The 285565-nt window shown below is 47.5% G+C and overlaps 5 protein-coding genes, 2 non-coding genes and 1 pseudogene across 21 annotated transcripts; 4 read left to right on the top strand and 4 right to left on the bottom strand.

Annotated features, from left to right (window-relative positions):
* Positions 1–1146: 1146 nt before the first annotated feature.
* On the top strand, positions 1147–30940 carry HNF4A (hepatocyte nuclear factor 4 alpha). 4 transcript variants are annotated; one of them, XM_069546989.1, is made up of 10 exons: positions 1147–1421; positions 5621–5795; positions 6873–6967; positions 13214–13320; positions 14200–14355; positions 18235–18322; positions 19203–19358; positions 22174–22410; positions 26557–26679; positions 27753–30940. In XM_069546989.1, the coding sequence occupies exons 1-10, from the start codon at positions 1307–1309 to the stop codon at positions 27893–27895; spliced, it is 1395 nt and encodes a 464-aa protein (XP_069403090.1). In that variant the 5' UTR covers positions 1147–1306; the 3' UTR covers positions 27896–30940. The 4 variants fall into 4 exon arrangements, with proteins under 4 accessions (XP_069403090.1, XP_069403093.1, XP_069403091.1 ...); XM_069546992.1 differs by having other exon boundaries at positions 1167–1421; positions 26557–26709; XM_069546990.1 differs by lacking the exon at positions 1147–1421 and adding an exon at positions 2607–2816 and having other exon boundaries at positions 26557–26709.
* An 18020-nt stretch (positions 30941–48960) lies between these two features.
* LOC138417972 (U6 spliceosomal RNA) lies at positions 48961–49066 on the top strand. The gene has a single exon (XR_011248383.1). It is a non-coding gene; the product is annotated as a U6 spliceosomal RNA (small nuclear RNA).
* Positions 49067–72838: 23772 nt separating this feature from the next.
* TTPAL (alpha tocopherol transfer protein like) lies at positions 72839–93684 on the top strand. 2 transcript variants are annotated; one of them, XM_069548613.1, is made up of 5 exons: positions 72839–72968; positions 77330–77789; positions 80901–81094; positions 82855–82965; positions 87530–93684. In XM_069548613.1, exons 2-5 carry the CDS (start codon positions 77345–77347, stop codon positions 87806–87808), a joined length of 1029 nt encoding a protein of 342 aa, XP_069404714.1. In that variant the 5' UTR covers positions 72839–72968; positions 77330–77344; the 3' UTR covers positions 87809–93684. The 2 variants fall into 2 exon arrangements, with proteins under 2 accessions (XP_069404714.1, XP_069404715.1); XM_069548614.1 differs by having other exon boundaries at positions 72864–72968; positions 76649–77789.
* Positions 93685–95185: 1501 nt separating this feature from the next.
* Positions 95186–95258, bottom strand: TRNAM-CAU (transfer RNA methionine (anticodon CAU)). The gene has a single exon. It is a non-coding gene; the product is annotated as a tRNA-Met (tRNA).
* Positions 95259–97320: 2062 nt separating this feature from the next.
* Positions 97321–115990, bottom strand: SERINC3 (serine incorporator 3). Its single transcript, XM_069548609.1, has 10 exons — positions 115806–115990; positions 109176–109337; positions 108422–108612; positions 106773–106852; positions 105982–106119; positions 105686–105855; positions 104807–104897; positions 102699–102879; positions 100847–101074; positions 97321–99985 (listed from the first exon to the last, which is right to left on the bottom strand). The coding sequence occupies exons 1-10, from the start codon at positions 115842–115844 to the stop codon at positions 99847–99849; spliced, it is 1419 nt and encodes a 472-aa protein (XP_069404710.1). The 5' UTR covers positions 115845–115990; the 3' UTR covers positions 97321–99846.
* On the top strand, positions 114116–212245 carry PKIG (cAMP-dependent protein kinase inhibitor gamma). 10 transcript variants are annotated; one of them, XM_069548622.1, is made up of 5 exons: positions 115508–115648; positions 126940–127006; positions 188200–188269; positions 207872–208045; positions 211504–212245. In XM_069548622.1, exons 4-5 carry the CDS (start codon positions 207895–207897, stop codon positions 211581–211583), a joined length of 231 nt encoding a protein of 76 aa, XP_069404723.1. In that variant the 5' UTR covers positions 115508–115648; positions 126940–127006; positions 188200–188269; positions 207872–207894; the 3' UTR covers positions 211584–212245. The 10 variants fall into 10 exon arrangements, 9 of the variants coding, with proteins under 9 accessions (XP_069404723.1, XP_069404716.1, XP_069404718.1 ...); XM_069548615.1 differs by having other exon boundaries at positions 115521–115950; XM_069548618.1 differs by lacking the exons at positions 115508–115648; positions 126940–127006 and adding exons at positions 178024–178525; positions 183425–183620.
* A 488-nt stretch (positions 212246–212733) lies between these two features.
* ADA (adenosine deaminase) lies at positions 212734–238667 on the bottom strand. 2 transcript variants are annotated; one of them, XM_069548611.1, is made up of 12 exons: positions 238461–238667; positions 227714–227775; positions 222020–222142; positions 219489–219632; positions 218640–218755; positions 217301–217428; positions 216298–216369; positions 216100–216201; positions 215707–215771; positions 214232–214361; positions 213515–213617; positions 212734–213054 (listed from the first exon to the last, which is right to left on the bottom strand). In XM_069548611.1, the coding sequence occupies exons 1-12, from the start codon at positions 238491–238493 to the stop codon at positions 213050–213052; spliced, it is 1083 nt and encodes a 360-aa protein (XP_069404712.1). In that variant the 5' UTR covers positions 238494–238667; the 3' UTR covers positions 212734–213049. The 2 variants fall into 2 exon arrangements, with proteins under 2 accessions (XP_069404712.1, XP_069404713.1); XM_069548612.1 differs by having other exon boundaries at positions 212734–213057; positions 238461–238627.
* Positions 238668–258590: 19923 nt separating this feature from the next.
* Positions 258591–258708, bottom strand: LOC138417950 (U2 spliceosomal RNA; annotated as a pseudogene).
* Positions 258709–285565: the final 26857 nt, after the last annotated feature.

The following is a 285565-nucleotide window of genomic DNA, read 5'->3' on the forward strand; positions in this document are numbered from 1 at the left end:
GGCTGGAGGGGATGAGAAGAAAAACGTTAGGCGTGAATTGAAGGCCACAAGATTAGCAGGGCCCAGTCCCAAACAAAAATGCAGGCCCCTTGCTCAGAATAGCCGAGCATGAAAGCAAACACAGGAGCGTGAGAGGGGAGCTCCTTTGCCCCAGAGTGCACTGCTCGGGTGGCTTGCCCGCGAACCCCGCTCTGGAGGGAGGAGAGAAACAAGGGAGATTTGAAAGGGAGGCCAAGAGGGTGGGGGTGGAGGGAAATGGATACCTGCTTGGTGTTTTCCTAACGCCAACTCATTTAATACTCAGACCACCCTTTGAAGTTGATTGTGCATTTTTCTAGAAGAGGAAACTGAGGCTCAGAGAGGAGAATCATTTACCCAGAGTCATGATTAGTAGGTGGTAGGCGCCTGAATGTTAATCCGGGTCTAAGGGACTATAAGCCTCCCTTCTTCCCTGGGGGGTGGGGGAGGCACGGGGTGGAGGGGGGGGAGCTGGAGGAGGTGACAAGGAAAGGGGTGATAGAATCTGTCTGGGCCTGAGCACCTGGGCACTGTGGGGGCTGGTGGTTGCCAGAGTGTGGTCCTGGGGAGCAGGGGAGGGGACCTAGACAGGAGTCTGGGCCTCTCAGTCCTTCCTGCCCCTAGGGAAGGCAAGAAACTGGAAGGGGCCTCCTAGAACGAGGATCTAGAAACCTGGTATGTGGGGCCTGGGACCGACGCTTCTGATTCATGAGCCATGAGACGGCGTTATCTCTATAAGAGGGTTGAAGTCAATGATTTGGGAAGTTCCTGAGTTAGGGCGTCTTGGAGGTGGGCTGTCAGTGTCTGGGGGCGCGTGTGAGCATGTCAGTATCAGCATGACTTGGGGTGACAGTGACTCAGAGGGTGGCTGAGTCAGGGTCCAGTGAGTGCTGGAGAAACAGCATGCGTCCGTCGTCTCACAGGACTGGTAACACGTTATTGGGGTGTTAGGGCCCCCCATCTGTTGTAAGAGCACCCTGGTGTCAGCCAGAAACCAACAGACAGCCAAATCCCCGGGGCCCCGCCCAGCCAGTCCACCGGGGTGGGGGGGGGGGAGCCGATTAACCATTAACCCCCACCCCTCCCCAGCAGAGCCTCCACCCCTGCGCAGAGGCTAGGCCCAGACTCCCGGCAGACCCTCCCAGAGGACGGTTTGAAACGCAGGAAGGCAGAGAGGGCAGCTGGGAGGAGGCGGTGGGAGGGCGGAGCGCAGAGGCCGGGGCTCAGCCCAGAGCCTTCGGGGTGGGCATCCTGGGCAGGGCAGGCGGCCGAGGCGGGGAGAGGGAGGATGCGCCTCTCCAAAACCCTTGTCGACATGGACATGGCCGACTACAGTGCCGCGCTGGACCCAGCCTACACCACCCTGGAGTTTGAGAATGTGCAGGTGTTGACGATGGGCAATGGTAGGTGGGGGCAGGTGTGCCCAGGTGTGCCAGGTGGGGGCAGGTGTACCCAGGTACCGGAGCGAGTCTGACGCACTGGGTTTGGGGCTGGGGGGACAGCGGTAGCTGAGCTCGGTGGTCCTGTCAGTGAGGGCACAGGTGTTGCCAGGTGAAGTCAATGTTCCCAGGTACAGTGACCAGAAGCCTTCAGGGTGGTGGCGGGGGGGTGGTCTGCCAGGGCCATCTGCAGCAAGAGTAGGCCCTGGGTGTTCCTGCCAGGCCTTCGTGGTCCCTGTGACCAAAGCTGTCGCTGTGCAGCATGTCACTGGGAGCGGGGACTTCATGGTGAGCGTCCTCTCGGCATCCAGCCCCAGCCATTGGGCCCAGCATGACCTCTGCTTGAACCCCTTGGGCCGAGGTCCAGAGAGATGGAAAGGTTATGTCCTGTCCCCAGAGACGGTGGATGGAGACATGACTGTGTTTCAGGGTGTCTTTGGGACTTTCCTGGGGTGAACGCCCCACTTAGAGAAAATGGAGTTCTCAGGGAGGTTTTGCTAAATGAGATGGGGATCAACAGTGCGCATGGGCACGCGCATTGTGTGTGTGTGTGTGTATGTGCACACACACACAAGCTCACTGGTGTGCGATTGTAACCTCCCGTTGGCATGGGTGCTTGAATTTCCATGTACGCGTGTGGGCAAGCGGTGGACTTTGTTGCAAATGTATGTCTGCAGGAACCCATTTGCATGTTTGTGTTCACTGGTCTGTGTGTGCACGTGTTCTGCATCTGTTTCTAGTTGCATTTCTTCTTTGAGTGGGTCCGTGTTTGTTGTTATCTCTAGGGATATCTGTGTTTATCTTGCTTATGTCCATAAGTGGCAATGAGTGTGTGTACAGTAAGCGGCCATGTGTGTATACGGTAAGCAGTGATGAGTGTGTGTATGTGTGTCCATGATGTTTGCACGTATGAGCTCTGGACGTGGATTGGTTTGTGTGTCCTGGGTTTCCTGGACATATATCCAGTTTGGGCATCCTGTCTCGTGCCCCTATTTGTACCTGCTTGTGTACGTGTGCACATCCCCGTCCTGGGGGGTCAGCTCTCTTCAGCGCTCATGTGATATGCCGTTGCCATTCACACACGCGAGTCACATCAGCAACACGTCCATTTGTCTCAGACCAGATTGCGTTGCCTGTGTGTCTCCCCAGGTTTGTACATCCGCTCCCGTTATCACTGAGAGCACATCTCCTCCACAAGGAGGTGGGGGAAGGGAGGAGGCTTGGAAGCCAGGACGCGGGGACCTGACCAGTCACAAGCCAGCCTGAGGAAGAGGGCAGCCCACCTGCCTTCCTTCCATGGTTCTGCAGCTTTAGCCAAGCTCTGTAGCACTTGAGTCAGCTCAGCTCAGCCAGAGGGAGGTATTTGCCTTGCCTGTGGTCAGTGGGCGTGATGCGTGGTCGCTCTCACCATTTGCTCGCCTCCCCCTGCCATTCACTCACTGTGTGACCTTGGGCATGTCACCTCCCCTCTCCTGGCTCCTTCTGCAGAATGGGCTTAGTCACTCCAGGCCTGCTGGCTTTCAGGAGTGTCCAGGGATCACGTGAGGGAGCTGAGGGGAAAACATGTAGGACACAGTAAACAGGAAGCTGCTGCACTCGGTGGGGTGTGTGTGACCCCAGAGACAGCGTGCGAGACACCGACCACCGTCAAGCCCTGGACTGCCCCATCACCCCTTCAGAGTGGGTGCCTCCAGCTCCCAGGAAGTGTGTGTCCCCGAGGCAGGGGCTAAGGTCCTTACGGGATGTCCTAAAGACAGGACAGCTCTAGCTCTGGAGCCAGAAAGATCAGGGCTCCAATTCTGGCATCCATCCTTCCTACCAGTGTAAACTTATGAAGCCATTTTCCTCTCTGAGCCTCAATTTTCTCATCTGTAAAATGAGAATAAATCATAGTGCCTGCCTCCCAGGGCTAACCAGAGGATCCCATGTGATAAGGCACCTGAGGGCTTAGCACTGGTAACTGGTCCTGCGCCCTCCATGAGTCAGGTCAGGAACTCTGAGCATCTTTAAGAAGGGTCTACATTCCCCATTGGAGTTTGAAGTGGGCCAGAAAGTTGGGGCGATGTTTTGCATATGTGCTGGGTTGGTAGCTCAAAGGTTCTAAGCTCCCTACCCACCTCCCATCCCTGATTCAGAAGGACCAGGGGGTCCTTTATCAGAGGCTCCAGCAGACACGCCAACAGGATAGCACTGGCCAGATCAGCACCAGCCTGCATGCCTGGACCATAAATCTGACTCCTTTACTTAGCAGCAGTGTGATCTCTGGGAAGGTCCTGTCCTTTCTGAGCCTTGATGTTCTCACCTGGAGAATGGGCACCATCCCCTGACCCTGGGGAGTAGGATGAGCTACTTGGCAGCACCCAGCCTATCCTGCCCAGGATGTGTGAGCCCTTCCCCCAGTCTCCGCCTGAGTTGTAGGGTCAGCTCTCCCAGTGGTTGGAGGAGGCAAGGCTGGAGGAGAAAGGGCACCAATGCAGCTTAACAATTATCCTCATCTCCAGGAATAATTCACCAAGTGGAGGGGGCCCTGCTCCTGGGCACCCTCGGAGGCGATGAGATGTTCAGCCAGGACATGACAGAAATGAGATGTGGCAGTGTGTCCGCTTGTGCCTGGAGGCTGGAAATCATCTGCTCCCAGAGTCGTCTTTTGCAGAAAAGTTTTTATTTTACAAACACTGATATAGTGCTTCTTACCTGCCAAGCACTTCACACATATTGATTCACTGAACATTCATAACAGCCCTAGAGATTATTATGTGCCCCATTTCACAAGCAGAGAAGGCAATGGCAACCCACTCCCTGGAGAATCCCAGGGACGGGGGAGCCTTGTGGGCTGCCGTCTATGGGGGTCACACAGAGTCGGACACGACTGAAGCGACTTAGCAGCAACAGCATTTCACAAGTGAGGAAATGAAGGCACTGAGAAATACATTAATGTGGCCAAGGTCCCATGGCTAAGAAGTGAGCAGGCTCGGATTTAAACTGGGCAGAAGGGCTAGAGAGATTATGCTCTTAACCACAGCACTATATCCCTGTCCAGTGCTTAGCTAGATGTTCCCTAGGAGCCCAAGATCAGATTCAGGGTGAAAACACGTGTGTGTGTGTGTGTGTGTGTGTGTGTGTGACTTTGTGTGTTGTGTGTCTGCAAGCATTTTCCTGGGGAGATGGTTCACAGTGTCATCTTCTCCAAGAGGTCTATCCTTGGTGGAAGAGTTGCTTCTAAAAATCAGGGTTCAGTTGCGGAAATATAAGATAAAATTGAAAACGACTGAACCAGTCAATCTGCCCTCTTTTGCAATTAGGGAAACTGAGGCCCAGGGGAAACTGAAGCAAGGAAAAGGAACTTGCCCAAGGTCACAGACGACTTAAGAGGCAGCACTAGTCACCAAGACCACAGCCATCTACCTCTTATCCCCCTCCTCACATAGATTCAGCAGGTGTTTTTTTGTTTGTTTTTTTTTTAACCCCACGGTGTGTGGGAATCTTACTTCCCTGACCAGGACTCAGACCCACTCACCTTGCACTGGACGTGCAGTCTTAACCACTGGACCACCAGGGAAGTCCCAGTGCAGTAGCTTTTGCTGTGGGGTGCCCAGATCCTTGCTATGATCCTCCCAGGAGGGCAAACAAGCCACTGTCCTTGATGTATGTCTTCCTGTTTCCTGGCAGAATTTGCAAGGCCCCTGAGTACCAAGTTGAGACTCACCCAGCCTTGGTCACTCAGTAAGAAATAGGACTTGGTTCTGGAGATGATGGGGGAATATTTACCCCTCTCATAGCCCCCTCTGCCCAGCCAATCAGGGTCCATAACTGTTGGACGCATCCTAGGAGACAGCCAGTTTCTTCATTCCTTCCCAGAGAAAGCTGAGGCTAGCGATTGCCACCATGGGGAGGAGCAGACCCTCGTTAAACAACTCTGCGAAGTCAGTGTCACAACCATCTCTAAGTTATGGATGCAAAATGGGAGTTCCAAAACAGCAAGGAACTTGCCCAAGTTCTTTGAGGGGGGTCAGTAGCACCTGGATCTAGCTGAGGCTGAAGCTCTGGAAAGATCCCTACAAGGCTCACTTCCTTTTCTGAATATAAACCACCAGGACAGCAGGGCCTCTGAGAGGTGACTTCCTGCCCCTCCTGCGTCCTCACTCTTTGCTTTTCCGGTGCAGACACATCCCCATCAGAGGGTGCCAACCTCAATGCACCCAACAGCCTGGGTGTCAGTGCCCTGTGCGCCATCTGCGGGGACCGGGCCACGGGCAAGCACTACGGTGCCTCGAGCTGTGACGGCTGCAAGGGCTTCTTCCGGAGAAGTGTGAGGAAGAACCACATGTACTCCTGCAGGTGAGGAGCCTCGATTTCTCCGTCTGGGAAACGGGTGCACTTGGGCTGATGTTCCCCTGGGGTCTGTCTTCTCCCTGGGTAGGTCTTGGAGCCATCTGCCCTTCAAGGCCTTCAAGCCCCTGATTTCTTCACCCTTGCAGATCAGATGGGAGTGTCTATTCTAGTCATCCCTTTATTGAACACTTACTATGTTCTGGGCACCATACTAAGTTTTTGCCTGTATTAACTGCTCCCGGAAGCTCATCGTGATTTTTCCCATTTAGCAAATCGGGACCTCTGAGGCTTAAGATCAAGTCTCCTCTGAAACCACAGAGGATGAGGTCCATCCTCCAACCTGGCACTTTTTCTGTGGTGAATAGGGGGTTGGCCTCAGGCCTTTCCACCTCTCTCAAGGCCTTGGAGAGTCGTCCTTCAGAAGCATCTCCCCTGCTGGGTAACAACAATAATAAAATAATAGCAGCTGTAGTTACAAGCTCTTACTATGAACAGACACTGCACTGAGCCCTATTTGGGTAATTATCTCATTTTCACCTGTCAACACCCCTCTGCAGAGGTTACTATTATTATCTCATTTTATAGATGAGGAAGCTGTGGCTTGGAGAGGACTGGGAATTTGCCCAAGGTCACCCAGCTTGAATCAACGGCAGAGCCTGGGGTTGACAGGGCACCACCCAGAACCACGGTGGCGCCTGCCTGCCTCTACTCCATATGCCCTTCCAGAAAGTGGCTTTATGTGGACCAAGTACTGAAACTGATTCACAGCCAGTAGCCTGCTCTGGGCTCTGGGCTTTTAATAAGATACGTGGGAAATAGCAGTGCCTTCTACTCATAGCTGAGTGATCTGAGGCCACGTGTCCACTCTCTGAGCCTCAGTTCCCTCATGTTTAGGGGGACAGGGTTGGGCTCTCAGAGAGTCCACAGGGCCTTTCCAGCTCCTGGTTGGTTAGCTGGAGGACTCCTGGGATGGAAGGTTTGAGCAAGGAGCCTGGAGGTCAACCAGATGGCCAGGATCCTAGTTGAGCCCTGGGGGGAGGAGGGCTGTCCTTTCTTCCTCCAACCACACCAAGCCCTCCCCAGGTTTAGCCGGCAGTGCGTGGTGGACAAAGACAAGAGGAACCAGTGCCGTTATTGCAGGCTCAAGAAGTGCTTCCGGGCTGGCATGAAGAAGGAAGGTGAGCCTCGGTCCCCGCCTGCCACCTCCCTGCCCCACCCATGCCCACAAGCTCCTGATGGCCATTTACAACTGTGGCCACAACTTTATGACTCGGTGACAGGCCCCAGGGTGACTGGCTAATGGCTGAGAGGAGGGAGGGCCTGAAGATCTGACCATAGGGAGGGGCTGGGCTTGGTCTTGAGAAAGATTCCGAGAGATAAGCTCCTACTTTCAGCTACTCGGGTTCCCAGCGCCACCACCCCTGCCTGCCTTCGCCACCGCAAGGCAGCCAGGTTGGGTGTTTTTTCTTTTTTTTTTTTAACGTGATTTTATTTTCTCATTGTTTGGCCGCACTCCTTGGCATGTGGAATCTCAGTTCCTTGACCAGGGATTGAACCCACATCCCTTGCAGTGGAGATACAAAGTCTCAACCACTGGACCACCTCAGAAGTCCCTGGGTGTTTTTGCTTCAGATACTATTTCAAGCATCAGGAAAAACGTAGAGAATGGCATGACGAACCTCCATGGCCCCACGACTAGACTCAGCATATGTGAACAGGAATGGGGCGGGGCTCTATCTCCCATCTTCCTGTTCCGGGGTCAGGTGCCCCAGTTCCTTAGTCTTCGTTCTTGGGGATCAGATGGTGCAGCGTCCTCAGGCTCCAGAGAAAGGGAACAAGGCGTCAGACTCGTCCTGGGTGGAGGAGGCTGGGAGTGCTGGGGCACAGCATTTATTAAGGTATCTCCTGCCAACAGAAGCTGGGCTTTTCTACCTGCCTGGGCTTTCCCACAATTCATAGTTCTTTTCATTATCATGACAGCCCTGCGGGGCACTGTTATCACCCCTGCTTTTCATAGATGAGGGAACTGAGGCCCAGAATGGGTCAACAACTTGCCCAAGGCCCCTCCAAGTTGGTCGAAGCAAACTCTGAGGTTTGAACCCCAAGCTTTGGTCTTGAGCTCAATGCAGTTTGGATGATACCTCGATGCTGCCTGCTATGCCCTCCAGACTCTAGGAACGTTTGGAAGTTTTCTAGCCCAAGCTCAGGAAACAAATATCTTTTAACTGCTTCTCTAAGTAACTTGAGTCCATTTTCAAATCTCTCTGTCTCCTTCTCTGCTCAACGCACCTTTCCCAGCCCTAAGACTGGCTCCCAGACCTTCACTTCCAGCCCGCAGCTGCGGCACACTAACCAAAACCCTTGGTCTAGTTCTGCACAAACACACACCTGCTCCACCCCACCCCCAGCAGGATCCTGGGACGCAGCCTTCTCCTGGCCAGCTGGGAAGGGGGGGAGCTTGGCTTTGGCAGTCTCCCTTCCGTGACTCTGCCTCTGAGCCCCTGTTTCTCTGCCCGCCTCCTGGGAAATATTCTCTGGGCCTCATCCCCATAGGACCCTGAGAGTTTATGACTCCTGCTGTGAAACCTGGGCTATGACCCTCAGGAACACACCGTGATGCTCGCAACACCACGATTCTCTCATCTGGACCTCAGTGGTTCTCAAGAGCAAGGAGAATCTTTTTCAAAGGGCAGGTACCCCCCGCTCTCCCCCACCCAGTTTTCAGTGGGATCGCACTGCTCTCGCCTTGAACTTAAGCACAACTTTGTCAAATGAGAAATGTTATGAATGAGGGACTTTCATGGCTGTCTAGTGGTTAAGACTCTGCTTCCACTGCAGGAAGCGAGGGTTCAATCCCTCGTCAGGCAACTACTATCCCACATTTGACAGGCCATGGCCACCAAACAAAGAAAACAAATAAGTAAAAGAAATGCCCTGAATGGGAATATGAGGCATGTGTGAACAGCGAGGGGCTTTCCTGGTGCCTCAGTGGTAAAGTGTCTGCCTGTAATGCAGAAGATGCAGGAGACCCGGGTTCGATCCCTGGGTTGGGAAGATCCCTTGGAGGAGGGCGTTGCGACCTATTCCAGTATTCTTGCTTGGAGAATCCCATGGACAGAGGCGCCTGGCGAGCTTATAGCCCATGGGGTCACAAAGTCGGACACGACTGAAGCAACTGATCACGCACACCTGAATAGCTAGAGTCAAGGAAAAGACTGAGAGCTACAGTCTAAGAGCCAAACAGTTTAGGGTTCTAAGAGCCAGTGTTTCTATCAGCTCGACAGCCTAAGATTTTATGTTTGAGAGAGTAAATCTCTTGTGTTAAAATTCCAAGCCTTGTGACAGGCGGGAGGGAGAAAGGCTGGCTGCTCACCTGAGCGGACGGCTACCTTCCTAGGTTGTAGGTAGCCTGTTCCTGCATCTCACTGGTCTTTATAGGTGTCTCTTATTAAACATTCAGAGTCACTTCCATGTGTGTTACTTCAGTGAAGTTTCTGCCCCATCTGGGCTTCGGTGTTCACATCTGTAAAATCACAGGGGTGGATAATGAACGCTTCCAGCTCTGTGAGTCTTGCTATATGCCCACTGATCTACCTGTGGAAGCACACACGGCCCACCAGGACTTGTGTGTTTGTTCCCTGGTCCTCCCACTGGACTGCCACAGAGACGGCAGGCCCCGGGGAGGGAGAGTCCCCAGCCGTTCTACCTTGGCTGAGCCTTGAAAACAGCCAGTTGCTTCTTATCTTGGAGAAGGTGGCATTATGCCAGGAGGAGAGGAGGATCGGCTAATGGCAGGTGCGTGTGGGCTATAGTAAAGGCTGGTGGTTGTTTGCATGCTTGGGTTAGCCAGAAGATCCTGACACATGCGGTGGGCTCAGCTGCTTTGAGAACACGGCCAGGGTAGCAAAGTCTTCCACTTGCCACTGTGGTCAAGTTCTGGGAAGTAAGGGCATGACTAGCTCTTGTCGTTATTGTTCATTTGTTAAGTCATGTCCAACTCTTTGTGGCCCCATGGATTGCAACACGCTAGGCTTCCCTGTCCTTCACTGTCTCCTGAAGTTTGCTCAAACTCATGTCCATTGAGTTGGTGATGCCGTCCAACCATCTCATCCTCTGTAATCCCCTTCTCCTTCTGCCCTCAGTCTTTCCCAGCATCAGGGTCTCTTCCAATGAGTCAGCTCTTCACATCAGGTGGCCAAAGTATTGGAACTTCAGTATCAGTCCTGCCAAAGAATATTCAGAGTTGATTTCCTTTAGGATTGACTGATTTGACTAGCTCTACCTAAGTCTTATAGTCCCAATACCCCTCCTTGGCTTGGTGGGAGGTTCTCAGAGCCAAGAGAAATTCTCAAGGGAAGCCCCAGGGACTGGGAGAGTTGGGACCAGTTTTTATTTCCCTTCCTCGATGGCCTTAGGAGAATCTAGAAATGAGAACTCCAAAGTTGTCCATGAGGACAGCAAAGCATGGATTGTGAATGTAGCATTCACAGACCACTTGGGTGTATAGGAGGTCATCAAATCTTTCCACTTTACAGATAGGGAAGTTGAGACCAGAGAGGTGATATGATTGGGTCAAGGGCAGAGGAAGTCAGGACTAGACCTCGGGCTCCCCAGAGCTGAGCAGACACCAAATTCCCTGGATGAGAACTAGGACTGATGGCCTTGGGAGGCACCTGGATTTGGTCAAGTCTTCTGAAACTTCCTCTCAACCATAGAGAAGGGCTCTGAATCTCAAAGTCTTGTAAGTTTGGCCAGAGGATATTCCATGGTGATCAAGTGGGTTAAAGAACGGAGACGCTGGGAAGAAATGTGGGGGCCAGTGGGCCCAATGGCGGGTCCCAAATTCTTTCCTATAAACCTACACCTCCCTGAGCCTAAGCTGTCAGACCCGGGACAAATGTCTGATGCCCGGCTTCAGAAATTCAGCCCAGGAAGCAGGGCCAGGGATGCAGGAGGTACAAGCTGGCGGTAGGCCAGGGGCCCACGGATGGGCCCTACCTGGGGTCCCCGGCCCAGCCCCCCTTCCCACACCCCCACTCAGGGGTTCTCTCGGAAGACAGGCTCATCCTCTCCGCCTCTGCCTGGGCCGGTTAATATTCAATAGAAGTTACATTAGGTCCCCGACCCTGCTAATACTGAGCAAACATTTGGAAAACATCATTCCGTGACTGAGCTCGCGCCGAGCACTGATAACGCCAGCCTAACCTTGAGGAGCCCAATCCCCAGCTGCTGACAGCAGCCCTTTTCTTAGGCCTGCCGCCACTTGGCGCCCTGGTGGGTGCGGGCTGGCAGCCGTGGGAGGGGTGTCGCAGGCGGGGTGGGACCTGAGTAGGGGAGCACTGCTGGAAGCTGGCCCCCCGTCCAGGGTGGTGGGTCTGAGAAGAGGAGTTTTCTTACCTTGGGACCTCTGTTACATCTCACTAACTCTGGGTTCCCTTTACACAATCTGGTTGTGGTTGTTTTTTGTTTTTGTTTTTTTTTTTTGTGGCCATACCACGTGGCTTGTGGGATCTTTAGTTCCCTGACCAGGGATCGAACTGACGCCCCCTGCATTGGAACTGCAGTCTTAGCCACTGGAATTCCAGGAAAGTCCTACACTAGCTGGCTTCCCTTCTCTGATTTCAACAATGTTTGAAATCAAGAGAGAGCTGAAGAGAGGAATGTCAATGTTCCATTGAGAAATGGGGTGTAGATTGCACCCAAGAATCAAAGCTGGTCTCCCCTGCACCTTCTTTCGGCCACTCAGTGGATATTTATTGAGCACCCACTGCGTGCCAGGCTCTGTTCCAGTTGCTGGGGCTACAGCAGTGGATGAAAGGGAAGATGCTCTGGCTTTCTGGAGCTTTCTTTCTCTTAGACAGAGAGTGAAGAAAGGACACAGACAAGTACCAAGAAGAAAAATAAAACAGGAGAAAGTGGCAGAACCTGCAGGAGGGATATCCCCACTAGACAGGGTGGTCAGAGAGGGTGTTTCTGAGAGGTGTTACGTGCAAGGAGACATGAGCAAACGGAGAGGGAGAAGCTGAGTTGTGGGGGATGGGGTGTGAGTAGGAGGAGAATTCCAGGCAGTGGGAACAGCAGTGGGGAAGACTTTGATGGAGAGTGGCTGAGTGAGTCCCAGGAACGGCTGGGAGGCAGGTTTGATACAGTAAAAAGTGAGATGGGGAAGATAGGACCACTGTGAGGAAGGGTGACCTGACTCCAGGTATGATGGGGAGGTCCTGGGTTTCCGCAGTGGAGGGAAGTGACCCGAGTCGGGTTTCAGGGGTGCACAGACTGCAGGGGTAAGGCTGGAAACAAAGCGGCCAGAGAGGAGGGTCTGGACTCCCCCAGGACCCAGCCCAGAGTGGAAGCTGCAGGTGGGTTTGCACAGATTACTGACAGCATTTGGAGTATGTGTGTGGTGGTGGGGTGGTGGTGGGCAGGTGAGAGAAAGGGACATATAGCGAGGCCCCCAGGCTCGGAGGAAGAATAAAACTGCCTGTTCCTGAGATGGGAAAGACCGAGAGGAGCGGGTCTGGGAAAGAAAAGCCTGTAGATGGGGAAACTGAGGCCCAGAGAGAGGGTGTGGCCCCCACCAGCGCACGGAGACTGAGCGGCAAATCCCACCAGGAACCCTGGTCTCCTGCAGCCTTGTCCTCCCTTCTTACAGCTTCAACAAAGGCCTCCCAGGTTCCGAGGGCCTGTCAGGGTGGCAGAAGGACCAGCCCACATCTTAGGCCAAGACTGACCCGAGTGGAGAAGCAAGGGGGTGTGGGGCACAGGTGGACAGAGGCCCCGGATCTCTGAGTTCCTGGGACGGGAGCCCCGTGGTGGGGCAGGAGGAAGCGAGAGCTTTCGCGAGCTGTCTCTGAGAAGGTTAGCCTAGAGCACATGTGCTTCCTACTGGTACAGACCCCAGGGCAGGTGGGGCCTCCAGACCCCCTTGTCCAGGCTTCTGCCTCTGGGCCATCTCCATCACCCAGAGCAATTCATTTTGCTTGTCTTATCCACTTGCACCTGGAAAGGAAGGGACCCTTTTCTAAACACAGCTTGACAGCCTGTCATTGAGACAGATCTCCTGCTCAAAATTCAAGACCCGCCTGAAGCCCTCTGCCAAGTCATCACAGCCTTGTATGCCTCCCATGATGGGCAGATCACTCCTCAAGCCACCCTGTTTTGTGAGGCGCAGTAGTGGCGCCGGGAAAGTTCTCCCACAAGCTGGGTGAGAAGCCATTGGCCCCCGTCCCCACACACTGACCTGGGCTCTGTGGCCTGGACACTCTCCCTCCCGCCCCCCAACTCCCACCTCCAAGTGTTCCCTTTGTTCCTGGACAGCCCTGCAGGACAGCCCTCCAGGTTCACCTCTCTCCCCTTGTCCTTCAGCCACCCCTCCTGCCATGGGACCCCTCTCCTCCCTCTCACCTCCTTCTGCCTCCTCACAGCTGTACAGAATGAACGGGACCGGATCAGCACTCGCCGGTCCAGCTACGAGGACAGCAGCCTGCCCTCCATCAATGCGCTCCTGCAGGCTGAGGTCCTGTCCCAGCAGGTACCAGGGGAGCCTCCCCCACCCACCTGGGCCCCCCTCATCCTAAAGAGGAATCTCAACTCCACCCCTTTCCTTCCCACCCGGGCCTTAAAGCAGCAGACAGGAGTGCCCTCGGACATCACGAAGGGAAACTGAGTCCAGGGTCACACAGCCCATTTAGTAGCAAAGACTCAAACCCTGTTGTCTCAGACGGTAAAGAATCCGCCTACAGTTGCCTGGGTTCAATCCCTGGGTTGGATCCCCTGGAGGATCGGATGGCAACCCACTCCAGTATTCTTGCCTGGAGAATTCCCATGGAGAGAGGAGCCTGGTGGGCTACAGTCCAGGGGGTTGCAGACAGCCGAGCGCAACTGAGTGACTAAGCACAGCATAAACCACTGCTGGCACCTAGAGGCCCTGTGGGGCCTGCACAAGGAGTCTCTGTGCTCACCGAGGGTCTGAGATTGGCTTAGCCCCGAGAGAAAAGAGGAGCGGACACTGTAGCGCACTGGGGCTCAGCCAGCCCCCCTTGCTGTGTGACCTTAGGCGAGTTCCAGTACCTCTCTGCCAGTGGTATCTGCACCTTCCGATGAGGATGGGGACTTTTGCCCTGCTTCTCGGGTTTTTTAGGCTTCAAAGGAGCTGGTGGAAGAGGAGGCAGGGGGAAAGCGGCAGATGAAGGCCCAGAGAGAGCCGTCTTCCCCCATAACTGCCTCCTTGGCGTCCTCCCTTTCCAGTTTCCCCACAGCTTCCTTCAGAGCTGAGAAGGCACCCACAGTCCAGCTCCTCTTTCCCAGGCAGGGAAGCTCTCTGTGGGGGGTGGGGGGGGCCTCTGTGCAGGGGACAGAGTGTATGGAGGGGGGCCCCTGCCACCCCAGCATTTTCCTTCGCCTCCCCTAGATCACCTCCCCTGTCTCCGGAATCAATGGCGACATTCGGGCGAAGAAGATCGCCAGCATCGCAGATGTGTGTGAGTCCATGAAAGAGCAGCTGCTGGTGCTCGTCGAGTGGGCCAAGTACATCCCAGCCTTCTGTGAGCTCCCTCTGGATGACCAGGTGAGGGTGGACACGGTCTGCGGGCGGTCCGGGCCCTGGGTAGGTGGGTCCTGCTGCCCTCCCCCCTCCCCCTGGATATGGCCTTGGACTGATTCGATTTATTTCACAAACACATAGTGCTCATGTGTGCATGGAGCTGTTTAAATCACTTTACAAATATTAGCTCATTTAATCCTTCTGACAACCCTAGGTAAGGTAAGTGCTATTATGACCATCCTATAGGAGAGGAAACTGGGGGCACAGAGAGGTTAAATAATTTGCTCAAGGTCGCACAGCTAGTATCCAACACAGGCGGTGCTAGAACAAGCAGGCAGGCTTCAAAGTCCAGGCCCACAGCCACTGACTGCCCTGCTGTATCCGACAGCTCTCCCAGGTAGGATGTGGGTAGGGGCTCAGGGGCAGGGCCTAAGCCTTGGCTCTAAGAAAGCTTCTCTCTGTGATCTTGGACAAATTACTTCCTCTCCCTGAGCCTCCGTTTTCTCATCTGTAAAGTATGAATCGTAATGTCCCCTTCAGAAAGCTGTTGGGAGGATGGAGAACATTACCCTTTGAAAAGCGTCAGTGGTGTAACGGGACGCCTACACAGTCCTGGCCTCCCTAAATGTCAGTTTCTTCCTTGTATCCCACCAAGATGGATTTTCATTCAGCAATTTTATTTCCCAAACTACCTTCTTTGGAATACCAAAAATGTCTTAGGGGGAGAAGGTGGGGCTGAGGGATGGGGCCCTGAGGACAGTCGAGTTCCTGAGCACCTGCTCAGGGTGCCCCCGAGGCCACTGCAGACATTTTCTTTGTTTGGAGAAGAGGGGCTGAACTGGGTCATCGACTCAGCTCCGATGGAAGCGGGGCGGCACCCGTGGACAGTGTTCCAGATACCGGCTCCTGGTACATTTGCTTCTCTGTTTTGCAATTCTGCACAGAAAATTGGCAACGTGTCTCGGTCTCTTGAAGTTTCTCAGAAGTCCTCAGGCAAGGCAGCTGTTGAACCTTAGGAAGCCCAGGGCTTCTCAAAGTCCTCTGGTGCCCAGGCGCTCCTGGAATGCATTTGCATCACGTGGTGAAACAGGCTGTGAAAACCCTGGCTTTGCTGGTCCTCACACGGGGGCCAGATTGGATGCCCTCTCACACGGATTCCTCGCTGCTTCGGGAGGGATGACAAGGCAGGGATCTTGGCCAGGCTGCCCTGGCCTTCTTCCCTGCTCCTCGTGTTCTGGCCCCGGTCCCCTCTGCTGGAGAGGCTCCATTAATGTTTAATCCCTCCTGTTCCTTCCCAGGGGCTCAGCAGGACAACAAGATTCCCCCACAAGCTGAGCAATTGTTAACCTCCATTTCCCACCCAAACCTCCCTGGCTGGGGCTCAGAGCATTCTCAGAGAGCAGTGATGGGTGGCCAGTAACACAGAATAATCATTAACATCACCACCCACCACCTGCCCACCCCCAGAACAGCCATGTTAGGGGGCTGGACCCAGGGCCAGGAGGGTTCCCACCTCCCCATTCATAGTGTATAAGGAGCTTATCTTGTCCGTGATGGTTGGGGCACAGCTGGGAGAACTGGGGGATGTTGTCTGTCAACATTGCCCCAGGAACCAAGCGTGCTTGCTTCTTGGTTTGTTTTGGGCATCGACCCATTGAAACCTAGCAGGCTGGGTAGCATTGGATAAGGGGATGGAGGCTTGGAGAGAAAGAGTGATTTGCCCAAGGTCACAGAGCAAGACAGCCACAGGGTTCGACTCTAGGTCTTCTGTCTCTCGATCGCAAAGACACTGGAGTAAGTGACGAAAGTCCTGCTTGGTGCCTGGCGTGTAGGAAGTGCTTGATAATCAGCAGGCTTTGGTCTCCTTTCGTCCTGGTCATGGAAAGGGCGTTCTCGCCCTCCTCCAAGGCTGTTTGCCATTCCCCCTCTTTTCCTGTCATCCTCACCAGGCTTCACCTTGGGGGTTCACAGACGTGGTAAGGACATGGCTGCAACAGGGGCTCAGTCCGGGAGGATGTTAAGTAGAGTGGCTCATCCTTTCACCTGTCCCTTCCTCTTTCATCCAAACAAATATTTATCGAATGCCTACTCTGTGCCAGGTGACCTCCATACCTTAGAACTACCTCACATCCTCAGCAGGGCCTTTCATGATTTGCCCCATTGCTCTTCATCACATGAGCCTCATCTTCCTTTCTTCTTCCCTCCTTCCGTCCATCCATCTATCTCTTCTTTCTTTCTCCCTCCCTTCCTCTCTCCTTCCTTCTCCTCCTCCCTCCCTCCCTTCTTTTCACTATTATGTCCCCAAACAAGCGTCTGGCACTTGTGGTTGTCATTCAGTCTCTCAGTCGTGTCCCAGTCTGGTGTGAGACCCCGTGGACTACAGCACACAAGGCTTCCCTGTCCTTTGCTAACTCCTGGAGTTTGCTCAAACTCATGTCCATTGAGTCAGTGATGCCATCCAACCGTCTGATCCTCTGTCACCCCCTTCTTGTCCTGCCCTCAATCTTTCCCAGCATCAGGGTCTTTTCCAATTAGTCAGTTCTTTTCATCAGGTGGCCAAAGTATTGAAGCTGAAGCTTTAGCGTTAGTCCTTCCAATGAATATTCAGGACTGATCTCCTTTAGGATGGACTGGTTTGATTTCCTTGCTATCCAAGGTACTCTTAAGAGTCTTTTCCAACACCACAGTGCAAAAGCATCAGTTCTTCAGTGCTCAGCCTTCTTTATGGTTCAACTTTCATGTCTGTACATGACTACTGGAAAAACCATAGCTTTGACCGTACAGATTTTTATTGGCAAAGTGATGTCTGGCACTTAGTAGGCACTAACATCTGATGACTTCAAGAATGAGCAATCCATTGCATTAATGAATAAACGCATTTTTTTGCTTCCTAGTTTAGTCTGCTAAAGAATTTCCAAACTCCCTACCCTACCTTGCAGATAAGATCCTGGAGGCCACCAGCCTGCTACCATTTGACCAGCCCCATCCTTGGTCCACATGCAAGCACTGAAGCAGGTGGTTCTGAAAAGGCGGGCAATGCCCTCCTGTAGGCTGGCAGGGCTCCCACCTGCCAGACTTCAGACTTAGACTTCCAAGGCCTCTCTGTCCTCTCTGCAGGGAAGGGGTCGGTCAAGCGGATCTCTGGCCAAGGACCGTTGCTCACACCCTTTGCCTCAGAAACCAGCATCCATATCCAGATTCTTACAACAGAATCTAGAATCTTCCAGCTTCAAGTGGGTGGATGCTCTAGAGATCTCTTGGAGCAGTGATTTCCCAAACACAACCATGCATCAGAATCAACTGAGGAGTTTGTTAATTTCAGATCCCTTGGGCCCACCCCAGATAAAGAGAATCAGTGCCTTGGGTAGCAAGGCCTAAGAATCTGTGTCTTACAAAACACCCTTCATCGTGTTACATAGCTGATCCATGAGTAGGAATTCAGAACCCCCAAAAAAGCTCTAAAAGTTTTAGAACTTTTTGGGTTTGTGGACCCTCTTGAGAGTCTGATGAAAGCCTTTAAGTCTCTGCTAACACACACACACAGAGTGGTGTTACAATTTTACCAGGCACACAGACAGACAGACGAGGCCCAGAGGGGAGCAGCAGCTTACCCCAAACGCAGCAGTTCAAGGGCAGAGTTGGCATTTGGTGTCCCAGCTCTAGCACAGGTTGTTTCCCCTTTCAGCGGTCAGCTGAAGCTTTTCCTGGTTTCTAGTTTTGTCAGTTATGAGAGGAAGGAAGCAGCTTTCTGATGCCCATCTTATCATTCAGGCAGGTAAAGGCAAGCAGAACGCTAATGCTGACTTGCTCTGGGTCATTGAGTTGGTGGGGAACAGCTTCCCCAGGGGTATAGATGCCTTCCCAGGCGTGCGGACACCGGACGCCATCCCCTCTCTCTTCCAGGTGGCCCTGCTCAGAGCCCACGCCGGCGAGCACCTGCTTCTCGGAGCCACCAAGCGCTCCATGGTGTTCAAGGATGTTCTGCTTCTAGGTGAGGATGCTTTCTGCCCAGTCAGGGCTCTTCAGGAGGCATGCCCAGCGTGGAGTGCACCTGGGCATGGGAGATTTCCCTGGTGGTATGCAGAGTGAGGGAGGCAGATCAGAACGGTCCTGTCCTCAGTATTCTCAACTGGATACCAGATTCAGATGCAAGGAAATGTGGACTCGAGGAATTAAATTCCCCAGCATTCACGTTACAGCGGTCAGGCTTAGCCCTGGGATAACCTGTGCATTCAGATGTACTTTCTGAAGAGGGAGCAAAAGACAGCCAGGAACGGCACAAACCCCCAGTCTGTGTCACCGATGCCTTCATAACGTGTTTGTTTATTACTCTAACTTCTTACATAGGGCACACCGTGGGCCCTAGTCTGAGTACTTTACAAATACTAACTCCTCGAGTATGATAACCCAATGAGATAAGCACCATAATTGATTCCCATTTTACAGATGGAAAAACCGAGGCACAGAAAGTAATTTATCCAGATAGATCTGGCTAGTCAGTGGAAAAAGCAAGATTCAGCCCAGGTGGTCTAATTCCAGAACCTGAGCCCTTATGCGAGGTGCTTTTATGCCTCCCAAACAGCCCTTGATTGTCATCAGTCTTGTAGTCTGTTGTTGCCATTGAAGAATGGAGCTTGGGTGATATGAAAGGGGTCCTAAGAAGTCAGGCTCTGGGCCCACTCCAATGCCTGCAAGTCACTCATTCCTTTAATCTGGGCCTTGGCTTCCTCATCTGTAAGATGGGTGTGACAGTCCCCACCAGCCCCTCCTTCCGTGAGCAGCTGCTGCATTATAACTGCAAACAGCAAAAGCTAGAGGACAGAGGTACACCCCGGTGGCTTCCCATCCCCTCTCCTTCCTAACCCATCCAGGCAATGACTACATCGTCCCTCGGCACTGCCCAGAGCTGGCAGAGATGAGTCGAGTGTCCGTGCGCATCCTTGATGAGTTGGTGCTGCCCTTTCAAGAGCTGCAGATTGATGACAATGAGTACGCCTGCCTCAAAGCCATCATCTTCTTTGACCCAGGTACAGCCCACACCTCCCGCCCTCCCCTGATGTTCCAGACCCTCTGTCAAACTGCTCCCACTGAGCTGCGAACCCCGAGTTTACCACTCCATCTCTCTAGTACAACAATCAGAAGACATCTTTATCAGCTCCATTTAACAGATGAGGAAAATCAAGGCTCAAATGACTGATGTGACGACGGGGCACACTGACTCCAGAGGCTTGGTTTTTTTCTTTCCCATCTTACCTTTCTTGGGCTTCCCTGGTGGCTCAGAGGTTAAAGCGTCTGCCCGCAATGTGGGAGACTCGGGTTCGGTCCCTGGGTCGGGAAGTTCCCCTGGAGAAGGAAATGGCAACCCACTCCAGTATACTTGCCTGGAGAATCCCATGGATGGAGGAGCCTGGTGGCCTACAGTCCACGGGGTGGCAAAGAGTCGGACACGACTGAGCAGCTTCACTTTTATCTTTCTCTCCCTTCCTGTCTGCTTCTGTTCCTTACCTCCTCCCATCCTCCTTTTCTTTCCCTCAGAATTGTTTTTTTTTATCAAAATAATATCTGCACATACTTAAAATGGAAATAGTCCTCCCCACTCTGCTTTTCCTGTCCAAAGCCCACTCCCCAGGAGGAACCATTTCTGATTCTTTGTACTGTTTCTTTTTATTGCCATCTCTCCAGCTCTAAATAAAATGCTAACCCTTCTACTTCTTGATTTATCCATTTTAGAACATATTTTTTCCTCCTGTGATAGTTGAGAAATGTATTTTTCCCCATCACCACTCCATCTTTTCTCTCTCATCGTCCTAATACATTTTTCTTACTATTTCAGTGTCTCTACTGATTGCCTCTATAATGTTCTGCGCTTATGCTTTTATTTTTTGTTCCATCAACTGTTGGCAGTATCTCCTAACCCTTCATTAGCAGGATAAAGAGAATGTATTTGCATTCTCCCTCTTCCATCTACCAACCCTCCACTTCAATTTTCACACAACGTCTTTTTTTTTTTTTTTCGTTTTTTTTTCCATGTGGACCATTTATAAAGTCTTTATTGAATTCGTTACACTATTGCTTCTGTTCTCTGTTTTGGTATTTTGACTGTGAGGCACGTGGGATCTTACTCCCAGAACAGAGATCAAACCCACACCCCCTGCCTTGAAGGAGGAAGTCCCCACCACTGGGCCACCAAGGAAGTCCCTGTACCACATTTCCGTAGTAGTGATTTTGTGCAAAACCTGTTTTCATCTCATAATGTCAAGATGGATGCCTGGGCTCCAAAGCTTCCTTCTGTCCTTCCATGTTGGAGAGGTCCTGCCTCGTGCCAGGCACTGTCCTTAGTGCCAAGCCCTTTCTGGGTGAAGATTGAGTCTAGTAAGCATAGCAAGGAAGCAGAAATGAACACTGTGTATGGAGCACTCACTAAGGCTCTTGTTGATCTCACCTGTTACTTGCAACATGGTATCTGTGAGATAGGAACTGCTATTATCTCCATTTTACAGATAAGAAAATTGAGTCACAGGGAGATTGATAGGCTTGCCCAGGTCACATAACTAGGAAATGGCAGAGCTTGGATTTGAACTTCAGACTCTTCAGCTCTCAAGCCCATGTTCCTACCTATCACACACTATTCCTGGATTCTTGAGGGGATAAGATTTCTAGTTCCAGTTTCCTCCAGAGCCTAGCCCAAGCTGTGCACCCTGTGGTGCTTGGCATGGGCCTGGATGATAGTAACTGCTCAGCAAAATGTGCAGGATTACTGATGCTGAGTCAGGGTCAGCAGGCTGGCCTGGAGGGGCTGGTGACCTAGGTCAGGGCCGGGCATGTGGGTGGTGCTCAATAAATGTTTATTGAATGAATGATAGAATGCACAAATGTGGCCCAGGAGAGAGAAAACCCTGCACTGGAAATGTGGGTGAAATTCTCTTTCTGCTGCTTACTTTATCCATAAGAGACAATAGATGTCTTCCATGAAGGTTGAGATTAACTATTGAATAACCACTTCAATCACTTTCCTGGTTAAGACTATAAAATGTATCCATTGCTTTTTTTTTTTTTCATTCATTCACCCTTCCGTCCATGTACCCATCCTTTCATCTAGTTATCTGTTCAACACATGTTGACAATACATGGTACAAGGTGGTGGGTTTAAAAGATGTATGTATGCCTGTATAGAGGTCACAGTCTAGTGGAAGAGACATTCCACCCTGTGTGCTCAGTAGTGACAAAAGAGCCACAGAGGTTTGGGGACATCGTGAACACTCAGAGTGCAGACCTGGTAGGATGGAATGGAGAAGGCTTCCCGGAGGAAGTGTGATCTAAGCTGAGACCCCAAGACCACACAGGCAAGGGAGCAGGCAAGTGGGGAGACTAATGAGGCAGGAGAAGAAGCAAGTGCTGAGGCCTGGAGGGTGGGGCTTTTTTTTTCTTTTTGGCTGAATTGTGAGACATGTGGAATCTTAACTCCCCGACCAGGGATTGAACCAGCATCCCCTGCACTGAAAGATGGAGTCTTGACCACTGGACTGCCAGTGGGGCCTTACCTCGGAGTCAGGAGCCCTAATTCCACATCATGGATCTGCCAACAAGTGGTTCTGTGGTCTGGGCCAAGTCCTCTCCTTTTTGTGTGCCTTGGTTTCCCCATCTGTACGATGAGAAGGTTACAAGGTGCCCTCTTGGGAGTGTTCCTGAAGTCTTGCCCCAGCACTGCTAGGATTCTCTAGGTGCCCTCAGGCCACTAGGCCTCCCAGCAAGAGCCCCCGGAGTAACGGGACATTGGGCCCCATCTCCCCAGGCGCTCCAGGTTGGCCCTCTGCCTTCCTGGCATGACCCCTCCCATTGCAGATGCCAAGGGGCTGAGTGACCCAGGCAAGATCAAGAGGCTGCGTTCCCAGGTGCAGGTGAGCCTGGAAGACTACATCAACGACCGCCAGTACGACTCACGTGGCCGCTTCGGCGAGCTGCTGCTGCTGCTGCCCACCCTGCAGAGCATCACCTGGCAGATGATTGAGCAGATCCAGTTTATCAAGCTCTTCGGCATGGCCAAGATCGACAACCTGCTGCAGGAGATGCTCCTGGGAGGTTGGTGTCCAGCCCGGGAGGGCCGGGAGGTGGGCGGGGCTGGAGGCCGCTTCTCCGAGACCAGCCTCACTCATGCAGAGCTGCGTTCACCTCTCAGCTCCATCACTTCCTCACTCTGTGAAAAAGTGAAAGTGTTCGTTGCTCTATCATGTCTGACTCTTTGCAACCCCACGTACTGTCGCCCACTAGGCTCCTCTGTCCATGGGAGTCTCTAGGCAAGAATACTGGAGTGGGTTGCCATGCCCTTCTCCAGGTGATCTTCCCAACCCAAGGATCGAACCCAGGCCTCCTGTACTGCAGGAGGATTCTTTACCATCTGAGCCAGTGGGCCGGGCTGGGAGAGGTAGCCTCTCTAAGAGACCAGCCTCATGCAGACCTGAGCTCTCTGCTCAGCTCCATGACTTCTTTGTTCTGTAGCTTTGGCCAAATCCTTTTATCTACCAGAGTCTCAGTTTACTCATCAGGAGAATGGGGACAATGGCCTGTTAATTCAGGTGCTGAGAAGTTACCATGTTCCAGTCGCTGTTCTAAGTGCTGGAGGTTCAGCAGAGAACAAGAGTCAGTTTTCCTGGAGGTTGTGTATGAGTGTATATATGAGTGTGTGTGCGTGCGTGTGCGTGTGTGTGCGTGTGTGTGCATGCGTGTGCGTGTGTGTGCATGCATGCCAGTGTATATTAACACTTGGGGGAACAGATGATAATTGAGTATATAATAAAGAGGGCAACTACAAATTTTGAAATAACCAAGTAATACAATAGAATATAACTGAAAGGGGGCCTCTTTAGATAGGTTGGTCAAGGAAGACCTCTCGAAAGTGGTGGCTTTTATGCCACAGATCTGATGGAAGGAAAGAGAACATTTAAAAGCCAAACAAGAAACACTCCTAGCACAAGTAACTAGTGCAAAAGGCCCCAAAGCAGCAGAGGTTTGTGTGTTGGAGAAAGATAAGTTTGTGAGGCAAGAGGAACTGTATGAAATGAAGACAGAGATTAGGAAGAAACCAAATCATAAATATAGTCTTAGAGGCTATGGTTAGAGATTTGCATTGTATTCTCATTGCAACTCTTAAAAGAAAAGTGGAAAATCAGACTAATGTTTTCAACAAACTATCCCAATGGTGGGTAGAAACTGAACATCAGAGGGAAAATGGAGACCGGAAACCCCTGAGAAATGTCACTGCCTTCAATGAGGGGAAGGACAGGGAGGCTTGGACCAAGGCATGACTGGAAATTGATCAACACAGATGCACTTGAACATCTATTTGGAGGAAGAACTCACAGAAGTTGCTGATTGATCAGACAGGGGCAATAAGGGGAAGGGTAAGAGTCAAGGATGAAACCTACATGTTTGCTTTGAGGAACAGGAATGGTGGTGGAGTAATTTATTGAGATGGGGAGGACTGGGGGGAAAAAAACTAATTTGAGACTGAGGGTGGGGGTAGGGGGTAAAGATCCATTGTAGAATTTAGTGAAGTGTGAAATGATTGTTGAATAGTCACGTTGAGTTATCCAGGAGGCAGATGGATAGTTGTTGCTCAAACAAGCCCAAAGTTGGGGATAAGAGTCAGCTTAGTGGTGTCCCAGAAACCAGGTGCCAGAGAAGGAAATGGAGGAAATCCTAGCCAGGAGGATAAGAGAAAAGCCAAGGGAAGTCCCAGAAGCCAAGAGCAGAGTGTGTTTTAGTGGGGACAGAGCATTTAACGGTGTTAAACTCCACAGGAGAGGGAAGGGGGCTCTCGGCGATTGTGTTGAGAGCAGCGTCAGTGGGAAAGGAAAGCAGGGGAGGCGTTGCAGACGGAGTGAGCTGGAGAGTGGAGAAGTGGAGACAGCAAGGGTCGACTGCCTTTGGAAAACGTTTTGCTCAGAAGGGAGCTGGGAGGGAGCCAAGGCTGGTCGCAGGGGAGTGATTGTGATGATGTGCCGTGGAATCTCGGCTGGACTAAGAGGGATGAAGACAGGTGGCAGTCAGTGAAGAGTGGGGGCCAGTGAAATGACAGCCTCAACGGGGCTGAAGAATGTTTGCAGAGATGGTGCTAGAGGAAGCCAGCCGGAAGGATAGGAGGCAGGGTCTACATAAAGATGCTTGAACATGAGACTTTGGAGGTGACGTGATCACTGGTGATGGCAAGGGCAAGGTCTCTCAACCTCAGTGGATTCTTGGGTCTGAGTCGTTCTTTGCTGAGGGGGCTCTTCTGTGTCTCCTTTGGGCACATGACTGGCCTCTACCCGTGATACGCCAGTAACACTCCTTCAGTGGTGACAGATACTCAGATATTGTCAAAGGTCCCCCGAGGGGCCCAAATCACCCCTAGCTGAGAACCACTGTCACATGGTAACTCACTTCTTTCTCACTTTGACCCTGTGAATGCAGGGTCACCGTGAGTCAGATGTCCTGAGGCTAGGATCAGCAAGGAGCCTGTGTCCTATTGCCAGATAAACTTTGGGTAAAATAATTCATCTCTTTGGGCCTTGTCATCTCATCTGTAGAATGAGGTTAATAATAATACCTGGCCTTTAGGGCTGTTGTGAAGGTTAAATTATGTCAAACCTGGAAAACGTGGGAACACAGTACCTGGCACATAGTATGTTGATAGCTATCATTGAAACAGGTGTACTTTTAAATCTTTTTCTCTATTTATCTGTTTGGCTGCATCGGGTCTTAGTTGCAGTATGCAGGACTTCCGTTGCATCTTGTGGGATCTTTTGTTCTGGCATTTAGGCTTTCTAGTTGTGGTGTATGGACTTATTTGCACTTCCCAGGTGGCTCAGTGGTAAAGAATCCACCTGCCAGTGCAGGAGCCTCAGGAGATGCAGGTTTGATCCCTGAGTCAGGAAGAACCCCAGAGAAGGAAATAGCAACCCACTCAAATATTCTTGCCTGGAGAATCCCATGGCCAGAGGAGCCTGGCAGGCTACAGTCCTGGCATGGCAAAGAGTTGGACGTGAATGAGCGTAACAGCAACACAAAGTGGGATCTTAGTTCCCTGACCAGGGATTGAACCCAAGTCCCCTGCATTGCGAGGCAGATTCTTAACCACTAGACCACCAGGGAAGTCCCTGAAACAGTGTATTTTAAAGACCCCTTTCAAGCCCTAAAATTCCACCGTTGTTGTATTAGTGCCATAGCCTATTACTAGACCATATGCTATACATATGGTACCGTCATTCTCTTGACACATTTTCTTGAGGCAGTTGCTGTGTTCCAAACACTCTGCTAGGATCTCAAAGAGAGAAGAAAGATACACCTGTAATTGTAACGTTCATAGACAGAAGCGATTGTTCCCCAAAGATGGGTTACAAATCAGTGACTATGTGAATTCCAAAAAAGGAGAGGTTACTTTCTACTGAAGCTGGGAGAATCAGGAGAGGTCCAAAGGAGGGAACGTATGAGTTGGAATTTGGACTTGGGGATATTGGTGGGGGTTGGAGGAAGTGGGGTAGAAGGCATCTTTAGCGACACAGGAGAAAAATAGAGAGCTAGGTCAGTCCAGAGGATGCGGAGATGCCATAAATAGGCTAGTTGGGCTTCAGATGTGGGGGATGAGGCTGAAAGGTGAGTTGGGACCAAAAGGTTAAGGGCTCGCATACCATGGAGCTTTGAGAGACATTGATCGAATCCATTATATTAACATGCAATCAATACACTGCTCGTTGCAATATCTAAATGATCGCGGCTTCCTTGTATACCCCTTGTTCCTTTCAAATCACTTTTGTCCTCTTGGATTGTGAGTCCTCTCAATACCTTCATGAAGCCTGTGAATAGGAAGGGAAACCTGAGTTTGTGTGTGGGCATGTTCCGTCATGTCCGACTCTTTGCGACCCCATAGACTGTAGCCCACCAGGCTCCTCTGTCCATGGGATTTCCCAGGCAAGAATACTGGAGTGGGTTGCCATGTCCTACTCCAGGGGATCTTCCCAACCTAGGGATCAAACCTGCATCTCTTGTGTCTCTTGCATTGACAGGCAGATTCTTTACCACTTCACCACCTGGGAAAGCCCCAGTTTACTAACTCACAAATAGGAGCCCAATAGGCCCCGTGAAGACTGGATGAGCAGGTTGATGGCCACCCTTGAGGACGATGGTGCCTCAAGACCCATGGTCTTTATCCTGGACTCTCCATCCTCACTGAGTACCTTCTACCTGCAGGGTCCTCCAGTGAAGCACCTCATGCCCACCACCCCCTGCACCCTCACCTGATGCAGGAACACATGGGCACCAACGTCATTGTTGCCAACACGATGCCTGCTCACCTCAGCAACGGACAGATGTGTGAGTGGCCCCGGCCCAGGGGGCAGGCAGGTGGGCAACTGGGGCTCTCCCCTGGAAGGGGTGAGGTTGGGGCCTGAGAGGGAATCTGGAGAAGGTTGGGTCTAGAAGATGGGAAATAGGGTAAAACAGTTCTCTGTGCTCCAGGGTAGGGAACGAGGGGCAAGACTGTCCATTTGTTAAGGCTGCTTATTCAGTGAGGTGATTGACAGCTTCCACTGAACGAAGCCGTCCTTAGATGAGGCAATCCTCATCTGGGTAGATCGGTTGAGGATGTCCACTCCGGTGAGGATTTCATTAGGTGATGTTGTCCACTAGGTAAAATTGTTCACTGAAGTTAGACTTCCCACTCTGTTAGACAACTAGGTGAGACTCTTCACTGGGTGAAGGCTTCCACTGGGCTAGACTGTCCTCAGGTGAAATCTCAAAAGAGTCAGTTTGTCATCGGGCAGGGTCCTTCAAAGAGGAAGATTATCTTTGGGATGAGAGGGTCCGCTAAAATGAGATCGCATTTCATTGAGATTGTTCTTTGGGAAAGTTGGCCTTTGAATAAAGTTGGCCAAGAGGGTCATAGTCAAAATTACATTCTGAACTTGTTATGGGGGTGGGGCCATCAGTTTCTGCTACTCATCTACCTAACTATCAAAGGGAGAGTATTTTTTGAGCCAGTTAGCTTGGGTCTCATCTACTGCTCCTCCTTTTCTCCAAGAAAGCTTGATCCTGTCACATGTCCCACGGTCCTTAGGGAGACCTAGACCCCAGTTTGGGAGAAGCATCCAACTCTGTATCAAAGGGTGGAGGAGACGGGGGTTGTAGGGACGTGGGCGAAAGGTCCTAACTGCAGGACCTCACCCAGCTATAGCCTTCCAGACCTGATGGAACTTAGACTTGGTGATCTGGAAGTCAGAATGTTTGGGCTGTAGCAGTAGAGATAATCTAGTCTAATTCTCTCATTTTGTAGAAGAGGAAATTAAGTGTCAGAGAGTGGGGAGGACTTCTCTAGTGCTCTTCATTGACCCCCACCCACCAAGGGCTGGAATTCTGAGCAGCCCCTGTCTGTCTCTTTGCCCCTCCAGCCACCCCTGAGACTCCACAGCCTTCACCGCCCGGTGGTTCAGGGTCCGAGCCCTACAAGCTTCTGCCCGGAGCTATTGCTACCATCGTCAAGCCCCCCTCCGCCATCCCGCAGCCGACCATCACCAAGCAGGAAGTCATCTAGCAAGTCACTGGGGGCCGGGGGCTCTGCTGATCCCCTCGCCCCCTCCGAGAGCCCCTGATGGTCACTTGGTCACAGTGAAGCTGTGACCACGGGCCAGTCCCAGAGCAGTGATGGGAAAGGCGAGGGCCCTTGAACTCGGGCTGTGGGTTGCATCCCACTGCCCCTCTTCACCACTTGCTCTGGATATCGGGGCTGTGACTTGGGGAGACCCCAGCTGGAAAATCCTCTGCTGCTTGGACAGCTTTTCTCCTGCTGAAACCACTGCCTTCCCCTCGTCCTTTGCCTCACTTCTTCACCCCTAAAGGGCTGCCGCCTGGAGACGACACGTGACCTTGCTGAAGCACGGCTCCCTCCCCGCTTAGACTGGTGTAATGTTGGACATAGAGCCCTTCTGGGCTGGGCCACATGGCGGCTCCTCCCACATCCCTGTTCTGCTGCCGCAGCCACCACTGTCCCCCTTCCTTAGTCATCCTCGTTTCTCCAAAGCCACCTCTCCAGAGGCTGAGGAAGACGTGCAAACAACACCCCCAGTCATCCCAGGAGCGTTTGAAAAGCACTGACGAGCTCGCTGCAGTGTGGGATGCTCTCGAGCAGGTGGACGCCGTTTCTCCTCTAACCCCTGTCTCTTCCCTTCTTCTGGGACTTAGGAGGGTCCTTCGGGTCAGAGTGATGGTACCTATAGGCTGCTGAACATGAAAGAACAATCCAGGGTGGACACTGCAGCCAGGACCTATGGGGAGGCTGGGAGGGGTCAGAGAAGGCAGGAAGGGGCAGACCATCCATTAGGCCTTTAAGGAAGGGCTGGATTCTGGCTGGTGGAACAAGTGAGCCAGAACATTCTAAGGAAGAGCAGATAGCCTAGACCAGGCGGGGAGGTCAGAAGGAGGCCATGGAAGGAGGTGATGAAAGACGGGGCTCTCTAGAGGAGAGGGGGTGCACTGGACAGCCTGGGGATCTTGAACGCCAGACGGAGGCATGGCGACTTGGGTCCCCAGGCTGTGAGTAGCTGGAGAGAGATGTGCAGGAGCCGAGCTTTCAGAAACTGGAAGATCACAGTCCTCCAGAGGTCAGAAGTTTGGGAGAGAGCAGGAAGGTCAGATGGGGTCTGATGGTGTCATCCAGGTGAGGGAGATGAAGCTGGGGATGGAGAAGACAGATGGGTGAACCTCAGGTGAGAGCAGCAATGAGGAGGAATTATCCCACCAGGCCTGTCTCGAGCGCTTCCTCCTGGTACTGTCTTAAGGCACTTGACCTGCCCCATCTCCTTTCATCCTCCTTATTACCCAGAAATCATTACTGAAGAAGGAATTGAGATCTCAGTGGTTAAATCATTTTTCTGGAACTCACACAGCTAGTAAGTGACCCAGATTTGATCCCAGATCTGTCAGGCTCAGGCACTCTTAGCCTCAGGTTGAACATCTCTTAAAAGGCCCCCTCTGTCCTTACTGGGATTGAGTTAAGAACCTTCCTGCCTGCTTCAGCAGCCTTGGAAGCCTCATTCTCCCCAGAAGCCCTGCCCACTCCCAGGCCTAAGATTGGCCTGAGGCTGCACTAAAGTCCAGTTTGGGTCCAGAATCCTGTTTGCTGATAAACATCGAGAAGTTGTGGTTCCTAGACCCCTTTTGTTTTCAGTCCCCAAGTGTGGGGAAGGGGCATTCAGCAGTTCATTGTGAGAGGGACCAATGTGACCTGGCATTCCGGACGTGGGATGGTGTGAGTAGGGGCGGGGGAGAGGTAAGGAGAACTGGGTTTGAGACCCGCTCTGTGGAGCATCACTCAGGGTACCTTCTGAAACCATTAAACCCCAGAATCGAGCAGCCAGTACTCATCCATGCAGAATTTTAGAGGCTTTGTGAAAATTCTGGAAAGTGCCACTGGCTAGTGGGAATTAAAGGGATGTGTCCTGGAACTGGAGCTTAGGGAGGAGAGTGAGCAGTCAGACTGACTACCTACCCCCCACGCAGGCTTCTGAGTGGATGCAGGCAGCACCCCAGTGCCCCCCAAATTCTACCATTAGGGACTGCCTTTTGTGAGAGAGGCAGGAAGGGTATTGGGACGGGATGTCCAAGAACAATCACCACATCTGCAGTCCTGTCAGAGCTGGGGTTTCCGCTTCCACCAAGCCAAGTCCTCAGTCCCAGGAAAGGTTGTTCCCTGCTCAGGGCAGCCCAGCCTCCCTCAGCCGCCCCTCATTCCGGGGGCGTTCCCCCAGAAACCCCATCCAGGGTGCTCAGATGGGTCTGGGGCAAGGTGGGGAAGCTGGGATCATTTCTGGTCATTGTCATGCCCCTCTTTGCCACCCCGACCCCCTCACCCTGCCTCACTGTTGCCCAGACTTCTGCCATGGGAACAAAGCTGAGATAAGAAGTTCCTGTGGGGTGGGGTGGGGTAGCTGTGATTTTTAACGGTAGCCAATCTTCTGGGCCAGGGGCCAATTGTCGGCCCCAAATCAACCTCCCTGGAGGAGAAATCCATGCCACTTTAATAATTTTATTGCCACGCAGGAAACACAAAGAGAATTTACTTTTCTGACTTTAAACTGAGGCCACCACGTTGGAAAAATCTTTATTTTCACTACCTGAGTTGTGATCCTAAAACGTAAGATCTCATGGACTCAAAGAGGGTTGGAGGGCAAGCATGGACCCTGTAATTCCTCCACTGAGACAACCTCTTCTCTGGGTGTCTCTCAGTAGCTTCTGGAACCCACACAGCTCTCCTGAGGGTGGACAAATGGGAGCAGAGCCTTGGAAGTGGACGCTCCTCGATTTCTTGTGATGACCAAGCCAATTACTTTTGCCAAATTGCTCTGTGATTTGCCTTGATTGTGATGAAGTTAGAAATTCACATTGAGCAGTTCTGAGAGTGGGCTGGCATCCCGCCAGACTGATCAACATCTTCCCATGGCGGATGTCATCGGGTCCTGTGCTGTCCCCGGAGCCCCTGTCACTGCCATCCAACGGGGCAAAGAAGCAAAAAAGATTTCTTACTCTTGTGCATTTTAACAAAAGTTTATAAAAAGAAATAAATGGCACCTATGTTTTCTAAGTCCTTGGGTGAGTGTCTTCCTTTCAGGTGTTAGAAATAAGAATGAGAATATTCAGATAGTTCTTTTCTATATGCAGAAAGCTTTCATATCTGTTATGGTTTTTTCATCTTCTCAAGGTAAGCAGGGTAGACATGATTACCTCTTGCTTTATCAATGAGGTAAATGAGGCTCAGGGGAAGCAATTTTCCTTGAGAGGTGGGAGCTGGAATCCAGTGTCTTGATTCCGACGGCTCAGTATGTAGAGAGAGTAGGGGAGGGGTAAGAGAGGAGGTGATGGCAAGAAGTTTCCAGGGTCTGTCACTGACCATCAGTTTCCAGGGTCTGTCACTGACCATCAGGCTCTAAGATGGAGCCCTGTTCTGGGTCACTTCCAGGGACCTGGGTCAACCTGCCAGCAATGAGGAACAAGCAGGCATAGGAAATCTCATAAAAGTAAGCATTGTTATCAAAAAAGAATCAAAGTATGTAAAATAGATAAGAAGGCCCTACCATATAGCACAGGAAACGCAACTCGATATTCTGTAATAGCCTAAATGGGAAATTCAGTTCAGTTCAGTTGCCCAGTTGTGTCCAACTCTTTGTGACCCCATGGACTGCAGCACACCAGGCCTCCCTGTCCAACTCCCAGAGTTCACTCAAACTCACTTCTATTGACTTGGTGATGCCATCCAATCATCTCATCCTCTGTTGTCCCCTTCTCCTTCTGCCTTCAATCTTTCCCAGCATCAGGGTCTTTTCAAATGAGTCAGTTCTTCACATCAGGTGGCCAAAGTATTGGAGTTTCAGCTTCAACATCAGTTCTTCCAATGAATATTCAGAACTGATCTCCTTTAGGATGGACTGGTTGGATCTCCTTGCGGTCCAAGGGACTTGCAAGAGTCTTCTCCAACACCACAGCTCAAAAGCATCAATTATTCAGTGCTCAGTTTTCTTCATAGTCCAACTCTCACATCCATATATGACTACTGGAAAAACCATAGCCTTGACTAGATGGACCTAGAGCAAAGTAATGTCTCTGCTTTTTAATACGCTGTCTAGGTTGCTCATAACTTTCCTTCCAAGGAGTAAGCGTCTTTTAATTTCATGGCTGCAATCACCATCTGCACTGATTTTGGAGCCCAAAAAAATAAAGTCTGACACTGTTTCCACTGTTTCCCTATTTATTTGCCATGAGGTGATGGGACTGGGTGCCATGATCTTATGTTTCTGAATATTGAGCTTTAAGCCAACTTTTTCACTCTCCTCTTTCACTTTCATCAAGAGGCTCTTCAGTTCTTCTTCCCTTTCTGCCATAGGGTGGTGTGATCTGCATACCTGAGGTTATTGGTATTTCTCCCGGCAATCTTGATTCCAGCTTATACTTCTTCAGCCCAGGGTTTCTCGTGATGTACTCTGCATATAAGTTAAATAAGCAGGGTGACAATACACAGCCTTGACGTACTCCTTTTCCTATTTGGAACCAGTCTGTTGTTCCATGTCCAGTTCTAACTGTTGCTTCCTGACCTGCATATAGGTTTCTCAAGAGACAGGTCAGGTGGTCTGGTATTCCCATCTCTTTCAGAATTTTCCACAGTTTATTGTGATCCACACAGTCAAAGGCTTTGGCATAGTCAATAAAGCAGAAATAGATGTTCTTCTGGAACTCTCTTGCTTTTTCCATGATCCAGCAGATGTCGGCAATTTGATCTCTGGTTCCTCTGCCTTTTCTAAACCCAGCTTGAACATCTGGAAGTTCACAGTATGGAACATGTGGTATTCACGTACTGTTGAAGCCTGGCTTGGAGAATGTTGAGCATTACTTCACTAGCATGTGAGATGAGTGCAATTGTGCGGTAGTTTGAGCATTCTTTGGCATTGCCTTTCTTTGGGACCTAAGTGGGAAAAGAACTTCAAAAAGAATAGGTATATGTTAAGCTCAATCACTTTGCTGTACACCTGAGGCTAAGGCAACATTGTCAATCAACTGCACTCCAATATAAAACTTGGAATTCCCAGCCAGCTCTGAACCCACTTTGTCCCCGGATAACCCAGGAGGCTGGGCTTGCACCTTGGCCACCACAGCCTTGCTTTGCTCAGCGGTGCGCTGGAGCTGGCCTGGGAGATTTGATTTTTTAGCTGCTCTTTCCAACTCTGTGTTGGGCAATGCCACACGGATAGCAATGGTGGAAGCATTTACACCACAAAAAATGGCAAACATTGCAATTCAGGGCGTTTCCTGGCCGGCCAATTGTCCACCATTCACCAGCACAACACAGCATTCAGTGATGGTGGGATGGAGACTTGCTGATAGCTGGGCAGTGGATGCCTAGGTGTGGTCAAGGGTGACGGTAGAGCAGGGTGACGGTAGAGCAGGGTGACCCTTTCTGTTTCACAAAGGGAGGGGACCAAAGCTCTGACCTGGAAGTCACATATCTCAGTGATTGACTTTCAGGTCACTCCTCTCTGAGCCTCATCTGTAAAAAGGAAATGATCCCTCCCTCCAGGGGTGTTATCAGGATTGAACTGAATGAGATCACAGCAGCTATGACAGCTGTCGTGTATATAAGGTGTACAGAGTGCCCGCTCAGGGGGGGCGTTGTGAATGTAGACTCTTCACTTAGCTCCTGTCTAGTGAGAAGCTAACCACTGAGTTCTCCAGCTTCAAAAGCACCCTTTCGCTGCAGCCTGAGCAGAGCCACTCCTACTGTCCCCTGGGCCTTTCCTCCACTCATGAGCACCAGGAAGTAATCTCTCGAATGTTGCATCAGAAACCTCATCCATGCTGCTGCCAGCATGGATGCGGGGGTGGGGGACAGAGCAGGCTATTGCAGTCCTAGAGCGTGCTTAATAAATCCATATCAAAACCATAAACCCTGGGCTGCCATAAATTCCTCTGGCCTTGGCTCCTCCAACCTCATCAGCCCTTTGCCCCCGTTAATCTCAAATCTCAGCCTGGTCAGCCGGAGCTGCAAGCTTGGTTTCCATTTTCGTTGCAAAACATCAGCTTAGGTGGCAAACACCCCATCCCATGATTACCATTTTAGACGTGATGAAACTGAGGTTCAGAGAGGTGAAGGAACTTGTCCCAGGCACAAAGCCAGGGAGCAGTGGAGCCAGGACTCAAACCCAGCCTTCTTCAACCAACCCACGTGACCCCCCAAGAATTGGGAATTCACCTACCCACAGCAGAGGCTCCTTCCCCAGCCATGGCACTGGGTGCTTTGATCTCTTTATCCCAAATGGAATCCCTCAATAAATGGGAAGAAGTGGGGAGGGGGACTCTGGGTGATGGGTTGTGTGACCATCCAAAGAAATGTCCATGCAATCACCCCAAACTGGCGGGACCACCCTACTTCCTCTTCTGTGGAACCCAGACCACCTTTGTCCTACCCTTCTTGGATTAGCGTGTCATCTGTAAATTCCAAGGCAAGACCCAAGAGACCTGTCTTACAGGATTCTCCACCACTATCTAATGATGGAGAAGCTACAACCGTATCCTCTTTCAAGACCCACATTTACTGACCACTTTCTCTCTGCCAAACATTGTTGGGCATACATTCATCCCCATGACAACACTCTGAGTCAGATGTTCCTATTGTTCTATTTTACAAATGAGGATGGCATATGTCCATGGTTCAGAGCTGGCCCAATGCCGAGATTCAAACGTCCATTGTCTGACCCCAGGGACCACCATGATGGGACCTGGGAGGAAGCCGATGAGTCAGTCACTGTATGCTGAGCACAGAAGCAGTGTGAACGGATAAAAGTTCATTATTTGACAAATACTGAGGGGCAGAGACTTGTGCCAATGAATCCTGGGATTTACGGAGGGGTAGAACCATGAGGTGCCTCCCTCTTAGTTTACAATTTTCTCTTATAGAAGGGAAAATTACAAGCAGGGACTTCTCGGGTGGTCCGGTGGTTAAGAATCCACCTGCCAACACAGGGACACGGGCTCCATCCCTGGTGTGGGAAGATCCGGCATGAACAGAGCATGCTTGCCATACACCACAACTGCCAAGCCCATGCGCCCAAAGCCTGAGCAGCGCAACGAAGAGTAGCGCCCTCTCGTGGCAGCTAGAGAAAGCGCGAGCACAGCAAAGAAGACCCCGTGCAGCAAAAACCAGTCAACAATTTTTTTTAAAAAATTACAAGCAGTTGAATATTAAGAGCCAAAAGACAGTGACAGCAGGCGAGATGGTCCTTTGAATGGGGGGAGGACGGCAGTCTGGGAAAGTCTCATTTGCTGGAAGATTTAGAGGCAGGGGTGAGACAGAGAAAAGATGGGTGTGTGTTCACAGAGAAGGAGAGAGACGGGGCAGCGAGTTTTGGCAGGCAGCCCGTGGATGGGAGGAAGGATGGAGACCAGTGTTTCCCAGCCTGCAGTCACTGTACTCGTCACATCCCCTCCACACCTGAGTACCACTGCACCTTGCTTACTTACCATTTTTCTTTATTTTTTTTTTAAATAAGGTAGTCTGATTTTATTTAATTAGTGATTTTTTGGCCACACCGCGAAGCCGAGAGGATCCTACTTCCCGACTAGGGATTGAACCCCAGCCCTCGGCAGTGAAAGCTCAGAGTCCTAACCCCTGGAGTGTCAGGGAATTCCGCCTGTTTTTTCTTTCAGTCAACTCACAAGCATTGTCTTTACGTTGATCACTGATGTAAATGGAAAGCCAGTATCACTTTGCTGTGTAGATAGACGATGATTGCAAAATTAGGGCAAAAAGAAAGTGATTTATTTTCAAGGTGGAGCCAGAGAGGATCACCCAGGGAAAGTTCTGCACTTTCCTCTTCAAATGGGGAATTGACAAATATCTAGAGAGATGTGCTACCAAACTTTCTCTGTAAAGTTTTTGAAAGGAAGGAAGACTTGTAAAGAGACAGGCTTTGGTGGCAATGGGATTGAATGCCATCTCTGTGTAACCCTGAAGTCATTCAGCATGCCCACTGAAGTCTTCAGTCCACACCTGGAAGCAAGCCACGTTGGATGGTCTGGGCCAGGGGGTGGGGCCCTCAAACACTGGAAAACTGGAATTTCTTTGGGAGAAATAGAAAAATCACTGGAGATAGGAGACTGGGGGAAGGTTGCGGCCAGATCTGTGTTTTTTAAGGGATCACTCTGGCAGCTTTGTCAAGGATGGATTTGATGGGGTGCAGCTGTAAGCAAGAAGACTAGTGAAGATGCTCGGGTGCTGGACCAGGTGAGAGATGGTGAAGCTGGTACCATATGGAGGCAAGAGATGTAGAGGAAGGGACCAATCCAAAAGAAATGTTCATTCATTCATTCACTCAACAAATATGTAGTGAGTGCCCATTATGTGCTGGGTCACTGTCTAGGCACCAGGTACACAGGTGGGCAAGACAGATAAAGTCCCTGACTTCATGAGATTTACCTCCTAGAGGGAACAGACAGACAGTACTTGAGTGAATACATTTAAAAAGGTAATTTGAGGGACTTCCCTCGTGGTCCTGTGGCTAAGACTCTGTGCTTCCAATGCAGGGGGCCCAGGTTCAATCCCTGATCAGGGAACTAGATCCCACATACTACAACTTAGAGTTCATATGCTGCAACCAAGACCCAGAACAGCCAAATACATAAATAATTTTTTAAATAGAAAAATGCAATTACTCTTTTAAAAAGATAATTTGAAATAGTCGAGAGCTGTCAGACAGTCCAACAGTCAAGTTCTTTGAAAGTAAAACAAGGTATTGTGAATGAGTGAACAGGAAATAAAAAGGGTTCAATTGAAAGTACTGAGGATGCGATGACATCATGTTAGGGGTCAGGGAGAGCCTCCCCAAAGAGGCGAATCTGGGCTGAGATCTGGAGGCTGAGGAGGGGCTGGGGGAAAGGAATGCCATGTAGCCGCAAGTGTAAAAGCTCGGCAGCAGGAGCCAGCTGAGCATCTTAGAGGCTGAGCACCGCGGTCCATGTGTCTGGAGCAGCTGCTGCTGCTGCTGCTAAGTCGCTTCAGTCGTGTCTGACTCTGTGTGACCCATAGACGGCAGCCCACCAGGCTCCCCCGTCCCTGGGATTCTCCAGGCAAGAACACTGGAGTGAGTTGCCATTTCCTTCTCCAATGCATGAAAGTGAAAAGAGAAAGTGAAGTCGCTCAGTCGTGTCCGACTCTTAGAGACCCCATGGACTGCATCCTACCAGGCTCCTCCGTCCATGGGATTTTCCAGGTAAGAGCACTGGAGTGGGGTGCCATTGCCTTCTCCGGTCTGGAGCAGAGTGGGAGGCAATGGAGTCTGAGAGGTGGGCAGGACCAGGTGCGGCCATGAGAATGAAAACTCTCAGACGTTTTCCAATAGGGAAGTGATGTGATCTGATGCTTCCCTGGTGGCTCAGAAGTTAAAGCGTCCGCCTCTGATGCGGGAGACCCGGGTTCGATCCACTGGGTTGGGAAGATCCCCTGGAGAAGGAAATGGTAACCCACTCCAGTATTCTTGCCTAGAGAATCCCATGGACAGAGAAGCCTGGTAGGCTACACAGGTCCACGGGGTCGCAAAGAGTCGGACACGACTGAGCGACTTCACTTTCACTTTCACGTTCTTAAAAGATCACTCTCTGCTGTGTAGCGCGCAGACTCCAAGGAACAAGAATGGAAGCCGAAAAGCCCAGCGGTGGTCTGTGTGGTGGTTCAGGGGAGAGACAATGACAGCTTGGATAGGCTGGTGGGGTAGGCGAAATTCTAAGGTGATTCCCGCCCCCTGGTCTCTGCGCACTTTCTCTATACTTCTCAATCAGACACAAATCTAGGAGCTGCCGTGAAGGGATTCTGCAGACATAATGAAGGTCCCAAGCCAGTGACTTTATGATGTATAGATTATCCTTGTTGGGCCTTCCCTAATCAGGCAAACACTTGGGGTTAGGAGGTCCTGGGGAGCTCTTTCTGGCAAATAAAATTAGAAGCAGGAGAGGGATTTGATGTGAGGGCAAAGGCTCTTGGGGCAGACACTGTGGTTGCCAGGGGCTAGGGCTGGCTTGGGGGTTTAAATACAAAGGAGTATAGGGGCGGGGTCTTGGGATGATGGAAATGTCCTGTATCTTGACTGTGGTGGGGGTAACATCACTATATACAGTCGCCAAACCTTGCAGAGCCATGCATGAAAAGAAGTCAGATTTAGAATATGGAAATTAATACCTTAGTTTTTTTAAGATGAAAGAAAAAAAGCCAGAGTTGCTTGAACTCATTTAAAAGAGGATGTATAGGTGGCAGAGCGCTGTAGGGGTGACTGTAGTCTGGGTCCCTCCACCATCCTGGTCAGAAAGAGGAAAAGGAGGACTTCCCCAGTGGTCCAGTGGGTAAGATTTAGCCTTCCAATGCAGAGAATATGGGTTCGATCCCTAGTCAGGGAGCTAAGATTCTAACCTGTCTTGCAGCCCCAAACCAAAACATAAAGCAAAAGTAGTATTGTAACAAATTCAATACTTTAAAAAAAAGAAAAAAAGAAAGAGGAAAAGGGACCAAGGACAGGTGAGACAGATGTCGATGGAGAGGGAAAGCAATTCAGGCAATGTTGGTTGCGGGCCTCCTGTATGCTGAGGGTGCTGCCTTACTCCCTGTCTCACGTGGCTGGCTCAATGGGCTGGGAGGCAGGTTCAGTGAACTGAACTTGATTTACAGATGAGAGTAAGTGACTTGCCCTGGGTCCACACAGACCGTCACAGCGGTACGCCTTGCACTCTCTTTTCTGTTTGTCAAATGAATGAATGAATGAATGTCACTGTGCTCCAGGTGCTGAGGTGTCACCAGCAAGTTCAAACGGAGGATATGAGAACACAGTGTTTTTAGAGAAGTCGGGGCCATAAAACCTGTTCCGTTTCCCCGACTTGTGCAACCCTGGCCCCTCCCCCTGTGGCTCTGAAATTGCTCCCCGGCCTTGAGAAGGGCTCCCTGAGCTTATCTCAGAGGAGAATGAAACTGTTAAAGGCCTTTATGGCTTTGAGATCACGTCTGGCAGCAGCAGCGATTGTCGCCATAAACCTGAGCAACCGTGCTAGGGCGATGGCCCGGGCAGGAGAGTCAGGGAACAGTTGAGAGCTGCCCAGGGATGGCTTCTGCAGAGCTGGTCCCATGCTTTCCACCCTTCATCCTTGCAGAAACCCAACAGGCAGCAGTGGCTGTGATTTTTTTTTTTAATTCTTCAATGCACCTTTTTTTTCACATGACATCTCTGAGGTTAGGATATGTCTTTAAATCAGTCATATCTGACAATCACACTGGTCAAATCAGGTGGCAGTCATACCTGGTTGGTTCTGGTCGTCATTTCCGGTGGCCTGACTGGTCCACTGCCCTCTCTGTGTATTCCTCACAAACTACTGATTTAAGGACCATTTGAGTCCTGGTTGCTTCCTGAAAACCTTCCACTGACATCTTCTAATAAGAGCAAGAAAGCCCCAGGGTCAAACCTGCAGAATTGGACTAAACAGGTTGGAAGAAAGTCCTGAAGACCATAGTGGAGCATTCTTTCAAGGAGTGATGGGTGATCAAATCTTTCAACAGTGATAGAGGACAAAACTGCATGAAAAAATATGGACAAAAAAGATGTGCAGAAAAGCTATCTAGATGAGCTAGATGCTGACTGGGAAGAAGTTTTAGGAGTTCTTAACTAATTTATTTCACTTAGATTCTCCTTTATATCTATGTGCGAGGGTGTTGTATGCTTTTAAAGATAACATCTAAATAAGTCTCAGAGCTCTTTAATAAAAATAAAATAAAAATTCTAAGTGATGAGAAAGCATTATGTCATAACTTACTCGTCAGTGTGTTTTCTTTTATAATAGTACACAAAATGCTAGGGTCCCTTACAACCTTAAAACATCTTAGGTTGGACTCTACCCATTTCACAGGTGAGAAAACTAGGGATAAAAGAGGTTATGGTTTAAATAAGGGAGGCGGGGCGGGGTTCTCTCTGATAGACAGATCCTGTGTTCTGTCTAATATCCAAAGCTGACTTGTACATGGACACTGATTTCCCATCTCCCTATACAGTCTCACCCCCAGGCAAAGTCTGCCATCCCTAAGGAGATCTGGGAGGCAGCAAGCTTCCCTGTTGTTCAAAATTTAATCAGGAGAGGGCTTGCCAGAAGCCTTTTGCCCAATGGACCAATAGCCTTTTTTACCCATCACCCAAGTCAGCAACCTCAGCCTGGCCAAGCCCACCCCAGTCTGGGCCAATACGCGTCCTTTGGGCTCAGGCGAGAACTATGGCACATGTGCCCAGCACAACCCCATCCTTAATCGCCTGTCTTGCCCCAAGCAGACCGGACTCTCACTTATTTTACCGATGAGGAAACTGAGGTCCAGAGGGTTTGCCTGATTCTCTCATGGTCACAGGTAAGTCCGTGTCAGGAAAAGTCTGGAATCCAGGACTCAAAACTGAACGGCCTTTCCAACTTCACCGATGTCCTAGATCCAGAAGAAGCAAGCTGGGATAGAGATCAGAGACCCCAAGCAGGTCGATGGAGAGGACTTTCTGGCCAGAATGATGCCAAGCCCTGAGCACGTAGTTGGTAAAATACACTGAAGGTCTTTACTTGGATCTTCTAAGACCCACAAGTTCTGGGACTGCTGTGCTTACAGGGGCAGTAGAGGCGCTGTCTTTTTCAGAGGATGGGGCCAAATTATACTTGTCATCTTCCCATTCACATCAGATCCAACCTCTCCCTCTTAAAACCCTCCAATGGCTTCCCATTATTCCTAGAACCAAATCCAACTTCCTCACTCGGGCCCCAACATCCTACATAAAGTGGCTCCTGACTCTTTATCTGAGATCCTCTCCTATCACCCTGCCCCTTGTTCACTCTGTTTCAACCCCTTGGCCTCCCCTTTGTTCCTCAAAACACCAAAACTGTTCTCATCTCACAGCTTCACAGCCTTTACCCTGATGTTCCATTTTTCTGGAACATTCTCTCAACTCTCCTCCTGGCCAGTTCCTTTTAACCATTCAGGTCTCTGCTCAAATGTTGCCTTTTGGAGTGGCCTTCTCTGACCAAGTTAGCTAAATAGATGAACATTACAGACTAGATGGTCTCTGTTGCAACTACTTAAGTCTGCTGTTACAGAATGAAGGCAGCCATAAACAGTATGAAGGTGAATGGGCATGGCTGAGTTCCAATAAAACTTTATTGACAAAAGTCGGCAGCAGGTCAGATTGGGCCAGTGACCATAGTTTGCTGACCCTTGCTCTAACTTATCATCTTGTTTGATTTTTGTCATTGTGCTTACCACGATCTGAAATTATTCCTTTGTATAACGATTTGTCTTCCTCTATTCTTTCCGCCCAAACTGTCAACTCTAGTCAGCTGTCAGTTTTGTTCAACACTGCTGTGGAAGCCCGTCTCCAAAATGGCCCCCAACGAGCCCCACTTCCTGGTATGCACACCGTTGTGTTGTTCTCTCCCAGACTGAATAGGACTGTCCTGTGTAAGGATATTGCGAAAATTAAAAGTGTGACTTTGAAGGCGAGGTTATAAGAGACGTGGTGGTCTTCATTTTGCCATCTTGGATGACAGGCTCTGAGGAAGCCAGCAGCCATGTTGTAAGGAAGCTCAAGCAGCCTTGTGGTGGGGTCCACATGGAGAGGAGCTGAGGCCTCCTGTCAGCTGCCAGCCATGTGAGTGCACCATCTCAGAAGTGGATCTTCCAGCCACGGTCAAGCCCTGGCTGCCAATTTGATTGCAACCTCATGAAAGACTCAGACCATCGAGGTAAGCCACTCCTGAAGCCCTATCATGCAAAAATTTTGATGTCAAAAATGTTTGCTGTTTCAAACTAGGATAATTTATTATACAGCCATAGATTAAAACAAAAAAAACAAAAAAACAAAAAAACAGTTGCCCAGCACAACGATTGGCTTAGTAAGCACTGATTAATTAAAAAAGTGAAAGTGAAAGTGAAGTTGCTCAGTCATGTCCAACTCTTAGCAACCCCATGAACTGCAGCTTACCAGGCTCCTCCGTCCATGGGATTTTCCAGGCAAGAGTACTGGAGTGGAATGCCATTGCCTTCTCTGTTACAGCCATAGCTCTAGGCTATTTTCAGAAGATATCCCCAGAACCAAAGAAATTCAGATATTTCATATGATAATGTAATGCTTATTTCTTTTCAGATTACTGTTTACCCCCAAATTGTGAAATGTGTATTTTTAAAAACAATAATCTTCCTCTATAATCACAATGTAAAACAAGCAGAATACCCATTGTCATTACAGAAACTATGATTGTGTACTTTAAATATTTGGATACCTTTTTAATGACTATCTTAAACCAACTTTTAATTTATATATACCAAGAGTATACACTTATTAGTTGAAAAATACATTGGTTCTACCTACCTACTACTTTTAAAACACAGCATGATAATTTGTGTCTTTTTCTGCCATATTCCAAGTCACATTATTTTACCGATGGAGTTACAGAATTAACAGTATTTTAAATTACGTTTATAACTGCAGAGACCTTAAGTGCTAAACCTAGTGGAGTTTGTCACCAGAGAATTGGCATTTTCTACAAATGTTAACAAACAATTACCAATGGCCTTTTTACATATTTTTTTCTTTAATAAGAAATAATATGCATGTAGAAAAGACCTACTTAAAGGCTTCATTTATATTCTTTTAAATCAAATTTTTATTTAATAACTTATATATGTTGTTGGAATGGTATACATTTTTGCAGTCCTTTATATTTTGTGGTAGTTTGAATTGAATCCCTTCTAAATAGCAAACTGTCTTTTGTTTTCTTCCTTTTTTTTAATTAGCAGATACCTGAAATACTATTTTTGCAGGGTTTGCACAGGCCCTTAACTGTCTACTACACTTTGATGAATAAAACACTAGGTGCTTAAGAAATATTGTAGAAGAATACATTTAAATAATTATGTAAAAGGTATAAATGTAATATTATATAAACATGTAAGAATATAAACTCAATAATATAGAAGGGCACAATTAAGACTTTCCAAATTCCACTAATAGAAGGCAATGGCAGCCCATTTCCGTACTCTTGCCTGGAAAACCTCATTTGCGGAGGAGCCTGGTAGGCTGCAGTCCGTGGGGTCGCTAATAGTCGGACAGGACTGAGCGACTTCACTTTCATGCATTGGAGAAGGAAATGGCAACCCACTCCAGTGTTCTTGCCTGTAGAGTCCCAGGGATGGGGAAGCCTGTTGGGCTGCCGTCTATGGGGTCACACAGAGTCAGACGCGACTGAAGTGACTTAGCAGTTAGCAAATTCACTAGCAGTCCTTGGACAAGGTGCCTATGCAAGAATTCTTCCAATATTGAGATGCTAAGCTTCTTGAATTCTGTTTGTGTGTTGCTAATATTCTGTGATTATATGACTTTAGGTTTATGTCTCACCAAGTCCACGATTCTAAGACTTTGTGATTCTCTGATTCTGACATAGTATGAATCATCTATCAATACATCTCATCCTCTCATCCTCAGTCACCTCCTGAGATGGTTAGGTGGCATTCCTGACTCAGTGAACATGAGTTTGAGAAGGCTCCAGAAGATAGTGAAGGACAGGGAAGCCTGGCATGCTTCAGTCCCTGGGGTCACAAAGAGCTGGATATGACTAAGAACAGAACAACATCAACACGTATTTTTGTTCAGAGGCTCTTCTTTTCCAGGCACAATGTCAGGAGCTAGGGGCATGGCAGAGAAAAGATGATCCCTGTTCCTGCCCTCCCTCTTGAGCTCATGGGGACACAGGCAAGCACATAGGCATATATGACCCACAGTGAATTGTCACACAGGTAGGCGAGAACTGTGGGTGGGGGTGGACGTTCCAACTGTGGGTTGGAAGGAGGCACCAACCCAGCCTCCTTGGGAGGGCTGTGAGCAGAAATAGCTTCTCAGAGGAGCTAGGAAAGGAGAGAGAGTATTCAACCAGAAAAAGGGAGTGCTAGAGCACACTGTGTTCCAAGTGAGTGGAAGAGCAAGTGCAAAGGTCCAGGGGTTAGGGAGAGAGACAGTATGTGGCATATCTGGTAAATTAAACCGAGGTTTGTCCGAGTTGGTGCAGAGCTGGGGGTGGGGGTGTTGGAGAGAGGCAGAGTGGCAAGAGACTTATGGCCAGATGACAGACGATTTAGTAAACCATGTCAAGGAATTTGAACTTTATCCTGAGGGCAAAAGGGAGCCAATGAAGGGTTTTAAGAGAAAGAGTGACACAGTCTGCTTAGAGTTTAGAAAAATGCCTCTGGCTGCTGCTTGTAGTTTTGAAAAGAAGAGAGACCAGGGAGGAGGCTGGAACAAGATGCCAGGTGAGAGAAGAAGAGGCCTGAATGCATGGGAAATGGGCCCTAGAGAGAAGCTTAATCTGTGGTGTGGTGATCAGATGCGGGTATGGACTGTACTGGTAACCTATGAACCCAGCCCTCCTGGACTTCTAAGGTTCTCTGACTCTGTGCTCAAAACTCCATACCTCTCCAATACAAAATGCCTGTTGGTATCACTATATATATTTACAATCCCTGATCTCACAGTGCCCTGCATCTCTTCTTTCCGAGCCTCAGTTTTCCTTGTTTGCAAAGTGGGGGGTCATCAAGACCTTCCTTGCAAAGTGGCCAGGAACTGAGGGCTGGTGTGTGGTCAGCATCTAAAACAAGGCAGGTGGTCCATCTGTGGCAGGCAACTTTGCCCCATGTGCTGCAAATACAGGTATTGTCAAAAAAGAACTGAGTTTTATGGTGACAAGACAGATCAGAAAGAAAAAACACAAGTAGGGAATAGCCCTATTCTCGTCTGCTCCTGGTGACCTGGATTGCTCTGGTTTCTGGGCTTCTGGCTGGGCAAATGGTGCCCAGACTTGTTTTCTTGCTTCCAGGTACCATCAGGTATACCAGTTGGCCATCAGGTTCCCTATAACTGTAGCCTGATGGCCTTCCCAGTTCCTCCTTTTGATCTTAAACTCCCCTGAGAGCTTCACACACCAGCTAGGGGTAGCCCAGCAGGGTCTAGTCTTTCCTGAGCAGCTCAGAGCCAGGCTAAGTGCCACCCAGATGGTTGGAGCCAACCAGCTTCCAAGTCAGCCCATGCTCAAGGCTATAGTACTGTAGGCACTCTCTTCTTAGACAAAGATTCTGTTGGCTCATTCAGGAACATGTCTTTGGAGACAGAAACCTCATTCATCTCCCCAAAATGACAGTACGTGGGCCTGAGAGAGACCCAAGGCTCTTTCGTTACAATTTGCTTCTTGCCAGTGGTTCAGCTTTGAAAAAGTGAAAGTGTTAGTTGCTCAGTCTTGTCCGACTGTTTGCGATCCCATGGACCCATGGATCCCAGGCTCCTCTGTCCATGGGATTCTCCAGGCAAGAACACTGAACACGCTTGCCATTCCCTTCTCCAGGGGGGATCTTCCCAACCTAGGGATTGAACCTGGATCTCCTCCATTGCAGGCAGATTCTTTACTGCCTGAGCTACCAGGTTCAGCTGTAATTCCATTTAATTCACAAACCATCAGTTGAACTACACAACTGTGGGCAAACCCCACAGAGCTGACAGGACCCTTGGAGACCCTCCTTTCCTGGAAGAGGATATTAGAAGCTGAGAGTGAGGTGCCTAAAACTACATGGTGTTTTGTGAAGAGTTGGGCTTGGAGTTCAAGGCCAGAGCTCTCTACCTGCTGTTTCTCTGCACACAGCAGGGGCTCCACAAACATCAGTGAAATTAAGTCAAATTAGGAGTTTGTGACACACATCATATACATTACTAACTGGTATTTGCACTGACTATTTCTAGAAGTGAGAGGAGCCTGGAGAGAAAGGTGGCCTCTGGGAGGTGAGTTGGGCAGCTGGGGTCAAGGGTGGGAGGAAGCTCTCCTTTTAATTTTGTGCCTTTGTACCTTTCAAGTGTTTTAGAACAGAGTCAATCAATCAAACAAACAATCATGATTAAATAAACAATGAAGTGGGAGCCAGGCTCTTTTGTAACTCCGTGCCTTTGTACATGCTGTTCCCTCTGGGTGAAATACCCTTTCCTGGTTTGCTCTACCTGGAAAACTCCTACGCAATTTACAAGACTGGACTCAAATGTCCAGTGTCTGAGGCCTGGTGCTGCTCCCTGAGATGGTTCCTGTCTGTCCGTCCAGCACCTCCACACACCCTCATCAGCTGTTTTGTGTACCAGGAGGCACCCATGCCTCCTGACTTCTCACTGGATTCTGCCAAAGAGAGCCATCAAGGGGAGATTAACAGGCAGGATGAGCAAGAACCATGGATCTCTATGCCATGTAGCCCCTCATTTGACAGGGCCTGCATTTCTCCACGGCTTCACTTCCACAGTTCCAGCTACTTCCAGGAGCAGCAACACTGTTCCCTCTCTCATTCCTGTAGGTCTGGGGGTGAGATCAGTTCCCCACATTCTAGACCTTGGGTGCCTTACTGCTCCTTGAGGTTTCCCTTAGCCTGCCACACCTCTGTAAACACGCCATTCATTAAATTTGCCTCAGTTGAGCCAGTGGTTCTCGACCTGGAGATCTTGCTTCTCAGGAGACATCTGGCAACATCTGAAGACATTTTCAGTTGCCATGCCTGGTTTTGAGGGTGCTGCTGGCATCAAGTGGGTGAAGGCCAGGGATGCTGCTAAACATCCCACGATGAACAAGGCAGCTCCTCTCCCCAACAGAGAATTATTCAGCCCCAAATGCTAATGGTGGGACTTCCCTGGTGGTTCAGTGGTGAAGAGTCCGCCTGCCAACGGGTTCCGTCACTGGTCTGGGAAGATGGGTTCCGTCACTGGTCTGGGAAGACTTCACATGCTATGCAGCAATTAAGCACGTGTGCCATAACTGCTGAAGCCCATGTGCTCTAGAGAACACGTGCTCCATAACAAGAGAAGCCACCACGAGAGGCCTGAGCACTGCAAAGAAGAGCAGCCCCCGCTCGCCCCTAGAGAAAGCTCACGCACAGCAGTGAAGACCCAGTGCAGTCGCAAATAGATAAGTATAAATAAATAAAATGGCTATGTTAATGGTTTTTTTTTTTAAGTAAGAGCCCCAGTCTGTTATGTTACAGTGAGGGGGCATTGTCAGGCAGACCAAGGGTGACCAGTTGATCCTTTTTAGCCCAGGACTTTTCCACTTTTGAATTCCATGGACTATATAGTCCATGGGGTCACAAAGAGTCAGACATGACTGAGCGACTTTCACCTTTCAGTTTTAGCAGTGCAAGTCCTGATTGCTGAAAGCCCTTTCAGGTCTTGGGCAAACTAAGATGATTTGTCACTTTAGCAGGCCAGATGATTGGTTGGCCCACAGAATTTAAAAATAATAAAAGGCTAAGATATGTTGAATATTTATTATGCGTCAGATGCTTGTCTAACATTGTTATAAGTATTAGTTCATTTAATCTTCATAAGAACCCAGTGAGGTAAATATTAGTATCCCCCTTTGTACTGTGGCACAGAGAGGTACCACAATTACTGAGGTCACACAGCTCCTGAGTAATAGAGCCAGGATTTGATTCCAAATCATCAGAATCATATTTATGATTATGGCCTTTGCTATACATTTGAATACAGTTGATCCTGAACAAAGTCAGGGTTACAGGCACCCATCCTTGGTGCAGTCAAAAATCTGTGTATAACTTAGATCAGCCCACCTTCCAAGTGGTTCCTTCATAGCAGTGGTTTCTCCAGTATCCACAGTTCTGCACCCATGGATTCAACCAACCATGGATTGTGGTTGGTTGAATCCATGGGTTGAATACAATAATAGTATTGTAATATTTACTATTGAAAAATATCTGCATAAAGGTGGATCCACGCAGTTCAAATCCGTGTTGCTCAAGGGTCAGCTGTATATTTTAAAAGATCTTTTGAGTAATAATAATAATGATAATGAGTGTACCAGGTGGCACTCGTGGTAAAGAATCTGCCTGCCCATGCAGGAGACGTTAGAGATGCGGAGTCAATCCCTGGGTCAGGAAGATCCCCTGGAGGAGGGCCTGGCAACCCACTCCAATATCCTTGGCTGGATAATCCCAGCGACAGAGGCAGCCTGGCCGGCTAATGGTCCATAGGGTCTCAAAGAGTCAGACACGACTGAAGAAACAGCACGCACGCACGAAATAATGATAATAGCAATAATCATGAAATATATTTTAAAACTTTTAAAAATAGTAATAATTATAATATATGTGTGTGTGTGTGTGTGTGTGTGTGTGTATGTGTATATATATATATACACATACACATATTTGGCTGCACCACCAAGAGACCTATGGGATCTTAGTTCCCTGACCAGGGATTGAACCTGTGCCCCCCTACAGCAGAAGCATAGTCTTAGCAGCTGAGTGCCAGGGAAATCCTAAATTTTTTAAGCATTCAAGTATACCTCCAAATTCTAACCCAGTAGAGACAATTTATATTCTAACTTAAATGATCAGATTTGCCTGTTGTGTAGACCACAGAATAAAGCATGCTGGGGGCCACTTCTGCTAAATTAAAGCTGGAGTGGAAGACTCAGATGTTTACAGGACCAAACAACGAGGTCCTACTGAATAGCACAGGGAACTATATTCAATATCCTGTGGTAAACCATGGTGGAAAAGAATATGAAAAAGAATGCATATACATATGTGTATAACTGAATCACTTTGCTGTATAGTAGAAATCAGCATAACATTGTAAGTCAACTATACTTTAATAAAATAATTTTTTAAAAATAGAGGTCCTATGTAACTAACAATAAATAAAATGCTTACAGAGCCAGGTGGGCAATATTGGTGGGTAAGGTGGGCCTGTGCAATAGGGGGTGGTGGGGACTGTGGCAAAATGGGAACGGAAAGCATTGTTGAGAAGGTGCAGCCGGGATTCAGCTCCAGGCACTTGAGATCGGGGGCCCAGCAACTGCAGATGTTCTACGAGAGGCCAGACATTGATTTTTAACAGCAACCAAGACAGTGAAAACAAAACAGAAACACTAGATGCATAAGCCAAAACTTATCTGTGGGTCAGACCCAGTCCCTGCCCACTACCCCTAGTGACCTGTTTTCTTTTGTTTTGTTTTAATCACTATTTGGTGCTTGCTTCAGCAGCACATACACCAAACTGGAAAAAGGCAGAGAAGATTAGCACGACCCCTGTGCAAGGATGACTTGCAAATTCATGAAACTTTCATATTTTGGGAAGGGGATATATGTAACATATAGCTGACTCACTTTGTTGTACAGAAGAAACAAACACAACATTGTAAAGCAATTAAACGCCAGTAAAAAAAAAGAAAAATAATAATACAGCAAAAACATTTAAACATTTTAAAAATCGCTTTTTAAAATTGTGGTATATTCGCACAATGGAGCACTATACAGCAATGAGAATGAACAGATACACTCCAGCTGTAAAAAATGCAGATGACTCTCTCAAACACAAGCCAGATACAAACGAATACGCCCCATTTTATTCCACGTCTATGAAAGTTTAACAGACCAAAATAACCTAGGGTATTAAGAGTCAAGATCATGGTACTCTGTAGAGAGGTGAGCTGTGAATGACTGGAAGAGACACAAGGAGGGCTTGAGGGGCTGGCCAAGGTCCCTGTCTTCATCTGGGTGCCAGGGACATGGTGGTGTTCTCTTCATGAGGATTACTGAGCTGTACGCTTAGGCTTGGTGCTTTTTTTTTTTTTTTAATGTATGCTGTATACTTTAATTATATAAAAATTTTGAAACATACATGTACACAAACTTTTGCCATTTGAAAATATTTCTATGGATGAAGTAGGATTGTGCTTGAACACAAAGGAAACCAAATGCTGGAATAATTGACTTCAGAGGCTGGGTTTCCCTGCAGAAAGCCTCTGAGAGCTCTTTGTTGGGTATATAAAAAGAACACATTGTCAGGAATGCACTGATTTGAAATTATGGCATTCAATAAAACAGCTCCATTTTTCTCAAGGATCATTTGTATATCAATAACTGCTGAGAATCCTGTTGGTTTCCTTCATTTCTTTTACTCAGATTCTTGGATGTTTGAAATTATAAAATAACTTTCTATCTCATTTATATATCAGGCTTCCATGGGAAAGGGGTTTCGTGGCTAAGAAAATACGAGAACCTGAAGGTTGAGCTTCTAAAATCCTGCCTATCAGAAGCAGGATGTGTGTCTGGAGGTGATTCAAGGACAAGGATGATGGGAGGGGAGTGTCCATGTAAGAAGGGAGGCAGTGGGGAGGGGCGGCTGCAGCCATTTCTCAGAGGGCGTGTCTCCATTTACAAAGGGCCTTTCTTTCCGTTAATCATCTCTTCAGCAAACACGTCCCAAGTGCCCACTCCGTGCCAGGTTACAAGTGTGCAAGTTAATCTTAGAATCACAAAGACGGGACTCCTAACACTGCCAAGACACCGTCAGAGCCTATGACTGGGACCCTTGCTGGGTTCCACCGACCTCCCAAACAACCCAGATGGACCCCTCCTCACTGCCTCCACCCTCCAAACTGGCCCTGACCTTTACCATCCCCAACTCCATGGGCGCCACCTCACTCATCTCCCTGCCCCTCTCAGGCCCCTAAATCAGCTCTTCTCAGAGTGTTTCTACGAAACACAAATCAGAAGATGCTCACTCCTGGAGTTCCCTGGTGGTCTAGCCGTTAAGGAATCACCTGCCAATCCAGGGACATGGGTTCAATCCTTGGTGTGGGAAGATTCCACCTGTCGTGGGGTACCTAAACCTGTGTGCCACAACTACTCCAGCTCTTGCACCCTAGAGCCCACACTCTGCCACAAGAGAAGTGAAGTGAAGTGAAGTCACTCAGTCATGTCCGACTCTTTGCCACCCCATGGACTGTAGCCCACCAGGCTCCTCTGTCCATGGGATTCTCCAGGCAAGAATACTGGAGTGGGTTGCCATTTCCTTCTCCAGGGGAATCTTCCCAACCCAGGGATCGAACCCAGGTCTCCCGCATTGCAGGCAGACACTTTAACCTCTGAGCTACCAGGGAAGCCACAAGAGAAGCCGCTGCAATGAGAAGCCTGCAAACTGCAACTAGAGGGTAGCCCCCACTTGTTGCAACTAAAAGCCCACATGCAGCAGTGAAGACCCAAGAAAGATCCGGCACAGCCATAGATAAATAAGCAAATAAAATTTAAAAAGAAATTTATTTAAGATATTTATTTAAATAAATTAAATAAATTTATTTATTTAAAATTAATAAAAAAGACGATGATGCTCACTTCTATCTTAGCCACCTCGAAAGTTATACCCAGGCCACAGAGAGTGACATCCGAATTCCTTCTGCGGCTCGCAGGCCCCGCATCGATCTGCTCCCCTCTCTCCAGTAACGCAGGTCCAGTTTGGGGCCATTGCTCTCACTGTTCTCTCGGCTTGGACATCTCTTCTCCTACCTCTTCAAATGTCTGCTGATTCTTTATTCTTTTTTTGAGACTTTTAGATGTGGACCGTTTTCTCAGGTTTTACTGAATTTGTTAACAACATCGCTTCTCCTCTATGTTTTGCATTTTTGGCTGCAAAGCCTGTGGGGTCTTAGTTCCCTGACTAGGGATAGAACCTGTGTCCCCTGCATTGCAAGGTGGATTCTTAACCACGGGGCCACCAGGGAAGTCCCTATCTGCTGGTTCTTGCGATTCAGATATCACCACAAATCAGCCACCCCCAAGCAATGGACAACACAGGGGACTCTCCGGGGAGGACTGCAAAGCTGGGGACAGGAAGATGGCAGGAAGAACCATCCTGGGTGATGTTGTGTACTCTTTGAATTTTATACCATGTGCATATTCAAGGATTATTAATTTTAAGCAGAAGTGTCTCCTTCGGGAGGCCTCTCTGGAAAGTGACCTTTCCCATTTACTTCCTCTTACGGTGCGCTGATTCTCCTTTATGAAGTGTTTAAATACCATTTGTAACTGCCTTGGGTTTTGTTTTGTTTTACTTTGACTCTTTTAAAATTTTTTTATTTTTGGCTGCACAAGGAGGGGTTCTCTAGTTGTGGCGATTGGGGGAGACTCTCTAGTTGCAATCTGCCAGCTTCTCATTGCAGTGGCCTCTCTTTGTTGCGGAGCCCGGGCTCTGGGGCACACAGGCTTTAGCAGTTGCAGCTTGCAGGCATTAGCACTCAGGCTCAGCAGTTGTGGTGCTCGGGCTTAGTCGCCCTTACTGCACATGGGATCCTCCTGGACCAGGGATGAAACCCGTGTCTCCTGCATTGGCAGGTGGATTCTTAACCACTGGACCATCAGGGAGGTCCTTGACTCTCTTTTTAGTTTATTTCTATCTCCCTGTCATGAGTACAGGGACTTTGCCTGCCTTCTCTACCACTTAGCACAGTCTGCGCAGACAGTAGGTCTTCAAAAAATATATATTGAATAAGTAAAGAAGAGAAGGGAGGGGGAGAAGGAAGGATGCCTGGGATGATAATAGAGTTACCCAGGCAAAGCTGGGGCTGGGAGCGTTGGGGCTTGAGGACCTGAAGAAGGTCAGGCCAATAGATGGAGATGTGAGAGCAGAGAGTGAGGCAGGCAAGATAATGTCCATTTTACACATGAGGAGTCTAAGACTCAGAGAGGGCAAGGGACTTGCCTAAGTCATCCAGGAGGCCAGGGTCTCAATTTGGAATCTAGGTCCCAACTCAAGATTAAATTGAATCTCATAGTGTTTGAGCACTTATGTGTACTGACTTATGAGTTGGGTATTATTATCACTTCCTCATTTAACCGATGAAGAAACTGGGGCACAGGGTGGTTGAGTGACTTGCTTTGGTCACACAGGAAGTAGCTGAGCCTAAAGCCTTTCTCTGGCTCTCAAGGGCTCCCAGTTTCCACCTCCCAGCCTTCCCAAGCCTCTGGCCTCACAAAAGCCCCCACTTAGCTCCCATAGGAGCTGTGAGTTCAAACCCTGACCTGTGCTAGAGCTTTGGACAAAGCCAGGAAACGCTGTGAAATGCTCTGGGAGCCGGGTTCCCCCCAACTCCAAACTGAAAGAAGGCAAAAGTAGCCCTGCTGTGAGAAAAAAGTGATAAAAATAATTATACGACTTGTTAAGTGATAAAAAATAATTGTAGGGCTCCTGGCAAACAGCCCGAGCTGGAGAGATACGGTCTAATGATAGCAGGAATTTATGACTCTGTGGGCCCAGCCTTTCTGAGGCGGGGGTGATAGGAGTTGGGGTCACGAGTGGGGTCATGGGCAGAAAACTCCCAGCAGCCCCTTCTTGGGGTGAGGCCTGAGCCCCTCCCCTGCCATCCTGGGCAGTGATTTCTGGGGCTCTCTGACAGCTGCATCCCCCAGCCCATGGGCCCCATTAGTCATCCATCTGGTTGTGGCTTGGGTCTCTTGCCACTTGCCTCTTTAAAAACCTATAAACTAGAGGACTTCCCTGGTGGTCCAGTGGCTAAGATCCTCACTTCCAACGCAGGGAGCCCGGGTTCAATTCCTGGTCCAGGAACTAGACCTCACATGGTGCAACTAAGATCCGTGTGAAAAAACCCTATAAACTATCAGCACTTTATAGTGACTTGGTTCAGTCACTAATTCTTGGGGTCCTGGGAGAAGGTAGGGAACAGCTTTTGGAGGTGGAGTGAGATCCTGAGGGCACAGTGACCTGCTCCTCCTGCATCAGAGGACGTTTACTGCGGTCCCCATCTGTGCCTACTCTAATGCGGCCAGGGGGAAGGTGATGACTAAACACTGATTTTCCCAGGGTCAGAGTGCCCTGCAGGGGGACATCAGGACTGGGCAGAGGGTTCCAGGTCTAAGGACTGCAGTCTCTCCACCACAAAAAAGACTGGGAGTGGCTTATCCCTAGAAGCATCCACAGCTCTTAAAGACACCAAATTAGAAATCTAGTTTTTACGAAAAACAAAATCTACATATCATAAAAGCTCAGATAATGCAGAGAAGCATAAAGAAGAAAATTCAAAACACTGACGTTTTACCACCCAGAGGGGAAAAAAAGTGGCAAGAGTGGCAGAGCTACGGGGTCAAGAGCACACAGCCTCTGAGGCCAAAGTGCCCTGATCCAGGTGGCAGCTCTGTGCTGCCTGGGCAGCCTAGAGAGTGTTAACTGTCCGCCTGCACGGTTGTCTAAGGCAGCACCTGCCACACAAGGCTGTTAGGAGCACTACTTCCAGAAGACCTAGCATAGCACCCACACAGAATGAGTGCTCCTACCTAAGTGACTGTTCACTGAATCCTTCTGACACATGCTCCATACATACAGCTACACCCATGAAGTGGATTTTTAAATATACTGAACAGATAGTCTAGGCATCTTTCTACGTCTTTAAGTTCATTTATGTAAGAAAGGCTTTCCATTTTTTTACAACAATCAGAATTTTTAAATTAATAGATTGACTTACTAATTAATTTATTGGCCACACCATGCAGCATGTGGGATCTTGGTTTTCCGACCAGGGATCAAATCCATCCCCCCTGCAGTGGAACCACTGGACCGCTAGGGAATTCCCTGGAAGGAAGGTTTTGATTTAAGCACTGAACAGCTTACACATTCAAAAGCCCCTTTCTGACTGCAGATCCCCACCAACATCCCTTCAGAGGTGTTTGTATCTGCAGAGAGCTTTCTGCAGACACCCAAGGCAATTCTGTGTAGTTGTATGGGAACTAGCAAATAACATGCCCAGGGTCACAAAGCTGGGACTTGAATCTCTCACATCTGGACTCCAGAAGCAGAACCCAAGACAGAAAAATTCTCCAGGAGGGTTTTAGAGTCAAATGGATATGACGCTGAATTCCTGTTCTGCCAGTACCAGCTGCGTCACCTCGCGCCAGTCTCTTAATCTCCCTGAGCATCAGTTTTCTCATCTGTAAAATGGGGCTGCTGAGCCACTGTTGCCATAGAGATTGCTGTGCTCAGTCGCGTCTGATTCTTTGCAACCCCATGGACTGTAGCCCTTGAGGAGCCCGCAGGCTCCTCTGTCCATGGAATTTTCCAGGCAAGAATACTGTTGTGGATTGCCATTTCCTACTCCTGGGGATCTTCCGGACCCAAGGATCAAACCTACGTCTCTTGCATCTCCTGTATTGGCAGGCGGATTCTTTACCACTGCACCACCTGGGAAGGCTCATAGAGATTGCTACTACCCGGATAATAGCTGTTGTTTCTGGAACAGTAATGCCTGTGGGGCTCCATGCTAAGTGCCTTTCACACTATATAGTTATAGTTCAGTCACTCAGTCGTGTCCGACTCTTTGCAACCCCATGAATCGCAGCATGCCAGGCCTCCCTGTCCATCACCAACTCCCGGAGTTCACTCAAACTCATGTCCATCGAGTTGGTGATGCCATCCAGCCATCCCATCCTCTGTCGTCCCCTTCTCCTTCTGCCCCCAATCCCTCCCAGCATCAGAGACTTTTCCAATGAGTCAGCTCTTCGCATCAGGTGGCCAAAGTTTGGAGTTGCAGCTTTTGCATCAGTCCTTGGAATGAACACCCATGACTGATCTCCTCTAGGATGGATTGGTTGGATCTCCTTGCAGTCCAAGGGACTCTCAAGAGTCTTCTCCAACACCACAGTTCAAAAGCATCAATACCACATAACTAATGAGAGGCCCATGTAAAGCAGGCAGACAGCACAGGGAGAGCCCTGAGGATGTATATTTCATCCTCAGGGGCTTTGGCTCTTTTGCTCATTGTGTTACTTCAAGGCCTGATGCATAACAGGTGATCAAAAGAAGTTGTTGATAAATAAATAATTTTGCCGGGAGCCAGCGTGAGGAATCCCACCCGTGACAAGGTCATGCGGCAGAGATCTGATGGGCAAGGTTAAGTCAGATCTCAGGTTTTCCCCCTGGTATTTCCTGAGTGTGTACCCCCCAAAATAAGAATATGCTTGCCTGGAAAAAGTCATCGCAAGGCTTTAGTCTTCTGCATTTGAAAGAGTGTTTCAATCCAAAAACCCCTCTGATGGCTTTCTAGCTTGCCTGCGCATGTGATTGTTTGAGGCCTTCTGACCGCAGGAGGCACAGGAAGCTTAAAACATCCTAGGAATGTAGGGGCTTCCGAGGAGTCAAAATTATTAGAATAGGACTGATTAAAGATTTCATTTGTTGAGCCAATACTTGCTGCCAAATTTTCATATCTTTTACTTGTTGATATAGTTGGTATATAGAAAAACAAGTAGCAACATTAGATCTTTGAGTTAAGTACCTTCTTTGTTATAACCCACTGCGCCTTTGTTCTATAGAGATGTAACTTTAGAGCTTTAAGGAGATGCAGATTAAAGAAAAACACTTCAGGGGAAACGAAATTAACATTCATTAAGGAAGAGAACCAAAAAGTGTTAGCAAGCCTCTTGGCCAGAAGATAATGTAAATCACTTGAGACCTTTTGTATACAAAAAGATATACAAAAAGAGTCTGGGCTGCTAAGGCTACATAATTTTGTATTACCCATTGATCTCTATGTATAATCAAAAGTATAAAAGGCCTTGAAGGACAATAGAGGGGGGGCCAGTCATTGGAAGGACTGGTTTCCCCCGTGTCTCCTCTTTACTCTAATTTCAGGCTGAATTCCCATCTGGGGCGTGGAGGCTCACCATGTATACTTACTCGTCCTGGCTTCTAAGATCCGTAAGAGAGGGAGCCCAAGGCGGGGCACTCTCCGATATTCAAACGGGCACCGGCGGCCTAACGTAGATGGTGCAAGCTCCTTGTCTGGAACTTTATTGGCTTTCCACGTATACCAAGTTATTCAGCCTCTTTTTCTCCACTTAATTTTCCTACTACACTATTTCTTCCTAATCTAATCTTATATTAATAAATAAATAAGTCTTTCCTCGCCAACGCCGTCCCCACTTCGAATCTCCCTGGATCCACAGGGGCTGGACCCCGGCATAATTTAGCCAGTATTGATGACAAAAGGGCCCCGTGACTTACCAGGTATATGACATTCAGCAAATCTCTTAACACCTCTGAACTTCAATTTTCTCCTAGATCTAATGGGAACCATGACACAGGCACCATTCATCAGGTGCTAACTCTGTACTGGGTCCTATTCTAAGAGATTTATATGTAATATTTCCTTTAAACCTTACAGCACCCTTTGAGGTACCATTGCTGCTAAGTCGCTTCAGTCCTGTCCGACTCTGTGCGACCCCAGGGACGGCAGCCCACCAGGCTCCCCCGTCCCTGGGATTCTCCAGGCAAGAACACTGGAGTGGGTTGCCATTTCCTTCTCCAATGCATGAAAGTGAAAAGTGAAAGTGAAGTCACTCAGTTGTGTCCAACTCACAGCAACCCCATGGACTGCAGCCTACCAGGCTCCTCCGTTCATGGGATTTTCCAGGCAAGAGTACTGGAGTGGGGTGCCATTCTAACCCATATTAAAGTCAAACCAGCTGAGATTAAGTCACTTGGTTACTGTCTTACAAGTAGTAAGAGGTGGAGCTAGGATTCAAATCCCTCAAGACTCTGATGCCAGAGTACACTGTTTAACACTTTCTAGGCTGCATTTCTGAAAGTAACCCTTCCTTCTCCTCAACCATACAAAGAATAAATGTATCAGGATACATTCATGGAGTGGAATACTACACAGCAATGGAAAAGAGTAAGTTATAAATAACCAAAACAATGGAGGTGAATCTCACAATTATGTTAAAGGGAACCAGGCACAGAAGAGTACTAGAGTCATCAGAAAAAAAATAGGATATTTGGTTAAATTTGAATTTCAGATAAACAATGAATTTTTTTAGTATAAAAATTTCCAGCTGAGCTATTTAAAATCCTAAGAGATGCTGCTACTAAAGTGCTATACTCTATGTTCCAGCAAATTGGGAAAACTCAGCAGTGGCCACAAGACTGGAAAAGGTCAATTTTCATTCCAATCCCAAGAAAAGCAATGCCAAAGGATGTTCAAACTACTGTACAACTGCGCTTATTTCACATGTGAGCAACATAATGCTCAAAATCCTTCAGCCTAGACTTCAACAGTATATGAACCGAGAACTTCCAGATGTACAAGCTGGATTTAGAAAAGAGGAGCCAGAGATCGAGTTGCCAACATTTGCTGGATCATAGAGAAAGCAAGGGAATTAGAGAAAGGCATCTACTTCTGCTTCATTGACTATGCTAAAACCTTTGACTGCGGATGACAACAAACTGTGGGAAATTCTGAAAGAGATGGGGATACCAGACCACCTGACCTGTCTCCTGAGAAACCTGCATGCAGGTCAAGAAGCAACAGTTAAAACTGGACATGGAACAATAGACTGGTTCAAAATTGAGAAAGGAGTACATCAAGGTTGTATATTGTCACCTTTCTTATTTAACTTACATGCAGAGTGTATTAAGCAAAATGCTGGCCTGGATGAATTACAAGCTGGAATCAAGATCTCCAGGATAAATATCAACAACCTCAGATATGCAGATGATATCACTCTAATGGCAGAAAGTGAAGAGGAACTAAAGAGCATCTTGGTGAGGTTCATGAAAGAGGAGAGTGAAAAGTTGGCTTGGAAATCAACATTCAAAAAACTAAGATCATGGCATCTGGTCCCATCACTTCATGGAAAATAGATGGGGAAAAAGTGGAAACAGTGGCAGATTTTATTTTCTTGGGCACCAAAATCACTTTGTATGGTGACTGCAGCCATGAAATTAAAAGAGGCTGTTCCTTGGAAGAAAAGCTATGACAAACTTAGACAGCATATTAAAAAGCAGAGACATCACTTTGCCAACAAGGTCGGTATAATCAAAGCTATGGTTTTTCCAGTAGTCATGTATGGATGTGAGAGTTGGACCATAAAGAAGATTGAGTCCCAAAGAACTGAGTCTTTCACATTATGTTGCTGGAGAGGACTCTTAAGAGTCCCTTGGACAACAAGGAGATTAAATCAGTCGATCCTAAAGGAGATCAATCCAGAATATTCACTGAAAGGACTGATGCTGAAGTTGAAGCTCTAATATTTGGCCACCTGATGCAAAGAGCCGACTCATTGGAAAAGACCCTGATGCTGAGAAAAATTCAGGGCAGGAGGAGAAGGGGCGACAGAGTATGGAATGGCTGGATGGCATCACTGCCTCAATAGACATGAGTGTGAGCAAACTCTGGGAGACAGTGAAGGACAGGGAAGCCTGGTGTGCTGCAGTCTATGGGATCGCAAAGAACCAGATACGGCTTAGCAAATGAACAACAGTGTCCCATAGGAAGTTCAAATTTAATTGGCATCCTGGTTTTTTATGTGATAGACCTGGCAACTCTAAACATGATATATGTATAATTTGATTTATATGAAGTTCAAAAATGCGCAAAATGAATAAATGGTGATAGAAGTCAGGATAGTGGTTGCCTTGGGTAGGGGGTGGTGAGTGGAAAGGTTGTTATAGCAGTTTCAGACCCTGATCTGGGTGCAGGTATCTGTGTATGTACACTTAGAACAATTCACCAGGCTGTACACTCAGGGCTTGTGCATTTTACAAGGTATGTGAATTGTGACTCCATTAAAACATGTTTTAAATTCTAAAGAGCAATACACCCTGTCTTTAAAATCTTTGGTAATAGCATCAAACTAATGAGGTGCTGGGAAGGACAAAATGAGATCAAGTTTGTGAGTCTGTTAGCGCATTCTAGGAGCTCCTAGCAAGAACTCAGTAAATAGAAGCCACTGTTAATTTGAAGCCTGGCATTATCATCCTCTTCTGTCATTTTCTCTAATGCAGATTGTCTGGAGCGCCCCCAAGTGTCTACCTTTTGTCATAGCACCTCAGTTACTGCAAAGAACATCCTTTATCTAAGCTTGGAGTCTTAATTCCAAAGGGCAATGCTTTGCTTTTCTTTTGCTCCAGGATCACAGAAGAAAGTACCAGAATCCACATGAGACTAATGGGTCCCAAGTCCAACTCCAGTCCTGTACCAAGACAGCCCCCGGCAGTGCATCAGAAGGGAGGCAGAAGAGGATGCACCGGTTTGCCTCTCTGACTCACTGTCCAAGGGCAATGACAAACAGCATCCTGTTTTACAGAAACTCGCATTGTAAACCAGTCCGTCCTAAAGGAAATCAACCCTGAATATTCGTTGGGAGGACTGATGCTGAAGCTGAAGCTCCAATAATACTTTGGCCACCTGATGCCAAGAGCCGACTCATTGGAAAAGACTCTGATGCTGGGAAAGACTGAAGGCAGGAGAAGGGCGTAACAGAAGATGAGATGGTTGGATGACATCACTGACTCGATGGACATGAATTTGAGCAAGCTCTGAGAGATGGTGAAGGACAGGGAAGCCTGGTGTGCTGCAGTCCCTGGGGTCGCAAAGAGTCAGAAATGACTGAGTGACTGAACAACAAAAACAAGAACACATGGTAATATTTGAAAGCATTGGAAGGGCTTTCACATTAATAATAATCACAACCTTCAGTGAGCTCATCACCTGTGCAGGCACCATGCTAAGAGATATATATCCATTTTCCCCTTTAATCTTAAAATGACCTGTGCGGCATATATTGTTTTGTAGCCTGCTTTTTTCCTCTCAAGAGTACACTTTGGGCATCTTTCCATGTCAATAAATATAGCTGGGGCGGTAAGTGCTTGATTCAAAGGCTGAAGCTGAAATAGTCAGCAGCCACTGCCCAGGTGAAGATCAATAATAGTTAACATTTATTGAGTGCTTTATTACACACCGGGCCCTATACTAATTGTTTAACATGAACTATCTCTCATTTGATCCTTGAGGCAATCTCGAGGTTGTTGTTCAGTCGCTCAGTTGTGTCTGACTCCTTGCGACCCCATGGACTGCAGGCACCAGGCTCGAGGTAGCTTCTACTGTTATTCAGATGAGGAAGCTGAAGGTCAAAGAGGGAAACAGACTCTCCACGGTCAGACAGCTGGTGTAAATGGCCAAGCTGCGGTTCAAACCCGGGTCCGTCGGATTCTGGCACCGGGCTCTCAACCAGGAGGACAATAGTGGGGAGGACCATGTAGAGAAAAGGAGCCACTGACAAATCCTGAAGCCAGGGAGGAGGGACGAATGGGTCAAGTCCACAGGGGATACAGTTTCCAAAAGCCACAGTTCTTGGAGGGAATAAGAAGGCTTCCTGGAGGTGGTACCATTTGGGCTGATTCTATGAATCCAGCCCAGAAAGGAGGCCTTTTAATAACTTACCAGCTCCTGAGTGATTTCACCCCAGACATGCTGCTGCTGCTGCTGCTAGGTCACTTCAGTCATGTCCGACCCTGTGCGACCCCATAGATGGCACCCCACCAGGCTCCCCCATCCCTGGGATTCTCAAGGCAAGAACACTGGAGTGGGTTGCCATTTCCTTCTTCAATGCATGAAAGTGAAAAGTGAAAGTGAAGTCGCTCAGTCATGTCTGACTCTTAGCGACCCGGTGGACTGCAGCCTACCAGGCTCCTTCATCCACAGGATTTTCCAGGCAAGAGTACTGGAGTGGGGTGCCATTGCCTTCTCCATCACCCCAGACATACAGGGATTCAAATCCTAACCGTGCCACTCTCAGTTTAAAAAAAAAAAAACAGCATTAGTGAAGTATGACTGATAGACGATAAATGATACCTGTTCAAATCATATAATTTGATGAGTACTGATATATGTATGTACCCACGAACTCATCACCACAATCAAGATGATGGACATTTCCATCCCACCAGAAGTTTCCTCAGTCCTCTTTATAAGCTGGCTTCTCATCACATCCCCGTTCTCAGGCAACTACGGTCACCATAGATGACTTTCCTTCACTGCAGATTGCTTTAAATTCTCTGGAATTTTACAGAAATGATATCATACAACTTGTACTTTTCTGTCTGACTTCTTTCATTCTATTTTGAGATTCATCCATATTGCTTACATATCAATAGCTTCTTTTTATTGCTAATATAAGTAATAAATATATATTATATATAATAATAAAATATAAAATAATGCTATACTATATGATGATATATAACTGTATTAATATAATATATAAATATAATAATATAAAATGAATATATATTAGCAATAAAAAGAAGCCATTGATATGTATGGGCTTCACAGGTGCCTCAGAGGGTAAATAATCTACCTGCAGTATAGGAGATGCATAGGTTTGTTCCTTGGGTCGGGAAGATTCCCTGGAGGAGGGCATGGCAACCCATGCCAGTATTCTTGCCTAGAGAATTCCAAGGACAGACGAACCTGGCGGGCTACTGTCCATCAAGTCACAAAGAGTCAGACATGACTGAAGTGACATAGCATACAGGCACTCACACATATCTACTCTGTGATATGTATATACATACATATACATATATAGTAATATATATATATCAGTTTTTTAATCCCATCCTCCTGTGGATGAACATTTTTTCCCCCAGTTTTTTTGGCTATTACAAATAAAGCTGCTAAGAACATTCATGTACACACTTTTTAGTACCCAAATGCTTTCATTAATCTTGGGTAAATAAACCTAGGAGTATGTTTGCTGTGCATGCTAAGTCGCTTCAGTCATGTCCGATTCTTTGTGACCCCATGGACTGTAGCCCGCCAGGCTCCTCTGTCCATGGGATTCTCCAGGTAGGAACACTGGAGTGGGTTGCCATTTCCTTCTTCCAGTGATCTTCCTGACCCAGGGATTGAACCCACGTCTCCTGTGTCTCCTGCATTGCAAGTTGGATTCTTTACCCACCGAGCCATCAATTGCTAGTTCATATTTTGATAAGTGTATGTTTAACTTTTAAAAAAATGTATTTATTTGACTGTTTCAGGTCTTACTTGTGGCACACAGGATCTTTTCTAGTTGTGGATGCAAACTCAGTAGCAGCATGTGAACTTCTTGGTTACGGCATGAGGAACCCAGTTCCCTGACCGGGAATTGAATCTGGGCCCCCTGCATTGGGAGCGTGGAGTCCGAGCCACTGGACCACCAGGTGCTCTGGTGGAGCGTGGAGTCCGAGCCACTGGACCACCAGGGAAGTCCCATATTTAACTTTTCAAGAAACTTCTGCAAACTAGTTTCCAAAGTAATTGTACCATCTTGCATTTCCACCTGCAGTGTACAAAAGTTCCAAGTGCCATAGTCAGTCTTTTCAATTTTAACCATTCTAGATGTACTAGTTTTTTCTTTTTTAACCTATGGATCCCATAGACAGTTTCTCAGATTTTCTGAGCCTCTGTTTTCCCATGTATAAAATGGAGATAATCATGTCAGCTTTGAAAGGTGGCTCAGCAGTAAAGAATCTGCTTGCAATGCAAGGGACGGGGGAGACGAGGGTTTGATCCCTTGGTTGGGAAGATCTCCTAGAGGAGGAAATGGCAACCCACTCCACTATTCTTGCCTGAAAACCCCCATGGGCAGAAGGAGCCTGGGGAACTACAGTTCATAGGGTCACAAAAGAATCAGATGTGACTGAGCACAGCAGATCAGCAAGTTGGAAAGGTAGTGAAGACGTAGTTAAATGGCGCATACATAGATGAGGGCGCAGTAAACGCTTCATAAAAGGTGGCTATTTTATTACAAGTGAACCCCAGCCACTCTATGGACTGGTGACGTATCCCAGGACACAGCAACCTCAACTAGATGTAATGACTGCCTCCTTTGCGCTGAGTCAGTGCTGTTAGCCTGGAAGAATAATGATAGTGGCATTGACGGTGCCAGGCACTATTCTTGGTGCCTGTGTGTGTTTGATCCTTATAAAGCCCTGTGAGGGGGGTGATTGTTTTCTTCCACTTTACAGATGAGAAAACTAAGTTGTAGGAGCCAGGTACTGGTCAAGGTCGCACAGCAGTTCATATGATGGTGCCGGGTTTTGAACCTAGGTCAGTCTGATTAGGGGTCCTCAGGTCTTGTAACGAAGGACCTGGCTCAGGACTAGCAAGATGGCCCCATCGTAAAAGTGTGTCTCAGACTTCCCTCGTGGTCTAGCAGTTAAGACTCTGTGCTTCCACTGCAGGGGACAAGGGTTCCATCCCTGGTTAGGGAACTAAGATCCCACATGCCGTGTGGCACGGCCAAAAAATGGAAAAAAAAAGGTTTTTAAAAGAAGGAATAATAAAAGTAATAACTGATAATAATACACACATGCATGCTAAGTCACTTCAGTCACGTCCGACTCTTTGTGACCCTATGGACTGTAGCCCCACCAGGCTCATCTGTCCATAGGATTCTCCAGGCAATCCTGCAGTGGGTTGCCATGCCCTCTTCCAGGGAATCTTCCTGACCCAGGGATCAAAACTGAGTCTCTTGCATTGCAGGCAGATTCTTTACCGCTGAGCCACCAGGTAAGCCCAATTGGTAATGAAAGGTATCTTAAAAAATAATACAGTGAGACTGAGCTAGGCAGGCTCTTCAACTGGTCCTGGTAGAGAGGGGGTGAGATGTCTCACGCCCCTCTGGTCTCCTCACCGTTCCAGGCCCTGTCTGGGAAATGCTTCAGTCTGCCTGCCCGCACCTCCATCAGTCATCCTGACTCAGGTTAGAAAATCAGTGTGTGAACAGAAAAGTACAGCTGGGCCCTCACCATTTCTGAGAAATCCATACAACCGGCCCACACCACGTCTTCATCTCAAGTCAGAGAGCTGACCAGCTGTATCCTGGGTCCTGATTCTAAGGCTCTCAGGAGCAAAAAAGTTTGGCACGCAGAGAAACAAATCTCTGGCTCACTGCGGCTATGGATCACAAGCTCTGTTACGACCCCCTCATGGGGTCAGGCGTGCCTGGCACTTGCCAAGCCCCTGGCTTCTCCAGCCTTGGTCTGGACACTTGTCTGGACACTTGTCAAGCCAAGTCAGGCTCTGGATGGCTGATTGAGCAACCCGTGACCTCACACTGGGTCAGATCCATCAGGTGAGCATCTGGTTAAGAGCAGGGAACATTTTGTTCTTCAGAATCACAGGGCCAAAGAGTATGAACCTGCCCATCCACAATTCAAACCCCTGACACAGCCATTTCCTTCAGGTAAGTTCCTTCACCGCCCTGAGTTCCCCTCTGCTAAATGCAGGTTAACAAGCTTCTCCACCTTCCAGGACTGTTGTGAGATTCAGGTAATGAGTGTCAAGGGATGGCACAGACATTGGCAGACACTCAATAAGGGGGAGTTATTATCACAAATGGGGGCACTGAACACCAAATAGAAAACAGTAAGTTATACATACAGTGGATGAGACCCACTGGGGAGCCAGGCTGCCCAGGTTCAAAATCAGGCTGCCCCATCACGTTCTGTGTGGCCATGAAAACCTTTCTGAGTCTCAGTTTTCTTCTCTGTAAAATGGGAATAATAATAATAGGGTTATGAGGATTTAGTTAGATTTAATATGCTGGGAGCAGTGCCTGGCACATAATAATCACTTGATAAGCATTAACTATTTTTGATTAATCACACAAGTTAGTCATGGCACTGAAATCACACCAGTAAGGGTGTTTGACAGGATTAACAGGGATGGGAACTCATATTTAGTGACCACCTTCTATGCACTTGGTGCTCCCAGAAGCCATATATTCAGAGATGTGTATTTGTACACACATCATTAACACGCAGTGAGGTGGGTGCTTCTACTTTCATTTCTTCAAAACTTTCTATTGTAAAAACAAACCACAGATGCAGAAAATCATGCAAATTAATTTTGTATCTTAGTGAATTATCACGAGGAAAATGCCCTTATAAGCACCACCCAGGTCACAAAACAGAACTCTGTAGTCGCCCCAGAGGCCCCTCTGTGTACCCCATCCTAATCACAGCCACTCTCCACACAAATAGCCGCTTACCTGACTTTTATAGTAATTATATCCTTGCATTTCTTAATGGTTTAAGCATCCAAGTGTGCATCCCTAGACAGTATCAGTTCACTTCAGTTCAGTTCAGTTCATTTCAGTCGCTCAGTCGTGTCCGACTCTTTGCGACCCCATGAATTGCAGAACGCCAGGTCTCCCTGCCCATCACCAATTTCCAGAGTTCACTCAAACTTGCGTCCATCAAGTCAGTGATGCCATCCAGCCATCTCATCCTCTGTTGTCCCCTTCTTCTCCTGCCCCCAGTCCCTCCCAGCATCAAAGTCTTTTCCAATGAGTCAACTCTTCGCATGAGGCGGCCAAAGTACTGGAGTTTCAGCTTTAGCATCATTCCTTCCAAAGAAATCCCAGGGCTGATCTCCTTCAGAATGGACTGGTTAGATCTCCTTGCAGTCCAAGGGACTCTCAAGTGTCTTCTCCAACACCACAGTTCAAAAGCATCAATTCTTCGGTGCTCAGCCTTCTTCACAGTCCAACTCTCACATCCACACATGACCACTGGAAAAACCATAGCCTTGACTAGATGGACCTTTGTTGGCAAAGTAATGTCTCTGCTTTTGAATATGCTGTCTAGGTTGGTGATAACTTTCCTTCCAAGGAGTAAGCGTCTTTTAATTTCATGGCTGCAATCACCATCTGCAGTGATTTTGGAGCCCCAAAAAATAAAGTTTGACTCTGTTTCCACTGTTTCCCCATCTATTTCCCATGAAGTGATGGGACCGGATGCCATGATCTTTGTTTTCTGAATGTTGAGCTTTAAGCCAGCTTTTTCACTCTCCTCTTTCACTTTCATCAAGAGGCTTTTTAGTTCCTCTTCACTTTCTGCCATAAGGGTGGTGTCATCTGCATATCTGAGGTTATTGATATTTCTCCCAGCAATCTTGATTCCAGCTTGTGCTTCTTCCAGTCCAGCGTTTCTCATGATGTACTCTGCATATAAGTTAAATAAGCAGGGTGACAATATACAGCCTTGACATACTCCTTTTCTTATTTGGAACCAGTCTATTGTTCCATGTCCAGTTCTAACTGTTGCTTCCTGACCTGAGTATAGGTTTCTCAAGAGGCAGGTTAGGTGGTCTGGTATTCCCATCTCTTTCAGAATTTTCCACAGTTTATTGTGATCCACACAGTCAAAGGCTTTGGTATAGTCAATAAAGCAGAAATAGATGATTTTCTGGAACTCTCTTGCTTTTTCGATCATCCAGCAGATGTTGGCAATTTGATCTCTGGTTCCTCTGCCTTTTCTAAAACCAGCTTGAACATCTGGGAGTTCACAGTTCACGTATTGCTGAAGCCTGGCTTAGAGAATTTTGAGCATTACTTTACTAGCATGTGAGATGAATGCAATTGTGCAGTAGTTTGAGCATTCTTTGGCATTGCCTTTCTTTGGGATTGGAATGAAAACTGACATTTTCCAGTCCTGTGGCCACTGCTGAGTTTTCCAAATTTGCTGGCATATTGAGTGCAATACTTTCATAGCATCATCTTTGACAATTTGAAATAGCTCAACTGGAATTCCATCACCTCCACTAGCTTTGTTCATAGTGATGCTTCCTAAGGCCCACTTGACTTCACATTCCAGGATGTCTGGCTTTAGGCTAGTGATCACACCATCGTGATTATCTGGGTCATGAAGATCTTTTTTGTACAGTTCTTCTGTGTATTTTTGCCACCTCTTCTTAATATCTTCTGCTTCTGTTAGGTCCATACTATTTCTGTCCCTTATAGAGCTCATCTTTGCATGAAATGTTCCCTTGGTATCTCTAATTTTCTTGAAGAGATCTCTAGTCTTTCCCATTCTGTTGTTTTCCTCTATTTCTTTGCATTGATCACTGAGGAAGGCTTTCTTGTCTCTCCTTGCTATTCTTTGGAACTCTGCATTCAAATGGGTATATCCGTCCTTTTCTCCTTTGCTTTTCGCTTCCCTTATTTCCACAGCTATTTGTAAGGCCTCCTCAGACAGCCATTTTGCTTTTTTGCATTTCTTTTCCATGGGGATGGTCTTGATCCCTGTCTCTTGTACAATGTGATGGACCTCTATCCATAGTTCATCAGGCACTCTGTCCATCAGATCTAGTCCCTTAAATCTATTTCTCATTTCCACTGTATAATCATAAGGGATTTGATTTAGGTCATACCTGAATGGTCTAGCGGTTTTCCCTACTTTCTTCAATTTAAGTCTGAATTTGGCAATAAGGAGTTCATGATCTGAGCCACAGTCAGCTCCCGGTCTTGTTTAATTTCACAAAAAGATGCTTTTCTTAATCTATTATTAGGTTACTTGGTGGTAGAATTCATATTGGAAAGGCATTATACTTTTTCAATTCCATCTTCAGAAGATAAGCAATTCGTGTTTTTGCCAAATATTATGAACTCAGGTACTGAAGCATATTTGATGTTTCAGTTAACGGCAAGTATTGTCTTTGTTGCAGCTGAAATTGTCCCATCTTCAGGTTGATTTCCAAGTCCTTTGGATGTGACCCTAGGGCCTTTGATAGCTTCCTTATTATCTGATATGACAAGACATTCCAGGCTTATCTTGCATATTTCCTACTGCTGATCTGGAATCAGCAGTTTCTCTAGGAGGTCCTTATATTTTTTTAAAGAGAAAATAGGCTTTCAAGACTAGAATCTGAGTGGTAGGTACCGCTAGATTAGTCATTGTTTCTGTGCTATTTTAGTGGCTAGAACTAAATATTTTTATATATACAAATATTTATAAACATATAGGTACATGTACACACATATGTATAGTTTATGTATGTATATTGTTGTTGTTTGTTTAGTCACTAAGTCGTGTCCAGCTCTTTTTGAAACCCCATGGCTACAGCCCACCAGGGTCCTCTGTCCATGGGATTTTCCAGGCAAGAATACTGGAGTGGGTTGTCATTCTTTCTCCAGGGGATCTTCCTGACCCAGGGATCAAACCCATGTCTCCTACATTGGCAAACAGATTCTTTACCAGCCACCTGGGAGGCCCATGTATGTATATACACATACATATAAATATGCTTTCTGCATATTGTTAAGAAAAACTATGGCCTGTTCTCTGAGGTTTTCTGGCTCCGTTTCCCATCCCTATCTTCATCTAGTCCTTCTGCTCTTTTTTGATTCCCTTCCCAATAGTTTCTCTCCAACACAGGGCCTGCCCTGGAAGAACTGGTGGCTATTTCAAGAATTCAGAGAAGGGTCTTTCCTGGTGGTCCAGGGCCTAAGACTCCACACTCCCAGTGCAGGGGGCCTGGGTTGGCTCCCTGGTTCAGGGAACTAGATTCTACAAGCTGTAACTAAGTGTTCGCATGCCACAACTAAAGATCCCATGTGATGCAGCAAAGATCGAAGATCTCGTGTGCTGCAACTGAGATCCAGAGCCACCAAATTAATAAACATTAAAAAGTCAGAATTTAGGTTGAGGGTTTCCCTGGTGGCTCAATGGTAAAGAATCCACCAGCCAATGCAGAAGATATGAGTTTGAAGATCCCAAAGGAAGATGTGGGTTGGGAAGATCCCCTGGAGAAGGAAATGGCAACATACTCCAGTATTCTGACCTGGGAAATCCCATGGACAGAGAGTCCCTGGCAGGCTATAGTCCATGGGGTCGCAGGCGTCTCGAAGATTAGGACACGACTTAGTGACTAAACAACAACAACAACAGAATTTAGGTTATTACAAAAAAATACTGAGGCTGGTTCTAGATCGTCTGAGTTTATTTTAGAATCACGTGCCTTGAAAACAAACAGGCTCCTCCAGCACACATTCGACGTCCGGCTTTTTTCTTCAGAGACTGGAGAAGGTTTAGAGGGCAGGATATTTAGAGTCCTTCAAACCAAGATGCAGGGCAAGCTGTCCCCCCTCCAGTGATCTTTCTGTTCTCGAGTGGGGTGGTCATTATCAATCAACAGATATTTCATGACACAATGTATCAGAATTCGGCATATGCCATCCCACTGAAGTCTCCCAAGAACCCCTTACACAAGGAACACCACCTATCATTTCACACATGAAGAAATGGACCTTCTCAAGGAGTAGTTCAAAGTCCATTACGTCTGAGGATCCAAGGCAGAAACTCAGAAGACAGAAGCTCAGTTCCCAACTCAATCACAAACTCATGCGTGGCCACAGGCAATTCCTTCTCCTTCTCTAAGCCTGTTTCCCATCTTGTAAAAATAAAGAGGCAAGAGAAGGAGGAGGCACAAGAGGCAAGAGTGGGACAAGACTGAGCGACGAGGTACCCACACCTCTCCTCCTGCTGGCAGTATCTGGGATGGCAACCTGGACTCGCCACCACCATGGTCTGGGCCGAGGAGAGGGGTTTATCCCAAATGCCTAGTACAACATGGTTTGGACAGGGTCATCCCTTGCACTTTGTCACAAGAGCTGCTATTTGTAAAAAAAACACTTACTATTTGCCCAGCCTGGGCCAAGGTGTTTCCTCTCACGAACTTATTTAATCAGCATTTTGCCTTTGGAAATTTGATCGACTTGGCCAAAGTCACACAGCTGGGAATAGAGATGCCAGACCGTGATAGGCTTAATATTGGCCCCCCTAAAGACACGCTTGTGCTAGTCTCTGGAACTTGTGAATATCTTACCTGGTATGGTAAAAGGAACTTTGCAGATGTGATTAAGGATCTTGAGATGGGAGACATCTCATCAGTTCAGTCGCTCAGTTGTGTCCGACTCTTTGCGACCCCATGGACTGCAGCACATAAGGCTTCCCTGTCCATCACCAACTCCCCAGAACTTGCTCAAACTCATGTCCATCGAGTCGGTGATGCCATCCAACCATCTCATCCTCTGTCGTCCCCTTCTCCTCCTGCCTTCGATCTTGCCCAGATGTAGCGTATGGGGCTTTCCAGGTGGCACAGAGGTAAAGAATCCACCTGCCAATGCAGGAGATGCAAGAGATGCAGGTTCAGTCCCTGGGTTGGGAAGATTTTCTGAAGTAGGAAAAGGCAACCCACTCTAGTATTCTTGCCTGGGAAATTCCATGGGCAGAGGAGCCTGGTGGGCTATAGTCCATGGGGTCACAAACTGTCAGACACGACTCAGCTTGCACATGTGCGTGCACACACACACACACACACACACACTTAAAAATTAGTCAAGAGGGTAGGTCATCCCTGGTAGCTCAGACAGTAAAGCGTCTGCCTACAATGCGGGAGACCCGGGTTCGATCCCTGGGTCAGGAAGATTCCCTGGAGAAGGCAATGGCAACCCCCACTCCAGTATTCATACCTGGAAAGTCCCATGGACCGAGGAGCCTGGTAGGCTACAGTCCATGGGGTCACAAAGAGTCGGACACGACTGAGCGACTTCACTTTCACTTTTCATATGTTAAATATTGTTACCAGAAGAAAAATTTTTTAAAAATATTTTTAAAGAGGCAGGCAGGAAGATCAGAGTCAGCAATAGATGTGACACCAGAAGTAAAGGTTGAAGTGATTCAAGAAGAGCTATGGAATGCTAGCAGCCTCTGGGAGCTAAAGAGGCAAGAAGATGCATTACCACCCCCCAACCCAATCCCTTCAGCCCACGCCAGGCAAAGTCACCAGAGAGAATACAACCCTGACAATACCTTGACTTTAGACTTTCTGACCTGCAGAACTATAAGGGAATACATTTGTGTCATTTCAAGCCAGTAAGTTTGTAATAATTTTTGATAGCAGCAATAGTAAACTAAAACATAGATTAAGGGAAACAAACAAACAAACAAAAAACATAGGACACCCAGGAATTCCCTGGCAGTCCAGTGGCTGGGACTTCATGCTCTTATTACTGAGTGGCAGGGGAACTAACAGAACTAAAGGGGCTTCCCCTGTGGCTCAGCGGTGAAGAATCCACCTGGAATGCAGGAGACTCAGGTAGACGCGGATTCGATCTCTGGATGGAGAAGTGTATGGCAACCCACTCTAGTATTTTCGCCTGGAGAATCCCATGGACAGAGGTTTGTGATGGGCTGAAGTCCATAGAGTCGCATAGAGATGGACATAACTGAAGCAACTGAACATAAACGCGCAGGGAACTAAAAACCCACATGCTGTGTGGCATGGCCCCCAAAATAATTTTTTAATTAAAAAAAAACGCAGGATGCCCAGTGATATTTGAATTTCTGATAGACAACAATTTTTAGTATAAGTACACCCCCAAAATTGCATACTTAAAAAGAAATTCTTGTTTGTATGAAGATATTCAACTTTAATTGAGCCTTCTGTACTTTATCCCAGAAGTGGTAGTCAGAGCAGGAACGAAAACGCTGAACTCCCAAGATCCTTGCGCCCTGCTCCCAGCCCATTTAACATCTAGCAGAAACTTCTGTGTTCTTCTGGGCCACCTATGTCAGTTCCCATCTCCCTGGGATTCCTCTTGCTCCAGGGGTAAGAAAGGGGCTAGATTGTTTAAAGCCATCTCCTAGATACTGCTTTGGGCTCTTGAGTCCTCCTGGACCACACAATTTCTCCCCCCAAAGCGTTTCACTGTCTTTACCAGGACATCAGTATTATTCTGCTTGAAAGAGGGACCTAGGATATTGTCTCAAAAACTGTACAAAATATATGGGCGGGGAGGTGGAGGGCGCTGAGGATTTTAATGGACTGCAGTCAGAAGGCTAGTAAAGCCTTTTTGAGGTTACCATTTTCTGAAACGGACTTCATGAACACCAAAGCAGGAAGCAAAGAACTACTGAATCAAGATTCCAGAGCAAGAATCATGTTACAAATGAGGGAAAGGAGGCCTAAGGAGGAAGACTCCTTAGGAGGAAGACTTGAGGAGACAAGTTCAAAGTCACTTGGCTAAAGACAGACAGATGTCGGTCCCTGTATTGTAGTTTTAACTTTTGGAGTAGCCAGTCCTGGCGGCAGCTCTGGAATTCTGAAATGCTAACCCTGAGGTCTAGGTTTGAAGCCCTATACTTCATTGGTTGACTCCGTTTCCCTTTCATAAAATAGCAGGATTCCGTTTCAGAATCTAATGAGGTGACGAATGTAATACACCAGATAACATAGTTAATATATTCTTGGCAAACGGCAGCTCCTTTCCTTCCTTCTCGAGTCCTCAGCTTTCCCAGCTATGCCACCGAAACCTGTGCCTCGAAGCCACCCTCTCCCCAGGTTCAGGAACCCACGGCACGGTTTCGGCCACCGGGTGGGGACTCAATGCTTGCCTGTCAAGGAAAGGTCGCACATGCGCACTCACGGGGGCGGGGCCCCGCCTTCCCACGCTCTGTGTACGTCACTTCCGGCGCGAGCGGCCGGGCCGGCTGGGCAGGGAGTGCGGGTCGGTTCTGTGCGCGCTGCCGGACGAGGCTCCCGCCGCCGATTGACCCGCGCTCCGCCCCGTAGCCGGGCCGGTGAGTGCCCACGAGCCCGTGTGCCCGAGGGACCGGGGAGAGGGATCCCCGAGAGGGAGGGATGACCGGAAGTGGGGTACCCGCGTAGGGAGAGACCCCAGGAAACGGGGACCCCTGGGGAAGGGGTGACAACCGGAAGTGGGGGGCCTTGGAGGGTTGTCGACGGGGCGTGGGGGCTCTTGGGGCTCCAGGAACGGTGGATTCCTGACCTCTCCTTGGGGGAGGGTGGGGAGGAAGGTGATGCTCGAAAAATGTTAGGCTCCAAGTGAGGAAGGTTCTCGGCTTCCTCCTAACAAATGGTGTTTGCACCCATCTATATGCCCACCCATCGATTCCTTCACCAGACTAACCGAGTCGTGCTCTGTATTCGATACCGCCAGGGCCCTGGAGATTAAACTGGAAGCTCTAGGTGCAGCGTGGAGCCCAGTGTGGGGCTGGACACGTCTTTGCTCTGCCTCACTCGATGGGTACCCTTGGGCCCTTAACCTCTCTCATCCACTGTTATTTACAGAGCACCGTCATGGTCCAAGCACTGGGGAGAGCAATGAATGTGAGAGGCAATTTGTCTGCTCCCATGAAATTCACATTCTAGTGTGCAGATTCCCCCTTGGTGAAATAGTAACAGTATTAGTGTTCTCACCAAAATATTATGAAGATTAAACGAGAGATGGATGTAAAGTGCTTATCAGAGTGCTCCATACATGATAAAGCATGCATGAACATGTTATCTCTTGTCATCATTCCACTGAGTTAAATTTCATAAAGCAAGCAATTATTGAACATTGCTGTGTGCCCAGCACTTCTAAGCATAGTGCCTGCCACAGGTGATCAGTAGTTATTTGATAAATGAATAGATGGGTAAAACTGACTCCAGAAGAGTTTCGGATAAACACACATGACACTGGACTGCAGTTTCTAAAAGAGAACCGAGTGCTGTGGGACACTGGAGTTACCCTGGAGAAGTGAAGGAAGGCTTCATAGAGGAGGTGACTTTGAAGCTAGGCCTGTTTGGAAACAAATGAAGAAACTCCCAGAGGTATCAGAAATGCATGAGGTGTTCATTAGTTTGATCATTTGTTTTGACTGACATTTAATGTGCGTTGAGAGGAGGAAAGGTGGGAGTGGGACTTGGAGTCTAGGTCTGTAGTGCATGGACATTACAGTCGGTTTTCTGGCTAAGTAATGGATCGGAATTACGGGCATCTGTTGGCGACTCCCAAGAAAACAGAGCCCAGGGTGGGGCCTATGAACCATGATTGTTGATCTCTTCCTCACCCAGCATACCTCTGCCAAGCAGATTAAACTCACTCAAAAAATATTTATGCAGCGCAGGCTATGTGTCTGACACCCTGTTAAGTGCTGTGTTTATGGTGATAAACAAGACAGTTGTGGATATTGCACACAAATTGCCTAAGATTGCCACAGCGAGTGAAGTGCTATGCCATAGAGTTCCTGCAGGGGGCGCCGGGTGCTCCTAAACTGACCGGAGTCCGAGAGAGACGTCTTCCCTGCTTCAAAGCCGGTCATCCCTGACCTGGCTTTCAGTGGCCTCTAAATGGTCTCTTTGCTGCTGTCCTCATCGTCTTACAGCCATCCTCTTACATTCTCGAGACAACCCAGTGATCCTTTTAAAATCTAAATCCGATCATGTCACTCTACTCAAAACCCTCCAAAGTCAGAGTAACTAAGCTCTTACTGGCCTACAAAGCCCAGTACCAGTTGGGACCCCAGTTCCTCTCTAAATCCATCTGCTAATACTCTCCGCCTTGTGCTTTTGGCTCTTGCCATACTTGTCTCCTCCCTATTCCTTGATAAAGCCAGGCATGGTCCTGCCTCAGGCTTTGCACTTTCCTCCCCCGACAGACCTACATGGCTTGCTCCCTGATCTCCTTCATCTTTGCACACATGTCACTTGATCAGGGTGCAGACTTCCCTGATCACATTACTTAAAACTGCACCTCCTATCTCCAGGTATATCCAGCCCCCTTACCAGCAACCCCCTTGCCTGCAAGTCCCTTGCCTGCTTTATTTCTCTCCATAGCCCTTATCATCTTCTAGTAGACTATACAATTTATCTTGCTTATATTCTGTCTCCCTAATGAAAATGTAAGCTCAGTGAAGGCAGGATTTTTTCTTTGCTCACTGCTGTATCCCCCAGTGCCTAGTCAAGAGCCTGGTACCTATTAAGTGCTTGGTATCTGTTGAATGCATGAAGTGACATCTAATGGGGTGAATTGGTATTGGCTAGAGGCACTGAAGGAAGAGCCTGCTAGTCAGAGAAAACAGGATGTGCAAAGACAAGAAAACCACCTTTGGGAGAAAGTGAAAGAAGCTGGGTAGGGCTGGAGGTTAGCACACAAGTGACAGTGTGGCCAGACCTAAGATTTGGAGGAGGTGGCCTGGTCACTGTGGCTGCTGTGGCCTGTGGGGAAGACTGGCTACGCACAGAGGCCCCGAAATGACCCCTGCCTGCCTTGTTGAGCTCAGAATGGGGGAAGAATGACAGCCCCTGGACAGACGAGCTTGGGCTTCAGAACTGGGCATCCTTGCTGGGACCTTATTCCTGGAACATCTAAGGCAGCTATGTTGGTTTCTTTGGTTTTGGTTTTCATTTAATAAGTGTGTTAGTTCAGCTCTTCTAAGAAACAGACACTAGGGTGAGATTACAGATGGAAGACATTTAATGGTGGCAGCACATAAAAGGGAGGGGAAACTGGAGAAATCAGGGAGAGCTTCAGACAGCTATGTGAGCCTGGTCCCTGTGCAGGAGGTTTGGGCAAGAAGTCTTGGACTGCAGTAAAGACTCGGCCAGGCTGATAGGGGATCCTCAAGGTTAAAGTTGCCTGTTTGAGGAGTCCTACGTTTCACTGATTAATTGGCTGGAGACAGTCGGGCAAGTGTACATCCACTGGGTGGTGGATCCAGAGGGACAGAGCTGGGAACACCCATCAGTTAGGTTCCACCCCCGCAGGAGATCTGATCAGTTTTACAGCCTCCATGCCAAGTCATGTGTGGGTATGGTAAAAAAAATTTTAAAGGACAGTGAAGAGTCTCCTTTTCTCTTAAATGTTCAGTGTCTGGTTCTGTTGCTTAAAGGGAACCATGGTTAACAGTTTTCTTGTACTTTTCTTCCAGAAATTTTAGGTGCATTCACAAGTATATATTTTTAAAATATAAATACAAGTCTTTCTTTTCATACTTTCCTGCAACCTGCTTTCTTTTTCCTTAACATGTCCGGGCATGTGGTAATATTATTTAACTAGTCTCCAACAAGGAGATGGAGGTAAAGTATTTTCAGTCTTTTGCCATTACAGTTAATACTTGCAATGATCATCCATATTTAACAAACACATATAAATACATAGAAATGGATGGTTGGGCCAAAGCATATTTCTTTATTTGAAATATAGCCAGTTTATAATGTTTCAGGTATATAGCAGAGTGATACAGTTATACATATGTATTCCGATTCTTTTCCAGTACAGGGTATTATAGGATACTGAATATAGTCCTTGTAGACCTTATTGATTATCTGTCTTACATATAGCAGTGTGTATCTCTTAATCACAAATTCCTAATTTATCCCTCCTATCTTTCCCCCTTTGGTAACCATAAGTTGGTTTTCTATGTCTGTGAGTCTGTTTTGTAAATAAGTTCATTTGTGTCCCTTTTTTTTTCAGATTCCACATGTAAATGATACCATATGACATCCATCCATACCATGGAATCTTGATAACTATTGACACACTGCCCTAAAGAGGCTATGTCAATTCATTTTCCCAACAACAACAAGCCCATCAGAATCCCTGTTTTGTATTTTTGCTAATCTGAGATTCAAAGGTGTTTTAGTTTCCATTTCTTTAATTACCAGTAAGGTCAAGCACCTGTTCATACCTCTGTGAGCATGGGTGTGTGTGTGTGTGTGTGTGTGTGATGATCATACCTCTGTGAGCAAGGGATGTATATCCTGCTGGAGCAAGGTGTGTGTGTGTGTGCTGAGGGGTGCTGGAGCAAGGGGTGTGTGTGTGTGTGTGTGTGTGTGTGTGTGTGTGTGGATGAGGGGTGCTGGAGCAAGGGTGTGTGTGTGTGTGTGTGTGCTGAGGGGTGCTGGAGCAAGGGTGTGTGTGTGTGTGTGTGTGTGTGTGTGTGTGTGTGTGACTAGGGATGTGTGTATCCTGCTGGAGCTGCCCCGGGGCTGGGCTGGACTGGACCAGACTGTGGTTCAGATACTCCTCCAGGAGAGAACCACTGTTCTGAGGACTTCGGCTTGACGACAGCATCTCTCACGCTGCTCAGGGGTTTGGAGTGACCGATGCCAGTGCCGGGCTTTCTCAGCATCAGGCAGGGCTTCTGATTCGCAGGGATCCTGGGAGCTAATGTCAGAAGAAAGTGACTCGCTGAGAACCAGCCCTTCCGCGGCCTCGCTTTCGGAAAATGAGCTGCCGCCGCCTTCCGCCCCCGCCGGCTACGTGTGCTCGCTGACCGAGGACCTGGTGGCCAAAGCCAGGGAGGAGCTGCAGGAGAAGCCGGAATGGAGGCTCCGCGACGTGCAGGCTCTGCGGGACATGGTGCGCAAGGAGTGCCCCAACCTGAGCACCTCGCTGGAGGACGCCTTCCTGCTGCGCTTCCTCCGCGCCCGCAAGTTTGACTATGACCGGGCCCTGCAGCTGCTCGTCAACTACCACAGCTGCCGGAGAAGCTGGCCCGAAGTCTTCAACAACCTGCGGCCTTCCGCCTTGAAGGAAGTCCTGGCCTCCGGCTTCCTCACGGTGCTGCCGCACACCGACCCCAGGGGCTGCCACGTCCTCTGCCTCCGCCCAGGTACGGTGCTCGCTGGGGGCGCGGGGGAGGGATGGGCGTGGGTACAGTTTGGGATGTGTCTGCCCAGGGCGCTCTGTGTGCGCGTGTGTGTGCGTCTTATTCCCTTTAGTCCCCTCCTGGCCTTAGTCAAGGCTCTTGTATGTGTGTGTGTGTGTCTGTCTATATGTCTGCCTTATTCCCTTTTGTCCCCTCATGGCCTTAGTCAAGGCTCTTTTGACCACAGGAGAACAGAACCCTGCTCTACTGACTTAAGACAAAGGGAGGATGTAGTCTAAGCAGCCGGGAGCACAGCACCAGAGAGCTGAGGGAGCACAGTGCTTGCCAGTCGGGAGCTAGACCCAGAATCCTTCCTCAGAGGACAGGAGCCGAGACCACCGTTCTCCTGTCTCTGCTTCTGATGGTCTGTCAGCCTGTGTGTCCCCCTGGGCCACGTTTTCTGCTGCCCTTTGCATGTCTCCTACGCACGTCTGTCCGAGTGCTGGCTTTTGATCCCTCTGTACACCCCTCAGCTCCCAGGTTTACCTGGCCACCCAACTAAGTTCCTTCAGTGCAGATTCCAGATTTCTAGGGTCGGGAATCTGGTGAGCTTAGAAAGCAACCCTGGTCATCAGGTCTGAGCAGGGCTGCCAGGACACCCCCACGCCCACCCTGTCACTCCTTAGTGAGCAGGTGAGGTACAGGTATCAGTGTCTGCCTGCCTCCTCTGGCTTCTCCCCCCGCCCCTCTGCTTTGTGAAGTCACTGAAAAGCTTCACTTCAGATGCACTTCTCCATCTCAGCAGTGCATGATGGTAACTGAAACGCCTGACATTTCCTTGGTGCAGTAGTTTGCAGTGGGGGTAGTTTTCTCCCTGTTCCCTCCCCCACCAAAGTATCAGAAGCGCCAGAGAAGACTTTTTGGTTAACAGAGAGACCAAGGGGTCCTGGAACTCAAACATTCTGATTCTCTGTCTTCTCCTTCTTCCCTGACCCTGAATACATAGTACACTCAGGAGAGTTCTCTGCTCTTCCCCTGCCTCAATATTTTCCATCAGAGCCGAGCTGAGAGCAAATGCGAAAGTAAGATGGCTGTGTTCTTCTTCCCAAACATGCCAGGAACATGAGAACCTGCTGGCCACCCTTTCTGCTCCTGTGCAAATACTTCTTGAAGGGACAGCTGATGGGGAGTGGAACCCTCCCTCTGCCTTGAGACCCCGCGTTACCATTTCCTTTAGTCATTTACCAAAGCTTGCTGGGAGACCAGCCTTTTCTATGTACCAGGCACAGTGTTAACTGCTTTACCTGCTGCTTTAGGTGTTTTCCAAAATTAGGGGGTGTTCATATTAAAACAGGGCTTCCCAGGTGACTCAGTGGTAAAGAGTCTGCCTGCCAATGCAGGAGACACGGGTTCCACCCCTGGGTTGGGAAGATCCCCTGGAGGAGGAAACAGCAATCCAATCCAGTAGTCTCTTCTGGAAAATTCCATGAACAGAGAAGCCTGGCAAGCTGCTGTCCATGGGTTGCAAAGAACTGGACACGGCTGAGCAACAGAGCATGCATGCACGCATTTTACAATAAACAAGCTGGTCGAGCAGTCAGGGCACCAGGAAACCTAGAAACCAGTCGACGGGAGTTTCTGCTGCTCCTCTGTACTCAACTCATATGAATATTAGAAAACAATCAGATGTTACCACACTGGTTTTGCCTCTTTGCTTGCGTGGTTTCAACTCTTAGCTCCTGAGATGGATTTTTTCCCCCCCACATGTCTGGAGCAGGTTTGAACACCTCCTCACCAACTCATCATTTTAGCAGGAGGCAGACAGACTTTTGTTCTCAACTAGCTCCCCTGGTGGCTCAGCTGGTAAAGAATCTGCCTGCAATGTGGGGGACCTGTGTTTGATCCCTAGGTTGGGAAGATCCCCTGGAGAAGGGAACCGCTATCCACTCTGGTATTCTGGCCTGGAGAATTTCATGGATTGTATAGTTCATGGGGTTGCAAAGAGTCGGACACGACTGAACAACTTTACCTTCACTTCAGTGTGAAAGCTGGAAGGTGTTGGGTTTGCCTTTTTGTAAGCTCTTTTGAGACATACGTGATTGAAAAGGATGACAGCCAGTCTGTAGAAGCAGGTTTAATTGGCAGCACTACAAACAGCAAGCTGGCACAATTTTTGGACAAAGGTTTTTTTGTATAGAAATTTTGCACATGTCACAAATCGCACTGGGGACAATCCAGTGGAGTTTTATCTTTCTGAGATAAAAGAGACACACATATCTTGGTGGGATTTTCTTGAGAATAGTAGTTAACACTCAAAAGTTGTCATTCTCATCTTTTCCCCAAAGAGAGAAAGATGGGGAGCATCAAGGGAGCAACCAGCCTGGAAAGGGGAGTTTGTTCAAGCTACACCATTGGGAACCCATCTGCATCTCTGCTGTCCTTGGTCTGGGCTTCATCCTCGGACCAGCTCTTGGCTGATGGGTCCCTGGGTCTCAGGCTCCCAGCCTCACCACTACAAGAGAGAAGAGAGATCTTCTCTTTCTGAAGGGCCCAGGTCCTTTGGGGCCAAGAATTGAGTCCCTGTGCTTCTGCTTGACCTCACTTGGATTACTTGCTGTGGCCAGGAGGATACTGTGCCCACACTGGCCAAGCTCACCTCTGGACCCAGGAGTGAAGTCACTTTACACACTCAGTATGGCTAGCATGGGAAGGAGTAGTTCCCCCAAGGAAGATGAGGGTGGTCTTACAAAGATAAGGGCATTTATGATGGCAGAAGGCGTGCATGTCCATTAAGGCAAGCATTATCATCCCATTCTACTTAGGAGGAGACGTAGGCCCAGAATGAGGAGAAAACTTGCCCAAGGTCACACAGCTAGGAAGATTCAAACCCCCAGGTGCGTCTGACTTCAGAGCTCACGATTTCATCTTCAACACTCAATTGCTTTTCCATTTCAGAATGTGCTGCTATGTTTGGAGTCAAGAAGCATCAGCTCCCACTTAAAGATCTAAATAGTCATGCCAGTAGAATTCTTTTCCATTTTTAAGCAGCGGTTTAGGAAGGAGATAAATCCTGGCCTATCTGATTACGTGTGTGTATTCATTTCTGTAACATACTGTCCATCTTTACGAACTTAGACAGGTGGATCCCGAGCAACTACCCAATTACGGAAAACATCCGAGCCATATACCTGACATTAGAGAAACTCATTCAGTCTGAAGAAACCCAGGTGAATGGAATTGTAATTCTTGCAGACTACAAAGGAGTGAGCTTATCAAAGGCATCTCATTTTGGCCCTTTTATAGCCAAAAAGGTGATTGGCATCCTTCAGGTATGGCTCCTATCTGTCATGTACCTGTCCTGTGGCTGTTTGTCTTTCCCAGGGCCCTGTCTACCTCCAATTCCACTTAATACACAAACCCCATCTCCCACGCCTCCCCAGTCAGGACAATACAAAAGCATTATGGGAAGAAATGTTAAAGTCCGTTCACCACTCATTCTCATTAAGGTCTCCAGTAGTTACTGGGCAAAATCAATTTTAGGACAAGAGCCCAAAAACCAGAGAAATGCTTTATGCTTTTTTTGTTTGTTTGTTTGGGGGGTTTTTTTAGCCCCGAAGACAGAGAAATTCTCGACAAATGGAACTGAGACATTTCTGCTGAGGTGATGGAGTTTCTCCTTCTTTCTGTAGTATCTGGGCACAGGGAACCCTGCTGGGCTGTTTGGGTCAGATGCTTTTCACACCTCATGTTGTGCATTTCAGAACAAGCCTCTGGCAACCATAAAGTTCCTCATGCGTCTGCAGTGTGTGAGATGGTTTGCACATGCCAAGTGCTTATTTTTTTAATTGAAGTATATAGTTGATTTACAGTATGATGTTAGTTTAAGGTGTACAGCAGAATGATTCAGTATTTTTCTAGATTATACTCCATTAAAAGTTATTACAAAATAATGACTATAATTCCCTGTGCTGTCCAATATATCGTTGTTGCTGCAAAGCACACTTACAGTCATGGTAAGCCATTCAATCCTTCAGGGAATCCTCTGAGACAGACAAGGTAAGATTTATCTTTCCTTGTTGATAGAAGAGGAAACCTTCAGGATGTAGTCTGGCAGCCTGGACCCGTGTTCATCAGACCCAGTCGATGGGGTACTGTCTCCTGTGAGCTGTGGGGCACCAGTGATCCCACGATTCTCCCCCATCAAATTCCACGGTGTTTGAGCCTGTCTTGCGCACCAGGCTGATTATTTAAACATTTAAATGTCACTTCCAGTCATTATCAGAAATGTGAGTTCTGGCGTGGAGGTAATACTCGGGCTTCCCTTAGCTTCCACTCTTCTTTGCTTTTGCCAAATATTGTGCAGATTCAAATGTCAGGATAATGCATCAATCAGTGGTTTTCTAGTCCTGTAAGATGGTCTGGGGGACAAAAAATGTTCCAGGGTTAAATGTGTTTGGGAAATACAGCATAGCATGCCTCTTTCTTGTGAATTTCAACATAAACATTTGCATACTGAAAGCCTGAGGTTTCTAGTCCTGTAAGATGGTCTGGGGGACAAAAAAATGTTCCAGGGTTAAGAGTGTTTGGGAAATACAGCATAGCATGCCCCTTTCTTGTGAATTTCAACATAAACATTTGCATACTGAAAGCCTGACCGGTCCCGCAGTTAAGGAAACCTGTTTGACTGTATTTAGTCTACTATTTCTCAAACTCAGTTGTTTACCAGAGAACCCTTTTTGCATCACACGCTAGTAACATTCTGAGAAATACACTTTGGGCAACACTGATCTAGAAGGCCTGATATTTGTTAGATCCATCCACACAGGCTCAGACTGCTTTTTTGCCCTAAGAAGGGCAGCTATGCACCTGCTTGCCTAACCCTTTCCTAAGCCAGCTCTGGGTCCTTAGATAGACTCTTTGCCTGAGACCCATCTTCCTGTCTAGCCCTGACTTGGGCTGTCTTTGAAGAGACTGGGAGAATCAGACCAGACTGATGTTGGGGCTAAAAATGGGGAAGGCAGGCTGTGGTAACTGACAGTTTTCAGATTCTAACATCGGGATTCTAACATTCCCTTCCCTTCCCCGACAGGACGGTTTCCCCATTCGGATCAAAGCAGTCCATGTAGTGAATGAACCTCGAATATTTAAAGGTATTTTTGCCATCATAAAACCATTTCTGAAGGAGAAGATAGCAAACAGAGTAAGTGATGATCCTGTCAACGATACTTTTTTTTATGCTTCCTTTTCTGTGACATCTCTAAATTTATTGCAACAACTATAAACGTAGCTTATTCTTTTTTTTTTAAGATTTACGTATTTATTATGTTTTGTTTCACTGGGTCTTCATTGCTGTGCGTGGTCTTCTCATTGCAGTGGCTTCTCTCGTTGCAGAGCACAGGCTCCACGCACATGGGCTCAGCAGCTGTGGCTCCCGTGGGCTCTAGAGTGCTGGTTCCGTAGCTGGGCCACACTTAGTTGCTCCACAGCACATGGGATCTTCCCGGATCAGGAATCGAACCCATGGCCTCTTCATTAGCAGACAGATTCTTAACCACTAGGCCACCGGAGAAGCCCAGTTTATTTTTCTTGCCTGGGACTACTAAGTTGGGAAGTACAGGGTTTCAGATAAAATAAGTGAACAGTCTTTTCTCTGAGGGGAAGATGAAATTAATGGGAAAATAATACTTGACTGTAGAGAGAGCAGACCCAGGGATGTTTTTGTAGGAGCATCTCTGCTCCATGATCATTTAGGCTTTTTAATATCCTGGCCTGGGCGTTGTGAACCAACATCATATTTTATGTATGAGGACATGGCAAAGGGTGGGCATTGGGCAGGCTATTAAAAAGAGTCCTGGAAATTTCTGACTGTAGCTCCTTGTGCTTTAAAATTGTTGTTTGTGTGTTTGTTGCTCAGTCATATCCAACTTTTTGAGATCCCATGGACTGTAGGGCTCCTACAGTGGGAGCTGCCAGGCTCTTCTGTGCATGGGATTCTCCAGGCAAGAATACTGGAGTGGGCAGCCATTGCCTTCTCCAGGGGGTCTTCCTCACCCAGGGATCGAACCCAGGTCTCCTGCATTGCAGGCAGATTCTTTACCATCCAAGCTATAGGAATGTCCCTATAGCTTAAATTGTTGTTTAAGCCTTTCCATTTACTTTGTCTTACTGCGTGAAGTTTATAGAGTAAATCAAGGTTTATGAGATCTGTGAGTTTATAGTTTAATTTTTATGTTAGAGAGGATAGGTGACACTTTATTTATTTATTTATTTTTTTAATTTTAAAATCTTTAATTCTTACATGCATTCCCAAACATGAACCCCCCTCCCACCTCCCTCCCCAGAACATCTTTCTGGGTCATCCCCATGCACCAGCCCCAAGCATGCTGCATCCTGCGTCAGACATAGACTGGCGATTCAATTCACATGATAGTATACATGTTAGAATGTCATTCTCCCAAATCATCCCACCCTCTCCCTCTCCCTCTGAGTCCAAAAGTCCGTTATACACATCTGTGTCTCTTTCCCTGTCTTGCATACAGGGTCGTCATTGCCATCTTCCTAAATTCCATATATATGTGTTAGTATACTGTATTGGTGTTTTTCTTTCTGGCTTACTTCACTCTGTATAATCGGCTCCAGTTTCATCCATCTCATCAGAACTGATTCAAATGAATTCTTTTTAACGGCTGAGTAATACTCCATTGTGTATATGTACCACAGCTTTCTTATCCATTCATCTGCTGATGGACATCTAGGTTGTTTCCATGTCCTGGCTATTATAAACAGTGCTGCGATGAACATTGGGGTACATGTGTCTCTTTCAATTCTGGTTTCCTCGGTGTGTATGCCCAGAAGTGGGATTGCTGGGTCATAAGGTAGTTCTATTTGCAATTTTTTAAGGAATCTCCACACTGTTCTCCATAGTGGCTGTACTAGTTTGCATTCCCACCAACAGTGTAGGAGGGTTCCCTTTTCTCCACACCCTCTCCAGCATTTATTGCTTGCAGATTTTTGGATCGCAGCCATTCTGACTGGTGTGAAGTGGTACCTCATTGTGGTTTTGATTTGCATTTCTCTAATAATGAGTGATGTTGAGCATCTTTTCATGTGTTTGTTAGCCATCCGTATGTCTTCTTTGGAGAAATGTCTATTTAGTTCTTTGGCCCATTTTTTGATTGGGTCGTTTATTTTTCTGGAGTTGAGCTGCAGAAGTTGCTTGTATATTTTTGAGATTAGTTGTTTGTCAGTTGCTTCATTTGCTATTATTTTCTCCCATTCAGATGGCTGTCTTTTCACCTTGCTTATATTTTCCTTTGTTGTGCAGAAGCTTTTAATTTTAATTAGATCCCATTTGTTTATTTTTGCTTTTATTTCCAGCATTCTGGGAGGTGGATCATAGAGGATCCTGCTGTGATTTATGTCTGAGAGTGTTTTGCCTATGTTCTCCTCTAGGAGTTTTATAGTTTCTGATCTTACATTTAGCTCTTTAATCCATTTTGAGTTTATTTTTGTGTGCGGTGTTAGAAAGTGATCTAGTTTCATTCTTTTACAAGTGGTTGACCAGTTTTCCCAGCACCACTTGTTAAAGAGATTGTCTTTACTCCATTGTATATTCTTGCCTCCTTTGTCAAAGATAAGGTGTCCATATGTGTGTGGATTTATCTCTGGGCTTTCTATTTTGTTCCACTGATCTATATGTCTGTCTTTGTGCCAGTACCATACTGTCTTGATGACTGTGGCTTTGTAGTAGAGCCTGAAGTCAGGCAAGTTGATTCCTCCAGTTCCATTCTTCTTTCTCAAGATTGCTTTGGCTATTCGAGGTTTTTTGTATTTCCATACAAATCTTGAAATTATTTGTTCTAGTTCTGTGAAAAATGTGGCTGGTAGCTTGATAGGGATTGCATTGAATTTGTAAATTGCTTTGGGTAGTATACTCATTTTCACTATATTGATTCTTCCAATCCATGAACATGGTATATTTCTCCATCTATTAGTGTCCTCTTTGATTTCTTTCATCAGTGTTTTATAGTTTTCTATATATAGGTCTTTAGTTTCTTTAGGTAGATATATTCCTAAGTATTTTATTCTTTTCGTTGCAATGGTGAATGGAATTGTTTCCTTAATTTCTTTTTCTACTTTCTCATTATTCGTGTATAGGAATGCAAGGGATTTCTGTGTGTTGATTTTATATCCTGCAACTTTACTATATTCATTGATGAGCTCTAGTAATTTTCTGGTGGAGTCTTTAGGGTTTTCCATGTAGAGGATCATGTCATCTGCAAACAGTGAGAGTTTTGATAGGTGACACTTTAAAAAGACAGTCTGGGGACTTCTCTGGTGGTCCAGGAATTAGGACTCTGAACTTTCACTCCAGGGGACCTGGGTTCGATCCCTGGTTGGGGAGCTAAGATTCTGCAAACCTCAAGGTGCAGCCAAATAAAAAAAAAAAGATAGTCCTTCTCTGACCCTGAAGAGCCAGTGATCTTTTAAACTTTCCGAGGACCATGACTGAAATGTGATGGGTGGTATTTTTCTCCTTCTTTCTTAGGCCTAGGAAAATGGTTATGGTCACTCACATACTCTTCAATTTTGTTCTCACTTTCAAAGAGGAAATGTACCGTGTCATTTGTGAGGGAGGGAACTTGAAATCCAGATTCCCAGGCCCTTTCCCCAAAGATTTCTACTCATCGGTTCAGGGGTAGAGCCCAGGAACCTGTGCTTTTAAGACTTCCTTAGGTGATTCTGATGCACAGTTAGGATTGAGGACCTCTCGGTGTGGCCTCCCACCCTGGGTTTGAACCCATGTTGCTTCCTGGAGCTTCTGTTTGGAACCTGCTTTTACCAAAGCAGTCTTTGGATGAGGTCTTTTACATCTATGAAATGACCTTACTGGTGTCCAATAATCTGTTCAATTGGTCCATTGTATGTTAATCCATCCGCTCAAAAATATTTTTTGATCAGCTTTGTGCAGGTATGGTCTCAATGAACAAGACAGACCAAAATCTCCACCCCCAAGAAGCTTACATTCTAGAGAGACAGACAGTGAGTTATGTCTGTTATCTAGGATGAGAATGTGCTAATGCTATGGAGAAAATAAAGCAGAGAAAGGAGACAGCAGGTTCTGGAAGGAGAGGAGTGGTAGTATTCCATGGGATAGTCAGAGGTGGTGTCATTGAGAAGTTGGTGTTTGAGCAAAGACGTGAATGCAATGAGGGAGTGAGCCTTGCAGGGATCTGGGGGACTCTGAGCGGGGTGGGGGGGGGGGCGGGAAGCAGGCCTCGAGGAGCAGCAGTGGGGCGTGGGAGGAATGGGAGGCAGAGGTGTAACGGGCCAGACCGTGTGGGCCATCATGTGGACTCTGGCGTTTAGTCTGCGTCAGATGGGTGCACTGAAGTCCGCACGTTTTAGAGGAGTGACTTGATCTGACTTACGTTGAAGAGCACTTAGGTTGTGGTGGGACAAGGGTGTAAACACAGAACGGAGGAAGATGTTCTGAGAATCCAGGTAAGAAGGGATGGTGAACCGGTCCCCCTAGGGTAGCAGGGAAGTGCCAGAATGCTGGAGGTATTTTGAAGGACCAGCTAACAGGATACAGGGTGTGAGGAAAAGAGGATGAAGGGTCCTCAAGCTTTTCATAGCACTGGAAGAGTGGAGATGCCATCAACTGTTCCTTTATTCATTCAACAGACGTGTGTTTGAGCACCTTCCAGTAAAGGTTACTGAGTAACCCAAGGACTTGTGTGCTTTCCTTTCATTTTCTGTAGTTTTTCCTTCACGGGTCTGACCTGAACTCTCTCCATACAAACCTTCCAAGAAACATCCTCCCCAGGGAATACGGGGGCACGGCTGGAGAGCTGGACATCACCGCCTGGAATGCGGTGCTGCTGGCCTCAGAGGAGGACTTCGTGAGGGAGTTCTGCCAGCCGGGCCCTCCCTGTGACAGCATCCTGGGCCAGGCCCTGCCACCCGAGGGGCTGAGCTCAGAGGCGCCCTGTGATGACTCCATGCGGGCCGTGAAATCGCAGCTGTACTCCTGCTACTAGCCAGTCTCCCGCGAACGTCACCATCTTTACAACCTTTCCTTCTTTCTTCGGAGAGGCCCAAGGAGGATTCGAGGTGCCAGGGATTGTCTTGCTCCTTGGAACGGAACTGCAGCATGGGGGAAAAGCCTGGAGAGCTCTGAGCCACAGGGTGAGGTTTGGGTAGCTTGAATGACTCTGGAAGACATGGAGAAAGTCCCCCAGCAATTCCAAAATATTTGGAATCCCAGTGTGCAGCCATGAACGTGGAAGCCGTGTCTGGTAATTACAGAGCTCAAAGCAAGAAAAATCAGGATCAACGTCACTTTGATCCCACATTCCAGGAGAAAACCCCGACTGGCCAGGCAGAGCATTCCTGTGAGACGATTTGACCACGCCTGCCAGGGGGCCACATGTAAGATGGTGAGATGATCTTGAAAGAGACTACAGACCTCTCTCATCTCGAAAGTCTGAGGGTCTGGAAAGCACCTTCACTGAATCATGCAAGAGGACAGAAGCAGCACCTCCTGATCAAACTCGGGAACCAGGGACCTTATGTACCGTTGGGATTCATGGGTTGAATCTTGCAATAGAACTTTAAAGTTTTCCCGAACCCATTAAGCCTTAGTCCTGGTTCTCAAAAGAATCATACGTGATCCTAGACGCACATGAGTTTACTCAACCAAGAAGCCTGGATGTCAGTCCTGTGTAGCTAAAAGAATTCTGGCCTAAGAATTATGAGACCTGGGCCCCAGCCTTAGATGTGTTTCTCTGGACAGGACACACGAGCCTCTGTGGGCCTCCAGCCTTCTCATCTGTAAAATGAGGCTGAATGAAGTGATGATGAGGGCCCTTTTGTCTACTAACGGGGCTCTGCGATTTGGTTATTTATTGAATGTTAGACATTGGTTTTCTGCCTAGAAAGAGCACTCTCTAGAAACCAGTGGTTGGATTCTGTATTTTTGTGGTTTGCATGGGCCTTCCCAAGAGGGATGCGTCATTGTTTTGGCCCTGTCTTTAACGAAATGAGTGGACTCAGCAATACCCATTTTCCTTTCACAGGGAGGGTTAAACTTGAAAATGATGGCCTTTGTGAAGGCAGATGCGATGCCCATGATCTTGGGTGAATTCCTTCCAACTCGGAGACTCTGGTTTATATTTTAAACTTGGCAATGGTAAAGGGTTAAATTAATTGGCATTCTTAAAATTTGGCCTCTGGAAATAAGGGCAAGTTATTCTGGGACACCTGCACCCCAACCCACCTGAGTTTCTATCTCTCATGTCCTGCATTTTAGCACTTTAGACCCTTCCTGTCAAGAACTTAGCCTTAGCCCAAGCATCAAATTAGGTGGTTCATCTGATGGCTTTTGACCTATTTCCTTTCATTCATTCCAATGCAAACTGTGGTGTTGAAAAGTGACAAGTACCACGCATTGTGTGTGTTACCCTCTCTGTGCACTTGTTAGAGCGCAGCAGGCAAACTGAAAGACTCAGTTAGGACTAGAACAGTCCTCTGACATGTAAAGGCCAATCAGTTGTTCATAAGCTATTTCTCTCTCTCTAGCACTTTTTTAAATGTCTGGAGAAGTTGTTGGTGGAAATGACTTACCTCATTCGTGCCAATTCTAGGAAGAACTGTCTTCACCATAGAAACTAACCTTGGATGCTCTAAGGACCTGGCTGGGTGGGAGGTGTCAAAATACACACCCCGGCTGCCTCTAGTCCCGTCTAGACAGTGCCATGACAATGATGGTGTGACCACCATTGCTGGAAAGGTCTAAATGGGACAAGTGGGATGGCTGTAGTAATGAGTTCAGAACCCAACTGCCTGAGAGAACTGGTCACAGGTTTTCTTAGGTCCCAAAGAGGACAAAGATTAAAAGACAAACAACAAACAAAAAAACAATTAAAAAACAAACAGCCCCACCAAATTTCCAAGGCTTAAACTGTACATTGCATTCCTGGCCAGTTGCCTTTGTCCATGTGTCTTAACGTGGGGACAGCCAAGCTCATCTCCAGAAATTTCTCAAAGACCAGGAAGGGGTGTTACCCATTTCCCAGACCTTCCCGGTTAGATCAAGGAGCTGTTTCGTTCAGCTTCCGAAAGGAGTCAAAGCCAAGGGTTGTCTACCTTCTGGAGGTGCTGGAGCTGCTGTGTTTTATGTTGGCTCCAGGGAGAGCAAGTGGTTTTGGCACTTCAGGAGGTTTGGTCCGAGCTGCGAAAGCAGGACCTCCCTGGGTGAAAAACATGGGGGTCTCTGCCTGACTTCTCTTTACGGCTGCCTCTGCAGGGCAGGGGAATGACCACAGGGGCACCCTGGGAGTTTCACTCAGCACTGGGGGGACAGTGACGGAGCAAGTAACTGAACACCAGGAGAACTGAGTGTTTTACTTAAGGGAAAAGTTCTGACTCATTTCAGACACCTGAAAAGGAACATTTCCTGCAATTCAGGGCTATGTGCTGTACGCAAAGGAAAGAAATAGTAAACCAGGAGACCCAAGTTCCAGCTTTACTTTGCCATGTGGCCTTGGTCAGCTGCTGAACATCTCTACATCATCCTATGATGAAGAGTGTCTACACTTGAGAGCCCTGAACCCTCTGTTCCTGGCATCGGAGGATTTGTTCTCCCCCGCCCACCCCACCCCCGCCATCTGAATGACTCTTTAGGCAGTTTAGGTCTGAATGAACTGACATCTAATGCTTCCAAATGAATCTGTAAGCTTGGGTAATGGGGTGGGGGAGTTCTTCCTTCTCTTTTATACAGAATTCTGGAAAATTGTGCTTCTTCCTGGAATTCTGTTCTTTCATGGCCAGAGGCTGGGAGTAATCTACAGAAATAGCCAAAAGTACAACCCTGGCTTCCCCTCTTGAGTTTCTGATTTTCTGTTGGCAAAGGTGGCCTCAGCTCCCTAGTACTTCATCCTGCTTTCACAAGGAGCAGCCTATCTTTCCTTCAGTCAGTTCAGTCGCTCAGTCGTGTCCAACTCTTTGTTACTCCATGAACCACAGCACGCCAGGCTTCCCTGTCTTTCACCAACTCCAAGAGCTTGCTCAAACTCATGTCCATTGCATCGGTGATGCCATCCAACCATCTCATCCTCTGTCATCCCCTTCTCCTCCCGCCTTCAATCTTTCCCAGCATTGGGGTCTTTTCCAAGGAGTCAGTTCTTCGCATCAGGTGGCCAAAGTATTGGAGTTTGAACTTCAGCATCCGTCCTTCCAATGAATATTCAGGACTGATCTCCTTTATGACTGGCTGGTTTGATCTCCTTGCAGTCCAAGGGACTCTCAAGAATCTTCTCCAACACCACCAAAACAAAAGCATCAATTCTTTGGCGTGCAGCTTTCTTTATAGTCCAACTCTCACATCCATACGTATGGAAAACTACAGCTTTGACTAGACGGACCTTTGTTGGCAGAGTAATGTCTCTGCTTTTTAATATGCTGTCTAGGTTGGTCATAGCTTTTCTTCCAAGGAGCAAGCGTCTTTTAATTTCATGGCTGCAGTCACCATCTGCAGTGATTTTGGAGCCCAGATAAAGTCTCACTGTTTCCATTGTTTCCCCATCTGTTTGCCACGAAGTGATGGGACCAGATGCCATGATCTTAATTTTTTGAATGCTGAGTTTTAAGCCAACTTTTTCACTTTTTTTACTTTCATCAAGAGGCTCTTTAGTTCTTTTTCGCTTTCTGCCATAAGGGTGGTGTCATCTGCATATCTGAGGCTATTGCTATTTCTCCCCGCAGTCTTGATTCCAGCTTCTGTTTCCTCCAGCCCAGCATTTCTCATGATGTACTCTGCATATAAGTTAAATAAGCAGGGTGACAATATACAGCCTTGATGTACTTCTTCCCCGATTTGGAACTAGTCTGTTGTTCCATGTCCAGTTCTAACTGTTGTTTCTTGACCTACATACAGATTTCTCAGGAGGCAGGTAAGGTGGTCTGTTATTCCCATCTCTTCAATTTTCCACAGTTTCTTGTGGGTCACACAGAAAAAGGCTTTGGCGTAGTTCTCTTGCTTTTTCGATGATCCAGCGGATGCTGGCAATTTGATCTCTGGTTCCTCTGCCTTTTCTAAATCCAGCTTGAACATCTGGAAGTTCATGGTTCACATACTTTGAAGCCTGGCTTGGAGAATTTTGAGCATTACTTTGCTAACGTGTGAGACGAGTTCAATTGTGTGGCATTGCCTTTCTCTGGGATTGGAAGGAAAACTGACCTTTTCCAGTCCTGTGGCCACTGCTGGGTTTTCCAAATTTGCTGGCATATTCAATGCAGCACTTTCACAGCATCATCTTTCAGGATTTGAAATAGCTCAACTGGAATTCTATCACCTCTACTAGCTTTGTTCATAGTGATGCTTCCTAAGGCCCATTTGACTTCACATTCCAGGATGTCTGGCTCTAGGTGAGTGATCACACCATCGTGGTTATCTGGCTCATGAAGATCTTTTTTTTGTACAGTTCTGTGTATTCTTGCCACCTCTTCTTAATATCTTCTGCTTCTGTCAGGTCCATACCAATTCTGTCCTTTATTGTGCCCATGTTTGCATGAAGTGTTCCCTTGGTATCTCTAATTTTCTTGAAGAGATCTCTAGTCTTTCCCATTCTATTGTTTTCCCCTATTTCTTTGCCTTGATCACTGAGGAAGGCTTTCTTAGCTCTCCTTGCTGTTGTTTGGAACTCTGCATTCAAATGGGTGTATCTTTCCTTTTCTCCTTTGCCTTTAGCGTCTCTTCTTTTCTCAGCTATGTGTAAGGCCTCCTCAGACAGCCGTTTTGCCTTTTTGCATTTATTTTTCTTGGGGATGGTCTCGATCACTGCCTCCTGTACAATGTCACGAACCTGACACTGCTCAATGTCATGAGCCTGTCCTTAAGAGCTTTACAAACATTTCAGTTCACAAGATACTACATTTTTGCCAGAAAGAGAGTCAGGGTAATAAGAGATATTTTCCCTGAATTCCTGTGAGATGTTGAGCCTTTCAGAAATCTCCCTGGGTAGGCAGTTACTTTAAATGCCGTCTGATTCTCAGATCAGTTATGGGGTCACTTTTTCATTTGGGTAGCCAAAAGCTATGGTACTGTTGTGGTATTATCATAATACCTCATTTTAAGGTTTTCCTTTGAAACCACTTCTTTCATTTAGGAAGTAAAATGTCCGCTAAGCTAATGATGTGTGGCTGTCCTGTGGCATGAGAGGTGTGGAAATCGCAAACAGAAAACATGGCAACTGTTCAGGAAAGATGTCTAGTCCCACTAGACATCTGAAAAGCCACACTTTTCATTGAGGTCTGTGAGTTTTGTAAATCTCGAATAAATTCCCTTCTGCTCTCCTGACACAGAAATGGCTTGAAATACAAGTAATATATAATGTCAGAGTCAGGTATTCTTCCTTCATAGTGCTTGCTCCATGCGAAGGCCCAGGGTGATTTGTGAATAGCCTTGCTAGTGACTGTTCTGCTCTTTGCCAATTAGCCACTTGTCCTTTCATCTCACTGGGCACCATGTTTAGTTGGGCAGTTAAGTAGCTGCCATCCACTGGGATTCCTATGGATATGCCTTGACCTCTTGGCATATCAGGTGGAAACCTGTTACAATACTTGAAAGTTCTCTGGGGCCAAGAGCCTCTGACACTGACTCTGAAGGGGTTGGAGATGGACTAATTGTGACCAGATCGGGGCATCATTTCAGCCACTGGTTGCCTTCCTCGCTTCAAACTGAAATTCAGTTTGGCTTCAAGTATAGGGACACGTGGTGGTGGAGTCATCTACTTCAGTGTTTGTTTTGACCAAAAGTTTATTTTTCTAGTGCATTTTCTAAGTCAAAATGGTGAAAACATGTAATTTTAGTATGCATGACTGGGTCTTAAATAATAAAAAATCTCTGTAAGGCTGAGTGTGTGTGGAGTTCTTTTGTGACTATGGCAGTTTGGGTAAAGATTCTAAGTGTTTTATTTTTCATGGCCAGGGCTTCCAGCTGGTAAAGAATCCACATGCAATGTGGGAGACCTGGGTTCGGTCCCTGGGTCAGGAAGATCCCCTGGAGAAGGGAAAGACTACCCACTCCAGTGTTCTAGCCTGGAGAACTCCATGGGCTGAATAGTCCATGGCGTCACAAAGAGTTGGACACAACTCAGTGCCTTTCACTCCCTCACAGTGACCTGGGGAGAGCCTCTCACCTGCTGAGGCCGGAAGCGGGCGCTGTGGCAGCACGTGCATTTTCAAGGCAGCAGGCCAGCTGCCTCTGAAGATCAGGTGTGGTGAGAGGACACCAGTGTGAAGAAAGAAGTGGAGCGAGATGTCCACAGTGATACAGAGGGCCACTCGCGAGGCCCAGGTATACTTCCCAGACTGGCCTTGAACCCCGATAGCTAACAGTCCCTGAGTGCTCTTGTGGGCTGTGCATCCATCTTGTTGAGCGCTTCATGTACAAAATGTCATTTAATCTTTAAGCACCCTTAATGAAATAGTATTATTGTCCCTGGAGGAGAAGTAAGGTACAGAAAAGCAGCTTGTCCAAGGACACACAGCTCTTAACAGTTAAGCAGCACTGGGATTCAAGGCCAGGCACTCTGACTGGAGCCCACAATCTCCTCCTGATGGCTGGAGTCAGCCCCCAGACAGACCATAGAAAGAAGGGAGGTATTTATAGAGTCAGAAAGCGTCAGTGTAAAAAGTGGCTTGTTTTCTGGCTTCCTGGAGAATAGAAAGAAGTTCCTAGTGTTTTGAGGCCCAGATTGTAATTGAACACTTCATTCTGGAAGCACCTACAAGTAAATGCAAACTCCTTGAGGGTGACTTGGGTGTGGCCTGCTCAGCTCTGGTCGCCTGCTGCTTAGCTGTTTCTCTGACCTCATGGCTGTGTCTCTGCCCTCTGTTCATCTCCCCAGAGGAGACAGGAGCTAGGTCCCTGTCTGTGGCGGGTCTGGTTTGTTGGTGATGGGCCAGTTGAGAAACCCTCGGAATATCCATATGTTATTGCTGGCTTTGATGATGCAACAGTAAGTACTTGACATTGCAACATACCACCTCTTCAGGTCAGCATTCTCAAAGGAACTCTGTTTCTCATGTCTGGAAAGACAGAGTTCATGGATCCAATTCTTTTTACCTCCATAACGTTAAAAGGATCAACTTAGGTACTTTGGGAGTTTTTTCTGTGAGTCAGCTCTTTCTGGTTTCTCTTCTAAAATACCCCTTAGTTTTCTCCAGTGACCACGCCTCACAGTACTTGTTCAGCACTTCTATACAATAAATGGCACCAAATGTTTCATGTTATCACATTTTTTTTAAATATTTATTTATTTATTTGGCTGCACCAGGTCTCAATTGCAGCATGTGGGATCTTCAGTGTTCTTTGCAGCATACAGAATGTTTTAGTTGCAGCATGTGGGATCTATTTCCCTGACCAGGGCTCGAACCAGGGCCTCCTGCATTATGAGTGCAGAGTCTTAGCCACTGGACCACCAGGGAAGTCCCCATGTTGTCACATTTAAAGCTGCTGAGTATGGATGGGGACCTCCCTTGTGGTCCAGTGGCTAAGACTCTGCACTCCCAACGCGGGGGGCCTGAGGTTCAATCCCTGGTCAGGGAACTAGATCCTACATGCTGCAACTAAGAGTTCACATGCTACAACTAAGACCCGGCCCAGCCAAATAAATACAAAAAAAAATTATATATATACTTTTAAAAGCTGGTAATAAATTCCTTTAAGAGCACTACTTTTATGGAAGAAAAGAGAAACTTTAACCAAATGTTTGCTCTCTTATCTGATAAGGTACCAACCCTCTTGGAATACACTGACCCAGTAGGACAGCAGTTACTGCCTTCAAGGAGCTACTGATTTTCCTTCATTAGTAATGGGTAGACAGTCAGCTGGCCTGGCCCCCCTACATGAAGCAGTCTCTATAGTTTATCTCCTACATCCTTACGGGCCAAGGGAGACTGGGATCTAAATCAGCCCTGGATTTGTTTCTCTGCTTTGCTTCTTACTAAAGTGTCTATGGGCAAGACACTAGCCTCTCTACATCTCAGTGTGATCTACAAAAGGGGAGAATCATCAACACTTTACAGAGCTGTGGATAATATCCGTTCCTTCCTTGGGACATGTTGCTATTTGGGGGCAGCTCTCATTTTTCTTCACCTGAGGATGCAGGCACCATGTGACTGAAGTCACCCCACGGTAGTGAGGAGACTACTGAGCAGGTGGCCCGATTTGGGCAGTAACAGGATGGAGAGACCGACATGACGTGTAGAGAGATGAACAGCAGCTCCCATTAATAAGCACGAGCCTGGCATCAGCCATCCATCCACGGAGATCAAATACATGCCTCATAGTACTGAACAGTCACTTTAGCCTCAATATCTAAAAAGAAAAATATCATCAATCGGGGACTGGAATGAACACAAAAGTTGTCGGGTTTAAATTAGGTCTGAGTTATGGTTTGGTCCAGAACATCAAAAGCACGGAAAACCAGGTCCACAGCCATTCTTTGGGAGTATCTTTGATTATCAAGAGTTTTATTTCCCATCCAACAGAATGCCTAGCAAGAGCAACCCAGAAAGGGAAATCCGAGAAGGGCCGACAAGCTTTCTCCCAGCTCTAAGCGTGCAGAAGTGGCAGCCACACTGTTGCCTTTAATGAATTCCTAGGGCACACAGCTGACCTCGGAGCCAGGGCCCCCAATCAGCAACAGTGCAGGACAGACAGGCCTGCTTCATGGCAATGAGACACCAGGGGACTCTTCTAGAATGGGATGACACCATGAGGTCTGAGGATTCAAAATACCCTCTTGCTTTACAGAGGAATCCTAAGCTTACCTAAAATACTGATTTTTTTTAATGCATGTGTATGATTCAGCACTCAACATGTATAATTCACTTGAGTCTTGAGTACACCAGCCTAGACAGCATATTAAAAAGCAGAGACATTACTTTGCCAACAAAGGTCCATCTAGTCAAGGCTATGGTTTTTCCAGTGGTCATGTATGGATGTGAGAGTTGGACTATAAAGAAAGCTGAGTGCTGAAGAATTGGTGCTTTTGAACTGTGGTGTTGGAGAAGACTCTTGAGAGTTCCTTGGACTGCAAGGAGATCCAACCAGTCCATCTTAAAGGAGATCAGTCCTGGGTGTCCATTGGAAGGACTGATGTTGAAGCTGAAACTCCAACACTCTGACCACTTGATATGAAGACCTGACTCACTGGAAAAGACCCGATGCTGGGAGGGATTGTGGGCAGGAGGAGAAGGGGACGACAGAGGATGAGATGGCTGGATGGCATCACTGACTCGATGGACACGGGTCTGGGTGAACTCCAGGAGTTGGTGATGGACAGGGAGGCCTGGCGTGCTGCGGTTCATGGGGTTGCAAAGAGTCGGACACGACTGAACGACTGAACTGGGCTGAACTTGAGTACACTACTGGCTGTCCCAGCAACAGGCCAGTTTTAACTTGCTTTCATAACCAAGCAAAGTAGGGACACTGCCCCTTCGGTTTTAAAAGCGAATTTGTTATTTCAAATTAACGAAGTTATCATCATGAGAAAAAAATAAAAACTTTATTGGACTCTGTTACACTTATTTTACAGTTTAGTATTGCTTTTAAGTGACATAAGGTGGGGGAGGGGTGGTACACGGTGATGTTTTTAAAGTTCAGGACCCTTAAAGGTCTTAATCTGGCTGGCCCTTCTTTAAGGAAAATGGGGTGACTGCTTTACACCGGCAGAGTAAAGGGCTATACCTTCCCTAACTGTCCTCCACATCACTGGCAATTTTCTTTCTGAGCCAAGGCATAAAGTACTGGTTTAAATGGTAGCAGTTCCAACAGTTCCTATCAAGCCCTGCTTCCTGACCCCACACCTACAGCTCAGCTGAGACTGTCCGCTCTAGGCCCTGTCTAATTCTGTAAGAACCCTCAAATCTCACCTCCATTAGATTACGGCTGAATAACTCTGACCTCTGACTATTGACCAGTCTCATTTTAGCCCATGTGGCGATGAGCGGCTACCACCAGCGTGCTTACAATGGTTAAGCACTTTGCAAAGAAATTTTACTCTCTAAATGCTCTTCTGTACCAAGATAAGCTTTCAAACAAAGGGAACACTGAGGCTCAGATGGCTTGTCATTTGCCTAAGGTTGTAAAGCATAGTATGTACTCAGTAAATATTTACTGACCAGCCTGACAGAAAATAACAAAGCATGCTTCCAAACCTAAACAGCCATCTTCAGAGCCCACCTCCATCTTTCTTCTAGCACAGGTTGTTCCTCCGCTTCTGGTTTTTCTCACCATATAAACAGCACCACCAGAGATTTCAGGTGGCTAAACTAGCATCACTCAGGAATCAACCTCTCTCCCACAGCTAATCAACTGCCAAGTTAAAACGTTTAATTACTGAGGAACTCTCAGCTGTCAATTTCTATTCTCACTTGCCTTCTCTGCTTCAGATCTCATAAGGACTGCCCCGGTCTCCTTCTCTAGATCCCATCTCCATACATCAGCTGCAGTGACTGACGAGACCATCTGCCCACGGCACTCTCTGTTCCTCTGTGCTGCCCCTGCACAAGGTCCAAACTCTTCAGTGTGGTTTACAAAGCCCTTCGTGGCCTCCTCCCAGACCACTTCTCCCCATTAAAGCTTCACTGAACACAGTGTATCTATTTTTGAAATCTCCCTACCCTTCACATGCAGTTCAGTCCATCCTTCAGCGGTGCCACTCCACTCCCCTATTCCTCTCATTCGTGAACTCCTAACATTTCTTGGCTTAGATATCACTTTTCTCAGGGAGCCTCCCATGACACTCCCCACCCGGCACCTCTCCTGTGAGTTTTCTGCAATTCCTAAATCACAGCACTAATTGCAACGCCTCTTTGAAACGCTAAGTCCAGGCCGGCAGAGCTGGTGCCTGTCCCGTTTGCGGCTGTACCCCAGGCCTGACGGGGCCGGTACAGAACATGCGGTGCACCGTCGCCGAGCACGCAGGCTGCTCTACCCTACTTCCCTCTGTGCCACCTCTCCCAAAGAAGCTTCCAGAGAACGCAAGCCTTATCTCTCATCTACCCAAGTGTCTTGCCCAGGAAAGACATTTAGTAGAACTTCTGAATGAGTTCAAGACTTTACTCACTGGTCAGACCTTAAATTTTAGAAGGAACAGGAGAGCATTCTGGAAGATGCTTTTTAAGTCTTACTGCCCAAAAAAGTCTAAAACAATGAAAAACCTAAAATGCTGCTAACTCATCAAAGCTGTTAAAGAAAGGACCTTAAAAAGTGTAAGTCTTTCTATTTTAATCAAATACCTTTATAGTGCAAATATATTCACATGCATTTATAGTTTACATACTTGTAACAAGATAATGACATAGACTAAAGCTGCACCAGTTTTTCAAGTGAATCTTCAGCTTAACCAAACATACAAAGCGTTTATTGAAATTAACATTTCTAGCAAAGCCACAGGCTTGAATCAAGCAGCATCAATGCTGTAGTATAAAAAATAAAAAGGAAATAAAAAAACTTCAAGACGTAGCAGCAGCAGCCATACCAACAACCCCTCTTCTGGGGCAAGACCTGCACACAGACTCCTTTCCCCAAGCACTGAGTTTAAGGACTGAACAGAGGGCCTGTATCACACAGTAAAGACTTTCACAGAAGAAAACTGTCATATAAATGCATTATTATAATTACTTTGTTCTTTAAAGATACTGCAATAGAAATATATTAATGACAACCTCAAATATCCAACATTTTTGTCTTACATTTTAAGTCAAAGTTGTAGGAACCTACAAGTCTTAATAAAGAACTCTCTTCACAGCACAGCTGTAGTTCACTTTAAAACACAATCTGTTCCTTTTGCTCTCTATCCTTACAAATAAACATAATAGAGATATAAATGAAAGGTTCTGATCCTGCATCAAGCATTATTCCATCTTGCCCTCCGATATAAACCTGGATATAGTCTTATTTGCAAAGCATTTGCTTAATATATTAGTTGAAGCGAAAGTAAACAGTAAGGGAGCTTTCAGCAAAGGAGACCTTTATGAATTTCAGTGGTGTCCTTGGCACTCAGCTTCAGCTGAAGTCTCGATTGGTGAGGACAAGCGGAGCCACAAGGGTCCAGACGTAGAGGAGGAGGCAGAACCAGCTGGAACTGATCTTGACCCACACAGCTGGCCACTTGCTAGTCATGCTCTGGAAGTTTGCATCAGGGCTGAGAAAACGGCAGAGAGTTAGGTGGTTGCTGTTGTTTAGTCACTAAGTCCAACACTTTTGCAACCCCAGGGACTACAGCCTACCAGGCTCTTCTGTCCATGAGATTTCCCAGGCAAGAATACTCGAGTGGGTTGCCATGCCCTTCTCCAGGGGACCTTCCCAACCCAGGAATCGAACCCACGTCTCCTGCTTGGCTGGCAGATTCTCTGAGCCACCTGGGAAGCCCCTGAGAGTTAAGTAAAGGAGCCTAATTTCAGCATATAGGGGCCCCTCAGCAAAAGCTAAGAAAGTCTCCACTGAAACTCGCCTGACACTCACTACTCTGTAGTCAGTTACCAGAAGGGACTTGAGAAAGTTGCTATTTTTTTGTTTTTATGAGCAGGGGGCTCTGCCGCTCAAACAACTTTTATCTTTTAGCCTGCATGAAGACCTCTGACCATTCCTTGCAAAAAGTTCTTCAAGAACATCTGGCTATTCTACATACTGGTAAAATTCAAGACTGAAATGAATTTACTGAATCTTCCCTGCTTTACCAGATGTTTCCTTTGATCATAATACTCTACATGGCCATCTCTAGACAAAGAAAACTCAGGGAACAAAGACAAGTCAGATCACTTTATGTCATGATTTTCTCTCTCGAGTTACTCAAGTTTGGAAGGGCTTCCCATAATTTTCACTGTAGGCATTCCAACTGGATTTTAAATGCAAGAGGAGAAAAAAAATTCAGAAGTATTTCAGAAAAACGTGAGCACTGAACACACTTTCATTATATGGGTAAAAGAAGAGGATTCTGAGGTCAGGAGCTCTTACAGGCAACCCCAGGGAGCTAAGTGGGCTTCCTCAGTTCTCTGCCTCCTACCTGTACCAGTTGGTCAAGGTCATCATGATGTACAGGGAAGCCGAGCAGAGCATGAGGTGGAACATGGAGTAGTTGTACTGCACCCCCTCTCGCTCGTTGTCCACTGCCCGCCGAGGCCGTCCGTCTTCCTCATCGCTGGCGCCATTGGCAGCCGTATCACGGAGGATCACGCTGTCACTTCCTGACAGTGTCAGCTTACTTACTTGGCTATTGCTGGAATTGCGGATGCTGCAAAGTGATCCCAGGAAGGTAAATCAGAAGGGGGCCATGAAGATGAAGTGCTGTCACGGGCCTGTACACGTGAAGGTTATTTCTAAACTGCTCCTGCTTTGGGGACTGAAGGGCTTCTGAAGGGTTTGCTTAAAGTTCTGATCCTAACAGTTACAATTTGGTGCTTTAACTGCCTGGAGGGGTTTCCCAGAATACACTATGCTTACGGTGTCTTCTCCCAGGATTCCAGAAGTATCTCTCCTTTGCTCAGAATGCAATGCCTGCCTTCGCCCAGCTAACTCACTCACTCTTTAACTCTCTAATCATACCGTGTCCTCTAGGAAGTCTTCTCTGATGTCACCCCATCACTAGGCTGGATTAAACTGCCCTAGTTCCTTATTCTTCCTTCTGCTGTATCACTTAACCACTCCTGTCTTCCTTGCTACTCACAAGGAATGACCTGGCAATGACCTTAGTCATCTATGCATTTCTAATATACAGCAGATGCTCACTAAAAGTTTGTTAAATGACTGAATTTAAAAGTACATACAAATAAAGGACAAATTCCACATGAATATCTCAACAGACATTAAGAAAAAAATTTTTTGGCAAAAATCTGATACTTTTTTATGATAAAAACTCAAACTAGAAATAGAAAACTTCCTCAAATTGATAAAGGGCCTCTATGAAAAAGTTGTATTTAATAGTGAAAGATTAAAAGCTCCCCTCTTAAGATCAAGAATCAAAGGAAATAAACAAAAATAGTCACAGAGAGCATGAAACAAATGAACATAGCTATAAGCCAATAAAACTTTATTTAGAGAAATAGGAAGTCGGCCCAAGCCAAAATATGGCTGCCAACCCATATTTTAAGCAATAATTAAAAAAAAGAAAAAAAGGAAAAAAAAAGGGTAAAACTACACATTATGTGTGCAAAGCTGTCCAAATTATGACAAATTCATATGTATTCCAGAATAGTGTACTATTATACTATTATATAGTATGTTCTCTGTTTTTAAATTATATATCAAGTGATATAAAATTATGTAACTATTTATAAAAATATACATAATAATATAGATACAAATAGATTAATAGATAGTAAGTATAAGCAAAATAAAAAAGTCTGAAATAATATGTGCCAAAATTTAACCACAGAAAAGGTGAATTTAGAGGGAGGACAATTTCATTTCCTACTTTAAACTGCCCTCACTTACACTGTTAGTTTATATAAATATATCCTGGCCTATTTGTATTATTTCACATTTTAAAATTATTAAAGTATCACACAGTATTAGATAGACAATATCAATCAATAAAAATGGGTGAGAGAATGAGTACAAACTGCTAACATAGATTGTATCTGAGGTTTTGGATTAAATACCAACTTGAGCATTTCGTGCATAAGATTCTGCTAGTTCCGTATATTATTTACAATGATCATAAAATAAACATCACCCTAAACAGAGCCACTATTCTAGCTAATCTAGAGTCAGGTCAGGTAAGGGCTTTATCTTCCTATATAAAGGAGAACATATCTCTTAGTAAGGCTGGGGGGAATTATTTCACAAGAGGATTTACTGAACTTATAGAAACATCACTTTAGAGTTAACTGAGGCAAGTCAAGGACTTTTTAACTTACCTAGAATAGGAAAGGGAGAGAACAAAGACTAACAGCCCAGTGAAATTCTCCTTATTCAGAGAAGGCCCGCTCTCTGACGGCACAGCAGGGGTAGGGGCTGGAGCAGTTGTATTCGCAGGGGCCAAGGTGGATGAGGCCATGTGTGTGATGATGCTCAACAGGCCAGGGTTGCAGGAACGATCTGACAATGAGAAACTGCTTTTTGTCTTTAGGGATAACTCATCGGGGTCCAAAAGGATGTGAGGGGTGTGTTTACACATCACTCAGTCATGGTAACAAAACACAATTTCAAACATGAGAATGTTATACTTCAAAGAACCTGCAACTGGGCAGTAAGTAACACCTCTGTATTGCAATCAAAGACTTGGTTTTTTATAAAGAGTAAAGAAAACTACAGCAACAGAGTATTTGTCCAATTTTATAAATGTCAATCTCGATTTAACTGGTTTCGAAGTTTAACTAGCAAGTCTTTGGGGCTCTACAGTTGTGTGCTTAAAGTATAAGGAGTTTACACAGACTTAGAGAAGGAACTTGGAGTTACCAGGGGGAAGGGTGGTGGGGAGGTTGGGATGGACATGTATACACTGCTATGTTTAAAATGGATAACTAACAAGGACCTACTCTGCTCAATATTATGTAACAGCCTAAATGGGAAAACGTACAACTAAATCACTTTGCTGTACACCTGAAACTATCGCAACATTGTTAATCAAATATAATCCAATATAAAACAAAAAGTTTAAAAAAGATAAATTTGTTTGCAAAATAAGGAAGATTCAAAAAATTGGCCTGGTTATTTAAAAAAAAAAAAAAGGGCACAAGGAGTTTATCCCTATTCCTGTCTCTGCACAGTTATATAGGAATATAATAAAGATAAGTTGAGTCATCATTGGATGGTCTGCAGTAATGGTTTTCCTTGAAAACTAGTCCACAGTTCAGTTCAGTTCAGTCGCTCAGTCGTGTCCAACTCTTTGCTACCCCATGAATCGCAGCACGCCAGGCCTCCCTGTCCATCACCATCTCCTGGAGTTCACTCAGATTCACGTTCATCGAGTCCGTGATGCCATCCAGCCATCTCATCCTCTGTCGTCCCCTTCTCCTCCTGCCCCCAATCCTCCCCAGCATCAGAGTCTTTTCCAATGAGTCAACTCTTCGCGTGAGGTGGCCAAAGTACTGGAGTTTCAGCTTTAGCATCATTCCTTCCAAAGAAATCCCAGGGCTGATCTCCTTCAGAACGGACTGGCTGGATCTCCTTGCAGTCCAAGGGACTCTCAAGAGTCTTCTCCAGCACCACAGTTCAAAAGCATCAATTCTTCGGCACTCAGCCTTCTTCACAGTCCAACTCTCACATCCATACATGACCACAGGAAAAACCATAGCCTTGACTAGATGGACCTTAGTCGCCAAAGTAATGTGTCTGCTTTTGAATATACTATCTAGGTTGGTCATAACTTTCCTTCTAAGGAGTAAACGTCTTTTAATTTCATGCCTGCAGTCACCATCTGCAGTGATTTTGGAGCCCCAAAAAATAAAGTCTGACACTGTTTCCACTGCTTCCCCATCTACATACTATATTGAGAAACAATCCCATAAGACCTACAAAAGGAGATTTCCTGCAGCTATTTCTTCTGAAGCCTGTACCACCAACATAAAATTCAATTAACGTAATTCTACAAAGGGCCAAAACAATGTTGCCTTGTTCAGCCCTTAACTGATCTGATTTAGTCCAGGTAAAAGCCTGGACATATAAAGGTCCTTCAGGTGGTCCTTTAGGCTTTCAGCTCTGAACAGCTAGGAGCAGACATGGAGAATAAAATTTGAGAGGTAAATACCAAAGGCATTGTACATTTAAGTGAAGTTTTTGTTTGTTCATTTGTTTGTCTGACATTTGCTCCAGCTCTAGTTCTGGCACCCACCAAAGGAGTTATTTCGTACTTTCTTTTACTCCTGATGTACATGGCACAGCTTGTGGGATCTTAAGTTTCCCAACCAGGGATCAAGCCTACACCCACAGCAGTGAAAGCTGAGTCCTAACCACTGCACTGCCAGAGAACTCCCATTTCTTACTTTCTTTCCATCAAATGCATGTGCTTTTAAAATTTGCTTACCAGGTTCATTGGACATGGCTGACCACGTGAGGTACATGGTGTAGAGGGTGATGAGAGAAGACTGCAGGAGGCCAGAACGAGGCTGGTGTTCCTATGGAATCGAAAAGAAAACAATAGGAACTGCAAGGGCTGGATTTCTAAAAACGTACTTCCTGGGACCCACTGAGCTGCTATTGAGAACCTTTTGATTCTGCTTGACAGATGAAAGATGACAAGTAACCTTTCAGTTTAAGTTAGCTTGAAAAATAACCAAGAAAGAGGAGGCATATACCACCTATTCTCAGGCATTTTATAACCCTGGAAATTCCTGTGTATCATACAAAGGCTTGGATTTACCACTAGTTCCCTGGTATAGTGAAATCAAAGCTAAGCCTTGCCCTTAACTAGCGAGGTAATTCATCAACTCTCTGGACCTTCAGTTTTCTCACTTTTAAAAGGAGAGGTGATGTTCTTTTCATATTTCATATCTGAAGATCCATGAATTTTTAAAATATGGTATTTAAATGAGGAAACTCAGGAGCATGAGTTGTGTTTTAAATATTAAAATCATATTTTTCTAGTTTAATTCCCCTAAAATATCTCTGCTAAAGATTTCTAAGACTCATTCTTGTGATATAAACAATTTTATAAGGATAATAAATTCTCAAGTTACATAGTTTTTTCCCCCTTAAATAATAGGGAAATTATTCATTTAATTATAATACTGACATCCAATGGTACATTTTATGATTAATTATGAAGATTTTATCATGCTACAGTAGAAAAACGTTTAAGTAGATAAACTTGGACATAAATTCATATAAAAGGTTACCTAGGTTTCAAGTTTAGCATTAATTAAAAATCTCTCATAGGAGGAAGAAGCAGAAATCATAACCATACCTGAATTTTTGGATGGATTGACAAAACAGAAATCACCACGCAAAGGATCAGATTAAAACTGATGAAGAACTTGTTTTCTGTGCAGCCATCTGGTTTGGTGTAGTATTTGTACAGCAACCCGGCAAAGATGATTGACAGGATATAAAACAAGCTTGTGATAGACAGTAAAGCTAGAAAATAGAAAATGAACATGAATGCTCACAGTTATAACAAACTTTTAAACTAACGAGGATCAATTTTCACCCAGTTTAACGTAGTATAATGCAGTGTGGCTCTCATAGGGGTTTGACACCTACCGGCATACCAGCATCTTGGATTCCCTTCTTCCATTCGATTTACCCATGATTCATTCCAAGAGTGAGCAAAGTCTACCAACAGCACCAGCTGGATGAGGATGAAGAAGAAAGCCCCTACCATGCCAATAACAAACCAGGCTACAAACCAAAAGCACAAAGTTATTCTTTACCACAGGAGCAACATATCAGAGTGTTACTGTCCAACACACTAAAAAGGTTTCAAGTAAGAAAAGGTAATAATAAGACATATTCTGTCTTGAGCAGTACAGCAAGATTATCGCAATTCCAAACTAAAAGGCATTCTGTGACAGGTGTTCTGTTGGGTTTCAGACCTTTTAAAATCTATTCTAGCTTGTGCTAAGGAGAGCCCATGGTCTAACATTACAAATGGAAAAGATATAAGCCCTTTCCTTTACTCATAGGGATATAAATCACAATGGAAATCCACAGATGCCATATGACGCCACAAAAAGGAAGCGGGTTAAAACGGGGATGGTGGAGCACACGGTTACAAGTCCTTATGCTGACAAGCCCGATTAACTTCATACTGCCAAGTGAGAAGGGAAACCTAAAATACTGGCAAACAATTAACATCTGGTTTCAGAATAGCTGTGAAGTGGGCTGAATGTCTCCTGGCTTTAATCAGTCAATTAATATCTTAATATTAGTATCAAGTCATGATAATTGAACACCATCTCACTTAATTACCAGTTCTGCAAAATCAGTAATGAATGCAGTCATCTATAGAGTTTGTGTACATTATAATTAGCCCCTGTTATAGTGAACCATACCTGTGTTGAAGTGGCCTCCAGGAATATAGAAAGATCCAACCATGATACCAACAATGGCAGCAATTTTGAAGAACCAAAATCTATTAAAATATAAAAGTACACTTATGAAATGCTAATTTTTCCCTTTCATTGAGAAAATAAACTTCTGAAATATAAAAATAAAGCCTTACTAGCCACTTTCAACATGATTGGGCTTGTTTCTTCATCTGACATGAAGCTACTTCACTCAGTATTTCACATGGTTTGAGGACAAATATTAGCAGAGACCCAATCATTCACGTTAATAAGAAAGAAACACATTACCTTAGAGTTTCCCTGCTTTAACAGCTCGTTAAAGAACTCCTCCGTTTGTGGCCTTGCCTTCAAAAGGCTTGTCTAAATTTTTTCAAATTTCATACCTTCCTACCTACAGCCTAGATAATATATCCCAAGACTCTTTAACCACCCCTATAGATACTTGCCTCTGATGTATGGGTTGCTACAGCAACGGGGACTTAAGCTGTTTTTCAGAAACCGGGAGTTAGTTTTTGTCCAGTTCAAGCTGGTTAACACTGGTTGGGACTACTGACCCTACAACAGGGCCTGCACAGGGTGTTCAATGAATTCAGAGTGCCAAAAACTCCACCCCCTGATTATGCTAAGTATCCTGTTAAAGAAAGTGAAAGTGAAGTCGCTCAGTCGCTCTTTGCGACCCCATGGACACCAGGCTCCTCTGTCCATGGGATTTTCTAGCCAAGAATACTGGAGTGGGTTGCCATTTCAAGCTTGTAATTAAGATAAAGACCTGTGCAGAACACCGGTTACAGCACCTGTTCCTTACCTTCCCATTCCCACAAGTAAGACTACCCTGCTTCTTTATCCCGTAAGTATCTACAGCCTCTGGCCTTCAGGGAGGCGGATCCAAGATGTGTCTTCTGGGCTCTGCTGCAAATCTCAGCATCTCAGTTTGGCAAGCTGCACATCAGGCAACTGGACATAAACCCCTTGCCCTCAATCACACAGCTCATCACAAGTCCAAACCTGGCTTTTAGTCAACCTTTAAACACTACTTTGCATGGCAGCGTGGAAAGCAAGCAGCTTTGGAGCTGAACAGATTGGAGTTTCAATCCCAGCGCCAACCCTCTCTAGCTGAGAGATCTTAGGCAATTTCTTTAACCTCTCTGAAATACATGTAAAAGAGGAACTGGGGATCAGGAGTGGGAAGCGACAGAACATGTGAATCAGTGCCCCAAATATATTCACTATTTATCTTTCTGTATCCTGTCTAAACATATCAGGTACATGTTTATCTTTTAACAACAGAAAAAAAAATGTGTGTTTCTGTGTGTGAAGTGCCTAGTACAATGCTTGAACGGTTTCATAGGTGTGCCGAGAAATATAGGAACCTGACGCAAAAATATTTTTAAAAAATACTAAATAAATAAATAATACAAAAAAAAAAAAAGATTCTCGTTGTCCACTCTACCTCCGCTATACTGCAGGGCTCCAACTGAAAATGACCTTGACACAACTTCCCATGTATAATAGATGAGAAGTACATCTGGGCCACTGATTATATACTGCACTGCTTTCATCAAAATGGCAACATTAACCGCTGAAGGCGAAGATACAACACTGTGACAAGTTAACAATAAATAATTCCTACCTACCCATTGTGTATGGCTGCTCTGGGATCTTTACTCGTTTTAACATTTAACATGAGCAGAGAAAAGGCAAAGAAGAAGACGGCCAAGGCAAAGTTGATTCGATACACAGCTTTATAACGAACCAGCACATCACAATCTTTATCCATAATATCAGTAATCCTGGTACTAAGTCCTTCATCACAGAATCCAGGTATCTGGAAAGAAAAAACATTTTAATGCTAAGGGAATATCCACATTTAAAGAGAGATTCGATCCCACCACAGAAAAGCCTGGATTTATAAAACCGGCCACTTCAAAAACTGCAAGACCCTCCTGTGGGACTTTTTGCTTTGGCTTTCAATTCACTTACAATCTTGTCACCGAACAATATAAACAAGTTGCATTTTAAAAATAAAAGTCAAGTGCTCTCTTTTTGGCCCTTCTCTGCAAATAAAGGCTAGTCTAGATTAAAATATACTTTATTTAAAAGAGCTTTCAGGCCACTCTTTTAGTATCTTTTCGAAAGTTGTTAGACTAAAGATGTTGCTTCTGATACTACCTTTACTTTGGGAAAAGATTAATACCTTCCTACTCTGTCTTGACTAGAACTGAAATGTACGATCCCAACCAATCCACTGAACTTGATTGAGTTTCACAACAGTGAAGAAATAAATACTAATTACAACTAAAATTTTTGCAAAACATAAAATAATTAAAACCACTACATTAATAATGTTACTTGTTACTGTAATGTTAATATAATGTTACTTCTACTTACCTTTTTCAGCTGAGTCTCCATACCCTCATGAAACATGATAAAACAGACAACGGTGCCCAGGAAGAGGATGAAAGCGTAGATGAGGCGAGTCAAGGTGGAATTCTTACTGTTGGGACAGCAACTGCACAGCAAACACGACGCTCCGCCACAAAGGCACGGGACCTGCAACGGACAGAGCATCGCCACGTGAGACGGCCTTCAGCGGCCCCTTCCCGGCATCCAGGACAGAGGCCAGGCACCCCAGGCTCCGAGAGCCTTCTCTGAAGAGTCAGAGCTGGGAGCAAGTGGTTAAAAGCATGAGCTCTTGTCGGAGCCGTGTTAGGCATTACTGACAAAATAGAGGCACAGCCTTAAATCCCCTCCCTTTGTTCCGTAGGCACACACCCAGAATAAGGAGTTAGGCTTTGTGATTCTGACTTGTGTTTTCCTTTCCTCTGCTGAGTTGACTGAAGAGAATATTAAGGTGCTTACTGTTTTTGAGAGGAGCAAGAGAAGGCATAAAGCCTTCTGCAGCTGTGCTCAAAGAATAATTCATAAAGTTAATCACTGACATTTGTTCAAGGACTTTTACAAAAGAGTGTTCCAGGGTGAGCACAGAGGCCGCAGCTTGAGACCATGGGAAGGATTCCTATCTGAGGCCCATTTGTGAGAAAAATGTTTATGGCAAAGAAGTTTGCTGAATTTAGGGCTTAGGAATAATTAAAATAGTTAGAAGCTAAAGATTTAAGGATTGCTGTAATGTTAGCATATTCTACTATAGCTTATAGAAATTAGGGACTTTAGAGATATTATTAGCTAGAAGCCCTTTCTAAGAAATAGTGAACTTAGGATACTAGGGGCAAACAGGACTTAGAAAGATACGAAATAAACTGAGGAACGCGGTATGCAGCCCAGACATTAGCATGAGTTACAGTGTATTCACAAGGACACATGAGAAGAAGTAGATAAGAGAACCGCTGAGGAAGGAACTCCTTTTGAGGGGCAACAATGATTTTTGGAGAAAAATAAATCTGGGTCAATGGGAACTAAAAATATCAAACCTCTGACCTAATGCTTTTGTAAAAGTATAAAAGAGAATCATAAGCTTGAAATAAACAGGCAGTCCAAAGAAAGACTGAGAGGCTGCCTCAGTTTCTCTCTTGCCAACACCGTCCATCCTGAGGGTATCCCTGGATCCTGCTGAGGCTGGACCCCAGCAAGCTCTGGAGTCAGTGTTATTTCTACCATTTTACCTCAGCAAGTTACAAAATGTAAGCTTATTTCTCCATGTGTAAAATAAACTCAGTAACAGAATCTTCCTCCTTCAGACACTGCTATATTAAATGAGCACTCAACACAGTACTTAAAACATAGTAAAGGCCCACTAAGTGTTGGTTATGTTCCCACAGACAGCATATTTTGTTTAAAAACAATATATCTTAATACTGAGAAAAACTGAAACCTAACCTCACCTGCTGATTTCTGAGAATCCTAGCTACCAAATCTAATATTACAGCATAAGGCAACATTACACAGAAACCCTTACAAATAACAGAAGCAAAAGACTTTTGGCTCCACTGAAGAGTAACCCAGAGACTCCTCAAAATTAAACACAGAATTATCATATGACCCAGTAATTCCAACTCACACATACACCCAAAAGAACTGAAGCAAGTATTCAAACAAAATTTGGACATGAATGTTCCAAACAGCACCATCTACAACTGCTGAAAGGCAGAGACAACCTAAATGCCCATCAGCTGGTGAATGGATAAATAGCATATAGATACCCACAAAGGGCAGACTATTATCTAGCCATAAAAATGAAGTACTGATAGCTGGTACAACATGGGTGAACCTCGAAAACATGATGCCAAGTGAAAGAAGCCAGACACAAAAGGTCACATACTATGTGATTTCATTCATATGAAATACCCAAAACAGGTCGATCTGGAGATGGAAAGCAGAGGAGTGGTTTCCAGAGGCTGGAAGAGAGGTGACTGCTAAGCGGACACTGAGTTTCTCTTTGCGGTGGTGAGAATGTTCTGGAACCAGACATATGTTATGACAGCACAACATGTGAATGTACTAAATGACACAATTATACTCTTTAAAATAGTTAATCTTATGTTATGTGAACTTCCCCTCACTTGAAAAAAAGAGTCACCTGGATCTTTGGTCAGCTAAACTCTCCTAACGAGCATTCCAGACGAGAGGACATGCTTTGAGCCGTTCTTCTATATGCCTGATTAGGAAACCACTTGAATTGACAGGTGACGTTATCAAGGCACATTACAAGGATAGGCTAATTCAGAATCATCAGCAGAAACAGCAGATGCAGACACTGGGGGATTCTGGTTTACAGTATGGCCCCAGGGATAATCTTTTATGAGATAATGTCAGCAGTATATAGCACCTAGCATAATTTCTTTCATAGCAGGGGCTCCATATATCACGATAACCAGTAATATCCATAATCAAAACAGCCATGGGGAATTGACCCCCCAGCCCCAGTCTTCAATCCTTAACTACAGTCTGGGTCAAAAGACCATAACAGAAGTCTGTGTCTGGTCATAGATAGAGATACAGACATTTTACAGCTAAAAACAATGACACTAATTGCTTCCAGTTCATTTCGTCTGCACTCACATGCTTCTAACTCCTTTAGCTGTTTTTCCTCTAGCCAATTAATAATAACTGCCCACTGTTTGCTATCAATTGAATTATGTCTTCCAAAATTCATACGTTTATGTCCTAATCCCCAGTGCCTCAGAATGTGACCTGATTTGGAAACAGGGTCAATACAGATATAACTCCATAAAATGATGTCTTACTGGAGAAAAGTGGGCCCCTAATCAAACATGACTGGTGTCATACAAAGGAGAAATCTGAACACAGCTGAGCATCACAGAGAGAACGTCATGCAAAGATGAAGGCAGAAATCTATAAACCAAGGAACACCAAAGATTGCTGCCAAACCACCAGGAACTAGGGAAGAAGCCTGGAACAGAGTTCTGGGAACCAACCTGGCTGACACCTTAATCTCAGTCTTCTAGCCTCCAAATGACGAGCCAATCAATTTCTATTATTTAAGTCATCCACTTTGTGGTCTTTTGTTATCCAGCCCTGGCAAACCAGTACACCTTCTTACTTGTTTATAACTGTCTGTACCTGGAGTGGGCAGGGGATGACCACCTAGCATTCTATCTTTTGCACCTTACACAATAGGTACTCAAACTGCGGAACAAACGTATCTTACTATATGTTATGTCACTCCCCTATTTTCATGATCTGTGTGCAGGTTAGAAAAGAATTTCCAGACACGAGACAGAATAAGAGAAGAGTTTACTGGAGTGGGAGTCTGGCTGTTAGCACAGAGGGCCAACCTCCTGACAGACCATGGAGAGCCACCTGTTAGAACAGCGGGCCGGTTCAAGGGAGAGCAGACCCCTTCAAGAGTTACTAGGAGACCTGGGTTTGATCCCTGGGTCGGGAAGATTCCCCTGGGGAAGGGAACGGTACCCACTCCAGTAATTTTGCCTGGAGAAGTCCATGCAGGGAGGAGCCTGGCAGGCTACAGTCCATGGGGTGGCAGAGAATCAGACACAACTAAACAACTAACACTATCACTTTTCACTTTTATAGCCTCAAGACAAAAAAAAACCCTGCTGGAAGGGTGGCATTAGGTGCTTGGTTAGGGTGCTAGAGGGTGAGTATTACGGTGAGTATTTGTACCTAATATGGGGTCAGGGAGCAGGCTGGTTTAGATCAGGGAGGTTCATGGCAACAGTTGCTATGGGGCTCAGACAGTTCCAGAGATGACCTTGGTGTGGAGCTCCGCATCTGTGACCTTGGTATAAGGCTCCACACCTATCTCCATAAATAACTCTACTTGAGATAAGCTGGAACCTGGGACCCTTTCCCAGAGTGCTTGCACCTGGACCAACCCTTGAGCAGCAGAATACAAAGAAACTGTAAGGGACTAAAAATAACTGCCTGCATGAACAATAAGATACAACAGGGCCATAAACCAACTGCTACTTCTGAGCCGCAGAGAGCAAAACAGCACAGGGTATTGTGCATGGTCCCTGCATGTAACAGCAGCAAGGCGGGGTGGGGGTGGGGGGCAAGCAGACAGCTTCAGCCACATCTCTTACTCAACCCACTGATCCGTCCCTACCCACATCCCATTTAAGGAACCAGATCCTCCACCCCTTGGGAGCAAGCAAAGGCACCTGTTGCTTGTTTTGCCTTCCTCCTGCTTGCCTGAAATTCTCGTCTGGCCTCCTACTAATTTCCATCGATTAAAGAGTCCAAGGACCCAGGCTCACTCTTCCTGTTGCCCGGGTCAAACACCGTGCAGCCATCCTTGATGCCTTCTTTTCCCAAAACTCTCATTCCATTTATCCGCACACCAGCTCGAACCTCAAAATGTATCCGGAATCTAGCTACTTTCACAGCATCCTCAGTCATCACACTGGTCCAGTCACCACTATCATCTCTCACCTGGATTAAATGCAATAGCTCCTATCTTGCTGCTACAGTAACCCATTCAGAACCCTGAGTTAGTATAAAAATTATTTTAAGATGAAAACATGTGAGATTCCAAAGACACAGGGGGAAAAATGCCCTCTCAGAGCATTTCTCATCTGACTGAATGTAGCAACTGCCATAAATTCTCTCTCCAAGGGAGTTTTATTGCCTTGAAGAAGAGAAAAAGACCTCTGCACTCACATAAACAAGTACTATCACACACTTTCTTATCTCCTGTTTGTTCTCCTAAAAACCCATTCCCCTTTCCTAAAGAAACCTCTTTGTTCTTCCCAGGGAAGCGCTTTCCTGCACCCCTCCACCCGTTAAGAAAGGCATATAATAAAATCCTATATTCTAACCGCTCTTTCAAGTTGTTCATCTCTGCAAACTCCTACAGGTATGTGGGTTGCACAAGTACAAACTTTTTTTTCTTGCTAACTTGTCTTAGTTTAATTTGCAGGCCCGACCACTAATCCACAGAGAACAGGATAAAAGGTTTTCCTCCCCTGGCACTGCTTTACCCTTTCTTTTTCACCATCTATTCTCCACACAGCAACACGATGCCAGTTCACATCATTCTTCTTTTCTCTAATGGATCCCCATCATCAGCAAAGAGTAAAAGCCAAAGTCCTTAGGTTGATCACTGGGCATCTACATGACTTGGCTCCCTTTACCTTTCTTTTAATTCTCCTTCCCTTCACTCCATTCCCTGGTACACTCAATTACTTGCTGTTCCCATTGAACAAAAGAAAGCAGTAAACTATAAAAGTGATGTATAGGTAGAAATGTTTTGATGGCATCAGCTCAAATCTCGGCTTTACATCAAAGCCACCACGTGTTTCAGATTTCAAGTTACCATATTACTCCCTAGTTAATGACCTTAACTATTTTCCCCTAAATCTTATTTTGTAAATGCTGCAATTTTGTAAATATACTGTAAGTATTTGCAAAACACTTATTTTGTAAAACACTGTAAAAAATCAACTGGCCAGGATTTTTTTTTCACTGTGACGGAAAAAAAGTACAGCAGAGGCCAAAGAATTATTTCATGAAACTTGTATCTAAACAGGTGTATTAAATAAACCATGTAAGATTTCTTATTTTTGGCAAGGTCAAAATACTGGAAAGCCATGAGGCCCTTAAGTGACCAATAGCTCTTTTGCTTTATGTTCAACAATCTTAAAGGATGGAAAATATAGTCTGTCCCTAAGATAGGGACGTGGAATGAGCTGAGATTGACTCCTTGGCCAATTAAGTCAGGCGGGGAATTAGGAAACAAGGAAATGATGTGAAGGAATCATGCCCCTCTGAAGTGAATGTATGAGTGAACTCAGCATATTCTCTTCCATAGATACCATAATTTTCCTTTTGCAAATATGACGTTTACAATTTACAAACTGATTCAACCCATATATACAAAGTGATTCAACCCATTTATTCACTTCATCCTCACAACAGCTCTGGAGGCAAGGAATGCTGGGATGATGGTCCTCATCTTAAGGGACGCCAGAAAGAAATGACTTGTACGAGGCACCAAAATGTTCAGGCCATGACTTCCAATTCTGAATAATAATCCACAAGGCCTTCTTTCTCTTGAGCCAGAATCGCACCCAGGCCTTGGTTAAAAATCTCACCTCTGCCACAGACTCTGTAGCTTTGGCAAATCCTGTGCTATGGGATAAATATATTATCCACACACACACCCCCTGCCCCCACCGCCCAAATAAATGACGCCACCCCAAGGCGGCGCTTGGAAATGAACCAGAGAGCCCCGGCCTAGGGAGCCCAGCCCCGGCCCCATCCCAGCTCCAGAGGAACCCAGAGCCGGAAGGCTGGCGGGGGCGGGGCGATCAGATTGTAAACAATGGAGACCTGGCCTCTTACGTTCCTCAGCAAACGCAGGAGGAGAACGGCCGCATCCGATCGCAGCGCGTCGCGGATTTCACCCTGGACCTCCCCGGGTTTGTATACCCTCTGCAGCCCAGGGCCGGCCCCCCAACCCCCTGGCCTCCGGGGCCCAGACCCGTTCGGGGCTCACGGCTTGGGGAGCCCTGTCGCGCCACCCCCACCCCAGCCCCAAGCCATAAGACCAACAGAGACACTAGACCCCGAACTCACCCAGCTGGCGAGGGAGAAGACGCCCAGCACGGCCCCCATGGTGACGCGGGTGATGGAAGCGGCCGACACCCGAGTTCAGAGCACGGTGGTTAACTGCCGGCTGAGGCGTCTCCCCAGAAACGCGACGGTTTCTCGGACCGGAAACGTAAGGTTTGCGTCACCGCGTGGCCCCGCCCACCAGCCTTGGGGGTTCGGGGAGAAGGCGGGGCTCAACTGGTGGGGGCCCGTGCAGAAGAGGAGCTGGTTATGTTCCTTCGCCTCCTGTGTATTCCCCCGCAGCGGGCTCTGTCAAGATCTGGGGTACAAAAGTGCCCAAGAATGTATGACCAAGTTAAGAAGACACAGAAATACACTATGACATGTTGTGACTACTATGAAAAAGTAGTATGAGGGCATATTCTTTCAATAAAAGTTTATTTAATGCTTACTATGTAAGGAGGAGGTAATTAGGGAGCAGTCCTGGAAGGACTTTATAGCTAACCTGAGGAATTTATCTTTAGTCTAAGAACGGAAGGATAATCCCGAATTAAGCAGAAAAGATGTGCACTGTTTTCTAAAATGTGGCATTTATAAATCACGGGGTGAATGAAAGGATCTAAGGATCCACTTATATGTAAATATCTTCCCTGACTAGGCATGGAACACCGGGTATCCAGCATTGCAGGCAGATTCTTTACCATCTGAGCCACCAAGGAAGCCCCAAACAGGACATTAAGTTACACTGAAAGGCAAAAGAGAAGAAGGAAGAAGTTATGACCAACCTAGACAGCATATTTAAAAGCAGAGACATTAGTTTGCCAACAAAGGTCTGTCTAGTCAAAGTTACGGTTTTTCCAGTAGTCATGTATAGATGTGAGAGTTGGACCATAAAGAAGGCTGAACGCCGAAGAACTGATGCTTTTTTTGAACTGTGTGTTGGAGAAGACTCTTGAGAGTCCCTTGGACTGCAAGGAGATCCAACCAGTCCATCCTAAAGAAAATCAGTCCTGAATATTCACGGGAAGGACTGATGCTGAAGCTGAAACTGCGATACTTTAGCCACCTGATGCGAAGAACTGACTCATTGGATAGACCCTGATGCTGGGAAGGATTGAGGGCAGGAGGAGAGGGGGACAACAGAGGATGAGATGGTTAGACGGTATCACCGACTCAATGGACATGAGTTCGAGTAAACTCCAGGAGTTGGTGATGGACAGGGAGGCCTGATGTGCTACAGTCCATGGGGTCACCGGACACAACTGAGCGACTGAACTGAACTGAAAGGCAGAGTGAGAAAGTCTTGTTTCAAACTAAAGAGAAAGTATGTTGGTGACTAGGATGTATTTAACATTTTTCTGATATTTGCATATCTCCCTTTTTTTTAACATGATGAAGGCTTCCTTTTTCAAATCTCATCAAAAGGTAAATCACACACACACACAAAAAAGTAAATCACATCTACAGTTACATCACATTGTTTTAGGGTGTGTGTATGTATGTGTTTGTAGAAATGCTTCCACTTCTACCAAGCAATATTTGATTTCCCTGCAAGTAATGGTGTAAATTTTCCTTTGTAAATTGAAGTATAAGTTGAGTGCATTTAAAGAAAAAAATTAGAAAAAATAACTTCCAAACCGAACAGAATCAGTGGTATGTAGATATGACAATAATGATGACAGTGTTATACAAATAACTAGAGCAGGGGAACTTTTACCTGGGAGTATGAGAACCTGTAGGGCTTGGATCCTAAAATACTCAGGTTGGAAGAAGTCTTAGACGTAGATTCTAATCTTTTCTTGTACAAAAAATGGAAAAAGAAAGTGAAATGATTTGCCTAAAGTCACAGAAAGGGTTGATGGCAGAGGAAGAATTACTCAAGCTTTCCTAATTCCTGCCTCAGCCTCTTTCTCTTTCTGCACTGCAAACTACCTTCCCAAGTCAGGTTGTTTCAGGACCATGGAACCTTCCAGGTAGCCCTTAAAATCCTTGCTTCTCTCTGTCTGGGCATCATTGGACTGGGCAGGAAAAAACTAAAACTGTGATAAAGCCATGATCAGATTCTACCAGGAACATGCCCACAGTCAAAAAAGAGTAGAGTTACTTAGCTTGTTTCAGGGCTTCCCTGGTGGCTCAGATGGTAAACAATCAGCTTGCCATGCAGGAGACCAGGGTTCAATCCTTGGGTTGGGAAGATCCCCTGGAGAAAGGAATGGCAACCCACTCCAGGATTCTTGCATAGAGAATTCTTGTTTGAAGGGACAATGCATTAAGAGAAGCCACAAGGTATCTTAGTAAGAGGGAGTTGAGAAGAGCTTATTGTAGAATTTGGGTTTGTGCTGGTTTCTGCTAACGAGGGGCTTAAGGAAGTGAAGAACATTTTTGAATTGGACACAATTAAGAAGCAAGGGCTTACCTCCGTAGCTCAGTCGGTAAAAAATCTGCCTGCAGTGCAGGAGTCCACCTTCAATGCAGGATACCTGGGTTCAATTCCTAGGTCAGAAGATCCCCTGGAGAAGGAAATGGCAACCCACTCCAGTATTCTTGCCTGGAAAATCCCATGGACAGAGGAGCCTGGTGGGCTCCAGCCCATGAGGTCCCAAGAGTCAGGCATGACTTAGCGACTAAACCACCTAAACCACCACCAAGAAGCAAGGACAATTCAGAAACTAGGTATCTTAATAAATTTTATCCAGAAGGAAGGAGAATTCAAGCCAGGCTAGAGTTGCCTTTGAAAACGAAGCAGGACCACTCCTGTTAGAGGAGAATGTTGAGTCATATTTGTGGTTCCAAAGTAGCCTTCCTTGTCTATGTCTTGCTCCAAATACAGAGTGACCTTGTCTGATATTTGCTTATATTCTGTGAGCACTTGTTTATGTTCAGTGAGGAACATTGGGTCTAGCCAGCCACTGAAGCTTTTTTCACTTTCTGACCTGCAAGCATTAGTCCTCCCATGTGGGACCCTACCCATCTCTCCATGTTTCTGACCCTCAGTTCAGTTCAGTTCAGTCGCTCAGTCGTGTCTGACTCTTTGCAACCCTATGAATCGCAGCACACCAGGCCTCCCTGTCCATCACCAACTCCTGGAGTTCACTCAGACTCACGTCCATCGAGTCAGTGATGCCATCCAGCCATCTCATCCTCTGTCGTCCCCTTCTCCTACTGCCCTCAATCCCTCCAGCATCAGAGTTTTTTCCAATGAGTCAACTCTTCACATGAGGAGGCCAAAGTACTGGAGTTTCAGCTTTAACATCATTCTTTCCAAAGAAATCCCAGGGCTGATCTCCTTCAGAATGGATTGGTTGGATCTCCTTGCAGTCCAAGGGACTCTCAAGAGTCTTCTCCAACACCACAGTTCAAAAGCATCAGTTCTTCGGTGCTCAGCCTTCTTCACAGTCCAGCTCTCACATCCATACATGACCACAGGAAAAACCATAGCCTTGACTAAACAGACCTTAGTTTCTGACCCTAAACATTTAAATGTGCTTCATCTAGGTGGCAAAGGTGGGGGAGAGGGTGAGGCAGGAGATAGATGGGCTTTAGGCCAGACAAACTAGCCTCCTGTTTGCATTTCCTGAGACAGGAAGTAGGTGGGCTCCAGGTTAGGCATTTATAATAAGCCTCCTACTTGCACTTCAAAATAGAAATAGAAATAGAAACAGGATAAATGACCAGGCTTTGTTTCCTGTGGACATTTGAGGATAACAGTTATGGTAGGACAAAAAGGGGCTAAACCCTGTTTGAGAAAAAGATAAAAAGGTCACATATGTCCCCTCCTGGGGGCAAGGGAGATGCTGCACATGCGCAGAAAGACTCCTTGGGGGTCAAAAAAGAGGGGGCACCACCCCATAGTTCAGTTCAGTCGGTCAGTCACGTCTGACTCTTTGGGACCCCATGGACTGCAGCACACCGGGCTTCCCTGTCCATCACCAACTCCCAGGGCTTACTCGATGCCAAAGCCCCTTCTCTGGAATCCATCTTGGAAAAAAAGTTGCACACGCATGTTAGTGAGGGTCCTAGGACAGGTCAGGTGTGAAAAAAGAAGCCAGATAATTGGCCAAAGGTAAACAAAGAACCGGAAGAACTGCCCTATTTGAGTGAAATTAACCCCCTCTTTACTGCTCCTCCTTACTAGGGAAAGACCCCGATGCTGGGAAGGATTGATGGCAGAAGAAGAGGGCAACAGAGGATGAGATGGCTGCATGGCATCACCAGTGTAATGGACATGAACTTGGGCAAACTCCGGGAGCTGGTGAGGGACAGGGAAGCCTGGCGTGCTGCAGTCCGTGGGGTCTGGAAGAGTGGGACACGACTAGGCAGCTGAACAACACCAACCCCCTCTTTCCTGCTCCTCCTTACTAGGGGGCACGCCCACACCTTTCTCTTCAGCGGTGCCTCGCTTCTGTTAACAAACTGTTTCTCTGCCTGTGTGCTCTCCTACTTGTACTGTATTATTAATGATAAACTTTGTAATTGTTTTTACAGTTTCTGCCTTCTTGAGAAATGGCGTTTTTCAGTGGGCACAAGGGCCAGGGTAATTTTGCTTCTAGCCTCTCGCCCCTGATGGTCTAGTGGTTAGGATTCCTGCTTTTCTTCCAGGCAAAGGAGATTCAGTTCCTGGGCAGGGAACTTAGATCTGGCTTCAAGCCACCGCTCACCACAGCCTCTCCGAGATCAAGGGATCTTTGAGATCATGTTCTACTTTCCCCCTTCCTGTTAGAATCCTTCAGCAACATCTCTTCTGGGATGGAGGGGCTCACCGTTATGCAAAGCAGAGGAAAAATTTCCCCCTCCCCTTTGAGGCTCTGTGATTGGGCCGGTGAAGCCTGTGGAGCCTTACATTTTAAATTTGTAGAGAAGTGATTAGACAAAGGATAAGGGTTTATGGCTTTTAAAAAGTGGCAACCTATGGGAAAGTAAATATGCAGCTGAAACTAAAGGAAGATAAGGATTGTTTCAGTCAGGTTTGTTTTTGTTCCTCTCACTGATAAGAGTTTATCTAGAGTTGTCTCTCCTGTGATTAACTTTTGCTCTTCCTGGTAGAGAGGAGATTAGGGACACCTCCACGGAGGGAAATTTTTTAAACATTAATTTATTTTAATTAGAAAGACGGTAACGATGATCCTACATACAGGGCAGCAAAAGAGACACAGATGTTAAGAACAAAGGGAAATTTCTAGGGGACGGCAGAGAGCTTTTCTGCACCTACTTCTCAGTTGTGTTCAGCTGGAGATAATCCTTATGCCAAAGTGGCATATTTGGGGGTGGAATGATCTCATCACTTATATTCCTATATATTGCTTGAAAAGGTAGCCCATGTATTTGATTTTTAAAAATACCGCATAAAAGAATGTCGACTGAAAAAAACAAGAACAACGTAATAGCTGAGAGTTGTTTTATTTGGCGGACATTCTTGGAACTTCAAGCCCAAGCCCGGGACGCAGCATCTCAGATAAATGCTGAGAAAACTGTTGTAAAGAACAAGGGGAGAAGCCGGGATATTTAGAGGTTTTGCGACAACTGCTAGGTAGAACAAAAGGTTACTGTTGGTCAAAGAAAACTAGGTATCTCAAGTTAAGGAATTTAGTGCTTTCCTATGTATGGGAAGGTGCAAGAGTCTAGGTGCAACTGAAACCATTCCTTTGATAATCACTTCAGTTCATTTCAGTTCAGTTCAGTTGCTTAGTCGTGTCCAACTCTTTGTGACCCCATGAATTGCAGCATGCCAGGCCTCCCTGTCCATCACCAACTCCTGGAGTTCACTCAGACTCGAGTCCATCGAGTCAGTGATGCCATCCAGCCATCTCATCCTCTGTCGTCCCCTTCTCCTCCTGCCCCCAATCCCTCCCAGCATCAGAGTCTTTTCTAATGAGTCAACTCTTCTCATGAGGTGGTCAAAGTACTGGAGTTTCAGCTTTAGCATCATTCCTTCCAAAGAAATCCCAGGGCTGATCTCCTTCAGAATGGACTGGTTGGATCTCCTTGCAGTCCAAGGGACTCTCAAGAGTCTTCTCCAACACCACAGTTCAAAAGCATCAGTTCTTCGGCGCTCAGCTTTCTTCACAGTCCAACTCTCACATCCATACATGACCACTGGAAAAACCATAGCCTTGACTAGATGGACCTTAGTCGGCAAAGTAATGTGTCTGCTTTTGAATATCCTATCTAGGTTGGTCATAACTTTTCTTCCAAGGAGTAAGCGTCTTTTAATTTCATGGCTGCAATCACCAGCGTCTTTTAATTTCATGGCTGCAGTCACCATCTGCAGCACTTCAGCTATCTGTATTTATCCTGCATTTTCTCATCCTGAGATTCCTCAAGATGACTGCTAGATGGCTGGTAGTCTGTTTCCTCCCTGAGTTCCCTCAGGGCTCACTGCCTGAAATCTAGTGGCTAGATCCTTTGTTTACTGACCTGACAGGCAATATTTTATTTCTCGAGAAACATACAGTGCATACAATAAAAATGTATGAGCTTACTTCCTCCGTCTCCCAAATCTGTTTCCAGAGTTCGTGTATGCCCACGCCAACTCTATATGTATTATCTCCCTCTCCCTTTTTTACCTATAGTAGCAGTCCAACCATGTGGTGTTGCAACATTGCTTATTTCACATAACTTATTAATTCACTTAAGAAATATTTACCAAGCTCTTACTATGTGCTAGGCACTGTTCCCAGTAATGAGAGAAGAGCAGGAAGCAAACAAAATGCTCTTAGAAGAGTTTACACTGTTGTCAACTGAAAAATACGCACAACATGAGAGTGGCAAGTTTTATTGGGGGCAAAGCAAGGATTGCAGCCTGGGAGACAGCACCTCAGAGAGCTCTGAGAGACTGCTCTGAGGAGGCAGGGGGGAAGGACAGCATATGTGATTTTGGTAAAAGGGGCAGTACTATGCCAAAGCCTTTGACTGTGTGGATCACAATAAAACGTGGAAAATTCTGAAAGAGATGGGAATACCAGACCACCTGACCTGCCTCTTGAGAAATCTATATGCAGGTCAGGAAGCAACAGTTAGAACTGGACATGAAACAACAGACTGGTTCCAAATAGGAAAAGGAGTACATCAAGGCTGTATATTGTCACCCTGCTTATTTAACTTATATGCAGAGTACATCATGAGAAACGCTGGACTGGAAGAAACACAACCTGGAATCAAGTTTGCTGGGAGAAATATCAATAACCTCAGATATGCAGATGACACCACCATTAAGGCAGAAAGTGAAGAGGAACTAAAAAGCCTCTTGATGAAAGTGAAAGAGGAGAGTGAAAAAGTTGGCTTAAAGCTCAACATTCAGAAAACAAAGATCATGGCATCTGGTCCCATCACTACATGGGAAATAGATGGGGAAACAGTGGAAACAGTGTCAGACTTTATTTTTGGGGGCTCCAAAATCACTGCAGATGGTGATTGCAGCCATGAAATTAAAAGACGCTTACTCCTTGGAAGAAAAGTTACGACTAACCTAGATAGCATATTCAAAAGCAGAGACATTACTTTGCCGACTAAGGTCCGTCTAGTCAAGGCTATGGTTTTTCCAGTGCCCATGTATGGATGTGAGAGTTGGACTGTGAAGAAGGCTGAGCACCAAAGAACTGATGCTTTTGAACTGTGGTGTTGGAGAAGACTCTTGAGAGTCCCTTGGACTGCAAGGAGATCCAACCAATCCATTCTGAAGGAGATCAGCCCTGGGATTTCTTTGGAAGGAATGATGCTAAAGCTGAAACTCCAGTACTTTGGCTACCTCATGCGAAGAGTTAACTCTTTGGAAAAGACCCTGATGCTGGGAGGGATTGGGAGCAGGAGGAGAAGCGGACAACAGAGGATGAGATGGCTGGATGGCATCACTGACTGTATGGACGTGAGTCTGAGCAAACTCCAGGAATTGGTGATGGACAGGGAGGCCTGGTGTGCTGCGATTCATGGGGTCGCAAAGAGTCGGACGCGACTGAGTGACTGAACTGAACTGAACATGCAGTCAAGCACAGATTTTTTTGTAGAAACTCTCTGCTGGTCTCAAAGTTTGTGCTAGTTACGAGAAGCAATAGCCACCATGAAGGATCTGAGTGCTTCTCTAGATTGAGGAAATGTAAGAATTGGGTTCATAAAATCAGCTCCTGAGAATATCTAACTATCTGAAGACTTGTCCTGCCAGTTTCCCAGAGCACAAGTTCCCTCATTTCTGCTCTCCACCCTGAACTTCTTCAGGGGGTGTTGGAGGTCAGCAGCTGCAGTGGCACATGATTTAATCCTTGTAGAGATTGATGGCAAGCACCCACGGCGAGTGCCAATCCGTGGTTGACACTTCCCAGTTGGTCCTAGCAGTAAGGAACCCGCCTGCCAATGCAGGTTAGATGTAAGAGACGTGGGTTCGATCCCTAGGTTAGGAAGATCCCTTGGAGGAGGACATGGCAACCCACTCCCGTATTCTTGCCTGGAGAGTCCCATGGACAGAGGAGCCTGGCGAGCTACAGTTCATGAGGTCGCACAGAGTTGGATACAACTGAAGCGACTTAGCACGCATGCACCGTACGCACTGTACTGAAATGTTAGAGCAGGTAGGTAGCTAGGTATGAGCAGAAGAATAGGGGGGAGAGGCCAAGAGGCAGGACAATGTGGCCAAAATCTTGGCTCCCTGTCCACTGATACCAAATAGAAATACGGAGATAGAATTTGGAGACAATAGAAAAGAGTAGCTTTATTATTTTTGCCAGGCAAAAGGAATACACACTAGGCTAGTACCTCAAGAACTATGCCCTGTTCTCCTGGGAATAGGGAGAGGTTTTATACCCTCATGAAGGTCTTGCTTTTTTTTTTTTTTCTCTTGTGAAGTTTCAAAATGGCTACAGCTGGCACCAGGCAACTCAGCAACCAGGTCTATTGTTCCTAAAGTTGTCGTCCCCTGACCTTTTTGAAATGCACAATGTTACAACAGAGTGTAGGGGGAGAAGGATGCCAGGTGCAGAGTTCAATTCATATGAAGTCAGAGAGTAATTAGCTTTGTGAAGGACAAGTCTAGCTACAAGTGTTTGTGGTTAGTAACAGCTAAAGAATAACCAAGATTGTTTAACTCTTCCAAGCCTCTTTGGCTTGTATGTGCCAAAGGCCTTTCACTCATTTCTGTTTCTGCTGTAAACAGCAAAAGTCCAATGGCAGACAAAGAAAGGCAGGAGCTTCCAGACTGACAGGAAACCACACCTTTTGGCTGATAAGTATCCTGCAAGCAAAGAAAGGCAAGGAAAGGCAGGAATCTCCCGTATAAGCATGTAACCTGTTGCTTATTATGCTCTCATTACAATAAAATTAGCTTCACTAAGTGAGCAGATAAGTTCCCATCATGCACCACCATGACTCTTGTGATCCAAGCTGAATAAGGACAAAACACCCTCCTCTGTTTGGTAAGATGGAGCCGGGATGAAAATCAGGGACTATGACCTCCAAACTCCTTCTTCCCCAGTGAATATTCCACCCCTTCATTTGTATGCCCCTCATATCTGGCTTGCCAGAGAAATCCAGGGCAGCAGCTGCTCACCTGTCTCCCCGCCTTCCCTGTGAGGGCATCGTTGTTCAGTCCCTAAGTCATGTCTGACTCTTTGTGACCCCAAGGACTGCAGCACGCCAGGCTTCCCTGTCCATCACTATCTCCCAGAGCTTGCTCAGACTCATGTCCATCAAGTCAGTGATGCCATCCAACCATCTCATCCTCTGCTGTCCCCTTCTCCTCCTGCCTTCTATCTTCCCCAGCATCAAGGTCTTTTCCAATGAGTTGGCTTTTCACCTCAGGTAGCCGAAGTATTGGAGGGCGTATTCTTGCTTAAGTAAATTCTCACTTTACTTTCTTAATCTCCTTGCTTGTCTCTGAATTCTTTCAAGATGAGGCAAGAACCTTAAATTCACTGGGAACAAAGAGAAACAGGCAACAAATAACTGTATAAAATGACATCAGATACTGACAAGAGCTGTGAAGAAAAATAAACCAGAAGACAAGACAGAGTTAGTGGGTCTGTTTTAAAGAAAGCAGTCAGGACAAGTCTTTTTGAAGACTGACATTTGAGCAGATATTTGAAGGAAGTGTGGAAGTCATGGGAATATCTGGAGGAAAGGTGGTTCCAATGTGGAACAGCAGGAGGCAAATCCCCAAGGTAGAAGTAGACGTGCACACGCACTCGCTCAGTTGTGTCTGACTCTGCGACCCCATGGATCATGGCCTGCCAGGCTCTTCTGTCCTTGGGATTTTCCAGGCAAGAATACTGGAGTCATTTCATCCTCCAGGGGATCTTCCCGACCCAGGGATGGAACTTGTGTCTGCTGCACTGGCAGGCAGATTCTTTACCACTAAACCACTTGGGAATCCCATGATAGAAGTTTGCTTAACTTAAAAACCGCAAATCCAGGGTGGCTGGAGCATGGGCAAGAGGGAACATGGAGAGAGATGGTATTGGACAGGTACGCATGGATGTAGTTCACCTGGGGCGGGGCGGGGGGGGGGGCGGTGGGGTGGGGGGGTGGGCGGTGGCGGTGTGTCTGTCTTTGACCATGGTAACTCTAGATTTTATTCAGTACACTCAAAGTTTTTGAGCAGGGGAAGGATGTGATCACGTTTACATTTTAAAAGGATCATTTGGTTCATTTGGGATAGGATCATCTCTATCCCAAGTAGAGAGGAGACCGAGGCAGGGCTGGAGGTCACAGCAGAAGCAAAGACAGGACTAGTTAGGAGACTATTGCTGTATGAAATGAAAAACGTTGCCTGCCATGTGTCGACTGAAAAGAAACCCACATGAGAGCAAAATGAGGACTATAACCTGGGAGACAGCATTTCAGACAGCTCTGAGAAGTGCTGGGCTTGGCGGGGGGGCGGCGCGTGGGGGCCGTGGGGTGGAGTTCAGCATATATGTGATTTTGATGATGGGGAAGTACATAAAATCAGGCACACATTTTTGCCAAAGGTTGCTGCTGCTAGTCTCATGAAGATTAGTCATGAGAAGCAGACATCCTCAGCAAAGATTTTAGTGCTTTTCTAGATATGATGAAATGCAAGACTTGGCCTCATAAAACCGTCTTTTGAAACTATTTAACTATCTGGAAACCTGTTTTGCCAGTTTTTCCCAGAGCACGGAGTGGCTCATTTCTGATCTCCGTCTCTGACTTCTTCCAGGAGGTGCTGAAGGTCAACAACTACAGCGGCTCTTAACTGCCACAAAGGTAGACAGCAAGTACCGATGGTAAGTGCCAACTTCTAAGTGACACGTGAGAAAACAAAGGTAAGTGCCAACTTCTAAGTGACGCATGTGAGAAAACAAAGGATGTTCAGCCATTAAGCAATTACCACCACCCGGGACAGTGAGCCCTGAAGGGACTCAAGATGGAGACAAAACCCTTGGCCACTGCAGTCACTCCAGCTGTGCACCTGAAGGAATTCAGGATGGAGAAAATCTGGATACTGGACCTAGGTAGTTAACGTGCTTATCAAAGGAATGATTTCAGTGTGCCCCGACTCTTACATAGAAAGGGCAGACCCATATGTAGAAAAGCGCTAAATTCTTAAAGTTGAGATGTCTGGCTTTCTTTAACAGTAATCCGTGTTGCAAAAACTCCAATATATCCCGGATCCTCCCTCATCTCTTCAGAGTAGTTTCTCAAAGCTATCTGAGAGGGTGTGTCCTGGACTTAAGTCTTCAACTTTGTCTGCCAAAATTCTCAACTTTTAGGTTGTGCTTTTTTTTTTTCAGTTGATAGCTGTATGCATAGCTTGAAGACCGGTCTATAGCTAAACTGTATCTACATCTGTTTCAGTCCTCCTTAATTCTTTCTATGATAATCCATTTTATGGATGTACTATAATGTACTAATTCATCAGTCCTTTTTGTTTAGCTTCTTCTCAGCCCTTCTACTGTTATAAACAATGAACCAATGAATGTCCTTTATGTTTATGTCCCAAGATTATCTGCAGGATTATTCCACGAAGTATAACTGCTGATCACAGGTTACAGTACGTTATTTCTCACACTGAAATTAAATCTGGTGAACTCATTCTCACCATGAACCCAAAGAAACAAGGGGTTTTGTTTAGTTGGTTGGTTTGGTTTTGGTTTCAGTTAAAAAAAAAAAAAATCTTTGAGGAATTGGCTGGCCGTCGGTAGTTAGGATTCGGAGTTTTCACTACCCACGGGTGGTGGGCATGGAGGAAAAAAAAAAGAATTCTTTGTCATACCACTGCTTCGGAAATTAAAGAGAGAGGCATGCACCACCCCTCCCACATCAGTTTTCTTCTTTAAATATTCCCAGTCTAGCAAGATTCCGCCTGCGGCTCCGTCATCTCTCCCAGAATAGTCTCCATCTCAGGTGCCAGAGAGAGAAACTGAGGCACAGGCAGGATCCGAAGCACAAGTCCTCCTCCCGGTTTGGCTGTCCCCTTTTCCCCCTTAACATTGCCTTCCTCTCCTGTCCTTCCGGGCCAAGTTTCAGGCTGCCAGCCCCCAACCCGGGTCCCTCGCGGCTCAGAACTGGGACTTCCACCCGCTGCCCCTCCTCGGCGCGCTCGGGGGCTGCGGAAGGGGCCGCGACGCCTCCGGGTCCCCTCCGAGCCGCCGTAGCGCGAGCCTCGGGAGTTCGGCAGCTCCAGTCGCCAAGGCAACGGGCTCCGCTGCGCTCGGCGGGCGCCTGGCAGCCCAGGGGAGGCGCTGCGGGCCGGTGGCCCGGGCTCGGCTGGCCGGCGGGACGGCAGGTGAGCAGGGGCCGGGCGGGCAATCGCGGCCCCAACGCCCGGCTCCCGGCGTCGCTTCTTCGCAGCGGGCGAGGGGCTGGGCCGCTGGGATTTCCGGAAAGGAGACAGGGCCTGACCTTTATCCGCGGCTCCCTCCTCCTCCATCCTTGGCGCCGGGGAGGAGCCCCTCGAGCAGTTTAATTCCGTCGGGCGCGGGCGGGGGAGTCACTTTGGGTTGTTCATTATGTTGGGGGTGGGGGGCCAGTTAGTCTGATTCAAAAGTTTTTTTTAAAGCACGTCTTATTTGGGGGTCGAGAAAGAACTCCGAACTGCCGAAAATGTGCATCTGTGCGACTCTTTTGGGGCCAGAGAGGATTAACTTCTTTGTACATCAGTTTTCCCATCTGCAGAATGGGGACGATCATAGCACCTGTTTTAGAAGGTTATTACAAAGTAAATAATATATTTCAGATCTTTGCAGCTAAACCCTCAATCCTTGGGAGCTTTTATTATTACTACTACTACTAAAGAAGGTCCATTATCGAGCATGTGTTGTGTTCCAGGGCCTGGGCTGATCGCCAAGGGTAAAAATAAGTGAATGAGACATCTTGTCCTCAGGGAACTCCACAGTGTTAAGGTATAAATAGGAGCTCATTGTGGTTCCAGCTATGATTTTTGGACATTCAGGGGACTGTGAATACACAGAGAAGGCAGTTAACCCAGATTTCCGGAGATGAGGTTGGGGAGGATGGTCAAAGAGAGATTCCAAAAGAAGATGCTTTCCGAAATGAGACATGACAGCTACCTTTGTATTGGCCGGAAGATGAAGCTGATGGAGTGCACAGTGCTCTGGGCAGAGAGAACAGACCACTGCAAGGTCCTGGGGAGAAAGTGCAGGCTTTTTGGACATCTGTTAGCATTTCATAGCCTGGTTAGAGACAGATTCTGGGAAGTGGAAGTGGTCTAGCTAGGTGTGTCTGAGAGAGAAGCAGGTGCCCTTCTGAAAGATTTTCTTGTGCCTCCCTGTAAGTTTGGACTTGGTCGTGAGGGTTGGTGGGGAACACCAAAGGATTTAAATCAGGGCAGTGAGTGTGTGTGTTGTGTGTGTGTGTGTGTGTGTGTTGTGTGTGTGTGTGTGATCAGAGGTGTGGTTTCCAAAAGATCAGGGGTTTTTGTTCTCTCTTGGTCTCATCACTCCTCCAGTCTTTCATGTTGCAGCTATTCATTTATGGTGATTCAAAATTTTAAAAATGTATTTATTGAGCATCTGTTACGTGCCAGGCCCTGTGTAAGGAATCAGGTTCCTACCCTCATGGCATGTATTCTAGACATGTTCAAAGGTACACTCATGGAGACAGAAGTAGTCCAGTACGACTAGAACTGAATCAATACTGGAAGAAACCCATGCAGAGTGGTTTTTGGTTTTTTTAAGGCCCAGATCATTCAGGGTCACTATCTTGTACACTCTTGGCAGAACCATTCCCTTGGAACTACACCAAGAAGAAATGGCCAGAGAAGTGGGAGGAAAGCTAGGAGAGTGTAGTAAGGAAAGCCCAAGGAAGAGATCCATTTTGTTGGATGCAGTTGAGATTTCAAGTAAAATAAGTTACATGTTAAAATGCACCTTTTGCTTAAGTAAATATAGAGGTCACCGAGAAACCCAATTGAGCAGATTTGGTGAAATGATGGGGGCGGAATCTGTAATATCGGCATCTTCCAAAGGTTCAATGTAATATGTCAGTGGAATGAGGAGCGAGTGGGATGTGAGAAAGTAATGTGTAGGCAGCTCCAAAAAGTTTGGCTGTGAAGAGAGGCGAGGAGAAGGCTGGAGAGCAGTTGGGAAATCAGGTGAAGTCTTTTTAAGCAGAAGACAGACAAGAGCAGACGTAAATGCTGATGGTAGAGCCAGTAAGGGAGGGAGAGACTGAGAAAATACAGATTTTCTCAGGGGAAAATAAATGGCACAAACAACTTGCCAAAAATGTGAGAGTGGATACGATCCACAGCACAGATCCTTTACAAAGAGTCTGATGACGTGTTTTTTTTGTTTTTTTTTTTTTCTTTCTGGACATATGGTAAGCAAGGTAATTGCTGAAAAGGAATGTGCCCATGTAATGCCAGCAGAAAAATAAAGATGTAAATGTGGAAAGTTCTATATTCCTTCTCATCAGATAGGAGACATTTATTGAACTAGCATTGTGTTAAGCCCTCTCCAGGCACTAGTCTCAGTTGAAAGCATGCTCTTTACAACAACCGTGGGAGAGAGAGAGCCTCTAGTGTAATTCCCAGCTTAGGGATGAGGACATTGGGGTATAATGCTTAGCCCGGGTCATATAGTATTTGAATCCAGGCCTGAGCCCAGAGCTTTTGCTCTTAATCATTCCTTAAATGATATGATTGTCTACCTATGAGATGATTATCTGCTGAAAAAAATCCAAGAGAACTGAATTAAAAATAAGCAAGCTATAAGAGAGACAAAAACCAATAGTTTTATACCAGCAGTAGAAGTAAGAAAATGGAATTGTAGGTGAAATGGCAGTAGCAACATGAAAAATAAATAGAGTATAAACCTTAAAATAAATGCACCCAGGCTAGTCAAATAGGATAAGAGTTGGCTGGAGGTTGGGGAGTATAGGTCAGGAAGCATGTTTGTATGAAGAGGAAGTAATTTTTTCTTTGGGAAAGTCAGGGTATTGATACCAGGAACAAAGCATGTAAAAAAACCAGATGTCTATTATGAGATATAGTGAGAAAATATGCAAAGATGTTGACTGTGATGTTTTATAATATTAAAAAACTAATAACAGACTGGCTAAATTGTGATACAGTCATGTGATGGGTGCAATCAGCCATTAAAATAGAGAAAGGTGGGGGTCATATATATGAGAAGGATGTTTACATCACATGGTTAGGTGTAAAAACAGATTTCACTTGGTTTCTGGTTTTGGTGTTTTCTAAGTGTATATATGTATATAGATAGATAGATAGATAGATAGATAGATAGATAGATAGATAGATAGGAAAGATGTCTAGACAGATGAGTTCTTTATTTTTTTTAATATTTATTTTTTATTTAGCTGTGCTGGTCTTAGCTGTGGTCCACAGGTTCTTCAATCTTCACTGTGGCATGAGTGATCTTTTTAGCTGTGGCACGTGGAATCTATGTCCCTGACCAGGGATTGAACCCAACCTCCCTGCATTGGTAGCATAGTGTCTTAGCATTGCGTAGAGTCACTCCCATAGCGTAGTGACTTACCACCGGGGACGTTCCAAGATGAGTTCTTTAAAACAGTTTTTTATTTTTTTATTGTGGTAAGCAATGCATAAATTTATCATAACCGTATTTAAGTGTAAAGTTTAATAGTGTTAAGGATAGTTACATCCTTGTGCAATCAACCTCTCAAATTTTTTCATCTTGCAAATCTGAAACTTTATGCCCATTAAGACAACTCCATGTTTCTCCCTCTCCCTAGTCTCTGGCAACCACCATCCTACTTTCTGTTGCTATGAATTTGGTTACTCTGGATGCTTCATATAAGTGAAATCATTCAATGTTTATCTTTTTGTGATTTTTTCCCCCCATTTAACATAATGTCCTAAGGGTTTCCCTGATGGCTCAGTGGTAAAGAATCTGCCTGCCAATGCAGGAGACATGAGTTCGATCCCTGGGTTTGGGAAGATCCCCTAGAGAAGGAAATGGCAACCCACTCCAGTATTCTTGTCTGGCAAATCCCATGGACAGAGGAGCCTGGCTGACTATAGTCCATGGAGTCACATAAGACTCAGACACTACTTAGCTGCTAAACAACAACAACAGCAGCATAATGTCCTAAAGGGGCGTCAGTGTTGTAGCATGTCAGCATTTCCTTCCTTTTTAAGGCTGAATGATACTCCACTGTGTGGATATACACATTTTGTATATACATTGTATATATGAACACGTTTTGTTTATTCATTCCATAGATGGACATTTGCGTTGCTTTCCCCTTCTGGCTATTTTGAGTAATGCTGCTGCAGATGATGAATGTGCCAGAAAGATAAGTTCTTTGTGTCCTGAGACCCATGGGGACCCTTTTATCCCTTTCCTTATTGCCTTAGTTTTCTTTTTTATGAGCATGAATGGCTTTCATAATCAGAAAAAAAAAAAAAACCAATAAGGATATATCCTATTTGGGGAGATGGGGGAATAAAGGTTGAAAAAAAAAAAAGGTCAGACCTAGGCTGCAGGAATGGAATGGAGTGGGCTGATCTGAGAGACCATTCTGGAGAATCAACAGGACTTGACAACCAAGAGGTAAAGGAGAAAGGTGTGAAGGACAAAGCCTTGGGGGCCTGTAGGGAGAAAGGGCTTCGACTTGGGCAAGTGAAGTAGAGTGAAAGTCACTCGGTCCTGTCAGACTTTTGCGACCCCATGGACTGTAGCCCTCCAGGCTCTTCTGTCCATGGGATTTAGACCTGGGGAGGAGGGAGGAAATAAGGTTAGAGAGCCACCTGAGCCTTTTTGTTCAGCGGTTTAGTCTCTTTCCTGATAGTAGAGGGAAACCATTGAAATGAAGGGAAATGACTTAATCACATTCAAGTTATAGAAAGATCACTGTGGCCAATCCATTCTGTGAGCTGAAGCCAGAGTGCAAAATTTCCCTTTGTGTTACTTAGACTTGAACCTTTGTTAATTTCCTCTTATTTGAGACAAAGCATTGGTGCTAAAAGATGCATATCTACTCTCCTAAAAGCACCTGAAATATTTTAAACAAAGTCGTATTTAGATTACATTGATTCCTAATTGCATTCAGTTTTATCTTAACAACACAGTCTCCCGTTACTTGACTTTCTACCTTTAGCAGGGGAAATATAATTGGGAAAGCAAACAAGAAATATAAACAACTCAAGTTACAGACCTTCAGTTAATTGCAAATATCTTTGTCTTTTGGGGAAAAGGGGGTCAATGAGGTAAACAGTGTCTTACCAAATTCTTATTACAAAGCAAAAATTGTTAAGAGTTCAAATGGACTCAGCTCATTACCTACTTCTCCTCCCACAAACCTGTAATGTCTCTGCTTCCAGAGCCTCCCAGAGAGGGAACTAACTGTTGTGCTGACATCTCATAAGCATTTTGCAGTTTTTAAGAGCTGCATGTCCAAAAGATGTGAACCCACGATCTCATTTCATTCCTCCCAATAATTCTTAGATAGGGATTATCATTCCTATTTTCAGATGAGGAAATTGAATTTCAGAGGATTGAAGAAACCTCCTAGCTCCTATACCTAATAAATTCTGGACTTTGAATCTAGGTTTTCTTATTTTCTTTTTATATTATAGCCTCTTCTTATGTACAGTTTTAAACATATACAAAAGTAAAAAAGATGGTATAATACATACCTTATACTCATACCTCAGCTTCAACAGGTACCAACATATGGTCAGTTTTATTCGATCTGTACCCTCCACTCTGTCCCCACCATGGATTATATTAAAGCGAATCCTAAGACATCATGTCATTTCATCTATAAATACTTTAATATGTATGCGAGAGGTAAGGATTTTTTCTTTCTCCTTTCCCCTCTATGATCACACTACTATGATCACACCTAAGAAAATGAACAGGAATGATTCCTCAACATTACCTTGTATCCATTTGGTACTCAGTTTCTCCTTATCTCGTAGATGTCTTTTCACAGTTGGTTTGTTGGAATTGGGATCTAAACAAGGATCACATCTGGGTGACAGTGGCTTAAGTCTTTGAATCTGTAGCAATTTTGCCTCTTCTTTTTTCCCCTTACCTTTCATTTGTTGAAAACTCAGGTCATTTGTCCCATCCAGCTACTCTGGATTTGCCTGGTTATATCCCTCTAATGTCCTCCTCCATTCCCTTTATTTTTTTTGGCTGTTGCTCTTTATGGGTGGTGCTGTGTATCATATCAGTCAGTCAGTCAGTTTAGTCGCTCAGTCGTGTCCGACTCTTTGCGACCCTGTGAATCGCAGCACACCAGGCCTTCCTGCCCATCACCAATTTCCAGAGTTCACTCAGACTCACGTCCATCGAGTCAGTGATGCCATCCAGCCATCTCATCCTCTGTCATCTCCTTCTCCTCCTGCCTCCAATCCCTCCCAGCATCAAAGTCTTTTCCAATGAGTCAACTCTTCGCATGAGGTGGCCAAAGTACTGGAGTTTCAGCTTCAGCATCATTCCCTCCAAAGAAATCCCAGGGATGATCTTCAGAATGGACTGGTTGGATCTCCTTGCAGTCCAAGGGACTCTCAAGAGTCTTCTCCAACACCACAGTTCAAAAGCATCAATTCCTCGGTGCTCAGCTTTCTTCACAGTCCAACTCTCACATCCATACATGACCACTGGAAAAACCATAGCCTTGACTAGACGGACTTTTATCAACAGGCAGTAAAGGCTGATTCTCACCTGTAAGATTGATCATGGGTTCAGGGGTTTGTTAGCATGATCCCTTCATTATAAGGTTCTCATCAGCCTTTCACAAAAGGGTTTTTAGCAGCTGTTAATGATCATTGCCTCGATATACTTACTATTTCATAGCATGTATGCGTGCTCAGTCATGAAGTCATGTTTGACTCTTTGTGACCCCACCAGGCTCCTCTGTCCATGGGATTCTCCAGGCAAGAATACTGAAGTGGGTTGCTGTGCCCTCCTCTAGGGGATCTTCCTGACCGAGGAATCAAACCCACATCTCCCACATTGGCAGGCTGATTCTTTACCGCTGCGCCACCTGGGAAGCCCGGATCCTGAGTCATGTTCTCAGTATGTGCTCAGAAAATAGAGCCTATGTATTCAGTTCAATACTGGTTGCCCACAGCATTGCTCTTCTGGGTTGGTCTTATGTGTTGGCAAAACCACACTGTGAGGGGCTGCTTGTATCAGTGCTTTTCAAACTGTACCTGCAGTTGGTGGGGGATTAGTAGGTAGAGGAACTGTTTGGGATATGTTCCAGCATAGCATGCTGTTCCATTACTGGAGTTAATCTGCTTTCCTCCTTCCATAAGCCTGCCTGCTGTGTGCCTCTACCTACCACCAAAAGGAAGCTTGAAGAAGAAGTGCTGGTGATCTAATTTGCAACATAGATTAGTCACTCAGTTGCGTCTGACTCTTTGGGACCCCATGGACTGTAGCCCCCCAGGCTCCTCTGCCCAGTGGAATTTTTCAGGCAAGAGTACTGGAGTGGGTTGCCATTTCTTTCTCCAGGGGATCTTCCCGACCCAAGGATTGAACCTGGGTCTCCCGAATTGCAGGCAGACGCTTTACCACCTGAGCCACCACGGAAGCCCCATGTAATTATACTGTTGCATAGGGTTTAACATTCAGTGTTTCTTGATGGGCTCTGCTTGTTGTATGTGGTGCATATGGCCATCTCCTCCAAACCAAACCGTTGGGACTTTTGTCGTCTGCTGAGTATAGTGTACTTAGAGGGTCAAGAGAACAGATTACTTTAAAACAGCGCAGTCTCAGGAAAATCATAGATGTGTTTTTATGTATCCAGAGGAAGCAATACGAAGGCATGATTAGGAAGCATTGGAGTCCTTTGGATGTGGGTTCAAGTCTTGGCCCTTTCTACTTTCTCCTACAAGTTACTTAGTCTTTCTTTCCTTTTTTTTTTTTTTTAATGTTTTAATTTCCTTGATAACTTGTGGAAAAGCCCTATTGTGATTAGCATTTGAATAGGAGGATCATATTTTTTTATTGAGTGAAAGTTTCTTTAAATTCTGTCATGCTTTACAGTTTTCACAAATATGATTTCATATAATCCCACAATAACCCTTTTTCTCCCACCCCTATAGTGCCCCTTCCATTTTCCTTGTCCCACTAGTAACCACTAGTTTGTTCTGTGAGTCTGCTTCTTTTTTTTTTTTTTTTAAAAACTTAACCTTTCTTTCTAAGCTTCAGCATTTCCTCATTGTAAAATGGATATAATGAAAGTTCCTTGTCTCTTGTGAGGATTGCATGAAAATAAAGGGCTCAGCACAAGGTCTGGCAGGTAGTTAGTAAGCACTTGACATTATCTGCTGTTAGGGTTATTATAATGCCTTTGAAACATGTCTACTTATTCAGTGACCTTTTTTAATACAAATTAATTTATTTATTTTTGGCTGTGCTGGGTATTCTTGCTTCATGTTCTTTCTCTAGTTGCTGTGGGCAAGGGCTACTCTCTAGATGTGGTGCATGGGCGTCTCGTTGCAGTGGCTTCTCTTGTTCTGGAGCAGAGGTTCAAGGATGCGTAGGCTTCAGTAGTTGCAGCTCATGGGGCTTAGCTGCTCTGAGGCATGTGGAATCTTCTTGGACCAGGAATCGAACCCATGTCCCTTGCGTTGGCAGGGGAATTCTTAACCACCAGACCACCAGGGAAGTCCTTTTTTGGCAGAAGCCTGTAGAAGACCAGAAGAACAAAAAGTTCTTCTAAATAGCTCACTATTTGGTACCTTACTGTGTGTGTAGTAACCTCTTTATCAGACCTGGTATGGAAAAGGCATGTGCTTCCCTGGTGGCTCAGATGGTCAAGAATCTGCTTGCAATGCAGGAGGCCTGGGTTTGATCCCTGGGTCAGGAAGATCCCCTGGAGAAGGAAATAGCTACCCACTCCAGTGGGCTTCCCAGGTGGCCAGTGCAGGAACCCACCTGACAATGCAGGAGGCATAAGAGACATGGGTTCAATCCCTGGGTTGGGAAGATCCCCTGGAGGAGGGCATGGCAACCCACTCCAGTATTTTTACCTGGAGAATCCCATGGACAGAGGAGCTTGGTGGTCTACAGTCCCTGGGGTCGTAAAGAGTTGGACGCAGCTGAGTGACTAACACTTTCACTTTTCATGGAAAAGGCACAGAACTGTTAAAGACCCAGTGCCTGACTTTGCATGCCCCTTGGGAAGACCTCCCTTATTTGCCTTTCTCACAATATTTGAATAGCACTCAGCACCTAGTCCCTTGCCTCTAAGATGATCTCTCTGTACTGTGGATATTTTTTGGCACTTATATAGGCCCCAGAGGTAGCACAGACTTCATCATTAACATAATCCACTGTCTCAGGCTGCTCTGCCCTCCCTGGGGTGTTGGCCTCATCCTCAGGCCAGCAGCAAAATATGGGCAGCAATTCTGGGCTCCAGATCCATGTACAGCACCTACCAAAGGAATAGAAAGATTCTTACTTCCTCTGTTCTCCCAAGAGTGAGAGTCTTTCTCACATCCCCCGCCCCCAGTACTAATCCTACAATGTCATTGGCCTGGATCGAGTCATGTGCCCATTTCAGGAGCCACTTCCTGTCACCAGGGCAACGCCATGCCTTGTTGACTTCAGCCTGGTTCTTAAAGAAGTTATTTACAACGGGGATGAAATTATCTTTAGGCCAATCCGGAACAGCATTGCGTTTCTGTTAGGAAGTTTTTCTGTGAGTAGGAGGAATGGATACCAAGTAGTTTGGTCAGCTAGGATTTGGATTGGCTTTAAGACAAATTATTTTTCTTTCAAAAGACATCAAGTCCAAAATAGGCAATCTGTTGCTGGCATGGCACTGCCACAGTCTAGATCTTTCTCTCTTTCTGCTTCACTGTCCTTGAGGTCACCTTAAGGTCACAACTGGGCTTCTGGCTCTCCAACCAAACAGTCCTTCCTTGAAGCAGGAAGAAGTAGAAGGGAGGGCCAAGGACACCCTTTCAAATACCAGAAGCCTCGGCCAGCATGTACAGCTTGCACCTCATTAACCGTTTATGTCTGTGAGGAAGCTGCTGAATGTCCTTTCTTGGCTGGACACACCACTGTTCCCAACGTTAGAGGGATACTTTGCTGCAAAAGAGAGGGAGAGTGTCTGCAGATCTAGTGATGTGCAGTGCCCACCTCTGAAGGCAGCCAGCCATAACCTCTATGCTTTCCATTTGGAGGAAGCCAGTCTTGAACGAGTGTACTGTCTTTTTATTCATAATCCAGTAATGAGACATACTTGATATAATGTTTTATAATTTCATATTTTCCATTTAACAACATCACAAGTGTCTCTTCATTCAGTTAATATTACAGTGTGTCTGTGTTAGTTGCTCAGACTCTTTGTGAACCCATGGACTGTAGCCCACCAGGCTCCTCTGTCCTTGGGATTCTCCAGGCAAGAATACTGGAGTAGATTGCCGTTCCCTCCAGCCAGGGAACGAACCCAGGTCTCAAGCATTGCAAGCAGATTCTTTACCCACCTGAGCCATCAGGGAAGCCCTAATATTAAACCAGGAGCTTTTAATCCAATCTCCACTTAATGAATGCTGACAAAGCCTCCCATTGTCATTGTAAAACTTAGTGTTTAATTTCCACAGCCTTCTGAATGTTCCCGGCTAGTAAATAGCTCTGCTTTGCTGTCCGATACAATAGCCACTGGTCATATGTGACTGGGTTGTTTTTTTTTTTTTTAAGATTTGTTCATTTACTTATTTATTTTCGGTTCTGCCGGGTCTTTGTTGCTGCACGCAGGTTTTCTCTAGTTGTTTCTAGATGGGGCTGCTCTTCATTGCGGTACCCAGGCTTCTTATTGCAGAGGCTGTAGATGCATGGGCTTCATTCCGTAGCACAGAGGCTCAGTAACGGTGGCTCACGGTCTAGAGCACTGGCTCAGTAGCTGTGGCACACGGGGCTTAGTTGCTCCGCAGCACACGGGAACTTCCCAGACCAGGAATAGAACCTGAGACCCCTCATTGGCAGGCAAATTCTCAACTGTTCCACCAGAGTGAAGCTCCCTGAGTGTTTAAATTTTAGTTAATTAAGGTTGAATTAAAAATCCAGTCTCTCAGTCTCAATAGCCACATGTGACTGGTGATCACTGAATTCAACAGCCCAGATATAAAATGTTTCCATCATTGCAGAAACGTCTATTGGCTAGTACTGCTCTTGAGCACCAGCACACAGCTGTGCTCACCATTTGGTTTTAGGGAGTTTTAATGGTTCAAGTCACTAAGCTGGAACCAGATGGCCTGGGTTTGAATTCTCAATCTGCTGTTTACTAGTTGTATTATCTCAAGCAAGTTACTTAACTTCTCTGTGCCTCGGTTTCCTTATTTGTAAAACACTGTTACTATGTATTAAAGAACTTATTATACGTACAGTGAGCTTCTTAGAACAGTGGGCTTCCCTGGTGGCTCAGTGGTAAAGAATCCGGTTGCCAATACAGTGGTGGGCTGCATCCACAGGTCACAAACAGTCAGACATGACTGAGCCCATGCACCCCCACCCAAAAGGTGAATGAGTATTTAAAAAGTTCTTGTCAATTTTAGAGGTGGAAGAGACCTCTGAAAAGATTGAGAGAAAAAAATTCATCAAAATGTAGAATTTTTGCTGTGTCCAGCTCTTTTCGACTCCATGGATTGGACCCTGCCAGGCTCCTCTGTCCATGGGATTCTCTGGCAAGAACACTGGAGTGGGTTGCCATGCCCTTCTCCAGGGGACCTTCCCCACCCAGGGATCGAACCTGTGTCTCCTGCATTGCAGGCAGATTCTTTACTGTTTGAGCCACCAGGAAGGCCCTTTTGCCTTTGTACAACTTCACAAGAGACTTTTCAGTGAAAACTGGAGATCATTTCCTGGGTGTGGTCATGCAGAAATTTTAATTGCTAGAACTCATGGGAAGAGTTGACTCATTGGAAAGGACTCTGATGCTGGGAGGGATTGGGGGCAGGAGGAGAAGGGGACGACAGAGGATGAGATGGCTGGATGGCATCACTGACTCGATGGATGCGAGTCTGAGTGAACTCCAGGAGTTGGTGATGGACAGGGAGGCCTGGCATGCTGCGATTCATGGGGTCACAAAGAGTCGGACACGACTGAGCGACTGAACTGAACTGAACTGATTCTCAAACCACTTTGGTCTCTTACCAAGTATTTGGCAAGTGAATGTACATTTTCAATGATTCCTCTCTTTTAACTGGCTGTTTTTGTTTTTAATGGATTCTACTGTTATTAGTCCTAATCCCATCAAGGAGAGAGCTTCTACTTTATTTCATTTCAAATTGTTATGTAGGGATTACTGTGCATCAGTTGACATGAATGATTATCACCAAACCCTATTCTTGGACATTTATTTCTCAGTTTTTTGTATTTTGGGTGTTGTGCTGTTGATCTTTACAGAGAGACTTTCTTCAATCAGTATATTTTAATCCAAGGACTTGGGAGGAATGCCAGCCCCTTTTTACTGAGAGGCCTGAATTTCAGTCTGGAAATCATCTTAATACCATAAAAGAAGGCATGTGGGCATGCCAGCCCTAATTGTGCTTTTGGATTTAGCTCCATTTCTCTTTGTGGGCCACGCTCAGATTCTAGATAATATTTACTGTTTGGTACACAAAAATTTTGTACTGTCCTAGAAAAATCTGTAATGCAAGTTGTTCTGATGCAACTCATTTTTCCAATTCACATAGCACTTTATTTGAACCTTTTTTAAAATCGCATTTATCACAAATAGTACTCCTCTATAATTATTTTTGCATTTGTTTTGTATCTACTCCTAAACTCTTAGCCTGTTGAGGACAGCAGTCTTTCACTGGACCTTTACAGATCCTAACCTACAGGCCCTCAATTTACGTTCCTGGAATGAATGAACGAATTTGTCATTTTCTGTTATTACATAGCCATCTTTTATAGCATTTCCTTTGAATTCATTGTTAGTGGATAGTCTTCTAGTGAAGTCAGATTCCACAGGAGAGCAAAAAAAAAAATGTTTATAAGGTGATGTTCAAACATGAACATCCATAGAGGGACTTCCCTGGTGGTCCAGTGGCTAAGACTCCACACTCCCAGTGCAGAGGGGCGCCTAGGTTTGATCCCTGGTTGGGGAACTAGATCTCACACGCTGCGACTAAGACCTAGGGCAGCCAAATAAATATTTTTAAAAAAAAACAACAAAGCTAGAGGAATGTAAAGAAACCCCCAGTGCACATCATCTAAACTTCAACAATTAACACTTTATTTTATTTTTTAACAATGAACATTTTAGAAGCAATTTTTGATTTGGGTAGAGAGAACATGAAGGCTTTGGGGTGCCCATTTTGATTTTAGGGGGAAGGCAGCAGGGCATATATGATGGGCAGTGTACAGAAAGAGGAGGCTGGTGGTCCACAGACAAATCTGCCTGCCTCCCCCGCAGGGCTGTGGTGAGGGTTTCATGGGCTGACACACACACAGTGCCAAGAACAAAGCCCAGCCACGTGGTGGGTGCAGCTGAAGGGCTGCCCCTGCCGCCGCCGTCCCTGCTCTTGCCACTGCCATCACTGCTGCACAGGTTCAGGGGCTGAGTTTGGTGGCTGTGGCATTCAACTTACTTGGGACCCTTGGCCATCAGACTTTCTGAGCTGCAGTTTTTTGCATCTGAAAAGTAAGAATGATAATAGCATCTGATCTGCTACACAAGGCGGTGCAATCATGCCTGTAAATGTGTTCTGGGTTAATTAACATTAATCCCGGTTTCCTGGGGGTGGTGTTCCCATCTGGCAGGACCCCTTGGAGCTCTTGGGAGCTTTTTGTAAGTCAAGCTTGTCTCTTATATGGACTCTTGTTCTGAGATTTCCTGAGCCCCAGAGTCATTTGTCAGTCCAGCAAATACTATAGCACAGTAAGCTTCTTTTTTATTTGCAAAATGTTTGTTCCTGAAGCATGACAACAATTTCACTTTATATAGCTTTGTCCATACTTGCGCTGGAAATGAGATACTTATCAACCAAGTTGATAAAGGGATAAAAATAGTTTTCCTAAGAAACGGTTTACAGGGGATTAATGTTGGAAAAAATTTCATAGCAGAATCTGTTTCACCATCTTTGAAATATAAACAGTATCTTCATTTGTCTATATTTTTCTTATAACACTTTGCTCAACTCCTAATTAAAAATAGCTTTCCCAAAGCCAGAATTCCTCTAAAAAAATCCATTTTCTTTTAAATGAAGGCTAAGTTTTAAACACTCTGCTTTCTCCTTAGCACTGCAAAGAATTCTAATTATGCAGAACATCCATCCAAACCACACACACACACATATCTGTCTAAGATAAGAGTTAGTAGATACTGTGGGAAGAGAAATGGAATATCCCTGGTGGTTATAATAAATTTCTGCAGTGTTTGTTTGGACAGACAATCAACTGTCAGGTCTCCTGGGTATGAGAGTTAAATAAACCCAGGTCAGAAAGTCAGTGCCCCAAACTTAATTTCTCAGGAAGATAGTTCCTTCTCAAACCATTACTTGCCATTAGGTTTAGCTTTTTTTTTAAGTTTGATTTTTGTTCTTTCAGTTAGTAAAAAAAAAATTTTTTTACCATTTGTAATTTATAGCATCTTAAACATTTATAGACGTCTTCATTCAAAGAAACTAAACCCTTGTTCCTTATCTCCGAATAACAAAAACAAATACAAACAAAAATGCAGTTTTATGTCAAAAAAGAGTGAGCTCTTAATTCCGCTATCTGGCCCCAATGGCATATGATCTCTTAGCTTTATTTCCCATAGACTGTTCTATTTAAATGTTTTATTACACAGGCTCTTTTTTCCCCTGGAATCCAAGTATATTTTGGTGCTGCTTCTTTTCAAAAGATCCAGCACAAATCAATTGTAGTAGTTACCTAGCCAGCGTTGTGTTAGAAGGTATGTCACTTCTCATATAAATTTAAATCTTACTGAAACTTCTAAATTGAAGGGATTGGCTGAAAGAACTTTGGATTTTTATAGCCGCAGGGCTCCTTTACTTCTCTGGGATACGTGTTTATGTCTTTTTGATTGAAGGGGATATTGGAAAGGGGTCTAAATGTAGTGCTTGATCCTCCTTGTTAATTGTTGAAAAATGAAGTCGGAAACCAGTTTTAAATTCTAGAGGACCTGGGAGATTTTATCCAGTGTCTGAGATTCACCTTAGTTTTTTATATGCTGGAACTTTAGGCTCGAATTTTTCTTTCATTTTTCGCATATATTGAGCATCTTCTGGGTGCCTAGCAGTGTGTGGGGTGTCTTACACATTTTAGCTCCTTTAATCTTACAGCAGCACTGGTAGGTAGATAGGACTCAAATACCCAGTTGCTTAGGCTGCGCACCTTCTTCCTTGATCCCTTTCATTGTTCTCTCCTCACCCAGTCCATTTGGTTGTGTTGCTATAGAAACAAATCACACCCTGCCCCAGCTGCCAACTGCGAGCCGCCAGACAGCAGCCTGGCCTGCTCGCTGGTCTCCTTGCTTCCCTTCCTGTCCCACTATAGGACACCTAAAACTAATACAGTGTTGGCTGTCAATAATGTCTCTATAAAACTGGGGGAGGGGAGGAGAAAAGTGAGTGTGGACAGAAATGAGGGTGGAAGTTCCACGTTCATGATCAAAGGCCTCGCAGGGAGCTCTGGTGGCGCTGTCCAGTATGGTAGCCGTTAGCCGCACGTGGCTACTGCGCGCCTGACGGGGCTGGTCCAACCCGAGATGTGTTGTGCACAGTGGATTTCAAAGACTTAGTACAAAGATCAAGGATATGTCATTAATGGTTTTATGTTGATTCCATGCTGAGATGATGTTTTGGAAATACTGAGTTAAATAGAACAGATTTTTTTTTTTAATTTTTATTTTTTTTAATTTTAAAATCTTTAATTCTTACATGCGTTCCCAAACATGAACCCCCCTCCCAGCAGAACAGATTATTAAGGTTAAAAAAGTTTTGTGTGTGTATACATATTATGTAGATTTGTACACAGTAGCCTCGTAGTAGTAGCCATGGTGTGTGTGTTTTTTTTTCTTAACTTTCTGAGATAGTTGTAGACTCATATGCTGTTGTAAGAAATAATACAGAGAGATCCCACTTACCCTTTCCCCAATTTACCTTAGTAATAGAGTTCAGCTCAAATGTCACCTCCTCCAGGGAGCCTTCCCTGACCACTCTAATGTAGCCTACTTTCCCCACTTTTGTTCACCTGGCCTATTACTCTGTTTAATTTTATTCTAGAATTTGCTTATGTTTGAAATTATCTTTTTTAAACTGTTACTGTTTAATTGCCTTTTGCCCAGTAGAAGGTGAACTAAATAGAGTGGGACCCTTGCCTATTCTGTTCATTGCTTTATCTCCTGAGGGAGAAGAAAAACTCTAGACTCTGTGCTCGTTGCCTCTTTTAGGACCTCTCATTTAATGGGGGCTGGATTGATTCCCCACCCCCCAGATTCTTATTATGAAAAACTTCAAACATACAGAAAAAAAATTTAAAGAGTACAGTGAGCATCTGTATCAAATACCTACATTAAACAGTATTAACATTTTGCCACATATGCTTTATCAGCATATGTGTCTGTTTTTCAATTTTTGCTGAACTGTTTGAGAATATGGTACTGACATAATTCACCTATGAATACAAAGCAGATCATCATCTTCCTTGATATTTATATCCACAATATTCACATCCTTCCTCCCCTATGCATTCTTGGAAAATACATTGTCTCCATGTAAAAGTATTTTGTTCCATGTGAAAGGAAGTTCTAGGCTCAGATGATTTTAAACTGTCTTTCTACTTACATTAATACCTTGGTATTTGGAAGATAGGCAGGGTAAGGGCAATGTTCCTATAAGGCTACCTGACAATTTGCTGGACTTGTAACATCTTGTGTGTGTTAAACACTCAGTCATATCCAACTCTTTGTGACCCCATGGACTGTAGCCCACCAGATCCTTCTGTCCATGGGATTTTCCAGGGAGGAATACTGGAGTGTGTAGCCATTTCCTTCTCCAAGGGATCTTCCCGACCCAGGATAAAACCCAGGTTTCCTGCATTGCAGGCAGATTCTTTACTGTCTGAGCCATCGGAAGAAGCCATCAGGAAGACTTGTAACATCTTGGTCCTCACCTATTAAATACCCATTTGAGTGAGGAAGCCGTCAAATATTGTGACAACCCAATATGCCCTCCCCTTCTTCCCCATTTCCAAAAGGCCTTGCAGTGTCTGTGTAGTGAGAGTCATTGACCTAACTAGTCCCCTCAGGAAAGAGCTGTAGGTTAAATCAGAAGAAAACTTGGATTCACAGAATAACTGTACTCACTGTAACAATTCAGTATTGAGGGAATGGAGGCATGTGTGTTCTAGATTTGTATACATATTTATTCAGTTTATTTAATTGAATAAATGTATCCATTTATTTGATTCTACCCCTACACCACCACCACCACTTTGCTCCAGAAAGACTATATGATAATTCTTGATTTATTTAACCACTAAGTATGTCTTCTATACCGGTCTGAATGAACTAGGGAGTGCTTGTAATTCTTGTGCTTTTCCCTAGAAAGGGACTTAAAGCAGACCCAGGGCCCCCTCAATTGCTTTTCTTCTCCCTGTTTAGCTGGAGGTGCCGAAGGGTGTATCTCGGTGCTGCTGCCTGTTCTGTGGTGATCTCTCCTTTTCACTGTTGCCTGTCAAAGTCCATTTGTCATGCTTATCTCAAATGCCATGTTGGCTGTGGGTCTTCCTTGGCGCCCTGCATCAAGATGTAGTCTAAACCCCTCGAACACATTCTTTCTCGTGCCACTGGCCACAGACTGCCTCGTGTTGCATTTGAGTGTATGTTTCCCTTATCTCCTGCATATGTTTTCGGTCACCATTCCCCGGGCAACTCCTATGTGATAGATCTTGTTCAGGATTCTGGAAATGGCAATGACTGTCTCCTAGAGCGTCCCATTTTCTTCTTACTTTTCTCTCCTGATAATAGGGTATCCTCTTGTTCCTTTCAGAGAAGGCAATGGCACCCCGCTAAGTACTCTTGCCTGGAAAACCCCGTAGATGGAGGAGCCTGGAAGGCTGCAGTCCATGGGGTCGCTGAGGGTCGGACACAACTGAGCGACTTCACTTTCACTTTTCACTTTCATGCATTGGAGAAGGAAATGGCAACCACTCCAGTGTTCTTGCCTGGAGAATCCCAGGGACTGGGGAGCCTGGTGGGCTGCCGCCTATGGGGTCACACAGAGTCGGACACGACTGAAGCGACTTAGCAGTTAGCTTGTTCCTTTGTATCCCAGGTGGTGCCTGGTAAAATGCCTTTGCAGTGATTCATGTATATTTCTGCATTGGGCCTGGGATCAGGGAAACAAGCACTTCCAAATGAGATCTGAGTTCAATCATGGCACTGCCACTGTGCAACCCTGGGTGAATCGCTTAACCTCTGTAAGCTCCAGGTTCCTTATCTAGAAAACACTGAAAATAGTTATCTATCCTTCAGGATTGTTGTAAATTTAAAGATGAATTATATGAGGTTCCAGGACTGTTTTCAGCACATAGTAGGTGCTCATTCAGTGGTAGTGATTATAAGGGAAGCTCAGTGCTTCCTTTAGGTCACGTGAACAGTACGATTATTTAGGACCTTAATGGTCTTAAAGGAAGCACTGACTTTGTCTTGGGGGCCTCTCCCAGAAGAAATAAGCCCTAGGGATGGTCTGGCCCATCACTGATTAACTGTTCCCTTTTTAGAGTCAGTGATCTGAGTCTCTGTTTTTGAGCTACTTATATAATATATACCACCTGTTATTTGTGTATTTTTAGCAGTGGGAGCCGAGTAATCCCAATCCTGTCTGTAAAAGAGCAAACTGTTTACCAGAAACAGAGGGTTTTTTTTTTTTTCTTAACACTGACTCACACTGACTCATCCATCTCATTTTCCTTCCCTCCCCTCATAACAACCTTGCAAGGGAGAGAATTTTGGGGGAATTTAGTTGGCTTACCTTTTTTTCTTTTTTTTTTTACTTTCCAAAGATGAAAGCTTGAAGGTATCACATGATTAATTCCATCTCAGGAAAGGCTAAGGTCTATGCTGCCCTGAGGTGGCCAGAATGACCAGTGCCGTGTAGCCAAACATCTCACATAAAACCTTGTCTAGACAAACCAATTCTGTTGGCTGAGGGATTGGACGAGTGCCTGAAACGCACACGTTAATCGACTTAACACATGTTGTCAACTCAACTTCATTTCTCTTTGAACCTAGAAAATTTCTTCTTTTCTGCTAGGAAACCTGAGCAGAATTATTAATAGAACCAGAGCCTATGATGCTTAAATGGTCAGATTTGAGATGACAGACACAGGATTCAAGCAGCAGCACATTAGAGCCAGTAAAATGGGGAAGGAAGGTTCTAGATCAGAATGACTGGTATCCTTATGCCTTCATTTGACATTTGTCGTGTGAATATTGACTGATCATCCGTGATGTGCCAGGTGCTTGGGCTACAACAGTGAATAATAAAAAGACGATGCCTGCTGTCATGAATCTTCCCTTCTGATGTGTGTTCCTAACAAATGCTGTGGTAGTAGAACAGGGGATGCTGTGGAGGCAGAGAAGTGCCTTGGCCTGCACGTGTGAACACGTGGGGATCCATGGGGATGAGGGGAGGAAGGAAGGCTTCCTGGAGGAAAAGGCACCCAAACTGAGACTGGCTAGACGAGGAAAGGTGTAACTGGAAGGAAGGCAATAGGATGGGGCCAGGCGGCAGCAGAGATACCAGATAGACAGGGCCAGGGGTGTGAAGGCCTCAAGGTGGGAAAGAGCTCGCCTTTGGAGGAAGTAAAACAAGTTCCAGTGTCAACAAAAGACAGCTGAGTGAGGGTGAATTTAGGCACAAGCTAACTTTGGATAACCTGACAGGAGCATTGTGGATCTGTTTATAGTCTCAGACTGTAAAGAGTCTGCCTGCAGTGCAGGAGACCCGGGTTCAATCCCTCGGTCAGGAAAGCCCCCTGGAGAAGGGTACAGCTACCCACTCCAGTATTCTTGTCTGGAGAACTCCATGGATAGAGAAGCCTGGAGGGCTATAGTCCATGGTGTCACAAAGAGTCAGATCCGACTGAGCGACTAACACCTTGTTAATCAAAAACAATTTTTTTAAACTGGGGTAAATTTTACATACAGTGAAATGTTCATGACAAGTACATTTATTTATCCTTGTAACCAATGCTCCATTTGTTTTTTTTCTTGGCCACACTGCACAGCATGCTGGAAATCCCTGACCAGGGATCGATCCCAGGCCCCCTGCAGTGAAAGTGCAGAATCTTAACCATTGGACCACTAGAGCTTTATTTTTAAATTTATTTTTTGTGTGTTATATTAGCTGCACATGTGACAAATCTCCTTTGGAGGAGGGAGTGGTTATTCTGAGGTGTGCTTCTGACATAACAAAGGTCTGTCTAGTCAAGGCTATGGTTTTTCCAGTGGTCATGTATGGATGTGAGAGTTGGACTGTAAAGAAAGCTGAGCACCGAAGAATTGATGCTTTTGAACTGTGGTGTTGGAGAAGACTCTTGAGAGTCCCTTGGACTGCAAGGAGATCCAGCCAGTCCATCTTAAAGGAGATCAGTCCTGGGTGTCCATTGGAAGGACTGATGCTGAAGCTGAAACTCTAATACTTTGGCCACCTGATGTGAAGAGTTGACTCATTGGAAAAGACCCTGATGCTGGGAGGGATTGGGGGCAGGAGGAAAGGGGATGACAGAGGATGAGATGGCTGGATGGCATCACCGACTTGATGGATATGAGTTTGGGTAAACTCCGGGAGTTGGTGATGAACAGGGAGGCCTGGAGTGTTGCGATTCATGGGGTCGCAAAGAGTCGGACATGACTGAGTGACTGAACTGAGTCTGAACTGAGTCTGACATAACTTCACAGGTAAGCCTGCTCAGGATGATTTGAAATCCTGGGGTATGCTGGAATGATGGAAAATGGGCAAGAGGAGGAAGACAGACAGTGATGGGGGAAATGGACTATGAGATGAGAAAGCCAGCGTGCATACTCAGGCATGTCCAACTCTTGTGACCCCATAGACTATGGCCAGCCAGGCTTCTGTGTCCATAGGATTTTCCAGTCAAGAATACTGGAGCAGATTGCCATTTCCTACTCCAGGGAATCTTCCCAACCCAGGGATCAAATGCCATTTCCTACCATTGGCCATCTTTGCAACCCAGAGATTGAACCTGCATCTCTGGCGTCCCCTGCATTGACAGGCAGATTCTTTATCAACCCTACCACCTGGGAAGCCAGAGGAAAGCTTCCCCAACTAAGGATCGAAGCCATGCCCCCTGCAGTGGAAGCAAGAAGTCTTAACCACCAGGGAAGTCCCAGGGGATGGGTTTTGAGCAGGACCCAGACCTGATGCTCACTGCTTGCTAGCTTAGAATGCCCTGAGGCTGGGGAGGGGCACCAGCCGGACAGGACTGGAATGGGTAGTGGTCTGCCGGTGGGTGGAGAATGGTCCAGGATCTACGTTTTCCTAAGCTGTTTTTTAGCAGAGGACAAACCCCTACGTGCTTTGTAGGATCTGGAGCATCTACACAGAGCACAGAAGATTGTGGTTTTCCAAGGTCTCCCTGGAAGGAGTCCCAGGCCACCTACATTTTGAGGAAAGCCTCCTGAAAGCATGCCTGGCTTTCCAGGCAGTGTTCCTCCCAACTTCATTGATGAAATACAGGAAAACAGTCACCTTATTGATTTTTGTTTGTTACCTACCATACACGTGACATTTTCCTTTTCTAGAAGTCAGGTATTAAAAATATTGTTACAGTTTGGGGGTTTAGGGATTTACTGAAGCTTTCATCATTTAAATGTTCTGACTATTTCAATATCTGGGTTTTTGACATAGTGCCAGAAATCACTGAACGTGTTACTCTGCTCTGGCTAGGGTTTCCAGGACTATGTTAAATAGACATGGCAGGAGTGGGGCATCCTTGTTTTGTTTCTGATCTTAAAGGAAAAGCTTTCAGGTTTTCACTGTTGAGTATGATGTTAGCTGTGGGCTTGTCATATGTGGCCTTTATTATGTTGAGTTACATTTCTTGTCTACATTATTTGTTGAGTGTTTTTATCATGAAAGGATGGTGATTTTTCTGAATCTACTGAGATGATCATATGATTTTTATCCTTCATTTCTATTAATGTAGTATGTTGCATTTATTGATTTGCCTATGTTAAGCCATTCTTGCATCCAAATTAGATTTGATTTCAGTGTATGATCTTTTACTATGCTCTTGAATTCAGTATTATAGTTTTTTTTTTTGAAGTCCATTTAAAAATTTTTTTTATTTATTTACTTTTGGCTGTGCTGGGTGTTGCTGCATGTGGGCTTACTGTGGTGTGCTAGCTTCTCATTGAGGCGGCTTCTCTTGTTGTGGTGCATGGACCGTAGGGCTCGTGGGCTTCAGTAGTTTCAGCTTGGGGACTTAGTGGCCCCGAGGTGTGTGGGACCTTAGTTCCCTGACCAGGGATCGAACCCACGCTCCCTGCCTTGCAGAGAGGATTCTTAACCACTGGACTACTAAGGAAGTCCTCTGCTTAAAATTTTGATGGCTATTTCCATTTTCATCCTTGGAAGTTTTCACTAGTTTCCACTGTAATCTGCAGACTGAACTGGCTTTGTTTTGACTTATGAGATACAGAGTTCCTTATAACCAGATATTCTGTGAATGTCACAAAGCATCAAAGCAGGTGGAAAAGCAAGTCCAAATGGCTAGAGTATATAATTTCAAGATTTACCAAGGAATACATGTATCGAGAGGTTTTGATAAGCTCCTTTTATTTTTCCATTAAAAATTAACATGTTTGTCAATATCCAAGATATTCCTGTAGCTATTCTATAAAATGCTAAAAGGTAAATCAACGTCCCTTTCTTCTCCTTTCCATGTTTATGTTTTCTCGGTGATGTATCCTTTTATCACTGTACTTCTTATCTTTTCAAAAATGCGTTTATTTATTTGAGTAGACAATACCATCTTATAGTACAAAATTCACAAGTTATTCCCAGACATATGGTGGGAATTCTCCTTCCGGTCGTGGCAGTCTAGGTCATTGGAATCAACCATGCTGATGACGGTTTAGAAAGCTGGACAAGACGTAAAAACATTTTCTCAAAACCTTCAATAAGTTTGCAAGATATTGAAGGATTCCCATACCAAATCTGGAAGAATGAAAAAATCAAGACAGGTAAAGCCTTGCTAGCAAAATCATTTTTGCCCTGGAAACATTTGCTTATCCTAAGAAAGCATCGGTGAGGTTAAGCAGTGCTTGTGGTAGGCTCACCCATGAAGGCAGAGTTTATAGTCTGTTGACTGTCAAGGATAGAGACTCGAATAAATCACACCTCCAGTTTGAATGGAGCCCCTAAAACATGAAGGGGATCTTGAACAGAGCCTTACCACTAGGCTTCCAGGTCCCTCACATAGCCTTACCACTAAGCTTCCAGGTCCAGGGAAGCTTTATCTTGACTGACCTAAGCTAATAGCATCATTGGGCAACTGATGGAAGCAAGTGAGAAAATCCTCTCTAGGGGAAGATGTTATCATCCTGAGCATCAGAATAATCGTCCTGTCAATAATTTTTTATATAATGAGCACATAAGGAAAAAACTGATTCGCAAGGAAATAGGACACCCATGAAAAGAACTAGAACACGAAAACAACAAAAATATTCTCAAAACCGTGAGATACTGGAGTATCAGACACAGACTCCATAACAACCACATTCGCTATCTAAAAAGAAACAGAGGCCAAGAGTGAAAGTGTCAGTTAGTAACTGGACACTGTTAAAAATAACAAGAGATTTGAAAAAAAAAATAGAACCAAATAGACATTCTAGAACTGAAGAATGTAATAACTGAAAATGAGAACACAGTGGATTTAAAAGCAGATTACGTAGGTGAAGAGAGAGTCAATAAACTATGAGATAGATTAGAAGACAGTGATCCAGAATGAACCATCACGAGACAAAAATATAAAAAATACAGAAAAGATGGTAAGATAATTTAAAAGGATACAATGAGAAGGTCTAATATACATTTACAGTTGACTCTTGAGTAACACAGGGGTTTAATCTGTGTATAACTTATAGTCACCCCTCTGTAGCTGTGGCAACGCCACGTCTGTGGAATCAACCAACCGTGGACTGTGTAATACTGCAGTATGTACTACTGAAGAATATTCACACGTAAGTGGACCTGCACAGTTCAAACCCTTGTCATTCAAAGGTCAACTGTAATTGTAATCTGAGAAGGAGAAGAACAAAAATGGTACGGTGGTAATACTTGAAGAGATCATTGCTAAGCATTTCCCAGAACTATTAAAAAAGGTGAATTCACAGATTCAAAAGTATATAACCTTAAATGCATATATTAGGGAAGAAGAAAGGCTAAAAACTGAGCAAATGTTTATCTTAAGTCAGAAAAAGCAAAACAAAATCAAGAAAATAAGGGGAAAGAAAGAATAAGGAGAAGAAGAGGAATGAAGTATAAAGCAAATGTATGGTAGGGAATACCAATGAAAGCAAAGCTTGGTTCTTGGAAAAGACTGATGAAAATTACATACTTCAGCAATGTTGATCAAGAAAAGGAAAAAAGGGTACAGATAACCAGTCAGGAGTGAAAAGGGGGATCACATAGTTATGAACAAGGTAAGATATAATGAGCAACTTTATGCCAAAAATTTTAGAAATTTAGGTGAATAGATAAATTTATTAGTAATATGCTGCTGCTAAGTCACGTCAGTCATATCCGACTCTGTGTGACCCCGTAGACAGCAGTCCACCGGGCTCCCGTCCCTGGGATTCACCAGGCAAGAATACTGGAGTGGGTTGCCATTTCCTTCTCCAATGCATGAAAGTGAAAAGTGAAAGTGAAGTCGCTTAGTCATATCTGACTCTTCGCAACCCCATGGACTGTAGCCTACCAGGCTCCTCCATTATTAGTAATATAACTTAATAAAAATTAAATCACCAATTAAAAACCTTTCCACAAGGAAAATTGCAGTCCTATATGCCTTCACTGGGAAGTTATATCAAACATTTAAGAGAGAAAGAATTAATATTACACAAACTTTTCCTGAGAGTAGAAAAAGGGGTTAGTAAGACTAAGAAGCCTGATAATGACATTATGAGAAAACAAAAATCACAGGCCATTTTACTCATGGATATTTGCTAAGCTAAATGTTAGCAAAGCAAAATCCAGTATTTCACTTACTACAGTGGTATAAGAAACTAACCAAAATGCTGTGGCTTAAAATGGCCATTTTATTATGATAGGGATTCTGTGAGTCAGGAATCTGGACAGGGCAAAATGGTGATGACTTATCTCTGCTCCGTGTTGTCTGGGCCGCGTGTTTGGAAGTCTCAAAGAAAATCTTGGAATCATCTGGAGGCATTTTCATTTGCAGGTCCTGCAGTTGATGCTGTCTATCATAAAGGCCCTCAGCTGGCTGTTGTGTAGAAACTCATCTCGTCTCAACTGGAGTGCCTGCGTGTGGCCTCTCCTTGTGGTCTGTCGGAATTGGGTAGTTCAAGGTTTCTTACTGCATGGCAGCTCGGTTTCAAGGGCAGGGTCCTAAGAGAGCAAATTGGAAGTACTTAGCATGAAGCGACTTAGCAGCAGCAGCAGCAGCAGCAGCATTTTTATAATCTAGTCTTGAAATTCACGTACTGCCACACCCATAGTGCTGTCTTGGTTGAAAAAATTGCAAAGGTCCCATCCTGATTCCAGGGAAAGGATCACAGAACCTACCACCCAGAGGGAGGGGTGTCAAGGTCACGTTGTAAAAGCATGTGGGATGGGATTATATTGCTGAGCCCATCTTTGGAAAAATACAGTTTGCTCTATATGTGAAGTTAAAGTCGCTCAGTTGTGTCCGACTCTTTGCGACCCCATGGATATTCAGTCCATAGAACTTTCCAGGTCAGAATACTGGAGTGGGTAGCCATTCCTTCTCTGGGGGATCTTCCAAACACAGGGATCAAACCCAGGTCTCCCGCATTGCAGGCGGATTCTTTACCAGCTGAGCCACCAGGAAAGCCAGTATATGAAAGGGATAAGACCAAGTTGGGTTTATTTCAGAAATGCAAGATTCATTTCACGTGGAGGACTCAGTATAATTTGCTGACACATTAAAAGGGGAAAACGATGATTTTGTGATAAAATTCAGCATCAATTCCTGATTAAAACAGCAACAACAACTTTTAGCCACCTGGGAATAAATGGGAGCTTTCTTAATCTGGTGAAGAAATAACTATAAAACAGGTATAGCAGATATCATGCTGCTGCTGCTAAGTCGCTTCAGTCGTCTCTGACTCTGTGAGACCCCATAGACAGCAGCCCACCAGGCTTCACCGTCCCTGGGATTCTCCAAGCAAGAACACTGGAGTGGATTGCCATTTCCTTCTCCAGTGCATGAAAGTGAAAAGTGAAAGGGAAGTCGCTCAGTCATGTCTGACTTGTAGCGACCCCATGGACTGCAACCTACCAGGCTCCTCCGTCCCTGGGATTTTCCAGGCAAGAGTACTAGAGTGGGGTGCCATTGCCTTCTCCGGCAGATATCATACTGAATGGTAAATTTTCACTTTGTGTTCAAAAACCAGAGTTCCCCATTCTCATCACGTCTATTCAACAATTGTTGGAAGTTCTAGCAATTGCAATGAGAAAAGAAAGATGAAATGTGTAAGTATTAGGAAGAATTAATAACTTACTATTTATAGATGACATGATTGTTTATATAGAAACCACAGAAGAATTCTGTATAAACATTACTGTATTAAAGCTGAAAGTTCTGCAAGTTTGCTCAATACTAAATCAATATACAAAATCAGTTGTATTTTTTATACACCAGCTGTAAATAGAAAATTGAATTTATAAGCCATAAAATCCACTCTAGCTGGTTTAAGCAGAAGTAGTTTACAGTCTCCAGGAAGTTGATAAGTCTGGACTTTAATGTTACACAGATGGAAATAAAGCAGTCAGGGGTAGTGTTTCCATAGAAATGCCCAGTCACACTATTGGAGAAGGAAATGGCAACCCACTCCAGTGTTCTTGGCCTGGAGAATCCCAGGGACGGGGGAGCCTGGTGGGCTGCCGTCTATGGGGTTGCACAGAATTGGACACGACTGAAGCGACTCAGCAGCAGCAGCAGCCCAGTCACACTAAGGAGGACTGTTGTAGAGAATACAGCACTGTTGCCTTGACTCAGTTTTTCAGCACAAGTGGTATTAGATGCTGGACATCAGAAACTCTGCCCCATAACAGCTCTACAACCTGGGTTCATAATTTTATTTAAGGTCTTCAGTGCAGTTGAATGTACTTTCATGACCTTTATATTCCTCATGCCCGTCGTCGGCCTACAGCACCAACACCTGAGTTTGAAACAGCTTTGCCTTCAGTATGTACTTTACTTGGGATAGCCATAGGTGATGACTTTACAACTCTTTCAGCATTACATGCCATTGACGACCAGCATCCCATCCTCTAATGACGAGTGGGCAAACTCTGGCCTGCAGGTCAAATCTAACTTGCTATTTGTTTTGGTAAGTAAGCTGTTATTGTAATACAGCCATGCTCATTGGTTTACACATGATCTTTGGCGGCTTTTGCACTGTGATGAATTGAGTAGTTGCAACAGAAGTTACTTGTTGTGCAAGTTTTTTAAGACTATTGGTTACTTGTTTAGGGAGACACACTCTGTGCAAGAGGGTTCTTGGAGACTGAGACAGAGCTCCAACATTCTTTCTGGGCCTCTTAGAGCTCCCTAAGTAGCATGATGTCCTCATCAGGGTTCCCTTGAGACATTAGCCCCCTTCAGTCAAAAACTTCACCTGGAGTGTCAGTGCTGATCAGTACCTTCAGCACTGCAAGCCTATCTTGATTGCTAGATTCCAAAGAAGCTATGGGCTTCCCAGGTGGCTCAGTGGTGAAGCATCCACCTACCAATGCAAGAGATGTGGGTTCGATCTCTGGGTCAGAAAAATCCCCTGGAGGAGATGGCAACCTATTCCAGAGTTGACCCAACTTAGCAACTAAGACACGAACAACAAAAAAACTATGGGTTCTATTTCTATAATTAAAATGTTTTATTTAATTTTTGCCTTTGCTCTGTTAAAGTAGAAAGACACTTTAGCTTTTAGCCCTCAGCTTCAGATAAAACAGTGTCTTCAGCTCATAGAGGGTTCCATTGTTAGAAGTCTGAGAAACGCTCTGTGATAACATATGGATAATCTTGGTATATGGCCAGAGACTAATGGATGCTGAAGAGTCCTTAGAAGATCAGTCTTTCCTGTAGCTTAAGGCCATTAAATCAGAATCATTCTTGCTGAATTTGTAAAAATGGAGTTAGTAGTTGGTGCATAAGAATTGTAGGGACCACAAACTTTGTTCTTCTCCTCTTTGACCACATGTAATATATTTCGTCCACTTTGAAGTCTTCTGATCTTGAAAAATGAAAATGTTAGTCACTCAGTCGTGTCTGACTCTTGGCGACCCCATGGACTGTAGCCCTCCAGGCTCCTCTGTCCATGGAATTCTGCAAGCAAGAATACTGGACTGGATTGCCATTCCCTTCTCCAGGAATTTTCCCAACCCAGGGATCAAACCCAGGTCTCCTGCCTTGCAGGCAGATTCTTTACCATCTGAGCCACCAGGGAAGCACAAAGCAGGAGCCTGGTTCTCCTATCATGGGATCCATGGGATAGAGAAGTCTCAGTGTATTTGTCCTCTCTAGTTTTTCTTTTCTCAAATTCAAACTGACTGTTTATGGGCTTTTGGTCAGCTTGCCCTAGTTTCTCTCATAGAAGCATCCTGTCTGCTTTTGTTCTCTTTCTAATTTGTTGCCTTTAAATTTATCTCCAAGTATATCATATTTCTTTTTGTTTTCCTTATTGGAACTTTAAAAAACTTCAGCCTAAGTATCTGCAGAGTCTTCTTATCTCTCAACCAACAGCCTTTGTCCTCCCATGGTGGAGGGAGGATCCCTTTGATCTGTTGCCAGTCTGCTGTCTTTAAAGACTGCACTGCTTCAGGCCTGGAATTTTTTCCTGGCAAAGAATTTTCATCTGTGGACACATTAGCCTCTTTGCAGCCCTCTAATAAACGGTCTCTCTTATAAATCATGACGGTGGTGCACACTAGTTTGAAGCTACCTTTATTTAGTTCGATGGGCTATCAGCCTTGTCCTTGATCAAATCTTTCGTTGTACTGGAATCCACTGGGGGTTTAATTATCACGGAGCTGCCGAGAGCAATACAGTCCGTCATGGGAAATGAGAAGAAGGCTCCAGGGTCCTTCCTCTGTGATTGATTGTCTCATCAAAGCTTTCGAGGCGGGGCTCTGTCTAAGGAGCTCCGAGGCTGCTCTGGGCACTTCCATCTTACAGGCCCTGCCTCACACTGTCATCTCTGGCTCACTTTTCCCAAATCCTCCTTTTTCTTCACTTATTTTGTCTTCCTTTCCAAGGACCTGCTTCCCTCCAGCCTGTCTCCTTTTCCCTTCTCTCTCCTTATGCTTGTTGATCATTCCAGTCATTCAAGTGGCCTGGGTCACGGCTGAGGGACCTGGGCAGAGCTTAGAGACTCCCCCTGCCTTCCTGTGCAGCTTCAGTGCTCCTCTCCTTGCTCCTTCTACAGATCTTGGTCCAACTGGTTCTCTTGTACATCTCCCACATGTAGGAACGATCCTCTGTGCCAGGCCCAGGCTGGCGGCTCACCTTCTGGGCCAGGTCAGGGGGATGGAGGTTGGGACCAGGGCCCTGATGGAGCGTGGCTCATGTTTCTCGCCATTATTTTAATGGCCAGTGTGTTTGATATTTTGACTGTTTCCATTTTTTTCAGTTATAAATAACTACCAATGTCTCTCACAAGTTAAGAGTGTATGCCTATTTGTAGCAGTTGGTATGCATTGACCAAAGGAACTTAAAAATAACTTTCTATATGTTTTCCTTTTGTAGGAATAATACTGTATTTTTGTTACAAAAAGAATGCTTTGCCAGAAAAAATTTTTTTAAAAAATTAAAATAATTAAATTAAAATTAAAAAAAATTTAAAAAAATTTAAATACCAGTAAAATAAAAAGAAAATAGAAAGTACCTGTGCTATTACTAATAGTTTCGTTCATTTTTAATGCAAAATACTATTTTCTCTTTAACAAACATGAGCTCCCTTATATATATACATACATACATACATAAACATTAAATGAGGCTTCCCTGGTGACTTGGATGGTAAAGAATCTGTCTCCAATGCAGGTCGACCCGGGTTCGATCCCTGAGCTGGGAAGATCCCCTGGAGAGGGAAACCACAACCCACTCCAGTATTCTGGCCTGGAGAACTCCATGGACGAGTTCTCTTCCGTGGAGGAGCCTGGGGGGCCACAGTTCATGGGGTTGCAAAGAGTCAGACACGACTGAGCAACTAACACTTAAACATTAAATGAGACATTTCATGTTATTAGAAATGCTTCTATAGCATCACTTATGACTGTTTAACATTTCATTCTATAAATGGACCAAAGTTTACTTAGCTACTCCCTAATGTGGACTTTTAGGATTCCTTTCAGTTTTTCACTGTTCTCAGGCGTGCTGGAGTGAACAACCTTGAGTCACATCTTTGCACACATCCATGATGTCTTCTCTAAGCAGATTCTTAGAAATGGAATGGCTGGGTCGAAGGGCATGTACATATTTTTAAATTAGTAAGCTTTATTTTTTAGACCAGTTTTCAGTTCAGTCGCTCAGTCGTGTCTGACTCTTTGCGACCCCATGAATCACAGCACACCAGGCCTCCCTGTCCATCACCAACCCCCGGAGTTCACTCAAACTCACGTCCATCGAGTCGGTAATGCCATCCAGCCATCTCATTCTCTTTCGTCCCCTTCTCCTCCTGCCCCCAATCCCTCCCAGCATCAGGGTTTTTTCCAGTGAGTCAACTCTTTGCATGAAGTGGCCAAAGTACTGGAGTTTCAACCTCAGCATCAGTCCTTCCACAGAACACCTAGGGCTGATCTCCTTTAGGATGGACTGGTTAGACCTCCTTGCAGTCCAAGACCAGTTTTAGGTTCAAGCAAAATTGAGCCAAAAGTACAGTTTCCATGTCCACAACCCTCCCCCCAAACCTGTGCATGTATAATTTTAAGGATTTCTACATATGTTGCCAAATTGCCTTTTAGGAGTATTGTACCAGTTTCCATCCCTACCTACATTCCCAGAGCCCCACAACACTGAGTATTATCATTAAAAAGAAATCTTTGATACTGCACATTTAAAGCAGAATACTTTTTCCTGTCATCATAAGATTCAATTTTTTTCCTTCTAAAATGTATATTTACATTATTTATAACATTACTATTTATTATAGTTCCTTTACCAGTTTAACAAAAATATAAAAGTAATACATGTACATAAAAATAAACACCCAAATAGGATAGACAGATGCAGAGGTGTCTGGGAGGAAGGTTTCAGGATATTCGGTTCACTGTATTAATTTAAGTGGCCAGTGTCCTAACGCACTCACTCTGTATCCTTTAATTTCCCTCTGTGCAAAATGAAATTATCATGCCTCCACATTACTCTACCTGCTGTTCTCCCCTCCGCCTCCCTACATTCAAATGAGATAGACACTCTTATGTTCTTCCTTTTACAAATGAGATGACAGAATTCAGAGAGGTGAAGTGATTTGCCTGAGGTCACACAGCTAGGAAGTGGAGGAGGGAGCCAGGATTTTCCTTTAAGTCCATATGATTTCAACACCTATACTTAAAAGATGCCAGTAACAAATTTTCCCTCTTCCCTGTCCCTCAAGGCTGCTGCCTTTCCTGACGTGCCTGTTTCCGTCATTACTGTCATCTTCCCTAAGTTTGGGAAAAGGTAGGTAGGTCTGTATTTTGATTTTGGCTGCAGGACTTAAAAGCTGTATATGACCCTAGGTGGACTTCCCTGGTGGTCCAGTGGTTGAGAATCTGCCTGCCAATGCACGAGGCACAGGTCCAGTCCCTGGTCTGGCAAGATTCCACATGCCACCGGGATGCTAAGCCCGTGTACCACAACTACTGCGCCCACCAGCCTAGAGCTGGTGCTCTGCAGCAAGAGAAGCCCCCGCAATGAGAAGCCCACGCACCACCGCTAGAGAGGAGCCCCCCTTGCTGTGAATAGAGAAAGCCCAGCGACGAGGAACCAGTGCAGGCATAAATAAATAAAAATAATTTTTAAGTTGAAAAAAAAAAAAATGACCCACGGCAAATCTCTCTGCCCTTCTCTGCCTCCATTTCTTCTTCTATAAAATAGGAGTATAATTATCTATGACAGGATGTTTTGTAGAAAAAGGGACACAGTCCTTGTGAAAGTCCCAAGTAATGCAAATATCAAGCGTCATTATTTCAGAGCCTGGGAAATAATTGCTGATCTAACAAAGTAAACTGGCCGTGTGGACATAGGCTTCTCTTAGCATAGATGACTTTTTCAGAAGAATCTTTGAGTTTGTTATCTGCTTTTTTTTTTTAAGTAACATTGAAGAAAATCCATGGTTACTCTTTATTAAGGAAAAGAGCTCTATTGTTAACTCCTTTTTTAAAAAGTAACATTGGAAAAAAAATCCATGGTTACTCTTTAAGGAAAAAAGCTCAGTTTTTTTTTGTGGGGAGATGGGATATTTGTATGCAGACACAGGGGAATCCCAAGTCCACGGAAGAGCCAGCTGGCTGTTTTAGTGGCCCCGGTGTCCTGGTCAGGCGCTGCTTTCCTCTGCTTGTCCTCAGTATTCATGTAAATCTGTTCGCACCTGTTGTTTCACTTGTAATTAACAAATCCTGGAGCCAAAAGGGAAGTTGAGGGGTGAGGCTAGTCTCAAACGTAGGTGGCTCACCCCATCCTCTTGTAGCTGTCTTTCTTCTCGTTTCCTCCCCTCAGTTGACTGGAATTCCATGAATACAGGGATCGCATTGCATTTATACCATCAGGACCTGGTGTATTAGGTCTCCAACAAATGTTTATAAACAAATGAATGCTGGCAGTGTTCTTAGGAGTTCTGCAAACTACAAGATGGCTCGTGGTCCCCACGGTCAACAACAAGCAGTGTCCTTCAACACTGTTGTGGTTTCCCTAGAGCAAGAATTCTTGAGCTTGATCTCTGGACCTGTCATGGATGCAGAGAGGGCCTTCAGGGGTTCGTTCCCACAGACTCCTTGAAATCAGATCCATTTGAAGACAGGCATTTTCTGAAGAGCAGCATCTTAGCTTTCATTGCCTTCTCAAAGGAGTATGTGACCAAAAATAAATAGAAATCACCGCACAAACTGTGGAAAGCTTTTCAGTGGGATGGAGTCCTTTAGCCTACTCATTTTCCTGCACACACGGTCGTATTGATTTGTACCTTGATCCCACTTGATAAATGAACCATACCGTAACCAGGAGGAGTTAGCACTTTAAGATCTAGATCAGGTTAGCGTGACCCCAGGCTTCCTGCGCTGTACAAGTCCAAAGTTCCCCAAGATTGTAAAGATTCCTTTGGAGGGAAGGAGTGGCTTATATTCTCCTGGTCATCTCTGCCACCTCTTTCTGTTTCTCAACCTGTCAGCTCATAATAGAAACTCAGTCCCCTCCTGGTTTCCACCAAGAACAAAGAACACACCCTCAAAGAGCTTTTGTGTCATCATCTTTGCTGATGTTTGGAAAATCCCAGAAAGGGGTCACGGTGGCAGAAAACCCAGACCTCCGACATATTCCAGGCTCCTAGCTCCATCTCCTTCTACTGTTCCTCACAGATTTCCCTTAGAAGTCCAGTTCACCTTTCATTACTGTGCAGAGCTACTTGGCAGTAAAAACCTTCAGCTTTTATTTCTGTCATTTTTTGCATGGCTGAACCCCAAAAGAGGATTAGCAGCCAAGAGGGCCTTCCACTTGACAGGAGCCTTTCTGTTCAGAAGGCAGATATGGTTATAAAGACTTTCTTCTTTTTGTAAATACATTTCAACATTTTCTCAAATTTCATGAAGCCATCTAAAAATTCCTGTAGACCTGTATTCTTATTAAGAATCGCTTTCGCTTCACTGTGAATGTAGGCTCTGCAATGAGGATAGAGCCTGTAAGCACATTGAATATCTTGTTCTTACATAGAACAAAAGGGAAGGAACATTTTTATTTGAGACCTACTAAACTAGTTCCCCTCTCCTAAAAACAGTTTTTCCTTCTGTTTAAGTTCCTCCAACTTTATTTTCCTCATCTTCTTTTTTTTTAAAGTAATATATTTATTTTTAAAGAGTATAACACTAATATGCATTTTATAAAAATTAGAACATCACAGAAGTATACCACTTAATGAAATCTGTAATCCGGTTTGGTATATTCTGTATCCTTTCAGAGGTTTAAATGCATATAATAACAGAACAGTGACTGGGAGCCAGGCACAGTGCATTGTCCCATAAAATTCTCTCAGTGTTTCTGAGATGGGGCCCCTGTTTACCAAAAAGCAAAGCTGAGGCTTACAGCTAACTGGTGACTTTCCTAAACATATTTCCAATAGATTGCTACATAAGCAATCTGTGATAAATCGAGACATATCTAATTGTCTGATTATCTGTTCTTGTCTGATTATCTCCATGTAATAAATTTCCAAAACTGGAATTGCTTGGTCAGACAGTGTATATAGTGATAGGACTTCCCTGGGGGTCCAATGGCTAAGACTCTGTGCTCCCAGGGCAGGGGGCCCGGGTTCTGTCCCCGCTCAGGGAACTAGATCCCACAGGCTACAGCTTAACAGTTTGCGGGCCCCAAGTAAAAATCCTGAATGCTGCAACTAAAGAACTCTCGTGCCGCAACTAAGACCTGGCACAGCCAAATAAATAAATATGTTTTTTAAAAGTGTGTACACTGAAATGTTGGTTCATTTGGAGAAAGGTAGTTAGAGCTTTGGGCCTCCCAGGTGGCACAGTGGTAAAGGACCTGCCTGCCATTGCAGGAGACGCGGGTTCGATCCCTGGGTCAGGAAGGTCCCCTGGGGTCGGAAATGGCAACCCACTCCAGTGTTTTCACCTGGAAAATCCTACGAACAGAGGAGATTGATGGTCTACAGTCCATGGGGTTGCTAAGAGTCAAACATTACTGAGCGTGCACACACACACACCAGTGTTCACATTCCCACTGCCGACTTGCTGGCCACTCACTACACTTAGAACTTCCCTGGTGGCTCAGACGGTAGAGCATCTGCCTACAGTGGCGGGATACCCGGGTTCCATCCCTGGGTTGGGACGATCCCCTGGAGAAGGAAATGGCAACCCACTCCAGTATTCTTGCCTGGAAAATCGCGTGGACGGAGGAGCCTGGTAGGCTACAGTCCATGGGGTCGCAAAGAGTCAGACACAGACTTAATCTGAACCCCAGTTTGTTCTTATGTTAAGTGGAGCTGATAACAGAAACCTCTTGTAGCCATGAGGACTGAAAGAGATGATGAATGGCATGTCCCTGGCCAGTGTCCAACACATAGGAAGAGCGGTATATTTAGAAGGACTGGTCCCTGCTCTTACAAAGCTGGCGTTTTAATGTGGGAGTAGGGGAAGGGACAGTGAAAGACTGGCAATGAACAGATTAATGAACAGGAAAAAGAACAGTGCTGTTCAGACAATTAAAAGAAAGTGATGTGATAGGTAGTTGGGTGTTTCCTGGTGGTTGCCAAGGGGGAGGGGGTTGATGGAGGAGGGTTGGAGTGGGAGGTTGGGGTTAACAGATATAAGCTTTTATATATAGAATGAGTTAACAACAAGGTCCTACTGTATTCAGTATTCTATGATAAACCATAATGGAAAAGAGTTTGTCTTTTTTTTTTTTTTTAAAGAATGTATATGAATGTATTCAGTTGCATATACAACTGAATCCCTATGCTGTACAGCAGTAACTAACACAACATTGTAAATGAACTACACTTCCATTTTTAAATTTTTAAAAATTAAAAAAAAAGTGGAGGTCATAAATTGACTCAGTTCAGTTCAGTTGTTCAATTGTGTCCAACTCTTTGCGACCCCATGACTCACAGCACGCCAGGCCTCCCTGACCATCACCAACTCCCAAAGTTCACTGAGACTCACGTCCATCGAGTCAGTGATGCCATCCAGCCATCTCATCCTCTGTTGTCCCCTTCTTCTCCTGCCCCCAATCCCTCCCAGCATCAGAGTCTTTGCCAATGAGTCAGCTCTTCACATGAGGTGGCCAAAGTACTGGAGCTTCAGCTTCAACATCATTCCTTCCAAAGAAATCCCAGGGTTGATCTCCTTCAGAATGGACTGGTTGGATCTCCTTGCAGTCCAAGGGACTCTCAAGAGTCTTCTCCAACACCACAGTTCAAAAGCATCAATTCTTCGGCGCTCAGGCCTTCTTCACAGTCCAACTCTCGCATCCATACATGACTACTGGAAAAACCATAGCCTTGACTAGACGGACCTTAGTTGGCAAAGTAATATCTCTGCTTTTGAATACACTATCTAGATTGGTCATAACTTTTCTTCCAAGGAGTAAACGTCTTTCAATTTCATGGCTGCAGTCACCATCTGCAGTGATTTTGGAGCCCCCCAAAATAAAGTCTGACACTGTTTCCCCATCTATTTCCCATGAAGTGATGGGACCAGATGCCATGATCTTCGTTTTCTGAATGTTGAGCTTTAAGCCAACTTTTTCACTCTCCACTTTCACTTTCATCAAGAGGCTTTTTAGTTCCTCTTCACTTTCTGCCATAAGGGTGGTGTCATCTGCATATCTGAGGTTATTGATGTTTCTCCTGGCAATCTTGATTACAGCTTGTGCTTCTTCCAGTCCAGGGTTTCTCATGATGTACTCTGCATAGAAGTTAAATAAGCAGGGTGACAATATACAGCCTTGATGTACTTCTTTTCCTATTTGGAACCAGTCTGTTCCATGTCCAGTTCTAACTGTTGCTTCCTGACCTGCATATCGGTTTCTCAGGAGGCAGGTCAGGTGGTCTGGTATTCCCATCTCTTTCAGAATTTTCCACAGTTTATTGTGATCCACACAGTCAAAGGCTTTGGCATAGTCAATAAAGCAGAAATAGATGTTTTTCTGGAATTCTCTTGCTTTTTTGATGATCCAGAGGATGTTGGCAATTTGATCTCTGGTTCCTCTTCCTTTTCTAAAACCAACTTGAACATCTGGAAGTTCACGGTTCATATATTGCTGAAGCCTGGCTTGGAGAATTTTGAGCATTACTTTACTAGCGTGTGAGATGAGTGCAATTGTGTGGTAGTTTGAGCATTCTTTGGCATTGCCTTTCTTTGGGATTGGAATGAAAACTGAGCTTTTCCAGTCCTGTGGCCACTGCTGAGTTTTCCAAATTTGCTGGCATATTGAGTGCAGCACTTTCACAGCATCATCTTTCAGGATTTGAAATAGCTCAACTGGAATTCCATCACCTCCACTAGCTTTGTTCATAGTGATGCTTTCTAAGGCCCACTTGACTTCACATTCCAGGATGTCTGGCTCTAGGTGAATGATCACACCATCGTGATTAATTTGGTCGTGAAGATCTTTTGTGTATAGTTCTTCTCTGTATTCTTCCCACCTCTTCTTAATATCTTCTGCTTCTGTTAGGTCCATACCATTTCTGTCCTTTGTCAAGCCCATCTTTGCATGAAATGTTCCCTTGGTGTCTCTAATTTTCTTGAAGAAATCTCTGCTGCTGCTGCTGCTGCTCTGTTGCTAAGTCACTTCAGTCGTGTCCAACTCTGTGAGACCCCATAGGTGGCAGCCCACCAGGCTCCCCCGTCCCCGGGATTCTCCAGGCAAGAACACTGGAGTGGGTTGCCATTTCCTTCTTCAGTGCATGAAAGTGAAAAGTGAAAGTGAAGTCGCTCAGTCGTGTCAGACTCTTAGCAACCCCACACACTGCAGCCTACCAGGCTCCTCCATCCATGGGATTTTCCAGGCAAGAGTACTCATCCTCTAGTCTTTCCCATTCTGTTGTTTTCCTCTATTTCTTCGCATTGATCGCTGAGGAAGGCTTTCTTATCTCTTCTTGCTATTGTTTAGAACTCTGCATTCAGATGCTTGTATCTTTCCTTTTCTCCTTTGCTTTTCGCTTCTCTTCTTTTCACAGCTATTTGTAAGGCCTCCTCAGACAGCCATTTTGCTTTTTTGCATTTTTTTTCCATGGGGATGGTCTTGATCCCTGTCTCCTGTACAATGTCACAAACCTCCGTCCATAGTTCATCAGGCACTCTCTCTATCAGATCTAGTCCCTTAAATCTATTTCTCACTTCCACTGTATAATCATAAGGGATTTGATTTAGGTCATACCTGAATGGTCTAGTGGTTTTCCCTACTTTCTTCAATTTAAGTCTGAATTTGGCAATAAGGAGTTCATGATCTGAGCCACAGTCAGCTCCTGGTCTTGTTTTTGTTGACTGTATAGAGCTTCTCCATCTTTGGCTGCAAAGAATATAATCAATCTGATTTCGGTGTTGACCATCTGGTGATGACTAAATACTGACAAATTGACCAGCAAAAAATTTCCTAAAATTCCACTCCCTCTGTGTATAGACATGTTTCTTTTCTTCACCCTCACCAGCACCTTTCTCCTGATTTTAAAAAGGGGTGTTAAGAGATTGTCTTAGAGACCTTTCTGTTCATCTTCTAATGAGCTTCACAGGCAGGGGGAAAAGATAAGAAAACCAGTTGATACCTCCGAGGAATCCCTTCTGTCCCCTCTCCCTGGGTGAATGGTCCAGCATCAGCCCTTATACTCTGAGCCTCCCTTCGCCCTGCCCTTTCTCTCTGTGCCAGTTCCTGCCTGCACCGTGTAACAGGACTGGACGCTACCAGCGTTTTAGCCAATATCCATGGGGATCAACCGCCACTTTCCTCCTCCGGAATTAGGCACTGCCTGGCTAGGGGAGATGGCTGATCAAGCATCGCTTTTACTATACAAACAAGGCAGCTTTTAGAGATAAGCTGGTTTTTCCAAACGAATTTGTTGGCAAGGATCTAGTACCTCCTGTGAGTTAAACCTACACAGAGGGCTCCGTACCTCTTTCTGTTACAGTCAGACTCTCTCCTGCTTGGCGGCCAGGGGAGGAGGCCTGCCCAGCTCTGAACCCTACATCTGCTTCTGCCCCAGAGTCGGTGGGTAAGAAGACCTCCTTTGTTTGTTTGTAATGAATCTATGATTGCATATTGTTTGTGGATCTGTTCAGTAAAGCCTTTCATCAACCTACAAAACTGTGTCATAAAAAACATTCTCTTCGTAGGTCTTAAGCTTGGAGCTGCAACGTTAAATGATACAGCACATGTTAAATTACAGACCTCATTCAGGTCCTGTTTTTATTTCAGTTTTTTTTTTTTATAGCAGTCACATGGTATTAGAATTTAATGTCTGATTCAAGCCTTAGAATAATATTGTGTAGCTTAAACCCGTAGACAAATGGATTAAACGTCACTAGTTCTTAAAATGCGATTTCTTTTTATGATCTTTTTAAACTCACTCAGCAACTTAAGTAAAACATCCCGAGGGCAACATGTGTTCGTGATTGGGTGAGGGGGGATAGTCTGGGGGGTGGCGTGGGGAAGGAATGTGTTCGGTGAAATTGTCCAGGAGCAAAGCACCGCTTACTTGAAGCCCAGAGATTTGTCATCCAAATATGTGCAGATTGCTGGTGCTATAAATAGTTTGAGCTCAAGTAAACAGCTTTCTTCCCCTCCTAGCTGCGGTTCAGTCATTGTTCAGATGCCAGAGCTGCCCGGGGAGCAGCAGAAGCTTGCGTCCTACTCTTGGGCTGCCATCAGCGACTGCGGTACCCAGGGCTTGAAATGATGGGGGGGTGCCCCATCCTCGGGCCCTTCAGTTCCCTACCTTCCCTTCCCACCCCGCCCCTGCCTGTCCTGCATCTCTGCAGACCTGCCTCTGCTCCAGAGGAGCCCAGACCTGAGATTCCCGGCAGCTCTAAAAAGCCCTGGGACCACCTGGCTGTTGACTGAAGTAGACTGAGGCGGCACAGACGTTCAGTTTTCAGGGCAGAAGCACACACGACTCGTTTCCTTCTGTCGGAACTAAGAAGAGCCGTGCGGTGGTCGGGACCGCGATGGGCCGATGCCAGCAGCTGTCCCGCCGTGTGCCAGGCAGACGGGCAGGCGGGCGGCTGACATTTCCATTGGGGACTCAAGCAAAATGCTGCTGTTAGAGCAACTGAGGACATTCCACAGTTTATTACTCTACTTCCTTTGGAAAAAATAAGTCTCTCTCTCTCTTAGAATCCCGGCTTCAGCCATGGCTCTCATGTCAGATGCCCACAAGGAGCCTAGGAAGATCTTGACATTTTGTTGGTGAGGGCACAGGGGCCAGGAATGCTAGCAAGGACCAGACTAGGATCAGGAATCCTGGGATCCTTGGGCAAGTTACCCAACTTTTGTCAGCTTTAGTTTCTTCATCTGTCAGGTAAGGATAGTCCTGTTTCATGGACTTGATGAGCAAGTGGATGTAGCAGTATTTTCAGAATGGTACTGAACAGCAGGCTATAAAGGAGAGGTGGGGAAGTGGAAAGGGGCTCCCCAGCCTGGCCTTGTGGACCGTGTGACCTCAAGCCCATGAGCCAGTGCTTCGCAGCCTCAGTCTTTTTACCTGTAAAATGGTCATGTCAATACCTGCCTTGTAGGGGTGTTGTGAAGATTAGAAATAACACGTGTAAAGTGAAGTCGCTCAGTCGTGTCCGACTCTTTGCGACCCATGGACTGTAGCCCACCAAGCTCCTCCATCCATAGGATTCTCCAGGCGAGAATACTGGAGTGGGTTGCCATTTCTTTCTCCAGGGGATCTTCCCGACCCAGGGATCGAACCCAGGTCTCCCACATTGCAGGCAGACGCTTTAACCTCTACGCCAGCTCTCACAAATGGCAGATAATAGATAAATAGCAAAATCCTGGTGGTGTTACGTTTCATGTGGAGATATTCACTCTGGCCACTTGAGGATTCTTCACCTAGAGTAACAGCTTCAGTCTGTAGATGTTGAGATTACCAAAAAGCCCTGCAAAATGCTCATGGCAATAACTGGTAAAAAATAGATAACATTTTTAAAAATTGAAGTGATGAAATTATTATAAAAAAAAAATTCCTACGAGTCCAGAAAGGCATCAGTGTACTGCTTGCCTCCTCACCTGGCGTAGCCATTTAATTTTTCTGCTTTTAGGCTTGCTAGCGTTTTCCGTTTCTCTAAATAAAATGACCTCTATTACTTTAAACATTTTTAAAATTTATCTTATCTGTTTATTTTCGGCTGTGCTGGGTCTTCACTGCTGTGAGGGCTTGTCTCTAGTTTCGGCGAGCAGGGGCTACTCTAGCGCTGGAGTGCGGCTTCTCTTGTTGCAGAGCACAAGCTCCAGGGCTTCAGTAGGTGAAGCCTGGGGCTCAGTAGTTGCAGCTCCCTGACTCCAGAGCACAAGCTCAGTAGCTGTGACTCACAGGCTTAGTAGCCCCATGGCATATGGGATCTTCCCAGATCAGGGATTGAACCCCGTGTCTCCTGGATTGGCAGGCGGATTCTTTACCACTGAGCCACAGGGAAGCCATCTATTATGTTTTTAAAAAATGTCAAAATGGCACATGCACACAGTTTTGCTTTGTTCTTTTTAAGGTCAAATACCATTTTAAACTTACACTAGAAAACAGCTCTCCCCTGCACCCATTCCTTCTTCCCTTCCCTCCTATCTTGCTCCCAAGAGCATACACTTTTGATCCTGTTAGCTGTTTGTTCTAGTGTTTCTCTCCCTCTATCTAAGTAATATACAGCTATCTCTCTCTCTTGTGAATTTTTTTATGTGGAAATTTTCAAACATGTTGAAAATGGAGAGACATGAAAGGGTGGACTTAGGGATGGATTCATGGGCGCCATCTGATCCTTTCCTTGTCTCTGAATGACTGATTTTGACTCCTTAATATAGTAAGTTCTTTCCATCCTATCGGACTTCCCTGGTGGCTCAGACAGTTAAGCGTCTGTCTACAATGCGGGAGACCCGGGTGCGATCCCTGGGTCGGGAAGATCCCCTGGAGAAGGGAATGGCAATCCACTCCAGTACTCTTGCCTGGAAAATCCCATGGACAGAGTGAGCCTGGTAGGCTACAGTCCATGGGGTCGCAAAGAGTCGGACACGACTGAGCGGCTTCACTTCCAAACATGTTATCATAGAATAGTGTAGTGGATTGTCCTGGAACACTCTTTACTCAGCCCTAGGGTTCATGACCAGTTTTGTTTCATCTGTGCTAGTGGCCATTTTCCCCCTACTCACAGATAATTTGGGCATAAATTCTAGACAACATTTCATCGATAACTACCCGAGCATATATCTCTAAGAAAATAAGGAGTCCTTTAAAAAAAAAAAAACTATACTACCATTATTATACAATAAAATAACTAATCCATTATTATTAGCAAAGATCTCTGATGAACTCAAAATATTTATTTTTCAAACCGGATCCAAGCAAGGGCCATATGCAACCATGATGCTCTTTCTTTACTTGTCTGTTTTCGACTGCCTGTTGACCTCCTTGGCTGGTGCACGAGGCCTTAGCCTTTGTTCAGACACCTCAGCCCTGCTCACATTCTTTTCTCCCCTTCCTCCCGGCAGCACAGTTTTTTGGTTAAATTCATATTCAGTGTTTTCAGTGTTATGGCACTGTAAATATTATTTACCGCCAAGCCAATAACATTCTTTTTTTTTTTTTTTCCTTTCTGATGGTTTTTCTGGACTTACTGCTTCTGCTTTAACATGCTCAGTTTTCCTCGTTCCATCATGCTGGGTCTTTCCACACTTTCCCGCAGTCTTTGAGTACAGTTTTTGGCAGGCTTGTCAAGGAATTCCATGAGGTCCATTTCCGTGGAGCTTCCACCTTCCTGCTTGGATCAGGCTGATGGTCCCCAGGGCTCAAGAGTCAGCCAGGCCCTGAAGCCACTTGCTTCATCGTCATCACCATCATCCTTGACATGCCTTTCACCTCTCTTGTTAGATCCTTCTTTCCCAATTCTTACTTTTTAGTTTAAACCCTTGCTTAGGTAAATTTCTCCTCCAGAAGTTTACTGACCAAACAGTGTACAAGTGAAGTTGTTCTAGGTCCTTGCAATTCTGAAAAAGTCTTTATTTTGCCTAGCTGAGTATACATTCTAGGTCCAAAATCATTTTGAACTTTTTTCTTGAAAAGCATTTCTCCTTTTCTTCAGGCATCAGCATTGCTGGCAAGAGGTCCGATACCCATTTGATTCTTTTCTATTGAAATAATCTCTCTACGAAGGTGTAGCAATTTTTCCTTTTTTAATTCTAAAAGGTGAAGACGCTATGTCATTTTTCATCCTCTTGGTGCTTTTTAAGCTTTTCAGTTTGAAGATGCAGTCTCCCTTTGTCTCTGAGAACTTTTCCTTATGATTTCTTAGATAACTTCCTGTTGTACTTTCTATTCTGTTCTTTTTCTGGAATTCCTATTTAGTCTGACGTCGAACTTCCTGGATTGTTGTTCTATATCAAGATCCTTTTTTGCCCTGTGAATATTCTTTTCCCTGTATTTTGAAAGATTTCCTTTTCAGGTTTTCCAGCCCTTATCTTTGTCAATTTCAGTTTTCATGTCCTTAATTTTCAAGAGCCCATTTTTGTCTGTTTATGTTTTATGGACACAGGATCTTCAGAATCTCTCTGAAGACATAAGAATTTTTTTTTTAATAAAGCTTACCATTTGTCTGAATCTTTTTTCTCATGGTGGAGTCTACTTTTCTCTTTATTTCAATCTCTGTCATGCTGTTGGTTTTTATCAGATGCCCTGTGATAGTTTTTTCTTTCTGCCATTTACAGTCAATAATAAAAGCCTCCTTTTAGGAGTGAGGCCTTGATTTCCTCCGGAATTGGTTCTCTGTTTGCCCCCAGAGACCCTACCGCTGCCTAGGAAGCTGCTGGAAGTTCTCAGTATCATCCTGAAGGCTGCATCCTACTCTAGGGCATCTGAGACTGAAGGTCCTTTAAACGTTAAAATAAGGATGCTCACTGTCCTACTCTAAGCCCTGGCTCACCCCAAGGCAGATCATTCCGTTTATTCAAAGAGCCCTCCCGTCTGCCTGGGGCTCTGCAGAGCTTGCTGACCCTCCGTGCGCTGCAGGTGTGTCGTGGGCAGCTGACTGGCACAGGGGCTTCAGTGGGCCCCCCAGTGTTCAGTCCTCTTCCCAAATCCTCTTGATGCCCGCCGTCCCCAGCCCCAGAGCTTCCCTGGACTTCCCACATTTCCACGGGTGCTTTTCTGTCCCTGTGCTCTGGCCTTCATCTTCTGTCATCTTGAACATCTTTTAGAAATTATTTGGAATGAAATTTTTTCTTTTGTAATGATTCTACCTGACAAGAGGGAAAGTTTAAAGTTTAGAGTTTAAAGTTTAAAGTTTAGAAGACATGGTACTTTTTTTTTTTTTTTTTTTTTTTTAAGCATCAAAGAATTGCATTAAAAGCTTCCCTGATAGCTCAGTTGGTAAAGAATCCGTCTCCAATGCAGGAGACCCTGGTTCGATTCCTGGGTTGGAAAGATCTGCTGGAGAAGGGATAGGCTACCCACTCCAGTATTCTTGGGCTTCCCTTGTAGGTCAGCTGGTAAAGAATCCACCTGCCATGTGGGAGTCCTAGGTTCGATCCCTGGGTTGAGAAGATCCCCTAGAGAAGGGAAAGGCTACCCACTCCAGTATTCTGGCCTGGAGAATACCATGGACTGTATAATCCACGGGGTTGCAAAGGATCGCACAGGACTGAGTAACTTTCACATACATACATAAGCCTGGACTATCCGGGATATGTGTGTGTGTTTAGAAAATATTTGTTGAGTTTCCTGCTCTGTACCAGTGAATGAAGGAGACATGTCATTGACCTTGTGGTGCCCACAGTACATGTAACATGTGTTAACAATAACATATGTTAACAAGTTATGAGAGGAGAGGCAGAAGGTGCCTGGAGACCCCGACGTGGGGGAGCTCATGTGGTTCAGAGGGAAGACCTCCAGAAGGAAGTGACATTTAATCAGATCTGCTGGCTGAGTAGCAGTTAACCAAATCAAGAGGGTGGGGGAACCTCCCTCGTGGTCCAGTGGCTAAGACTCTACTCTCAAAGCAGGGGGCCCAGGATTGATCCCTGGCCAGGGAACTAGATCCCATATACCACAACTAACATTTCACGTACCACAACTAAAAATCCCACATGCCACAGCTAAGACCTGGCGCAGCTAAAAATGAAGAGAATAAATAAGTATTAAAAAAACAAACAAGATGGTGGGGCCAATCAGATGCATGTTCAACAGTGCAGTGTCAGAGAGAGCGCACTTCAGACCAATGGAGGCTTCCTGCTCTTAGAGCACCAGACTGCTCAGCCTCAGAAAATACCCCTGCCTGCTGGGGCCTGGCATTCCCCATCTCAGAAATGAGGAGACCACATGCTCTTTTCAGCTCTAAAAGCCAACACGTCTAAGATTGTTTAACTCAAGAGTTGGAGATCCCACCTCTCCCATAACTGCCCCCATCTGAAACCCATCTCTTGCTAGGGGGAGGCAGGTCTTTAAGGCTGGAAAAGGTGGGGGGCGGGCAGTGTTGTGTTTGTATATCAAACATTTGTCATCTTTTGTGGAGTTAACCACCCCCGCCCCCAAATGACTTAAGTTTCTGAATTCAAACACTGCTTTGAGTGACGGTGCAGTTCTTTCTGGTCCGTGCCCCCAGGAGGTTAATAGGCTGTTCCTAGTGATAGAATGATGGGTCACCTTCGTTTTTTCCTTTTTTTTTCCCCCTGATCTTTTCTACTTTCCTATTTTTTTTTAACAATAAGCAAGTATGATTCTAATTTGAAAGCAAAGATAATCGACTTTGATTTATTAAATCTCAGGCCACATGTTTCTTAATTATATTTGTCTGGACAAAAGGGGAACTTACAGCTGTGTGGCATAGGGAATAAGTGCGTTAGAAATGGCATGACAGCTGAAACTGGCCTTTGATTGGGTGAAAAGTTAATTGTATTTTAACAACAGGTGTTCGGACTAGAGGGTGGGTGTATGCGTGCGTGTTTAGTTACTCTTGTCCAACTCTGCAACTCCATGGACTATAGCCTGCCAGGCTTCTTTGTCCATGGGGATTCTCCAAGCAAGAATACTGGAGTAGATTGCCTTTCCCTTCTCCAGGGGATCATCTCGACCCAGGGATCGAACTGATGTCTCCTGGATCGTGGGCGGATTCTTTACCATCTGAGCCACCAGGGAAGCCCAGAGGGTGGGTAATTAGTGGAGGCCAGAATTTATTCACTCATATACTCCTTTCAACAGATATCCATCTGTTACATCTAAATAAGTTACTCAGGTGATCTGTGTCTGGAATTTTGTCCTGTGTCAAGTGGAGATAATAAATATACCTGCCTCGTAGGATCCTTGTCGAGATTAAATGAGGTATATAGAGCAGTTAGAATGTGATCTGATATACGATAAACATTCAGTACAGGTTTTTATTTTTTATGGATTTCCTTATTTTAATAAGTATCTTATAACATGTACAAAATGCTCATATACTAGACACAGCTTTTGCTTAAGAAGCTCAAATTCTACAGCAGAATAGGCTCTATCCAGATATAAATATGCCTCGAAGGAGAAAAGGATAAGTCTCTTAAGAGAGAAACAGATCAAGTACTTAGAAAATTCAGCAGGAGAAATCCCTTCAGGACTAGGGGTGAGGGGATGGGAATCAAAGGCAGTTTTGGGGCCCGTCAGGCCAGCCCTGGGCGCCGAAGCTGCCAGTTTCCTTTATCCTTAAATGGGGCCAATCCTGCTGGCTGGGGAAGTCCACCGAGTTCCCCCAGGGAAGCATTTAGAAGGCAGCAGAGGAAGGGCCTCAAGGAGACAGGTCTGGCCCAGGCAGCCCCAGCTTGGAGCACAGGCTCCGTCACTTTCTCCCGGGGCCCCTCTGAGCAGGCCGGCCAGCCCGCGTTTCCACAGCCGTCGGATAAGACTGTGAATAACCTTCCAGTCGCTGATCCGGGTAAGGATGCATCTGGCGGGGGTTTCGCAGCTCGGCGCGGGGCCCCGGTCCCCGTAGCGGGGCCCCTGCCGTGGTCGGGGGAGGCCAGATGGGGTGTGCCGCTGCCACCACAGTCCTCTCTTCGCGGCTTCTGCCACAGATGGACGGTCACTCGGTCCGCAGGGCTCACGTGACAGAATGCGTGTTGTCGAGGAGAACGCTCGCTTTGTTTTTATGAATGAGCACCTTCCTAGTATTTTTCGTTCAAGTGACAAACCGTGCTTCAGCGTGCCGAGGGTGATGTCAGTCGACTGACCTGTCAGGATCTGGCTTCACTTCCTGACGCCCACTCAGATGCCTGGAATAAAGGCCCAGCCCAGCACCACCCCGCCTCCGGGCCCTGCACGCAGAGTGTCTCTGCGAGAACGTCAGTCGGCGCTCTGAGGCTTTGTTCCTTAGTCATCCTGACAAACAGCAGCCCTCCTCTCTGGCTTCCCAACATTCTTGACCTTATTCATTGTCACGTCGTGCTCAGGGCAGAGGGTGGTGACGCTGAGTCAGACTTAGAAAACGATGTCTTTAGGATGTGCCAGCTGATTTTTACAAGTATTTTTGAACTTGTAGTGTGTGGTGTAAGTCACCCAAGAACTTTGAAGGGGGAAAGCTATTATTATTCTCATTTTCCACTGGGAAGCCAAAGCACGAAGAAGCTAACTGGCCGAGGGTCCTACTCAGGCGGAAGGTCCAGGGACGAGAAGGAAGCGGTCTCTCCCATCCGTGAACCTCTGCTGTCTCTTGGGGACCAGGCTGGTGTCCCCTGTGTCCTCCCGCAGTCTCACACCAACCTGTGGCAAAGCCTGCGGAGTGGCACACTCCCTCCTAACACACACTCTGTTTGCTGGGACCTTTTCTGATTAACATCAGCGTTTTCTGAGCACTCATCAAAATTCTTGTTCACACACTGCCACAGCCTTCCTCCCACCTATGAAAAGCTGCTTTCCCAAGTCCCCAATGGCTTTAAGGCAAGTCAGGTCTGCGTCTTTGGGGGGAGGAGCCGCTGAAGCCCAGATGTGCCTCAGGCCACACAATATTTTGGTAGAAAAGCAGGTAAGCACCCCTCTTACCTAGTGGCCCGAAGTGTTTCCTGTCAGCCAACAGCCTGACGACCTTTCCCCGTCCCAGGCCTGGCTGAACCCAGGAAGACTCTCCCTCCCACTGCTTCCCCGCTGGTTTGAAGAAGCTTTGCCTGTTTCCCAAAGTGGGGATGATCCCATTTAGAACTGAGGGCCTGGCGCAGTGGAGTAACCGTTTTGGGAAGGCGCACTGGCGGTGGCGTGGCTTGTGTCGGACCTCAGGTGGAGTTAAAAGACTCCGTTTCCAAGTCTGGGCCTCTCATCCTCAGCCCTGTGCCCTCGGGCACGTCTCTTAGCTTCTCTGTTTCATTTTCCTATCCAGGAAAAGGAGATTAGCAATGACCTAATTTTCCTCAAGTGAGAGTCAGAGGAGATTTTTTTAAATGTATTTATTTCTTTATTTCTGGCTGTGCTGGGCCTTCATTGCTGGGCCTGGTCTTTCTCTAGTGATGACTGCTCTTCGTTGCGGTGCATAGGCTTCTCACTGTGGTGGCTTCCCTTGTTGTGGAACACGGGCCCGAGAGTGTAGGCTCTGTAGTTGTGGCACACGGGCTTAGTTGTCCCGAGACATATGGGATCTTCCCAGACTAGGGATCAAACCTGTGTTCCCTGCATCGGCAGGCGGATCTTAACTGCTGGACGCCCAGGGAAGTCCTCAAAGGAGATTGTGTACAAGTTAGAGCCACCATCTATCATCACTCATGTGGCCAAATACCTTCAGGTCCCTTTCGTGTGTTATTTCATGCTCGGTGTCCTCAAATGGAGGCCCTCATATCCCATTTTGCAATTAAAAAAAAAAAAAGGTTCAGAGAGGTTAAGTCACGTAGGAGTCAGAGCAGCTGCACCCCTGGCTCTGAAATTGATGCTCGTAATCGCTATACATGTCACATTGCTTCCCACTGTACACCAAAGCAGAGAGGCTTTATTTGTCTTTCTTATCAAGCACTCTTCAAACACAGGAGATTACTTAGTATCTCTCGTAACCACGACTGTTTCACGTTAGTCCCTTAGGACAGTTAAATTCTCTTCTGCTTTATCTTATCTCATAGTTTTTGCTGCCTCTTTCCATGTCCCCCAGGACTTGTTCAGTGAATTCTTGGGAGTTTTCTCCCAGAGAAACTGCTCAGCTCCACCAGAAATGGGGTTGAAGGAGCCTGAGCTGAACCAGGCATCTTGAGCAGTAGCCTCTGACCCCTCCAGGGTTCCTCCCTCCCTCCCTCAAGCCTGTGGTCAGCCACTTTGTAGTAAAGTTCCTTATGGTGAATTTGTTGACTAAGCTCGTCCGTTACTGAATTATAGAAGTGGAAGACACCAAAACCTTCATTTTATTGATGAGAAAGCTGAGATCCAAAGAGAGAGGTGACGTGCGTGGTGTCTTTCATTCAGTTAGGAGTGTGTCGGGGACCAGAGCCCAGTTCCCAGGCAACAGCCCAGTGCCCGTTCTGAGCCTTCGGCGTGGACATGTGCCATCTGTCGAAGTAAAGGACAGACTCGCGCCCTCTGTCCAGCATGCACCTAGGAAACTTTCGGGAGAAATTCGACAGCTTGGAAAACTGAGCAGGAAGAAAAAAGATGGGGATGGTACAGAGTCAGGGGGGCGTGGTGGCGTGCAGCTCCCCCACCCTAACTAGCGTTGTCATACATCCAAGAAGTGAGCTGGACCACGGCACAGCAAACTGGATCAGCCCACGGTCAGCAGTGACTAGGAGGCAGAGGGATTTACTCCGGAGCCCTGGCCCAGGGAGCGGATAGGAAGCCTTTTGTCACTGAGGCTGAAAATGGAAGGAAGGATGTTAGGCAAATGTGCCTGCCGGGATGCAGTAACAGCCCCCGCTGCTCATTGTCCGGAGGAAACAGATCTCGCCTGTGGACGGAGAGGTGGAAACTGAACCAGGGAGCTGAGTGGTTGACATCATCAGGCCAAGCATTGGGTTACAACAAATGGGGACTCACTTGGCCCAAGACGTGGGAAACACCCACTGAAACCTCGAAGTGCATCTCATTTAGGAGAGAGAGGGGCACGAGAGAGCCTGCCTGCCCCCGCCGGCCTGCTCTGCTAGTCTTGCTTACCCTCCGAAGGGAGGCGTCCTAAATGCTGGCTCCTTAAATTCGGTCTTCCCTTCTGACCGAGGACCGCTGGACTTGGAAGGAACTCTTCTGCTCTCGTAAGTAGGACTTTCTTCCCCGCCGCCGCCCCCACCCCCAGAGAGAAGCAGGCTGGGAGGCAGGGCTCTCCGGAGAGTTTGCTTTCCAGCCTGTTGGTCACCAAGTGTCTATTTTTATATTATGATATATTATTGCTCTGAAAACCATGGCTTTGTCTGAAACCGCCTAGGGCTAGAGTCTGAACTTCAAGGCTCACAGACAGGGCTCCAGTCAAACGCTGTCTTACTTTGTTTCCCAAAGAACTTGGACAGAGTCGCTCAGGCTTTAAAAGCAGCTCCTTTCCCCAAATATAGATGAGGAAATAAATCCTCCCTTAGAAACTGGTGTTTGGGGAAACTTTTCTTAATTTATTTTTCTGATGACCAAGGTGGGACCCCCCCCAAAATCTTAAACATTCTAGAGAGAAATGTCTCTGCAGATGAGAATTACTCATAATCTGCCGCTCTCAGAGGCAGCAGGAGGTATTTTCAGTTTAAGATACAGAGACGATTAGATTTCATGACGTTACCTCATCACTTCTGCCCAGTGCTGCAGGAACTGCCTAGGAAACTCCAAGACAGAAATGTTACCTTTGGTTTTCTGATCTTTTAATTGCTTCCTTAAAAAAAAAAAAAAATGTGCTGCTTATTCCTAGAAAATAAACAAGACTGTGTAAGCCCTTGGGCATTTTCTCTGCTGGGTTCTGTCCTCAGGATTTTAAACCGAGGGAGCCGCTCAGTGCAGAGAGGAAGGGAGGGGGCTGTACCCGCGGGGGCCGAGCCGAGGGTTCTCAGGTGGCTGGAGACACAAAGCTTGCAGGTGCTGTGTGTGCGCCACTCACCCTCCTCGCAGGTAAAAATAGTTGAAAAATCACAGTTAAAGAAGAAAGCCTCCAGGTTTTTTTTTTTTTTTTTAAAAAGCAAGAGCCACTATATAACAGAAAGGCCATCCAAGGAAACTCTGGGGCCCTGGGCAGGTGTTTTATTCTCTGGACCTCAGTTCCCTTGTTTGTACCTAAATGAGGGGCAAAACTAGATGAGCACTCCATCTGAACAACACGGCTTTAAACTGTGAGTGTCCGCTGTCCTGCGGATGTTTTCCCATAAATAATGCGCTACAGAACCAGGATCCGCAGTTGGTTGAATCCACGGATGCAGGCCCGGGATGCTGCAGACACGTGGATGCAGAGGGCCGACTGTGAAGTCACACTTGGATTTTCAGCTGCCCAGAGGATCGGTGCCCCTCACCCCTGTGCTGCTCAAGGGTCAGCTGTGTTCCCAAATTCAGCCTGAAAGAAACCACCAAAGCCCTTTCCCCTTTGAGGAGAACCCTTAGGGCTCGAGGAACAAAGGGCCCTTGGTTGCCAGCATCCCGGAGTGGGTGAAAACTGGTGCCTTTAGGAGAACTAAAAGAGGACACAAAATAGGCACTGTGGTTACTTGCTGAGTTTAAGTTTTGTCAGATTTTGTGTTCTGGAAGGAGAAATCCTCAGTGTATGTGCATGTATATCGGGGAGCGAGGAGGAAAAAGAACCAACAGTAAGGATTGAGCGCCTGGTGAGAGCCAGGCTCTGTGTTACGCTCATCCTTTCACATAATACCAGGCGGTCAGTGTCACTATTTCCCGACTCCACCGACAGGGTAACTCTCCACTGTATGTTCCCGTGTTTTCCTGAACTCCTTCCTATGTTTACCCGAGCTGTGAGAGGCCAAATCCTGACCTCTTGACCACCAGGGAGTCGCACCTGAGCTGTGCTGGCGTGACATCCCTTCACTGCTTGCGCTGGACCACAGGCCCCGTCTCCTCGTTCCTGGAAGAGAGCTTGGGACATGGGCACAGAGGAGACACGTCATACTCAACTTCAACTTCAAGCCCGCTGTCCCACTCCCTAGCTCGGCCAAAGGGAGGGAGAAGAGGAGAGGGAAATCTCTGTTCACCTCCCTCCCCTCTCCGTTTCACCTCGACACAGCCCGCACCGCTGTGGGGAAACAGGGTGTCAGCGTGGGCGCTCAGCCACTTCAGGTATGTCTGACTCTCTGCAACCTCATGGACCACAGTCCGCCAGGCTCCTCTGTCCATGGAATCCTCCAGGCCAGGATACTGGAGTGGGCATTGCAGGGAAAGGTTGGCCAGAGCCAAAATACAAAGAAAAGCAAAAGAAGCTTTCAGGTCTTGGACTTTGAGTTTCCAAGCCTCCAGGTCTTGGCAGTTGAAGGGTTTTTCTTCTCTTTAAGAGCCTATCAGAGACCCTAACCCTAGGAAGATGCGGTATTTAAGACTGGATTAAGACCGTATTGCAGTCCATGGGGTCACAAAGAGTCAGACACAACTGAGCGACTGAACTGACTGACTGGATTAAGATTGTGGTGGGCTGGAGGGCTCATGAAGCCCCTTGGCAGGTCTGAGAGCTGCAGCATATCTCCTCCCAGCAGCTGAGCCCTTTGAAAGTGAACCAGGGCACCGCCCCCAGGGTGTAGGCAATGGGAGGGACTGGTCCTCCGCCCCAGCCTCACCCAGGACCTCGAGCCCCCAGGGCCCCGACACTTCAGCTGCTTAAAAAGTCCGTCTGTCTCCTAAGGTGGTGGTGAGGAGGAGGTGATACCCTGGGAGACAGGTACCTGGTTTGCATTTTTATTTTTGTTGAATGTGAATGCTTGCCCAGCCTGTCTAGTGTTCTCTAGGCTTCTGCCTAGTGCCTGGCCCCTGTGGCACTTGTATTTGTGGCCCCCGGGCTGGCTGGCGTCCCCAGTCCTTGTCACCTCTCATAGGGTTCCATGAGAGGTTAAGCCATCTCGGAGAGATTCCTCCCCACTCCCCTTCTTTTCCCAGAAATGTGGGGTCACAATTATACCTACCTCAGGGGGTTTCGGGGCTTCCCCGGTGGCTCAGCAGTGAAGAAGTTGCCTGCAGTGCAGGAGATGGGGGTTCTATCCCTGGATCTCCAGGGAACATCCCCTGGAGAAGGGAATGGCTACCCACTCCAGTGTTCTTGCCTGGAGAATCCCATGGACAGAGGTGCCTGGCGGGCTACAGTCCACGGGGTCGCAGAGTCGGACACGACTGAAGCAACTTAGCAGGCAGGCAGGGGTGCCATGAGAACAAAGCAGCTTAAAGCTCACAACACACTTAGTTGACTCAGTAATACATGCTCAGGACTAACTGCTTTATGGTTTCTAGAAGGAGAACGTTAGCTGACATCCTAGGATGTGAGCTGACGTCCCCTGGCCCCTCAGGCCCAGGATGGCATTTGTGTGAGGAGCTGGAAGTCATCTCTGAATTCCTCAATCTTCACATACACGCACACGCACACCCTCCGCTCCCCCAACCCCACCAGGGTGGCCCAGCCTCAGCATCATTTCCTGTCACCCACTGAAGTACTGAGGCCAGAAGCTGAAGTGGCCCCCGGCCCACCCAGCGACCAAAGGGAAAAGCTGGTGGCAGGCGTTCCTTTCTGAGCATGACAGGCAGCTGAACTCCCCCAGTCCACTCCGCCAGGCGCTTTCACGAGCGCCCAGGAGTGATTCCTAAGTGGAGACAGACGTGGATAGTCTAAGGTTCTCGGAAACAAGTCATCAATCAGGACCCAAGGCTGAGCTCACTACCTCCTGGAAATCTTTCAGAAACGCCTCACGAAAACTTTGAAGTACTGCCCCTTCAAAGAATGGTTTCTTTGGGAGTTGCACTCAGCTGCCGCGCTAAGTGATTCTGAATTGCTGATGATAAACGCATCCGCTCTGACCGGAGGAAGCCAACATCTCCTAACTGTAAAAGTAGCCTCTAATCTTCCAAGAAATTGCTGTCCTTCAACTTGGCTCTTCCGAACTGAATAATGGACCTTCAGGGCACTCGAATAATGAAGCATTTGGTTGCTAATGCATTCTATGTCCCAAGGACCTGGGTCTGTTACTGTGTTTAGTACTGTATGGCCGTGGGCCCTGCCAGTCAGTGAGCCGTGCTGAGGGCTGGTGGTCACTGAGAGCACGCGCCTCGAGGAACAGGCTGATGAAGAGACAGCCGCTGCTCTGGTGTAGTTCTCAGAGCATCGCGAAGACAGGCAGATGAGTGAATAATTACGGCGGATCAGCAGCAGGTGAACGAGACCCTGATCCTGAGCTGGGTTGATTACCCCCACACTCCCCTCCACTTCCTGACGCCCAGAGCCGTGCCAGCACTTGCCTTAAGAAATGAGAGCTGCTCCTGCTGAAGCCTTCACCCCCAGCACCTTCCTATCCCCCAGGGTTTCAGGGGAAAGAAAGGAACTCGTCATGGAAATGCCACGGCCCCAACTTAGAAGACACAGAATCCTAGGGATGGGTGATTCTGTTGTCTAAAATCACCACTACACTTTCTGTTGGTTTGTTTTTACAACACTTATTTTGGCTTTTTTTTTTTTTTTTTTTTTCCGGATTACGAAGTTAGAACACCTTCACAGAAGGATAAGCTGAATCTGGTGGCTCAGTCGGTAAAGAATCTGCCTGCAACGTAGGAGACTGCCTACAATGAAGGAGACATGGGTTCAGTCCTTGGGTCATGAAGATCCCTTGGAGAAGGAAATGGCAACCCGCTCATTATTATTGCCTGGGAAATCCCATGCACAGAGGAGCCCGGCAGGTACAGGGGTTGCAAGAGTGGGACACGACTTCATGACTAAACCGCCACCACGGAAAGGAAAAGCTAGACAGTACAGAAAAACATACTGAAATCATCACGCAGTGATTTCAGTTCTCTGATTTTTAAATAGGGCGTGCTGAGGTCAAAGACCATGAATCTTTTAGGTCTCTGATCCGCATTTGCAGTTAGTCACTGGGAAGTTTTCGCCTGTGTAAGTTCCCATTAGCAATCCGGGGTTTTGCCCCCATCCCCTTCTTAGGTTCACACCCACTGCATCCGGAGTTGAGCTCTTACTCTCTCCCTGGCAGAGTCCCTGTTTGCGTATCTGAGAGGTGCTCAGGTTCTGTGTTGCGCTCCCCTTGGACAGAGGAGAAACCAGGTCTGCCGTCGATTAAGGACCCCAGCTTTCCTTTGTATTTTCCTGTACGGATGTGTGAATTCATCCATCATTAAGAACCCTTGTGTTTTCAGCGTTATGGGCAAGGTGCTGTCGGCAATACCAGGGTAAGTGAGAATTGTAAGTAGCTCCCAGCCTGATAGGAAGAAAAACTCTTAACGTGTGTGATCATGTGCCCCAAGAGAGGGATAGTGCTATGGAAGCCTGACAGAGTAGCGTTTAAGCCGAGCGTTTGATTCATTTCAGTAACTCTTTCGTGTATTCGGCCAGTGTTTATTGAACACCTAATATCTGCTAGGCACTGGGCAAGGTGATAGTTGGAGAGAGCTGCACAGAACAGCCGTGGTCCCTCCTCACATGTGGCATACAGGACTGATAGTGGTGTCATGAAATACCCAGGACGAGTGAGGGATGTGGAGGGGAGTGTGGTACAGAGCAGGTTTGCCGCAAGAGATGGTGGTGTTTGAACCCAGATGAGGAATCGGTTATGCTGAGAGCTAAGGCGGGAGCAGGGGGCTGGGGCGCAAGGGTGCTGCGTCGTGGGAAAGACTGTTCCAGGTAGAGAGGGGAACACCAGTGAAAGGCTGGAGGCGGAAATGTTGGGAAACTGAAAGGAGGCCAGTGGAGCTAAAGCCTAGGGGAAAGCGAGAGAGAAGAGGAGGAGATGGAGGCAACAAGGACAGGACCCAGGAAGGACTGTCCTCGTCTTCCTCAGCAGCTGGATTCCAGCGTATGCACCAAGTTTCTCCCTGAGGTGGCATAGAATAGTCCTCCTGGTCTAATTTTTTTCATAAGGGGCAGGAAAAATCTGGTACCCCCAAGAGCCAGTGTTTTCATTCATTGGCTTGCCTATTAGTTCCCTTTCTCTCTGATTTCAGTTGTGAGCTCCCTACTGGACTTGGGTTTGGAGACCAGAGTTTGTGTTGACATTCTGTCACCAACTTGCTGTGTGACCTTACAAGATCCTTAACTACTCTGGGCCTCATTTTCATCTCCAAAGGAGAATGAGGCTGATCTGATCCCAGGGCCATTGTGAAGATCAAAAAAGATAAAGTATCGTAAAGTGCTTTGTAAAATACAAAGTGTTATAGACACATGCGGTTTCATTATTATTTCAGCGAAAGATTTCTTATTAATGAAATGAAATAAACTAAAAGCAAAGCATGGCACCAGGAAAGGGCAGAGTGTACCCTTCCAGGTAACCTGGAAACGGCAGATTCCACCTAAGTGGCTCGCCTTCAAGAGCTTGTTGTGAGTGCTGTTCCTCTTTTCTCTTTCGTTTCATCCACTGGGATAAACCATCTCCTTCCTTTCTGCTTCCATCAGAATGGGTTACAAAACAGTCTATTTTGCTTCTGTGGATTCCAGGACCCATTTGATAGCGAAGCCAGAGAATCTGCTTGGAGGCCAAGAGAGCCTTGTGAGCAGAGCTGCTGCGGTTTGCTGGGCCTTGATTCCCGGCAGACATAGGTGCCTGGGAGTACATTTATTTGGGGTTTGGAAGGAAGGTAACTAGGGGCAGGGAGCCGCAGAAAACAGCCAACGTTGCAGAACCAGCCCACACACCACCTGAGCAGGGCAGTGGATATTTAAAAGGGGGCTTTTTTTTTTTTTTTTTAAGTAAAAAAAATTTCCCCTTTAAAATAAAACACATAAATGCTTAGGGGGAAAAGTGCAGCTTTTCCCCATCTCATGAAGCTTTTAAAAATGTCTTCCAGGGGATTCCCCTGAGGTCCAGTGGTAAAAACTGGGCCGCTTCCAATGCTCAGGGCGTGGGTTCGATCCTTGATCAGGGAACTAAGAGACGACATGCCTCAGGGCATGGCCAAAAGAAATGCTTTTTAGATAAATTGTCTTCCAGCTGTTAAAATGATAGGTTGGAAGACCTGGTCTATCTGACCGAAAAAGAAAGTGAGAGGAAGTGCAGTTAACTATCCCATGTAAAGTGAGAGGAAGTGCAGTTAACTATCCCATGTAAAGTGAGAGGAAGTGCAGTTAACTATCCCATGTAAAGTGAGAGGAAGTGCGGTTAACTATCCCATGTAGAGATAAGCGGGTAGTATGTGACACAGTTCACTGTACTGCACGTCTCTGCTCCCGTGTGTTTATTTCTTTGTTGTTGTTTTTGCTTTCTTCATTGACTTCCCCTAGAGATGCATGTGCTGATTGGAACTAACTGAACAATTTGAAGATGTATACAGAGAGAGTTTATAGTCTCCCCTCTCCTCCTGCTCCCCATTTCCATCCTTCTGAGATAACCAGGGTGGTTAGCTTGGTGTATATCCTTCCTTGCCTCTCTCCGAGCTCCCGTGTACATGGAAATTGTGTGTATGTGTGTGGTTATCGTGTTTTGCCAGAAGTGGGATTGTACTTTGTTATTTTACAGTTTATTTTTCCCACTAAATAATACATCCTGGGTAGGTACAAATCCAGTTCACTCTTAAATAACTTCAGGGCTGTACATCTAGAGAGGTACCACAATATATTCAACCAGTTCTCCTTTGGCAGATACTCGAGCTACTACCATTTTTTTCCTATTAAAAATCTTGTTGCGTTAACTATCTTCATGTACATATCTTTCTTCACTGGTGCTTTTTACTTTTATAGATTATGTTTTCAAAAATAGTATCGCTGGGTTAAAAAGTATTCATACCTGATATTTTGATTGATAATATAATCCTACTTTACAGAGAGTTCTAACAGTTTACATTCCCCGCAGCCATATGTGAGTACTTTCATTTCCCTAAATCTTTGCCAGTATTAGGAATTCTGTCTTCTGTCCGTCTCTCCCTCCATCTCTCTTGTTTCATTTGTGACCAGGCTGATGGGGAAATAGCATCTTACTTCTGTATATTCTTCAGTGAAATTGAGCATTGTTGCGTGTTAACCGATCTTTTCATTTTCCTTATCTGTGAATTTCCTTTGCCCATTTTCCTATGAATTGTTTGCCTTTTCTCAACCACATGTAGGAGCGCTTAATGTGTTTATATATTAAAGATCCCATATGTGTTGCAAATGTTTTTCCTAATCTATTATTTATTAATTTGTTTCTGTATTGCTCTTCATAGTACCTGAATTTCTTGCTTTGTTTAGGAATACTTTCCACACCTCAAAGTTACATAAGTATTTTAATACATGTTTTTTCTAATACTTATATCATTTTAATTAATTTAATCCTGAACCTTTAATCCCTTTGGAATTTATGTTTGTGCATAGTGAGGAGTAATGATCAGGCTTTGTTCTAGATAGGCCAGCAGCATTTATTAAATACGCCATCTTTTCTGTTTTGTATTGAAATCCATCTTTGTCATTAATAAGTTCCTTTATGGTATGTTTCTGAACTTTTCTAGCCCACAACTTATTTGTCTATTCTTCTGTTCTGTATCTTTTTATTATTATGTCTTTATAGTAACTTTTTAAAATTTTAAGACAAATCCCTTATTTACTTTTTATGATTTTCTTTATTTCTTGGCTAATTTTCTTGAATACTTACTATTCCATATGAATTCTAAAGTAATGTTTTTAATTCCCCTATCCAAGAAGCCTATTGGTATTCTTATTGGAATTTAATTAAGATTATATAGTAATCTGGGAAGGCTGGCATTTTGGGATAATTAGACTTTTCTACCCAGGAGCATACTAACTGGTTTGGACTCATGCGTTCTATTTCTATATTTTGTTGTTTTTAAAATTTCAGTATTCATCATGGATGTGTTCTCTAAAATAAAACAGCATTTCTTTGTCCTGAATAATCAAGGGCCTTAGAATATTTATCTCTGATTTCGGGTCCACCTTCCATGTTATCGTTGTCAAATGCTGTCAAGTTTGTTTTTACCTCCTCATTTAGCTTTGTTTCACTCAGTCGGTACTTGTTTAAATGTACCACTGTGCTTTACTAATTTTGCTCACTGTTGATTCTAAAATCACACTGCTACTCTGTGTTCACTTTCTCTTCTATCGGAGAATGTTTTGGAGTCTGTCAGTGGAAACTTGCTTAGTCTTTGGCGAAAAATGTCTTTTGCCCTTACTCTTGATACATTAGAATTTAAATAGCGTGTATAATGACTATGAAAGATGTGTGTGCCTCTAATAAAAGTTTTCAGCTGCAACAGAAACAGTTCGTGTAAAGATTGAAAGCCTTTCCTTCCTCTCCCCTCTGTTTCTGAGTCCCAGGGGGAGCCGCTGTTTCTGGTTTGCTGTTTGTCTTTTTCTAATATAGATACAAAAAGTGTGTATATACACAAATGCTGTACTGTTTTCCTAAATATAAACAATCACGTTCATTTTTTAACTAAACAAACAATAGTATATACAATTTTGCACTTTTTTAAACACCAGAGTATGTACATTTTCCCATGTCAGTACCACAGAATCTCCCCCGTTCTTTGTAATGGCTGTATAGCTCCCCCTCCATTGATATCATAATTTAACTCTTTTTCTTAGTAGCAGACACTTAAGTTGTTTCCTCTTTTATTTTTTTACCTTTACACAGCATGTTTTACTGGACATTTTTTTTTAAAACTTATGTGAACCTATTTATAGTATAAATTTTTAGATGTTTGAGTGAGCCAAAGGATGTGCACAGTTAATAAGTTGATAGATATTGTTAACTTGTATTCGTAAAAAAATTGCTTCAGCCCTAGGGGATGTCTGGCTCTAATTTTTGTTTTTCTTCTGGTTCCTTAGAATTTCCACATTGATTAGTCAACAGTGGAAAATCTGAAGAGATGCGAGGAGGAAAAAGAAACTAAACCAGGTGGGCCGTCACATTGTTCATACCCCTCTGCTGCAGCGTCACGAGTGTTTGCTTGAATACTTTTACTTCCGTTTGAAGAAGGAAAAGAAATCGGTTCCAAACGAAATCAGAGAGGACTCGGCGTCCCATGACGGAGAGCCAGGATGGCCCTTTTCAGAAGTTATATAAAATCACGCTGCAGTTTCAGTCATGATTCCATTTACACCGTTTTTCTGATGCTATAGAGAGTCAGAAAGACAGTTTACCTCTGGTGGCCAACAGCAGAATGGGTTTCTTCAACCATCTACTTAAGCAGATGAAACCATACACAGGAGTTATTAGCAAACCTGGGTGCGATGCCACCGTCCCCGTCCACCAATTGTTTGTTGTAAAAGTATTTTCATAAAGACAAGGGCACATGATGGGAATTTTAATACTGTGGTGCAGAAGCAAAAGCAGGTAAAACCCAGCCCAAAGAAACAAGTACAGCCCAGTGATCTGATGAGGAGAGATGGTACAGGTCCCTTCCAGTTGGAAGAAGAATGCAGTTCATAGATCCTAGAACGGTCTGCCTGGAAGTATGGCTGCCTTGGGTCAGTGTTCATATCTTTATGGTATCTAAACATTTTTTAACAGTCTCTGATCTGTGGTCCACCCAGCTCCCTTGCCCCCAACTTATCTACCCCTTTCCAGCTCCATCTTCTTACATTTGGGCAGAATCTCTGGTTTCTATGTCACTGTCCAAGTCCTAGTATTCCTGGGAGTTTGGGGGATTTCCAGCTCCTTCGATTTCCCTCTCATGGCCCGGCCTGCCTCTAGCACCGCTCCTAAGATTCCTCTTCTCTGTTGGCAGAGAAAGGATCTTATCTGGCAGGCAGCTGCCCTGAGTCTGAAACTCCCCAGCTGCTTATCAGCAAGACATTTGGGCCTTGCCCTATAGCAGCTTCCCAAGCCACCAGGCTTGTGTCCTGTTTTGACTCAGTGCTGCTGGGAAGCCCCTGGATGCAGATGTTTGCAGTGACTTGGATGCGGCAGTCAGCTCCCAGGACTGTTTATCTGGCCAGGGTCAGAGGGCCTTCTGTTCTAGTTGCTGTGGGAGCATTGGGGCCTAGCCACTGAACCTTGAGGATGCTGGGGTTATGTGAAGTTTGGAGCCAAGGTATTTAAACGGGCTTCTTCTGGGATTCAAGATTTTCCTGTAAACATGGGTACAGTTTTATATGTATACACACATACTCTCCTAGGCTAAATATCTATAGCTTTCTTCAGATTCTCAGATGTGTCTGTGACCTCTGAATGTTAAGAATCAGTGGTCTAGAGAGGGGCTTCCCTGGTGGCTCAGCGGTAAAGAATCCACCTGCTAATGCAGGAGACATGGGTTCAATCCCTGATTTAGGAAGATCCCCTGGAGAAGGAAGTGGCAATCCACTCCAGTATTCTTTCCTGGGAAATCCCATAGACAGGGGAACCTGGCGGGCTACAGTGCCTGGGGCTGCAAAGAGTTGGATACTGAGCACACACATATGATCAAGAGAGAGCCCCAAGTGTGTTGGGGTCCTGGGTCTCCTCAGGCACCAGTCTTCCGAGTGCCAGGATATCTTGGGTGACCTCATCTAGGTTTTTCTGTTTAAGGGTGAACTGGGACAAACTAGCTAATATTGCTGGCGCTTAGAGCCATCTGATGGCATGTCCCAAAGTCTAACCACGAAATTGCACCCCCCAGCCCCTGTTTCATCTCACTGAGCACACTTTGGGGGTTTTCTGGTTTCTGAGGCTATGGCTCAGAGGGGCTTTACAGCAGCTACACTGACAGAAGCAAAAACAGTGCTCTTTCTGTACGCTCAGTTGTGTCCAGCTCTTTGAGGCCCCATGGACTGTAGCCCACCAGGCTCTTCTGTCCATGGGATTTTCCAGGCAAGAATACTGGAGTGGGTTGCCATTTCCTCCTCTAGGGGAACTTCCCAACCCAGGGATCGGACCCAAGTCTCCTGCATCTCCTTCCTAAGCCACCAGGCTTGTGTCCTGTTCTGCCTCAGTGCCCCTGGGAAGCCCCCTAGATGCAGATGAATCTGCAGGCAGGTTCTTTACCACTGAGGCACCTGGGAAGCCAGCCCAGTGGGAACAGTGTTGATGGACAGCTGAATTTCAGTCTGGCTTCCCACCACCAGGCGCAGCATCCAGTGCTTCGTATACCTTATCTTATTTGATCATCACAACTTCCCATGGAGGTTGAAGCTCTTATTTTACGTGTGGGAAGCCGAAGCATAGAAAGATCTTGTAATTCACCAGAGGTCACACAGTCAGTAAGTGATACATGACCCAAGTACATGAACTTAACCACCAAGCTTTATGGTGAAAGTAAATTCACTGTTTTTAGAAAAAAATAATGTGCTGTGTAAGGTAGATCAGACAGCTCTGTATCGTATAATACTGAGAAGATCGCCATGTTATACAAGATACTAAGAACTGTGCACATGGCACTGATCTTAAATCATTAAGAAAAGGTTAGTGGGTAATACACTAATGCATTAGTGCAGTGCCTGAGAAGAGTCTCTCCATTTTAACTCAGATAAGGGTTTTTTGTGGGGTTTTTTTTTTTTTTGGTACAACTTTACTGAGATATAATTCGCATGCCACACAGTTCACCCATTTAAAATATGTAATTCATTGGCCTACAGTATATTTCAGAGTTGTGTATCTGTCACCATGATTATTTTAGAACCTTTTCATTCCCCCCAAAAGAAACCCCACATCCTGAACTCATCACCTTCCCAAGCCCCCCAGCCTCCCCAGTCCCAGGCAACCACCAGTCCTCCTTCTGTCTCCACAGAAGGTTCTGATGCTTAAAAGAGTAACAGTGTGGGAATCTTGGTGATCTGGAGTGAGTCATTCCCTGAGGAATAATTAGACAAATGAAATTTGACTCTAATGTATTTTGTAAATGGTTTTATTAGCTAAGAAGCTACGAGCCTGTCTTTGATATGCCCCAGTTTAGGATTGACAAGAGACAAGTTTCTGTCTGAGTAATTCCCACTTCTCAGCATCACCTGTCAAGTGGGCCCTTCTCAGCGGGCAGCTGTGAAACGATGGTTTCTTAAGGCCACGTTTCTCCCGTGACGTCAGAACCAGCGGCGGTTCAGCCATGGGATCCTTTTCCTGTCACCGGAGTCCCCGGCTCGCCTCCTCTCTCTGCCTGGCTCTAGCTGTCGAAGTGAAGGGGCCCTCAGCTTGTTGCCCGTCACTCTGAGATTCAGGGCAGGAGCTTGTCAGGCACTCGGAGGTTGGGTGCCACCACACGCTCTCTTGGACTCTCTCAGGTTGGCAGATCCACTGTGTGTCTCTCCTGCCTCGCTTGTTCTTTTTGAAAGCATTGCCTGGGTGCCGTGCAGCGGGCACTGTGGTAGGCGCTCAGTCCCTCTGCACACTCCTCATCCCGGTTAGTACAGCACGTGGCCTTTCTGGGCCCAGGTGGGCAGAGTCATTTGCGCTGAGACAAGCCAGAGGGGCAGGGAGTTTGGTCACAGAACAGTTCTCTGTTAAGGATGAGACAGATGTCGTGTCCTCCACATCGAGACAGAGCCGTCCCCAGAATGCACCATCTTAGAGAATGCTCTCGGAATCTGGGTTGAGGAAATCCAGGTTCAAGGCCTGATTCAGTCCGTAACTGGTTGGAGGCCCTTAGGGGACTCATGTGGCTTCTCCGAGCCATGGGCTATCCATTGTGAGGGTTCAGTAACACAGGGCCTCCCCAAATAGCCTCAGTCCCAGTGCTGGGAAGAGTGCATTCTCCATAGGTGTTGAAGGAGCGTCCTGTGATTCTCCGAGCTGGAGCAGAGCCCTGGCAGGTCAGGTGAGCAGGTGGGAGAAGGTCTCAAGGAAGACCAAGGGGAACCTCCTTTTCTTCTCCCAGTCAGTCCCTCCTGCCATTTCAGCCCCTTTCAGCTCACCTGTCCTCAACTCTGGCGAGCTCTGCTTCCCTGAGCCAAAGGGAGACACCACCTTTGAGGCCTTGGGCCTAGGAGCCAGACACCTGGGTGTGGGGGGCGGGGTGGGTTCCAGTACATCCTTGCTATGCGTAAAAGGGACCTAATTGTACAGGGCTACTGAGAAGCACTTCTTAACCATATCCAACACATAGCACATATACCCCCTAAATAGTAGCCATTTCTATTATTCCCTTTGTTATTTGTTTGGTCAGGGACCAGGGCTCGGGCAGTTGTTTTCATCACTGGCTTGAGAGTGCACGTGTTCATTGCTTATTTTGTTTGTTCATTTGCGCGTTCATATGGATGCATTTATTGAGCATCTTCCGTGCGTCACACACTCTGCGACGTAGTGGGGATACAGTGACCAGAAGGGGTGCCTGTCCCCCTGGAGCCAGTGGGGAAGGCAGATATGGGACAGGTGGGCCAGCACCTGTGTGGTGGCAAAGCAGGAATCCCTTTTCTTCTGCTGGGTTAGGGAAGGGGCCACTGGGCCCTGGGGGCTGGCCGTGCCCTGAAGACCCCATGCCTGGAGGTATGGGGTGGAGGAATGGGGTACTGAACCAGGAGACTGAAATCTTGTGTGGACTCTGGGCCAAACGCACAGAACCTGTTGTTGTTGAGTCACTAAGTTGTGTCCGACTCTTTGCAACCCCATGGACTGCAGCATGCCAGGCTTCCCTGTCTGGAGCGTGCTCAAACTCACGTGCATTGGGTCGGTGAGGCCGTCCAGCCATCTCATCCTCTGTGGCCCTCTTCTCCTGCCCCCAATCCCTCCCAGCGTCAGGCTCTTTTCCTGTGTCTCTGCTCAGGTCGGGCGGCCCCTGGCTTGGAGACTTGTGACTCTGCCCGGTTCCCTCGTTGCATCGATCCTCTCCTGTACTGTGTTGTGTGGATTCTGAGCTCTGCTTCTCTCCAGAGGCAGGAGGAATGGAAGGAGAACCTTGTCTCTCCTTTAGCTGAAGACTGGAGGCCCCCCGCCACCCCAGCTGGCCCTGCTTTTGGGTCAGTAGTGTCTGTGCCTGTGAGGGATGTGTGATGAGACACCCTCAGGCCTAACTCCCCGTCCACTCGGGGTTGGGGGGAGCTCTGGGAGGAGACTCTGAGAACTGGCATGGAAGGGAGCATTAAGGCATTCATCTGGGAATGGCCCTGAAAGGGGGAAGTCAAAATCAGAACAAAACTCCAGGTCAGCCCTTATCCTCCAAGGCCCTGGAAGGCCCCGGCCACCCTCAGCCTTCTCTCTCCCCCACTCACTGTGCACCAGCCCTGTGGCCTCCTTGTCCTCTTGCTGGACTCCAGGCAGGCCCTGCCTCTTGCACGCTGTTCCCTCTGCCTGGCACACTTACCTGGCTATCCCCCCCAAGTCCCTGCACCCATGTCCCTCTCCCAGAGGGCCTCCCTCTCTACTCTGAGAGACCCCTGGCCCCTCGCCCTCCTCTAGCTTTCTCCGAGGCACTGTTACCCCTGATGGTTATTCTGTTTGCTTGTTAGTATGAGTCACTCCAGCAGATTGTGATCTTCATGAGGGCAGAGAGTCTGTGCTATTCCTTGCTGAATCCCCAGTGCCCAGTGAGCAATAAATAGGGGAGGGGGTCATATCTTTAAAGTTAGTGACTGTGTGTAAGTGGCTGGTTCCTGAGCCCGCTCTGCCTTGTACATCTTATTGTTACAGCTCCTAGCACCCAAGCTTTTCAAAGATTCTTAAAGTTTTAAAAGATTCCTATACAGAATCGGTCCCTAAAGTCTCTCCTCTCTCATCATGTATGTGGGCCATGACACCTTCCATCAGGAACAGAGGCTGATATGGGCAGTGGTCATTGACTACAAAACACTCACCCATCCCCGTCTGGGGCACTGTCAGAATCCCCCGGGGAGGCAGGAGGGATAGTTTGAAGCTGTGGTTCACCAGTGATTTGGGATTTCTGGTATGTGCGCCCCTGTCCCTCCTCCCTGGTTAAGAATTACAGGTGTTTGAGTCAACCTCCCTAACTACACCTTGACTGTCCCTCCAGAGCCCCTGGTGTCTCTCTGCTTTTGTATCTGTGGCACCTAGTCCCAAGCCTGGTACACGCTGAGTGATCAGTAATATTTCATTACATGAATAGGTGAAGGAATCCATATTATAGAGATAATATCTTGCTTCTTTTCATTCTCCACCATGGCTTTGGGGCATGTTTTCTGTAGACTTTTAGAGGTACTGTAGAGGGACCCCAAGCTGGAAGTCACATTAGAACTCACCCTGTTTATCCACTGCCACATAACACTCCACTGCCAACATTCAGTGGTTTAAAATGACAGCAGTGCCGTGTTACCTTTCATGCTTTTTCCTGTGGGTCAGGAATTTGGGGACCGCCCAGCTGGACAGTTCTGGCTTGAATCTCCCATGCAGTTGCAGGTAGTGGCTGGTGTCGGGGCCTCGAGGAGTCAGCTTGGGGCCGCCTGCTGTATCTCCCTCCATGGCCAACCCAGGACCTTTCCATGTGACTGGTTTGGGCATCCCCAAAACGTGGCAGCCTCAGATTTCCTACACACAGCTCAGAGCTCCCAAGACAAGTGTCCCAAGAGGGAGCCAGATGGCAGCTGTGACACTTTTTCTAACCCCATCTTGGAAGTCACATGTCATCACTTGTATTTTGTTAGTTAGAGGCAAGTCACGACAGCCAGCTCATTCACAAGGATACAAATTATACTCCACCTCTTGACAAGAAAAATGTCAAAGAACTTGCAGATATGTTTCAGAAACACCACAGGGATACCCAGCTTACCCCTTCCTCCTACACTTGAGACCCCCGAGGTTGGAGAGACAAGAACCTTGCCCAGAGGCACCCAGCCTGGCCTCGGCAGAGCTGGAGCTCAGTCCAGCCTGCTGGGAAGTGATCTCACTTCACCTTCCGGTCCTCCTTCCACGTTCCAGCTGGGATTGCTGGCCTCTGGGAACTTTGCGTTTTAGCGGAGCCCTCACCAAGTATAGATAACATGCAAACCACAGGAGAGCCAGGGAGACTCAGTCTCCAAGCAGTAATATTGTTGGGCTATATTCTGCTTCTTTCCCAAGGCTCCACAGAAGCACAGACTCCCATGGTTTGAAGAGCTTGTATCACCATCCCAAACGCCCAACCCAGCCCTCCATGAAGTGCTAACACTGCCTAGCCACAGGGGGAGACACAGTGGCAGAGTGGGCGAGGGTTTTTTAAATGTCTACCCCCAATACTTGTTTCACCAAAGTTATATGACAAAAATTAGAATTTGTTGTGGCAGAGTTCAGAGAATCAACCCAACGTCACCGGATAGATTCTCAAGATCTTACATTTACAGTCAAACATCCTCAACAGAATTTTGCTTAAGCCTGGGTAAAGTGCATCTGGGTATATGCTTTCGCCAGCATTGCAAAATGCTTTCCTAGGACTTCATTGCTTTCTTTTCCTTCCTTCAGAAATGCCTTGTTATGAGGTGGGGGATAGAGGAGAAAAAAGGGGAAAAAGGGGAGTGGACAGTTTTCAGTGACTCCTTCCTGCCTGCCAGGCCTGGTGCTAACTGATTGCTGTGCTTCCTGTACCAATAGTACAGGCTCCCTCCTCCTCCACACTCAGTGGATGATATGACCTTGGGCAAGTACTTAGCCTCTCAGTACCTCAGCTTCCTCCTGCGTAGGACAGAAGTAGTAATGCTTCCTACTCCAGAGAGTTGCTGTAAGATGAAGTGAGATGCCTGTAAGATGCTTAGCAGTATGGCAGGCAGTTAGGACTCCATAATTGCTGGCTCTGATTATTCCCTACGAGCTCCTTTCCAGGCAGTTGGCACACCTCCATTTTACAGAAGAGGATTCTGTGGCCACTGAGGTGTGCAGCTCTAGGGACAGCAGCTGAGCGACCCCAGGCCCTCGCTGTGTCACCGTATCATGCAGGATTCCAGGTGTTCAGCCCACATGCAGTTGGGTGAGCACGGGATCTCATGACCTGCAGGGCCCTGTGTCGGGGTCCCAGGGCAGGAGCGCCTAAAAAGGCAGGGTTAGAAATCCATTTAAGAGGCTCTATAAAAAGAAAAGTGACAGAGAACGTTCCAGACAGAGCACACAGTCTCATGAAGGCCCTGAAGTCCAGAAGAGCTAGTATGAGGAATTAAAGACCCAAATGGGCCGAGAAGAAGGTGGAAATGAGACAAAAGCTCACAGAAGAAGGCGGGCCCAGGTCAGTGCGGGATGTCAGGGGCTGGTGTCAAGAGCTTGGACTTGGCCAGATGTGAAATGCTAGAGCATCCAAGGCCGAAGGAAACAGGGGAACCACAGGACCCAGTGTCTGAGGCACGAACCTTGCCCTGGCCCTCGTGGAGAGCACAGACCTTAGGTCGGGGGCAAGTGGGGAGCAGGGAGGTGGTGAGGCGATGCCGCAGCTAGGGGCACAAGTGAGCAGTGATGGAGACCGGGAGCTGGAGGGGAGAGGGGGCCCGTTCAGGCTCAGTTCTGCAAGTAGAAGCTTGGGGACCTGGTGGCAGACCAGACCGAGAGTGAAGACGGAGAATACTCCGTTCCCCTGGGATGACCCCAGGGTTCCAACTTGAGCAGCCTCGGCATCTGGTTCCGTCACTGACCTGGGGGCTGCTGGGGGGAGCAGGCTTGTGACTGGACACGTGAAGTCGGAAATGCTGGTGAGACGTTCAAGGGGAGGGCGGAGTAGGCGGCTAGACTGCCCATTCTAGAGCTCTGAAGAGAGGCCTGGGGAGCCATCCACGCAGACTGTAAGGGCAAGGGTGAAAGCCCCCAGGGGGCACATGGAGAAGAGGGCCTGGGCCTGGGGGCCTCTCACACGAAGGTCCCTGACAGAGGAGGCACCTGCATGGACGAGGTTAAGAAGTGGCCTGTCAGGCTGGAGGGAGGCCCAGAGAGTGTGGGGTCTGCAGGCCCCCAGCAGGAGAGTGGTCTGAGGAGAAGGGCATCCGTGGAGACCTCGTGTGACTCAGCACCGCCCCGCTTCCCTCCCAAAGCAGTCTCTCCACCGCCTGCCCTCCCTGCCGCGTGGTTCTGGCCCCCTGGGGGTGGAGGCCAAGGCCCTGCCCAGCTGCCTCCAAAGGATGCCTCTTTGTGGGCATCAGGTGCCGCCCTGGTAGGAGCCGGTCCTCTCTGGAGACTCCGCCCTGGGTGTGTCCCTCAGGACTAGGTAGAGCTTGGGGCGCGTTCCCAGAACTGCTGCTCTGCCCTTTCCCAGGTTCTGCGAGTGCTCCCAGTCTGGGGCCCGGGCCTTTTTATCTTCCCCGCCTCAGTGCCTCTCTGGGTCTGGCCTCCCATCACAGAGAAAAGCCGCTTCCTCTGAATTTGAGGAATGCCAGCTCGGCAGGCCCTGGTATTTCCATCAGGTTTCCACAGCCCTTGCTTTCCCTCAGAGGAGCCTTAGAAAGCATGTTCCCCACCCCTGAGGAGGCCTGTCCCAGGGGACCAAGTCCCACTGTCTGCTCCGTGTCCATTGCAGAAGGCTCTGCTTTCTTATTTGTACTGTCTCTGCAAATACTTAATTTTTTAAAAAGAAAAAAAACAGGAAATGACCTTTCTGGTATATTTGGAAAACAGTTTGGCGCTGTCATGGAATCTGCCTGAGCTATGAGGACTAATAGCTTTAGACTTGGAACAGACTGTGTAGCTCTTGGCAAAAGCTGGGGCCTCTTCAGTTTACAGAGCTGGGGGAGAACACCAACCAAAGGGAGAAGACAGCTTCCCGTGGGGAAACCAGACGGCGCCCAGGGCAAGCACCTGTGAGAGCGCTGCCTCTGACCCTGGGCCGCCAAGGGTCTGGGAAGCTGAGCCCAAAGCCTCTTCCCTTTCAGGGCCAAACGCTTCACCCCGAGGAAGGCCCCCAAACCTCCTGAAGATGGGGAGGAGCAGAGAGCATCAGGCTTGAGCACCACTCAGGGCTCAAGCTGAGATAGAAGACGGTAGATCGCTTATTCCCAGATTGGCTGTTGACTCTACCTAGATCACCCTCTGTCTGACTTTCCTGGGGACCTCAGCGCAGGATCACATCCTTAAGGAGGCCTTCCCTGACCATACAGTGTTGAACTGAACCACCCCGACACAGAGAAACCTGTTCTCTTCCTCCACAACACTTACCACAGTCCCTGATGATAGAGTCGTTTGTTTGTTAATGGCCCTCTCTCTTTTATTAATTGAGGTATAGTTGAGTTAGGGTTTCAGGTGTAGAGCAGAGCGATTCAGCCTCATATATGTATATCTCTATCTTCAGTCTCATATATATACACACATATGCATTCTTTTTCAGATTCTTTCCCATTATAGGATATTACAGGATATTGAATATAGTTCCTTGTCTGATATAGTAGATCCTTGTTGGTTATCTATTATATGTAGAGTATAGTATGTACCTGTTAATTCCAAATTCCAAACTTATTCCTCCCTCCCTTTTTCCCCTTGGAAACCATAAGTCTGTTTTCTATGTCTGTGAGTGTCTATGGGTCTACTTCTGCCTTATAAATAAGTTTATTTGTATCATTAGGTTCCACATATAAGTGATATCATATTTGTCTTTCTCTGCCTGACTTACTTCACTTAGTGTGATAATCTCTAGGTTCATCCATGTTGCTGCAGATGGCATTATTTTGTTCTTTTTTATGGCTGAGAAATATTCCATTATATATATATATGTATATGTAAACACCACAACTTCATCTGTTGATGGACATTTAGGTTGCTTCCATGTCTTGGCTATTGTAAATAGTGCTGCTATGAACTTTAGGGTGCATGTGTCTTCAAATTAGAAGTTTCTCCAGGTACATGCCCAGGAGTCATATGGCAACTCCATAGTGTTCTCCAAGCTGTATCAATTTGCATTCACAGTAACAGAGGAGGGGGGTTCCCTTTTCTCCACACCCTCTCCGTTATTTATTATTTGTAGGCTTTTTGATGATGGCCATTCTGATCCATGTGAGGTGACATCTCATTGTAGTTTTGATTTCCGGTGCCTTTTTCTGTTATCACATAGTAAATATCTGTTTGGCTCCAATGCATACCCCATACCTGGCATAGTGCCTGGCATATAAAAAGTACTCAGTAAACACTGAATGAATGAGTGAATGAAATTTCAGGACTCGAAGACATGTAGGGATCATGTTTCAACCTGATGAGGGGAAAGGAAGCTGGGAGAGAGGGAAGGTCCCTGGGTGGGGAGAAGGGTGGTCACCTGCTGTAAGGAGACTGAGCCAGACCTCTGGCCCCTGTTATAAGGCAAAGCTGCATAGTCTCTGCTCTGCCCTGGAATCTAGACCGTCTTCTATTATTCACTCACTTATGAAATATTCACTGAGCTTCACCTCTGTGCTAGGCCTATCAGATGCGGCAGTCCACATGTCAGCCAGGGCGCCGCTTTTGTGGAACTTAATTCACTCAGCACCATAAAGCACACAAGCAGGAAGTGGGAGGTTTGGCCTTCTGTGCATCGCTAAACAGAGTAAAACAAAGAAGCTGACAGAAAGTGTCAATAGGACAGTGTTACTGATAAGTCACCCAGTGAAAATGGACCGTAGTAATGACTTATTGTGAGCCTCTTCCCTTGCACACATCTTACCGGACTCTGTTTGAGCACACTGTCCCATTGACTTCACAACAGCCCCCTAAGCAGAAGGTTTTTACTGTTATCTCCATGTGGCTGAGGAGGAAACTGGGATCCTGAGAAATGAAGGCAGTTGTCCAAGGTCTCTGAGCTCATACGCAGGGACGTGGTCCGCACGCCGGCACTGGATGCCTCCTGGCAACCACATGCCCCCGAGAGATGGGTCATATCGCTGGGGACTCCAACCCCCAGGGGTGCAGCAAGGCATGGGAGAAAGACCTCTGGACTAGGAGGTCAGACGGCTAGATCCAGAACTTTGGGCAAGTCACTTTCCCTTTCTGAACCTTACTTTCCCCAGGTATTAATGAGAGGTTTGTCTCCATGAGCTCAGGGAGTCTTTTCAGTTTGATGATTCCACAAAATGTTTTGAGATAATTGGGAAAAATTAAGGTAGATTCCCTACCTCATAGCTCATAGCAAATAAATTCAAGCTCAATCAAAAATTTAAATATGAAAAATAAAGCCAGGAAAGTACAAGAAATAAGCAAGAGAGAATTCTTCCCCAGTCTCGGAGTGGGGAAGACATTTCTAAGTATGATCCAGAACCCGAAAACCATACAGTAAAATATGGATCAGTTTGACTACTTGAAGAGAAAAAAAATGTGTGTGCACAGAGAAATAAAATCAGAGAACAAAACCCCCAAAATACGTGTAATGCTTCTTAATGTGAAAGACTGATTATCTCAATATGTAAAGAACTCCCATGAATCAGTGGGAATGCTACCATCTAATGGAAAAATGGGCAAAAGGATTTGAGTACAGTTCACAGAAAAGGAAATACACGTGGAAAGATGCTATGTTTTACCCCCAGGAGCAGTGCAGGCTGCTACAGCCAGGGACTGTTCTCATCTGTCCACTTGCTGGCTTACTAGCTCAAGGGTATGAGAAAAGTGGAGGTTTCTTGGTGTTTCCATCAGGTCACTCAGAGTTCCTGGCGTGGATGCTGTCGTCAACAGAGTCTGAGAACGACCGTTTGCTGATGCAGCTTCCAACTCTGAGGATGGTTGCTCATATTTCCCCATTTGCTGTTGACTTTTAAGAGCAGAGAGTGAAGGGAAAATATATAAATGTTGCAGAAAAATGAAAATAGTGTGTTCCCTAGACCCATCGCTGCGGGGGTGGGGGCGGGGAGGCAGCCGGAGCACACTGGTGGCTGTTGGTGTTTTCCAGGATCGGCCTTTGAGTTTGGCACACTTCCCTTTCCGAGCCAGGAAGGTCAGCCTCCTGCGCTGGGCAGCTTGTAAGGTCAGCCGGGCAAGCGCAGGAGCCAAAGCCACAGAGTGCCAGTTCGAGAAGGATACTAGCCTTTCCGATGGAGCCTGTAACTCCATCCATCCCACAGTGTCAGATGCTGGAGACCCTGGACTGGAACGTCAGCACAGCCATCTGTGGCCGACAGAGGCCTTTCCCACTGGTTCCCACAGGCAGGGAAAGAGGGCTGGAGAGGAGACAGAGCAATGGACAGACTCAGATTTAATCTAACAAGTGTTTCCTGAGCACCTGCTGTTTGCCAGGCCCTGGGCAAGCTGAGGACCAAGCAGCCAGAGCGTATGGTTTAGCTGCCGGGGTTAGGCCTTTCGGCCTGGCCAGGTGAAAACCCAGACAGAAATAGCGGTTCTCGTGGAGACCATGTCCTAGGTGGAGGAAAAGCCCTGAGGAGCCGGGGCTTAGGAGCTGGTGGGGCCTGCCCAGGGTCTCCCTTCCTCTGGCAGGTATGGGTCCTGCCACCTGAAACAGACCTTCCCAGGTAGTGGTGGTAGATAAACTCACCTCACAGACCTCAGAGGCTGCTGTGGAAATTTTGTTAAGCAAGGTGCTGCTGCTGCTGCTGCTAAGTCACTTCAGTCGTGTCCAACTGTGCGACCCCATAGACGGCAGCCCACGAGGCTCTGCAAGTCCGTAGGATTCCCCAGGCAAGAACACTGGAGTGGGTTGCCATTTCCTTCTCCAGTGCATGACAATGAAAAGTGAAAGTGAAGTCACTCAGTCGTGTCTGACTCTTAGCGACCCCATGGACTGCAGCCTACCAGGCTCCTCCGTCCATGGGATTTGTCAGGCAAGAGTACTGGAGTGGGGTGCCATTGCCTTCTCCAGGAAACATAATGACTTGATTACTGTTGCTTTTACTATTATGGTTAGAGCTATCATTATAAATTTTATTCTGTGTTATTACTGTTATTACCACAGGCCAGTCCCCAGTTCTGAAGCTTTGAGCAGTTTCCCCGGAGGGAGGGTGTAGGAGTGAACCTTCCTTGACCTATGGAAGAACCATCTCTGGCAGATTCAGAGCCTGGGGTGTGTTGGTTGGTTTTTTTGTTTGTTTGTTTGTTTTTGGTCGAGAAGCAACCAGCAACACAACTAGGGCAACTTCTTTCTTTCAAGGCAGCTTAGACAAATTGTCTTGGTGCGCCCCCTGCTGGAGCTGCGGGGATTGCCTTGGAATTCTGGCCCAGCCTTAATTCTGTTTTATAGACCTGATACATGGAGGCCCAGAGGGGGGCAGTCTTGCACAAGGTCTGGCGACAGAACAGATCACGTGTCCTTTTCTTTACTCTTCCTACTACAGGACGCCTCCCTGTCTCCTCATTCATTCTCCAAGTGTCTCTTCTCAGCCTGGGGTTGTGGGGAGATGCGGGTCGAGCCCCCGATACTGGCCAGTCCCTCTTTTCTCTCTCACACACACACCACTTACTGAGCCCCACCCTGGGCGCTTTCCGGGAGCTTCCTGCCAGTGTCTTTCTGAAAGCATTGCACAATAACCTGGGCTTGCTTATACAAACTCCTACCGTTATAAAAATTTAGTCTTAGGCGTGAAAGTTCCTCTTCGTCACAAAGTACAACATTCGGCAAGGTGTTTTTCTTATATCTGCTGTGTTCTCCACAGAAACTGGGTTATCTTTTTTTTTTTTTAATTGAAGTATGGTGGATGTACAATATTTTGTTAACTATTTCTATATAGCAAAGTGATTGAGTTATACACACACACACGTACATTGTGTTTTATATTCTTTTCCATTACGGTTAATCACGGGATACTGAATATAGTTCTCCGTGCTATACAGTGGGACCTGGTTTATCCATTCTGTGTATGAAAGCTTGGATCTGCCAGCTGCAGCCTTGCACTCTGTCCCGCCCCCAGCCCCCTCCCCTTGGCAACCACCACTCAGTTCCCTCTGTTTCTGCTTCTGCTTTGAAGGTGGGTTCGTTTCTGTCATAGTTTAGATTCTCCATGTAAGTGCTGTCATACGTAGTGTTTGCCCTCTGACTCCCTTCACTTGGTAGGACCGCCTCTGGTTGCTTCCATGCTGCTATTCCATTCATTTCCATGGGTGAGCGCTCTCCCGTGTGTGCGTACCACTCCTTCATCCGTTCACCTGTCTGTGGACATTCAGGTTGTCTCCAGCGTCTTGACTATCGTGAGCAGGGCTGCTATGAACATAGGAGTTTGTGCGTCTTTTTGAATTAGAGTTTTGTCTGGACACATGCCCAGGATCGGGATTGCTAAATCCTGTTTGTTAGTTTTCTGAAGAACCTCCATACTCTTTTCCACAGTGGCTGAACCCAGTTACATTCCCACCAAGTGTAGCAGGGTTCCCTTTTCTCTGCACCCTCTGTGAAGTGATACCTCGTAGTTTTGACTTGGTTTCTCTAATAATTAGTGATTTTGAGCATCTTTTCATGTGTCTGTTGGCCCTCTGCATGTCTTCTTTGGGGAAATGTCAGTTTAGGTCTTCTGCCCATTTTTTGACTGGGCTGTTTTTCTTTTGATGTTGTTGAGTTGTACGAGCTGAAACTGAGTTTTCTTTAAGGTGTTGTTTTGCGATCTGCATTTTTCTTTTTTTTAATATTTTTTTTTGAAGTGGACCATTTTTAAAGTCTTTGTTGAATTTGTTATAATAGTTTCTGTTGTATGTTTTGGCTTTTTGGCTGTGAGGCATGTGGGAGTCTTAGCTCCTGGACCAGGGATCTAACCCACACCCCTTGCTTCAGAAGCTGAGTCTTAACTCCTGGACCACCAGGAATGTCCTTGAATTTTTCAGCTAATAGTTTATCTCTGACACTTTGCCATCAGTACATGTCCGCCTGGTGTAGGTTGTTTTTTGAATACGCTATAATCCATGCAATGCCTAGCCTTTTCAGGGACATTTGGGAGCTTCCCTGTCACTGACCGTGTGCAGGAAGCATCCTCAAACTATGAAGAGCGTTGGCATTTGACATCATGTGTCTGGAACTGGGATTTGCTGGGCCCATCTCAACTAGAGTACTGTGAACTCCGGTGGTCACGCCAGTGTCTTAGACCCCCCCATCCCCCCACCCCCCACGTCCTAACTCAGAATCCGCCCAGTGGCCAGAACCCCTGTGGTGACTGGGTGATCTGACTGCCTTCAGAAAATCATCGGTGCTCAAAGGAAGATACTTATATTCCCTTAGCAGATTAACCTTTTAAAAAAATATAGAATATCAGTATCCATTCTTGACAAGGGTGCAGATAAATGGACAGTCTTACAGGCTGCTGGTGGGAATATAAATAGGAACAGAACTGAACTTACAAGTTTTATTTACTCATCTTTTTCGGTTATGATAAATACCATTATGTCATTCAGGAAGGCAAATGTGTCACAATATTGTGTCTTACATTAGTTCACCCTTCCCTTTAGCTTAGCAATTCTACTTCTAGAAATGTATCTAAAGAAACAGCTAGACATAGGCCGAAATATTTACATAAAGAACTAGTGCTGCCTATAGTTGTTGTTGTTTAGTCGCTAAATCATTTCTGACTCTTTGCAGCTACATGGACTGGAGCCCTCCAGGCTCCTCTGTCCATGGGATTCTCCAGGCAAGAATACTGGAGTGGGTTGCCATGCCCTTCTCCAGGATCCCCAACCCAGGGATCAAACCTGGGTCTCCTGTTGCAGGCAGATGCTTTACTGTCTGAGTTACCAAGGAAGTGTTCGTGTCTAGGGAACTCTTCAAATATATTATGATACACCCAAGCACATGTACAAAAATCATCTACAGAGAACCTTCCTGGCATGCTTTCAGTTCACTTCAGTTCAGTTGCTCGGTCGTGTCTGACTCTTTGTGACCTGATGAATCGCAGCACGCCAGGCCTCCCTGTCCATCACCAACTCCCAGAGTTCACCCAAACTCGTGTCCATCGAGTCGGTGATGCCATCCAGGCATCTCATCCTCTGTCATCCCCTTCTCCTGACCCCAATCCCTCCCAGCATCAGGGTCTTTTCCAATGAGTCAGCTCTTCAAATCAGGTGGCCAAAGTATTGGAGTTTCAGCGTCAGCATCAGTCCTTCCAGTAAACACCCAGGACTGGTCTCCTTTAGGATGGACTGGTTGGATCTCCTTGCAGTCCAAGGGACTCTCAAGAGTCTTCTCCAGCACCGCAGTTCAAAAGCATCAATTCTTCAGCGCTCAGCTTCCTTCACAGTCCAACTCTCACATCCATACGTGACTACTGGAAAAACCATAGCCTTGACCAGACGGGCCTTTGTTGGCAAAGTAATATCTCTGCTTTTTAATATGCTATCTAGGTTGGTCATAACTGTCCTTCCAAGGAGTAAGTGTCTTTTAATTTCATGGTTGCAGTTGCCATCTGCAGTGATTTTGGAGCCCCCAAAAATAAAGTCTGACCCTGTTTCCACTGTTTCCCCATCTATTTCCCATGAAGTGATGGGACCAGACGCCATGATCTTTGTTTTCTGAATGTTGAGCTTTAAGCCAACTTTTTCACTCTCCTCTTTCACTTTCCTCAAGAAGCTTTTTAGTTCCTCTTCACTTTCTGCCATAAGGATGGTGTCATCTGTATATCTGAGGTTATTGATATTTCTCCCAGCAGTCTTGATTCCAGCTAGTGCTTCTTCCAGCCCAGTGTTTCTCATGATGTACTCTTTATAGAAGTTAAATAAGCAGGGTGACAATATACAGCCTTGACGTACTCCTTTTCCTATTTGAAACCAGTCTGTTGTTCCATGTCCAGTTCTAACTGTTGCTTCCTGCATATAGGTTTCTCAAGAGGCAGGTCAGGTGGTCTGGTATTCCCATCTCTTTCAGAATTTTCCACAATTTATTGTGATCCACACAGTCAAAGGCTTTAGCATAGTCAATAAAGCAGAAATAGATGATTTTCTGGAACTCTCTTGCTTTTTTGATGATCCAGCGGATGTTGGCGATTTGATCTCTGGTTCCTCTGCCTTTTCTAAAACCAGCTTAAACATCTGGAAGTTCACGGTTCACATATTGCTGAAGCCTGGCTTGGAGAATTTTGAGCGTTACTTTACTAGCATGTGTGATGAGTGCAATTGTGCGGTAGTTTGAGCATTCTTTGGCATTGCCTTTCTTTGGGATTGGAATGAAAACTGACCTTTTCCAGTCCTGTGGCCACTGCTGAGTTTTCCAAATTTGCTGCATATTGAGTGCAGCACTTTCACAGCATCATCTTTCAGGGTTTGAAATAGCTCAACTGGAATTCCATCATCTCCACTAGCTTTGTTCATAGTGATGCTTTCTAAGGCCCACTTGACTTCACATTCCAGGGTGTCTGGCTAGGTGAGTGATCACACCATTGTGATTATCTGGGTCATGGAGCACTTTTCTTCACATTCCAGGATGTCTGGCTCTAGGTGAGTGACCACACCATCGTGATTATCTGGGTCGTGAAACTCTTTTTTGTATGGCATTTTTTAGAGAGTTTCAAACACTAAGCTATAAAAGACAGGATACTATAGTATGATCTCCAGATCTTTTTTTGTATGCATATGGTTCTTTGTATATGTGGCTTTCCTCTCTCTCAGCTGTAAAATCAACCACCAGGGCTATTGACCACCATCTCTGTAACCGTCTCTGTAACAACAGGGCTTCCCTGAAGGCTCAGATGGTAAAGAATCCTCCTGGAATGTAGGAGACCCAGGTTTGGTTCCTGGGTTGGGAAGATCGCCGGAGAAGGGAATGATTACCCACTCCAGTATTCTTACCTGGAGAATCCCATGGACAGAGGAGCCTGGTGGGCTCTAGTCCATGGGGTCACAAAGAGTCAGACATGACTGAGCCACTACCTCTTCACTTTGATTGTAGTAATAAAGCCTAGTTACCTGTCTTTCTTCCCGCCCACCCGCCGTCTCACAAACCATCCTCTGTCCACCTGCATTATTCATGTCAGAAACATCAGCGGCACACCAAGTCCTGGTGATCCATCCTCCAGACCACATCTAGAATTTGTCTGACCATCACCACCTCCTTCCTTCACCCACCATCTTTCTCATACCCTAACTGGCCCCCTTTCGGGCCTGCTCACTCCAGTGGCCAGAGTCATCTTTGAAAATGCTGATCTGATTGTCCTGCGGGAGCAGCTGCAGATGTGAACAGGCCCCTGCCCAGCTCAGTGCTGTTCTGGGTGTCTCAGTCCCACTCCCCCTGACCCCCAGGGGATGGCCCTTGCATTTCTAACACCCACCATGCCTTCCCTCCACAGAGCCTTTGCATGTGCTCTTCCCTGCAATCCTAGACTCCTCGTCTACCTATTCCTCCTAAAATCTCAGCTAAAATATCACTTCCTGACCCCCAGCCTCGGTCAGGCCCTGGTTGTTCCTCTGGCATCCTGCTTTCTCCCTGCAAACCCCAAGCACCGAGGCTATTACTTAGGTGTTAGTAACTAATTACCTTAAATGACCCAATAGACTGTAAGCTCCCTGAGGGCAGGGACTGGGGCTGACTTGTTCATTGCTGCATCTGTGGCCCTTGGCTAGTGCCTGGTACACGGTATTGATAAATGTGTAGAGGGTTATCATGAATTTTAGAGAAAAAAAAAAAGATGTCCTTTAAAATGATGATGGTAGCTTTGAGGGTATAAAATCATGCATGACTTAATTTGTTCTTTGTAGTTTCCTGTGCTTTCTGTTTTGTCATCCATGAGCAAGGCAGCAGTTGTTATTTTGTCGGAGCCCGTCAGTGCCGGGTCTTCTCTGCAGGGTAAATCTGGGCTCACCTCTGCCCTCCTGCCCTTGCCCCCACAGGCCTGAAGAGCGATGCGACAGGCATGATGGAGGTTGAGTCCTCCTACTCGGATTTCATCTCCTGTGACCGGACGGGCCGCCGGAATGCGGTCCCCGACATCCAGGGAGACTCCGAGGCCATGAGCGTGCGGAAGCTGGCTGGTGACATGGGCGAGCTGGCCCTCGAGGGCGCAGGTCAGAACCCACGACACTCTTGGGTTCGAGCACCCCGGGTGGGAGACCCTCTTCTGGGCTCCAGGGCTGGCCTCTTAAGTCCTAGGTTGCTCCCTCTTTCTCAGAGGAGAAACTGCCTTTAAATCGGGCCCCAGGCCCAGGGTCAGTGGCGGAGGACAGCCAGTCCCTAGGCGGGAGGGTGCCAGCATCTCAGGCCATGAGGACCCTCTGGCCAGGCATCCCAGTGCTTCCCTTGCCCCCCAGCCTTCCTGCCCATCCATGGGACCCGTCGGTTCCCCTCCGTGATCCCTCCTGGTTCCTCTGCTTCTCGTCGGTTCCCCTCCGTGATCCCTCCTGGTTCCTCTGCTTCTCTCTGTCCCCACGGGCACCACTGGGCTCAGGCCGCTCCCAGCAGCACAGCAGCCTCTGCCCCGGCCTCCCTAGCCCGCCCTCACCACAGCCTTCCTCCCGGACAGCTGCCAGCAGGATTCACCTAAAGCCCCCGTCCCGCCTTGCTTCTGCCAGTTCACCCCCCGCCCCCTTCATCTCCCCATTTCCTCTGCTAGAACGTCCTCCACCCAGTCCTGGCTGCTCCAGGAGCCACACCGTCCTATCCATCCATGGTCAGCCCTCCCTCGTCCTGCGGCCCGATCTCCTCCCCAGGCTCCGGAGCCTCCCCGGGTCTGAACCTGCTCTCCTCCAGCCTCCGGGCCCATCTTTCTCCCCTGTGCCTCTAATCCAGCTGAGGAAGGGACTTCCGTTTCTTGAAAATCCCCAGTGGGCCTCCGTGCACTCTCCCTGTCTGGTCCTTCCTGGCCATCCCCTTGCCGGGCTGGTTGTTCCTCTTTGTTCTATAGCCCAGACTGCTCTGCTCAGAAGTCTCCTCTGAGTTCATTGCCCTCCCCGACGGGGGAGGTGCCTCCTCTGGCCGCCTCCACGATCCCACAGAGCCCAGGGACCCTCTGGGATCTGCGTCCTGACCGCTTGGGGCCTGGCAGTGTTTGGTGCATATCAGAGGTACCTGGTTGATGGCTGTTCACTGACCAGCACATCCAGCTGCCACGCCGGGCCTGCGGCCAGGGGGCTGGCTGCCAGGCGTCTGCGTCTGCCTGCTGAACTGTTTTCTGTCTCCCTCGATCTCAGTGTAGCGGCTCATCCACCCACCCAGGTCCTCTACTGCCTGCTCCCACCCGCATCCGATTTGAAATCCATGAGGTTATCTGGGTGTCTTGGCGTCTGCCCAGGTGACAGACCTTTAAGAAGGGGACCCGAGGAAGGAGTAGTGCTGGCTGCAAGTCAGTGAAGCCCTCCTGGCAGAGCGCAGGCTACAGTGACTGGCCAAGGAACCTTCTAGTAGGCCCTGCAACGAGCAGCTTCCCCTGCAGGTCTACACGGAGTGCTCAGTCCTGCGGACTTACTAGGGGAGGGGGTTACAGAGGATACAGATGCTGATGGCCCTGGAGCATCTGTTTGGTTAAATCTCCTGGGAGACTGATGCCCAGTCCGGGTAAGTGAGGAGGAACCAAGGCCTTCGCCTGTCCTTGAAGGCCTGGCCTCCAGGCTTCCCCAGGTCATACGTGCGTTAACAGTTCTCAAGCCCTTTGTGTACAAACCTTTGTCTGCTCCCATATTTCCTTCTGTGGGAAGCACAAGTATTTCCTTACTTGGCCAAATAATAAGACATAAACAACCAAGCAGGACCTGAAGGAATACAAACGCACCGCCTTGCAGTATGTGACTGGGAAATTTTCCAAATCATACTCTGAAACTGGTCCCGAGGGAGTCTGTCACAGGGGGGGCTTGAGGACCTTCTCTCTGGCCTAGAAGGGAGCTGGGACCTGCAGAGGGGAAGCCTTACCCCTGGCCGAGCTGTCCCCGGGGGCCTGGCAACCACAAAGGGCCGGAGGTGTCGTCATCCTCACTTCCTGGACCAGGAATTAGAGGCTCAGAGAGGTTAACTATGTTGCTCAAGGCCCCACAGCAAGGACATGGCTGAACAGCAGGTCCTGGGAAGCTGACTAGAATGTTCTGCTCTCCAGGGCAGGAGGCTCAGGACCCAGTAGCGTCACATGCTGGGAAACCTGCCCCAAGTGCCGGCTGCTTTGTCAAGCTTCTGGCAGGCCAGGAGGACCCTATGGGACCAAGTCTTTGCTTCAGGCACCGCCCCAGGATAGGCGGGGGGCGGAGGGGCCGGTGTCCAAGTTCCTTCCACATCCCCGCCCTACCACTCACCCCAGTCCCCAGCCAGCTGCCGGGGCAGAATGAGGTGGCGGCAGTGATGGGCCTTTACAGACCCTAGAGAGAGATGCTTTAGGGACGGGCTTCAGTCAGGGGAAAGGACACTGCTCCCTCCACCGCTTGGCTCTCAGGCAACTCAGTTCCCCTCTCTGAGCCTCAGTTTTCTCCTCTGAACCTTGGTTTGCTCACTCAAATCATATCATGACCCTCATCATGCCTCCAGGCTGCTGTGTGACTGGATGGAAAGTACTTGTTAGCCTGCAGCCTGGGGATCCTGGTACATGGTAGTTTCTCCATCCCACAAAGGTCTCAGCCAAAGGATACAAGACAGGGGCCAGGGGCCAGAGAGGGAGGTGGGGGTCATCTAGGGAGAACACAGCACAATGAAACAGCCTTGGGCTCCACCCTGGACCCTCTGCAGGCCACCCCTGGTACTCCCCTGAGTTGGCATCATTTTTTTTTTTTTCTTTTAATGTTTATTTGGCTGAGCTGGGTCTTAGTTGCAGCAGGCAGGATCTTCGATGTTTGTTTTGGCATACAAACTCTTAGTTGCTGCTTGTAGGCTCTGGTTCCCTGACCAGGGATTGAACCTGGGCCCCCTGCATGGGGAGCATGGAGTCTTAACCACGGGGCCACCGGGGAAGTCCTGAGCCGGCATCATCTGATGCCCTTTTCCCTGTTTTGTAAGAACTACCATTTGCTGAACACCCGTCATGTGCTGGGACCTCACATGCCCTCTCTCTCTGGAGAAACCACACAAATATCCTGACCCTCAACAGCTCTTCACCCGATGTTGTAGCATCCATCCATGATCCTGGCCCTTCATTGATTTTAATTATTCCCTGGTGGCTTAGTTGGTAAAGAATCCACCTGCAATGCCCGAGACCCAAGTTCAATCTCTGGGTTAGGAAGATCTCCCGGAGAGGGATATGGCAACCCACTCCAGTATTCTTGCCTGGGAAATCCCATGGACAGAGGAGCCTGGCGGGCTATAGTCCCTGGAGTCACAAGAGTCAGACTTGACTTACTGGCTAAACTACCACCACCGCATACTGGTAACAGCAGATGCATTTGCTTTGTAAAAAGGATGCAGACCCGGGTAGAGTTCCTTTTGGCCGCCACCGCCCCTAGTCCAGCTCCTGTCCTGCTCCCCAGCCTTATCCACACAATTCCCACTGTGGCCAGGCCCCTCCTTCTACACTTCACATTTGTGACTACGCCCCTCTCCCTCTCCTCTGCAGAAGGACAGGCGGAGGTGGGCACTTCAGACAAGGAAGCCAGCAGCCAGCCCGAGAGCAGTGATGGCACCACCTCATCTTGAACGTGACCTTGCCCGAGGAGGCTGGAAGGGAGACGTGCCATGGACCTGGAGCCCTGGCAATGACCCAGCAGCCTCTCCTCTGAGCGGTGTGTTCCAGGCAAGCAGGGCCAGACTGAAAGGCAGGCTCAGGGGCTCCCACGGCCCCCACCCTGGGAAGGCCCTCTGCCCGTACCCCCCAGGCTCCACGCACCCCCCCACCTCCCCCCTGCACCCGGGTACACTTGCAAGACACTGTAACCGCAGGATGTAATTTATTCAGGGGGCGCTGGGACTCAGAGGCTGGATCCTGGCCCCAGGGGTAAGTGGCCTGGGCGGGGACCACATCCCAGTTCAGCCCGCTGTCTCCAGCCTTTCCAGCCTTCTGAGTCAGGACACCTTCTTACCCCGTTTTTTAAAAAGCACTTTTAAACTTTTTAGAAACTTTCAACCTTTTCTCAGCAGAGAAGGGAGGGAGCTGACAATTTACTTTTTTTTTCTGGAAGCCATTGTAAGCTAAACTCTTGGACCATCTATGCAGCTCTGAGGTTCCCTCCTGGAGCTTCACAGATCCATTTTCAGGGAAGGGATTTTTGTGCTCAAAACCGTCTTGTTTAACTCTCTGCCCTTTCTACCAAGATAGTGACACCTAGGACCCAGGAAATAAATGCTGACGATTTGTGTGACTGGTTTACGATGACTGTTTCTCCTTTAAGCAGCGAAAAGCTGGGGCCGGGCCTTGTCTCCCCAAGGCCACGACTACCTGAGACCCACTGCTGCCCCAGGCTCCCACGTACCTGTGAAGCAGCGGAGAAGATGCTGGGGCTCCAGAGAGCCACCACTCCTCGGCCCAGTATCTAATGAGTCCTCTTCCATCTCACTCTCTCCCACCCCACTTCACAGCCATGGGAACCCAAAAAGGAAAGTTTCCCCCTTAGGACCTAGGGTAGAAGGGGGTTAAGGGTTCAGGGCGCATTTAGGAAACTGACTCTTCGAGAGAAGCTTGGTTTCTTCTGGAAACCTTTCTGTCCTCCCTCTTCCCATTCACAGTCCCCACCAGGCTCTCAGGACACTGCTGCTGGGCAGACTGCCTGCAGCTGGGGTCCCCGAGGCCCCTTCCATTCTCCACAAACCCAAGGCGCCCGCCCAGACCGCAGTGCACACGCCACAGGGCTGCACGGCCCCAGCCATTGTCTTCTTTATTGAGCACCTGATTTTCAGCACAAGTCACCAGAGGAGGAGGAATTCAGATTCCGCCTGCCCCAGGCCCTGATCCCGACCCAGGCACACAAAGGAGAGCCACGGCCCTGCCGAGGTATATGTGTGTACGGAAAGAGGCACGTGGGCTTCATGATCATTGGTAGATGATTCTGGAAATCACAGTCTCCCAGGAAGGAGTAAAGGTAAGCGTGTTGCTTGACCCTGGAGCTGTGAAGGCTCCATCCACAGGGCCAGGACTCGGAGAGGTAGCCATGACGCCTTCACAGATGCTACTCTGCTTGACAAGTCAGAGAAACAAAAGATTAGGCAACTTGTAGTATCCAGGACATCAAACAAACAAAAAAAATTACAGGACATCAGAGCCAGAAAGGAACCCCTTTGTACAGATGGGGAGACTGAGGCTTGGAGCAAGGGAGGGCTCTGTCAAGGCCACACAGGAAGGAAGAAGCAGAACAGAGCTGAGATCTGGGCTCAACTCCCTGCCCTTGGCTTTGCGCAGCCCTGGAGATGCCCCAGATTGCTGAGACCTAGAAAGTCTTATACCCAGACCAGCCTCATGAGAGGCTTATGCAGAACGTAAGCTGGCCTTGTCAGGGGCTACCACCAGCCAGGGGGTCATCACCCAGCCTTGGTAGTGCCCGGGAGAGGAGTGGAGAGCGTCCTGCTAGAAGCCCCCGGAAGCCAGACGGGAGCCAGGGCAGGAAGCCAGCCCAGCAGGTCCACCAGAAACATACCTGCAGAGGCCAGAGGGGGCATCCCGTAGGCCTCATAGAGCAGATCCAGAAGCTCCTTCTTCTCATCTTCAGGGAGGAAACTGGACTTGGCCGCATTGATGTTCTGGAAGGGCCAGCATGACAGACAGCGTGAAACCAGACGGCATGGAAGGGAGCCCTTGGCAATCCAGTGGCAGTCCAGCCTCTTCATTAAACGTGGGCAATGTGTCAAGCTCAGCCTGGGAGCCCTTGTCCAGGCTCACAGGCAGCAAGTGCCAGAGCAGAGACTATGAGGGTCTGTGTTCTTAATGTGCCAGGACGTGACACACAGATGCGGGAAGGAGGCTGGAGAAACCTTTGAAGACAGGGCAGAATGTGTGGGGCCAGAGAGACAGTCCTGTGGGGACAGACTGAGGGTATCAGAACCACTGAAATCAAGGGCTCATCCTGGGGTCCACGAGTGGCCTGCAAACCACATGTAGGATGTAGAGCTGAGCCCCTTTCTGGGGAGATGGCTGACAGCACTGAGGGTCTCTTAGGGCGCTTGAGCCAGGCAAAGGATAGAAAATCCAGTCCCAGGTCAGGATCTCAGCCACAGATGTCTTCTCTGTGGAAGACATCGAACTCCAGGTCTGGCTTGGCCTGGCCTGTTGAGATTCACCCCTAGTTCTCCAGGGGTTCCAGGACCTGCAGGCCACTCACTCGCACAGCCCAGAGTTAAGGCTCACAGCCACTCACCAGTCTCTTAAACTCCTCTTCGGTGAAGCTCATGTCACGCTTGGTCATCTGGTAATCAGTGTCCAGCGTGGACTTGAAGATGAGCGGGTCATCCGTGTTGAGCGAGTAGTTAGCCTGGTCATTTTTGAACCTGGATATGGGGGAGGGGAGCAAGGGAGAAGCACCCCCCTGTTACCCATGGACATCCACCCTCTTCTGAGCCTCATGGCACCCTTGGACATGCCTGGAAGATCTCATCATTGTATAGAGGAAGAAAAATTCAGAAAACTCCAGCGACTTGTCTAAGGCCACAAAACCAGCAACTCAAGACTTAAAGCATCCAGCCAGGCTTAGAGCCAGCTAAAGGCAGGAGAGGACCCAAGTAGAAAGGCGCTTGGGGTGGGCTAAAAAAGCAACCCCCCCCCAACCAGCTACCACCCTCTCTAGCCTTCCCCTTCGTAGCCGCCACCCTGAGAGAGTTGTCTGCACCCCCCTCCCCCAGCCATCCTCAGTCCCACTGGGATCTGACTCTTCAGGCCCACCATGGAAACTGTTCTTGGCACCGCCTCTGACCGCCATCTTGTTGAGTCCAGAGGACTTTTCCTAGCTCTTACCTCACCCGACTTGTGTCGCAGAGTTTTACACTGTTGACCTTTCCCCTAGATTCCTCCGACACCGCCACTTGGCTTCTGCCCGTCCCTCCACTGTCACTGGCCTTCTGGGTGTCTCTCCCAAGCTCTCCTGCTTCACCACCTGCTGAGGGCTTCCCTTCCCCTTCAAACACCACATCTGCCTAGACGACTCGAGTCTTCCTCCAGCCCACAGACTGTAAACCCATGTGCCTCCAGGAACTCCACTTGGAAGTCCTGTAGGTGCTGCCCACTCCACGTTCCAAAGCAGACTTTGGGCCCCTGTTGTAAATGCAGCCCAAGCTCCCTTCCTTGTCATCATCTTGGCAGACAGACCATCAGTGGTGGCCTGACTGCGGTCACCCAGAGATCTTGGTGAACTTCTCCTGGGTCAGCTTTGCCCTCCTGAGGCTTCTCCCAGGACGACCTGAAGCAGCGCCAAGGCCATGGGGTGGGACTGGATGGATGGGTAGGGGAACAGACTCTCCAGGGGGAAGTGTCAAGATGGTGCTGGGGGAATGCCCACAGACCACGTGGGCAAGAGAGACTCATCTTCCTCATTGCTAGGAGGCAGAAGCTGGAGTGTGGAAGTTACCTTGTGGGTAACAGGGCATTCTGCTAGAGCTGGATGGGGCTGTAGGGCCCCCAGCTCTGCTTTCCAATAGCTGAGTGACCTTGGTCAAGTTACACCACATCCAAGCTTTGGCTTCCTCACTTGTCAGAGGATGAGGACAATAATTCCTGCTTCCCAAGCACTGGAAGAGATTCCATACCCGAGAGACCCAGCGGGGCCAGCGCCCGGTGTCTGCACCCACTTCCCACCCTTGGCTTTCCTTGTAACAAAAACTGAGTGGGACCAGGCCTCACCGAACAACTGGGTGCTCCGTGTCAGGCTTCCAGGCGCCAGTGAGGTAGCTGGACCAGGGGCAGACCTGGAAGAGGCGGCAGGTGGCTGGCACGATCCTCCGCATCCCCCCGGGCCACGCTGACCCCCCTTACCCTGGCCCCGGCCAGAGCCACCTGCCCTGGCAGCATTTTTGCCCTGGTCACGCCAGTGACCTTGTAGCTGAGTCCCGCAAACCTGTCAGTCCTGGTTTTCTCCCCAACCCAGCAGCAATTAGGCCTGCGGCCACACCCCCACGGCCCCTGACTGCCCCCCTGTGGCCCCCGACCACGCCCTGCACCGCTGGCCCCTCCCCGTGCCCCTGGCCCCGCCCCACTTTGCACCGCCTTCCTGTCCTCCCCTCCCCGGCCCCTCACCTCGAAGTGCATGTTTTCCTGCAGCAGCCTGTTGTAAAGGGCGGCATCCTCCAGGGTGTGGTAGCCGTGCCCCAGCCTCTCGGTCTTGAGTGTGTCCACGGCCTGCGGACATGCAGCGTGGAGCCCAGCGCGGGCCTCCGGAGCGGGGGTGTGGGGGGAGCGGGGAGAAGGACCCCTCCACCAACCCGCAACACTCACCTCTTTCACCACCGTGGCTGGGCCCACCTCCCCGGCGTGGACCGTGCGGTGGACGCCGCTCTTCACGGCCTCCTGGAAGGGCAAGGGCAAGGTCAGGGGCGGCCTGGGGTTCTCCCCGTGGGCCTTGCCTTCACCACACCCTGGGGCGGAGTCAGCCTGGCCTGCTTCCAGATAGGGAGGTCCGGGTGGGTTTTGTTTTTGTAACCACATGAAAGTGGTCGCTCTCATTTATTAGACAGTTGTTATGTGTCAGGCACTGTACTTGGTTTGGATAGACTATGGTAACATTCACAGCTGCTCTGATACTTGTCTTACAGGGAGGGGCAAGGGACAAACTCAGGAGTGTCAGGGATCACAACCAATCAGACAGCTAGGAAGTGGGGGCTGAGCTCTGAAGCCAGGCAGACTCCAGAGCTCCTGTTCTCCACCCCAAGCTTCACCTCTTTCGTGGGAAGCACGTCATGAGGCTTTGAGAGGTTGGCTCCATCCAACCCAGTCATCCCAGCAGATGGAACAGGCCCAGAGAAGAGACAGTCTTGCCCAAGGTCACATAGCAGATCATTAGGCACAAAGGCTCCAACACAGGGCCCCCAGCATCTAGTGGGGTTTTTCCTTCAGACCAGAGTTCCAATTTCTAGAGCCCTTAGACAGCTTCCCTGGTGACTCAGATGGTAAAGAATCTGCCTGCAATGCAGGATACTGGGGTTCAATCCTTTTGTTCAGAAGATCCCCTGGAGAAGGGAAAGACTACCCACTCCATTACTCTTGCCTGGACAATTCCATGGACAGAGGAGCCTGGCAGGCTACAGTCCATGGGGTTGCAAGAGAGTCAGACACGACTGAGCGACTAACACTTTAGACCCAAGTCAAGAACGCTTGGGAGCCCAGGGGGCCTTGGGATCCCCCGTGGGTGTGACCACTCCCTGCTGGGGTGGGGATATGCTCCCTGTGTGCGGCTTCCCCCACGCCTGCGGCTCTGTGACCTCCTTTCCCCAGGACCCACCGCGTAGGCCTCCACGTGTCCAGGGAAAAGGCTGCTGCCTTCAATGGTCTCATCTCCGGCCAGGTCAATAGCCACCACAGTCTGCTCTCGGTACTTCTTACACAGCTCTACCACCTCGGGGGACCAGCCTGTGGGCGAGATGCCCGCTGGGCCTCTGGCAACAGCACGGAGGAGAAAGACCTCCCACCCCACGCACCCCTGCCTCCCACCCAAGGCCAGCGCAAGGCAGAGGGCCCCAGGTCCTGTCTTCCAGGCCTGACTCCACAACCTTCCAGGCCTCAATGTCTTCTCCTCGCAGAGTGGACACCACCTGCTGCGGCACAAGGTCACAGGGATGCTTTTGCCAAGGCCCCGCGGGTGAAACACCGGGGGCAAGGCCTGGGCTCAGTACAGGACAAGTGGCAGTTCTCTCTCTCGATCCCCGACACCCACCTCTACTCAGCAGAGGGGATGGAGGTCCACACAGGTTAACATTTAAAACCTAAAACGTAACTCACACTTGTGTTACTAAACGTATTCCTCACTACTACACACTCACAACCAGTGAGGTCATCGTAAAGAATAAACCACCACAGCCTCTGCAATCAGATGGCCCTGGCTTCCGATCCGGGCTTTCTGCTTTGCTGATTGAGCCTCTACCTCAGTTTCGTCATCTGTCGAATGGGGATACATGGTGGTCGAATTTATTGACCATCAATGTCAAATGGTGGTCCTGCCTCCTAGGTCCCTGCGAGGATTAGAGAGAATACAAGCCACTCTGCCCAGGGAGGCCCTGTGGGTTGACATCAGCCCCTCGCTGTGGTCTCACTCCTTCTTAGGGCAGAGAATAGGGTGAGTACGGCCACCTCCTGTGACAAGGCATATCTGAGGTCCAAGAGAGGTGATGTGACCTGGCCAGAGTCACCCAGCCTTGGAAGCACAAGCCCTGGAGATGTGACCGGTGTCAGCCATAGGAAGACCCTTCAGGCCCCGGAGCTCAGACCCTAGTCCCAAGTTCCGCAGCTCTGACAGGAGGGGGCCCAGCCCACAGTCTCCAGGGAGGACTGCGAGCTGATGGGAACCTGCCTTAGGCTTCTCTCTATTGTGCAGGCTCCCTTGGTTTTGAGCCTCCTGCAGGTCACATGGCTCTCAGGCTCCGCCTCCCTGGGGAGCCAAGTCTGTTGCAGGAAGTTCTGCGCCTGCCCGGAAGGAAGTCCCACCACGGTCCAGCTGATGGGCTCAAGGGAGACCACGGGGTTGGGGGGCGCGGTGGGACATAGGGGAGACCAGGTACGGCCCCGTGCCCGCCAGGTCACGGCGGTGGCATCAGGCGGGTGGCCGGGGCTGGGGTCACACTCACTGGGCTGGTGGCGCATGCAACACAGGATGGACCGCACCTTCACGCCGAAGTCCCGCTCCCCCTCCTGCAGGCCCTGGCTCACCAGCGACACCACCTCATCCGGGGTGAGGTCCCCTCTGTGTGTGGGGAAGAGGAGGGTGGGTCCAAGGCAAAGGCAGGCATAAAGGACAGAGGCTGGGACGGGTCAGGGAGGAGAGAGAGGAAGGAGGGGTCTTCCAGGAGAAGCCCTAGGCCCCACTAACCCACTGCCTCCACTGAAAGGCTGAGGGAGACGGCCCCAAGGCCTAGGACACCCACTTCCATCCTCCTTGGGTCTGCCTGGGGGCTTTCAGACTGGGAAGTTCTGTCCCAACTAGGGGGTCGTCAGACAGCCCCCTACTCAAGATGCAGAGCTCTGCTAAGCTAAAGTGTTTTGATTCCCATTTGTCCACAAGTATCAGAGTCACGGCTAGAAGGGGGCAAGGTGGTTGAGAGGTACCACGGGGGTCATCCCTGGGGTCTAGGCAGAAGGGGCAAGAATGGGTCACATCACTTCAGCTACCAGGTGAGGATGGGACCCCTAGATGGCATTGGCTAAGCAGGTTCATGTTCCTAGACCACAGGCCTGTGCCCAGGACTAAGGATGGCAAGACACAGCCAAACGTTTTTGCCCAAGGTAAGAACAGGAGCCCAGGTGACGGATGGGAAGCACGTCCCTCAGGGCAGAGACAGGCCCATCATGCTGAGGCTGTGGACCAGCTCAGGATGCAAGATCAAAGTCTTGCTTGGGCCAGGGCTCCCAGTGTGCCCCTCGTCGCGAGCCTGGCCACCCTGCCACGGCCCCAACACAGCCCTCCAGGGGTCACTCACTCGGCCTGGTTCCAGGGGATCGGCTCCACCTTGGAGTTGGCCAGCAGGTGTGGGCTGTAACGCACCTCCACATACGCCACGCCCTCCTTGGCCTTCATCTCCATAAACTCGTAGGCGATCCTTTTGACGGCCTCCCGGCAGCCCCTGGGGAGGGCAGAGAGGGATTCGAGAGCACCCCCCTTGGGTGCTCCAGGAGTGACAAAGCTGCCCCCAACCCATGGCAGACCAAACCCAAGTGGGGTCGCCAATCTCCCATCCCCCAGTCACAAGCTCTGGGCCTCTACCGGAGAAGACCCTAAAAGCCCAGCACATCCTGTCAGCTCTGCTTCCCAACTTGATGCCAATCCTCTCCTCCTCCAGCCGGGTTCGACCACCTCTCCAGCCTCTCCATCACCGCATTTGTCCCAGTAGAGCAGCTACTGCAGTCTTTTAAAAATGGAAATCAAGGAACACCACTTTGGGACTTCCCTGGTCCACTGGTTAAGAATCTGCCTTGCAGTTCAGGGAACGCAGGTGCAACCCCTGGTCGGGGAACTAAGATCCCACAGGCTTCCAGGGAACTAAGCTCACGTGCTGCAACTAGAGAGTCCTGCACCAAACTAGAGAGTCCCTGCACCGCAGCTAGAGAGTCCCTGCACCGCAGCTAGAGAGTCGCACCACAACGAAAGATCTCACATCACACCATGAAAGATCCTGAGTGCCGTAACCAAGACCCGATGCAGCCAAAAATAAGAGTGTCGCTCCTCCACTCTGAACTCTAAGGGCATCCCACCTCATAGAGGAAATCTCAACTCTGAGACCCTGCCCACAAAGCCTACATAATCTGGTCCCTGCCAGCCTCCCTGCTCCTTCCTCGAGGCCTCCAGGGCCTATTTTCCACCTAGCGAACGGCCAAGCTAGTTCGCAGGGCAGGGCCTTCGTGTTTGCAGCTCCCTGGCCTGCAGGCTCTTCCTCGGATCACCCTGTCCTCCCTGCTCCCTCCATTCAGAGCCCGGCTCCAGCCTCACCTCCTCAGGGAGGCCTTCCCTGGCCACTTCATTTTAAAACAGCCCCTCGCCCTTCTCCACCCCTTCCCCTGGGCTTCAGTTTTCTCCCTGCCACTTATCGCCACCTGACATGACAGATCACGTGGTTTCTTTATTAGCCGATTTTCACCTCCCCAACCTAGAACATAGTCTCCATGAGACAAGGACCCTTCTGTCTTGGCATGGCTACGATCCCTCAGCCAAGGACAGAGTCTAGGACACTGCATCCACTGAAATATTTCTTGAGTGATAGATGTAGGCCAGCAGGGAGGAGAAATAGGAGAAAAGGACACCCAAAGGCAGCAAAAGCAAAACTAGAGGGGGATTGCACCAACGTAAAGAGCTTCTACCCAGCAAAGGAAACCAGCAGTAGAATGACAGGCAACCTACCGAACGGGAGAAAGTGTTTGCAAACCACACACGCGGTAAGGGGCTAATGCCCCAAATGTGGAAGGAATTCCTACAACTCAACAGCAAAGCAAACAACAATACAAAAATTGATTAAAAAAAAAAAAGGCAAAGGGGGACTTCCCTGTTGGTCCAGGGACTAAGATTCTGTGCTCCCAATGCAGGGGGCCCAGGTTCGATCCCTGGACAGGGAACTGGATCCCACGGGCCACAGCTAAGACCCAGCACAGCCAAATAAATAAATAGTTTTAGAAAATAGAGGACCTGAATAGACGTTTGTCCAACAGGTACACGAGAAGGTGCCTGACATCACTGATCACCAGGGAAATGCAAATCAAAACTGACTTAAGCCTTCACGAAGCTGGGCCTCATCTCTCTTGTGGCCAAGAGACAGGAGCTGGGTAGCAGCACAGGAGAGGAACCTCGGCCTACATGTGAGCTCCGCCAGTCCACGTGTTCCGGTGTGAGGTGTCCAGGGGGAGGCAGCATGTGAGCCACAGCATCTATTGATGTGCCAAGGATGGGGGCCCTGCAGGCCCTCCAGGCTGAGCCCAGAAGCTTCCAGAAAGCAGCCAGCAGCCTTGGCACACATCTTCCTTCCTTCCCCAGCACTCCTCATTCCTGTCCTGCCACTTACCCAGCCAGAGGCTTCTATCCGTCTCGCACACCCTCCTCACTGGTCCTCCAACAGCTTGTCCTCCAGACCGGCCCTTAGGTGCAGCCCTCTGAACTATAGCACACCTTTCCCTCCCAAGGATCCATCCATGCTTCCTCTTCCAGGCAGCCTTCCCTGTCTCCTCCAGCCCCCTCCACCTCTTCCCCCTTTGAGCTCCAGCAGCACTGACTGCCAAGGCCCAATTATCGCCTGCCTTGTGAAACTCTGCTTTGTGCCAGTAAGCTCAAGGTGACACCAGGGCGAGAATCTGGGCTTCACTCCTTGCCAGCTGTGTGGTCCTGAGTAAGTTCCTTCAACTTTCCTGAGCCTTCATCTCCTGGAGGGGGTCCAGCTCTCAGGACTGTGAACAGCTACAAAGAGGAAGGCTGGGGGCTGGCAGCATGACAGGATGCTGCCCAGGGCCTGGGGGTGGGAAGACTCACGCAATGGCAGGCATGTAGTAGTCGAACTTGGCCAGGAAGCCTGGGAGGCTGAGTGGCTTGTCCATGCCGATGATGTTCTGTAGCCCCTCTGGTGTGTCAGCAGGGAGGGCGATGCCTCTCTTCCTGGGGACGAAACAGTGAGGATGGTGGACAACCCTGGGCAGGACCCTACCAGTTCCTGACAGGGTGCAGGTATCCAGCTCCTCCCATTGGACAGATGGGAAAACTGAGGCCCAGGGCATATAGGACCAGGACCCAAATCCTTCCAGGACCTCCTGTCACTGAAGCCATGGCCAGCCAACAAATCTCAAGGAGGACAACTGGTGTTAAAGCCCATTTAACACATGAACATACACACCCACACACACCCACACCCACACCCACCCACCCACACACACACACACACATACACACCGGTGTCTGGGGACATGGAAGATGCAAGGGCGAACTCGAAGTAGAGCCAGCTGATCCTGTGCCAGGTCAGGGGTCATCAGGGGCAAGAACGGCAGCACACAATGCCCGGGGTAGGGTCAGGCGCCGGACTTCCCCACCCCACCCTCCAAGTGGCCAGCACATCAGAGAGGCTGGCCCAGCTCATTGTGCTGGCAGAGCACCAGGGCCTCCCCAGCTCTCTCCCCTCCCTGCCCACAACCCCCCACATGTGGCCACTCAGTACAGGCTGGCTGAGAACAGCCTTTCTGCTCTGGGGCCTCCATTTCTCCGCAGAGCTCCCTGCCTCCTCCCAGCTGGGGCTGCCATTTCCTTCTGCAGGAGATCTTCCCATCCCAGGGATTGAACCCGGGTCTCCCGCATTGTAGGCAGATGCTTTTACCATCTGAGCCAGATGACCTGGCTGTAGGATAAAAGCGACAGGCAAAGAACCCCAGATATTCAAGAGATGCTTCTCCCACGAGGGTCAGGAGATCAAAGGAACCCTAGGAAACAGGCAGAGAAAGCGTAAAAACCTTAAAACGAACAGCCTCAAGGAGAGGAGACAATGCCTCATCCTTGAAATAAGAACACTCCTTTTTAAAAAGGGGACTTTCCAGGAGGAAGAAAGAGCTCTCGGAGATCTAGAAGAATAGGGCAGTGAACACCAGGATGTAACAAAAGGAATGGAAAATAGAATTGAGAAAATCCTCCGGCAAGTAGAACAAAAGACAAGATAAAAAATAGGAGCAAATGATTAAGAAAATTTAAGTGACTCAACCAAGAGGTTTGGCCTCCAGTGACATGCAGAGCAAGAAGAGAAGACAGAAGGGATGACATTGCCAAAGAGATGGAAAATGGACCGAAGTGTTGCAGTCCTTTTAATAGCTTGTTACTAAAATATTAAAATGTTTCTCTACATAAATACCTGTTCCCTAAGTCCCCCTAAACGTGTCCTCTTCTGCTTCAAGGCGACCCCAGGCCTCGTAAGTGTCCTGTGGGTCTCACCAGGGGTCACCCTGGTGCTCAAGCTCTGAGTCAGGCCTCCATCCCTGCCAGGTGTCCCCAGGGAAGATGACGCCCATGGTGTGGTCCTGGCACCAAGGTCAGGTGCTCAGTGCCCCCTTGGCCTTCCCCTGCCGGCCAGCCTACCTCAGTCACCCTCATGAGGCCATCCCCAGTCGCCACGGCCTCTGCAGAGCCCATACCAGTTGTTAGATGCTATATTTGGCATATCTTTCTGGGAGCTGGAGGGTGGAAGACATAGAAGGTAAGGCTACACCTCCAGCTCCTATATTCCCAAACACAGTGGCCACATTTGCCGCAGGCCCCCTGAACCAATCTGGAGATCCAGAACTTTGGGGGTTGTTTTTTTTTTTGCTACTCCATATGGCATGCAGAATCTTAGTTCCATGACTAGGGATCGAACTTGTGCCCCCTGCATTGGAAGTGAGAGTCTGAACTGCTGGACCACTAGGGAAGTCTCAGATCCAGAGCTTTCCATCTTCTCCCTCTGCACATCACCATCTGAGGGCCCACAGTGTGCTGGGCCCTGGATAGGTAGCCAAGACCAAGGCAGACCCTCGTGTCTGACCACCCGCTTTGTGCCTCCCCCAAGCCCCACCCTCTCCCAGGTGCCACATTTCTGATATGGCTCCTCCTTCCTGGCGCTAGTTAGGGTCAAGACCCCACCTGCCAATGTAGGCGACAGAAGAGACACAGATTTGATTCCTGGATTGGGGAGGTCCCATGGAGGAGGGCATGGAAACCCACTGCAGTATTCTTGCCTGGAGAGTCCCAGGGACAGAGGAGCCTGGTGGGCTACAGTCCATGGGGCCGCAAAAGAATCGGACATGACTGAAGTGACTTAGCATGCACAGCCTCCTCTATCTACCCAGTTGGCTGAACCCAAGTCAGGGGCCTCCCCCAGATGCCATCTCCCTTACTCATCAACAGCTTGTCCCCAAGCCCTAGTTATTTCATCCTAAATATTTCTCCCATTAGTCTCTTCTCCACAACCACCCAAAAGAGATCCTTTTACCTCACAGATAGAGTGACCTGGGAAGGCTTTTTGGAGGAGGTGACCGTTAAGCAAAGATGAGACTGTCCTTCTCCCCTGAGGGAGCAGGAAGAGAGATACAGGCAGGCAGGATCCGAGCCCCGCTAGAGCCCCAGGAAGGAGCAGTGAGAAAATTCCAGGGCAGTGCGGCTACCGTGGCTGCAGATCAGAGTGGGGCCAGTGGTAGATGAGCCAAGGGGCAGGCAGGGCCAGATAGGGGCTTTGTAGGAGCTGGGACCTTATCCTGAAAGCCCTGGGAAGCCACTGAAGGATTCCAAGCAGTGGGGTGACATGCAAAGATGCACTTTTTAGAGAGCTTCTCCTGGCTGGGGTGTGGGGAACGGAAGAAAACCAGGGCAGAGGCCAGAGCTGCTGCAGCGGTCCCCTAGGAGACGGTCCAGCACCTCGCACAGGACTGAGCCTCTGAAAGCTGCTAGACTAAGCTGTGAAGCTCCTCCCCAGGACCCAAGGTTGAGACAAGAAGGGATTGTTCCTAGGTCCCCTGCCACCTGGTGGCTCAAACAGTAAAGAATCCACCTGCAATGCAGGACACCCGGGTTCGATCTCTGGGTCAGGAAGATCCCTGGAGGAGGGCATGGCAACCCACTCCAGTATTCTTGCCTGGAGAATCCCAGGGACAGTGGAGCCTGGAGGGCTGCATACAGTCAGTGGGGTCACAAAGAGTCAGACACGACGACTGAGTGGCTAACACTTTTTCACTTTTCACTTTCCCCTGCCGCCCACAGCCATTCACGGCAGCCAAACCTCTCTCCACCGAGGGCCAAGCCCAGTTCTTAGATGGCTCCCCAGTCAGCCATGACCATACTCTGGTTTTTGCTCAATTCTCCGCCTTCCTTGGTGTTGCGATACACCAAGAGCCAAGAAGATTTCCTCTTCTTGGGCTCCAAAATCACTACAGACGGGGACTGCAGCCATGAAGTCAGAAGACAACTGCTTCTTGGCAGGAAAGCTATGGCACATATAGACAGTGTGTTGAAAAGCAGAGACATTACTCTGCTCACAAAGACCTATATAGTCGAGGCTATGGTCTTCCCAGCGGTCACATATAGTTGTACGAGCTGGACTGAAGGAAAGGCAGAATGCCAAGAATTGATGCCTTCGAACTGTGGTACTGGAGAAGACTCCTGAAAGTCCCTTGGACAGCAAGATCAAACCAGTCAATCTTAAGGGAGATCAACCCTGAATATTCACTGGAAGGACTGATGCCGAAACAGAAGCTCCAGTATTTTGGTCATCTGGTGTAAACAGATGACTCATTGGAAAAGCCCCCGGTGCTGAGAAAGATTGAGGGCAGAAGGAAAAGAGGACATCAGAGGATGAGATGGCTGAACAGCCTCACCGATGCAATAAACACGAAGTGGGGCAAACTCCAGCAGATGGTGAGGGACAGGGAGGCCTGGAGGGCTGCAGTCCATGGGGTTGCAAAGAGCTGGACATGACTGAGCGACTGAACAACAGCAACAACAAGAGCCCAAAAAAGAGGATGAACACAGGCTTTGGTGTTCAAAGTCCATCCTCCTCCAGCAGGAACCAAGTCACACTGGGCAGGAGGTGTCCCCCTGAGGACCTCTACATCCTTGTCAGTAAAACACAGATCGTACTTTCTTTTCAAGGTACAGGGAAGAACAAATGAGACTATTTGTGTGTCCAGGGAAAGATGGCAGACTCTCAAGTCTAGTGACCTGGGTTTAAATCCCAGCCCTTATTTGAAGGCTGTGTGATCTTGGGTAAGTTACCCAAATTCTTTGCTTATTAGATCTGGCACGTTTGAGAACGCTTGGCATGAACTAACCAAGAAGTAGTAGAAGAGGTCAAGGAGATTAACACAGGCTTTGTAGAACTTCAAGGGCCATGTGTGGATACTGGCTTTGACCCCAAGCAAGTCGGGAGGGTTTGAGCAAGGAAGCGATCCAATTGCACAATGTCCTAAGATGATTGCTCTGACTCCAGTATTGTTGGGGACAGTAGATGGGGGAGGTCAGGGTAGCCACTTGGAGACCAGTCAGGAAGTCATTGCAATAGTTCAATGGCTCAGACCAGGATGGTGACAGGGAGGAGACAGTGGTCAGATTCAGAATGGGCTCATGGCAAAATCGGGAAGGAGATTGAGAAAGAAATTAAAACCCTCAGAGACAAAATAGAATAAGAAGAAACGGGTGAGGGAATTCCCTAATGGTCCAGGAGTTGGGACTCTCTAGTCTCACTGCGGAGGGCCTGGGTCTGACCCTTGGTCAGGGAACTAAGATCCTGCAAGCCACGTGGCATGGGAGCCCAAACAAAACAAAACAAAACAGGTGAGAACACAATCAACAGAGGCTCAAGTCACAGGGCAGGTAAAAGGCCACTGGATTTGGCTGGGGTGGAGATGTCAGGCCAGACACACCCATGCTTCCCCTTCTCAGCCCCAGCTCACCCCACCTGGGAGGCCTCCAGCATGTTCTGTCCATATCCCAGTCTGACTGACTCCCTGGTCCCCTGACTGCTGACCTCAAGATCAAACTCCGGCTGGATCAAACCCATCAAACCCACACCCCTTCTCTAGAGCCCAAAGAAGCGCCTAGATGGTTCCCAGGATGCCAAGTCGAAGTGGGAAACAGAAAGTCCGACCAGCGGCCCTACAAGGGCTACTCCCTTTCCTCCTCCCTCTACCCTGCCCTGGACACGCTCAGATTCTTGCTCTACTAATGAGCGCGATTTGACCCCTTAACGAGTTGCCCATGATTAGATCCCATCTGGGTTCCTGGTTAACCCACCCTAATTGCCTCATTAGGGACCCTGTGTCAACAGCTGGTCCTTGACATTGGGCAAAGGACAGGCAGAGATAAGCCCAGTGGCTTCACCCCACTTAGTCAGAGGCATAGGTTACAATTAATAATAGTAATATCATCACAAAGTGACATTTATGGGGCACTTAGCATGCTTGCCCTCAGCTAAGTATTTTTTGTGCAGTACTTCATCCAAACCTCCAGCTCACTGGGGCAATGGTCAGGGGCATGGACTCAGGATCACACCTGTTTACATCACAACTCACTTCCCCTACCCTGACTTGGTTTCCTTGCCAGTGAGTTGGGGACAATAATATACCCACCTCACAAGTTGTCACAAGATTTCAGTAAGTCAATCCAAACAACATAGAACTCTCCAGAGGCCTCCTGGGGAAGAAGGCCTCTTATCTGTGGACTTACCTGCCATAATATAAGATGGTTTCGGGCTTGATGGCTCCATCCAGGTGGACATGCAGTTCTACCTGCAAGGGCGCAGAGGGAAAAGAGAAAAAACAGACACCCATAAACTGGAGAACCCTGTGGACAGAGGAGCCTGGTGGGCTACAGTCCGTGTGGTTGCCAAGAGTTGGACATGACTGAAGCGACTTGGAATGCGACGTTGTGTTTGTTTCAGGTGGACAGCAAAGGGACTCAGCCATATATATACATGTATCCATTCTCCCCTTGCGTTCCAAGTTGCTTCCCCACAGGGAAGACCAGGCCAGAATACTGGAGTGGGTTGCCCTGCCCTCCTCCAGGGGATCTTCCTGACTCAGGGGTTGAACCAGAGTCTCTAATGTACCCTGCGTTGGCAGGTGGGTTCTTTACCACTAGCACCACCTGGGAAGCCCTAATTGGCTACACTCCAATATCAAATAAGGTTTTTGTTTTTTCTTAAAAGATCTCCCCACAACTCCAGAAAGGGCACTAGCTACTTGGCTACCTTGGTGATACTCTTCCATATGCTCATCCCCACCAACGACACTCAGGACACAAAGCTAAAAGCTTACGGACAGGGACTTGGGGGCCAGCTCATCAGACTGGACTCCCAGCTCTGCCTCTTCTCTGCCTGTGCGATCTTAGACAAGACAATTGAGCTCTCCACCTGTTTCCTCAACAGCCAAAAATATTGTCTCCTTGTCCAAGAACAATTTAAGGATTTTAAAAGGTGGCAAGTTCAGCCCACGGGCAAGAGCCCCTGCCTCTCAGCCAGGGTCCTTCACACAGACTGTTAAGAAAAGCAGAGCAGGTGCTGGGAAACGGTGGGGAAGCAACTACCATCTCTCTGCTCCAGGTCATGGAAGAGCTTTTCTCCAGCCAGAGAGAGACTCAGACCATTTTTAATAAACATCTCTACCAGGGTGGGGCCTTCTCTGGATCTTGGGAGTCCAGACAAGAAGTGGCCACCCTGGCTGGGGAAGGAGTAGCCAGGGACCCACTGGCCCAAGGGCATCCCAGGAGCACCCACATGAGCTGCCTCCTGTGCAGGAAACCCAGCCTGGGGCCCCCAGGGGGCCAGCAGGGCCAGGGGCACCAAGCCCCCCATCAGCAGGATATCAGAATAATCAGATCTCTCCGGGAGTCATTCAACCGGCAAAGAACCAACTCTGTCACAGATTCTGCATCCAGTGAGTTGTTGGATTCCCTGACAAGATGAATTGAAGGCCCACTTAGCCAAAAGTGGATTGGATTCTCAAAAAGTACTCTGCACTGGGAACACTGAAGGGCGGGGAACTGCCAACCAGCTGTTCGACCTTGGACAGGTGACCTCACCTCTCTGAGCCTCCAGTTTCTTTCTTTTTTTAAGTCTTTATTGAATTTGTCACAATATTGCCTCTCTTTTATGTTTTGGGTTTTGTTTTTTTGTTTTTTTTTTTTTTTTTGTCCACAAGGCAAGTGGGATCTCAGCTCCCTGATCAGGGATCCAACCCACACTCCCTGCATTGAAGGAGTCCTGGTCCCATGAGGCTTACAGTCCAGCAAGAGAGAGAGAAGTTAAGTAAATGTTACGCTGGTGGAATGCACAGTCACAAGGCAAGTCAGCTCCTGGGAGGCATGAACGCAGACCTACCAAAGAGGTAACGAACAAAAGAACTCACTCAGCTAGAGGGCCGACGATGGTTTCCCAGAGAAAGCAGAGGCTGAGCAAAGAGCTAAGGATTTCCTAAAGGAAATCAACCCTAAATATTCACTGGAAGGACTGATGCTGAAGCTCCAATACTCTGACCACCTGATGCAAAGAGCTGACTCACTGAAAAAGACCCTGATGCTTGGAAAGACTGAGGGCAGGAGAAGATGGGGGCGATAGAGGATGAGATGTTTGGATGGCATCACTGAGTCAATGGACATGAGTTTGAGCAAACTCTGGGAGATGGTGAAGGACAAGGAAGCATCGTGCGCTACAATTCATGGGGTATCAAAGAGTCGGACATGACTTAGTGACTGAACAACAACAGGCAAAAGCAGGGGAGAGAGGGAAGGCTGGAAGAGCATCTAGACAGAGGGAACAGCAGGTACGAAGGCCATGTGGTGGGAGAACATGGTGTGAGAAGGACTGAACACAGGTCCAGAGAGGGGAGCACTGGTGGGACTGGAGAGGCTGTAGGGGCACCAGGAGGATTGGGTTCTGACCTGAGAGCAACAGAGACATGGGTTTGATGCTGAAGAGGACAATGCATAGCTAGAGACCGCTGTAGTCAAGTGTCTGAATGATGGTGGTATCTCAGACTGGGATGGTGAGGCCGACATGCCAGGTGGACAGAAACGGGTGTCAAGGAGGATGTTTCAGGTCAGGCCTGGGTGAGAAGCGATTCTGACACTGAGATAGACAGCCCAGGAAGAGGATCAAGCTCTGAGCAGGGAGGAGGCGTAGAGGCGTGGGGAGAGAAGCACAGTCAGTGTGATCCTGGGTATGTGAAGCTGGGACACCGCTGAGACCTCCACGTGCATGGGGACTGAGCCAGTGGCTGTGCAGGTCTGGAGCTCCCTGAGAGATCCAGGCTGGAGATGTGAGTAGGAACACAGAGGCTGTGGTCTTGAATGAGCTCCCTCAGGGAGGGAACATAGAGGAAAGAGCAGGAAAGGAAGCCTGGGCGAGCACCAGTGCCCAGTGGCTTACAGAAGCGTGTGAGCCTAGAGAAGAGCTGCCAGAGAGATGGAAGAAGGGGAGCCAGGAGCGTGCGGGCTGCAGAAGGCGAGAAGATTTCAACAGGGAGGAGTCCCCTCCCCACTCCCCTGCGGCTGGTGCAGGGGGCTGAATGGTGAGCCCCCCAAAAGACAGCTATATCCTAATCCCCAGAACACAGACTTCTGTACAGGGCAAACAATGGGATGAAAAATCTTGAGGAGTTTTTTTCTAGAATATCTGGGTGGGCCCTATACCCAATACCCTTTTCCCTCATGAGGGAGGCAGAGGGTTTTGAAAGACACACAGGCAAGGAAGCAGCATTAGGACCACGGCAACACATGAAAGTGAGGCGACCGCAAGCCGAGGGACACCTGGAGCCCTCAGAAGCTGAAGAGCTGGCCAGTGGCTATGAGAAGGTAGGAGAGGGTCCCTCTGAGAAGGAGGAAATAGAGGAAGAGTCAGCAGGGGAAAGGGACAAGGAAGGAGAGCTATCAGCTCCAGGCAGAGGGACGTGTGGGCATTATGTGTCTGAAGCAGGCGGTGAGAGATGAGGCCAGAGAGAGAGTTAGGCGGATGGAGGGCAGGGAGATCTCACAGGTCACAGGAAAGGGTGATCTGCTGCAGGGTTTCCCACAGGGGGAGTCACCTTGTAAAAGCTTCCTCTGGCTGCTGTGTGGAAAGCAGGCTGAAGGAAGTCAGACCAGAAGGCAGAGACCTGAGGGTGTGGTCCAGCTGGGAGATGAGCCCCACAGGGAAGACCTGCCACAGCGCCAGACACAGTACATGTTCAGGGAGCAGGAACTGCCTGGTTCCCTGGAAAGGAGGCCTCAGGGAGCCCGCAGGATACGGGTGGCAAGGGCGCCCAGAGGGAGGGAAAGCAGAGCCTGCCTCTTGCGCCCAACCTCCCCCACCATTGCCCCCCACACACTCCCTCCCCTGTGCTCTTCAGGGCCTCCTGGGAAGCTGCCCAGACACGTTTCAGGGGAGGAACAGAGGCCAGGAACTGCCTGCACTGGCGGTCCACGCTCAGATAGGCCTCCCACTACACTTTCTGGAAAACAAATGACCCATGGAGAAAGCTGTCAGCCTACCCCAGATGACAAGCAGGCACAAGCTCAGATATAGCAGTGGGTGGGTGGGTAGGGCACCCTGCTCTGTCAGCCCCCTTCAGGGGAAAGAAATAGCAGTGACCTCCAATTTACCATCTCCTATGTTCTGGACCATCTATATGCATCATTTTGTATCATCCTTGCTGGGAAAGATTGAAGGCAGGAGGAGAAGGGGACGACAGAGGATGAGATGGTTAGATGGCATCACCAACTCGATGCACCTGAGTTTGAGTAAGCTCCGGGAGCTGGCGATGGGACAGGGAGGCCTGGTGTGCTGCATGCCACGGAGTCTCAAAGAGTCAGACACAACTAAGCGACTGAACTGAACTGAATATCATCCTTACAACCAGGGAAGTAGGGACTTGACTCCCATTTTACGCATGAGGAAACAGGCTCACAAAAGCATCCAAGGATGCAGAGGCAGTGATGGAATTAGGGTTTGTACTACCCAGGTCTGAACTGAGCTCCTGCTCTACCGTCTCTGCAGGCCTAACCTCAGATGTAAGGAGCTGCTTACTGTTATCGGACCCTTTATTTCCTTTCATCTTTGCCCCTAGGCAAGCTCCTCGGGGGAACACCCTAGCCCCATGATGCGGATGGGGAAATGGACTTGCCAAGCTGAGCTCAGAGAAATTCAAGAACCTGCCGGGTTACCCAGACCAACAGGGGCAGAGCTGGGGCAGAACCCGAGCCCCTCCACCTCTAACCCAAGTCCTGCCCACCGGCCATACTACCTCCCTAGAACTTGCAGCACACCTACACTAGGCCTTCTGAGTGCTGGGGGGGGGGGGACCTCAACCCCCACCCCCTGCAGTCACTTTCCACGAGGCTGACTCACAGCGAGCATCTGATAGAACTGCAGGAAATCCTCCAGGTCTGAACAGGAAACATCCCCAGTTACCAAAAAATATTTACTAAGTCCCCCCACCCCCAGGTGCCAGGCACTGTGGGGAACACAGGGAATCTGTGCTCTCAGGAGATACCAGGCAGGCAGGTGAGGCCCAGGAAGGAATATGCACTCCCCAAGGTCCCTGGTGACTCAGTGGTAGAGAACCCGCCTGCCAGTGGAGGAGACCTGGGTTTGATCCCTGGGTTGTGAAGGTCCCCTGGAAGGGAATGGCTACCCACTCCAGTATTTTTGTCCGGAGAATCCCATGGACCAAGGAGCCTGGGGGGCTATATAGTCCATAGGATCGCAAGGAGTCAGACATGACTTAACGACTAAACAACAACAACAAAGGTCAGTCACACAAGGTGTCAGTGGTAGGGCCAGGACGAGGACCCAGGACTTGAACTCTAGCACCAGATACTCCCAGATCAGAGGTAGACTCTGTCTACCCTCAAGGCACAGCTGAACCAGACTACTTCTCCCCAGCACTCCCCGCCCCAACTCACCAAACAAACTCATTTTGTTTTCATCTCCCTGACTTTTATTTTTATCTATTTATTTAACGTTGTAGACCACACTGTGCAGCATGTGGGATCTTAGTTCCTCAACCAGGAATCGAACCCCTGCCCCCTGCATTGGGAGGTCAGAGTCTTAACCACTGGGACCACCAGGGAAGTCCCCATCCCGCTGATTTTTTCAATTCATTTACTTATCATGCCTGTGTCCCTGACTGTCAGTTCCCTTAAAGCGGGGACTCTGTGCCATCCTGCTGTGCCCCCAGTGCCTAAGACAGAGCCCCGCACAGCAGGAGGTGCCCAGGAGGTGCTAAACAACTGATTGTTTTCTCCTCTCCCTGTCCTGGGTCAGCAGTGCTGTGTCCTCTCTCTGTAGCAAGGAAGGGCTGACCTACCCACCTTGGGCCTGGCAGAGAACCCAGATGGGGCAGAGTAGCCAGGGTGGCTTGACCAGCCCCCAGGACCTGGGCACTGCAGTCAGAACCAGGAGCCACAGGTGCCCGTGATCCTTCTTAGCCCCACTCTCGGCACTGAGTTGGGCAACACCAGGGGTCAGTGCCCTCATGCCACCACAGCCTCTCAGCCAACTTTTGGGGTGATGTCAGGAGACAGAGCAGCCTCAGGGCTGCCATTGTTTCAACCACACCTCCTCCAAGAAGTCCTCTGGGCTCAGCCCCATCTGCACCTGTAGCTCCGAGGTACAGAGCAAAAAGGGCCATCCCTCAGTGCCTCCGGCTGCCTCAGGGCCCAGCTGAGCTCCCTGGGCCTCTGTGAGCTTCCCCAGGGGGTTTCACAGATGGCAAGGTGTCTCCTCAGCCAGGGGCCAAGTCAACCTATAGGGCAACAGCCTAGGAACTCAAAAAGGTTACCCCCATTTTATAGATAAGAAGACTGAGCCTCAGTGAGATTTCATAACTTGCCCTAGGGCACAGTCTAATGAGTGCCACGCCCGGAAGCTGTTTTGATTCTAAAGAGGGAGGTCGTAACCACCACATCACACTCTGTTCATCCTGCATATCCGTGCTGAGTCAGTGCTGGTCAAATCTAAACAGGATGATTAATAACCATGATGAGGGTGATCAATAGCAGCTAGCATCGGCCTGCCCGCTCACCCAGGGCTGCATTGGTGTTTTATGTAGGGTGGATACAAATATGATTTCCGTTTTAAAGATGGGGAAACTGAGGCACAGAGAAGCAACTCCCTTGAGAACCCCAGAGACTGTCTCTCCCCTGACCTTGCTCCTCTGGGGCCTCAGAACCTAGAGGGTGAGATGGCCCCCAACCCTCTATAAATATAGGCTTGAGCCTCACCTTGGCTACCCTGGCCTATTCTCCCCTGTCCAAATCCAGGCCACAGTCCTACCCTTCTCCAGCCCAGGGGCATCCCCCAGGTCCACAGGGCAGGTGGACAAGCTTCTTCCAGCTCCCAGGGGCCCTTCCCATGCAGGCCATGCTCACACCCTGAGGTCAGACGTAGAATCGGGAAGCTGTCTGCCCTGTCTGCCCTGTCACGCCTCGCTGTGTGACCCTGGACACCGCACCTCCCCTCTCTGGCCCTTGCTTCTTCCTCTGTGAAACACAGGGCTTGAAGGAAACCCAATCTCTCTCTTCCCCTCCCTCCCAACTGCCACGTGCATTGTAAAGGGTAAGGCTGGAGGGCTCTTCCTGGCCAGGCTGCATTTTTCTTTTAACAGGTGGCTCTAGTAACAGCAAAGCCCCAAAAGCCCACAGCAGTGCTAACCCAGTGGGCTTTGTGGCCGGAAGACAAGAGGCGAGAGTGAGAGCTGCAGGTGCAGGCGGAGAGGCCGCCGCAGCTCCCACCGCGCTCCCCAGGGAGGAAATGCACCCCCGAGGACCTGCCCGCCAGCCGGGTGCTTCACAGGCCCCAGTCAGCATCCATTTTCCCCCAAGAACTGTGTGTGACCCTGGCTTTATCAGCCCACTTTACAGAGAAGGAAACTGGGGCTCAGGGAACTGTCCACCCGAGCCCTTGAAGCTGCTAAGCGGTGAGGCAAGGATCCCTGCTCAGTCTGTCTGAAGCCCACAGCCACCTTGATTCTAACTCCGCCCCTGCCCCCACAAAGTGGGGTATAAATATGCAAAGCAGTTAACAGCAGCTACCTCGGTCTTGGGTAGGTCTGGGTCCACATCCAGCTCTGCTGTTTTCTGGCCATGTGACTTTGACAAGTTCCTTCTCTGAGCCTCAGTCTCCTTATATGTATATGAAGATATTAACAGGACTGTTTTTTTTAAAATTTTTGCAGCATATGTGTCTGCATTTCCCTGACCAGGGATCCAAGCTGCGCCCCCTGCATTGGAAAGTAGAATCTTAACCACTGGATCACCAGGGAAGTCCCATAATAGGACTTACTTTAAAGGACTGCTGTGAGCATTAAATGAGTTAATATACACAAAGCAGTTAGAACAGTGCCTGAAACAGAGTGAACATTGAAATAAGAGAAAGAAAAGAGTACGTTAGACATTGAGCTTCAATACTCTGCATGAACAGGGGGGCCTGGCTGTTGCAACTTGGACCAGCCTACAGCTTCAAGGCTGTCAGATTTTGCGTAGCATTGAACAAGCTACTTCACCTGTCACGCCTTAGTTTCATCATCTGTAAAAGGGGACGAAAACATCCACTTTGTCAAGCTGTCCAGAGGATTCTGTGAGATAAATCACCCAGGTGCCTGGTACCCACAAACACTCAAATGGCCACATCGTTACTTTTATTACAGTGACAGCCGTGTGACCACCATTGCCCTCCATGACACTGAACTCCTGAGGGCCGTGAGATTTTCCAGCCTTGCCTCCTGTGGAAACAGACTGATAAGGGCCCCCCTCCACCTGCCTTTGCACCTCCTCCAGTGCCCAGCAGGTGTTCAGGAAGTTTTTTGTTGGAATAACATAATCAGAGCAGGTAGGCAGCTGCCTAGGGTTTTGCTACTCAAAGTGTGGTCCTTGGCCCAGCAGCATTAGCACCTCCTGGGAGCTGTTTTGGAGCTCAGCATCTCAGGCCCCAAACCCAGATCTCCTGATTCAGAGTCTGAACACTAGCAAGTGTCAGGTGATGTGAATACACATGAAAATTTGGAAGACAAGGCCTTGCTTTGCCTTCTCAAAGTTGGCCGGTCCTGAGAAACCAAAGAACCCAGCAGCGGCTTCTGTCCCAGAGAGGCCCACACCTGGGGCACCACTCCCCCCAGTGGCTTCTGCAGAGGCAGTTCAGGAAAGCTGGCTAGGGCACGGAATTTTTGAAGCCAGCCCACCCTGGGCTCTAACCCCAGCATCACCACATCCTAGCTATGTGATCATGAAAAGTGAAAGTGAAGTCGCTCAGCCATATCCGACTGTTTGCGACCCGTGGACTGTATAGGCCTCATTAATTTCTGTGTCTCTCTGTTCATCTGTAAAATGAGACAATACCAGCTACCACCCAGAGTCACTGCTAGGATCAAGTAAATTAATGAAGGGTAGTATATTCAGAATGGTGCCTGGCACAGAGCAATAATTCAACTCAATATGTTCTAGCTATTAATTCTAGTGGTTCCCCATCTCACACACGGGAAGGCAGGGAGTTGGCTCTGGTCACAATGGCTGAGATCCACACTCCTGGCGTCACTGACCAGCTCAGACACACTCCCTCCTCTCAATAATACAAAATGTATCTCATCTCACGTACGTAGTAGGTGACACTCTATCTTCCCTCTCAAGCACTGCCTTTTAATCTTTGGACACCTCCATTACAGGTGGAGCCCATTTCCCAGCTACAGAAACTGAGGCCCAGAGAGGGGAAATGGCCTGCCAGCTTGAAGCAGAGAGGATTGGGAGAGGCCCAAATAATGGGCATGATAATAGTCCCTCCCTTACAGGCTGTTACAGAGGTATTGAAGGTGTTGGTGCATATAGCAAGTTCTACAGAAGGGTCATCTGTTATCTCTCTCCATAACCCCCATTTCACTCCCAGTCAAGAAGTTTTGTCTTCTGCCTTGCGATGCCTGCAATGCGGGAGACCCAGGTTTGATCCCTGGGTTGGGAAGATCTCCTGGAGAAGGAAACAGCAGCCCACTCCAGTACTCTTGCCTGGAAAATCCCACAGCCGGAGGAGCCTGGTAGGCTACAGTCCATGGGGTCGCAAAGAGTCGGACATGACTGAGCAACTTCACTTTTGCGATGCATATTAGGGTAAGATGGCTCCCCGGCCCAAAGGCAGGGGGACTCCCAAAGCATTGAAAACAGGGAATTCCCTGGCAGTCCAGTGGTTTGGCCCCATGCTTTCACCAAGATCCTGCCAGGGGACTTCCCTGGGGGTCCAGTGGTTAAGACAATGCACTCCACTGCAGGAGGCATGGGCTCCATCCCTGATCAGGGAACTAAGACCCAGCATGCTGCGTGCAGAGCCAAAAAAATAAATGTACAAAAGTGGCGGGGGAGCCTCCAAAGGAACAAAACACTGATGATAGGACATGGGGCATCCAGGTGAGCTGCGAAGGAGGCATGCGGATGGCAGACGTTCAGCCCCAGTGCCTGTAACATCTGGCAGGGAGCAGCAGAGGCGTTTGCCCTCTGGTGGGGGCATCGGAAGTGGGGACCAGGCCTTACCTCGTCAGAGTCCCCCTTCCCCTTCTCCCCTACACCCAGGATTCTCACCCGTGCTTTAGCGATACCTGCCATCGTCACTCACACCTGTTTCTCAGAGAGGCAAGTTGAGGCTGATTGCAGCTCGCTCCTTCCTCTGACCCCACCCAACCCATCTCAAACCCTACGAGCTGATTCACTCTGCTGGACAGGCTCCTGGGCTCCTTTCGCTGGACGCTCTCAGTGCTCCCAAGCCTGCCAAGTGGGCCTGGACCCTCCCTGACCCCACCATTCCCAAGACACCACAGCTGGTGGGAGAAGGGACAAGGAATTTATCCCTTGGTGGCTAGTGGCCATGACTCGGCCCTGAGTGAACTCTATGGGGGCCCAAGGCCTAAGGCCCATCCAGCCCCTCTAAAGTGGGGAGAGGGCTTCCCTGCTCCCCTCCCTCCCCTTTCTGGCATGGCCCACTGCTCTCACAGGCACATCCACAAACCAGGGTTCCTTGGTGCTCACAAAATAGCCATAGCGTTGGAGTATAAAGCTGCTTCCATTCACCCTGCACTCATGCGTTGTTCACACTAGGTGCCTGTGGGTGTAGATACAGGGGCCCATTTGACAGCCAAGGTTCAGAGAGGTTAAGCCACCTGCCTAGACTGCTCAGCACAGGCATTGCTAGGATACCCATTTGACAGACAGTGAAACTGAGACCCAGATGGGCCAAATCAGAGGCAGAAGCAGAACTTGGAGGCCAGCCAGGGGCGCCTCCAGGTTCAGGACCCTTCCTGTCTCACTGTCTCTCATTAACCGTCCTGGAGGCGGGCAAGGACCTGAGCTGAGGGAAGAACGCGCCTGCAGCTGCCCCATTTGCTCCCGGGGCAGTGGACGCCCCCAAGCCCTCCAGCCAGACCAGGAGCCGGACCCCGGAACCCGAGCCCCCGCCCGCGCTCACTTTGGGCTTGTCGAAAGCTGGCGTCTGGGCCATGGTGCCAAGCGTGCGCCCCAGCGCTGCTCGCTCTGCCGAAGGAAGATCGGTGGTCCCCGATGGGTCGATGGCCGGTCCGCTTCTCCGGGGGCCCGCAGTGACCGCGGCCCGCCACGCTCCTCTTAACGGGGCCCAGCCCCGCCCCCGCCGTCCGGGCCCCGCCCCCGCCCCCGCCCCCTCGCCGGAGCCCCCGCCCCCGCCCCTCCCCATCGACCGGCGCGCTGCGCATTTCCTGGAATTCTTGCCGCGCGGGATGGACAAACCCGAGTCCCCTCGGAGCCTTGGCCTGCCCCATGTCCCTGGCCCGGGACCCCGGGTTGGAGCCACCTGTGGGCTCAAACTCCAGCCGCCTGGCCGGGCTCTGCGCCGGCCTGGTCCCTCCTGCAGGGTCACACTACTGCCTGGGCGCCTGCATGTGCCAGGCCCCAGCTGGAAACTGGGAAATCTGTGCGCTTCACAAACTTCATGGGGCTCGCACTCTACCGGACAAGACATAACGCTCATCGCAGAATCACACAACAGAAATGTATAATCCAGAAGCTTTAACGGGGACCAGTCGTGGCCGGCGGGTGGGGGAAGGCTTCGCTGGGGATCTTAAGGAATTTATCAAGTGAAGGGGATTGGGGTGGGTAGGGGTGGAATGGAAGAGGGCAGCCCGGGTGGAGAGGGTCTTCTGTGTTGGAGACCCCAGGGAGCTGAGGAATGAAAAGAGGAGGGGGCACACAGCAAATTCTCTCCTAGGCATTTATCCTTGAGAAACGACCCACGGTGCAGCCGGAGAGCGCCTACAAGAATGTTCCCACGGTGCTGTCTCTAATAGCAAAAACATTCCAAACACCCAGCTGCCCATCCCCAGGGGGGTGGGCAAATAAACTGGGATATTCACACCATGGACTATTATACAGCAGTGAAATTGAATGAACTTCAGACAACAACGCAGATCTATCTCACAAACAATGCTAAATAAGTCGCAGAAAACCACACACACACACACACACACACACACGATGACGCAAATCGAGAATGTATAATGAAAGCAACACCCAAACTATGCATATTTAGACAAACATGCATCAGTAGGGAAAAAACAAGGGGAAATGTTTGAGAAGAATGGTTATCTCAGGGGAATGGGGAAAGGAGAGGAGGAGGGGAGGAGCATACAGGTACTTTCAGGTTATTGGCGATGGTCCAGTACTTGGGTGGGATGGTGGTTCTGTTTCATTTCATTATAGAAGAAATACAGTAACAATACATAAGGGAGAAAGAGCGGGGTAGGAGAGTGGAGGACAAGGGGCCTGACCGAGGCAAGGACCAGATAACACGGGACCTGTTGGATTTGATGAGGGTTTGGTCTTTTTCCCCCCCAAGAGCACTGGAAAATCAATGGAGGGTTTTAAGTGGAGGCAAGATAGGATGAAACTTTTATTTGGAAGAAACATTCTCCAGCAGCTCCTCAAAGTGTGGTCCTGAAATCATTAGCATTGTTATCACCTAGGAGTCAGATCTGAACCGCAGACTCTCAGACCCCATTGTAGCCCTCCGGAACTGGAATTTGTACTTGAATTTCATCCCCCATGTGGTTCCTATGCAGCTGGAGGGGAAGGCACTGCAGAGGGGCCAGAGGAGGAAGGAGGTGGCTGCAGTTATCTGAGTAGAGATGGCTGTGACCATGGGGAAAGTCAGATTCAAGTCACATTTAGGGGGTAGAATCAACGAGGCTTGGGTTGAATTGTATGTGACAGTGAGGGCGAGAGTGAGTCAGAAATGACCCTTTTTGACTCACTATCACCCTGGAACCTCCCTGGCAGTCTAGTGGTTAAGACTCTGGGCTCCCAAAGCAGGGGGCACAGGTTATCTTACCTGATCCCACATGCCACACGGTGCAGCCAAAAGGTGTTTTTAAATAAATAAAACACATTTACTAGTGGAAAGAAAGAGTAAAACAACTGTCTCAAATAAAAGTGAAATTTTAAAAAAAAAGAAAAAAAAAGATCCTTCTGATGCATTGTTGAAGCCAGAGTTTTCTGTAAGACCCTTTCCTGGCTTCTCATGTCACTCAGAGTACACAATAATGGCTCCCGTTTACTGAGCCATACTTGGAGTCAGGTACTCTGGGAAGCACTTCGTAAGCACCGTCCCATTTAGTGTCCACAGCAATTCTGTAAAGTAGGATCAGATCCCATTTTACAAATGAGAACAGGCTCAGAGAAAGGAAGAGCCTGCACACATGTCGTATGTGGGGGAGCTAGGATTTGAATTTGAATCTGATTCTAGAACCTTCACTCTGGACCTTATTACTGTCTCCCCATCCCCTGTATGACAATCCAGCCCCTCCCCAACGTCAGTCTCATCACTTCCCAGCACGTTCCCAAACAGTGGTCAATCTGGATGGCTTTCTGGCCAGCGGAAGCTGACCCAGTTCTTTGCTATTCCTCCCACCGTCCGATGGAATCTAATTTTCCTTCTTCTGTTCTGAGCTGGGCTGAGTGACTTGATAGAACGTGATGGACGTGACATTCCTAGACTTTGAGCCTGGATCAGAAGAAGTCTTGAAGCTTCCACTGGGGCCTAGTGAACATTCTTTCTGGAAGCCCCGAGTTGCTATGTAGGAAATCCAACTGCCTTGAGACCACCACACTAAAGAATTCTGTATAATCACTTCAGTCTACCAGCCTTTTCATGGTCTCCACCAAGAAACCAAATACACTGGTGGAGCCACCCTTCAGACCAGAAGAGCTGCCAGCCGAATCTGTGACTTCAGTCGTGCTGTGTGGAACAGAAGAATTATCCCGCCGACCCCAGGCCTGGTGTCCTGCCCTACACAATGGTGGTTTATGATAACTGGCTGTTATTCTGAGCCTCTGAGTCTTGGGGTGGATTATTAGGCAGCCGTAGATAACAGAAATGCTGACCAACTCCAGCCCCCCGAGTCTCTGTCCTTAGTTTACTCCACCCTGACATCTGGAAAAGCCTTTTCCTGGGTCCTGGAAATTATCAAGATTATGCTTTCCATTCAGGTCAAATGCAAAGGAAAATTATCAGCCTATATGCTGCATTTATATCTCCTGTTTGCCCTTCCAGACGCATTTCCTGCCCTTATTGCTGCTCTGTGCCAGGCAGCCTGACCACCAGCAGGCTCTCTTGCCCTCTGACTTCTGGTTGGATTTGGTCGATAGGGGGCACCACTAGGAGATCAGAAGGTGGGAGGAGGGAGAAGTCAGGATGTTCATTCCCTCTTCTCTGCCCCTTGCACAGTCCCTGGGTCAGCTCTGTCTCTCTCCCAGGGTCCAGGCTTCCAGCAGGTGGCCCTCTCCACACCATCCCCTCTCCAGGTTCCCTCCTGCCCCTAGGGCTACTGCACTGGCTTTTATTGATTTCCCGAAACTGCTTTCTGGGTTAGGGTCCCCTGCCTGCCCCTCCCCTCGGCCTTCCCCCACCCCAGCTGGGGCCCCAGAGCTTGAGATGAAAGAGTCAAACACAAGTAGTTTGGGAAGACATTCCGGGAAGCACGGGGAAGGGAAGGGCAGAAGTGAGACAGGATGTGAGAGAAGCTGAAACTTCCGGGCAATTTACCAGACAGGACACCTGGAGCTCAGCCCCTCGGGGGACCTCAGAGATTACATAGATGTGTCTCAGAGGTAATTCAGTTGAGGAGCGAGGAAGCTGCTGGGTGTATCCACCCACTGCCTGCTGTCATTGTTGGGAGGGTTGCTCCAAGATGTAAGTTCCTGGTGCTTTCAGCTTGCTCAGGACACGGGCTAAGCTTACCCCCACAGTTAGAAAACACCAGCAGGGGGGGAGTGCGGAGGGAGAGAGGGCTGCGCAAGAGAGGTGCTGACTCAGATGTTAGCAGCAAATAGCTTCTGGCACGTGGAGGTGATGGTGAGGGCATACGGGCAGGGTACTGACAGCTGTGCCTACCTACCTCTTTGTAAATAATTCCTTTTTACAAATTTTGTATTTTTTCAGCTTTACTGAGTTATAATTGACAAACTGGTAAGATACTTAAAGTGTATGATGCAATGATTTGATATACATATCCATCATGAAAGGATTTCTCCCCATTAAGTTAATAATGCATCCATCACTTCACATATTTACCTCTTTTTGTATGTGTGAGAACATTTAAGCTCTATTCTCTTAGCAAATGTCAGCCGTACAACCGAATTATCAACTAAAGTCACCATATTATACATTAGATCCTCCGACCTTATTCATCTTGTTGTTGTATAATCACTAAGTCATGTCTGACTCTTTGTGATGTCATGGACTGTAGCCCGTCAGGTTCCTTTGTCCATGGGATTTCCCAGGCACGAATACTGGAGCAGGTTGTCATTTCCTCTTCCAGGAATCTTCCCTACCCAGGGATCAAACACACGTCTCCGGCATTGTCAGGCGGATTCTCTTCCATTGAGCCATCAGGGAAGCCTCATTCATCTTATAACTGAATGGAAATAATTCCTCTATTAAACATTCTTCAATTACTCAATTTGAGTGTATCACCTGGTTCCTGCCAGAACCCTCAGTGATATAGGCTGGTGATGAATCTATCCACATTAGTACACAGTGGGCCAATGTCTATAGAGTTGGAGGAAGGATGGAGAGAGATAGTCTCTCCCAAATTCATTATCCACAAAATTCATCATTCATGTGTGAAGAAAAGCAAGATCTATTCTCAAACATGCAGGAACTGTAACTCTCACATACCCTTCCTTAAAAAATCTAGTTCAAGATTTAATTCCAGCCAACAACACCCCCCCAAAAAAAAAGAAAATACAGAATTAATGAATAAGAATATCCCAATCTGAACCAATCCTGGTCAGGGGTATTATCTCCAGTTAAAGAATTAAGTTGTGACAAAGAACATTGGTAACTTAGAACTACAGCGCTAAATGTAACTGTCGAAGTTGTAAAGAGGAAAAGTAACATAATGAAAAAAATCTGATGTTCAAGGCCAGTGTCTTAGAGTTAAGGTAGCTACTGTAACACATAGAATGTTACAAATACCTGGTAAATAGACTAGAAGAGTTCTTTTTCATGTAACAGTTCTGGGTGGGCGGAAACTCTCCATTCAGTCCTTCTGGAACTCATGCTGAATCTACAACATGTGGGTCTCAAAGTCACCCGGGGTGTCATCTTTATTAAGGCGTATTGGGAATTTTGAGGGGCCAGGCTCAGAAGTGGCACACAATGCTTCAGTCCACGCTCAGTCCCCACCCCTGCAACTGGGTCCTGCAGTCACATTGAATTGCAGGGGAGACTGGGAAACGTGGTCCAGTTTGGGAAGGAATGGAGAGCCAGGATGTGGGTGAGCCTCTAGCAGTCTCCGCTGGGTTGGGAATGCATCTTCCTGGAGGGAGCACCTTTGCTCCCTTTCCCGTAAGACTTGTCATCATCTTCCACGTATTGAAGAGTCATGTTACCTTGTCTAACCTCACCAGCCAGCTGGACAGTCTTCAAAGGCAGAACAGTTCTAGTTTCTCCAAAGTCTCCAGCCCTGATGCAGGGCTTGCTGGAGAGTAGGAACTTGTTATATGTTGGTGCAAAGATGGAAGGGAAGGTTCAGGTCATTATTCACAAGCTCCTGAGATATGCAAAGCCCTCTGCTGAGCGAGACCTTGTGTCTAGTCCTGTGAAGGGCTCAAGCTGCCTTGGGTTAAGGGAGGGCAAGTTAAAGCACAAGGGAAAGGATTTCAACCCACAGGCAAATTAATCCCTCCCCACCCCACTCTCTCATAAAAATACGTGTCACAGTAATAGCTCCCATTTAATGAGTACCTATTATGTGCTGGTCATTGCGGGAAGCCATGTGGCTTGATCTCATCAAATCCTTCCAGTGGCCCGATGAGGTAAGTGATTAGTTCCATTTTCTGGGGCAGAAACCAAGGCTCCAAGCGGTGAGAGATGAAGCTGGAGTTTGAGCGTGAACATGCTAGGCCTCAGCCTGTGCTCTTGCCCTCTGTCAGCACCCCGAAGAAAGCAGGGCAGGCTGGGTGACAACCAGGTCTGGAAGAGCCCTAGGTGGGCAGGTGGGAGCCCAGGGTTGGCATCCCAGCCCTGCATTGGGCTCTGTCTGTGTGACTGAGAGTGGGTCACCCCATACGATCAGCACATAGCTCCCTGGCTGGCTCTGTGCCGGACACAGGAAGTAAAGAGATTAAAAAAAACAAAACAAAACAAAAAAACCATTCTTGAGTTGGTTTGCTCACAGTGTAGCAGGGGAGCCGTGGCTATTGGTTTGACACAGCATGATAAAGGTCATCTAGTATTTCTTCCTCTTCAGCTCTGTTGTCTTCCTCTGAGAAACTTCAAGCAAGGGATCCAGACCTCAGCGGTTGCAAACTCAAAGGCTGACAGAGCCAGCATGGAATGCAGACGGTCTGGAGTTTCGGGTCGAGGGCTTCCAGCTTTGTGACCTATGACTTGGGCAAATCCTCTCTGAGCCTCAGAGTCCTCGTCTGCTGACTGGAGACAATACATATATACACCCCAAGCTCTTAGAGTACCATGTATGTTGTTGTGGTGGTGGTACAGTCGCTCAGTCGTGTCCGATGCTTTGCAACCCCATGGACTGCAGCACACCAGCCTTCCCTGTCCTTCACCATTTCCCAGAGATTACTCAAACTCATGTTCATTGAGTCGGTGATGCCATCCAACCATCTGTGTGTGTGTGTGTGTGTGTGTGTGTGTGTGTGTGTGGCCAATACTCAGGCCACCCAATGTGAAGAACCTTTCCACTGGAGAGTCTTTTTATTGGAAAAGACCCTGATGCTGGGAAAGATTGAAGGCAAAAGGAGAAGGGGATGGCAGAGGATGAGATAGTTAGATGGTATTACTGACTCAATGGACATGAATTTAAGCAAACTCTGGGAGACAGTGGAGAACAGATGAGTCTGGCATGCTACAGTCCGTGAGGTTGCAAAGAGTCAGACACAACTACTGAACAACAACAACATATATGTATTAATATATACCTAGCTCATAGGGTTTATAGATAATATAGGATTGTGCTGTGCTTAGTTGCTCAGTCATGTCCAGGTCTTTGCAACCCCATGAACTATAGCCTGCCAGGCTCCTCTGTCCATGGAATTCTCCAGACAAGAATACTGGAGTGGGTAGCCATCCCCTTCTCCAGGGGATCTTCTCAACCCAGGGATTGAACTCAGGTCTCCTACACTGCAGGCAGATTCTTTACTGTCTGAGCCACCAAGGAAGCCCCAAACTGCAATTTTAATGTTCAAAATATGTTCAAATAGCTCCTGATTTTAAAGACGCTGTATGAGCTAAAGAAACATCTGGAAGCCAGATTTTGTCCCTGGCCCTGTGGATTCTATAACAGCTAAGTTCTCTGCTGATTCTCATCTTCTAGGATCTCTGAATAGGAAAGAGGACGACAAGGAAGGGGTTGCTCCCAACTCAAGTTTACAGGATTAGGATCAGAGGTACCCAACAGAAAATCCTAAAATTATAGTGGCTAAAATAAGAAAGAAGTCTATTTCTTTGTCATGTGAAAGAAGTCCAAAGGTGGGCAATGCAGGCTGGTATGGCAACTCCATGAAGAGGGTTTCTTCCATCTCTAGCAAGTGGCCTCTTTCCTCATTGCCCAGTATGGCTGCTGGAGCACTGGCCATCACATCTGCAGCCCAAAGAGCAGAGTGGCAGAAGACCATTTCTCTTATAAAGATAGTTCCTGACTTGCTCACAACACTACTATTTATATAGTCACATGGCCATATCTAATTGCAAAAGACCCTGGAAAATACCTTGGAGCTAGGAACAAGATAGCTATCTAAAAAAGAGATTGTTACTGAAGAAGAAGATAGTAGATATTAGAAGGCAAATAACCTAGTGTGTGAGAAGAGCATGTGACTAGCTGGAGAGGATATTACTAGGCAGTCAGCCTTTGCCGCCCACGTGATCTCTTCTGCCTCATGTCTCTGAGCCTCTTTCTGACTCCAAGAAGAAAATTAGAGAACGAGACAGAGAGAGGCCAACTGACCAGCATGACAGCAACAGCTCACCAAGGACCTGCTTCGTTCCCGGCCACTGCTGAGCCTTGCAAGAGCATCTCCTCAGGTCATTCTCTCTCCTGAGAGGCAGCCTTCTGCTCCAGAGGGGAGGGGTCACGTCCTGCCTCTGCCAGCTGTGCTAGGAGAGATCCAGTCGTCCCACAGACAGTTACTAACCAGCCTTTCCAGTTTGACTGCTCTGCATCTTAGCCTTTGGAGATTCCTGGTTCCTCCAACCCCTGAGCCTTCCTGAGGATCTTAAATTGTCCTGTGTCCTGATGAAAGTGAAAGTGTTAGTCACTCAGTCATGTCTGACGCTTTGTGACCCTCCTGCACTGTAGCCCACCCAGGCTCCTCTGTCCATGGAATTCTCCAGGCAAGAATATTGGAGTTGGTAGCCATTCCTTTCTCCAGGGGATCTTCCTGAGCCAGGGATCAAACCCAGGTCTCCCGCATTGCAGGCAGACTCTTTACTGTCTGAGCCCCCTGGCTCCCCCTAAATTGTCAGGTTTTAACCTCTCGGGTTTCTTAAAAAGGTCCCCACTCACCATCTGCTTTCCAGTTTCCAGAATGTGGTTGACTCTCCAGATCTGCTGTCACGGCCTCACATGGTCTCTTTGTCCCAGTGGATAAGTGTGTATTTTTTTTTTTTAGTGCCTTTATGTTATTATACTGGAACTCCAGAGAACAGTGAAGGTAAATACGTGTGCCATGTTTAACTGGCAACCTCCAGCCTGCATCCTTGACTAGGGCAGGCCTCCACAATCAGAAGGATTCCACTGCATTCCCATCCCACCCCTCTTCCTCCTCACCAGCTCCAGGAGCCTGTTGGACCTGCAGCACATGGGGCTGTCTTTCTCCCCCTGAGCCTGGCTGTGCTTATCTCCTGCTTCTATAGCCCCAGATCTGCTTCTCAAGGTCAGAGGCCTTGCCTCTTTCTTCTTTGGCCTCAGACAGGTCTGGGCAAGCCCATGGCAGGTAGCTCTGAGTCTCTGGTGTGGCTCATTCCTGAGAGGTCAGGTGTGGGCCTTCAAGAGTTAAAATTCAAAGCTGGGGATGCAAGCTAGCCATTTCTAAATTGGAACAGCAGAGAATATCTCTCCCTAAGGGTATATCCCTACTGTGATTACAATGGAATCCAAAGTCAAAAACCTGATAGAGTGCACTCTTCCTTGTAAATCCCTTAGGAAGGTGCTATCCTAAAGGAGATCAGTCCTGAATATTCATTGGAAGGACAGATGCTGAAGGTGAAACTCCAATACTTTGGCCACCTGATGCAAAGAACTGACCCATTGGGAAACACCATGATTCTGAGAAAGATTGAAGGCCGGAGGAGAAGGGGATGAGAAGATGAGATGGTTGGATGGCATCACCAACGCTATGGACATGAGTTTGAGTAGGCTCTGGGAGTTGGTGATGGGCAGGAAAGCCTGGAGTGCTGCAGTCCATGGGGTTGCAAAGCGTCAGACATGACTGAGCAACTAAACTGAACTGACGGTACACGCTGTTGCTGGGTGCAGATGGCCTGGCTGGCACCTCCTCTAGGGTTTCCTCCCGTGTCTTGGTTAAGCGCCCACAGCAGATCCCAGTTTGGGTTCAGAAGCCATGTTGTATGAATGTCTCCAAACCCCTGAATTCCCTCTGTGGGCCGTGATGCTCATGATATTCATAGAATAACAGGCACATGGTCCTCCAGAACTAAGTGAGCATCCATCCCTACTGCTGGGCCTGAGGAGTGTTCTGGGATGCAGGAGTTGGCTGCTGAACCCAGGTAAGTACCAGGGCAACCCGGACACTGATCACCTCGCGAGAACACCTGTGGCGGCAGGCTTGCTCCTCAGACGCCGTCCAGGGTGTGTACTTGTTGTATAAAATAGTTATTTCCCGTCTCCCACCCACCCCACCCCACTTTGCCCAGCAAGGCAGATGGTGGAGTGGTTCAGAGAGTGGGCTCTTGAACTGGGATGCCTGGGTCCAAACCCGAGCACCAACACCAGCTGTGAAACAAGTCATTTCACCTCTTTCTGGTTTGGTTTCTTCATCCATAAAATGGGGAGACAAAGCACAAATTCTACCCCGTAGGGTTACTATAAGGATTAATGCATGTAAAGCACTTCAAATGTCTTCTGCATCCCTTGCCTAAAATCCCTTACCTAAAATACCAATATCTCAAGGTCCTTGTGCATTTTGGGATTTGAGGAGTCTTGGAGTTTTAGAAAGCATATGTTGTATGTTATATTAAGAAACTAGTGGGAGGGATAAGTTAGGAGTTTGGGATTAACATATACACTTGTTGTTTTAGTCACTAAGTCATGTCTGACTCTTTCACAACCCCACAGACTGTAGCCCACCAGGCTTCTCTGTCCATGGGATTTCCCAGGCAAGAATACTGGAGTGGGTCGCTGTTTTCTTCTCCAGCGGATCTTCCCCACCCAAGGATTGAACCTGAGTCTCCTGCATTGGCAGGTGGATTCTTTTCCACCAAGCCACCTGGGAAGCCCAACATATACATACGACTATATAAAAAATAGATAACCAACAAGGACCTACTGTATTGCACAGGGAACTGTATTCAGTGTTTTGTAGTAACATATATGGGGAAAGAATCTGAAAAAGAATGGATATATGTATACAAATAATTGAACCACTTTGCTGTACACCTGCAACTAATATATTGTAAATTAACTATACCTCAAAAAAAAAATTTAAGATACTAGTGGGGACCTGGGTGAGCATGCCACAAACACATTAATATCTCTGCAGAGTAATGTATCAATATTCATACAACTGTTCAGGTTGGGTTTTTACCATCAGAGGAGTTTTGGTGCTAACCTTAAAGTATTTTGCTCACAACTCTTTTGGCTCCCAGACTGTGGGTGGGGGATTGTAGGCCTCTGTAAGGGTTTTTGTTCTTAGTCTTTAATGAACGTCCGGTGTCACGGCCATGTAATCACTTCTTGACGACAACTCAGAGCTTTCACGCTCACGGCTCTTCCGGGTTCACGCAGTTTTCGGCACCAACAGCTCTGAACAACCTTCAGAGGCAGAGTGGGCTCTCTTCTCTCCTCTCTCTACCCGGCCCTCAGCTTAATGGTCTCCCTTTGTGCCCTTCGATATGCTGGTGGGGTGTGGACACAAATTCAAGTCTTCAAGAGCCTTCTCCAGGGAGCCAGCTGGCCCTCAACAGGAGGGGGGTGGATAAGCCATGAGAAAATGTTGTTTCTGGCAAAGCTGCCGTGGGTTTCAGGCAGGAGTCTGGTCTGAGCAGGAGAGATCATGGCGCCAGAGAAGGATTTACGGCTTCTCCACAGCCCCTGGGCGTCCACAAACATCTCTAGGGCGCATGCAGCCACACTTGCAAGAAAGCATGGGAAGGGATACTGAGAAGTTTCCTCAGGTGAGCCTCCAGAAAACATGTGTGTGACAGGTGCTCAAGGCATTAGGGGGGCTTCCCAGGTGGTAAAGAATCCACCTGCCAATGCAGGAGACATGGGTTCAGTCCCTGGGTCGGGAAGATCTCCTGGAGAAGAAAATGGCAACCTACTCCTGTATTCTCGCCTGGGAAGTCCCATGAACAGAGGAGCCTGGCGGGCTACAGTCCATGGGGTCACAAAGGGTCAGACACAGCTTAGCGACTAAACAGCAACAACAAGGTATTAGGGAGTTAGAATGACAGTTGCAGGGGGCAAAGCCCCCACCCCAGCACGACCCCTGAGAGAGGCCTCATCTGGACAGCTCTGTCCACACCTCACAGAGCTCCCTCCCCCGCTGCCTGCTTGCTCGGACATTCCTGGCACAGCTTTCTCAATATGGGATTTTATTTTGCAAATTCACTTCTTTGGGGATTTGTCTGGGAGGGAAAATTTGTTCCAGCGTTCCTGTGTCTTGTCAGTGGAGTTTAAGCAATCAAAGACATGAGCGCCTCAGTCCACCTGTCCAACACTTCTAAGTCTTATGCCAACTGGAGTCACAGAGGAGCCAGGGTTTCCCCTCCTGTTTTCATCCCCTCCACCATCTGGGGTGCCCCCTTTCCCTCTCGGCCACTTAACTCCCCCTCCACCCCAAAAGGACCCGAAGCTTGGAAAAGTCCCTCTTTTCTCACTTCCTAAGAATCCCCCCACACCCCCAGGAAGAAGCCTGGAGTAGGAGTTAGGAGAATTCAGCCCAAGTTTCAGCTCTGCCCTTCACACACACTGTGACCTGGACCCTTGTCCCCTCCATGCCTCAATATCCCCATATACTGGAGGGAGAGATTAAATTTGAGCAGAAGCTGTAAAATCAAATAGCCGGAGAAACCAGGCAGATGGAGAGCAAGGATCAGGTGAGCTTAGAAAACGCCAGCCCAGCTGAAGGGGACAACAGCTACCAAAGTCCAGCTCCTCACTGCCGTGTAGAAGAGTAAGGCCTGTGTTGTGAGATTTCTAATTCTTCAAGAGAAGATGTATTAGTCAGGATAGGATGCTGTAACAAACAATCCCAAAGCACATTGCCTTAATATGGTAAAGTTGTTATTTCCTGTTCCCACCACAGTCCAATGTGGGTCAGCGGGGGGCTCCCCACAGCCATGCAGGGGCCCCATGCCTTTCATCTGGTGGTTCTGCCATCTCCTTAGGCCTAGGGCCCTCCCCTGGATCTTCCCCACCTGCCCCAGAGACCCAGAAAAGAGTCTGGAGGGTGCGGAGGGAGGAGTGGGCAGGAACTAGGACATATTGTTAATACTCTGCCCACATTCCACGGGCTACAATGTAGTCACATGGTCCACATAACCAAGAGCGGGGTTGGGAAATTGAGTCTTGTTCTGTTCAGGGAAAAATAGGGTGTAGTTTTGGTGAAAGGCAGACTTTTGGTGAGAGTCTCTGCCACAAGGTGAAAATCTGGATTATATGTGAAATTTTCTAATTCTTAAATATTGGCAAGTCATTAAATTTTTACAAAAGGTATTATGTGGATTAAACAAAGCCTTCTTATGAACGGTACAGCCCTCATGCTATGTCTGTGACCACTAGGTTAGAGGGTCTCATCTTGCCCAAATGATCCTACATGGATGGGCCATGGATTGGTGAGGCAGCTGCTTTCAATTACTCACTTACACGTTCACACAGTCATTCAACAAACATTTATTCAACCCCTACTCCATGCCAGACCTTGTGATAGGCAGTGAGGACACAAGAAGAACAAAAAACCCCTTTCCTTCCTTAGAAGAGTTCACAGTTGTTTTTACCCCGGGTAGAAAATAGTGTTCGGTTTTTTAAATGAAATTTTAGACTTATTTGACATAGTGCTACATTTTAGCAGAGGAGCATCCCTTAATAGGAAAAAATGACTTCCTAGGGGGAATTCTGGGTTAAGGACTAATAGGGAGAGCAGTAGATAGTGTCAGGAGCCCTGATTGGAAAGCTTGTCCCTTCCAAGCTTTACCATGCAGCATGAGGGTGGGCTCAGGCTAGTGGGCTGTCCTAGCTGAGCCTCAGTCTCCACCTCCGTGAAATGGGTATGATAGTACCGATCTTACAGGGCATCTGGGAAACAAGAGGAGGAGGCAGCAAAGCTGAGCTTGGTGCTTGGCACACGGCAGATACATTACCCCTTGTTTCCCAGTGGCCATGGTGGTGAGCCAGGGGTGATTAGTTTGGGACAACAGTGTCCCAGCATCTCATTTAATTCCCAGTCAGCATTTACTGGGTGTGACCCTGGGCCAGGTCCTATACCGGGTGCTGGGGACACAAGGTGAGAAAGAGCTGGCCCACTGAGAGGAACTCGTAATCTAGAGGCAGCTGCCCTCTGACCTCGGTGGGTGTGAGGCTCACCCATCACAGCTGTGTGCCCTTCACCACCTCAAAGCAAAAGGCAGATGGGAGGGCAGGATGCTTGGTCGAGAGTTACTTTGCCAATAAGCATGTTGGTCATATTCATTGACATCAGCAAAGAACCATTAGCAGAAGGCTTGGAAGGACCCCAGGGGACTGGGGTGGGGATGGGGGCTTGAGGTGGACTCAGGCTGGAGAGACAAAGGGTTTCCTTAGGTACCAGTTCACAAAGAGAGCCCTGCACAGATTTCAAAAACAAACTTGCAGTTACCAAAGAGGAAACGTGTGGGGAGAGGGATAAATCAGGAGCTGGGGACTGACACATAGGCATTACTATATGTAAAACAGATAACTACTCATAACCTACTGCAGAGCACAGGGAACTCTACTCAAAACTCTGTAATAACCTATATGGGAAAAGAATCTGAAAAAGAATGGACATGTAAATAACTGAATCGCTTAGCTGTATACCTGAAACTAACACAACATTGTAAATCAACTCTACTCCAATACAAAATAAAAATTAAAACAAACTAGCAAACAAACAAAAACCAAAGAGAGCTTTGTGACTTGATGCTGTCCCCAGGGCCAGAGAGCTTCCTCTAATCTAAGGCTGTCTACAGTCCTCCAGCCAGCGCTGCGGTGGGAGGGGCAGTCATAAGACTCAGCTGAGAACATGGAAGGAAGAAGCAGAGAGATGGTTCCAGTTTGTCCAACGCTAACCCAGCTGCTAAGGAGTGGCCCAGAGATTCAAATCTAGGTTTGCACTCTTTTTCTACACTTCACAACAGTGCCCGGGAGAGAGATTTCTGCCGTAGGGCTCAGATGACCTTCTCTGGGGGTTCCTGATCAGCTGCCCCAGGATGGAGGGAGGGAAGCCAGCCAGCGAGGGCTCTGAAGGGGTCTGGCAAGAGATAAATTTCTCTGTCTGAGGCCGGCAGGCTGTCTGGAAAGCTGGAGTTCCTCCCTCCTCTCCTTGTTGATTGCCAGCTCTGACTGTTACGGTGACCTTGGCAGGTCACTTCGGCCTTCCAAATCTATGGTTCTGCTATGCACCAGGCTCTGCTCAAAGTACACTGAGGGTGCAGGGTGAGCTAGACAGACAGATGTAGACTCCAGCTTCACAGGGCAGCTAACCTATTCTGGAGGCCTCATGGACCAAGCGATGCTTGAACACAGATGGACAAGATAAGAAGCTGTAAGCCACATTCAACAGGAGTGGGCAGGGCAGAGGCTCCATTCTGGGAAGAGGCAGAAATGAATTTACTAGGCTTACCTTGAAGCTCCGAAGCGTAAGCTCTAGAGCCCCTCACTTGCCAGATGCCTTCCAGTGACCTGGGAGGAGCTCAAGCAGGACACATTCAGGGTCACATGCTGATGCAGAGTTTGCCAAAGTAAGCTAGTTTAACTGCAGCTGATGAGGAATGTTGCCTCTTTACTCTTTGACGTCCCCCTCAGTCATACTTCCCCCCATTTTGGTGTCACTGGCATGGTGGTGGGATTTTTGGGGATCTAGCTAAGGGGAAGCTGTCATGGAATGCTACATCAATGAAAAATTAAACTCAAAATATATCATTGCTAAGAGGATATTAGCAACAAACTGCTTAATAGGCAGCATCTTAGTCAAAGGGTTTTTAAGATGCATGATCAAGCAAACATGAAAAGTCCTGAAATCTTACAGCTCCCCTATGAAAGAAACTTAATACATGTTTTTCTAAATTTGACAATAGTCCTGAAGATTTATGACCTCATTCATAATGAGTTGTGAAGCTGGGAAGAAACTTTTCTAAACTATCAACAATTAAAAAAACAAATCTTTTGGTTAACTGTGCTAGAGAAAAGACTAAATGCTCTTATTTTCTCTAAAGAAAATGACACTACAAAATCAATGTCATATGAAGAAGTGATCCTAAAAGCATACAGCCAAAACTTAGGAATTAAAAAGAATTGTATGGATGTGTATCAGGCAATAAATATAAATATTCTTTTTCTAGATACTGTCGAGGATCTATCAGCTTGTTTAAAAATATTCATCTATTTGGTTGCACTTGGTCTTAGTTGCAGCACACAGGAACTCTTAGTTGTAGCGTACAAACTCTCTGGGGCATGTGGCATCTAGTTCCCTGCCTGGGGATCAAACCTGGGCTGTTTGCATTGGGAGCAGAGTTTTAGCCACTCGACCACCAGGGAAGTCCCTGTTTATCATCTTCTAAAAAGTTGTTGTGATTCTGTTTCTTGTTCTAAATATTCACATTCTTATCTGATGTTGTCTTCTTTTTTCTTAAAGAAGGTCTTCCAGCTTTATAAGTTTCAGGTCCACAAAACTCGGCTATCCTCCTATGGAGAGGGTAAGGCATGTGCAAAGGCCCAGTGGCAGTGGGGGTGGGAGCCGGGCTGTGATGGAGAAATAGAATCACAAAGAAGACGGGAAGGGGGAGGGGAGCGTACTGCCTATAACCCCGACTTGACTTCTCACTGCCTGTGTGGCCAAAGACGGGAGGGAGCCTTTGGACCCTGATCCAAAGAGACCAAGGCCAAAGAAAGGACCTCATAAGTCATTTCCTCCACCTCCTACCAGTGTAGGGATCCTCTTCTTGACAGCTGCCTACTGAACCTTAGCTCTGCACACTTCCTGAGTTGGGGAGCTCACTTCCTCCCCCAAATCTGATACTACCACAGATCAAAACTCTGGTTGTTAAACTTCCTTCAAGTTGACCCCTGGCTGTGCTTCCTTCTTGGGTTGTCTTCTTCCCTAGTGTCCCCAGAAATAACCGGTTGCTTCTTCTCATCTCATTATAGCCCTGCAGACTCACAAGACCAGTGCTCAAGTTTGTTCCTGCCCAGGATTACCTGGCTTCCTTCCGAGATTCTTCCTATGACTTGACTTCTAGAGATTTTCCCACCCATTGTCAAAGAATTCTAACCACACATACATATGTGATGATGATGATAATAGCTGACACACCTTGAATGCTTACTGTGTACTAGCCTCTGTGCTGGGTGTTGTTTGTGCTTAATCTTTATGACAATCCTGGGAAATAGGCACAGCTGTGAAGCCCATTCTACAAATGAGGAAACTGAGGCTCAAAGTAATTAACCTTTCCAGGTTATATAACATATAAGTGGTATAATCTCCAACCTTAGAGCTCATGCTTTTAATCACCACAAGAAGTAGCTGGAAGTAGGGAATTCCAATTTGTGTAATATGAGAATAATATTGATTGGGCTTTCCTTGTGGCTCAGCTCGTAAATAATCTGCCTACAATGTGGGAGACCTGGGTTTGATCCCTGGGTTGAGAAGATTCCCCTGGAGAAGGTAAAGGCTACCCACTCCAGTATTCTGGCCTGGAGAATTCCATGAACTGTACAGTCCATGGGGTAGCAAACAGTCGGACATGACTGAGCGACTTTCACTTCACATAATCAATATAGGTCATTTCATCAGGAAGCTATGACAGTTTACAGCTGTACAAGTGTCAAATAACTACACTGTAAAACACACAATCCAAAACTTGACAGAATTGAAGGGAGAATTAGAATCTATAATAGTTGAAGATTTAAAAAATATTTCTTTAAATTATAATTATGGTAGAAGACACATAAGAAATGTACCATATTAACCATTTAAAGTGTATAATTTTGTAGTATTATATATACTTACATTTTTTTCTAAATGATCTCCGAAGTTTTCACATTGAAGAGCAGAAATTCAATTCATTAAGCAACCTTCCATTTCCCCTCCCTCAGCCCCTGGCCATCCTCCTTCTACTTTCTCTCTCTCTCTCTCTTTTTTTAACATACATATGGCATACATTTTATTTTATTGAAGTATATAGTCAGTTTACAATGTTGTATTAATTACTGCTGTGCAGCAAAGTGATCCAGTTATACACACACACATCTTTTTCCATATTCTTTTCCATTACGGTTTATCCCAGGGTATTGAATACTGTTCCCTGAGCTGTACTGTAGGACCTTGTTGTTTATTCACCCTATATGTAATAGTTTGCAATTGCTAATACCCTCCCTTCTGCTACGAATCTGACTAGTCTAGGGAACTCATATAGGTAGAATCATATAGTTCTTTCTTTTTGTTTTGTTTCACTTAGCATTTTGTGTATTCAAAATGTCAGTAGTTGGAGATTTTAATACCTTTTTCTCAGTCATTGATGGGTCAGCAAGTGACGAACCAAACCAGTAGAAACATAATGTGGGGCTTCCGTGGTGCTCAGTGGTAAAGAATCTGCCTGCCAATGCAGGAGGCTCTGGTTCAACCCCTGGTCCAGGAAGAGCCCAGGTGCCTCGGACCACCTAAGCCTGTGCACCACGACTTCGTCTGTGTTCTAGAGCCTGAAACCACAACTGCTAAGGCCCTCAAGCCACCACTGACGCCCACGCACCTAGAGCCTGTGCTGCAAACAAGGAAAGCTACCACAGTGAGAAGCCACACACCACCGCTGCAACTGGAGAAGAACCTGCTCAGCAACAGAGACCAGCTCAGCCAAAAACAAGATAAACAGACACATGCGAAAAATAAGGGGGATACATGGCATCTGGGAAAATGGTATTGATGAACCCACCTGCAGGGCAGCAGTAGAGACGCAGACACAGAGAACAGACTGTGGACACGACGGGGGAAGGAGAGGCTGGGGCAAGTTGAAAGGGTAGCACCGAAACAGATACCTCACCGTATGAAAAACAGACAGAGGTGCCAATCAGCGGTATGGCGCGTGGAGCGCAGCCCAGTGCTCTGTGACAACCTAGAGGGCTGGGGTGGGGTGGGAGGGGGCAGGGAGGCTCCGGAGGGAGGGGACATAGGCATACCTGCAGCTGATTCATGCTGGTGGATGGCAGAAACCAACACAACATTGCAAAGCAACTATCCTCCAATTAGAAATAAACAAATTAAGTTAAGAAAACATAATGGGGACTTCCCCAGTGGTCCAGTGGCTAAGATTCTACACTCCCAATGCAGGGGACCTGGGCTCAATCCCTGGTCAAGGAACTAGATCCTGCATGCCACAACTAAGACCCAGCACAGCCAGATAAACACATAATAAATACTTAAAAACATAACGATCTAGATAATACCAGCAACTACCTTGAGCTAACTGATACTTACGGTTCATTATAACTGACGACTTCTCTTCAAGTGTGTGGGGTACTTTCACCAGAGTAGATGTATGCTCTGCCTTAAGCCAGTCTCACTATATTTCAAAATAGTGAAATCTCACAGAGTGTTCTCTGATCACAGTGAGGTGGAATTATATATTAATAATGACATATCTAAAACCCACATATTTAGAAATTACACATTTTTAAATGACTCTAGCATCCAAGAAGAAACAATGAAGAAAATTAAAAATATTTCCAACTAAGTGAAAATGAGCAAACAGTATATCATCACCTGTGGGATACATCAAAAGCAATGTCTAGGAGAATTTTTAGCTTTTAATGCTTATGTTGGAAAATATTAAAATTCTGATACTCTGGGCCTTTACGGAGAGTCTCTCAAATATCCTCTAATAAATCTCTCCTGTTCGAACTAGCTAGAGTGATTTCATTTCCAAGTAAGAATTTTGGTTGATCAAGGAATTAGTACCAGGAGTGGGGCCCATGATGATTAATTTTATGTGTCCACTTGGTTGGGCTCTGCTGTCCCATTGTTTGGTCAAGTATAGTTGTTGCTAAAGGTATTTTATCGATGTGATTACCATTTACAACCAATCGGCTTTAAATAAGGAATATTACCCTCCATAATGTAGATGGGCCTCCTCCAGTGAGCAAAAAGTACGAAGTGCAAAAAATGAGTTTTCCCAGAGAAGGAAATCTGCTCCAAGACTGCAACATAGACCTTTCTCTCCCTTTCTCTCTCGTGTGTGTGTTTGTGTGAGTGTGTGTCTTAGTGAGGTATCTAAGATGCCTAATTCCTCCTGATCACCAAGTCCTATTAGCATGATATCATCAATAAATTGGACCAGTGTGGTACTCATGAGACAGTGAGCTATCTCACAGAGCTGGGGGACTGACCTAATAGTAAAGAAAAGGGTGAAGGTGAGTCACTCTCCCTGCCAATGAAATCAACCTCCTCTGGGGCAGGAGAAAGAGCCCTGGGTATGATTTTGCTGGTTCTGTAACACTGGTAAGTCACTTTCCTTCTCTGGATCTTAGTTTTCTCATCTGTAAACTGAGAGGAGTGGATAAGGCAACCTCCAAAGACCCTGTTTTTCCTTCTAATGCTGAACTTCTGCCAATGATCAGAGCTTCCTGTCTCGTCAGCTGTGGGATGCTGTCCAGTCTACTAATCGCACTCATCCTCAGGCTTGTTCCTTGAGAAATATATTAAACTGATAAGAACAAATACTACACTTGATCTTAGCCAAAAGGCCAAGAAGCGATTCCTTGAGAAATATAGTTAATAACCCACTGTCTCTCAGCATGGCTGTGCAACTGAAATGCAGCCCCAAGGCAATAAGCTCCGTGATTAAGGGCACTGGCTTTAGCCGTGATCCAAACTTAACTTTGAGTCCCAGACCCACCACCGCTTGGCCGAGTGAACACCTTGGGCAACATTCTCCTCTGTCAGCCCCAGTTTCCTTATCTGCTAGATGAAGGCAATAGTACCCACCTCAAAGGATTGCGTGAGGATGAAATGAGATCCTGGTTGAAAAGTGCTTGTCATATCTTAGGTGTCTGATGAGTCTGGGCCTCTTCTCTGCCTGAATCCACACCATTATCTTTTAGAGCTTCAGTTCCTTCATATATGAAATGGGAATAGTAAATCCTCATTACAATCATAGGAACTTCACACACGGCTTGAATCCACTCAATGTTCCCGCTAGACAAATACAAGGTTCATTTGTCTTTTCCACTAGGGACACAGGAATAAAAGGACAGTAGGGTAACAAATGCGTCTAGGTAAAGGACACACACTCGGCTTCCTTAAGCACGAAGAGGGCCAGGAATGGGCCAGAAGAGCAGAGGGCGGCACCTAGAACTGGTTATTTGGAGCCTCTGGCATCCTACTGCTCCCTGGGGCTCCCTCTGGGAGGAGAGGCGTCTAGTTGGCAGCAAAGAGACACTGTCAATGGGAAAGGCATCAGGGCTGCCCACCCCGCAGCCCATCCCAGGCCCAGCTGGCTCAGGAAGGCGAGGTCAGCCATCACCAGATATCTGACCCCACAGAGGCCCCGCCAGTCTCAGCTGGTCCGCGCTGCAGGCCTGGCCACATCTGGTGGCAATGATCTCAGAGCAACAATCTGTGGACACCAGACATGAGCAGCCTGGGGCAAAGTGGGGGCCAGCCTGCCAATGCAGTCCCTCCTCCCCTGACCCCACCCCTCCTGATCATCCATCAGGAAGCTGGGCCCCCAGCTCTCAGCCCATTATAATAACCACCATTCTCCCCCTCACGGTTCACCACACAGGCTCCACTGTAGGCCTCAGCAGGCCCTCCTAAAGGCCTGCAAGGGAGGGATGGGGAGGGCAGAGAGAGAGTCTGGGCAGATGTCCAACTCCACTTTATAGGCAAGGAAACCGGGGCCCAGAGAGGGCCAGTTTATCTGTCTGCCTCCCACTGGACTATGAGCAACTTGAAGGATTAGGTCCTGCTCATTCTGTCACTCATTCCAGGCAGAGGAAATAGCGAATGCAAAGGTCCTGGGGCAGGAATGCATTTGGTACCTTAGAGAATGATCTCAGTCAGCAAATGAGAATTACAGGAGATGAGCTGGTGAAGTGAGCGCTGGCCAGACCATGCAAGGCCTCATGCAACATGGAAGGGAGGCTGGCTTTTATTCCAGTTGCCAAGGAAATCCCTGGAAGGTGTCTACTCTGAGAACAGACACGGAGAAGACAACAGCCAGTCAGGCAGGTCTGTTCTCATCTTCTGGTGTCAAATGTGAGAATCAGGCAGTTAAATGTCCAGTCACAGAGTGTGATCCATGCCACGCTGGGGACCCAGGGGGGTGGCGAGAGAACCTGGGGCCCTGCCCCAAAGTGGCCAAGAGTGCTTCCCAGGAAAAGGCATTTCTGCTGAGACCTGATGGCTGACCCAGAGTCAGCTGGTTTGAAAGAGTTGCAGGAAAGGACAGGAAAGGATATTTCAAGCAGAGGGGGAAGTAAGTACAAATGCCTGAAACGAGGGAAAGCCTGGGGCTTTAGGGGACATTGTGGACAATTCTAACCTGCCTCTTGAGAAATCTGTATGCAGGTCAGGAAGCAACAGTTAGAACTGGACATGGAACAACAGACTGGTTCCAAATAGGAAAAGGAGTATGTCAAGGCTGTATATTGTCACCCTGCTTATTTAACTTATATGCAGAGTACATCATGAGAAACACTGGGCTGGAATAAACACAACCTGGAATCAAGATTGCCGGGAGAAATATCAATAACCTCAGATATGCAGATGACACCACCCTTATGGCAGAAAGTGAAGAGGAGCTAAAAAGCCTCTTGATGAAAGTGAAAGATGAGAGTGAAAAAGTTGGCTTAAAGCTCAACGTTCAGAAAACGAAGATCATGGCATCCGGTCCCATCACTTCATGGGAAATAGATGGGGAAACAGTGGAAGCAGTGTCAGACTTTATTTTTGGGGGCTCCAAAATCACTGCAGATGGTGACTGCAGCCATGAATTAAAAGACGCTTACTCCTTGGAAGAAGTTATGACCAACCTAGATAGTATATTCAAAAACAGAGACATTACTTTGCCGACTAAGGTCTGTCTAGTCAAGGCTATGGTTTTTCCTGTGGTCATGTACGGATGTGAGAGTTGGACTGTGAAGAAGGCTGAGCACCGAAGAATTGATGCTTTTGAACTGTGGTGTTGAAGAAGACTCTTGCGAGTCCCTTGGACTGCAAGGAGATCCAACCAGTCCATTCTGAAGGAGATCAACCCTAGGATTTCTTTGGGAGGAATGATGCTAAAACTGAAGCTCCAGTACTTTGGCCACCTCATGCGAAGAGTTGACTCATTGGAAAAGACTCTGATGCTGGGAGGGATTGGGGGCAGGAGGAGAAGGGGACGACCGAGGATGAGATGGCTGAATGGCATCACGGACTCGATGGACGTGAGTCTGAGTGAACTCCGGGAGATGGTGATGGACAGGGAGGCCTGGCGTGCTGTGATTCATGGGGTCGCAAAGAGTCAGACACAACTGAGCGACTGAACTGAACCAAACTGAAAAAGTTTAATATGGCAACACGGCAGATGGCAATCAGGAGTTGGCCTGGGTGCTGGTGAGGCATTGGGATGCCCAGCACACATCTGCTTCTCTCATTTGACCTTGACATATGAGCCTTGTCCTATGTCAGGAAGAAGTCTTCTACCATAGGACTTGACTTCTAAGGGCTACTTTGTATTATCCCATTGTGCATTCTGTTGTACAGTAACCAGTCCCCCGGCGTTGACCATTCAGAGTTTCCCTAGTTTTTCCCTTTATAAACAATACTGTGATGAACATCTTTGTCTATATATCTTAGTACACACGTATTATTGTCTCAGTGTAGCAAAGCTGGAAGTCGTGGGGGCTGGCCAGGGCCCAGTCCTGGAGGTCTCTTGGGCAGCCCTTTGTTGAGTATCTGCTTAAAGGGCGGTAAGCCGAGAGATGCTGAGAGAAGGCTTCAGGGAGTGATAAAGAGCCCTGACAGTGAACTCTGGCCGCCCAGGCCAGATAAAGACTAGGGAGGAGCCCCGGGCCTTGGGCCCCTCATGCCCTGTGAGCTGCATGCTTGTCCAGCTGGTCTGGTGCACCAGCTCCTGGCCCCTTCCAAGAAGCAGCAAAAATACTTAAGATGCAGGTCTGAAAAGTTAGCATGCCAGATGTGGGCTTCAGACCTTTCGCTCCTCGGGGAGAAGGTCAAGGTTTAGAATTCCTTCCTAACTGCAAGTCACCATGCTGGGGATGGGGTCTGTGATGAGATTGTATCTTAACCTGTCCTACCGGCTCCCACGTGGGCTTTTTCATGTTCTTCTGATGTGTAGGAGGCCCTCAGCTTTGTTTTAGAGGATTTTTCCCACAGGAAACAGTTCCATATGTAGCTGGAAATTCAGTGAGTCTGTGGAAGGAAGTGAATTCAGCATCCTCCCAGGCCGTCATCTTGCACCGGAACTGCAACAAAATACTGCAGGCTGAAAGTGAAAGTGAAGTCGCTCAGTCGTGTCTGACTCTTTGTGACCCCGTGGACTGTAGCCTACCAGGCTTCTCCGTCCATGGGATTCTCCAGGCAAGAATACTGGAGTGGGTTACCATTTCCTTCTCCAGGGGATCTTCCCAACCCAGGGATCGAACCCAGGTCTCCTGCATTGGAGGCAGACGCTTTCACCTCTGAGCCATGGACCTAAAAATGAGCCTAGATTCAAACCACACTCTACCACTAAAGAGCTGAGTGACTCTGGGCCACTTACTCAAACACTCTGAATCTCAGTGTCCTCACTGGTACAATGGGGAAAATAACCAAGATGGTTGGGAAAGTTAAATGAGATTACCAAGCACTTGGCCCATAGGCCATGCTTTTAAATAAACAACGGTGTATATTTTCATTGTCATCTTGGGTCTCTACCCCTTAAAAAAAATATTATAGCAGTTCTGTTGAGATAAAATTTGCGTGCTATACAATTTACTCATTTAAAGTATGTAATTCAATGGTGTTTACTATATTAATCACAGTCAGTTTTGGAACTTTTTCATCATCCCTCCCTCAAAATATCCTGTACCCATGAGGAGTCACTCCCTAGCCAACCCCTCTCCCTGCTAATCTCCCCCGCTCCCAGCCTAAGGCAACCATCAATTTATTTTCTGTCTTTGTGGATTTGCCTATAAATGGAATCATACAAGATAGATCCTTGTACAAGGACTCCATACAAGATACATGGAGTCCTCTTGTGACTGGCCTGTTTCACTGAACATAATGTTTTCAAGGTTCATTGATGGTGGAGCATACATCAGTACTTCATTCCTTTTTATTTCTGGGGAATTGTCTATGGTGCGGATAGACCGTATTTAATATATCCATGCATCACCTGATGGATATTCAGATTGTCTGCATCTTTTGGCTCTTGTGAAAATGCTGCTGTGAACATCTGTATGTGGACGTATGTTTTCATTTCTCTTGGGTATAGACCTAGGAGAGGAATTGCTGGGTCATATGGTAACTCTATTTTTAATCTTTTGAGGAACTGCCAGACTGTTTCTCAAAGCAGCTGCACCATTTTATTTTCCCACCAGTAGTGTACAAGGGTTCTCATTTTTCCACACCCAGACTGACAGTTGTTATTGTCTTTTTTAATATAGTCACCCTAGTGGGTGTATAGAGGTATCTCACTGTGGTTTTGACCTGCATTTTCTTGATGGTTGTTGTCTCATTTTTTCAATGGAATCCCCTTCATGTCCAGGGACAGATAAATCCTGGGACATCCCATTCCTAATATGGAAGCAATAACTCATCACAAGGAAAGAAAACAATCTTACAGGTCTGTTATTAACCCACAACATTTCTTAAAAAAGTGGCTCTTCCCTAAATCAACTGACTGTTTTCCAGCTTCGGGGGCATTGGGACAATTCTGATTTTCTTCTATTATTTCTTTTTCTTAAATTTCTTTATTTTTAATTGAAGGATAATTGCTTTACAATATTGTATTGGTTTCTGCTAAACATCAACATGAATCAACCATAGGTATACATATGTCTCCTCCCTCTTGAACCTCTCTCCCCATCCCACACTTCTAGGTTATTAGAGAGCCCGGTTTGAGTTCTGTGCGTCTATTATTTCTAATAATTATAAATTACCGGCTGTTCCATGGGAAATGCCCATAATAAGTGAACAAAAGCAGAATCAGAAATACTCAGTTTAATTGACATATATACACTACCAAGTGTGAAATTGCTAGCAAGTGAGAAGCTGCTCATAGCACAGGAAGCTCAGCTTGGTGCTCTGTGATGACCTAGAGGGGTGGGATGGGGTGGCGGCGGGAGGGTCAACAGAGGGGGGATATATGTATACACATAGCTGATCCATGTTGTTGTACAGCAGAAAGCAACACAACATTTTAAAGCAATTATACTCCAATTTAAAAATAATAATAATAAAGGTACACTTAAAAGTACTCAGTTTAATCATCTAAGCTGAAAAAAATGTTTGTTAATCCATCCAAATATGCTTTAAGCACCATCCTGGTGCTAAGGCTCATGCTATCTTATTTATGGACAAAGTCTGAAAAGGAATAGCAAAAACAAAACTACTATATGGGGGTAGAGAATTAAGAAGTACAAACTACTAGATATAAAAATAAGCTCCAAGGATATTCCCTGATAGCTCAATTGGTAAAGAATCTGCCTGCAATGCAGGAGACCCTGGTTTGATCCCTGGGTTGGGAAGATCCCCTAGAGAAGGGAAAGGCTACCCACTCCAGTATTCTGGCCTGGAGAATTTCATGGACTGTATAGTCCATGGGGTCACAAAGAGTTGGACACGACTGAGTGACTTTCACTTTCAAGGATATATTGTACAATATGGGGAATATAGACAATGCTTTACAATAACTATAAATGGAGCATAACCTTTAAAAATTCTCAATTGTTATGGTGTACATCTGTAACTTATATAACATTGTACAGAAACCATACTTTAGTTAAAGACAGTAACATACTACTTGTGTTGAGGGTGACAGGAGTTCTGGGTGACAGATGTCCCACCCTCCCCCACCTCTATTTCCCAAAATAGAACACAGTTATACTAGCTTTGTGATGATAGAACCAAGGGAAAAGGAAAAAAAAAAACCTACTAATCTAAGGATGATGGGAGGAACAATTCTTGAGCCAGACCCTCAAAGCCATTATTCTGTGGAATCTCCACACAGTCCCTGGGAGGTTATTAGTAATAATAACAGCCAATATTATGGCACTTTCTGTGTATCTAGCACTGTTCTACAAGTTAGGGACCATTACTGTCCCCATTTTACAGATGAGGAAACTGAGGCTGGGCAAAAAGATGCCCTTCCACTTTGGTGCTCTGTTTTTCCACATCACATACATGTGCAAAGCCTCATATAAACTCAGGCTCACATTTAAGTCCACATCTGCACCCTCAGACAGGAGCACACATACCACGGCCAGATACACGTGCGTATTCACACACATGATGGGTCATATCCAAAGGCACATGTACAGAAATGCATGTGTACATGTGGGCTCAGTTGCATATGTATATATATATATATGCCATGTGCACACAGCCCATACACTACTGGACAAACATCTTTCTGGGAGTGGGAAAGGGGTGCAGATAAAGGGGCCAAAGTCCAGCCCTTGTCTCCTCCCCACATCCTCAAAGCGCCGCGCTAGCAGGTGTGTACAGGCCTGGGTGGGGCATGGACAGGTAGTCCTAGACTCAAAGGGTAGAGCTGACGTTGCACTAGAAACCCAGGGTCACCAACTACCTTCCAAACGGGGCTACAGTGACTAAGGGGCCTCACCTGATGGCCAAACCCCGCAACCAGAGGACCTGAACTGAGGGCCTGAGGTGCGCCCAGCCCTGTGCCAGGGGCTGCACAAAAAAGGCATGATCCGGGGCCTCCAGGGCTCCCCAGGGTATCAGGGAGACAAGATTCACATCCAGCTGCCCCTCTGGGAGGCTGCATGGCAGAGTGGTCACCTGCAAGCACTGTAGCAACCGGAAGGCTTAGAATCCTGCTTCTATAGCTGATTGACTGTGTGATCTGAGCAAGCTGGTTGATCAGTGCCTCAGTTGTCCTCCCTGTAAATGGGGTAGATTCTAACCCCTAGCCCTTGGGGTTGTTGCTTAACCAGAACTACCAAAGTCTGTATTTGTAAAATAAGCTGTTTTGGGCAAAGGGAGCATGAGGATGGAGGGAGGCAGGACAGGCACTGAGTGGAAAGGATCCCTGCGTCCCACTGGCTGGGTCACCTCAGACAAGTCAGACAACCTCTCTGAACCTCAGCTCCTCCTTTGTAAACGTTGCCCAAGTCATTCTTGATCGTTAGACATGTTTCTATTGAGAACTTACTACGTATCAGGCATTATCCTGGGCGCGAAGAATGCGGCAATGAGCAAGCCAGGTGGTCCCTGTCTGCCGGGAGCCCGCAGCCTTAGAGGAAGGATAAAGCGGAAACACCTGGTACACAGTAGGGGTCCAATCAGCGTTCCTCCCCTTCCTCCTTTTCTATCACTGGTAGGTCAGTGCATCCATATTGTAGAGCGTTTGGAGACTTCCCTGGTGGTCCAGTGGCTAATACTCTGTGCTCATAATTCAGGGGGCCTGGGTTTGATCCCTGGTCAAGAAACTAGATCCCACATGCCACAACTAAAGATCCCATAGGCTGCAACTGAAAAAAAAAAAAAAACCCACCTGCTGATCCCACATGATGCCACTAAGACCCGGTTTAGCCAAAAACACAAAACAAACTGCGTAGAGTTTGGCGGATACAGAGCAGGGCTGAGGTGGGGAAAATCTATCACCCAGAATCCCACTACCTCTAACAAAACCCCTAGCTTCATTTTTGCCAATCTTCTTATCCAGTACAGGGCTAGGTTTGTGGTAAGATGCTCAGTACAATGTTCAGATTAATCAATACATTACATTTGTCATCAGCAGGAAACAGCTGATTACACTGTAGCATATTTACTGACTGTAAGCAACACAAACCATCAAGGCCATATCTTCTCCAAAAGAGAGAAGAGAGGCTTTTCCCTTCTCTGGGACTAGTAACATTTCCACTTTATAGAAAACGACACCGAGGCTCAGAGAGGTCAAGTCACTTGCCCAAGATCATACAGACTAAAATGCGAAGAGCCAGCATAGGAAGCCAGAGTCTCTTACCCACACTGTCCTGGGCTGTGGGATGCAGTGAGAGATGGACTTAAGGGCTTTGGGAATGCGAACCAGCAGCCCAAGGTTCGGGGAGCCCTTTTAGGCCAGATGCAACCTGCCCCGATCATTGCTCCAGACGTAGAAACACAGAAAACCAGCAGGCTCCTGGCTGGCCTTGTGGGGTCTCTTTGGGGTCCAGAAACCCCTCACTCTTACCAGCTCCGGGAGGCCAGCTTAGCCAGCTTACAGAGACAGCATGTCATTTGTGGTTTCTGGTGCCCTCCAGTGGGCAGAAAGAGCAAATCTCTGGATTCCTCAAGTTGCTGGGAGCCAGCAAAGTCAGTGGCCCCTGCCCCAGCTAATGTCGGCTGCCGCTGACCATGCAGGCCCCACGTGCAGGCACTTTTACATCTAATCTAACACAATTCCTGCCAAGAACTCTCTCCAGATCCGAACCGTGATTATTACTTGTTAGTAAATAATCTGAGACTTGGGAAAACGACTTTCCAAGGGCACATAAGTGGGGTGACGGAACCAGGAATCAAGACATTGGAGCTCAGTTCCTGCACCGGGAGATGGTCCCTCGGGGCTGGACACAGAGGTGGATTTACACCCCTCTCCCTGGTGGCTCAGCGGTAAAGAATACGCCTGCAATGCAGCAGATACGGGTGATGCAGGAGACACGGGTTCAATTCCCGGGTCAGGAAGATCTAGAGAAGGAAATGGCAACCCCCTCCTGTATTCATGCCTGGGAAATCCCATGGACAGAGGAGCCTGGTAGGCTACAGTCCATGGGTTTGCAAAAGAGTGGGATACAACTTAGCAACTAAACAACCAAAACCTTTGCAGGCTGGGGGCGGGGGGAGGTTCTGCAATGCATTTACAGGGTCACGTTTGAGAAAATGTGCAAAATTAAGACATTTTAGTTACAGTTGGTTAAGACCACTGTCTGTTTCTACTCCAGCCCTAGAATGCTGTCTTTGTCTAGTAGGTGATAAAGGTGTATTAATAAGTAATTTATGTGTTTAATAGATTGTGTTGAATGAGCAACTGCATGATAGGGGAATAAATGACTGAAGTGCCCTTTAATCTTAAAGGAAGGGCAGGGTTTTCGTGAGTGCTCCTCATGCAGCCTCAGGGTGCCCTTCACAGACAGCTCAAACTTGGGCCATGGAAGGCCTTGAATGTCAAGGCGAGGAATCAGGCAATGGGCAGTCACGGGAGGTTTTAGAGCAGAGGGCAGACTTGAGGGTAACTGTCAATTAGGCAGGAGTTGACTGTCAGGTATGAAGACAGGGCCCTGTGACTGGGGGACCATTTGATTGGCTCATATCAAAACAGCCCTCACCCAGCACCACCAAAGAGCTAGTAATGTGATAGGGGTACCTTCCATCGGGGTGCTTCTTGGGGAAAAATACCTCCAGGAGGCCCTCGCAGGTCCCTGGGACAGAGAGCCCAAGCTGCTGTTGCTGCTAAGTCGGTTCAGTCGTGTCCGACTCTGTGCGACCCCATAGACAGCAGCCCACCAGGCTCCTCCATCCCTGGGATTCTCCAGGCAAGAACACTGGAGTGGGTTGCCATTTCCTTCTCCAATGCATGAAAGTGAAAAGTGAAAGTGAAGTTGCTCAGTCGTATCCAACTCCCAGGGCCCCCATGGACTGCAGCCCACCAGGCTCCTCCGTCCATGGCATTTTTCAGGCAAGAGGACTGGAGTGGGGTGCCATTGCCTTCTCCAATCTGCTGCATATCCCATTTACCTGATTATTCCTCCAGCAAACCTGTGAGTGAGACGAAGAGTTATTATTCCCATATAGTTAGCCCAGAGAGGTGAAGCTACTTACCCAAAGCCACACAGTGGTAAACAGCTGAGTACAATCAAACCCAGAGTCCAGAGGCTCCCCCAGATCCCCCTACCACCCCACCCCCATTACAGAGTTGCCCAGCCCCCTCTTCTGCTCCAAGCTGAAGTGGAGAAACTCAGCTTTACCAGCAGAGGGCAGTATGTCCTCAAAAATTAAACCCTGGTCTTTCTGGTGGCTCAGACAGTAAAGAATCTGCCTGTAATGCAGAAGGCCTGGCTTCGATCCCTGGGTCGGGAAGATCCCCTGGAGAAGGGAATGGCAACCCACTCCAGTATTCTTGCCTGGAGAATCCCATGGACAGAGGAGTCTGCCAGGCTCCTCTGTCCATGAGGTTGCAAAGAGTCACAACCTAGTGACTAGCTTCCTTCCCAGAGTCTGGCCAATTGAATTCTCACACCTGGGGACAGCTGCTGCTGCTGCCCAACAATTCAGAAATCCTCAACTCTGAGGATTGAGTTAGTCCTTAAACCTTAGTCCTAGGTTCTGGTCGGGGTCTGGGGAGCATGGAGAAATGTGTAGAGAAATGGAAAATACAGCCTTCAAACGAGGTGAGCCAGTGGTTCACAGAAAAGGAAAAGCAATGGTTTTAATGTACAAGATGCTTAGTTTCACTCTTAATAAGAAAAACGTGTGTTAAACCCACAAGGAGCAGGCACTTTATCAAACTGGCAGTTATACAGCTGAGGGCGTGGAGAAACACACTCACACACTGCTGGTGGGATTAAAACCTGGTTTAACACCTCTGGAAGGGAATCTGACAATACCTACCAAAATTAGAAACACATGCATCCCACTGAAACAAAATGCCTTCACTGAAAAACTTGACAGAGAAGCAGAGTGGCATTTCTAGTTAGTGGACCTCAGTGTTGAGGAGGAGAAGTTTCCAGATCAACACTCCTTTCGTGGGGGTGTAGGGGGGTGTGTGTATGGGGGGGGGTGGGTAACTGGCAGGTGGTCATCCTGGGTCCTGTCCTGTAGGGCCTCCCAGAGGGGCAAGAAGCTGGCATTGAATGCTGGGTCCCCAGGGCTGAGCAAGGTTGGTGGGACCCCTCGGGAAGAGAAGGGTCGCCCCACAGAGATGACTGTCTCCAAGGGGCTCAGGTTAGTGCTGCCATCTCTAGCCACTGTCTGCAGGGGAGGGGAGGGAAGAGGGAGAAGGAGCCCCACCCCACCTTCGTCCACCTTCCCCACTGCTGGGAGGAAACGAGGGGAGAGGTCTAACCCCAAATCAAGCTACAATTTCCATGACTGTCTTGACATTTAAAATTTGAGTGAAGACCATGTTTGTGACTTAAAGCCACAGTCCAGCTGTCTGTCATCTAAAAGCTGGCTGAGACAACGTGGCTTCCCTCTGCTCGCCTTTCCATCCTCCGGGTGCCTGGCAGAGGAAGAGAGAGACAGAGAGGAGCTGCAGGGCTTCTAGAAGCTGTTCCCAGAACGAGCACAAGGTTGCTTCCGCCACATTCCATTGATTAGAGAGGGCTAAGGCCAATCCTTATTTGAGGGGAATAGAGTCCACCTCTTGAACAGGGGAGCCAGGGCCAAGTCACATTGCAGAGAGGCATGGAAAACCCCTACCCACAAAGGGCTTGGTCCCCTTGCAAGGAAGGCTGGGAGACGTCGACCAGCCCTGTGCCCAGGAAGAGGAGGGAATGGGTTCAGAGAAGAGCCTGTGCCAGCCTCTGCCACACTTGCCTACTCCCTGATGCACGTCCAGACAGGTGCCTACAGTGTGCTTAGCCCTGTAGGGAGGCTTGGTGAGAGCAGGGACCCAGGGGAGGGGGGTCCCAACTCCCCAGCAGTGTGACTGCTCACCCCTGTTCTCAGGACCTCCATATTCTCATCTGTAAAATGCTCATACTCATTATCATCCTCTCCTCCCATTGACACGGTGGTTGTGAAGGCATTCTGATTTGAGAAAGCCTCCGAGTAGGCAGAGAAGAGGATGACACTGTCCTTGCCCTCAACGATGGTCACTAACAAGAGGAGACAAGAATTCAAGATGTGTCCAGACCTGGGGGAAGGGGGAAGGGTCCTGTGAGCAGGGTCAGAGGGGCAGAGAGCAGAGGAGCCACTGCAGGAGAGGGCCCTGTGCCCAAGCCTCAGCAGCTGATGAGCAGGCTCGGAATAGACCCAGGGCCTAGGGTACCACATGGCAGGAGGCAGAACCAGCTCTTGTAAAGGGACACACATGGTTTATTGAAGGGTCCTGCTCCCCCGTATTTAAAGCAGAAATTCCCAAAGGGTGAGATGTTGGCTGGGCTGGGAGCTGATGCACACTTCCTTGCTTGTTTCTTGGCAGAGTGAGTTTGGAAAAGGAGAGGAAAAAAAGGAATGAGATTGAAAACAGATTATTGGGGAGAAAAGTATTTCAGACTCGAGACAACTGTCTCTATAGCCTCTGGCCTCTGTCCCACTCATTCCCCTGCCCTGACGCAAGGCTGGCAGGAAGAAGGTGTTTCTCCTGGGACTGTTCAAACCGAGGACCAAACGCTGCCTGAGGCTTAACTATCTGCAGAGTCTGACAGCATGCCTGAGACCATGCTAAATGGTCTCCATGCTCCTTGAACTCTCCGCTCGAGGTACGTGCCATTATTGCCCCATTTCCCAAATGAGGAAACTGAGGCTCAGAGAAGTTAGCTGGCTTGTCCACAGGCACACAACCAGTCAGGGATGAATCTGACTGATTCTATTGGTTTTTCCTGCAGTTGGGGTGCAGACAGAGGAGGGGGAGGTTTAGGACAGCAAGGAAGAAGGTTCCGGGGGGGCAGGGGTTGGGTGTGAGAGACAGTATGGGACAGTGGTTAAGTGCTTGACTCAGGAGTCAGATTTGGGGGTTGTTTGTTACAGCAACATGACCCAGACTATCTGACTGATACAAATCCTGGTAATTAAGTTACATGTCCTTCAAAATATTAGTGCTTAAAAAAAAAAGGTACCTAGCATCTTCTTCTGGAACAGGAAATGGCAACCCACTCCAGTACTCTTGCCTGGAAACTCCCGTGGACGGAAGAGCCTGGTAGGCTGCAGTCCATGGGATCAAGAAGAATCAGACACGACTGAGCGACTTCACTTTCACTTTTTACTTTCATGCATTGGAGAAGGAAATGGCAACCCACTCCAGCGTTCTTTCCTGGAGAATCCCAGGGACGGGGGAGCCTGGTGGGCTACCGTCTACGGGGTCGCACTGAGTCGGACACGACTGAAGTGACTTAGCAGCAGCAGCAGCAGCATCTTCTTAGAAGCAGCAATTTCCTTTTAATTTTAAAAATTTTGCAAAAAGCATTTAAGGAAATTTGCCATCTTCACCATTTTTAAGTGTACAAGTTCATTGGCATTAAGTACACTCACACTGTGTAATCCATCCCCACCATCCAGCTCTAGAACTTCATCTTGTGAGACAGAAACTCTAAGCATTCAACACTAACTCCCTATCCCCCTTCCTCCAGCCCCCAACCACCACCCTTTCACCTTCTGTCTCTATGAATCTGATTGCTCTAGGTACCTCATCTCAGTGAAATCGTAATACATTATTGGTCCTTCTGTGACTGCCTTATTTCACTCAGCATAATGTCCTACAAGCTTATCCATGTTGTAGCCTGAATCAGAATGACATTTTCTCTTCTTTTGCTTTTTTTTTTTAAATTGAAGGATAATTGCTTTACAGAATTTTGTTGTTTTCTGTCAAACCTCAACATAAATCAGCCATAGGTATACATATATCCCCTCCCTTCTGAAACTCCCTCCCGTCTCCCTCCCCATCCCACCCCTCTAGGTTGATACAGAGCCCCTGTTTGAATTCCCTGAGACACACTGCAAATTCCACTGGCTGTGTATTTTACATACGGTAATGTAAGTTTCCATGTTACTCTTTCCGAACGTCTCACTCTCTCTTCCCTCTCCCCGTGTCCATAAGTGTGTTTTCTATGTCTGTTTCTCCATTGCTGCCCTGCAGATAAATTCTTTGGTACCATCTTTCTAGATTCCATCTACATGTGTTAGTATACAACATTTATCTTTCTCTTTCTTACTTCACTCTGTATAATAGGCTCTAGGCTCATCCACCTCATTAGAACTGACTCAAATGCTTTCCTTTTTATGGCTGAGTAATATTTCATTGTGTATATGTACCAAAACTTTCTTATCCAAACATTTGTCAGTGGACATCTAGGTTGAGTTCATGTTCTAGCTATTGTAAATAGTGCTGCAGTGAACACTGGGTTACATGTGTCTTTTTCAATTTTGGTTTCCTCAGGGTATATGCTTAGGAGTGGGATTGCTGGGCCATATGGTGGTTTTATTGGTTTTATTCCTAGCTTTTTAAGGAATCTCCATACTGCCTTCCATTGTAGCTGTATCAATTTACATTCCCACCAACACTGCAAGAGGGTTCCCTTTTCTCCACACCTTCTCCAGCATTTATTGTTTGTAGACTTTTTGATGATGGCCATTTAGAATGACCTTCTTTTTAAAGGCCGAGTAATATTCTGTTGCACAGGTAGACCACATTTTGCTGATCCCTTTATCCATCCGTGGACACTTGGGTTTGCTCATACCTTTCGGTTGCCATGAATGGCGCTACCGTGAACATGGATGCACAAAGATCAGACAGCATTTCTCTCTTTTAAAAATTATTAATTAATTTATTTTGGCCATACCACACGGCATGTGGGATCTTAGGTTCCCAACCAGGGATCAAACCTACTCCCCCTGCATTGGAAGCACAGGGTTTTAGCCACTGGACCCCCAGGGAAGTCCCAGGGAGGGGCAGAATTCTATCATATATTAATGCCTATATATGAAATCTGGTATTGGTGAACCTGTTTGCAGGGCAGCAATGGAGACGCAGGCATAGAGACCAGGCTTGTGGACACAGTGGGAGAAAGAAAGGGTGGGATGAATGGAGAGAGTAGTATTGAAACATACACATCACCATATGTAAACTAAGCCAAATGACACAGGGAGCTCAAACCCCGTGGTCTGTGATAACCCAGAGGCGTGGGATGGGGTGGGAGGGAGGGGACATATGTAACAGTTCAGTTCAGTTCAGTTCAGTCGCTCAGTCGTGTCCGACTCTTTGCGACCCCATGAATCGCAGCACGCCAGGCCTCCCTGTCCATCACCAACTCCCAGAGTTCACTTAGACTCACCTCCATCGAGTCGGTGATGCCATCCAGCCATCCCATCCTCTGTCGTCCCTTTCTTCTCCTGCCCCCAATCCCTCCCAGCATCAGAGTCTTTTCCAATGAGTCAACTCTTCACATGAGGTGGCCAAAATACTGGAGTTTCAGCTTTAGCATCATTCCTTCCAAAGAAACCGCAGGGCTGATCTCCTTCAGAATGGACTGGTTGGATCTCCTTGTAGTCCAAGGCACTCTCGAGAGTCTTCTCCAACACCACAGTTCAAAAGCATCAATTCTTTGATGCTCAGCATTCTTCACATATGTATACCTATGGCTGATTCATGGTGATATGTGGCAGAAACCAACACAATATTGTAAAGCAATTATCCTCCAATTAAAAACAAAGTTTTTTCAAAAAGAAAGTTGAGAGGGGAAGAGCACTGATGAAGAAGCCAGGAGACAGGATGCTAGACTTCGCTGTGTGGCATCAGGTACCTCGCTTCCTACATCTGATCCTCGTTTTCACTGCCTACTTCATAGCAGCACGCTGAGACCAAGTGAGACCCAGGACTATCAGCAAAGCTGCAAGGGACTGCTATTGTTATTACTCAGTGGGGTGAGGGCAACGATTTCCCAAAGGCATGAGTCACGAATGGTGGAATTCCAGGCATCAGGAGAGGCTGTTCTGAGCAACAGAGCCCAGATTCCACACAGAGCCATGATCCTGACCTGGACCCGCAAGGGAGCCACACCCTCCCTCCTTGGCCACTGGCCGATGTGAGGAAGGAATCAGTAAGTGTCATAAGCAGATGGGTCCTTAGGGTAGAGCCCACGGTCCCATTGCCTCACATGACTGTTAAGGAGGCTCAGAGAGGGTGATGCATTTGCCTGGGGTCACACAGCCAGGGAGCAGTGGAAGCTGGACTAGACTCCCACCCCCGCACCGCGCGGCCTCCCACGTGGCTCCAGTTCTAGGAAGAGATGTGAGCGCTAGAAGAGCCATTTGAGGCAGGGGTAATGGGGGGCTCAGAGGGCCTCTAGGGGAGGGTGGAGCTTTCCTCTTTTGTATCTCATGGAGACTGACCTAAGAACTTTTCAATTCAGAGCCCTCTCTGTACTTGCCCAAATCTTGAGACTAGTGGTAACAATAGTAATTGGCACTTTTAAATGAGCTCTTCCAAGTTCAGCTCTATGAACACTTTATATCCCTGGTCCATTTTATCTCTCCTCGGAGGTAGGAGCCAGTGTTATCCCATTCAGATGCCTCCCAAGGGGCTTCCCTGGTGGTCCAGTGGTTAAGAATCTGCCTTGCAATGCAGGCACCTGGGTTCAATCCCTGGTGGGGAAGCTGGATCCCACAAGCTGCAGAGTAATTAAGCCTGCATGCTGGAACTAGAGTCCGTGGGCTCAACAAAAGATGCCACATAACACAGCAAATATCCCACGTGTGGCCACTAAGACCCGACAAATAGATAAATACATTTTTTAAATGCCTCCCAAACCTTAGACTGGGGCCATTTTCAAGGTCACAAGATGAGAGGTGGTCAGAGCTGGGATTCCAACCCAGGGTTGGGCGCCTGTGGAGTCTGTCTATTAAAGCACAACGATCCACTTCCTCCGTTGAGTTCTGTGTGATGGAGGCAGGAAGTGGATTGTGCTCGTGGTCCAGGTGGAGAACCTGAAGCTTGGCAGAAACTGAGATCGGTGACATCCCGGTAAGAGGAGGAGTTAGGGCTAGGACCTACCTGCCAGGGCCAGCTTCCATCTGCTCCAGCGAAGAGAGGCTCTTCTGGGAGTGCTGTGGCCCCTGGCAAGCCTCACCTTGGGGATGCAGGATGCGGAGAGGGTGCTGACGGAATCCGGAGGTGGACCCCTCCCCACAGCAGCCAACACTTAAGAAGCCGTGACTGAGCTCAAGGTCTCTGGATTAACGCTTGATCTTTTATATTATTTATCTTTGTGCTGTGCTGGGTCCTGGCTTTTCTCTAGTTTCAGAGAGCGGGGGCTGCTCTCTCGTTGCGGTGTGCAGGCTTCTCACTGAGGTGGCATCTTTTGTTGCAGGGCACAGGCTCTAGGGCATGGGGGCCTTTGGTAGTTGTGGCTCCCGGGCTGGTGTGGCCCGCGGGCTTAGTTGCTCCGAGGCTTATGGGATCTTCCGGGATCAGGGATCGAACCTGTGTCTCCTGCATTAGCGGGCAGATTCTTCACCACCGAGCCACCAGGGAAGCTTTAACACTTTATCTTGATGGTTTCCTTTCCTCTTCACCCATGTGGATGGAGTTCATTTTATTCTCCCTCTTTGCAGCTGCAAACCCTTCTGTTCAGAGAGGTAGACTCACCTGTCCAGGGGACCAGCCTAGGTAGCTGTGGAATTGAGATGCTAAAGTTTGGCCTCTTATGACCATTATATTCCCCTTTGCATGGAGAGGAAGGAGAAGCAGCCGGAACAACCTTGCCCCAGCCCATCAGGCCCCAAGAGCCTTCACACCTGAGATTCCGTGTGCTTAAAGTCCCTGAGCACAGGATTCTAAGGAACCCAGTTTAATGATATTAACCCCACCTGACAGGTGGGAAATCTGAGGCTCAAGGAAAAGAAGACCCAGGATGCACTTTGAACCAGCTCTAGTTGAGTATCTACTATGTACCAGACATTGTGTCAGGTATGTAGACTTATTCTCCCATTAGATTCGCAAAGCAGTCCTGCATGGGAGGTATTATTGATGCTACCCCTGCGGGACCTCTGAGCAAACCATGGCTCAGAGCGGTGATGAGACTTGCTTACAGGTAGTGTCAAAATGTCCACATTTGAGCTTAGGTCTGACTCCAGCCTTTATTCTTTCTACTAGGTATAAGCCTCCCTAATAGAGACCCTATCTTTTTGCCTTTTCATACTGCTCATGGGGTTCTCAAGGCAAGAATACTGAAGTGGTTTGCCATTCCCTTCTCCAGAGAAGGGGATGACAGAGGATGTGATAGTTGGATGGCATCACCAACTCGATGGACATGAGTTTGAATAAGCTCTGAGAGTTGGTGATGGACAGGGAAGCCTGGTGTGCTGCAGTCCATGGGGTCTCAATGAGTCGGACACGACTGAGCTGAACTGAATAGAGACCCACAGGCTATGATGATGGTGTTTCAGGCATCAAGGGATAATAGATTTGGCTCTTAGGGCTGTTCAGGGTTTCACGAAATCATTCATGACTTCTAGCTGGCTACTAGCTCAGCCTGCCTGCAAAGCTGTGCTGTGACAGCTGCATCCTTACTTTCCCCGGAAAATAACAGGAACTTGGGCTGGAAGTTCTCAAGAGAAAGTCTGGCTTGCTCTAGGAGGCAGAACGTTTGAATTTTTTTAAATTAATTTAATTTTTTATTGAAGGATAATTGCTTATTTGAGCCGATCCATAATGGAGGAGGTTGCCTCAGGATGTGGTGAGTTTCCCAACCCTGGGAGGGTACAAGCAAAGGCTGGCAGCTGCCGGTGAAGAAGGTGATAGAGCACCTCCGGCATGAAAAGTGATACTGTGGGGACCACCTGGCCATCCAGTGGTTAAGATTTCAAGCTCCTAAGGAGGGGGGCATGGGTTCGACCCTGGGATGGGGACCTGAGATCCCACATGTCTGCCACATGGTATGGCAAAAAAAAAAAAGAAAAAAAGAAAAAGTGATACTGGATTCAAAGACCTTTCCATTTTGAAAGTCTGGGATTGTCAGACTCTCAGATCCCATTTGCTCAGACTGCAGTCTAAGATTGCACAATACTCAAAAGCTACGAATCAAAGACTGCATGCATTTTTCCTTTTTGTGTTTTCTAGTCCCTCTGTGGGCAGGTAGACTGTGGAGCATCTGCTTACTCGGGCAAGTGACAAGTCAGTTAAATCAGTTCAGTTCAGTCACTCAGTTGTGTCCAACTCTTCGCAACCCCATGGACTGCAGCACGCCAGACCTCCCTGTCCATCACCAACTCCCGGAGTTTACTCAAACTCATGTCCACTGAGTTGGCGATGCCATCCAGCCATCTCATCCTCTGCCGTCCCCTTCTCCTCCTGCCTTCAATTTCCCAGTATCAGGGTCTTTCCCATTGGAGTTAGTTCTTCGCATCAGGTGGCCAAAGTATTAGAGTTTCAGCTTCAGCATCAGTCCTTCCAATGAATGTTCAAGACTGATTTCCTTTAGTTAAATCAGAGAACAAGTCTTTAGGTTTCAAGAGCACCCCTTCCTCCCCCAAAACACCATTCCTGAAGGGACCTGGTACACAGTGAAATGAATCAGAGAAAGATGGGATTTGATACCTTTCTGTCCCTCTGCCATACAATATTTGGGCTGGTGGCAGTTCCATCAACCTGGATCCTGGAGCAAGGAGACACTGATGGGAACCATACGGGACACACAGCATGAGTGGCTGAGGAACAAGGCTGGGGGTAGTTGTTACTGCACCCTAACCTGGCTGACCCTGACTGATACACAGCCCTGCTCTCCCCTCTTGCCTTTTTTCCAAATAAAAAATCAGGAAGAGAGCCAGAAAAAAAAAGCCATGAGTGAACATGTTTTGAATTTTGTGGGTCAGCGTGACCCCAGAGAGCTTTGAAGAGTCCAAAAGTAGACAGTGGGGAAGGGCTGGAGTGATGAACCGGTCATGTGGTGTGTTGAAGCCAAAAGAGCCTGAAGCAACCTCACAGTGAGATGCAATCACAGAGACGTGCACATGAATGATGGACTGGGGGGAAATAAATCAAAGTGATCAAGATAAATTTTCTGCCTGCATAGGAAGTAGGGTATGTGTGTGCTAAGTCCCTTCAGTTTTGTGTCTGACTCTTTTTGGCCCAATGGACTCTAGCCCACCAGGCTCCTCTGTTCATGAGATTCTCCAGGCAAGAATACTGGAGTGGGTTGCCACGCCCTTCTCCAGGGGATCTTCCTGACTCAGGGATTGAACCCACATCTCCTGCATTGGCAGGCGGGTTCTTGACCACTAGCACCACCTGGGAAGCTCAGGAAGTAGGGTATGGTCATAAAATTAACTCAAAATTCTGCTTATTAAAATTTTGAATTGAGATACATAATTTGGAAAGTTCACTATCCCAAGAGTCTTGAATTCGGGGCTTTCACCATCACTTTTTCACTGAGTGAGTAGAAGGTGGATGTGGACACTGGAAGCACCCCAGCCTGGAAACCAGGAAAACTGAGCTCTACTCTTAGATTTCACCTTCCCAGGGAGACCTTCCCTGACCACGTGGTTTAAAACAGAATACCCCCCATCCTGACCCCATGGATGCCTGATCCCTCTTTCTTTTTCTCCAAAGTACTAATGGACACAGCATTCTCTACTTATCTATTTATTGTCTATTTCCCCCACTTGATTGTAAGTTTCAAAAGGGCAGGAATTCTCTCTCTTCTTTCTTTCTACTTTTCAATCTCACTGCTTTTTCTTTTTTTCCCCTTTCTTTCCTAGCTGTAGAAAAATTTCAAGCATTCAAAACACCATGGAAAACAGATGATGAACACCCCTTTGCCATTTGTCCATCACCTAAATTTAACAACTGCTAACATTTAATCATTCTCACTTCATTTTTAAAATTTTTTTTGGGTGCCAGCGTTTTCTAAAGAAAATAATACTCATCATGCTATTTCCTCTTTAAAAACTTGAAGGAAGAGAGCTTTGTCTCTTTTACTTGTTGCCATGTTACTCACTGCCTGGAAGCTGGCAGAGCTTCAACAAACAGTTGTTGAATGAATCTCACTTAATCCTCATGGCAACCCTATGCAGTAGGTGTTATTATTATCCCCATTTTACAGAAGAGGAAACTGAGGCACAGAGAGGTAAAGTAACTTGCCCAAGGGCACACCACAAGGAGATAGTGAAAGGAAATTTGAGCTCAGGCAGCCTGAATCCAGAGTCCACACATTCATCTCTCTCTGGGAACTCCTTCAACCGAGATGTTCATTCATCCGCTGTCCACCTGTCCCATCCAGACACCACCCACAGAGGAGACCCAGAGGGGTTCACAGGCCAGAAACAGGACATCCCCATCTGGGAACCCAGGTGGTTTCCAGAAAGGCCAGGGCCCTCTTTCCCTCCTCCCTGGGGAGGAGACAGAAGGCTCCTTCCCAGACGAGTGACCTTTGGGGTTTGTTATGAGTAGAGATTCCTTCTGGGGAATGTGATGGCTGATGTCGGGAGCCTGGGTCCTCAGACTTAACCCCCAGGAATGTGGAGAGGAATTGCCAGGCTTCCGCCCTGCAGGCCAGCATTCCCAACGACCCAGGCCAGCCAGAGGAGGCTGCGCTAGGCTGCTCTCCAGGTTGCTGGGCCTTCTGGGGAGATGAACTGAGACTTTCCATGCTAGGCTGGGAGGCAGCTCCTCAGGGTAAGCAGAGCTCCAGTCTTCAAAACCAAAGGACATGGCATCTGCCTCTTCCTTCCTAGGTGAGTGACATTGGACAAGTGCTCAATCTGGGGAAGCCTCAGTTTTCACATCTATCAAATGGGGATAATTACTATCCCAAGCTTAAACAGATCCAGGGCTAGGGTGAAGCAAGCTAGGTGCCCAAGGGACGGCCTTTAAGGAGGCACTGGCTCTCAAGTTCAGACCCTGCACTTGCGGGAGCCTGAGGATGAACACCTTCTTAAATTATGCACCAAGATGGTCTAATTCCCCAACCCACAGATGGCTCCAGGAAGGGACCCCAAAGCCCTTTGGGAGAGATGGACCGCTGAGCGAAGTCAGGTCCCTGGTAGCTGGGGACAGGGGGATGGCCCAGAAGCCTTCTGGGCATTATCAAGCCACAATAGGCAATTTCTGAGTTCTTCCCAGGTCAGAGAGCAGCCTCTGTCTCCAGGTTGTGATAATAATGACATTGATCTCATATTTATTGAGCTTTCGCTCTGGACCACACTGAGATCTTGGTCAATCCTCACTACAGCTTTCTCATGTATTATTGTCTCTATGCTGTGAATGAGGCTTCCCAGGTGGCACAGCGGTAAAGAATCTGCCTGCCAATGCAAGAGAGGAAAAAGATATGGGTTCAATCCCTGGGTCGGGAAGATTCCCCAGAGTAGGAAATGGCTACCCACTCCAGTATTCTTGCTTGGGAAAAGCGATGGACAGAGGAGCCTAGAGGGCTATAGTCCATGGGGTCACAAAGAGTCAGGCACAACTGAGCAAGTGAGCGCGCGTGCACACACACACACACACACACACAGAGGCTATAAATGAAGAAGACCTCAAGGCACCAGGTCAGGGTCACAGCCTAAATAAATGGTAGGTCCAAGATCCAAACTCTTATTTGCCTGAATCACAGGTAGGCTGGGGCCTGAGGTTTGCTGCTGAGGGTCTTGTGGGCCCTTGACCCCCATCACCTTTATCTTCTTTGCCTTCTGCCTCTGCTGGCAGCCACTGTGGCCAAAATGGAATTAACCCCAAAGGGTTAACCCGCAAAGTCATTGCAGGGGCCAGGCTGGGGTGGGGTGGGGAGGAAGGCATGTTTCTGGGCTCCAAAAGTCCAAAACCTGTGTACTCTATGCCCAGTTCCTGGGTCCCCAAGGCAGGCACACATGGCCCTGGATGAGGCAGAACACGGGAGCAGGTAAGTTTCGGTTTGGGGGAGATGGTTCAGGAATATGCTGAGCGTTACTTGTACACATTCATTTTCTCCCTGCCTCCGACCTCCTTCCCTGGGAATTCATTTTATCCTGGTCACGTGCAAGCTTCGCTCAGGACTCTCCAGGAACTCCCTGGTCATAGAAGCCTCTAAATATTTTCCTGGCTTTCAAGGCTATCTGGAGAGACTAGAGTAGAGGGCTGATCCCGCCTCTTAGCCTTTCTGCAGGCTGGCCCCTCTGCCTCGAGTGTCCTCCTTCCAGCAAGATCCTCCTGGATCTTCTCCCCCGGCAGGACTGGGGAATGTAAAATGGCCCAGCTGTGAATTCTCAGACCTGAGGGGGGCTGTGCAATTTTTTTAAGTAAGTAATCGATTAATGTAGTTATTTATGGCTGCACTGGGTCCTCTCTTGTGGAACACAGGCCCGAGAGCATGCTTAGCGCACGTAGCTGTGGCGCAGGGGCCTAGATGTCCCAGGGCCTGTGGAATCTTCCCGGATCCAGGATCGAACCCATGGCCCCTGCATTGGTAGGTGGATTCTTAACCCCTGAGCCACCAAGGGTATCCAAGGGCTGTGCAATTTGATGCCACGCTGGCATCTGGGGAAGACAAGAGGTAGCTTAGCGTTTTAAAAGGCAGGTTTTGAACTTAGACATGAGTTCAGTCCCAGGCCCACGGCTCACCAGCCAGGCCTCAGTTTGCTTCTCTGAACACAGAAAGAATGATCTGACTTTCTCCACTGGGGCACGGAGGGACAGGAAGGGGGCCATGCCCGTGATGCTCTGGAGTCAGTGCCAGGTAACATGGTCAGGACTCAAAAGGCACCAGGTATCCACCCACTCATTCCATACCAGGTTTAAGCACCCACCTGGCGCCGGTCTCTGTGCTGGGTGCTGGGATGGAGCTGTGAATGGACTTGTGTGGCCCCAGCTCTTAGAGACTGGAGGGGCAGATACTCACCAATTTGTTGCCATTGTGACTGTGACTAGGGAAATCACCCCCTTTCCAATCTCTTAACTCTTCAACCTTCACCCCTCACCTTGACCTTGAAGCACCCTGGGCAGGATCTAAATCAGATGTATCTCCATAACCTTAGCTCTTCAGCCAAGGCCTGGAGGCTCAACAAGTATTTAAACTGAAAAGATTTCTGTAACAAACATGGCACTGAGTGTGTGCAAGTCACGGTTCTGAGCACTTTACAAATATGAAATCATGTCACTATGCCTGGCCAGGATGTACTATTATCACCACCCCCATTTTGCAGATAGGCAAACTGAGGTTCAGAAAAGTTAAGCAAACTAACTTAAGTTATATAGCCAGAGAAGGATTTGAACTCAGGCCACCTGGCTCCAGGGGCCATTTGCTCCATGCCTCTCCCGAGTTGATGCCACTTCCCAGCAGGGTCCAGAAAGGGCCTGATCTGAAGACCTCGCCCGTCTCTACCACTCGCTAAACCCTGGGCTCCTCACTCTCCATTCCCCAGGTGGGCTCTGGAGGAAAACAGGGCCCCCGCTGCAGCTTTTGATGTGTCCTGCCAAGTTGGCACTGTGAGGCCTCAGGGTGCCTCAGGGGATCCCAGGCCAGCAGCTGGGCCGGCCTCGGGGCCAGCGTTTCCGTAAACATCCCCGCGAGCCAGCCCCGTGTGGTCAGACCATGGGCCGCTGGCTTCGAGGGCCGAGGTTTGGCGGGCCCTCCTCGGTTTCCTCCAACACAGCCACTTCCACCCCCTCTGCCTGGCTGAGCTTCCAGTAATGAAGTGTTTTGCTCTGGGGCTGATGGGGTCAATGGAATGGGGTATCGGGGCCTGTCTCACGTGCCCCTACTTGGGCTCCTGGAAGCTGGTTAGATGCCCCTCACCGCAGCCTAGGTGGCTTATTGGCCCCCTGGGGGTCGGAGAAGGAATTGGTCTCTAAGCTCACAGGTCTTGGGCTCTGAGTCAAGAGGGAGGGTGTGGCTGGAACCGACCCTGTGGGTCCTTTCTGCGGGGTTGGGCGGTTAGGGAAACAACTCCTGAAGACAGAGCCAGGCAGCTTGGCGACAGAAGGGAAAGTGTCTGAACCATAGCCACCGCCTCTCCCCACCAAGACAGTGGCTGCAGCGGGGGGCCGTGGGTGGAGAAGAACCGTCAATCACCACGAGTGTGCCATCCCTGAAGAAGAAACTCTACCCCAGCCCTTTAATTCTCACAGCAACCCTGCTCAGAAATGGAGGCCCAGAGAGGTGAAGTGACTCGTCCAAGGTCACACAGCAATCGACAGAAGGAGAGTGTGACTGATTCTCTCGCTTCCCGTTGAACCACTTCTAGCTCACTGTCTGAATCCCAGACAGGAGGGACTGGAAGGTGCACCCAAGCCATCTTTCGAGAGGCAGTATAGCACAGTGGATAAGTACAAGGGCTCAGGGGCCAGCTGCCTGGGTTCAAATCCCAGCTCTGCCTCCTTCCCGCTATGTGAATGTAGGCAAATCACTTAACTTCTTGGTGCCTCTCATCTGTGAGGCAAAGATAGTAATGTTGCGTCACTTAGAGCAGGGGCCCCTAACCTCCGGGCTGTAATGCCTGATGATCTGAGGGTGGAGCTCGGGTAGGAAAGATAGAAATAAAGTGCACGGTAAATGTCATGGCTTGAATCAACCTGAAACCACTCCCCGCCCAGGTCCGTGGAAAAACTGTTTTCCACAAAACTCCCTGGTCCCAAAAAGGTTGGGGACTGCTGCCTTAGAGGGTTGCTGTGAGGATTAAGTTCATGCCTGATACCCAGAAGCCTTCCATGAGTGCGAGTGATTTCCAGTCTCTCCCCAGTCTTCCCACGGCAGAGCTGGGGAGATACAGCCCAGAGATGAAGGCAGGACCTGCTGGGGTCTTGTTTGGGGCAGAGCTCAGCTTTAACCCCTGTTCCCTGTGGTGTCACTGAGAAGCTATGATGTTGGGGCTGAGGGAGACCCCCAGAGAGGAGGGGAAGATGGAAGAGGTGCTTGCTTTGTTCCCCATCCTCCAGGGCTGGGGAAGGGCAGGGTCAGAGCCCAGTGGGGAGAGGAGCAAGGCCACGTGTTGAGTGACCCAAGGGGCAGCTCCTTCCCCGTCCGGGTCCCAATCTCCCTTCCTGGGGATGCCTGAGCCCTTGAACCCAAGGGAGCTCCTTGGTAGGGCCTCAGGGGCTGCTGAGGGGTGGGAGAAGGTCCGGAGCCCCAGCCTAGGGCTCCCACCCTTCGATTTATCTCAAATAATTTTCCTTAGGGGGAAGCTGCTATGTAACACAGAAGCTCAGCTCGGTGCTCTATAATGACCTAGGGGGTGGGATGGGGGTGGTGGTGGGAGGGAGCTTTAAGAGGGAGGGAATATTTATATATATATATATGTCCGATTCATGTTGTTGTACAGCAGAAGCCAACACAACATTGGAAAGCAATTATACTCCAATTTAAAAACTTGTAAAAGAAACAGTTTTCCATGGACTTGCTTTCTGCTGAGCAAGGGACTGCTGGCTTGAGAAGGGGGCTCTGGGTAGGCAGAAGCAGGAGATAGGGCTCCCCCTTCCCACACCTGGGGACCCTGGGGCTCGAGCAGATGACTGGCTGATGACTCACTCCCCACTCAGCACATCCTGTAATCCCATGACTGGGAACCCCACGGGGGCGGCCCCTAACCAGGGCCCCTAACCAAGGCGCTCCCCCCCTCGACACTCACAGGGACTGGGAACAATTAACTTGCTCCCTGGGCCAGGCCAAATGTTCACATGGCTGTTGGTTTTTGCTGACCACATGCGGCTCAAGGACATCCTCAGAGCTGGAAGTGTCCCAAGAGGCCACAAAGATCAACCCTGTCAGGTCACAGCAGGGGGAC

This window comes from Ovis canadensis, chromosome 13 (assembly GCF_042477335.2).
Source record: "Ovis canadensis isolate MfBH-ARS-UI-01 breed Bighorn chromosome 13, ARS-UI_OviCan_v2, whole genome shotgun sequence".
NCBI classification, from domain to species: Eukaryota; Metazoa; Chordata; class Mammalia; order Artiodactyla; family Bovidae; genus Ovis; species Ovis canadensis.

Bases quoted from the DNA above. Each gene is read 5' to 3' on its own strand.
- SERINC3 (XM_069548609.1), bottom strand. From the start codon at position 115,844: ATGGGGGCCGTGCTGGGCGTCTTCTCCCTCGCCAGCTGG. The intron at 108,613-109,175 runs GTAAGTAGAAGT...TTTTCTTTCCAG, and splicing joins TGGAGACTCAGCTGAAAAAG to ATACCTGGATTCTGTGATGA. The intron at 106,120-106,772 runs GTATGGTTCACT...TTTGGTTTGTAG, and splicing joins TGGAGGCCACTTCAACACAG to CCTGGTTTGTTATTGGCATG.
- PKIG (XM_069548622.1), top strand. From the start codon at position 207,895: ATGATGGAGGTTGAGTCCTCCTACTCGGATTTCATCTCCTGTGACCGG. The intron at 208,046-211,503 runs GTCAGAACCCAC...TCTCCTCTGCAG, and splicing joins GCTGGCCCTCGAGGGCGCAG to AAGGACAGGCGGAGGTGGGC.
- TTPAL (XM_069548613.1), top strand. From the start codon at position 77,345: ATGTCAGAAGAAAGTGACTCGCTGAGAACCAGCCCTTCCGCGGCCTCG. The intron at 77,790-80,900 runs GTACGGTGCTCG...TTACGAACTTAG, and splicing joins CGTCCTCTGCCTCCGCCCAG to ACAGGTGGATCCCGAGCAAC. The intron at 82,966-87,529 runs GTAAGTGATGAT...CATTTTCTGTAG, and splicing joins AGGAGAAGATAGCAAACAGA to TTTTTCCTTCACGGGTCTGA.
- ADA (XM_069548612.1), bottom strand. From the start codon at position 238,493: ATGGCCCAGACGCCAGCTTTCGACAAGCCCAAA. The intron at 217,429-218,639 runs GTGAGTGTGACC...TCTCGCCCACAG, and splicing joins TTGCATGCGCCACCAGCCCA to GCTGGTCCCCCGAGGTGGTA. The intron at 216,202-216,297 runs GTGAGTGTTGCG...GCATGTCCGCAG, and splicing joins CAGCCACGGTGGTGAAAGAG to GCCGTGGACACACTCAAGAC.
- HNF4A (XM_069546992.1), top strand. From the start codon at position 1,307: ATGCGCCTCTCCAAAACCCTTGTCGACATGGACATGGCCGACTACAGT. The intron at 1,422-5,620 runs GTAGGTGGGGGC...TTTCCGGTGCAG, and splicing joins GGTGTTGACGATGGGCAATG to ACACATCCCCATCAGAGGGT. The intron at 19,359-22,173 runs GTACAGCCCACA...CTCCCATTGCAG, and splicing joins CATCATCTTCTTTGACCCAG to ATGCCAAGGGGCTGAGTGAC.